Here is a 273,399-nt window from a genome sequence, read left to right on the forward strand (position 1 = left end):
ATGTAAATTTTGATCTGACTTTCTTCTCTCAATTTTTTTTTAAAAAGGAAATTTTGACTTTGACTTAAGTTTATCTCTCTATACAGTTTGATCATTATCCTTTGCCAATATTGGGGATATTAAATCACCCAAGTTGCCTTCAATTAATCGCAATATTAAAATATAGTGTATATATATATATTAAATTTAATTTAGGTAATATGCATTTATTTCATAGTGCTATATTAGCTAGTACAGTAGGTCATAGCACAAAAAATTGTTGGTAAAGTATGGGTATTTAATATTAAAATATATATCTACAAGAAATAATTAAATTCACTTAAAAATACAATATATTTCTATAGATCCAACCGTCTGTTGTTATACTCGCTCCGTGCGGTTAGATTAGTATTTTTTTTTTTTTGACTTTTTATAAAAATTAAAAAAATGATTGAATCGTCTCAGTTTAAAAAAAATAAGGATAATGGACTAATTTACCTATTTAATTGATACTCGTTTAATTGATATAAAGTTTAATGCAAATATATTGAGAAGTAAAATAAAAATAAAATAATTAATGTTACTTTAATTTCTTAAAAACGACATCTAAATGGAAAAAGAAGTAAAAAAATGACAAATTTAATAGAACCGAGCAAATAATATTTAGGCCTTGTTTGGTTCAAAATGATCTATTTCATACATTTCGAAGAAAATTATTTTTAAGGGAGTATAATTTGAATATATTTAACATACAAATAAACTTGATTGGAAGTAAAATATTCTTAAACAGTATTCGTAATATAAATTTAAGTGTGCTATAATATGATAAATTTACCACTTCCCCAATTATCCTTAACGAAGTTACTTAAGCTAAGTTTGAGGGTCTACTTCCTGGAGAAATATAATTGAAAAAGTAAATCAAACACAAACATTTTATACACTTCACAAAAATTATACTTCCCTAATTTATTCACTCCCAAACAAACATGGCCTTAGTTTTGTTCTAATTAGGCTAGCAAATGCTACATGTTAACTGTGAAGACTTGCAAATAAACTTTTGACCCAAAAGTTTTAATTCAAATGAGTGGAAATAGACCACCCCTTTCCCTCTATCCATTTGGCAGTACAAATATACAGTAGGTCTAAATTTTTTTCAGATTATTAAAAAATTAAAAATAAAAAGAGAACGTTAAGAGTAATTAGGGTTTTAAACTTAATTTGAATCATTAAAATCTTATGCAACCAGTCGATAAATAAAAATTTTAAGTAAGTTTCCTCTTTCCTTCATATGATTGTTGGGTTTGATTCCAAAAATCAACACACTTGTAAACTGTACTAGTTAAATACAGATTAACTAAATATTTTCAATATTACCCAGAAAAAGTAATTTAACAATAAAGCTAACCCTTTACTGCAAATCTCAAATCCATGCAACTAGGCGCAACTAGCCCTAGATGATCAACGAGGACCTTTACCTCCATACATGAAAAGAAAGTTAAAAAGTAAAACCTTTTGTTATTGGCCATGAGATGGGAGGCTAAGACATTGCTTAACTGGTTTTCAATGGATATATACAGCTGTGTGCATTAAATGTTTCTCAACACGGTTTTTGCCTTTATGGGTAGAAGATGAGCAGAAAATTATGATACTTTCTCAACTGTATTATAGCTTTCTCAATCAAACTTAAACTTTTGCATGTCTATATATTCCCTCATTCGAAACCCCACTTCTCACCGAATTAGTCATTTTATCATAGTTATATAGTGAGAGATGGCTTCTAAATTGTTCCTTGTTTTGCTCCTTGGTGCTCTTGTTGTTTGCTCCACTAGTGCAAGAAAGCTTGTGGATGAGAAAGGCTCTTTTGAGGACCAGAAGAACTTATTTCATCGCCGCCCTAAGTTTGGTCATGGTGGCTGGCTTGGTGGTGGAGGTGGTGGCGGGTTTGGAGGAGGAGGTGGTGGTGGGTTAGGTGGTGGTGCTGGTGCTGGAGGTGGAGCAGGATTTGGTGGAGGTGCTGGCGGTGGACTTGGTGGAGGTGCTGGTGGTGGTGGAGGTGGAGGGTTTGGCGGTGGAGGTGGTGCTGGTGGTGGATTAGGAGGTGGTAGTGGTTTTGGAGCTGGTGGTGGGTTTGGAGCTGGTGGTGGTGCTGGCGGTGGAGTTGGTGGTGGTGCTGGAGGTGGAGGTGGATTTGGAGGAGGTGGTGGTGGCGGCGTTGGTGGTGGAGCTGGTGGTGGGTTCGGTGCTGGTGGTGGCGCTGGTGGTGGACTTGGAGGTGGATTGCCCTGAATAAGCAAAGAAGATTCCGTTTAAAACGATCATTTACTATACAATTGTTTTTGATATATAGAACAATTACTACAATAATTTGATTACTCTAATTTTGTATGTAATTGTCTATTAATTACTTCCATTTTGTAGTTTTTTTCACGTTCTTTGCTCTTTTCCCATCAAGTGTTAATGTAATGAAGTGAAAAATGAAATAAAATATTAATATTTTAAGAATATTAATTAAATTAGCAGCTTTCAAATCTTTCTCCTTTTTTCCCCAACAAATGCAACAACATTAATAGAAGTTACATATGGTTGGATATACTAAATGTTGAGAATATAAAATGAATTTTATTCTGTAGATCAAGACATATAGTTAATCTATGAGGCAAATTTCTAAAAATTTAATACGATTTCCCGATTCTTCTTCCACCATTTCTATCTAACTCCATACATTTTGTCAACACGTATGTAGTTGTTATACTCATTATTCATGTCAGGAATTATCAGAAATCTAATTAATACATTAGACCAGCTGTTTGTTTTGATTCTTTTGAATTCTGATTTTATAAGTTATGACCATAGATGGTCGGTGAAAGTGTAATTCAGCTCGATAAGAATATTATTCAAATTAAAAAAATTAAATTTTGAATTCCGGAAAATAGTTAAGTTTGAGTTTAAGTTTAAATTTCGCTATAAATGAAGTGAGCTCAAGCTTAGCCTAAAGTCTATCAAATCAAATGAAAGTTTAATTATTTTTAATTTATTAAGCTAATTAGTAATCATCGCTCAGCTTGATAAAGCTAGCTCGATAAATTTATCAAATGAGTTTGAATATGTTTATCGAGCCGAGTTTTGAGCGGTCCACTGGTTTCATTAAAATCGAGACAAATGATAGACATGGCTAGGATTCATCTTTTCAACTGAGACAGTTGAGTTGTTGCGTTGTGTGGACTATTATCGAGTAGCAACCGCAGCAGTAGATACATAATACACAAAATTTAATACATGCATGTTAAATGCTATTTTTTTATAGTGTTTAGTAATATAATATTTGAATTAGTTTTTAGAGATTAAGATAACATTTTATGAAAAGTTAGTTCATGTAATGTTCATCTTTCAGCGCGAGAAATTACTTAAACAGCTAATAGTTAAACGCTACTAAAACAGTTAACAGCTACTAAAATAATTAATTTTGCGGAACGGGCCCTTATTAATATTCTCCATTTTCTAATTAATAAGCTGCTAAATCAAGAAAAGTGGATTACATCTCCACATTTCTGTTGCAAAAAGAATTTTATTTGGATATTATTTTAGACTCATTTGAATATTATTCTGTGAACCAAAATAAAAATATTCTAAAGAATTAAATTAATTTTAATTTCCAAACTAACAAATATAATATTATTAAAAATTAGTAAAAACTAATACAATTGAAATGAAAAAAAAAAAATGAAAATGAACTTCTGATGGTACAAGGTATTGTAGTTCCGAATTTACAGTTTTAGATTTAGAACTACCGATTTTAGTTCTTAAAAAAGTTGAAATAGAAATTAGACTACTTTAAGTGGTTTTTACGGCGAGTTTTAATGTGATTTACTCTTAAATTCAGATTAAAATTGAAATTAAAGAATTTATTTCAACCATTTTTTAACTCTTTTAAAATTTTTTTTGTTTTTGTATCATGAATAAATAATAATTAGTAATATTAAAATTAAATAAATTTGATAAAAAATGATTACAAACAGAAAATAAATTTAGAGTTCCATAATAATGTTTAATTTCAAAAATTTTTCCTATTTTTTACGGTTTTAAACTAAAGTTGTGGATCGATCCAATTCTAAAAAGTAAGGAATGGGAACTCAACCATAGGCTTGTGGTTTCATGCCTCTTAGGTATAGTGGCAGTACTATCGTATCTTTCTTTCACAATTTCATTGAGTAGTTTCATTTCTCTTTTATCCATTTGCGCTTAGTATTAACGCAAACGACGACGTTACAACACGTCTCATCTTCCTCTGTTCTTCTCTGACCGCAGCTCTTACAATTTTGAATATTTCCTTCTCCTTCCAGCCAATCAAACAATGCCACGTAATCGATTCGTACAATTTCTACTGTAAATCTCGTGCTGAAAGTCTGCTTTGCGTCTCTCTCTCAAAGGGGAAACCCTACTTTTCTTTCCATTTCTTCTTCTTCCTCTTCTTAATAATAATTTTATCGATTCGTCCTGCAAAACAGGTCAAACCGAAGCTCTGCATCTCCAAATCTCTCGCGCAATTTTATCTTATCATATACAGGAAGACCCATGTATGTCTTATAATCTGGTTTTGTATTTGTGATCCATTGATTTAATGATTTGCTGAATTAATTTCATTTCTTTTAAAATATTTGATCGTGGAAGTACAGATCGAAGCAATGATGTTGGGGATTTTAAGGAGAAGAGTTTCTGCTGGAGGCTCGTCTTCTTCTGTCAGTATTTTTTAATTTTTTTTTCGGTTAGATATACATATATTGATGGATTGGCAGATTGATTAATTACAAATTTGCGTTTTATTAGATTTTGAAGCAGTCCTTGCAGAGTGTTCGACCTGCAGCATCTATGCCTAGAGTTTCCTCTCTTCCTGAAAAGGAGGTACTATATTATTATTCTTATTATTATTATTATTATTATTATTATTTTTTGAATTTTTAGGTCTTCAGAGAAATTGAATCATATTTGTTAGTTCTTTTGTCTTTTTCACAGAAATATATATATGCGCATGTGATATTTTTGAACATTTTCGTTTAGGAAAATGCATATAATTTTCTCTTGTTTGGTTTTGTAGAAAAAGAATATATGTTAAGTTGCAAGCTTTTAATTAAATTGTAATAAGCGTATGAACAGATTTTACTCCAACCAAGAGGTCTCGGGCATGTCCGGAACTTCAGCCACCTCGTTTCATCTGGTAATTATGGCTTTTTTTTTTTTTTTTTTTTTTTTTTTTTTTTTTTTTATATAGTTTTCTGGATAATGATTGTATCATTCACTTAAATGAATTATGACCTTGAATGAATTTTGTTATTGCAGATTGTTCGGTTGGTTCAAGGCCCATTAGGTTAGTGATGGTTTTCTATTTCTATGATTTCGATGGACCTTTTTTTTTTCTTTTATGACTAGTTCTTTCAGAATTGCAATTTAGTATTCAAGTTGGTGTGATTTGTATTGCTGCAATCTGAGAAAAACTAGCTTCAATGAAATTCATTTCATGCTGTCCTAGTAAAAATTCATTTTGCTTGTCTTGTCTTCCCTAATACATTTTTGCCTTATGGAAGTGAAAGTTATGTGTCTTGTGTTGACCAGTCACAGAGCATCACTGTGTGGAAATGAATGGGGGGAAAAATCTAATACTAGTAAGCCTTGTTGCAACACTGGGTCACCAAGGATTGAAAAACGGATTTAAGCAGTTTCTTTTCTTCCACTTAAAGAAAGTATTTTAACAAGTTTATATTTCCTTTTCCTCATCTTTTACATATTGAAACTGTTCTAATTAGTCCATCTTTAGCCCAATCAAGTTACTTAACAGAGCAAGGTCAATGAAACACGTTATCTGGTTTTCATATCTTTTATCTCAAAGTGGACTTTTTAATTGGAGTTTTCAATCTAATTGTAATTATCTGATAGGAGAAAGATCATGTAATTGAGGAAGGATTTATGTAGATCGAGTTATTTCTCTGTAATCTGTTGTCTTTTAGCACCTCTTGACATGGCTTTAATTTTTTTCAGGACTGTTGCCGGCATTGACTTCATCGCTCCCAAGCAACTTTGGAGCAGGCCATTTTCTTCAGATAGTGGTAAGACATTGAGTAGTTCTAGTTAATATCCTGTATTTGTGTATGGGAATGTATACATGTTAATTGTATGAGGGCCTTAGTAACTTAATAAGTGTCCACATGGGGAGGGATGGAGCATACCCCTTGGATGCTGTTTTCATATGGTTCCAAAATAAGCAATTCTTTGGAAGCTCTCAGGAAGTTTGTTGTTACAGGAAGGACTTTGTCTAGTTGGTTTGAATAAGTGGATGAATCAGTTCATTTTAGCACTCAGTTTTTTCTATGTATCTTGTAGTGTTCCTATGAAAATTTCCTTTACAATTTATAATCATTGCTACTTTGTTTAGATTATGAGTATTGTAGTAATTATCTCAGTTGTCTCTAAGTAGCTTACTAAAACTTTCTTGATTAGACTAGTTCCAAGAATTCCAACCTGAGCAATTCTTTGAGAAACAATGATATACTGAGGCTTCATTCAAGTGGAAGAGTCAATTTCAGCAGTAATGAGTTCTAACATTTCCATTAAACTCTGTGATTCTTAAAATAGTTGGGTAAACTGCACTCTTAGTGGATCCTGCATATAATTGGATGGGCAGGTTTACTGTCACCTCCTTTTAGATGCAATTTTGAAGAGCAAAACTGTTGGCTTTTTGGTCCTTTGGGCAAAGGGTCTGGGTGTTGAACCTTGTTTTATATAAAAATTTTATGGTGTTTCATTTTGTTTATCTGATGCAGGGGATTTGGTTGACGCTGTCGTCCCTTTTATGGGTGAATCAATCACTGATGGAACATTGGCAAAATTCTTGAAGAGTATGTTTTCTGAGTATTATTTTATTTATTTATTTTCTTTTTGCTTCATTGGTTGCATGCATATTCTTTTTTTTTTTTTTTTCTTGATTCCAATTTATTGATTGTCTGTAAATACATGATACATTGTGAGCAGATCCTGGTGATCGGGTGGAAGTTGATGAGCCAATTGCTCAAATTGAGACAGATAAGGTGCTTTTCTCCCACCATTCTATCCCCTTTCCCCTTTGAATTGAAATTAGTTTTATCTAATGCCTATAATGTTTGATTCTTCTTTCAGGTTACAATTGATGTGGCTAGTCCAGAAGCCGGTGTGATAAAAGAGGTAATACTTCTATTGGCAATTTATGTTATTTGTTTTTTTATCTTGGGTGAGTCTGGATTTCTTGGGGTTTTAATTATTTGGATTCTAAGTGTTGATTCAAGGTCCTCTGTGTAATAATGTAATTGTTGGCAGTTTGTAGCCAAAGAAGGGGAGACTGTGGAACCAGGTACAAAGGTTGCTGTTATTTCGAAGTCTGGTGAAGGTGTAGCTCATGTCGCTCCCTCTGAGAAAATAACGGAGAAAGCTGCTCCTAAGAAGGCATCTGCTCCTCCAGAAGAGAAACCAAAGCCAAAAGTTGAAACTGCTTCTCAAACAGAGAAGCCTAAAACACCAGCACCACCACCTAAGCGCTCAGCATCAGAACCACAGCTTCCCCCCAAGGAAAGAGAAAGACGAGTAAGTCTTTTGGCTTCTTATTATCATATACAATGTTCGTTAACAGATTTAGCAAGTAGAAATGAAGTGCCGTGGATCACATAGATGGTATGACCTCAATGCTTTCATGATTACAGGTTCCTATGACAAGGCTCAGGAAAAGAGTTGCAACCCGATTGAAGGACTCTCAAAACACATTTGCTATGTTAACGACATTCAATGAAGTTGATATGTGAGTTTAGTTTAATTTTCATTTGTCTGGTTACTCGCATCACTTCCGTGATACTTGTTGGTCTTTGATTATGGTCGTTAAGCCTTTTATGCTGTTTTCCTCGCACATAATGCAAAGCCATCAGAGCATTCATACCCAGTCTTTTATGTGGAAACAAATAGTATTTTCTCTATGCATCTTTTTGTTGGTTCTCTGCTTGCCATTTATTAGGAACAGTTATGGAAATCTGAACTTGTGAACATGGCTGTAATCATCTTATGTGCATGTACTACTGCCTAACAGGCACAGACCTTCTGGTTTAAATTTTTTTGTAGTACCCTGACAATGTGAAGCTTGAATGTAACATAGATCGAGAACAATGCAAGTTTGGGATTTTGTTTTTTTATGGATTCTGGATTCTGGAAATCCAAAGTGTCTAGATTTTAGGAGTTTCTTGATCTAGATCATGTTAATATTTCTTGAATGCAGTCTAATTTTTATAATGTGCTTCATGATAATAATTTTACATGTATAAATGGTGTACAGCTTCCTCTTGGGTTTGCTTTAGTTTAAACTTAGTCCTGTTTCAATTGTTTCTTGAATACGTAGGAAAACCCATATCCCCTAACCCTCTCCTCTCTCTCTCTCTCTCTCTCTCTCTCTCAGGGGATGAATGCTTGTTTGAGAGGCTAGTTATATGGTTAAAAAATCAGAATACATCATCTTAGAGTGACATTTCTTCACTTCTGTTGATGATTTTCTTTCATGTAATCCCCCTGTGATTTGCTGCTTTGCAGGACTAACTTGATGAAGCTTCGGTCTGAATATAAGGATGCTTTTGTTGAAAAGCATGGAGTTAAGTTGGGTCTCATGTCTGGATTCATAAAGGTATGGAATATGTCATTAGGAATATGGAGAAACAATTTTCAAATAGAAGTGAGCTAACATGTTTATTTCCTCTTTTTCCCTTGTAAAATATTCCAGGCTGCTGTAAGTGGGCTCCAGAACCAGCCTATTATTAATGCAGTCATTGATGGGGATGATATAATATATAGAGATTATATAGACATCAGTATCGCTGTTGGCACTCCAAAGGTTTGTCTTAATGTCTTTAATTGATCAACTCCATGCAAAAAATTTGCTGTTGATGTTTTGCATATGTGGAAATCCAAGAGGAGTTGCTTTCGACTCTTTTCTAAATAGCTTCTTCAGTTTGAGACATTTTTGGGTAACTACAGTGCTTTGGTTTCTTTTGTAACTGGTACATTTATCAAAGTACCTTTGATGTAAGTCTGTCACATCCTAATGAGGTTATTTGTTGACCGAAAAATATTTGTTTACATTGCATTCTTAACCCTTGTCAAAGCACCTTGGATGTAAATTTGTCATATCCTAATGAGATTATCTGTTGTTGGAGTGGAAAAATATTTGTTTAAATTGCCTTAACCCTATGATAAATCCTTTTCAATCCAGGGACTTGTTGTCCCAGTTATTCGCAATGCCGATAAGATGAATTTTGCTGAGATAGAGAAGGAGATCAACACCCTTGCTAAGAAGGCAAATGATGGAACCATCTCAATTGATGAGATGGCGGGAGGTTCATTTACAATATCTAATGGAGGAGTTTATGGAAGTCTTTTGAGTACACCCATCATCAACCCTCCTCAGGTTTGTTCTTCTGCTGGGATGATATGCTTTTGTTTTTTTGTTTAAGCTTATTATACTACTCTACTGGAACTGTTGTCAAATCTATTTGAAAAATCTGTTTTTACAAATCTTCTTGTACTCCAGCAGGCGCCATGTACTGTGTAGTAAGTGATTTCCATGGAAATGCACATTTTATGTTTCTATTGATATTCATATTGTGGATGATATTAATTGGGAGTCTGATGATGAAATATTTAATTGGCAGTCGGCTATTTTGGGCATGCACTCGATAGTGAGCCGTCCAATGGTGGTTGGAGGAAATGTTGTACCCAGGCCAATGATGTATATTGCTCTCACATATGATCATAGGCTGATTGATGGAAGAGAGGCAGTTTTCTTCTTGCGCCGTATCAAAGATGTGGTGGAGGACCCACGCAGGCTGCTGCTTGACATTTGAGAATCAACCTTCAATTTCTTGCAATTTCTTCAGTACCTAGGAGACGGATATACTTTGTTGACAGGAATAATACACTTTGATATCAAAGTTTTGTAGTTTTTTATTATCTTCTCAATGATTCAACTTTTGTAATGAGTTCTTCAACAGCGGCTTGCCTTGATTTAATTGAAATCAAGAGATGGTACATGCGTTTTTTTTTTGACACTGCACGAAATGATATGTTTTTAAGAAACTTGCTTTATGGGCCACAGGCCAGTAATGAATCCAAAACTCTTATGGAATATTATCTTTTATTCATACATACTTTTGCCTGATCTGATGGATTGAATTTGTCACACTTGATTTGGTTATGCAGGTTTTATGTGCCCAATTTAAGATCAGGATTTAAAACTTGATTGTATTGTATTATCGTATCATAATCAGTTTCCAGATGCATCTGTATTTAGTCTTTTTGTACTTTTTCATCCTTTCCAATGTATTTTAGGACTTACACTATGTTTCGATCTATCTGTTATACCTTTTGGAAAAAAATGTAGAGATCAACTTGCTAATATTTGCTATCCAAACACACTTTTAAGCGCAATAGTTCAATTTGATTTGAAGCACTTCTGATTTCACGCTATTACCACTTTATCCATAATAACATAAGCATCACAGGTGATGATATTCATTGACTTGAAAGCTTCAGATGGTTCTAATTGATCAATAATAACATTGAATTCTAAAATAACATTATACAAAATGACGTCAAAATGAAACACAGCTACAAAAGTATTCAAATCAATAAATGTGGGGATATATATTTTTTCCTGTATAGCAAAAAGATGATTGCTAATTCCAGTGCTTAAGTAATGACTCTAGAGAATCCATATGTAATATTTCCGCAGCAGAAGTCCATTTAGATTCTGACTTCTATTTGTTCCTTTAACAAGTGCTCTTTTACAGACTGAATGGGCACCTGCAAGCCGCAAAATCGAGGATACAGAAATAAATGAACGAAGATTATATGATAAAAAGAATATTCATCTAAGCTCCATTTGATTGCTGCAAAGGCTAATAACCTTTTTAAGATGAAATAGTAGTAACAACTTCATGTTATAACTATAAGGATGTGTCATTATCAATCATGCTAAAGCAAGAAAATAGCTTTTGCTGTTTGAAGTTTTTGATGTATATAGTGAAATCAGGAGAAACGATATTTTGTTCATTGAAGGAAATGGCAATTTGAAATTCAAATGGTAATTATGATCTCTAGTGGCAATCACATGCTAATAAAGCGCTCAGCAGATTATGCAGCTATACCTCCTTTCTATGGAAAATGCCAGCAGCAAGAGCAGCAGATGCATTTGTTTTGGTGAAAACTTCAGAGAAGTGTTCGACAGCACCTGCACCACTACTTGCAATCACAGGGATGTTCACAGCATCAGAGATCAACTTTATCAAATCTATATCAAATCCTTTCCCTTGACCTGAAAAACCAGCAAGTATTAATCATGCAAAATGAACATTTGAAACCACAAACTAGATAAAAAATTGAATGGACCAACACAATTTCAAGAAGAGTGTGCCGTTTGAAACATGTTGGCCTAATTTGCAGATAAAAACAGATTCTGTACTTCCAAAGTACCGGCGTTAGAAAACACACTGAAGCCGACTCATTTTTTGAAGATAGAACCAAACAAGCTAATAATTCTTATTGAAATCAGTAAGTTTTGGCCGCCATTTCTCTGAAAAAATACTTAAAAATTTCCAAGAGGCACTTCACAAAATACTTCAACATGATCGAAAAATACTGACAAACAACAGTCCTCACCATCACAATCAATGCAGTTCAGTAATATTTCTCCAGCTCCCAGCTCTTCAACAGCTTTTGCAAGTTCATGGGCTCCAATTGGCCGACCTTCTCGTCCACCATTAACCTTCAGAAATAGGAAAATACAGAATGCAAAAGCTTTTAGTATCTACCATCTGGCAGGCCTGGAAATTCTCAGCCTGGTCGAGGAGTTTTTTCTCCCCTGATCTGGTCTAGGCTGACCTTGCCAGCAATAATGATGATATTGATAAATTTAACGTGTAAAATTTGAATAGTGATGCTTTTAGAGCTAATGCTTTATATAGGCTCTTTCTTAGCTCGTAGTTTAGGTGAAGGGAGAGGAGAGAGAGGGGGAAGGGGGGGGGGGGGGGGGGGGAGGCATGGGTGGAACGGGGGGACACTAAGAAAAAGAAATTTTTGGTCTAATAGAACTTGGGTTAAAAAAGTTAGATGGGCTCAACTTGGACAAATTATTTTGACTGTAGGAGCTCCAGCCATGCTGGGTCTGGGACTAGTCAAATAAAAGTTGGCCTGAATTGGGTATGGCCTGAACCACATGTGAATAGATACGTAGTTGTTACTTGTTAATTGGCCAGAGACAAATCCAAACAAAATAAAATTGGCAAATATCTAAACTGGGGAATATTGCTCAAACCTACAATCGAATCAAGAATACATCTTACCGTACACTGATACCAGGCATATTCTTCTCCATTTGGACCTGAAAATAATATTGAAATCTTAATTAACAGTGGCCTGTGACATCTTAGTAGAAAATAAAGTTTCTGACTCTCTCTGTGTGTGTGCACGAGCGCGCGCGCGGGTGTGTGTGAGAAAGTCACCCAAAGCGCGCGCACATGCACACACACACACACACAGTGGCTTGAGAAAGATATATAACAAACTAAACTCATTGATACTTGGTGAGAATGAGAGAGAAGATAGTTTAAGTAGAAGGGTCAATTATAAATAGGAAAGGAACATACTCAGATCTCTTTAAGTATCTAAAGAGAGGATATGGCATGAATGATATGAACAAAAAAAAAAAGAAGCAGATTTTGTTTACCTGGGTTAGTTAACCTCACAGCCTTGAATTCCACATCAGTAGGATTCTTGAGGTACACTCTGCGAGGATCAATACTCACAACCACTGCCTGCAATATAAGCATAAACATAATTCAAAATAGAGACCTTCACCTTTGTTTGTTGGCAGCTGTTAGAACTGACAACACTTTCCATGGACATCTATTTATAAATTCATAATTACACATAAAGAACCGAGAAGAGAGAGTATGTGTTGTTAGGCGAACATTGCAAGGTGCAGTAAAAACATAATGAGGAGACTTCCATGCAAACACAAGGTCATTTATGTGTGCAGGGCCATTATTTGGTGTATAACTTCCCCCATAAATGGGAAACTTCCTTCCTTCCCCCTTGTGGTGAGGGACAAGGATGCCTTGATAAAGTCTCATATATAACTATCTAAGTGGAGCTGTGGCCTTCCACAGACTCAAGATTACAGGTTGGAGTCATTTTTCAGCTTTGTCAATTTTATCATATAATAGAATGATGGATACGCACAGACTGGACTAGGAAGATGGAGTGCACAAGCCATTTTGTGAAGAAATTCTATCATAATGCAATTGTTGGAGTAACCATCAAAGAAAGCTGATCCAAATTTCAATGAAATGCATTGTGTAATACATAATCCAAACATAGGTGGCCTTTTTTTTTCCAAGTTAACCTGGGTGGAAACTTGAGAAAAGAACAACTAATAATCAAACCTGCTGTCGAAGCTTGCTTATTCAGCTCTTGGGTGTGTGACCAATCATGACAAATTCATTGTGAATAAGGTGTGGCAAAGAAGAAATAATAGACAAGATAAACCAAATTGAAAAGTCAACTTTACATCATTAGATATAGTGCGGAAATAATCAAGTTCCCAGAATTCATTCAAATCAGATGCATATTTCGTATAGCATTGACAAAGACACTTATCATGGAATAGGTTTGTCCAAAAGAGTATGAAATACCAACAGGAGCACAGAGATGCATAGATTTCAAACTAGACAGGATCAAATTACCTGATTGCCATAAACTCTAGATATCTGTTCTATGCTGCTCTTTCCAGTTTTTACCTACAAGCATGAGTCCAAGAGCTATTAGAAGTATGCACAAGCAAGACCATTTGCACAGACAAAAATAGATGATGGAAGGTGTTGCATACTTTAGTTTTTAAATATTCTTCAGCAGCATAGACCGCATCACTTCCAATAGAAATTTTATCTGCCCCTGACCTAAAATATTCTGAGGCAACTTCCAAACTAGAATAGTACCTGAGTACAATGATGGACAAATCATAACATGTTCATGTGCCTTACTAATCATTGAAGCATACGGATATTGTTGGAAATTAAAGAAGTAAAATATTGGTCTACCACATGCAGTCAACTATACCTGCCATTTGCATCTCTAAAATCCCTAATTCCACCACCAACAGTCAATGGTACAAAAACATTTTCTGAAGTGTACCTCAAAACCTTCAGAGCATAACAAGCAGGGTAAAAAACTCAGGAAAATGAGACATCTCAGGTAGAAGTTAAAAAGAAACTTTCTAATCATTGTGCATAATTCTAATTGCTAAATAACCAACCTGCAACATTGGCAAGTCACCTAAAGGGAAGTCCCTGAAACCAGTAATATTCAGAAAACTAACCTGAAATTCAATGTTGAGATGCCAAACATTATACTGTTGTTCCATATGCAGTTAAGTATCCAAATAAGGGAAAAAATAATAATGCTTACTTCATCTGCCCCATCTTTGTAATATTGTCTAGCAAGCTCGACTGGCTTGCCAAGATTTCTAACCTGCAAAAATTTACATAAATAAAAACCACTGCTATCTGCAATACAATGCTCTAGCCACCAACAGTTTCATTTCGGAAAAGAATCAGACAGAATAGGCTGCAATATCATTCAGTGAGAATCTAACTAGAGTACCTAAAATTTGACTTTTATTCTCAAACAAAGACATTCATCCATCAGCATTATGAAATGCCAACATAAGAGATGTAGATCTCGCATCAGAATGAACATCACGCAGTATAGCAAGTCATATGTGAATAGTCATGACTGAAAATTTCAAGATAAATTTGCTGCTTGTGCAGTCAAGAAGACCATAATGTTTGGATGACTCATTATCAATACTTTTTAGAAGAAACAAATGAAAAATATTTTAGCAAGCTCTATGATATTTTACTACATATTGAAACAAAGAAGAAATTGTAAAAATCTATTAACTTTCAATAATAATTTGGCCTTACCTCGTTTTCTTTTGTGTGTTCTCTTACATCATACTGGTCCCCTTTGGTTACAACAAGATCACCTTTATCATTTGTTCTCACATCAAGACAAGCAATTACCTGAACAGAAGCAATATCATTAGTGTATTAAATTTCAGCCAGCACATCAATTTAAATGAGATGAAAATAATTGCTGAAACCACAAAATACATGAAGCCAACCCAGTATATATGATCAAGATGACTTAAAAAAAAAGGTTTGAAAAGAGTCAAAAGACAAGACATGTCAAACAACTTATTTAAAATTTAAGTATTACCCTTTTTGCTAGTTTTGATGCCTTCCCTTCAGTGGGCTTCTGTCTTCAAATGAAGTTTTTAGTTCATTAGATGGTTTAATAAAGAAGGAAAAAGACGTAGTAGACTGGATAAGCTGGTACAAAGCTTACCTTTGTCAAAGACGACTTTGGAAGCAAAAATCTTCTAAGTACTGAAAGACCAACATCTGCAACATTCATTTCAGGCACTTAAGACAGAGTGCTACAAATAAGTTCACTCATATATAAATTGCTGTCTACCTAGTCCCTAGAGAAAGCAACAGAAGAGGAGGGGAGGAGAAGCAAGACAGTTCTTGCAAAATTTTTACTATGCTTCTGTCTCACATCAACAAAAGACTCAAATACTATTAGGGAAAAAAGCATTCCCCAGCGTATATACTCAATGGAGAGAATTTTTCCCTTCTATATATAATCTCCCCTCGCATCAACAAACGATTCAAATACGATAAGGAAAAAAGCATCCCAGAGTATATACTCAATGGAGAAGAATTTTTCCCTTCTATATGTAATCTCCTCTCAGAAAAAAATGACAGATGCAATTTTGACACCTGGACATTTTTGAAAACCGTATCAGAATAGAAATACAACAAAAGTATTTACTTGCCTCCACTCTTCTCCGGATGGAACTGAACTGCATGCACATTTCCTCTTCTAATTGATGCTATAAATTTATCACCGTAGTTGCAAGTAGAGGAAATCCACTCTTCATTTTCATGTGACTACAGAAGTATATGGAAGGCTTTAGGTCACCAGATCCAATGCAAATCAAAGGTGAACATATTCACCAGCCCCATTCAAAATATTGAAAAGACAAGGAAAAGAAAAACACACTGGCATGGCACGGTATGAGTGGACAAAATACACATGGCGGTTTCCAATATCATCCAAAATTTCAGAATCTTTTGCAACTTGCAAAGCATTCCAGCCAATATGGGGAACTCTGAAACCATTTGATGAGTCGAAACGCGCAACCGCACCAGGAATCAAGCCAAGACCATTCACTGAGACAAATGTACATCTGTAAACTCAGATATTAAAAAGTAAAAAACTACAGCGAAAAGTACAGAAAGAATGATATGTTATCCGCATAAGATGTTTTTGACACAAAACGCTCTTCCAGTTCAGCAACAATTTAACCATGTTAGCACCTCTGTAAGTGTAGCAAAAACTTATTTGAGCGATCTTTTTCCCATAAAATCCTCTCAACTCATTAAACTTCAATTCATCCTCTCTCTAAAACACGCTTTACCTTCATGATTCTATCAACTTAACTTCATATAGCTAAAAGCAATTGAGTTCTCCTTATTTGATCATTGGGTGATATAATAGGATACAACAAGAGAAGCATTATTATCATCCTACACTTCTACAACTGAAATTATTAAGGTTGATTCACTTATAATATAGATAACTGAAGTACTTGCCTGGACCATTCTCCTCACTATACTCAAAAAGTAGTTGAAGTCCAAGACAAATGCCTAAAAATGGGCGATCCTTGTCAATGTAGGTACATAATGCTTCACCCATCCTACAAGAATCAAGCGGAAAATAACAAAGTAACTAAAATTTTGTTCAACATTTCAAGATCTCCAATTCTAAAAATTTTAAATTCAATGTTAGTAGAACGTCAAAGTTCAAACTAACCAACTAAAAATAAAAGATTAGAACTTATTGCCCAATATCAGCACATACCCAGTTTTGTTAAGGACATCCATGGCGGGTGCAAATGCTCCTACACCAGGAAATATTAAACGGTTTGCATTTAGAATGTCTGCTGGAGTTTGCACCTGCGGGTAAAGTTACTTATTTTCACGTTTCAATTTTAAAAAATGAAAAAAGATATTCAAGGAACCTAAGAAAGCGTACGTCTTTAATTTCAAAGCCTAGATAGCGAATGGCATTTCTCACACTACGGACATTTCCAGCTCCATAGTCAAGCAGAGTCACTACTGCAACAAGCACGTATTAGAATCGTATACACTAAGAAGAGAGTATAAAGAACTGAATGCAATTATAGAGAGAGAGAGAGGACCAGAATCGGAGGTAGAAGAAGCACGAACAGAGAGATTTCTTGGAGGCCTGAACTTCGATCTATGGAAATCATTTTTATAGATATTTGTGGGGAAGAAAATGAGAGAAGATGACGATAAAAAAGAGTTTTTGGAAAGTTTCGAAGAGGAAGAAAGTGGAGAAGAAGCAAATGACGCCGCCTCCATTGCAGCTCTTCAAAACTGAAAATGCTCTGTACTCGAAACTGGTGGTTGGTGAATTCGTTTGGGACTAGCGTTTCAAACAGGGGCGAGCTGCTCGCAACGACGCCGTTTCGTTTAGTTATTTTTAATATTTAATTAGAGACTAAACAATTTTCCTTTTGAATAATAAAACAAACAAATATTGCAAAAAAAAAAAAAAAAAAAATTACATGTTACTATTAATTTGCCTTAGGTGTTATGTTTATATAATAACTAGTTGGAAGCCCGCTTTCCACGGCTTTATTATTATATATTGTATTTTATAAATTTATTTAATATATTTTAAAAAAATATTTTTCAGCAGATTATTTCATTAAATTTATTTAAATAATTATATATTTAATTAATTATGTCTAAATTTTAGTTAAAATTTATAATTTAAACAATTTAAATATCATAACTTCTAATTGATAATTCTATAAGATAATTATTTAAATAATTATATATTTAATTAATTATGTCTAAATTTTAGTTAAAATTTATAATTTAAACAATTTAAATACCATAATTTCTAATTGATAATTTTATATAGATAAAGTTCAATATGAATAACATGTACAGAAATATTATTTATAATTTAATTATTTAATATTAAAATATAATTGACTTATTAATATTAAATATTAATTCTATAAAATATAGAAAAATTAAAATTGATTCTATTAATATTTTAGATTAATCTAACATATATAACACTGTCTTTTAGGTAGTTCTGCCACGTGGGATAAATTAAAGTAAATGAAAAGAAAATTATTAAAATATGAATTTCATCTTTCAAAAAAAAAAAATTTCAAGATTAAAATTACAAATAGCCACTAAAAACAAATCAATTAAAATAAAAATATCAAAATTAATTTGCTCACGATCTCTTAATATGTGTAAAAGTGATGACTACATGAATGGAAAAATACAAAAATGAATCAGACAAATATAATTTCACTAACAAAAAATTTAAGGAAAAAAAAAGAAGAAAAATAGAAAGAGTTTGAAAGAAAGGATAGAAGAGCATAATGAAAAGGCAAATGAATCATGATAAATATGAAGAAAGAGTAATTTATTCAATACCAATATCATTATGACTCTATCACATATGCTTTTCACATAACCTAAATTGAATCAAACTAAATAAAATTATTATACCTAGCTCTGCAACGATGTTTTTCATATCTCAAAAAAAAAAAAAAAAAAAAACAAATCCTAGATAATTAACTTTTCCTTCGTTTAGTAATAATGAAGGGCAACTAAATGAATATAGCATATAGTCTAGATCTATACTTACATCACCGCACGTCAAAGCCACCAATAAATTCAGTTATTGATACTTATATAATTACCTGAAAGTTAGATTTCAAATATAACTTGCTCTTGCCCTTGATTTAATTTCAAGAGTATACTATACAACAATATCCAAACTTTAAATAGATCACAGCATAATAAATTGTCAAAAAAAAAAAAAAAGAAAAAAATATATGCTATATTCATTTAGTTGAAATCATTTAATCATTGACAGAGTAAATCAACATAAGAGAATAAAAAAACTAAAGAAAAACTCACAAATTTGCACCTTTAAACTATGCTCGAATTTGCAAATTCCCTTCAAATAAGTATATAAAGGATAAATAATTAAAGATAGATAAAAAGATTCAATTTAAAAGCATTTAAATATAAAGATATAAACAAATAGATTTGCCTTAATTTATAAAAGATATATAGAAAAAGATGTGTTTAAATTTGTTAAATTTAATTTTCAATTTTAATCTATATATCAATTTAATTCTTTAAAAATATTTTTGTACGCAATCAAATTAAAATAAAAAAGAAAAAAAACTCAAAAATCTGTAAAAAAAGAAAAAAGAAATTAGTAGGATAATAGAATGCCAACTCAGCAATTCAAATATATCTTTCGATTCAGGATAATTATAATAATAATAGTAATAATAATAATAAATTTATCCAATATCAGCAAAAAAAAATTTTATTATTATTAAAAATACACATTAACTAAATAACATATTTAAAATAATATTTTTAAAACTGAAATACAAAAAAGTCATACAAATGTCTTACCATTTATACAAAGCTAATTGCGTGATTTATGAAATTAATAAATAATCCTTTTTTAACATTCAGTATGGCAGAAATAATTTTTAAAATATAAAATAAGAATATCATCTCGATGACTTTAACCAATAAATTAAAACATTATTCGCCAATGAAAAATATAAACGTGACCGTTGATTTCCCATGGTAAAGATATTCTAATTCTATATTTATATGCTACCTTGTTAGGAATTTAGGATAGGTAAGCATAGATGACATTCTTTACCTGAATTGCAAGTTTTGAAAAGCACATAAAATACTACATAAACCATCTTCTTTTCTCTGTAAATTATTCTCTAAATTAAATAAAATTTGCAAGAGGAAGAAGAAATTGTTGGCAGATTTGAAATTAACATGATTAGTGCATTGTTTTGTGTTGTGTTTGGTGAAATTTCAGTGATCGTAACCCTTTTGTTTAGAAGTCCTATGAGGAAGGTGTTGATGGTAGGAATAGATTATATGAAGAGAGGAAGAGGTCAATTGGTGGCAAAAACTGTGGCAGCAACGTTATTTGGGGTGTTTAGTGCTATTTTGTATAGTGTAATGCAAATTCAAAAACGTACTTTGGAGTCTGGTGTGGTTAATCCAACTGATGAGGTTCTTCTAGCTGAAAGGCTTTTGGAAGCTACTCTAATGGGTAATTGTTTAATTTACTCTTTTTAATAAATTATTTTAGTTTCTTAATCATTATTGAGTTAATTTTATGATGTACAATTTTGATGGTCATGTCTTTTTTTTAATTAGTTATATAGAAAATATATAATGCGTACACACGAATTAAGGATTACTCCTTTACAAAATTATTATAACTTTGTAAAAATGTGTTAACTGGTATAACCTACGAAAACACACTTTCACAACCGATAACGCGTATGGGATGCCCAAATATCAGCCTAGCATAAACACTTTTTAATTTTTATGATTAGAAAATATTAATAATTTCTAATCAACATCATTAATATTTTTTTTTTGACAATTCTTATGAGATAATCCCATTTTTTAAAATTTTTATTTTCCAAAATGAAAGTTAGAATATCGGACTTGATGATTACTTTGTATAGGGTTCTCTCTATTCCTGGCAATGATGGCAGACAGGTTACACTACTACATTAAAGAACTTTACAGAGTAAGGAAAGAGGTAGAACAGTTAAAAAGATTAAAATAACAGGATTATGAAGGCAAGAAGCAAAGCCTGAAAATGGAGAGTCAAAAGCTAAAGAACTGGAAACTGTCTCCAAAAGAAGGGCAAAGGACGAATGCTTGGCAAGAAATCATATACAAAGGTTACAAGTTCAAGACATGTAGCCTTTCTTGCTTTCTTTCTCAGTCAAACTTGCAGGATATGTATATATATATATATATATATATATAAAATTTAATGGTATGTAAGAACATCATAATGTTATAGATCACAACAAACACCAACAAACTTTCCAATTTGTGTTCAGAATTTTCTTGCATATGTATGATTGCGCCATTCCTACTTGTTTGGCATTTGCTACTTGAACAGTTGCAGAGCATTTTTTTTTTCTCTTAAAGTTAGACAACTTGTTGTCTTTGAAATATCTTGTACAAGTTGTTGGAAATTGTAGGGAAAAAAAAAAAAAAAAATCAAAGTTTGAGATAGTGCAAGCTGAGTATCTGACATAAGCATTATACAATTAACATGGGAAGAGTTTAGTCAAACAAGTGACAATTAATTATTTAATGGACAGATGATTAGATTCCATTCTCATGTTCTAGATAAGTAAAAATTGTGTATAAACACAATTCCTGATTTTGCTTTTGCGTTTCAGTCACACTTAGTATAATTCATTCATGTTGAATTGTCTCCACCCACTTGTTCCTAAACAAAAGAAGCTGACTTTCCCACCTTCCTAATCAATGTCTCATCCATTCACATTTGTTACAGCAAATTGGGTGTTTAATCATTTTAATAGTAGTTGACTTTATTTAAAGTCAAACCCCACTTGATTAAAAATTTAAAACACAAAGAAGGAGGCTTCTTTTCAGCCAAAGATTAATGCAAAGAATGCTAAAAAAGAGATCATTAGCTATGGAGTAGGTTTTAGATTTAGAAGTTGAGAGAAATAGAGAGGGGAGTGGGATAAAGAAAACAAGAGAGGGAAGGAAGATTTGCAAGTATTGGGTCCAAGAAAGAAACTCATGCCATCAATAATTTTTTAACTCATCAAAATATTAAATGTTATTTTTAATAATATTCAATAATATATAGTTTAAATTAATTTTTTAGAAGTTAAAATAGCGTTTTATAAAAAATTAATCTATATAACGTTTAACTTTTAGTGTTTTTTGAAAAACTACTCAAACAGCTGATAACTATACAATCCAAAGTAGAAAACTTAAATCTCTCATTTTGGTAACACGCCAAGAAGAAAAGATTTAAGTCCACTAACATACCAACAAGTGGAATCATCAACTTATGGATTTTGATATTCACCATCCATTATGAAATACCAAATCACGGTCCACCCTGGTCGACTCAATAGGTCCCATAAGAGCAAGTTGCAAAGAGTTCAACAATTTTATTGACTTTGTCTCAATTGACCCTTAAAATTAAAATTGCAGGAACAGACAATACAAATTGACTTCTTAACATACAGTCATCTCCATTCACACTGTAAGCTCAACCAAATCCAAATTTGACCCGTTAGACGACTTTTGAATTCAAAGTCTTTAACCCTTAGCCAAAGTAGAGGACTTTTTAATTTGCCGGCCATCTCTGCTTAGATGATTTATTTTTAGCAAATAAGAAAGATAGTTGCTAATTATACGATATTAAATAAGAAAATTATATACTCATAAGAATTAAAAACAAATAATAAAATATAAAAAGTTAAAAATTGAGATTGAAGAGAGCAAGACTTATCATTATCCATCTCAAGATTGAGATCTTCTAATACAAAATCATATCCTTCATTAGTACTAACATTACTATAGTTGCTACTATTGTTAACAAAGAATTCTAAATCTAATAACAAATCTTGATAAAAAATTGAACTTTCAAGCTCTTGATTATAAACAATTGAATCCGAAATCAAGAATGTATTTGAAACTAAAGGCATCTCAATGTTCTCAATGTCTCTACTTCTAACTGTAATCCAATCCTCTTCGAAAGACCAACTGGGTAAATCCGAAATCGATCCGATTAAATTCTTGATCCTATTAGCAGGAGAATTCGAGTTGGAAATATCTTGGAATGTCAAATCTTGAGGACCTTCCAATACTTCCATTGAATCCCAAAAATCTTGATCTAATACACAACTTGGAGAAGAAGTACTACTAGTTAAGTGATCTTCAAACTTCTTTATCTCCAATTCATCAAGAAATGGATGATCAAGTAATTCTTTAACCGTCCACCGCTCTTTAGGATCTCTCCTTAAACACTTGCTCAAGAAATCTTTAGTTTTTTCTGACAACCACTCAGGAATCTCAGGCAAATCGCTAGAAAATCCAATCTTGTATAGAACTGATATTACGTCGTCATTTTCTTGATCTAACGTCATCCATGGAATTCTTCCTGTAGCCATTTCTATAATTGTACAACCCACAGACCAAACATCAGCTTCAAAGCCTTGTTCTTCTCCACGAGCCACTTCCGGTGCCATGAACGCCGGTGTACCGGCAAATGCTGACTTGCCACTATCTATTTCTTTGATAAATCTTGCACAACCAAAGTCAGCAATTTTTGCCAATCCTTCTTTACTGACTAATATATTGTGGCTTTTAATGTCGCAATGTGCTAGTCCTATTCCATGCAAATACTCCAAGCCCTGTAAGATATTTCTTGTGTGTAATCTTATCATGGCTTCTTCCAGCTTGCCTCCGTTTCTCAAAATCACCTCGTGGAGTGTGCCGCCGGAGACATACTCCATGCAGATATTGTACATAGGCTTGTCGTTTTCTCTCGAAATATCACAGCCTATGTACTTGACTACATAAGGGGAGTTTAATTTTGACAGAAAACACTGCTCTTTTTGGAGTAACATAGATTTTGATAGCTCCGACGACTTAAGAGCAAAGAGCTTGCCGGATGAGGCAGTGGAGGTTGCTAGTGAGACCGTGGCTGTGGAGCCACGGCCGATTATAGGCCCTCTAGTCCACTCCATCGGAGAGAATAAGAGAGCAAGCAAAACAAGAAATGAGAATTTGGGTTTTAGCACTTTGGCAAACTCTCATATATATTCGACTTGTCGTTGGACTTATTCTTGCTTTTGTTGGCCAACTCGAGAGTTTAAATTGTTGATGGTGGTGGTGGTGAAAGTGAGCCACGTGGCAGAAGGAGAGAGGATTGAGACAGCTTGGTCGTTGTAGGACGGTGGTTAATTAGGCAAAGTTTTGGATAAAAGCCACCCACATGACGACACGTGAACACGTGCCAAGGGAGCGTGATTATTGGGCGATTAAGAAGGGAATAATCCGAAATTAAAGGAGTGGAGTTTGCGGCGACAAAGCCAAATTATGCCAACCGCGTTGTAATTTTAACTTTGTTGGCAAACTGTTTTTTTACGTATATAATAATAATATAATTACAACTCTTTAACTTAAATCACATAATACTAAATAGATCTAAAGTTAGTAGATTGTAGACAATCAATATCTAACGTCAGCTTTGTTAGTTGTTACAAGAAAGGAAAGGAACAAACATATAGAACCATAAAAGAAATGGGTTCCAAAAGCTGTTCTTAACATAAAATTGTGATTTTTGCCGTCCTTTTTTGAAAATTATGAGAATTACTATGCTTCTATGTGGTAAAATAACATGACTAATTAGAAACAACGGCAATAGAGTAGATTAAGAGCGGTCTTCATCTTATTACTCATGAATTTCATCTTATTTTGCCTTGTGATTATTTCGAAACAAGACACTTTAAATATGTTTAAAAAATCATTCCATTTGAATTAGGCAATACCAAGTACTCTAAATGTGATTTCCAGACATCTTATTATTTTTAGTTACTCATGCTTTATATATGGATGGTGTTTATATTATGCTCTATAAAGCAATTTTCATCATTATTAATTTATTACACGATATTTTTTGTCATTCGATATTATATGCAATGAATTTTTGCACTCTGCGCTGTGAGCAGAAGTTACAATAATTTGAAAGCCCATTAGAGACAATATAGTCCATTATAAAACCCATTCAGGCAAGACAACTCACTACAAAGGGAAAAGAATTAAATGTTACCATAATAAGAATTGAACTTAGACATTAAATTGATGAAATGCAAGTATATGCATATAAATGAATGTAACTTAAAAAAGCATCTAAAGTGGGTTGTGACTTGTTAATATGATAAGACAAGGTCAATGTTTGAGTTCTAAAGCGAACCTCGTAGATGGGACCTAAGTAAAAGTAAACACAAACATTTGAGTGAAACCGGCACCAACCTTTCAATGTGAAGTTGGCAATGGCAGCTACTTTAAATCCTATCAACAGACAAACGCGTAATGCCGTCTTCTGATTCATGTGTTAAAGCCCATGGTCTTGCAACAATTTCTTCTTTATATATATATATATATATATTCTACGAATCATTATTAAAGCAAAAGTAATTATATGCCATCCAAAAATAAATAAAAAAAAAACATTTTTGGAAATATAAAAGCTTGAACCTGAGTTTAAAAACTTATCATGTCATATGAAATAGGAACACATGATTAACATAATTATTTAAAAAATAATAATAAATAACGACGTGTTAGGTATTTTTATTGAGAAAATAGCCACCCGAATAAATGTGCAAAAGTAAACTGTGAACTTTTGTTAGTCCTAGCTTGAACCCAATCACTATCTTGTGGCGGCAACAAGGATTAAAATGAGGTTGGATTGAGTGAGGTTGAAGTAATTCCCATTTGTGAAAGGCAAGTCCCCAGTCTGTTTCATGTTAGTGCCTGCCTGTGGACCTGTGGTGAAAGAGAGAGTGGGGTCATAGATAGCTGTTTCTTTTAAACTTTGCAGCGGGTCGGTGCCATGCCAACACCACCACCCTTTAATGTGGATCTAAATGCAGCCAAAGATGATTTTTGATCCCACTCCTTTCCAGCTACGCACTACAGCAAGCAAAACGTGCTTTACCAAACTATAAATGGTTCCATTCTTTTTACGCTTCTGATATTACCATGACGCACTGGCATTGTAACCTAAACCAAAAGCTCAACTTTTTTACACGCAAGAAGACTCATGAGGTCAAAGTTTCTGGTCAATTGTATACGTAAGAACTCACAAGAGCTCAAAACTTCAAAATCTGAGTACCAAAAAAGACGTTCAGTTTTGATTTTTCCAATATATATATATTTAAGCAAAGACATCCAAAAGGGTTTTGATTATTAGAATTTTGAAGCCTCGAGGACAGCCCCTTACGATTGGTATAAATATTGCCAGATTCAGGTAAAGTAGTATGAGAAATTGAGTATGACCCCTTCAGATTGGCATAAATATTGCCAGATTTGGGTAAAGTAGCATGAGAAATTGAATGGCAAGTGGTACAAAGTTAAAACCGGTGTACATAATGATTTACTTGTGACCGAAAAAAAGTATTGACGTAGTGCGACTCTTATCATTCAGTTGACCTGGACAAGTCAAAAGTGCAAATAAAATTTGAGAGTTTCCCCTTAAAATTTTAAGCACCTTATTTGAATTAGTATCAAATGAAACATTCATATTGAAATAGAGAACTAGGCGTATCCACGCTCCAAGCCAAGCTGTGCGCAAAACACAGTGCCGAGGTTCCATTTTGGTGACCATAATGGAAGTGAAAATGCATACGAATATATTAAATCACATCGCATGTCGGCTTTACCTGAAGAAGTCCAAGAAAATGGATGCATTATTCCTTTTCCTGATTTAGCACTTAATTAAAGACATTTAATCAGCATCCACTTGTTTGGGGGGACGGACATACAATTATAGAGCATCGTATTACTCGTGCATAAAATCTACATTCTATTATTCATCGCTTCAAATGTCGATAGCTTACATAACACCTTCAAACTAAAATCCGTGAAGGTAAAGCAAGTTAATTCAGATATTTACATTAGGGATAATTCCCACAGTTTCAAAGCCAATCCCGAAACACTGGCACGTAATAAAAGCATAAAAGATAACCAAGCAGTATAACACTGAACAGCAGAACCTTAGCAGTAAGCCAGTTACGCAGCTTCTGCAAATCCAACTCTCATATTACCATAGTCAAATACTGTATGGAAGGGACCCATGAAAACATCTCCCAAGATCCTGCAATTAATTGAATATTAGCACATGAACTTTTCAGCATCCCACACCATCAAAACTGTTAGATCCCTACAAGATTTACTAAAACCAGATATTGCATTTATGACAAAAGGAATGGGGAAATACCAGAGGGGACCACGAGGTGGTGGCACATCAATGGCTGTGAATCCACTAATGCATTGAGCAGCTTCTCCCTCGCCCACTTTGAGGACATACTGATTGCCATCACCAAAAATATTCAAATCAATCAAAGCAGAACCCAAAGAATCTATCATACCAACATCTGACTCCTTTTCCATTATAAGGGGATAAGAAAATCCTGAAAAACCAGATAATAAATCATACCTGCTCTGGGGCGAGGTCAAAAACTTTTCCACCAATTGTAAAGGACACATTAGGCAATGTAGACACACTACCACAATCTACAGCTGATTCTCCCATTGGACTAGGCAATTTTTCACATAGCTGCAGTCACAAAATCGCAGCATGAGCAACATGAAGTTAATGTTACAGTATCAAAATAAATATGCCTGGTTTAGGTTGTTTACATCATTGACATAGTTAAGTATGCTCTCCTGTGTTATGTTCTGCTTGAGCTTATTCTGCATCCACACAACTGCCATCTCACAAGCAGAGCACATTGTGTCGCGCAAACCACCAGCCGCTTCATGATCATTCTCATTCACAACACTCTCAATGCCCATACTGATTGTATTAAAAAAAGATTCATAGGATAATTAACAGCATTAGATGTGTAAAAAGCAAACTAAACAGGTGCCATGAAAAGGAACATGGGATTCCCACCTTACACCTCTAGAACCATCGAATGTGCACAAACCAATCTGCGAGCAAATTTTTTCTGGTTGGTCCTGCCACACACAACAATAATGATGATATTTGATAACCCAACAGGAAAAAACAGTCAACAGAAAAAACAATTTCTTCAAGTCATGAAGGAAAATGTGGCGATAATGTGCATCAGCAACTTAGAAAATACCTTAGCTAATAGCATCTCAATTATGGTTTCTCCATATTGAGCAACAACAGCCTTGCATTCTTGACTAACAACTCCAGTTGCTCCAATGGCATGATTTACTTCAGCAATGATAGCCTGCAAATGCCATGCAAAAAGGATGCAAATTCAAAAACCCAGTAGACACTAAAATTGCTAGTCAAACACCAATAAACATCAAAACCATTTACAAAGATAAACATGCTACAAATTAAGATCCAGCATAGCATAAAGCCCAAAATAAAATAGGTGTGTAGTTCATTAGAGAACAGCATTTACCACAGTGCCTCAAAACAAATGGACAGCCAACAGATCAAAGACAAAAAAATTTTACATGCTGCCATCAACTAAGAAAATACATATATATATACACACACAGCAAAAAACCCAATTAGTAGCAAAGATGAGTATGATACCCAATCGGAGACATTATAAACACAATACTCTGTGATGATCATGGAAAATAAGAGGAGTATGGGGGCTCAGTAGTTCCTTTATTACATTCCTAGCCTCTTATGGAAGCAAGGGATCCACAGCCCCTCTCCATTAAAAATATACATGAAATTTTGCTTAGACCTATCGATGCAAATATATCTATAGATTAAAAAATATAAAAGAGTTGGGCAACAAGACAGCCTATTATAGGCAAGACAAGATAACCTAACACGTCAACCACTAGTCCACTATGCAGGTAAATTATCAAAAAGAAGCATGAAAAATACATACCGTAGGACCAGCCAACAAAGAAGTTCCAGAATCAGCAATTGCTGCACAGCCACTGCCGCAAATTCCTGAAATAATAAAAAAATAAGGATGGCAACTACAAAAAACAAGAAAAAGCCAAAAATGATTTCTAATTTGCTTACCAGTCGTTTTACCATCAACCAAGACATCACCCATGTCGAACTACCAACAAAAGGAAAGCAGGTGTCTCAGAATATTGCGATAACCTGATATCCGAATATAACAGATTATAAAAGTGATGTTCAGAGAACCAACCTGCCAATACCCTTTCTGTGTCACAGGGACATATGTGTGCTCACCCTTGAAATGGTTCGGGTCCACCCCACCAAAAACTATCTCACCCCCTTCGTCTTCATCGGCATTGCGGTTAAACCAAAATGAGAAGACTGGTTCTTTTACAAGCCCCTGATTGAACATGTTGTACCTATGCCAGTTGTAAAAGTCAGATGTTTAACCCATGAATCTCGAGTAACAATATAAGATATGATCAATTTGCAAACCAAAATGAACAATCTACTGTTATACAAAACAATTCAAATTACATACCAAACAGGTACAGCCTTTCCAACTGATATCTCTTGAAACCCAAGTCCAAGTATACCATCAAACTTTGCTACCAAGAATGTGATGCTGGGCTCCCTGGTTGCTTCAATAAATTCCTAAAATAAACCACATGATCAGTGACAGCAAACACCAACTGATGCCACTGCACTAATGCATTACCATATAAAGTAACCAAAAACTTCAAATTACCTGATTCTTGACCACAAGATCACCCACTTTCACATGGTCTTGACTAAAGAAGCCAGAAATAGCACCAGTTCCATAACGGATATCTGCTGGTTTTCCTGTGCCCATGAAATCATGTTATGCTCTGACCTTTGTGGGAAAGATTCTCCCACGAGACAATGAACATGTCAACATACATATAGACGCAGAGGAACACATGCAAACAAATAATCCAAAACGCAATATGTCCACTAGAACTACCATCAATAGCATCCATATTTTTTTTATATGCATATAGCAAGAAAGTTAATGTAAAAACAACCTTAGAGGAAGATCTACAGTTAATCAATCATCTAAAAACACGCCATATGTGCATGTACATCTTGAAGGAGCATGTGTTCAAAGCGAACCAACAAAAATATATCACAAAAAAAAAAAAAAAAAAAAAAAAAAGAATGTTCTACAACAATACACATGCATGCACAGAAGCATGAGCATAAAATGCAAATATGAAAACAAATCCACTTTGATAAGTGTAAGTTGATATTCAGCTAGAAACTATGCAATGGCAATTGATGCAACAAAAATCTAAAAGCACCTAATACAAGAATTCAAAATTCCATAAATACAAACACTAATTAAGATGCATTGACATACCATTCTTCTTGTAGGTGCTTGAATGGCCAGCCTTGTACTTGGAATGGAAATAGCAGGCAACCTGAAGACAGAAATTAGATAATGACATTCTGCAATGCAACACAGCAAAGCAAATAGTAACCCTCTGCCAAACTAAGACAAAGAACTTACTGAAAAGTAGCACTTGGAAGAGGGCACCCATAGATTAGAACTACCAGTGTCAAATATCACAGTGAACTTTTGTGGGGGAGTACCAATACCAATCTCACCAAAGTACTGGGCATCCATGTAGTTCTTTAGTGATACTATGTCTATATCTTCTTCGTCACCCAAATTCCCATGAAGATGATACTTTCTAATTGAAGCTCGCAAAGCCTCTCCTTCCTTGGACTCAAACTGGGCAGCAACACGATTGTTTTGATCAAATTTCCTCTTTTTAAGTCCAATTCTAACCAATCCATCGTTGGATGCAGCAAAAACAAAAGGCACCAAAAGGAAGCAAAGGAAAAGAACAGCAATGACTGGCTTTAGTGCTGTTCCCATGCTGATACTGAGCAATTCAAAAACAATACACAAAATCAATCACAATTGATCCAAAACTCTAAAATGAACTATGACAAATATCATAAAAACAAAGAACCAGCTTCCTGCTACACTCTCAGCCAACTCCTACTCAAACAAAAGCTAATGACCTAAGCTTGAGACACATATCCAAATCAAAGACAAAATCCCTCAGTCAAGTTTTACAGACAAAAAAACCAGCTTATACATGTGGAATTGGAAACTTGAAAACATTTATATTTGACAATAAAATAACAGTTTCCGCCAAATGATAAAATCAACCTTCTACAAATTGTGTTCAGCCAAACTTTTGAAAACATAGTTGTGTTCAACTAAATCCATTATAGAATTTAAACTCCAAAATTAATTTTTCATCTTTTCCTTCCCCAAAAGGAACAATAAACGAACATTTGTGATTGATTATTACATTAATAACTTCTGAATCTCCATACCCCACGCTTACACTTCAATCAACAGAACAAAAACATTTTTCTAAAGCTTAATTTAAAGCATTTACAAGCTTTGCCGGGTCCCCTAAAAGATCAAAGACCACAGACAAAACCAAAAACATATCCCTTTCCCACAGATTCTAAGCAACCAAACAAAACCCCATCAGAAAAAAAGTCAACTCACAAAAAAGCTATCAAATGAAAAAAAAAATCCAATAAGGAAAAGAAATACGGAAATCAAAAATAAGAAAAAGCTTATATTCCGATGAACAATCAACATGAAATTACAGAGTAATCGAGCAATTAAGAACAGAAAGTACTCACAATTTCAGGCGATCGACAAAGACAGAGACGATGAGAAAGAAATTTTTTGAAGCTACCTAGAGGGAGTGAGAATATAATGAAACTATAGATATTTACGTGAATAGAACAGTCCGATTTTCTCGGTTCGGTTTTTCTAAAAAGGTCCAAATTGACTTCACGGGGAAACTTGGAACCCGAGAGCCGTACACGTGTTGATGGTATATTCTTTTCTTATCTGCTAAGAGTTCAGAGGATTTTGATTGAATACAGCTCAAGACCATGAGGATCAATGTTTGTTACTGTCTCAACCAATTTATTGTGAGGATTTTAAGGACATGTTTGGTTGCTTTTGACAAAAAAAGGAAAAACGTTAACCGATTGCTAATTGGTAGTTTCTCAGGACCGGACTGTAAATAAGAATTTCTCCGAATTTTTTAATTTTAATTTTTCTTATAGTCTCTAAGTTTATTTATGAAATTTGATATTACGAATTGAAAGTTTATTTTTATTTTTTTTTTTAAGATTTTTGATAGTTTTATTCTATATTAATGGATTTAGAGAGGACCAAGAGGCATTAAACATATAAACAAAATAAATTTTCATGGGTATATAATCCGCCGCAAAACCATTTAAAGCAAATTTGAGTTGTAACAAGCATGTATATTAAAATTTCAAATTGAATTTACATATGAATATATTAAAAGAAATTTTAAACGGTTTTAAGAGATGTATGAATATTGAAATTTTAAATGAATTAAAAGAAAGCTTGATATATCAATATTCTTAAGCTAGCTTATTCCGTTGAGCAAATGAAGTTTTTGTGTGTGAAATAATGAAGTTGAAAGAAAAGAATATCTCTTGTCTTAGTTAGTTAAGAGGAGTCATGGAAAGAACATGTTTAAATCACGACCAATTCCTTTTTCAAATCCTGCTGTAGCTGCACGAGTCCTTTCCATGTGTCATAAATGACCTACGAAGAGGAAGAACCCTAGAACAAAATGAGAGATAGCTAACCAACTTCTAGGAGAGACAAAAAGAAGGAATTTCATAATAATAAATTGGGAGACGAGCTCTTCTTAATTTATTTAATTACTCAATTCAACTTTGTTTGACTAGAGATAAGTCATAACTATTCATAGCAAGAAAATGAAATCATTATGCAAAATTAATCGCAATTGCTTGATCTTCAGGCTTTCGTGCATGAATTGAAATTGTTTCATTGGCTAGCCGGTGACTACTTAAGCAAGCTCAATTTATATATCTAAACAAACCATCAAAATCCAATAATGGTAACCAACTAGTATTTTCTTCCACATATATATAATTAATTTCGCCATACCAAATAATATTATAAATTAAAGAAAACAACATTTCAACTTTAAGAATAATATTTTTAAATGTACCATATCGATACGAAAAAATGTGTGTTTTAAAATATATATAACCTAATGAATGACTTAATTTTCGTACATGCGTAGTAATTTGAAAATACTTCTAATTATAACTATCAAGAGGAAAAATCTTAACTATCTCTTCTTTTTATTGATGGATTTAAAGTAACAAATATTATATTCGATTTAATTATATTGAATTTCAAAAATTTTTAATTTTTAGAAGAGAAACAAATATTTTGCATTTATGTTTTGGGATGTACTACAATGTATTTCATTATCTAAATTTTTTTTTATTGATTAAATAAGAAACATATATAAAACCATATACACATGAGAGTTACAGGTAAAATTACTTCATAAAACCGTGCAATTTTGTAAAGAAGCAGAAACTTACATAATAATACACACATATTTCAAAATCAATGTGAGATGTTGAAGGATCAGCTCACTGTCTGGTGACAGTGAGTAGAAGACTCACATAACATATAAGTTTAATTAATATTAAAGTTATTGCAATTTGAATTTTAGAAAGCTACGCAAGCTTAAATGCTATAATTAGGTATAGATTAGATTAATCAAACCGTGACATTTCCAAAATATGCTTAAATCCATGCCCTAGATAGAAATAGGCGTGTCCAGGTAGCACCAACCTGACCTAACTTCCTAAAGTTGGATCACGTTGTTTAAGCAACAAAGAGTCAATGTGCAGAAGTATATGTATATATATATTTCAAACTCGCAATTCCTTCATTACTTTAAGAATTAATTTAAATAATTAATGTCGTATTAGTAAGGTTAAACCCACAGTTAGTAGTTTATTATATATATTTCTAGTTAGTTTAAGTGGTTCTTTAATGAAAATGACTGAATTGTTAATTTATAAATGTTAATAGCATTTCGGGTCATTTTAAAAATGGAAAAATTGGTGCTAGCTATAGGTTTCATAATCAACTCAACTACTCTTTTATACTTATGTTAAGTACCAGTTCGAGAGTCAACACCTTAAACTAGCTAGGGTTTCTCCTTCTACTGGTAACTCATGCTCATAAGTAAAGTTAGGGAAAATTCTTGCTATACCCGGTGTATAAGTGGTCTTATATACCCAGCCAATTAAAAAAGAGTTTTTTTTAAAACATTTTACGGTTTTTTTTAATGTATGATTAAAAATACTTTCATTTAAAGTTTGTAATTAATTTGGTGTATATGTGAGCTTATATACCAAGTGTAGATAAGTCTTTGCCGGTTAGATATACATGATTCCAAGAAAAACCTAAATATATATAATCTAGTCATATTATAGAGAATAATTAAAGCTAATTCACCCATGGTCCCTCGTCTCATAGTAACTAGCTAGAGAATTAATTTATGTGCCCACAACTTTTTTGTTTTTTCAAGTAGGTTTTGAATTCGAGAACTCTCAGTCTTGAGACAATTTTAATATCACTAAGTTAAAACTTAATCACAAGCTCACCACCAAATAATCCCAGCACTTCTCTGAAGCTTAGCAATGGGTGTTTTAGTGCTCAGTATTTGCATGTGCTTTGCTTCCTATATAGGACTGTGGTGCTATCTGCATATGATATTGCAAGTGATAATATGAAAGATGATAGCTAACTGACTAATAAAATTGGATATCATTCTATTGCAAAAATTAAAGAAGAAAAAAAAAAGGATGAACTGAAACAAAACCCATAATTTCATATTGAAAAAAAGAAAAGAAAAGAGAAGAAAATTCCTCATTGCACTATACACTGTCCAGTTAATATAATATTTAGATATGTTCTCATACATTATTGTCATTTATTTAGCGAGAACTTATCAACACTGTTATTTATAGTGCAGCCATTGTTAGCACTGTTATTCGTTTGATGAACATTGCCGCCATTAACAATGGAACTAATAGCTGCAACTAAAGCTGCAGTGAAGTTAGGGTCTGCAGTAATATCACTAATAGTATCCAAAAATTCAGGAACATGTTGCTGCTGTGACAACTCCATCTCTTGAGGTCTTAAAAGTCCTGAAAATTTAATAGATGGGTTATTAGTATCACACACAGCTTGAGCAGAAACAAGCGGTGCAGAGGCGAAACTGTGTAGGAAATAGGGTTGAGATCTTTGCAAGGGATTGAAAACTTGAGGTTGATGAGTAAGGTCTAACGTTACAGTAGGAAATGGGGCTGAAGCTGAAAGTGTTGCGACGCCTGGAAAGGGGTAGGAAGGGAAAGTTTTTGTAGATGAATTAATGTTTGTTAGCCCATCTTGGCTTTGCATAGATCCTGAAAGTAGCATTTGTGCAGCTGCTGATGTTGTAGATGCCATTGCTATTGCTGCTGGAGGAAGCGGATGGCTGTGATAACCTTCATACGTTGTAACAAGTATTGCTTTGTTCTCTGCACTTCTTTGTACCTATATATATAGTTTAACGATGGACATTAAATGGACATAGACTTGAACCCCTCGCGATTTAAATAAAAAAATATTCTTTATATTAGGGTTAAAGTAGAAAGAAAAGAAATTAGGAAATTGGAAGATTATAACCTATTTTGGATTCATCTATACAAAATGAAAGGTAAATTATAAAAGAAAAAGATTAGGCAGAAATAAAATAATTTACTTGTTTGCGGACGGGGCATCCGGAAGCCATGGTACATCGATAATAAGCTCGAGGACATGGGTTACCTTTAGCCATTTTTTGTCCATATTTTCTCCATTGGCATCCATCAGAGATCTACAACATATAAATTGAAGATATAATTAATAATAAATGAGTATTAATTAAGCTAATAGTACTTCCCTGAAAGTACTATAACTAGAAGTAACTCATATAATGGGCATGTATGCGTGTTCGTGCGTGGTGTTGCTTTCTTGGGTTACTTTTCGTGTATAGATATATAATGAAGTTAATCAACTTTTTCAAATTGTAAATTAAGAAAATGAAATTAATTAATTAAGACAATAATTGAACTAAATATGTTTAGCGCTCCTACCATGGATGCCTCTGATCGAGCTCGAACGGAGACACGAGCTTTTCTCATCATACAAGTTGAAATAGTTTCTGGTTTCTCCTCTTCTTCTTCTTTATCATTATCACCATTTCTTGAAGCATTAGCATTATTATTAAACTTGGGGACTTTGTTAGGAATCCATCCATGAACTAATGCTTCTTCTGAAATATCTCTATCAATTTCATTGATATAGCTACTGTTAATCATCATTGGTGACCTATTATTATTATTATTAGTACTATCATATTCCATTGACTCAATTATATTAGGGGATGATAATATTGCACTGCTCTGCGATCTTTCGTCCTTGATTAACTGTGATGTATGATCATCAGCCTTACCCAGATCCAGAAAATGCCTTGCAACCTAAAAAAATTATTGCAAATTAATATTGATAACTATTTGTCATCAAAATATATTTATATATAGAAAGATTAACTAAATTACCTCCTCTTTCGGCACTGTAATAGGCTTTTGATTTTGGTTTCGTTGCGTGAGTGCAACAAGCTGCATCTTTAGGGAACGGTAATTGTGATTAACCTGATTAAGCATGCCTTTTAACCGCTGATTTTCTGTGTTCATTTGGTTTATTTCGGCCTGCAAAATTGCCAGCTGCACCAAACAAAATAAATAATCAAGATTCTTTTAATGGGAAAAGTATCAAGAAAATAAATTAAAATTAAAATTAAATATTTAACTTCAAAACTAAAATTCCAGATCAATTATAATTAATATTTTATACCTACCTCTTTCTTTCTTTGATTATAACCTTGCTTGTTTTGAGATAATCCATCTTCCACTAATGATTTGTTATCACTAACAGAAGTCCTTCCCGTTAGAAGATTTAAACCAGTCTGTGTGTAAAAAGAAAAGCTTAAAACATAATTATCAAAAAAGAGTAAAAAACGATTATGAATAATCTATAACTTTTACATACATGTATATCTTCTTCTTCATTATCCCGTTGCTCTTTCTTGACAGTATCAGCAGCCGGTGGCGGATTAGGTTTATGATTGGTATGATGAGAAAAGAAATCCATTTCAATAAGCACTCCTTTTCCATGAGTGGAAATTGAATGATTATCATTAGTTATGGAGTCCATAGAAATGGTATTTTTATGTGTTCATAAGAAAAGAAGGAGAGAAGAAGAAGAAGAAAGGGTTAATATCAGAAATTAGAAGAAAGAAGTAAAGTTGAAAAAGAGAATGGAAGACCGGGCATTAAAAGGAGAGAAGTGGACTAAGACCCAAATAAATGTGAAATGAGTGATGATATTAGAGAAGATGAATATGTAGAACATATTAGACTTAGCCGAAGAGAATGAGGTAAGGTCGTGCGTCAATTTGGACAGGTGGCTGCGGCTTTCTTGTTCACATTCTTGAATGCTTAGAGAGAGAATTTTTGTTTAGTGAAAAAAAGAAATAATAGACATATATTGCCATGTTGGTCATAAGGACTAAGATCTCATTCTGTATGCTCACGTTTAGAACAGAGGGAGTTGAAAGTAAACTTACACATAATATAAACAAAATAAATCTATAGAATTTAGAAACTGAAAATAGATAAAAAATTTGTTTGTAAGCCCGTACTATAGATCAAATTAATAAAAATAGATTTTTTTTTCAGAAATTATTCTTATTTAATTTTTTTTTTCAGTAAATGATAAAAATACTTTTATTTTAAAAAAAAAAATTACTTTTTTTTATTGATTTAGTATATGTGAAGTGACTTAGCTAGAAAATTCAACAAGAGGGCCTAATTACTGTCCATAAGAATGAGAAACAATTAAAAACCACATATTATTATAAACACCAACACCTCAAGGAAAAATGATTTTTAGGGTTTTTATAAGACAATCAAAATACTCTATTTTCTTTTTAAAAATTGAAGGCCATTGCCTCCCTTGACCCATTTCTAAATCTATTATTTATATTAATACGTGGATCATAAACCGTATATAAACAAGTCATTTATGAAAAAGAAAAAGAAGAGAAAAATAGTAGATGAGAGCCATGGATTTTAAACCACAAAAGTGGCTAAAAGTAGGGCTATAGCTATATATTTTAATTTTTCAAAATCCACAATTGTAGGATGCTCGTGTAAAAATTGGATTCAATTAAAAATTCAAAGAGGGCTATTACGAATCGGAGCAAATCAGATATGGTATAGCTGATATTCTCGCTTATATAAAAATAAGAGGTCTTGAGTTTGAGTTCTTTATACTATAAAAATTTCACTAATTTAGTGAGTTAAGAGGAGGACTAACCTTAATTTTTGTTGTATAGCTCGTGGTGTTATTTCGATGCATTAATACTCTTAATGAATAAAAAGATAAACAAAGACGGTATAAAAGAAAATTTTTAAATTTGAGGTGGGCAAAATTTTTTTTTTAAAAAAATATTATTTTGATAGGTAAAATTTTTAAAAATTTTGAAAGGAAGAGACCCAAGTCCGAAGTCCCTACCCCTCCTTCAATCCCATCTCGTGCAGTCAGACACCCCATACAGCAAGTAATGCAAATTCATTTTCTCTTTTTGATACACTTTACAAGATATACCCTAAGTAATAAAATTAGCATTCATTTATTTACACAAATTTTAATTAAATAAATAAATTTTATTATTGATATATATTATATAGCTGCTCAGAAATATGACTATTCTTTCTAAATTCAGATTAACATAGACAAAAATCATAAATTGCGGCTATATATAATGGTGACATATTTTTGGTGCAAAAGTAAAAAAGAAATAATAAAAAGAAAGAAAAAGGTTTAGGTGCCAGAAAACATATCAAGTCATTACCTTGTCTGAAAAATATTATCCATTGCATCAACCCAAAAAAGCAAATTCCAAGGAGCTAGGTTTTTTTTTTACATTTTTCTTAATTTTGGGTCTTCTAAATAAAAATAAAATGAGAATCTTATTTATTTTCTTTTAAACGTAGCATGGAACGGGCCATGGGGGATTTAGTAAAAGAGGAGCTAGTGTGGTGTGTGTCGACACCGCCGTCCCGATTGGCTCGGCGGATTACACGTGAGGGGAGAAAGAGGCCAATAGTCAATAGTCAACGACACAGATGGCTATGCTTCACTGATCACTGCATTTGGGTCCCACACTTAATTTGACTCCTCACGTTTTCGATCATATACGTGCGGTGCTAGATTAGACTTTTACTCCACCCCACCATTTTTTATTCATACTCCCTCCAATCACAAAATTCAACAGTATTTCCTATTTTCTCTTTTTTTTTTTAAAAAAAATATTAATTATTTAATCTGTAGATAATAATAATTTCTACTCTTTGACGAGGATACAGACTTTTTTTTTTTTTTGTTACCAATAATATTTTATGCTTACGGTGTGCAAACTGAAATCAAATCGCAAAAATCAAATTTAACTTTTTATTGAAATCAAATTGGATCAAACCATTGATTCGATTTTTAAAAAACAATTTTTTTATAACAGCCGATCCAAAGACTGAAAAATCAAAATTATAGAAGATTAAAAACTGAGGCGAAACTGAAAAATGAAAATAGTTCGATTTTGTTTTCAATTTTTCCAAAGCATGCTCATCCTATTTGATGCTGCTAAGAATAATATATGAAATTACATTTTTTAAATAGCTCAAGTAAAGGATTTAAGGATCATTGATTTGGAATTCATTTTGAATATCAAATCTAAATTAACAATTTACTAGACTGAATGATTAATATTCGCTGCCTAATTTTGCTTTTAATTTTTCTTTTTTTCTCAATTTTTATTTTTTAGATTTCCAATATTTAAAAATCCAATTTTGCCCCTGATCATAACATATAAATTTGTTTTTATCAACAATTAACATCAACTTAGGAAATTAAGATTTGAAAACGATGAAATGACTGATAAAAAAATAATAAAAGGTTTGTACTAATGGTATGAAACTAACGAAAGCATACTTACCAAATCAAAGAATTCAAGATCCAGAAGTAACATATATATAATAATAAATAAATAATATTATCTCTCTCAGATAGTTAATATGTAGTTGACAAATTATAACTATCCATACATTAGACGTTGAGGACCGCATATATACAAACATACTAAAATTTAATTTCTAGGTTTTGAAGATAATTTATATAAATCACATCTTATTATAGGAAAAGTCAAAATACTAGTTTGTTCTCACATTATAATCTTATCTCATTTGTAAATTTCCACATTGATTTCTTTGCTAAGAATGCTAACTTGAATGTTCATTATAATTAAGGTTAGACGATTCCGTCAAATTGGTAGATTTTTTTTTTTTTATTCAATCAGTACTATGTTCAATAAGCTGGAATAATATTATGGATTACGTAACAAAGAGTAATCATCCCCTTAACTCACCAAATTAGTAAAAACTTTTGTATTTAAAAGGACTCATGATTTAAAACATTTCAATTCACATATTAACGAAAAGGCTAACGCGATTACACTCGATAGAAAATCGATAAACTTTAATTAAAAATTTGTTTTAAAGACCAAAAGATATTCATATCAAAATTAGAATATATATTTAGTTAGCAAATAATTTTAATTAAATTAAACCTCGGATTAATGTTTATTACCTTAATTAAAGAGTATTACATATGATGACAGCTTACTTAATTAAACAAGTCCATGACTAGAATAAAGTGTGAGGTAGCAAATTGACCAATTAATAAAAAAATTATATATATGTGAATTTATCTTTTTTTTTAATTTCATGTATTCGTCCAAGAAAAAAGGAAAAGTGTCAAGGTTATATATGATTGTTATCAATAAAAAAATGTTGATGATCTGTATTTGGTCAAGCTTACTATTCAAATGGTGATTGTAATAATTTGCCTGTATTTGGTCAAGCTTACTATTCAAATGGTGATTGTAATAATTTGCTAACTAAATTGAAAAATTCAAATTAGGGATCACTTTTCATCATCATAAATTATTACTAATTAATTAACTATAATTAGCCTAATGGATTTTTAATTTTCAAAATTGAATTATTATGAAGATATTCCCATATCTGGGCATGCATTTTCTAAGTAAACTGAGAGTCAAACTTGGCCTAATCATATTCTAATCTCTGGTTAATGAAGTTTGCCTACAAGTTACACTAATTACAAACAAGGACGAAAACAGAAAATAAAAAAGAGGAAAAAGCCATTTAAAAGTCAATTAACCTTAATTAGCTAAAAAGAAAAATTGTGTTTTGAAAAAGAATTGCGAGCCATGACGGATACATGCAATCATTTTCTCGACTGTTGATAATTATCGACAAAGATTAAATTTCATTAATAATAAAATTTTTCACTTTTAATTAATTAATTAAAAAGAAAAATTAATAACCACAATAATTTGAAGGTCAGTAGATTTTTTAATTTGTTGTGTTGTTTTGATACACTCGTGCACTTAATAACCCATAATTTAATGTCAATAAAGTTGAATTGGGTATCTCTTTTTGCCAACTCAAAACGTGGAAAAATGATTCCTATATTATAATGAAACGTGGGTAGGTTGAATGTTGAAGGAAGAAAGGCATTGGACTTTGAAAAGTGGCAATACATACGTATAATGGATTCCAATATAATACCTTGTTTTATATATGTTTTCATATCATAGGTGTCTCAAAGTGGATAATCTTACTTGCACAGCAAGGATTTTTTTAGTGTACAAAAATCATCAAACACTCTTGATTTTTTATTTAAAGAATCTGAATTCTTTGCACTTAAATCAACTTAGACATATCTTTGATGATAAAATATTAAAGTTGCATAATATCAATATAGGACAATAAAAGAATTGAACAAATATATAATTTCACTATAAACTTTGTTACTTTAATCTTGTAGTTCCCTTAATTTTTACTTTGACTTATCAAACGCTTCAACTTATAAAATTATTTATATTAAAACACTTTAATTTTTAAATTTATTTTATTGAATATTTCAACTTGCAAATTAGATCAATTAAACACTCATTAAAACATGCAAATTATTATTCTAAAAAGTCGTGCTAATTACATATCAAGTCAATATTTTGTAGATAAAAAGTAAAATCTTTAAAATTATTGATATTAATGTCGAAAAGTATATAATGTTATCAAAATTTATATGCATGATAAGTTATCCGTAAAGTTCAGTGTGCCACAAAATTAAAATTGCAAAATTCATGGGTGAATTCATATATTCAATCTAAAATAATCTATATAGTACAATACATGATTGGAGTTGCAAATTATTTTAATCCTTACTTACCAAATTGTTATATCAGTTTGAATTGGTTATGGAGCCCATTTTTATATTATTTTAATCAAAATTTTAATTTTAGTTTACTTTTAGAGTGCAATTGTAATAAATTGATAAGTTCAGAGTGTTGTAATTCACTTTTAGAGTGCAATTAAACCCTAAAAGTAAATTACTGTAATTGCAACTGCATTGACAAGTTCAGAGTACCCAGAGTATAAAAGTCGATTTAGAGTGAAATTACGACTACCTAGAAAAGTTAAAAAAGTTAGGAGTGAAATCAATGGTTAGCCCGTCAAATTCCTGAACTCTCGCAAGCAATCAAATTTAAGGTTGAACTTCAGCAAGAAAACTTTCAAAATGAATCCTTCTTCCAACATTACTTTGGTAAAATATCCTCATACAACCTGAAACTTGTTACACATTTCTGCAAAAAATTATAACCCGGAAACCAAAAAGGAACAAGCCATAAAAAGATGGAAGTTGTTGAGGCTATACTCACAAGGTTGCCATCAACATGGCACGGATTTTGGCTCGAAGGTCATTAGAAACTTCAGCAGTTTCGGACTGCTGAGATTGCGGCTTTACCTCTTCATATGATTTTGACAAGTCCACAGAAGCTTCCCTACTAGCATCATTACCACCCTCGCTAACTTTTGATTGATCTGATTTTGTGAGAATCTCTCCTTCCTCCAAGTCTGCTTCTCTTTCTGACCGAGATCTCTTTCTATGCTTTAGTGATTTTTCTCGATGCCGATGCCGATGCTCATTGCCATAGGAGCTACTGTGCTTTTGCTGATCTTTTGAGTGTCTATGCTCATCATCATCCGAATCATGCTTGTGCCTATGCCTCCATCTAGAGTGCTTTCCATTGTCTAATGAACTCTCATACTTGTGCCTATGTCTAGAGTGCCTATGCTCATCTTCAGAACTATCTCGATCATGCTTATGTTTATCTTCAGAACTATCTCGATCGTGCTTGTGCCTATTTCGAGAGCGAGTGTATTCCTCATCAGAGCTGTCATGCTGATACCTCTGTCTAGAGTGCCTTTCATGATCTAATGAACTGTCATACTTGTGCCTATGTCTAGACCGCCTATGTTCATCTTCAGAACTATCTTGATCGTGCTCATCAACGGAGGTGCTGGTGTCCTTACGCTGATGTTGAGATTCTGTGTCTTGGGAAGAAGAGCGTCTTTTCCTGTGTTTATGCCTGTCCCTGCTGTGACGAGAAGAGCGATGGGATCGCCTCTTTTTCCTAGAATGCTTGTGATTGCTGTCCTCTTCCTCCTCCCGCTCTTCCTCCTCTTCTTCTCTTTTAGATCTAGAACGGTAGCTCCTCTTTGATCTTCGTTCAACATGTTCATCAGCAAATCCTTTCTTTTCTGGTTTCTCAATCTTATTACAAGCATCAACATCTAAGGGAGCCAAACTGCTCTCCCTTTCTCGGCCAGTAAGTGGTAAAACCTCAGAATCCGAACCGGATAAAACAGATTCGGATGGTTCTGCAGATAACCCTCGTGACGGTTCACTTTTTAAGGGAGCAGCTCCACTTTTTATCAAGGCTGCAAACATCTTCGCTCGTTTTAGTCTCTCAGCCTTTAACTTCTGCTCTCTGGTCAAGCTTGCTTCCGAAGAATCAGCCTCACTTGCTGTGGCAACAGCTGCTGACTTTGCTATGGCTTTAGCTACAGGGATAGGAACACCAGGCAACCCATTCTGAGCTGGCTTCGGATTTGAAGTTTGAGGTTGAGCTGAAAGGAGGCTGTCCCCACCTTCACTGCTAGGACATTGACCAATACCAGTTATTGCCTTAGATAGTACTCCTAAATTAGGATGTTTAATGCCTTTCGTAGCCGCCTGAAGAATAGCAGCAGCAGCTGCTGCATCCACACTAACTCCAACTTGTGGCTGAGGGACTTTTGAAGGCGGTTCCTGTCCATCTTTCTTTGACTTCCCAATTACCATTTTAAACTTTTCTTTCCTGTCAGATTCATATGGTATGTCAGATAAGGACAGGGCATCAGTTTCCTTGGATCCAGTTTTCTTGTCCAACCCATGCCCCAGAGAATCATTCTTTTCCGGAATGCTCTTGCCAGATAACCTTGACTGTAACCAAGAATAAGTAAAAAACATCAGAAAACTAAGGCAAATCAAATTTGCCTTTTATGCACAGCATTTGAAAATTAAATTGTCATAAAACTTCACAACAAATTTAACTTTACAACCAATACAAGTAATTTTAGATATTAAGACGTTTTTGCAAATAAAGAAGTTCAAGAGAATAATCTACACATCTGATCACTGAATAAGATCCGATTGTCCATAACATGATTACCATAATAAATTAAAGTGAAGTTCCCTCTTCAGATTCAATAAAATATCGGGCTAGAAACAGAAATGTAATTAATTTGTAGTAAATTCATACGAACTGTGCTTAACAATGCTCCTTATGAACAAGAATCCGATGCAAATAACTCATAATTAGAAGAACTAAAAAATTTAGGAAGAACATACCTCTTGAGCTTTTTGGAGAGCTTGTATATAGTAAGGATGATATTGGTTGGAAGGCAGAAGGAATGGAAACCTCCCATGCTTTGTGTCTTGCTGAACCAGAACAGCCTCAAATTCTTTTCCATTTCTCAGAATGAACTCAACTATCTTATCAACTACTCTCTTCAAATCAGATGGAGGCTCTAAAATAGTTGTCTCAACCTTGGACAGGCCAGGGGAAATAAGAGGTTGCAACTTATTCACAGTAGAAGATACTGAACCAACAGAATCACCATCCTTCTTTACCCCAGTTGCAGTTCCTGTCTTGACTGTACTGATGGAACGATTTCTTTTTATGACATGAGACTTTTCCTTCAAAGAAGGAAATGAAGGCTTGGAAAGGGGCTCAGCTTTTGAAGTTGAAATTAAAGAAGAATTATTTTGTACAGATCCAACAGAAACAGCTAAACTATCAGATGTTAGTTCCTCAAGGTTATTTTTGGTAAGAGCTGGGGCATTCTCAGTTGCACCTTCTTCATCCTCTCCAGTCCCATATACAGAACCAAGCAGTGACAATGCACCACCCACACTACTCATCTGATCAAGACCACTATCAGCCTTGTTCTCTTCTTCTATAGCTCTTCCATCAGTGCCAGACATAAGAAGTTCTTGGTGATCAATAAGAAATCTGAAGTAAGGATGAAGGTTATGATCAGGCATCAAGAATCCAAATGTTGGGTTGTCTCCCTGTTTTACTCTCAAAACAATTTCTGACTGCCCACCATGTTTGCTCACAAACATGGCAGTTCTCGCAATGATCTGGTGCACCTTCTCTGTTGGAGGCTGAAAAACAGAAAAAAAAAAAAAGAAAAAAAATTCTCTCTCAACAATGGAAAATTTACAAAAAGAGAAATACCAGGAAAAAGATATCTTACTAAATTGTCTCAAGTAACAACCCAATGACTCATAAAATATATATTCAGACAACCATTAAGATCAAGAAACAGAACTCTGAAGATATCTATCCTCTGATCACTAGAGGATGCCTGATAAAGTAACAAATATCTATCATCCTAATCCCACCTGTGCGGCCCCTTGTCAAGACATCAAAAGAAGACAAGGTGCCTGAGAAATGGCAACCTTGAAGAACTCCCGTCCTGCTCCGAGCATCTGAAACTTAGACATGGTAAGCCTTAGAAAAACACATGCACCTTAGATATCTATCATGTCGCCACACTAGATAAGAGCATCAAACAAACAACAGCATCAGGACAAATAAAATTATTAATAAGTAAAGAGCAAGCAGGGTGCGTGCCTACCAGTTTTTGAAGTAAATGTTCAGGGACTGAGAAAGGCGGCTGGAAACCAGACTCAGTGTCATTGTTCTTCAGGTCAGAGGATTCCATGGAGCCTCCATAAGAAAAAGCAACTGTATGATAGCCACCAGCATTCTCTCTTTCTGCTTCATTTTCCACATCTGAAAGCAGACAAACGGAAATTAAAACAAACAAATATATGACTATCTGTTTGAAATGGTGCCAATATGTAAGAACAGCAGAACACAAACTCTTAAAAGCAAAAGATTAAAAAGGGAAATGCAAAAATGAGGCAAGGATATTCTTACTTGTCATTCTGAAAGAAGAAACTTTAGTTAACAAAATTTGATCCTGCAAACTTAGAAAAACAATCGAAAAATACACAGCACTCCAACAAGCCCAAAAAACCATGTTCCCATATTCAAGCTGAATTTCATATTAAAAATATGCAGACAAATATACTTATGGGGGTAACTGCTACAGAAACTGCATGCTAAACCATTGACTAGATATCAAGTTGGTAGGCTTAGCGGACCCATGAGGCACCAATACATGGCATCGGCTTAAAACACTTTCCCTTTAATTTCCAGTTAAGAATGAAAAATAAAAGTACCACATTATGCACTAAAAAGGCATTTCGATTGAGAGAAATACAGAGAAAGAAGTGCAGCGGAGAGTAAAAAAAGTAAGTTCCAATGTGTGCACATGTAAGTGAGAAAAGAAAAGTAACTGTAAATTATCATCCCATTATATAGTTCTCCTCAAAAATCACAATTTGAGAAAACTAAAATCTGTAACACTGGTTATTCTAAAATTATTAAATATATCACGAATACATGAGAAGAAGAAAGAAAAAAAAGAAGGGAACCTTATCTTATATAACAATGGAACTCTGTCATCCTCACTGGCATAAATTAACAACTCACTATGAAAAGCCATCAAAGCAATACATATCAAATTGTATATAATATGATGAGACACAGCCAACAACCAAGTAAATGACTTCAATTGAAGTAACTAAATCAAAGCATTATCCATTGAAAGTATTTTCTCATACGATAAACAAAAAGAGATAAAATTTAGAACTGGCCTTTTACATTTTAAAATCTCAAATAATAAACCTTTTCTTTTTATCTGCAAGTTCAGATTAACGTCAACATATGAGGATAATAATAATGAGAAGAAGAATAGGAATAATGATTACCTTGCTCATCCGACGGTGAGGGTAAATCGAGGTAGCGTTCGTGATCGAGTTCGGATTCGAGAGAGCTGTCAGGATTAGAAGACGGAGAATGGTGGCGGCGGCGGTTGCGCGGCGGAGGCGGGGCAGACAGGAGGTGGCGCACGTCGTAGCGGTCTATAGAAAGTGAGTTCCACTCGACAAGCGCGGAAGCCGAGTTGACGAACTCAGCCATCGAGTCGTCGTCGAAAAGAAGCGCGTGGCGGCCTACTACCTCGAGATCCATTTCGGACCGCTCGATTGAAGAGAGAATGGAAATAATGAGAGAGAATTGTAACCCTAAAAAATAGCTATTTTTGATTACGCAGGGAGGTGAATCAGGTGGCGTGGAACAAAGGTGATAATTAATCAAGTGATCAGAACATTTGAACTTCAATATATATACAAGGGAAAATTTCCCTCAGACTTTTCCCTGTCTCTGTAATCTGAAGGAAAATTTTCCCTTGACCTTGAACGACAGAAATCTTTTCTTGGTGTCTGCAATTTGCAGGGGAATTTTTCTATTTGATTAAAATTAAATACACCGTAAAACTGAAGGAAATGGGCCCAAACATATATACGGGATCAAATCATTTACGGCTCCGAATTGAATTGAAACGCATTAAAATTTAGGATATTAAACTCAAGTTCGGTTCCATCTTTAAAAATTAAACTGGAATTCAGTTTTTAAAGTTAGATTTCAGTTTATTTATAATTTATAGTTAAACAAAAAATGTTTTTTATGGATTGATAAAATTCAACTAGTTAAGTCTATTGTATGAAATTTTTTTAAATCGAGTCCCAATTAGTTCATAAATGATTTAATTCAATTACAATTTTTTTAATAAACCAGCGTAACCATAAAAACAAACAAGGAGGAAGAGATTTTCATAACTTTGAATATTAATCCAATTATAATTATTATATTTTTAGCAAATAACAATTACTATTAAAATTGATTACCTCGAAAGCAATGTTTACCAAAATTCAAAGTTGGAAACAAAGTGTATAAATATATAGCACTTCTAATTTCTATCAGAAAAATTGAAAAGCATCTTTAATATTTTGAAATAGAAAAAAAATTGTTTATGAATAATAATAATAATAATATTGAAATAATATAACCAGTAAATAATTATAACATTAACCTTGTGTTTTAACTTGTAGTATAATATAATATATTAGTATTTATAAAAACATTAACCTTTTATTCGATTTATACTTTTCTTTGCGCTGTTATTAAATTGACACCCCGATAAATTTGAAACTAAAACTTATTTGTATTGTTATATCACTATTATTTCTTTATTTTTCCGACCCATTAGCATTTGTATTTGAGAGATACACAAATGATCTAATCATTTGATTTTTTTTTTTTCTTACAGGAAAAAGAAAAACCAACCAAATTATTAAGAAATTTTTAAAAATTTAAAACTTTAATATTTTTTTATTGTCAAATAATCCTTTTCAAATTAACCATCTCTTGATTTGGTGATTTTTGTATTACTAGTTAACGATTAAAAAGAAAATTAAAATGCAAAGTCCAAAGGAAACAAACAAAACCCAGAAATATACAATAGCAAAAAGATCATGAATAACAAAAGAAATTGAATTGACATTATGCCCTCAAAAAGCCTATACTATACAACAAAAAATCAAGAGATATAGATCTCATTCCCACCATTCTAGAATATTTCCCAATTTTTTACCTATTTAACATGGCAATTAACCTTACGCGTAAATCAGATTGCCAGAGATGGCGTTGCTTTAGAACTCGGCAGCTGCTCATCTAAATATTTAAGAGTAGACTGGAGGTATTTATCATTTGCACTCAAACAAATTCTTGCAGTTTCAATTAGTTTCCAGCAAACTTGAGATATCTCATGGCTTACCTGTCCAAGACAAATAAAACAGGAAAGGCTATGGTTTAAAAATGCAGACACAAAACTTTGAGCAGCAAGTCATGGAAAGTGGGACCATATTTATAGGGATAACGCTGCCAAAAAGCATTAAATATAAAATGACTATAATATTCTTTAAGAAATTAAAATGGATTAGATCACTCGTTCTCGAGTTAAAAACGATGCAACATAATTTTCTATTTCAATTTTAAATATTTTTTGTAAATCAGTAAAGACATTCAAGAAATATTGAGTAACCACATAGCCCATTAGAACGAAGCAGAATTATGTATCCTAAATGAAATAGTTCAATGCCATTCCCTCCAGCAAAAATTTGCCCAGTGCCTTTATAGCTATTTAACTGCAAAAAGGCAATGAAGACCTTGTGTTCTTAAGCCTTTAGCAAGAAACACTAACGTGGAGCATTCAACCAGTAAGATGGTTTGGCTTCAATTGGTAATTGCAGGTGTAAACTCCATGCATAGCTATCATGTGCTAAGTGATATCCACGGAGAAGAAAATGAAATTGCAATGTATCTCAACTTTTTGTAGACACAAAGTTATGGATCTTCATTTTTGAAGATTGCATAGTGACAGTCATAGATCAACTCAATCATGTGATAAGTTTCACAACTTACTTTGAAGGATAATGCTATGCAGTTGCACGCTTCAAGTGCCATGCTTCCACGAGCAGCCTTAATTCCAGCATATCACATGATCAGGTATAGAAACGGTCCATTATTGTAACATAAATATGTATTGCACATCATAGTTACCTTGGATGGCTCTTGTTCTATAGCATTAACTAGATTATGAAGAACACGCTCAGACAGTGAGACAAGTTCATGTACATAAGATGAATCTCCAAAGAATAACCAGTCACTGCCCAAAATCTGAATGAAGCAAATGCTGAAAAAATATAAGGAGCTAGAAGATATAACATCAAAATTGTGTAAGCACTCGCATGGCTTGTGTGCAACATTTTAACTTAGCCTCCAGCAGTAGCTTTCAAAGGTAGAATAAACAGTGGCCCAAACTACAAGAAATATTATAATTTGGCAATCATGACATGTCTTCATAATGCCTAATCCATTCATGCTTCATGAATAACGTAATAAGGGACCACATGCGAGCCTGATAAGCACAAGAATGCATTCATGTTTCTATAATCATTTCCAACACGTTTGGCTATTTACTATAGATTGGTCACTTGAAAGGGAAATGTGCTTGTACGAGAGACCTTTGTCTTTAATTGAAAAAGACAATTATAAACAAGGGGAGAAGGAAATGCATTTAGAAAATTCTGCATACTATTATTAAGTGTACCTTTACCTCTGAATTACCCAAATGGTACGGGAGCTTCTTTTGAGAAAGTGTTGCCAACAATAGAATTATTGCACAAAATATCCTTGATGTGATTCTTGGTGTCATCCTACGACATTTGAAATATATATATATATATATATAATCATAAATTGACAACTAAGATGAGTTGCAACAATTATTATGGGCAATACAAAAAGCTTACCATGATCTGGAATAAATGAGAGAGAGAATACTACTTGGAATTTTTGTAACACCTTGGTCAGCATTACCTTCAGATGAGAAAAGGAAAATATAGGCAAAATGTTCAAAATGGAAAACAGAACATACAATTGTTCAAAACAGAACTTTCTTAGATACAATCATCTGAATGTTGAGCAGCAAACCCAAAATATTCATTTGCATACCATGAGCCTAGTAAGAAGATATCAAGAGGAAAAAATTATGACCTAAATAGATTCTTCAAACTTGGTAAAAAGATTCCTATAATCAAGCTATGTGATATGGTTTACAGGAAGTTCACACATGGCCCAATGCAAAAGTAGCAGAACCGGAATTTCTATTATTTTTATTTTTTATTTTATTTCCTTTCAGTTTGTAGTTGTCCTTATTCTTAGCTGTATGCGGTGATAGTGCCCATGTTTGTTTATTTTCCTAAAATATAGGAGAAGTTATTTCTCCACGGAACTATTTCTTTGATCTTTGATGAATGGAACAGGTGTGAGAAAAATTTCAGAAGTTGAGTACTTTCAAACTCAGGAGATTGCAGATTCTCTCCAAGTCTATCAACATAGGTAGAAGGATCCCTCTATCACATCCCATCTAAACCCTGCCCCTCTATTCCAAGGACCCATAACTAGATCCCAAACTGGGGATCATAACAATTCCATTATCTCATTGCTTTATTTTTAGAATATAAAAGAATAATAATAAAAATTGCAAGATGTCACAAAAGAACGATAACAAAGTAAAGACATGATTTAACTGATAGAAAAGATATAAAGTAATGAAAATTCAAAGACCTGGAACCATAACCAAGAGGCTACATATTTTTCGAATTGAGGACAGTATGCCATCAATATCGATTGCAGTCCGTGTGCCTACACAGAGAACAAAGGCAATCAGCAATCAAATAAATCAGAAAACTCGCTCTTAAAGCCAAGAAAAAGATTTCACACTTTAAATGCTGCAAATTAGAACCCAGAATATGAGGAGAATTTTCTTGAAATCCAAAGGCAGAATGCAATCTAACACAAAAACCAACGCTTCACTTTCAGGTGTCGTTTGTCATACACTGTTGCAAGCATTCATAGGAAGTGCAATGGCAAAAGTAAATCCAATCTTTAATTTAATAACAGATTAGACTTTCAGTTGCACTCCATGCTTCAGGACCTAGGGCCTTGCCATGGTTGTTGCTTGCTATTTTTCCAACAAAATGTCTTAACAAGATTTATAAAACATTTTATGTGCTACAAAGGCTCCACTAAGAATTTGCATGTTAGGAGCACGTATGGCATAACAAGTAGGGGTAGGTTTAGTGTTAGCTGATGTCCAAAATACATAATGCTACAAATTAATTTTCCTTCCAAGCAACTTGTGTGCGTACTGCACATAAATTTGCTTTATGCATGTAGAAGTAGAGTGCCAACAAGCTTACAGAAAATTCAAGACAAATAAGACTCCATAAATTATGTATAAATATGATCACAAGCATCAATTGCATAGATGATTGCAAATGTTTACTTATGGGAGAAATGAACTAACCATCTGTGAAGTCTACATTTTCTAAACAGCTCATTGCAGATACAATGAGCCCATCTGAATGGGGAATTAACCCACTTAACAACGCAACCTGAGATATTGGAACATCTATGAGTTTATACAAGGTTCATTTGATGTATTATACAATCACAGAAAAAGCAAGAACATTACCTCAGCAGTTTCAAGATAAAGATTTAACTGCCTAACTTGAGCTGAAATAGAGGGTATAGTGACCTCAGCAAATGCTATGCAAGATTTGACGAAATTGAGATGCTTTTTTCCATCTTTCAGAGCTTTAGTTGCCAAATAATTGCTTGAGTGAACGAGAGTTTCCTGCAAGTAAATTTAAGTGCCCGATAAATAGGTCGGAGAAGAATGGGTGGCAGACTGGACCCACTTCTAAACAAGAATTTGTCATCTTTACCCAGTTCTGCCCAAAGTGAACTTCATCTATAACTTATAAGCCCAAAATGGCAAACCTTATGTTAAACATGCACAAGAGTATGCCAAAAATCTTGCTACTTGCTGGTGATCTTAGAATTTATTGATTGCAGGTTGATGGCGAATCTAATCTACATTATCCTGATAAAGAACCTCGGTATAGTCATGAAACAATTTCACAAGCCTAATACTGACTAGAATAACTCTCATATAGTATTCAACCCTTTCACCCTGTTAAGACTCTCCCTAGCCCTCATCCCCGGCTCCCCAGCATGCAGATGAATTCACAATGTCTATGGATAACTAGCCAAAATAAAACCCTACTCTGACAGCTCAAAATTAGAAATTTAAAATACTTGCAGGTATGTAATTTTTGGGGGACCTGACAACTACAAAAAAGAGAGATAATAGGCTCCATTTGCATGTTTTATTAATGAAATATGCACAAACCTTAAGTTCATTTATGCTTCGAAAAGCTCCACGACATTCAACTAAAAATGTTAAATGCTGTTCCATCGCCACCCCAAAATCAACCTAAGAGCCAAAAGCAACAACAATTATCAACTAATCCAAATAGCTTTTTGAGAGGTTACTTCAAGCCTCCTTTCCTTATTCGAGAAGACATTGAAATGAACTTAGAATACAACAATGTATTTAGCTAGCTGAGATGAATTACCATCTGGACAAAACGAGAAATGAGGCGCGCTGGCTGTTGCTTTTCATCGTCTTTCATATTTGCGAAGTCTATACCATCATATAGAGACTGAGCAATTTCAAAAAGCAACTGTATAGTTGTTGGATCATTTATACGGCCATTCCTGCCAAGGTTAATCATAAATGCTACCGAAGTGTTAAAAAATTACATGTGTAATATTCAGTAAGAAAGATGGACTTAAAAAAATAAATAAGCAAATAATGAAAAATTACAAGAAAGAGTAGGAAACTAAAATAGATGCTCAAAATGGATCACCAGAATATTTTGACTGCCTGAAAAACTAATATATCCAAGAATCATGTGAGTACCTTGTTGCCATATTAAGAATATGCATATCAATGACATTCCTAGAGCTCCCATGCATTACGTCCAAGATGTGAAGAAAATGTTTCTGCAGAAATTGATCACAAATTGCCTATCAGTACTTCTGTACTACATTTCTTTATGTTCTATGACTAAAAAACCATCAAACTTAAACCAACCAAGAACTGATACAATTTCTCAGCATACAGTGGTACAAGATACAGACCAAAGAAAAAAGGAAAGAGGGTGTGCAAATGGAGGAAGTGGAGTTCAGTATCATACCAAAGAAAATACTATGTCTAAGTCCTTAAAATGAGAAAGAAGCTTCAGAAAAATGGACTGCAAGCTTCCTTGTTCATCTTCAAGAATCTCTTTATTGCATGCTCGTGTGTAAATACCCTCTAAAAGCATGTTCAAATAGCTGTCCTGGCATAACCATTAGATTTCGTTAAGTGCGAAATGTGATTCCAAGATATTTTGTAATGAGGCCATTACAGCTGCTTATATTTACAATTGTCCATACAATCTCAATAGAAAAATATACCAAGGCTAAAATATATCAGTTGTAAAGCATAAAAGCTAATATAAGTTTTAGACAGACAAACAATACATGCAAAACAACATATAAAAGACTACCCTAGACCTTCCCAAACAAATTCTTACAATTTTAGCTGAAAGTGTCCCCCATCACCAGCACATTTTTCCCTTATGTTTCCTGGGTGAAGGGTTCAGGCATTGAATCTACAACCCCTACATATAATAATCACAGGTGCACTAACCAATCAACCCCAGTTAGTTGAAAGAGCTTTCCAAAAAAATGGATCTGTGGATGAAATCCACATGCTGGGTAGCATTAGTGAAGTGTCTACATTTCAACACCACTTGCACCAACAATGCAGTTGCACCAACTCTGAATACGGCTATTGTACTCTATATTAAAAAAAATAAGTTAAAAAATGAAAGGAAGAATAGAAAAGAATGATTGTCATAAAAATGATCTGGGAATACACTCATGAACTGTGCTTTACATCTACCCCAGTCCACTTACTCAAGCATGAATTGCACTTCCTTCTCATGACAAGACCTTTACTACTGACAAGAGAATAAGAAATGCCAGGTAATAGGAGCATTTAACCTCTTACTCACTAAATGCTTAAATAACAATAACAGAGCAAGAACAATATGGTAAGCATACAGAAAGAAGATGATAGAAACAAGAAACAAAATTATGGAAGACATCAAATAGAAATAACCAAAGCATACTGTTAATGGAAATCAACAAAACTCAATGATAGAGTTATTTCAAAGAGATAACGCAAAAGTGTCATGTATTTCAAACCACCAAACTTACCATTTGATTTTGAAGAACAATGTCCATGTAAGCATCAACAACCTTCAAGTACTCCTCAAGTTTACCATATTGAATAATGACCTGGTATTATAGCCATGTTTTGAAACAACATTTTTACATAATAGATTGAAGTAAGAGTATGTCAAAGAGAGAACAATAAATATAGTGAACTAGATATCGATGTAATTGCAATGACAGTACCAGAAATCATTTACGGAATAAAGTAGACCTGACAGTATAAATGCTTAATATCCCTCTCTCTCTCTCTCTCTCTCTCTCTCTCTGACATGATCCTTTCTAGCTTAACAATAGCAGACTGTTCTCTCTCTCTCTCTCTCTCTCTCTCTCTCCAACATAATCCTTTCTAGCTTAACAATAGCAGACTGTTTATGGTGAAATTATCATCTCTTAATTTTCTCAAGCCAAAGCTACATATAACAATAGCAATTGTCTGTTCTCCATTTGGAAAACAAGTTTCATTATAGAGGAAAAGAATATATTCAAGAGGGAGAGAAGTACAGCAATCTGGAAATTATGGAGTGCAAGAATGCATAAATTTCAAATTACTTGAATTTCCTTACTTTTTTTTTTTTCCTCTAAACATAAGAGGAAGGCATTTTAAGTCCATGAAATGCATGGACTAGACAAGTTAGCAGGTCCCCATATGTATGCGTATAGAAACACGTATTCCCCTATGCCCTTCTTCCAAAAGGATTTAAGTCAAAAAAAATTTCTAAGTTTGAATTCCAGGTCCAGATCACTGGGTTTCTCCCTGAGGATTGTGTTCTTTTACAAGCAATCAAAATTGCAATCAGAAATCCTCACGGCCAGAACCAAGATAAATTAACATGGGTCATTGGAAGTGCTAGATTCAAACAATTAAAAGAGGAAATTAAGCAACTTTTATGTGACATAGCCAACCTTATGAAAAGAAGTTAATTTTGACATTTGAGTCACTGGGTCAACCAATTGATTGTAATTATTAGCATCAAAATATCATATTTTTTACTTAACTACATTTAGTGAGTCTAGTATTCACCTCAAGTGGAAATCTAAAAAAAACAAACTTTCATACTGGCCTCGGATTATAATAATGAACAAGCATATGATCCCTGCCTGGGAGAAAATCATGATTCAGCTGGTGCTCTATGGGGAAAAGAATATAGCCAGCAATATCGAATTACTCAAGTTTGCAGATTGTTTCTTTCTGATCCAACAGAATGGAAGTCAGGTGGAATAAAAGTATGGTAACAAGGAAGCAAGATACTAGATGAATAAGGAGAAAATAGTGCTGACAAGGAAGCAAAATACGAGATGAATAAGGAGAAAACACATTGCATAATTCAGGAACATCAATTAAAGAAATGCTAAAATCCAAAAAAAAAAGATCCACTCATCAATTGGCCAGACGTTATCAGCATAAATACTAGGTTAGAAAAACAAAACATTATATTAAAAAATTGGACAAAATAGTATAACAAAAATGAAAAATGAAATTCGCAGATCAAGCAAACAGGAAAGAAGGTCCAACTACCTGAATGACTTCATCCACTACGGAATTAATGGTGTCCATTTCATATCTGCTTTCACCTAGTCTAAATCCAAGTAACCTATAATTTAAACACTACACCAACCAAAAAATAAAATAAATAATTCAAATACGGAATGTAAATGTTAAAATAGAAACAGGAACAGAAAATAAAGGGAATAAATTCATAGCCCTAAATGCTCTAGAAGTCAGCAAATCCTTACAGCTTGGATCTGTGTCATATGAACAATACCTGATCAAAAGAACTGTCGTCACTGCACTTGATCAGATGCAGGATATCCACGGCATTGGAGCTGATTACTTCAGTTGGAAGTTCCTTTAGCAGATGATGAAGAACAATTGAAGCACTTGAGAAACTCTCAGATAAATTTGCTTGATTCCTTCCTAGTCTGAGCTCCATAAGTAAAGAGTCTATTTGCCTCTTAATTACGAAATAGAAATATTGTTCAGTATATAATGAAGAATGGCAATTTCATGTTACAGCAACTATTTAGGATGAGATTACTAGTGCTCTACAGTGTTACTAAGGAGACGAGATGAATAACAGTGATCCACTGCAAGAATAAATGAAAAATTAAAACTAGTTCTACTTAACCAAAATGATAAGAAGATGTGGAACAATTTAAAATTAGAGTAGAATACAATAGACAATGAATGATTTGCTGGCATAATTACATAAGAAATTCTCAGAGAAATGAAAGTTATAAGTTCGGCCATAAGAAAAATCATCAAAGGCAATGTATTACTGACCTGAGACACATCTGCAAATATACATTTCATAATATATTCAATAGTAGGTTCAATCAGACTGACAAGCAACCTTATTTTGCCTGCAAAAGGTCCATGTGGGGCCTCCTTTGCTGTTGAAAGATGAATCAATAGGATTTTGATGTCATTAACACATGTAACCAGGTATCCTGTCACAACAAAATCAAATATATCCTATTTTTAAGTTGCCATAACAGAAAATGACATACAATAGCCTATAATACAGGTTTAATCTAGAGAATATATACATATGAGTCAGGCAGTGAGACTATATAGATTTCCTATTAAGGCAACTTTCAAACTGCTGGCCTAGTAATATGAATAAACGAAGGAGTTATTCAAGAGCTACTGGTCACACTGCTTTGTACCCTTGTAGGTTAACTTTGTAGCTTTCCATTCTGTAAACATGCAAGCTCAAAATTTGGTAAATTTGAAACAGCCTTCCAACATGCACAGCTCATATGCTGGCATACCCATCTTTTATTGATTTTCTTTTTTTTTTTTTTTTCTTTTCCAATTCCACCACTCTTGCCACCCAGCTGTGAAATAACTAACTTCTGCCTAGTTCATTGTTTTTCTCTCTTTAAGGATTATCAAGTTATCATCCAGAACTAAATTTAGACAGTGTTTTCCTTTCTTTTTTTTTTCCCAAACGCACTCAATGTTTACTTAGCAGAAGTTTCCTTGCACTCGCTTTATGGAGGGGATTTGTACTTGTATAAGTGAACAAACTAACCAACTCTGTGACCACCCTTTATCTGGTTTTAGAAGAAGATAAAGCAAGTGGGAACCAAAAAAAAAATTGAAGTCTAACAGTCAAAATCTGCCAGTTCCATCCAGTCTCCAAAACCATATATTATGAGCTGGCAGCATTAACCATCTGCACAGTAATTGTGCATGAAGGGATCCATGCCATTTATGAGAGAAGCATCGATATATACCTTTATCATATGCAGACAACTTCCGCGCACAGTGGGCCATGTATAAACGGCAATAGGAAGATGCCAATGGATCTGCTATCCCTCTTGTCATCATTACCAGTCGCTGGAGATTATCTACAGGACGGTCAAGCAGAAAACGCCAGCAAGGCAATATTGCCAACTCCAAATATCTGAAATAAAATATCAATAAATAACCAACAAAAACAATTCACACCAACCCTGCAGAGAGGTTCAGAAGCCTGTGCTTTAAAAATGATCAATAAATATAAAAGGAAAACTAATCAAATCAATGTTGAACCATTATTAGGAAACTTGGACTATAAGTAAATGAAGAATTTCAAAGATAAGAACTTCACATGCGTGGAAGGAGCTCTCTGATTGAACCAACTTTGCAAAACCAATTATGGCAAGTTTCCTTAGCATCAGAGCAAATATCACTTGCTTTAAAATTCTCTGCCAAACAATTCCAACAAAAGTTTCAGGGAAAACTATCTAGCTGCGCAAACAATGACTAAAATCTTCTAAATCCTGGATTTAAGAACGGATAGACCAATTGATCTAAAATATATTACAAATTCTCAGAAAAAGTAATAGGTTCGTTTTGCTTGATACATCATTGCATAACCATGCCACTCAGCTGGATCTTACTTTACGAAAAAGTCTAAATGACATAAAAACAATTTCTTTAACCATGTCAGTGTGCAGTAACAAATAGATGTACTGGACACAAACTCACAGACAAACAGCAAATAGTTAATGTGTTGTACATTATTTTCACATGAGACATGCATACACATCCACTGATCCACAGAAATCTTGTTAATTATCTTCACAAGAAGTTGACATGCATTAATTATCTCCATGAAAGAGCTTTAATGGTCAATAACTCAAGTTTCATCAGAAAATCACAAATGGAACTCACAGTAGTTTATCCACAAAGAGGTTGATAGATCTAATCCTTTACAGGGATTAATCAGTTGCATATTAATGTTAAAAGGAATCTGGAAGATAAAGAAAAATGTACAGACATAGACACCATCTAAATGATATAAACCTGGTAATGTACCGAGAAAGCTTCCATCTTCAGAAAATTCAGCTTTCTGTCTGATGCGTTGCCAAACCATACCTCCAAGCATGTCCATTACATCTGTCACAAGAACAAATAATGTAGGATAAAACTGTTGAACTGAAGTATCCATCAGAAGCTTAGCAACCTGCAGAAAAGTAAAATGTGATATCCATGTCAAGAATTACTGAAAGAGGCCAGGATCAGGATAATCCATTAGACCTAAATTTCTAAGAACATGTGGATTTTGTGATCACTAGGAGTAACCATACTCATATTTCATCCACTACACTTTAACACAAAAGGCATATATGATATTGACTTTCTCCCATATAAAAATCTGAATGGAAGTCTGTGTGCCAGCATGTGTGGCTAAATTAGCTTCACAACTACTAAATAAATGTAGATTCATAGACCAGGAAAAATTGATTGTACATATTCAATTAATTGCATAAGAGAACCTAGTGAACAGCACAGAAATTATACTTCTTTTCTTGTACTGGTTTTAAAACAGTAAAAGATGATTAAAATCAATATAGAAACATAATTAAAGAACCAAGAACAAGCATAAAACCAGCTCAAATCACCTTAATAGACAATCTCAAAGCTGTTACGCGATCTTCAGCCTGCCAAGCGTGCATAATTTCATCTTTGAGCTCATGTAGACGAGAGACATACTCCTGCTGAGTAATAACCTTGGCATCATCTTCCGGAATTTTTTGTGAATCATTTACTTCCTCTACATGTGTACTTTTTGAAGATTTGTCAAATGCTGCAAATCAACGTTATCCATTACAAAGCACTAGAAAAATATTATAGCAAACTACTAAGGGAGGAAAAGACAATATTATATATTTTTTTACAATTTTAGGGATTTAGAAAAATTTTACCTAACATAGTTTTGATTTGAGTAGTTTCCTGATCATGAGTTAACTATATGCGCTTGCACAATTATTGTTAGTTAACAAATTTTCTTCTAACAGAAAGTGAGTGGGGTAAAGGAGGCTATGAAACTGAAGTATGTAAAAAAGACAGCTTGATTGTGTTCAGTAAAGAACATCTTTGTTATATCAGGAATTAGAGTTGCTAGAAACAAAGCAAGCAATGGAATGCTTTCTAATAATTAGTACGTAACTCAAAACAAATAAGCAAAGGATCCAAATATACCATACCTTTACTACTTTTAATTATCACATCAGGCATCTGTTAAAAAAACGTCAGAAACCGCTCAATATTAGGATTTCACGGCAGAATATAAGAAAATCTAATTCAACTCTTTTATGAATATACACATGCAAATTCAAAACTTAAAAAACAAAATGATGGATAAATTGCTCACTGAAGAAACTGAAATCATTTTGGATACAGGAAACTTTTGCATCAAGAATCTCTTAAAAGAGGTCCACTCCTTTGACGGAATTTGACTAGTAGCTTCACTGGAGAGACTAGCAGAAGAAGAATTCTCAGTATCAGGCGTCTCCTCTGTCTTGGCATCTCCTCCTCTTAATGGATCAAAGAAATCATTATCTTGAAGGTTCGTAACAATAACCTGTACAATAAACAAACTCTATTAGAGTAACCATAGTCAAAACAAAAGAATTTTGAATTATTACTTATGATGATTGAACCTGGTTTTGGGGAGAAGAAGAAGGCGATGGAGTCAAGAGAGGGTGGTGATCGGCGCGTGATCGAGGAATCGCGTGAGCTTCCTGCTCAGCATTGTAATCTCGAGGCCTAAACTCCATGAGGATCAACCCAAATGCTGGTATCGATCAAGCTCAGTTCAACTTTCTTGTTGTCTTCACGCTGTAGTGGAAGTTTATGTTTGGGTCAGTTGAGAACGTGGCGGTTAGAGGTGCCATAAGCGGGCCGGGTTTGGGTCTCGATCCATCTGAGAAGCGCGGGCCCAATGACTAACTGCCCAACTGAAAAAATATTGGCGTTGTGCCGTGTGCGTGTCCAGTAAAAAAAAATCAATTTTATAAGTGTAATGATGATTTATTTATTATTTTTTTTTTTTTTGGGGGAGGGGGAGATTGGAGAAAAGTGAAATTAAAATTTATAATAATTAGTAATTTAACCATTTGCTAAATTTTCTCAATAATTAGTATTAACGTCTTTCGATAACTTATTTTTTTATAAATTGGAATTGGAAATGGGTATTGATAACTTCGTTATAAATTAGTAAATGATGTGGGATCAACATTTTAAAGTTTAATTTATTAGACATTATGTAACGAAGTTAATGTATTGGTAAGTATGAGAATTTCATATTTAATTGTCTCGATCTAATTTCGATAAAATAATATTTCTAAACACACAGACAAATTTGTGCCTTCGAGTTGCAACCCCTCGTGTAGGTGCTTTAAAATGCAATGCAGGTATGATTGCTCAAGCCAAAAATGCAATGCAGATTGGATTGACTATCATACTCTTATAAATGCTTAGGAAAAAATTTTCATAATAAAAGAAATTTTTGCTGATGAAAAAAAACTCTTATGGAGCCTTACTTGCTACAAAAATGATGTTGCATAAGATGAATTGGAAAAAAAAAAGTGTTCTTTTCATTATTTTTCAATAAATTTTATTTGTTTAATCATATTATTAAATGTTAATTATAATTGATGTTAAAGTTTGTTTTTTTTTTTTTTTCCTTAAATGATTCTGCATTAAATGTTATTGAATGGAGCTTTCCCATTTTTTAAAAAATTGTCTAGAGAAAAAAAAAAAAGGAATTCCTTAATAGACTAGCCATAATTAAATTACTATTAATTAACTACTTGAACATACTTTAAATCTATGTAGCTTCATTGAGTGTTTGACCTGCAAAATCCATTGACAGCAAATTAATTAAAAGCACTCTTTCTGATATAACAATCAAATCAATATTTAACCATGACTCAATTGTGGTGGTTTCAAATGTAAGTCTTACTCATCATGTTCATGCCCTAATTATTTATTATTTATAGCTCATCATCTACAATAATGACACTTGGTGCTCTCCTATTCGGCCCCAGAATGATTCTAACATATCGAGTGCATTTGTCTTTTTTTTTTTTTTTTTTTTAATAACCTGTATGCAGAACTTATTAATCAAGAAAAAACAAAGAATTATAATGGTGACGCGTTCATTAAGTTTATCAATTTGATTGATTTTATTTAAGAAAAAAAAGAATATCATTTATGTTCATAGTAGAAATTCACAATAAAAATGGGAAAATGAATTATTTATAATATTTGATCAATTAAAACTTTACCAACAAATGAAAAATAAATCAATTATAATATTGGACCTAATTAAATTTAAGATTTTTTTTTTTTTTGGGTACTCTGTAACTCTATAACAATTTGTTAGTTCTTTATTGCTAGTTTACTTGCATTACTAGTTTGGCCAATAAACATTTTAGGGATGAAAAATGAATTGTATGGAGACAAATCTTTTAGGTCAAGTTATATATTATATAGTACAATAGAACTGAAAATGAGGTCGCTTAGCAGGATGTCGAGGGGTCTGTTTTTGCTCTAAAGGTTAGTTTAATTAATTCCATACCCACTTTGCTTCTCCATACAGCATGGCCAAATTCCTTCTGGTCAGCTATAATGGAAACTCATATTTCCCCATTTGCCCTTTGTTTTTAAGCCTTAAATCGTACCAATAATTTTCTTTTCCCATTCAAAAAAGGGAGCAGACGGATGACCAATGTCTTTATCACATGAGTGGTAATCATATGAATAAATTGCATTATTATGATTATTATTATCAATAAAAATACGTGGTTTAATCAGTTTTCTAATTTTTATAAGGATACAGAGTAAATGTGTTATTTAAAAATATAGACTATATTTATTGCATAGCTCGTAATTTTAATTTATTGAAATATATTATAACAAAAGACTTTTTGTTATAAGAAATAGAGGAGTAAAGCTTAATTTATTAATTAAGGGCATGCAGAATGTGAAATGTGAATAGGCTAAAAAGTGCACTAACAAAATGAAGTTTCTTAATTAAGAACTAAACCCTAGAATTAAACTATACTCTTCATAGCACATTTCATGAAGTCTTCGATCTTCTACCACTTTTCCCGCGTCAACCCTTCCCTTTACTATCAATATAAACCCTAACTCCTCCACACCCATTTTCTTCAAATCTCTCTTTCAAGCACCAAACCTTCTCTCTCTCTCTCTCTCTCTCTCTCTCTCTCTCTCTCTCTTTCTCTTGCACAGAATTTTTTGAAGCCCTAGACTAAGCTAGCTAGCAATGGAACTAAATAGAATAATCTTCCTTATAGCCATAACAATGGCTATATCCATCACCCTTACCGTGAAAACCATCAAATTGAACCCTGACGAGAAACCGCCATTTTCGGAGCAGAAAATTGATAATTTTTCAACTGATCAATTGTCAATCCATGAAGAAAAGAAGCTACTCCCTTCGAAAAGATTAAGTCGTTTCCTCGCTGAAGAGAAAAACCCTAGGGCAGCCGATCATTGCAACAAAGACAAAGAAATATGCTACATTTTGGGAGGAAAGAACTATACTTGCTGCAACAACAAGTGCTTCGACTTGTCTACCGATAATAATAACTGCGGTACTTGCAAGAACAAGTGCAAGCACACACAAGCTTGTTGCAGAGGACAGTGTGTTTACCTTTCTCTTGATAAAAGACATTGTGGAAGGTGCAATAATCGCTGCGCAAAGGGTGAATACTGCGTTTTCGGAATGTGCGGTTATGCATGATTAAGATTGATAATCATATACTGATCGCGATGAGGTTTATAAATTTATTTATAATACAATAAATAAACCACATTTGATTAGTGGTTCTAATTTAAATTTTATACAGTTAATTAATTAATTAATTATCTCAATTTACAGTTAATCCTCGAGGATTATTTATCTATATGTAATGTGATACCAAACTACCTTAAGTAAAATCTATGTATTAATATCTCTTATTATTTTTGTACACAATTTAATTTTTAGTTAGACATACATTGATTATCTGGGCATGATATGTATGTGGAGAGAATTTTTATTCTTGTTCTTGTAATTAAAATGTGATTTGTTTCTGAGTATGTAAAAAGATATGAATTTTAATTTTTTTGGTAAATAAGTTATTAATGATTGTTATTGAAATATAAAATATAAAATTGAACAACATGTTTAAAAAATTGACAAATAATTTGTTCAACACCTTTTCAACTGGACATAAATTATATTTATCGAAGCAGGAGAAAGCTATTATTTTGTAGTAAAATTTAAGGTTTCCATATACCGAAATTAACGGCCACTTGCAAAACTTGAATTGAAAGATCAAAGAGCGTGTCCTTTTCCATCTCATGCGGTTTCTCAACATGCCAAGCCAGCAGTTTTTCTTTCACAACTGACAAGTTCTAGACCCGAACTTAAGGCTACTAAGACTCGTACTAATCCCAAGTCACTGTTTACCTTCCATTGAGCCTATTGTGATTTCACAGCACAAGCCCAGGATGGGTATTGAGTCTGTTGACCTGGCACGTCCACTACAAATATGATTAATTAATCATTTTTCTTAGATCCAACTCAAACATATACATGTATATATAAAAGTTGGGATATGGTAATAAATTTTATATTTTGAATTTTTTTTTTAAAATGTCAATTTCACTTTAAATATTAAAATAATATCATTTTCATTATTCATTTACTATTTTACCATTTTATTATCGCATTTGTTGCCGTTGCTATCGTCATTGTCATCGCGGAAGTTGTCGCTCGTTCCATCATCGCCGTTGCTGTTATCACCTTTATTTCCATCATTGTTGCACTCGTCGTCGGTCGTCGTGGTTGAATCACAGAAGTTGTGTAGAATAATTTTGAAATTACTGATTATTTTTTACCAATACTGACATTCTCTTAATTTTTATATTTTTTTGATATTTTATTAATATAAAAATCTAATTTCTAACATTTGTTAAGTTGCCTCGTTAAAGTATCAAAGAGCTGAACAATAAAAATAGATGGCTGAATGCCTAATCGAATTGATTGGGTCATGTAGGAACTAGGTTCAAATCTACTGGTCTATTAAAATACCTCAGCTGCATACATCATTGCACTTCCATTTGACATCTATTGTAGTGATAGACGGTTCGTCTCGCTGTCACCTTCTCTTTATCATTCATCAATTTCACAATTTCACGCGCCTATTTTAAGAACATTCAAATTACATCCATAATAACATTCACTAAACTTGCCATACTCAACACATACTTGTTTATTAATATAAGCACTCAGTGGAGCAGTCCACATCTAACGGCTAGATATTGAATTAAATATAGAAAAGATGAATGTTTGAAATTAAGAAAACTTGGTTTAGGAAAACATGGTTCTCATTTTCCAAACTTGATATAAAGAGAAAGTGAAAGAGACAAAAGGGAATATTGGAAGTACATATTTTTTATATTTAAGTGTCTAAAATATCTCATTGTTCTCATGAAGATATTAGTATTGAACACAACACTTGTTAGTTTAAGGGTTCCAGTTTGCATTTATAGTGTTGAATTTTAAAATTACTATTGTTTTGAAGGATTAAAAAGTGATACTAGGATAATTTCATTTAATAAATATTTTTGTAATTTGTTGAATCAATTTTTAAAATAAATTCTTTTATTCAATCAAAATTGGACTTGCAAATGAAGATAAAATGTGGAAAAAAAAAATGAAATTTAATAGATATTAATGCAAATGGGAATAACAATCAATCAGTACTTAATCATTGGTAGGTTACAAAGCAATAACAACTTTGATGAAGGATAGTCTAGAGAGAAACCCTAATTTTTTTTTCTTGTACATAAAAAAATTCCTTATTGGCCATATGAAACTACTATCTGAATACCAATATAAAAACTAATTTTCTTATTCTGAAATATAATTTGTATATAAATTTAAAAAAAAAAATCACTTGACTCTCATTTTGCCCTAAGCATAATTGCAAAGACCAAAAGCACAAAACCCACCATTTTTACACCTATTATTGCAACCCCCACAATGCCTTCTATTAAAAGAAGGGTTAACACATTTTCCTTTGCAGCAAATCTGATTATACTTGCATTTCTTCCCACAAGCTCCACAGTTAAGACGGTCGTTCAAAACATTTACACACTTCTTCTTGCAACAAAAAGGCCCTGGACTTCCCTTGGAATGGCAAATTCTTGGATACTTATTACATGTTATTCGACGTGCTTTTCTTTTCTTTTGAGCAAGCAAGCGACCAAATCCATGTTCGGAATTTTCTTTTAATTCGTAATCCATATCATCGTGTTCCTGTTCTTGTTCTTGGAGTGGTGTTGCTGTAATAGACAAGATTAGTGCCATTACAAGAACAAGAATCAAGAAAATTGTTAGTAACTTCATTTCTTTTTATATGTGAGGCACAAGAGGGTTTGGATATTTGGTATGAGGTGAAAATGAATAAATGGAATTAGGAAGAGCTTAATTAGGTTGTGGGTTGAGGAAAAGAGGCAGTGGAGTGGTGTTTATATAGAGAATTTTGGAGGGTAACTTTTAACTTTGGTGTGTGCAAGTGCATGTGTTCTTCCACTTAATTGATTAGTCCAAATTTACGGGCTGGTCAACAATACACTAACGAAGCAAGATTTTATTCCATCCTAATAATTTTTTTCTCTTGCCCATTCCTTCTTTATTCTCATAATGAAGAAATAATAATGAGAATTTATATATATATACTAGGAAATCCACCTAATTAATAATTACATAGTCCTTGACGAATTTCATAGAAGAAAAGAATTTAATTTCCATATTCTATATGTGTAAGACTTTCTTTTTTTTTACGAGTATAGTGAAGTAAGAATATATATATATATAATCCTAGCCAGCTACATAGAAAGTAATTTCATAGTGGGTATTTAAATATTTGTTGAGAGACAGATTGCATCTTAAAGCTATTATATAAATATTATATGGTGGGTGTTTAAATATTTGATCCGCAATAATTTTATTCTGTTTTTAGCTTTTAGCGTTTTACGAAAAGATATTTAAACGGTTAACAACTAAACATTATTAAAACAACTAATAAATAATTTTTCGAACAGATTCTTATATATAATCTTTGTAGAAAGTAATTACATTTTAGGTGTTTAAATATTTGTTGAGAGAAAGATTGACATGTTAAAGGTATTATACCAATTAAACTAAACTTGGTCGAACAAGAAAGTCTTCACATATACCACAGTCAAAAAACCTAATTTTGTAGACCTAGTGGTACAATTATAATATATATATATATATATATATATATATATATATATATATATATATATATATATATATATATATATATATATATATATATATATATATATAAGCTTTAATATATACAACTTGATCAATAGACCTAACCACGTAAGTTGACTCATTGAAATACAATTAATTGAGATTTAGGCAAGAAAATTCATAATTCAAATTAGGTTTTTGACTTCTTGCAATGGTAGGCATTTGCCTCTTTTTTTCTTAGGTCAAATTTTCACAAATAATATTAGGTAAGCTTTTTAATTATATATAGTTTTAGCACATAACTTTTTTTTTTTAAATTCTTTTTTCTGTAATTTCTTTAGAATGAATCTTTTGAATGGTCTATCATATTAAATTTAAGAAACTAAATATAATTAATCTACAATTTGAAATAAACAAGCTAAATTTTTTGCCTTTAACTGAAATTTCAACAAGGGATTCTTTTTGATAATGATTTTATATAATTGTTTTATCACTTTCCTCGTAGCGTCTACATTTATAATTTTTTTTTTCCTAAATCAACTTTTAATCATAAATTCATAATGATTAATGACCATAGAAAAATTTAGTAAAGATAATTAAATTTAATGTCATTAGTCTTAAAATACTATCTTCTGTTCAATTATTGGATTTTAATCCATGCTATTCTTCAAGATCAGCTAAGTAAAACTCATAGAGCTTAGTGTAAAATTAAATAAATCACACTTCAAAATTTTTTTGAAGCATCTCGATTATTAATTTCACATTGGAAATACTCTTTTCATTTCCAAGTACTTGTCACATTTAGATATTTACGTCTTTAAGAAAATCATTCAATTTCTCTAAGTTACAATTAGTAAATTGATTATACTAACCTTTAATTTATTATTTGAGTAAATATCATTCAATCATTGTTGGTCACGTGTAGAAGGTAAAAATGAAAAAAATAATTTATTATTTATTAAATCCACAAATGCAATAAGTATTTAGAAATATTTTTTTTTCTCCAAATGTGATACGAAGGTGTATATAAAAGAGTAGTAAATGGTATATAACGAGAAAATGTGATTTAATTAAAATAATTTAGACCGTTTATTGTTAAGAGTAAACTCAATCCGTTATAAACTCAATTATTAAATTATATTTAACAGCTTTACAGCCCAGATTTAGTAATTTTAGAGCCTAATCCTATATTAAATTCTACAATCAACTGTTCTTATTTCAATTTTACAATCAAAATGTGAATTCAATTTTACAATTTTACAATCAGTTGTATTAAACACATTCTTTAAAATTCATATTTATAATTTAAGAACTACATTCTTGACAAATAAGTTCCAAATCAATGAAATTAAGATACAAAAGAAGATCAATTATGTAAAGAAAGAACTGAATTTTGTATGTCCATCTACATATATTAGATAAAATTAATAATTCCTTCTCCCTCTCTATGCATAATTGCAAAGACCAAAAGCACAAAACCCTCCATTTTTACATCTATTACTGCAACCCCCACAATGGTTTCTATTGAAAGAAGGGTTAACACATTTGCCATTGCAACAAATCTGATTATACTTGCATTTCTTCCCACAAGCTCCACAGTTAAGACGATCACTCAAAACATTTACACATTTCTTCTTACAACAATAAGGCCCTGGGCTTCCCTTAGCACGACAAATTCTTGGGTACTTGTCGCATGTTATTTGTCGAGCTTTTCTTTTCTTCTGAGCAAGTACGCGACCAAATCCATGTTCGGAACTAAAATCTTTGGTTATTTCGTAATCTGTATCATCTGGTTCTTGTTCTTGGAATGGTGTTGCTGTAATAGACCAGACTAGAGCCATTACAAGAACAAGAATCAAGAAAATGTTTAGTAACTTCATTTTTTGTGTTATGTCTGTAAGAGAAAAGTTTGAATTTGGTTTCTGAGAAGGAGATGAGCAGTGAGTAGAAGGAAAGATTTAGTTGGAGAAGAGAGGCAGTGGAAGGGAAGTATTTATAAGAGAATTATTGAGGGCAGTTTTTAATTTTAATTAATAATTTAATGCCAATTGCTATTCATATGTTTTTTGCATTTTGATTAGTCTATTTTTAACGGCTTGCCAACATTAAATAACGTGGCAAGATCATAGTGGGAGGACTACGTATTCTCCTTTCTGTGACTGTAATAAAATACTGCAAAAGATGGTATGGGCAAAGAGAAAGAAATTATTGGTTAGAAAATGGTATGCAAAAGACGAAGCCAGACTCCAGAATTAAGAAAATTAGAAAAAAAATTTAAAAATTAAGAGGGCAAAATCGAAAGAAAAAAATTTTTTTATACGATTTTATAATAAGGTAATTTTTTTAAAAAAATTATAAAAATTATGAAGCTTGAGTGTGTGGGATCCCAGTCTTAGGTAAGTCAAGTCAAAGTTCTTGCACTGTTAGGCAATAGGCATTGCCCCTTGACTCTTTTCTTAAGTCAATTTCCATGAATATATTAGGTGAGCTTTTTTAATTATAGAATTTTTTTTTATTTCCTTTTCTTTTCTTTTGAATGAATGTTTTGAATATTGGTCTACTGAATCATCTCCGATGCTAACGTGGATTGTACTTGATATGTCATGTGAAATAGAATCGGTGAATGATGATCTGGTTGAATGTCTATTTATAGACAATGAATTTTAAAAAACTCTCTCCAATGCATTAGTTTTGAATGTTCTTTCTTTCTCTTTATTTATCTCTTTTCTGGCCCCACAATTTAATATGCAACCAATCACCAAAGAGCAATAAATGTTAACATTGTATAAGAGACACTCTAGAAATAAAAGGTGCAGTAGACAATGTCTATTGATTTTTTTGACACATCAGCTTAACATCCTAAATAAACATTAGCATTGGAGAGCATTTTTTAAAAAGTCTTTCCATTTTTTTGATGTAGCAATTAAATAAAAGCAATCTACATTTGTACTGGAGATACTCTTAATTATATTAAATTTAAGCAACTAAATCTAATTAGTCCATAATTTTAAACAATTTATCTCAAATAACGGTCTATATTAAAAATTAAACAATTTATCACATAATCAGAAATATCAGATATATGATTAATTATCTTATAATTAAAATTAAAAATTTTCAAAAGAAAGAAAGAATTCTGAATTTGTGTGTATATCTATAATTAAAAAAAGTAATTTATTTTCCCTCTATGCATAATTACAGAGACCAAAAGCACAAAACCCACCATTTTCACACCTATTATTGCAACCCCCACAGTGTCTTCCATTAGAAGAAGGATTAACACATTTGCCTTGGCAACAAATCTGGTTATACTTGCATTCCTTTCCACAAGCTCCACAGTTATGACGGTCATTCAAAACATTTACACACTTCCTCTCGCAACAAGAAGGCCCTGGACTTTCTTTGAAATGGCAGATTGTTGGATTCTCATTACATGTTTGACGAGCTTTTCTTTCCTTTCGAGCAAGTAAGCGACCCGATCCATTTTCGGAATTAAAATCATCTTTTTCTTGGAGTGGTATTGCTGTATTGGACAAGACTAGAGCCATTACAAGAACAACAATCAAGAAAATATTAATTAGAAATTTCATAAGTATTTTGTTTTTTGTTATCTGTTTGCGAGAGCTAAAGTTCGAAATTTGGTTTGAAGAAGGAAATGAGCAGTGCTAGTGAGTGAAAGGAAGAGCTTAGGTTGTGAGTTGGAGAAGAGAGGCAGTTGAAGTGAAATATTTATAAGAGAATTATGAAGGGCAGTTTTTTTAATTTTAATTAATTATTTAATTAATTAAAGTCAATTAGTGTGCATGTGTTTTGCACTTTTTAGTGTAATTTTCAAAATTCAATAATGAAAATAATGTGCAAGTTCATAGTGGGAGGACTACGTATTCTTATTCTTTCTTTTTATTTTCATTAAATAGTGAAAAGGATGTATATATATATATATATATATATAGTTCCCCTCGTTGAGACCAGTAATTACTCATCTTGTGTTGGAATTTGATCATGTTTTTCGCCATGAAAATATATAATATTGAATTAAGAGCATAAATAGGTCGAATTTTTCAGGATTTACTGAATTAAAATTTTAGATTTTTAGTACTCAACTCGTGACATGAGATGATAGAAATTCATTCTCATTAACCGAAGGTCTTAATTTTGAATCATGAGTAAGGATGGAAGCGGGGTGGATATCCGCGAATTTTGAAATATATGTAACAATATCCGTTTAAAATTTTACTACACGTATTCATTTTAAACCCATTGGAAAATTCATTTAGTACTTATATCCGAATCCTTTTAAAATTTTACTACTCGTATCCATCCAAAAACTCGTTTAAAGTACCACTTAAACGTTTATTATAGCGGGTACATGCGGATACCTATGGCTAAAACTGTTTATTATAGCGGATATCCAGAGTCTAATACTCATATCCTATTCATATCTATTACGGGAGTAATTGTACTATCCATATCCATTAAAAACTCAATTATAACTATCCATACCCTCATTAAATAGATCGAAGCGGAGCAGGTACCCTAAAATACCCGTCTCACTTCCATCCCTAATTCTGAGTATGGATTCCTTTTAAATACTTCTTAGGGAGCACTTTATCCTTCTTTATGGGTTTGCTTAGAGTAAATCTGGATTAATCAGCTAGTGGACGATTAAAATAAAATAAAAACTCATATTTTTAGTTGTATATGCAGGTTTATAATAAATTATCTTAATTAGTATAGATATGTATGGATTACTTCGGTAACTTTTTATAAAAATTTTTAAAATTATTCATTTATTAAAATGAGATTTGGTAAAATTGGAAGGTGAGTCCATTTTAAATTAAAAATTTATTACAATAAGCTTAAAGAGATTTCAGTGAGAGGAAACAAAACTTTTTCTTATATAGTTGAAGATGAATACAATAATTGATATTGATATTTCATAAGAAAACTTGTAATTCAATCCAAATTTATTTTTCTATCTATAGCAACATATTAAAAATTTTCTCATATAAAAATCAAATAGCTACATCATGATTTTTTTTTTTTTAGGTCAGTATGATTTTCTATTTATATGTTTCACATGTATGATTATTAGATTGAGGAGGTATAGTTGTTAATGTCTAACAAGAAAGCTAGGCAAAATTCCATACTACCCAAAAAAAAAAAGGTGGAGGACTACCTGTTAATATCTAATTCGAACACGCAAAATGATGAAGAAAAAAAAAATCGTACCATTATTATTTAATTTATTAATTTAATGTTAATTAAAATTTTATTACATTATTATATAAATTTATTAACTCCAATCGTTAATATTAGAATTGATGGTAGTTCACTTATACGAGGAGTGAGATATTTCATATTCAAATTTTCTTGAGTATATAAGTTTTCACCATTTTAGTTTTGACCTGTTGAGTCTTCCAATAAATAAAAAAATTTAAAATTTGAACATTAACCGTTAGTAATTTTTGAGATATTATTAAAATTAATTCGAATTTTACTAATAAAAGTCATTTTTCTAATTTAGAAAAGCAAAGAGTTTGATCCGTAATACTATTTTTTATATATTATGCTAAAAAATTATATTAAAATAATAATAACTATTTTTGAATTCAATTATAAGCAACATGAAACATCGAAATGATAATTTCAGGAAAAATAATATTCTCATTGACAGCTGTAAATTTAAGAAGTCTCAAGAAATTTGTGTATTGAGAATTCCACGTCGTAAGACACTTTAATAATTAAAATTGAAAGTTCCGTCAAGAAATTTTGTACGTCTTTAGTGGAAAGAGAGATCGTGTAAACAAAAACAGAGTGGCACCCAGCCCAACATTACCCACTACTACGTAACTTCTTCGCCTGCTGATTGAAATATCCAGCTCCATTTTGACATTTTTATCCTTATTATCGATTTTCTTCTCCTCTTCTGTCGCTCAGTGGCAGCAGCCAAGGAGACACTGAAATGGATCAACACTTGGCACCAGGGAATTGACCAGATAACCAATCAGTCAACACGCGTTCCACCAGGTCGCAATTGAGCTTCAAGTCTTTGCCTTCGCTAAGGATCTCAACTACAGTCATCTCCAAGTAGACGATTCCAGAATCAGTGACCATAAAATCAGTTATGGAAATAAGCAAAATTTGCGGAGAACTATGTCTTTGATTTCTTCGAGAGACCTCTGGGGCTTATTAGAAGTCGCCATGGGAGATAGATTGTTAAACTAAATTAAAGTGGATAAATGAATGAGAAGAATCGATGAGACGAATTTGGATAGTTTTCTCGGGAAACAAAAGGGAATTGAGGGTTTAGGGGAGGAACATGGTAGCTCGGATGGAGAAGGAGAAGTTAGTTAGTTGAAGGGGATGACAAATTAGATATTAGGGTTTTTGTGTTTTAGATTTTAGGTTAGGTCTAACTGAAACGGTGAGGTTGATGAATTTGGGGGCTCGAGTTAAGTTGACCCAAGCTGGTTAGGTGGTGTCACAATCGATTTTCGCGGGCCGAACTGATACTAAGACCTGGTGGGATTAAGGCCTCCGAGACCCGTAGTAAGCTTATATTAATTCATCCATATTCTAAATATAATTGTGGTTTGGGGGTCTAACAACTTTGTTCTATAAACATATCACAAGTATACGTTATATTATTAACGGCATTAGGAAATGGGTCGTGACAGGTGGGATCCACTTTAATACTATTATGTTATAAAACCTTAGTTAATTTTAGATTTAGGGTGAAAATATATCTAAGTTATTGAGTCAGGATGCTTGAAGGATGAAAATTGATTTAGAGTGATACTGCAACAAATGGCAAAGGTGGGAGTAATTATATAGCTTAGGCCTTTATTTTTCTGTGGATAAAAAAAATAAAAACAAAGTAAACAATTGTTTGAATAGAGAGATTTTGATGTGATTTGAGCTATGAAATTTACAATTCTATAAATTATCAGATTCCTTCTTTTGTTTGAGAAAAAAAAAAAAAAAAAAAACACACCAGGATCTATAAAATTAATATATTTCATTCTGACTTCAATTTGATCATATTAAAAAAAGAGACAGAGAGAGAAATCTCACTTAAGATGTAAAATTTTCTCAATTTCACCAGTTTTATAAATAATGTAATTTAAACTATTAATTTTATTTTAAAAATATCTTTCAGATTTTGAATTATACTTTTCCACTAAACAATGAAATATAAATTTCATTAATTTCACAATCCTCTAATTCTACATTCTATATATTTTACAAAATCTTTGAATTTCATATTTCATTGATCTAAATGACTTCTTGTAAAATTTAGGTGATGCAATAAAATATTTCATAGATTTATTAAATTATTTTCTTTAGTTAAAAAAAATAGGTTAATTCATGAAATTGGTAAATCCTATGTTATTAATTACAAAGAGTGAGATTTTACAATTTCAAAATTTCTTATTAAAAGTGAAATTTAAAATGATTTAATTTAATTTAATTTTATATTATTTTTTAATTATATAAATTTTATATTTCACATAAATGAGAAAATATAAATTTCAAAATTTATAAAATTCTAGTTCTATAATATTTTCCTCATACAAAAATAAATTCTATACATTTTTTGAAATCCATCAATTTCACGTTGCATAGAGCCAAACCGCGTAATGAAGCCTAAAGATAGGAGAATACCTTTGCCTTTAACTTTTATAATAAAAAAATTATACTGTACTAAAAGCAGGCAAAGACGAAAGGAATTCTCTTTAAAGATTTCTTGGCTAGTTGGGTAAAGCACAAACAAACCAAGTCACAGGAAACACGAGCTATGTTTCTTAATCAACACTTACATTTTATTGCAACAAAAACAAGCCTTAGTCCCAAAAATTTTACCATAACAAAAGAAATGTTTGTGTGTTCTATACTTATATTTTTTTGGGAGAATGATATATTACAGTGCTTTTTAAAATTAATATGACATTTTTGAAATTTATAATTCAGATTGTCATTTTTTCCTTTTATTTTACATATCGTAATTATGAACATTCGATAAATTAAGACGAACTAAATTGAATAATTTCTGTTTTGATTTAATCTGACGCTTTCCAATCAAATAAGTTATTTTGAGCGTAAAAATAAGTTTGGTTAATTGTATATAGTAATTAAACTAGAGACCGAAATTAAACAATTCTCTCACCAAATTAATCGATGATGGAATTTTAAAAACATTTGACGAAAATAGATCCATTTGAATTGATTTTTTATTAGAAATTGTGTATTGCTTGCCTTATATATAAAAAAAACTACTCTCGTTGCCTTAGCATTGTCAAGTTTCAAAGTCTTTCCACCTCGTTGGAAACGAGCAGGAAAGACCTTAGTTATGACAAAACCATTTGGGTTTATTGATTGGTAAATCCTTTGCGTAATCACTAAACAATGCTCATTAATTAATAATTATTTTACAAACAAAAGCATTAGCATTCTTTTTCAAAATAAAATTCTTACTGCTGTATGTGTATAAAGTACCATAGATATAAACTATAAAATACCATCCATTACTTGAGTATAACTCTTCTTAGATCAATACGATAGTTCAGTGGCAAAAACCAATTCAGAGTTAATATTACCATGACTTAGTTTGATCTTTTGTAACTTAAATTTTCTCTAGACTAGCTTTTTCGTCACTGAGAGCGAGCAATGATTAGTCGAGTTTATTGAGACCATAAAAATGGACACTAGACACCTCGTGGAAGTAAAAAAAAAAAAAAAAAAGAAAACCTCTTCTTCAAGCAATCATATATATTACCAATTACAGAATAAAGTCATTAATTCTTAAAGTTACTAACCTTCTCTTGTCTAGCCAAGACATTACTCTGCTTAAAAACAGCATAGATAAGTTATAAACTACCATAACCCAAAAAGGAAAGGAAAAGGAAATGTCTTCTTCTACCATTAATTTCATTCTAATCTTCGCATTAACCTCATTTTGTATTCTCTCAACAGCTTCTGCCCATTTCCATCCTTGTACTGAAACTTTTCTTTCCCTAACCAAAATACACAACCTATCAAAATGCAGAGAATTGACAACCCTTGGAGCTGAATTTGGCTGGAAAATCAATCAAAACAATAAGAATTGGATCAATATTCTTTTTGGAACTAGATTATATGAGGATTTCGGATGGATAGCTTGGGGAGTTAATCCAGGCAAGATGGCACAAATGGTGGGAACAAGGGCAATAGTAGCTGTGATAAACACCAATGGGTCAATCTCCGCTAAAACTTACAATATCACAAGCGACACTAAGCTTGGTTGCAAGCTAGAGCCTACAAAATTTGAGGAAGCTCAAAATGAAGTGCTTTTCCAGAATATTTCAGTGTATTATGAACAATCTTTAGACATATACATAATGAAAGCTATAGTTGTTCTTCCGTCAGGCGACGCCGGGTACAGCATTTCACGGTTGAACCATGTTTGGCAAGTTGGATTTGATATTGAAGGAGATAATCCTAAGAAGCATCCGACGATCCTCCAAAATGTTGACAGTACTGAAACTATAAACTTAGAGACCGGTTTCGGCCACCATGTTGGAAGAGGGCGACACCACCTGCGAATGGTAAGAAATTAAAACCTTTTCTCGATGTTTCTTCAGCTAATAGCGAGTATAATTAGATGTTATTTGTTTGTTCTTTTGGTCGTTTTGGGCTTTCTTTATAATTGGCAGGTGCATGGCATTTTGAATATTTTGGGATGGGGAACCTTCTTACCTGCTGGTGTGATTATCGCAAGATATTTCAAATACCCATTGGAACGTTTTCAGAATTGGCAATTTTGTCTTCACGTTTCCTGTCAAGTTACTGGATATATTCTTGGAACTTCTGGTTGGGTGGTTGGCTTGTGTCTTGGAAATCTTTCTAAATTCTACGAGTTTAAGATCCATCGCATTTACGCCATGTTGATTTTCGCATTTACAACCTTACAAGTAAGTCATTCTCTTCCTCTTCTAATCTGAGTTTAAATTCTAGATAATTCTGTCAATAATTCGCATTACATTGCAGATGTTGGCGATTCGATTAAGACCAAAGAGGATCGATGAGTACAGAAAATATTGGAATATGTATCATCATTTGTTAGGGTATGGATTGCTTGCTGTGATTTCAATAAACATATTTCATGGAATTGATATTTTGAAGCCTAAAGACAATGCTTGGAAGTGGGGTTACATTGGAATTCTTATAGCTTTTGCTATCATTGTCGCAATTCTTGAGATCTACAGTTGGACTAAATTTAAACGCAGTAGTAAACAAAGTAACGTTCAGATACCAGCTGCTAATGCTCCTGTTACTGGTCCACCGATACCACAGCCACGTCCATGATTGGAGAAATAATTAACTGAAAATTAGTATGTAGAGTATAATTATTGATATATCTGTTTTTGTGTTATAGATATTTGTTGGATTGTTTGCTTCTTTTTTCATTTTGGATTTGGTTTGGAACACTTCCCCTCTTTTTGTGGAATCAACATAGATGAACAACATTTTCAGAAATTACCTTTTTGTTGAATAAGTTTCAATATCAACATTTGCTGCTTTTGGAAGGTATGGATCAACATTTTAGGCTTGCTTCTTAATTTATGAAGATCAAGAATATCGTTTAAAAATTGATACACCAAGATTAAAATTGCATTGAAAAAGGCTTTTACTATAAATTTATTCGAAAGAAATTAGTCTTTCATCCATACATAATAAATATTAAAAAAAATCTTAAAATTAATTATTTTCACGAGATTAATCAATTTTATTAATTTGGGTTATTTTTAGGTTGAACAAAGATTCAAACTTTAATTGCAGTGCAATTAACAAAAATAAATCTGAATTGTAATTTTACTATACAATAAAATTTAATTTGAAATGGTTTGATCCTAACAAGTAAAATTCTTTTGAGTATATAAAAACCAGAAGCTTGCTTAAAAATAAAAAATAAAATAAAAATAAATTTTATTCCTGTCCCCAAAATTTCTGGAAACGAACCATAAAAAAAAACTAATACTAGTCACGTATCCACATTTTTTCCAAACCATAAAAAAGTAAAAATAATGGCGGCTCCAGCATTGGAGGGCGCAGCCGTCACGGCTCTCCGGTCTGTAATGCTCCGAGTGCGCCAAGGTGCGGAGCGGGCTGGAACACGACCTGAACTCATACGGGTCGTGGCCGTGTCTAAAACCAAATCTGTATCCCTTATCCGCCAAGTGTACGACGCAGGCCACCGTTGCTTCGGCGAAAACTATGTTCAAGAAATCGTCGATAAAGCTCCCCAGGTCTTTTTATGCATCTTCTTATATATTTACGTATTTATGTATTTATACGTTCCAGATTGTGTTTTATATAATTGAATTGTGCGTGTATATGCAGCTGCCGGAGGATATAGAGTGGCATTTTATTGGCCATTTGCAGAGCAACAAAGTTAAAACTCTTTTGTGTAATTCTCTTATTTTTATTGCTAGTTTCGTTTCAGTTTTTTAATTTTTCTTTGTAGCTCAGTTACGCATTATGATGCCCCAGAACTGGCTTGAATTCCAAATTATTTTTTTTCTTTTTTTTTTTTTTTAAAGAATCATTGAAATTGATGATAATGAAGAATGATTACCCATATTGAAGCATTTATTCTTTGTTGCAATTTCGGTTTGAACATTTTCATGACCTTTGAAACTTGAATGGTGAAAGAGTAATGCAATTTGATAGTCTTAGTGCCGGGTTTCTTTATATTCTTTTCGCTATTTGCTTTAGCTTGATTTGTCATTTTCCTGTATGAACTCTGTTAAACATGTCCTACGGTTGATGTGAGTTGACCAATTAAGATATTCTCAAATTCATTTTTCCACCTTTTATATTCTTGCAGTTAATAAAAATTAGAATGCACTAGAAATTATTTCGGGTGTTAAGTTGCGTTTAAAAGGGGAAGAGAGGATATACAATCTGCAGTTAGTTACCGGTCTTTGCTCAGAGAAATTTAGATCTGCTTGGTGCTAATAATAGATGATTGTGTTTTTGGCTTGTATTCTCTGAGGTTTCTTATTTTCCCGTACGTGATTCTCCATTATTTTAAGGTTTCATTTCTGTATGCAGCAGGAGTACCAAATCTGTCCGCAGTTCAGAGTGTAGATAATGAGAAGGTAAACACTTCATTCGATATTTGTTATAATCAGGATGCAACACAAGGGCCCTTTTCATAATTTTATTAGCACAAGGGAAGCTCGCATGATCATTGGCTGTGCAAAAACTGAAAAGCTTTTCAACTGCTTCTGGAAAATGTACTTGGAGACTATTCTATAGTTCAATTAATGTACTTGTGTTATGCTTTCTAAAATGTTCTTGATTCACATTTTATCTGCTATGGTTGTGTGGTCATTTGTGCTCTATTTTAGACAGGTTAGGTTACAATAGTAAAGCTAAGTGCATTTACTGATCCTTGATCCACGTAAAAGACACTCAAGGAAGATAACATATTTTGTATCCTACAGGTTGCAAACATTCTTGACCGAGTAGTTTCAAGCCTTGGAAGAAACCCTTTGAAGGTCTTTGTCCAAGTAAATACCAGTGGAGAAGCATGTGAGTAAGCTAGTTAATTGTTATCTACTCATGACAATTTCTGTTTGTACTTTAAATCATGTGTTGTTAGGTGCATTTATATTGCTTAAACATCTGCTTTGTGTGTTTGACCACCTTTCGCTCCTGAAATATATCTGCATTGAACCTTGAGTAGTTTCTGTTGCAATTGCCAAAATGACAGCTTAACTTTTTCTTATGATCTCTGCGCGTTGCATTAATTAATGGAACTCTCTTTGTCAGACTATGGCATCTACCCATCAATGTCCAAGTGTATTGCTCTAAAACATGCATCTACATTTCTTAAATTGAATTTAAACTCTAAGCAACTAGAACATCAAGCTGTCTGGATCAATGTGTGATGGTCAGATGTGGAAAAAGTTTCTTTTAAAAAAAAAAAAAGAAAAAAAAATTTTTGACTGCTCTTGTTGGCCAAGTTTAGAATGGATGTATTTTTTTCCACTTATTCAATTTACTGGATTGATCTGCTGATTGAATTTTGTGATGCTGTTTCAGCAAAATCTGGAATCAATCCCTCAGTTTGTGCATCCCTTGCAGAACATGTTAAACTGCGGTGCCCAAATTTGGTGTTTTCTGGCTTAATGACAATAGGGATGCCAGACTATACATCAACTCCAGAAAACTTTAGGGTAATCCTTTTTGCTTATGTTTCATTGAGCATATAAAACATTAGATAAGAAACAAATTAATCATATGATTTTAAGGCTTGAGATAATTCAAGAGTTGGGGGTTCTTATCTTGCACCATCTTGTTATTTTTTCTTCTCTATTCAAATAGTTCTGCTTATTAGATGCTTTTTTGCGTTATATTTTTGTTTTCTGACATCCATATGACATGGTAAGCCTTCAGAGAATTGTCAATATTTTATTAACTTTCGTGCGACAGACATTATCAAACTGCAGACTTGAGGTTTGCCAGGCACTTGGAATAGCAGTGGATCAGTGTGAGCTATCAATGGGCATGTCTGGTGATTTTGAGCAAGCGGTGATGTTACTTTCTTTTGTGGTTAGATTAGATAGCAACTAATTTGCTCAGTTTCCTGATGCTAGGATGATAACCATTGCATATATCGTTCTCCTTCCTAAAAATCTATGATTTCACAACACTGAAATTGTAGTTCTTCTGAAAACAAATATTTAGCTCCTAAATATTTGATACAATACCAATCATTTTATGATGGTCAGCAATATTTGAACATCTTGTCCTAATGGAAATCATTTTCTGATCTTCACAGATTGAAATGGGCAGTACGAGTGTGAGAATTGGATCGACCATATTTGGACCGCGGGAGTATGCCAAAAAAGCAACCTGAATAGTTTTTCAAGGTTCTTGTTCTGTATATATTTGTTGTACCATTGCACGTTCTTCATACTCGGAATTAGGTGTGCAGTAATGCATTGTTTTGTTTGTAAAGGGTAATAGATTAAAGTTAAACTGAAACTTTTCCTCCTTCAATGTGATCCCCAAATGATATTTTCCAATTGTTCTATATCTATAAAAAGTGCAAGTAGAAAATGATATCCAAGACATCTGAATATTGGATATAAACTGTGGTTTCTGTAAGTATTTTTGTTATCTAAGGAGATGGTGTTGACAAAGAGTTTTGTAAATGGTGTTTAATCACTCATTTTCCAAAATTGATTGATTTTCAAGCTATTACAAAGTTAAGAACGTTTGCCTTTTAATTGTTTGCTCAAAAAGCAAAGTGAAAATACTTGATAACTTCAATTTCTGGAGTGGTCATTTGCTTGAAAGAATGTGAAATTTATGAAACTCGTTAATTTAATGGAATTTAGATTCCAAAAATTTTATAAATTTTATATTCAATTATTTAGTTGGAAAATAAAATTTATGCATCTAATTTTTTTTTAAAAATAAACATTATGTACTTAAAAGATATTTTGAAATAAAATTAAATGGTTAAATCTAATTAATTTTCAATTTTTACAAAAACGTGGAGAGATTTATCAAGTCAAAGGAAACTATTCTCTGACATACTCTATGGATATTATTTCGGTTTTTTAGATCCCATTATAAATAAAAAATTATTCACTATTTAAAAAATATAAGATGAAATTGAAAATTTCACTTCTAATTTTAGTGGAATTTTTTTTGAGGCATCCGTAATCAAATAAAAAAAATCCATCATGGGATGTTTAATTCCATCAAATTCAAACCACAACAAGTGATAAATAGGGGTTATAATGGTAATTGCGAAAATTTTGGATGTGCCAAATCATTTGCAATGTTTTATTTATTAGCGAAATTGCCACATCATCAGAGTCATCAGGCGGAAGCGGGTCCAAGTCGTCCAATTCAGCCTTCCGATGTGTCATCAAGTCAGATATCTAAAACCCTTTGTCTGAAAAAACCAACGATATCTAAAACCCCTCTGCTTCTGTCTCTCTGCTATCAAAAAATGAGTTCACTCCTTTCAACCAAATTTTCTCTTTCTCTCTATCCAAACAGCTCTTCTCTTCATTTTCTCTCCCAAAACAAACCTCAAAGCATCCATTTTTCCTCCGACAAAATCAGGTTCAAAATAAAATGCACAGCCACAAACCAACCGCCACCATCCCGGAAAAAACAATCCAAGAAGAGCAAGAAAAGTGAAAGTGAAACTGAAGACGAGAAAGGAATAGACCCAGTTGGATTTCTTACCAGAGTCGGCATTTCTCACAAGCAATTTGCTCAGTTTCTACGCGAAAGGTAAGAAAATTGAGAAATTCTGGTTAGAGAGAGAGAGAGAGAGAGAGAGAGAGAGAGAGAGAGTTAGAAAGTTAGGAAAACAAAAACTGTGCTATTGAGCTTGCTGATTCTCATTTTATGGCTGCTGAGACGCGATAATGATAGTGGAGTGTATGTTTATTTGTGAAGAGAATTTCTTCCGTTAAAGTGTTGGAAATTTGAATTTTCTAGCTTTTATGGGTGAATAGCTTATCGATTAATTTCTAAATTTTGCAGGCATAAATCAATGAAGAACCTTAAAGAGGAACTTTTCAAGAGAAATTTTATGATCAAGGACATTGCTTATGGGTTGGTTCAATCGAAGCCTCTTTATGTGTGTGTATTTGAGAAAATGAAAAAAATAAAATAAAATAAATTCCAGGTTTTAGCTTATATATGTGTATAGTTCCCTATTTAACTTAAGATGTCAAAATCCAGCAAGCTTTGATAGATCTTTTGATATTTTGAAAATTTTCGGTGCTATTGTTTGATAAAATATGTGCTGTTTATTTTAATTGTAGTTGAGTGATTTTAATTTGAATTTCATTATTCTTGGTTTTCTACATAGATATGAGTTGATGGGTCTGCATCGTCATCCAGAGCATCGGGCAGATTATATGGAATGGGCTCCAGGTTTTTACATAACGTTTTTACTTCAATAAACTTCATGGGAATATCTAAGCCTGGATTCAACTTTTCCTTTGCAAGAAACTTTCTGGTCAATAGTCATTAATTAATAAAATAAATCCAAATTAGATATTACTAGACAAATTTATTGTCCATCTACCTCATTGCTACTGATATTTTTTCTTGCATTAAATGGTACCATGAATGGCCATGGTTATTACTTCTTGACTTTCGCCTTCGCCAGCCTCCATCTCCACTTTTAAATTCTTGCCTATTTTGTTGAATTACATGTGAATTCTAAGAATGGTGTATGCAGGTGCTCGCTATTGTGCACTAGTTGGTGACTTTAATGGGTGGTCACCAACAGAAAATTGTGCAAGAGAGGGTCACTTTGGCCATGATGACTATGGGTACTGGTTTATCATTCTTGAAGATAAGCTTAGGGAGGGAGAAGAACCAGATGAACTTTATTTTCAACAGTATAATTATGTGGATGACTATGATAAAGGTGACAGTGGTGTTAGCATTGAAGAAATCTTCAAAAAAGCAAATGATGACTACTGGGAACCTGGAGAAGACGAGTACATTAATAATCGTTTTAAATTGCCTGCAAAGTTATATGAGCAGTGGTTTGGCCCTAATGGGCCTCAAACGATGGAAGAATTGGAAGAAATACCTCTTCCAGATGCAGAAACAAGATATAAGGAATGGAAAGAGCAGCATAAAGATGATCCTCCTAGTAACTTACCCCCATGTGATGTGATTGATAAAGGAAAAAAATATGACATATTTAATGTCATAAGTGATCCTGCATGGGTAGAAAAAATCCGTGCTAAGGAGCCTCCTGTGCCGTATTGGTTTGAGACACGTAAAGGTAGGCAAGCATGGTTGAAAAAATATACTCCAACTGTTCCTCATGGAAGCAAATACAGGGTCTACTTCAACACTCCCGATGGGCCACTGGAAAGGGTTCCTGCTTGGGCTACATATGTAGAACCAGGTAATACCGACTTCTACTGAGAGCCATTTGTTGCTTTGCAGACATTTTTGTTAATTGTTCATTGACTGTTCGAAAATTTTCAGTTGACAGTCAAATTGTTTGTAAGGGAAGTTAATGAAGCAAAAAATTGTTTTTACATATCCTTCACCTTCACCTTCACCTTCACCTTCACCTTCACCTTCACCTTCTTTTAGTGTATGTCTGTCTACCATTTGATCCATCACTCACTCCCAAGAGATACTATCTATCCTTAAATATTAATCTATATGGCCCATAAAAATCTCAATACAAAAACGTCTTTTCCCCCTTGCTTACCTGGATCATCAACGTGAGCCCTTTTAACTGCATTCTAAAGGTGCATCTGTTGTTGTTGGATCGGATTCCTGTTATGGCAATTGTTAAGCTTGTCCAATGCTACTAGAACTGCCCTTCATTGCTGTACTTGCTTATAGTTACTGTCTATGGCACAGATGCGAAATATCATATTTGCATTTTAATTCATACTTGGTTCAACTGAAGTTTGATCATCATTGCCAGGCACAGATGGGAAGCAGCCTTTTGCCATCCACTGGGAACCGCCCCCTGAATGTGCTTACAAATGGAAGAACACTCGCCCGAAAGTTCCAAAGTCCTTGCGCATATATGAGTGCCATGTTGGAATTAGTGGTTCAGAGCCAAAAATATCTTCTTTCAGTGATTTCATAGATAAGGTAGGTCTCTTGGGTTTAATCATCTATTTCTTAACATACTATATTATGTAATCATTTTCTTCCACATGTGCCTCATTTTTTTTTTTTTTAAAAAAAACAGGTTCTTCCACATGTGAAAGAAGCAGGATACAATGCAATCCAGTTGATTGGAGTTGTTGAGCACAAAGATTATTTCACAGTTGGTTATAGAGTGAGTCAAACATTGTTATTGGTTTTTCCCCATCTCATTTAACATTAAATATCCCGATAAATTTAAGGTTTTATTTTCCAATAGAAATGCTGGCCTACTTCCACTTGAATTAATCAATATGAAATTAAACTACTTTTTTCTTTTATTTTTACCAGATGTAGAATAGGTATGAAACTATGAATATGTTAGATATCTGGGACTTGATTGGTGAAGTAGTATCTCTCTCCCAAAAAGCATGTTTTTTTTTTTTACTACTGTACAAAGAAAATTTTTTTGTGAATGAACAAGATATTAAGGAATCTGGAGTAATTAATAAAGAAATATTGCAGAAAACACGTGTGGTGTGCATCTTGCTTTTTGATAGTTTAATCCATTCGTAATATTGACTCCCATTTTCTTGTTCCCAATACTTGGTTTTAGTTCCATTAGGTGCATTTTCTTTAAGAAGCTCTTAAAATGTGAGAAAGCATCTCTATGGTAATGCAGGTCACCAATTTATATGCTGTTAGCAGCCGATATGGCACTCCTGAGGACTTCAAGCGCTTGGTTGATGAAGCACACGGTTGTCATTCTTTGTCGGATTCTTTTTGGTTCATTAAGACTATAGATTTCATTTATACACTGCAAGGGGCCTAATTACTTCAGTCAGTTTATAATGCTTATATGACAGCTCTATTCACTTGCAATTTTGATACATGGATTTACTTCCTTTTTCAAAATTCCTAAGATACAATGGAGACCAGCCAGTGAGAATATAAAATGATCAACAGATGGCAGTAACCAGCAGTTGAATCTTGCATTGAATATGCCTACTAGATAATGGTGTTCTAATTCTATTCTGCCAGCTAACTGCAAAACTTATCTATGATATTTTTTTTTTTCCTTTTCATCTCTTTTTGGCATGGGAAATTTCTTGTAGTAGTCCTGTTTGATGTTCATTTTATTGTTTCCAATTTATGAGCTCTTAGTGGCTTTCTCATTTTACAGGATTAGGACTACTGGTGTTCTTAGATATTGTCCATTCCTACTCAGCTGCGGATGAGATGGTCGGGCTGTCACTTTTTGATGGATCAAATGATTGCTACTTTCACACAGGTAAATTCATTCTTGTATTGGCAAACCTTATTGAATGTACTTGTTACTACGTACTTGTCTTTTAGCCGCTTAATCCACTCGTGTAATGTAAATATGTTTCACTTTCCTTACAAACTGCTCAATGAACTTTTCTTATTTTATATTAGTATTTAACTCTTCTTGTCTTCCTTTCCCTATTTGAATAGGTAAACGTGGGCACCACAAATATTGGGGTACCAGAATGTTCAAGTATGGGGACCATGAAGTGTTGCATTATCTACTCTCAAATCTTAACTGGTAAAAATCTGAAGCTCAAGCAATGTTTCTGCTTTCTAAGTTATTATTACATGTTTGTAATCTAACTATGGGCTCTATTTTTCTTTATTTATAATTGTTGTTGGTTGATCTCTTGGAAAATAATATTATGGTTTGTGCCAGTTTATCCTCCGTTGGTAGGTTTTCTTGTCATTGCTTATGTAGATGATCTTTGAGCAGGTGGGTTGTGGAATATCAAATAGATGGTTTCCATTTTCATTCGCTCTCATCAATGATTTATACACACAATGGTTTTGCTTCTTTTACAGGCGACTTGGAAGAGTAAGGCATCTGCTGTGCTTTTTTTTTTCTGACTTTTAATTGCATATTCACACATTTCTACAAACTGTTCTCATAAATTCATGGGCCTAATGAAAGCATTTAATATCTCAGTATGGCTAAATTAAATGAAATAGCAACCTTTTATACCCTTGGAATAGCTTAACAGTAGTTGTTTTGGTGCTGCCTTTCATCAAAATTTTATGAGAAACACAAACACACAAGTACGGACGAAAAGAGAGAGAGAGAGAGAGAGAGAGAGAACTAGACAAATAATTCTACCTAGTTTGACAAGATGCCTATTCTCAACAGAGCCACTTATATTTTTCCTATGAAGGAAGAAAAGAAAAAAAATACAGCCACAGATTACAATTTATTCTAGGATCTCTCCCAAATGCTTCTTTATTTGAGAACATGGAAATTGTGAAGTTTCCAAATTATCCCCACCAATACAAATTTCACCCAGGGGTCCAACTTATGTTGTGCCCATGGAACTTCAAGTATATTACAAATGAAAGGGTAGAGGTAAATGATTGCTAAGATGTTAGAATTTATGAAGTGAAATTGTGAAATTGTGAAATTTGGGCTTACTTGGGCTTAGGTCCACAAATGTTAAGAGGTTAGCACTAACCAATTAACTAGCTAGATCTCCGCCCTTATATACCCTATTATGATTTTATATTTGAACAGTGTGGGATTCTTAATACTCCTTCTCCAGTGCAACCAGATCTTAATTGACATTTGAAACTTTGAAATCCTCCCCATAAAATTGAATTGGGCTTTGCTCTTGAATGGGTCTCGCTTGGACTGGACATCCAAATGAGAGCTTGAATTGAAACGCAACGGTAGCACCACTGAACTGAGGAATAACTTAACCAGGCTAGACCTATTCTGATATGATATTCTAAATGAAAAGTAGAGGTAAATGATTGAGTAAGAGGTTAGAACTCATGCAGTGAAATTTGTGTTATTTGGCTTATGTGGGATCAGGCTAATCAATGGTAAATGATTAGTACTAACCAATTAGCTAGTTAGCTTTCCACTATTATATGTTTACAATTTGCTATTTGAACAACGAGGTATACAGTATCCCCGCTAAATATAAGCCACATTTTATGATTGTCTAGGATGATTGAATAATAGTGTGAATGTTAGTTTGCTTAAGACAGTCAAATAGAATATTGAATTTGGAAACAACTAGGGTGCCTACACCTTTGGCCTAGTAGAAAAAATATTAAGAGCTACTTAGGATTAATAAAGAATAGTTTTTATTACCAGAGAAGGTCTTTTCTAGAGTGTTAGAATTGCTAGACATGCAATCCTAACTAGCATCCACTGTGATGATTGATATAAGTTTTAGTTTTGCACTCAACTTCACAGTATTCCTCAAATTTTTATGCACTGTATCCAATTCATTGTGGCTTTTGTCGGAGAATTTATTTGAACATAATTTCGGTCTGATTGCAGGTACTGCAATCAGTATGTTGACAGGGATGCATTATTGTATCTCATATTGGCAAATGAGCTATTGCATGCTCTTCATCCTAATATAATAACGATTGCTGAAGATGTAAGTAAATATGGGTTGTATATTCCACTTTTCTATCCTTATTTTTTTCTTTGGAAATGACCTTCCCATATTTAATTCAATTGTCTTTCTCATTCTGTAATATTATGGATTACTGCGAATAAAATATTCTGCCTCCGATAACTTGAAGTCACCTTGCAAATACAGTGGGAAAATTGTTGTTATGCAGTAAAATTCAGTTGATGATTCCCATTGATTTGAAAATTGGTGTATACAATATTTTTCAATGTGAATTGTCCAATATAGGTATTTGCTATGCTATATTGATAGACAGCATTAGGAATTTCCTTCTAACTTCACTTATTTATGGGATGTTATTTTGTGGTATGGTTCATGGAGACTCTTATGTGAATGAAATTCAATATCTTGCTGAGATTGTGGGCATGATACTTGGGAAAATCATTGGAAAGTATATTGTGGCATTATGCTTTGACACACTTAAGGGAAAGGGACAGGAGAATGTTTTGCATTGTTGTATCATGCATTCCTTTATTGTCATATTTATTACCATTTTGACTGAGTGTCCTAATGGAGTAAATATGTCAATGCATGCCAAAAACTTTGTTAATGATATTTATTATTTTTAGAAAAATACAATTTATCTTTTATTGATGTGGCACCGTTTTTGATTCCATATGGCCATCTAGCTATTTTCTAGATCATGTACAGGTATAATTGCACTTTTATGATATGTTGGTAACATATATATATAATTTTAATGATATTAGCAAAATATGATATTGAAATCATCATGAATTACATCTCATGAGACTCGAGTGACTAAAAATTTGCTATAGCCTTGAATGTCAAAACATTAAACCATATGATCCTTTTCTCAACTTCTCCTAGTTCCTATGTTCCTTTCATTGTCAATCTGACTGCTAAAAGAATTGTCGTTGGTACCCACGTAACAGTGAACAAATTGTATTCTTAAGCCATATAATTTTTGTTTTGCCATGATTGCATAGATTCTTCATGCCTTTTCCTTGAGCAGAGGTGTGTATATTGCACTGGATAGACTGCAATGGCCCTAAAGAGTTCTTTATATTATAGGTGATTGACTTAGGTTTCCTACAATTTGAGTTGTGTGGCATGTAATTCTACGAACTGATTCAATACATCATCGAATTTATTCTAGCTATGATCTGCGCCAATATTTCTCCAGCTTTTAAAGCTGGAATTATTCATTGCAATTAGTGATCATGTTTCAAGGCCTTTTTGTATTCTAATATAGTAGTTGGCTGAATGAGTTAACTTCACTGGACTATTAAATAATTTTGTAGCTTTTAATAAAGTTTTGTTTCTTTTCTTGCTCAGGCAACATTTTATCCTGGACTCTGTGAATCAACTTCACAGGGAGGATTGGGATTTGATTATTATGTCAATATTTCTGCATCAGAGATGTGGTTATCTTTTCTCAAGAATATTCCAGACAATGAATGGAGCATGAGCAAGGTTGTATTGTATTGTTGTTGCATTAGCAATCCTTTACCAACTACTCTTTTTATTTGCTTTCAAAAAAATAAATTATTTCTGTTTCATTACTCCCATATTTACAGAATTTACTTCTATATTGCAGATTGTCAGCACATTAATAGGAAACAGAAAATATGCAGATAAGATGCTTTTATATGCGGAAAATCACAACCAAGTAATTTTCTGAATCTCTTAGTACTGATCATAGAAAAGCTTTTGTTTAAGACTTTATTTTATACTTATTTACTCAACAATTGAATTCTGCCATTATGTTTTGCATGTCAGTCTATCTCTGGAGGACAGTCATTTGCAGAGATCATGTTTGGTGAATTTAAGGACCATTCAACTGCCTCAAAGGATTCACTACTTAGGGGATGTGCATTGCACAAAGTAATTGGTGCTCAGTCTTGTTTCTTTTTTCCTCATTTTCTTGATGTATTTCTAAAAAGCAGCCTTAACCAATTTTTGCAAGCACTAGCACAATTTTCCTGTTAACCAACTTCCACTGCTTTCTTTGAAACATTTATGAAGCATGAGTACTCTCTCTCTCAAAAGCAAGAGAGTTTTTAGTTAAGTTGCCTAAAAAATCTAGCGTTATTTTGTTTTGTCTTTATTCAATATTTATATGATTTCCCTTGGTCGTTTTCCTTTGACTTGAATCAGATGATTAGAATGCTTACCTTTACAATTGGTGGTAGGGCTTACCTCAATTTCATGGGCAATGAATTTGGGCATCCCAAGGTGGGGTTCCTTTTCTTTTGCATGTTTTCCCTTTTCAGATATTTTGTATGGATTATGTAAGGTTCTTGTATCTTTCATATCCGCAAAATGTTTTAATTTCTTCTAGTTAATAATTTTCTCATGTTAGAGGGTGGAGTTCCCAATGCTAAGTAACAACTTCTCATATTCACTTGCTAACCGTTGTTGGGATCTGCTAGCGAATGAAGAAGTGCATCGCAATTTATTCTCCTTTGATAAGGTTAGTTTTATGACTCCATATTACACTCTTATTAGCATTGCATGCACTGGCATTAGAACCTGAGTCTAATCCTGTTGGAAGTGACTTGGACATCATTGCAGTTTGGAGAAGTATTGTAAATCAAGTGTTTACTTAATTTATTATAATTATAATTAGACATATATGATTACTTCAGTGTATCCACTTGCTGTTTATTGGGAAGGTAATGTTTCCCCCATTCTTTTAGACTGTACATGTTTTGATCTTGAAGCCATCCAGGACCATTATTTGTTTTGGCCGTGGACAAGAATACATGGATTGGTTTGGCATCAATTTAACCTTTTCATGTGCTCCAGGATCTGATGGATTTGGATGAAAATCAAATGGTGCTTTCAAGGGGTTTGCCGAGCATTCACCACGTGGATGATAATACCATGGTATGGAAGTGCTCTTTTTGGTTCAATTAATTTGAGACAAGCCACATATAGACGTTGTTCAAAAATTTTAATTAGAAACATCATGTAGATGGTGCATCTCTCTCCCTTGCTCTGAATGTGCAACTGCTGTGGATGCGGCTGCAATGTTCTAGTAAATATAATTGTTTTTGAGGTCACTTTGATTGTTAGATGTCTCTCTTTATCTGGATATGTAATCACTCTGATATGGTTGCAACATTCAGAATTATTTATATTGGTCATGTTGGTTGTTAGAGGTGGTCTCTTTGTGTATATATTTTTCTAAATTAGCTTTCATGTATAGTGATATGACCACTAACATAGGGTACTCTCTGCTCTTCAGGTAATATCATACATAAGAGGTCCTCTTCTCTTCATATTCAACTTTCATCCAACTGAGACATATGCAGGATACAATGTAGGCGTGGAAGAAGCTGGAGAGTATCAAGTAAGTCGTAGTTCTTGTTCCATTTTATGATTGTATCTAATGGTAAGATGCAGTCCAAATTTGGCAGCATTTGCATTTTTGCCTAATGATAAAAGACAGTTTTCCTTGAGAAAGCTTGATGTCTTTGCTTTTATGCAAAGAAGTTTCACTGTCCTGCCGAAAAGGCCCACAGTTTTACTAACAACGTAGATGATTATGTGATATGGGCTGGTAACAGCCACAACTAAGCAGTTCTGTTTGCATGCAAATCAAGCATCCTTTTGAGGAAATTACTGTTCCTAGAATATGTCATGGCTATACTCCTTTCTGACAACCTGCTGTTAAAGTAAAGTATTTTTAATGATGGTACAGATCATCCTAGACACTGATGAGAAGAAGTATGGAGGTCAGGGGCTTATAAAGGTCGACCAATATCTTCAAAGAACCATAACCAAAAGGCAGTATCTATCCCCTATACAAACGCGTTCCCTATTTTATTACATATTTGTAAATTTTATTATTTTATTTGGATCTCACCTTTCTGTCATCTCAGAGTTGATGGCTGTCGAAACTGCTTGGAAGTGCCCCTGCCTAGTAGGACTGCCCAGGTTAGTACTTGTTTTCTTTACTGATTTTTTCAATGTTTGAATCGGGCATCTATCTAGGATCTGCTATCAACTGAATCTGCCACTTGCTTGTTGATGGATCAGCATATTTACTAAGATGTCTTTATCAATGTGCAAGCGATACTTAGTTTTTGCCTCTAAATACGTCATGATCATAATTCCCAGGCTCAAAGATTTCTTTTTGACCCAAGTGCCGCTTCATGTGACCTGGAAACTGTGGCAAACAATTCTTTATGCTCTTGGCTCTGCTCTCTCATCAAATTGAGTGCCGTAGATATTGCTTCAAATTTAATGAAGTGATGATTGCAAGAACCTCATGCCTTGATCCATTGAAGAACATTTATTCAGCATTTATAGCTGTTTCCATATTGAAACAATTGTGTCTTTGCGTTATTGGTTGTTGTTCTCTTGGCCATTTTTTCTTAAATGAAGCTAATACAGTGAACCTTGAGACCATGTAGGATTAGAAAGGCCCAAACTCGTCAACTATGGCCCCTTCTAACAAAATTTCCCCTTTCACATGTTTTCTTTAATCACAATTTTCAATTGAATTTTTGTTGCAGGTTTACAAATTAACTCGCATATTACGGATATAAACCTCTTCTCGTCAGGCCAGAATTCCAAATGGTAAAAGCTACTACCCATCATTTTCTCATATATTGTTCACATGCGTTATCATTTTTTGAGGGAAGATGTTTCAAATGAAGATAAATAGTGTGATTTATCAGCCAAACAGTTATGAGATGGAAGAACGACTGTTGCCAAGGGTCGAGGGTTTTATGATCATCCTCGTCAACCCATTATTTTCAAGAACTATGCTTGAAGAATTGATGGACGTAAGGTTTGACACAGAGAAATCTTTTTTGTTAAACTCATTTGCAAATGGAGGTGTTCTTTCGCTAGTCTGAAAATGCCATGTTTATATGTGACTGAGAAACATGTGTTTGTGAAGAATTATTAGTGGAGTGGACTAGTGATGCTGCATGGAGAAGAATGTGAAGTTGTTAAATAGCTTGGGTGGGTGGGAATGACTTCAAAAGTTGGAAGCATTCAAAAAGAGAACAGGCATTTTTGTTGTAAAAATTTTAGCTTTTTATAGAAAATGTAAGTACATATACGGTAGATATCTTGTTTCTTATATGTCCGTACCATTTCAAGTGTTAACTCAGAAAACTTTTTCATTTCACTCTACAAGTCATTTTAGAAAATTGAATTATAATTTTTTTCAAATTTGTCCTTATTTCTTGATGTCTTCACTAAAAATGAACTATTAATTGTTTAGAGAATTAATAAAAGGAAAATTTAGTCAATTTTTTAACTATTTTTTTTTTTTTCTAGAATTGGAGTTAATTATTTTAATTTTTATGTAATTATTTTAAAAGACATTTGAAATGGGATGGTGTATGTTATTTAAAAAATTAAGGTTTTCTTGAATGTTACATTTCTTTCTTTCTTTCTTTCTTTTTTTCAAATAAAATAAAATAAAATAAAATGTTACCTTTCATGTGGGTATCTACAACGAATTGCAAGTACCAGTTGGGCAATCCAAATAATTATAGAAATTTAGTTCCAAAAAATTATCAAAGATTAATGAATTAAAACTGAATAAAAGATATTTGTAGATTAGAATAATAACACCTTTTTAAAATCATTTACTTTACTTTTATGATATCATAATCATTTACTTTTGAAATCCTTACTAATCTGATGCTTATCTCAGCACATTAAAATTATTCACTTCTACAGTTTTTAGTTTACAATTTTTTAAGAAAATTGAGAAAAGTAAATACTAAGCTATATATACATATATTTCAATTAACAACAGATTTAAATATCATTCCCAGCTCAAGCGTGGAGACACATATAAAAATCTCACAAATACAGTTTTGGAGTGATAATTAAATGGATAAAATACGTTTAAGTCTCCAAATTATGTTTTAATTAACACTTTTATCTTCTTCTTTTAGAGAAATAATAGTGTGTGTATATAATCTTAGAGTGGTATGAGCTATGAAAATTTAAAAGAAAAATAAGAAGTAAGAGGATAACATATAGCTGGGTATTTAAATCATGTCTTAACTAGGCGTATCGCGTGGGGTTTTCTATATTAGTTTTTTCATTAAATAATAACAATACTATCAATTAATATAATATTGTGTAATATTATATTATTTTGATTATTTTGAACCGGATTCAAACCTTTGAATGCAAAAAACAAATCACTTGATATGGTGTATATAATTATTGGTTTCAATAAACATTTGGATCAAAAAGTCCATGATTTGTAATAATCTTTTCATTCATAAGCATAATATTTAATTTTTGTTGAAAATCATTTTTGAAATTTACAGACTCTCTTCTTCTTCTCCTTCTTCTTCAGGTCTGTTTGATTATTAAACAATCCATGTATAATGATTAAACAAATAGAATATCAAAGGCACTTGAGAAAGAAAACAAGTATTTTAATAAAACTTCACCTGGTAATAATAAAAAATCATATTTTAATTTAACTTCACAAATATTATTCATAACTTTCATAATTAAAAGAAATAAAATGATATAAAATAAATTTAAATATTTTTATGTAAAATTTTTTGAATTTTTATTATTGATTATTTATAATAATAATAATAATATCATTTTGTAAATTTTTTAAAAATAAAGGATATAATATATTTGTAATAATAAAATTTATTATTTATAGTTATTATTACTATTTTTTTTTTTTTTTTTGCACAACTAGTATTATTAATATTCTTAAGGCATAATTATAAAAGAGAATTAACATTTATTATAAGATTTTAAATTATTAAAATGAAGCATTTAAGTTCGCTTTGAATTCCAAATGGAGAAGGTAATATTCAAATTCTGATTATTGATTTTTTTTAATATTATTAATATTTATTGACTCAATTTTAATACCTATTAAAGCTCAATTATAAAAGCAATTAACATTTGCTTCTATTTAAAGAAGACACTTCCATTTAAAATTATTAATATTTATTAACTCAGTTTTAATTCCTATTAAAGCTCAATTATAAAAGGCAACTAAGGTTTGCTTCTATTTAAAGAAGACGCTTCCATTTAAAATTAGTAATATTTATTAACTCAATTTTAATTCATATTAAAGCGCAAGCTTCCATTTAAAATTATTAATATTTATTGATTCAATTTTAATTTCTATTAAAGTTCAATTATAAAAGGCAACTAAGGTTTGCTTCCATTTAAAATTATTAGCATTTATTGATTCAGTTTTAATTCCTATTAAAGCTTAATTATAGAAGGCTTTGATTCCATTCAAAGAAGGGGCTTCCATTTAAAATTATCAATTATTATTGATTCAGTTTTAATTCCTATTAAAGCTCAATTATGAAAGGCAACTAATGTTCGCTTCCATTTATAGAAGATGCTTCTATTTAAAGAATGTAATATTTCAAATTTTAAAATTTAATTTTCTTTACGAATCATTAGTGTATATTAACTCAATTTTAACTCCTTTAGAAAAACACAGTTTTAATTTTAATTATCTAAAATACTAAATAGTGCCTATAATTTAATTGTTGCCAAATATTATTTCTTCTTTGTTACTCTTAGTTTGAAACTGTATAATTTAGAAAGTCATTTTCTCTTGATATTAGAAAAGGCAATAAAAAGGCTAATGCTTATAATGTTTGTAATAAGACGAAGAATATCGAAATCTAATATTATAATTATTGTTAATGTAATAATTTTTTTTTTTTGCACAATTTATTAATGTTATTAAGACAGGATTATAAAAGACAATTAACATTTATTAGAAGATTTTAGATCACTAAAATAAAAAGGCAATTAATGTTTGTTTCCATTTAAAGAAGGCAACATTCAAATTTTGAAATTTGATTTTGAAATTAGCTTTGAGATGTTAGCCTCTAGGCACTGCAATAAAATTAGATCTCTTTCGCATAACCTTTTTACAACAATACAAAGCCAATGTAGGAATTGTTCAAAATATCAAATTTCAAGCAAAAATCTTGTTTACACCTGATATCCACCAAGGAAAACACCACCAAAAAATGAGATTAAATTTCCAAAGCATAGAAATGACATTATTGCAGAATATGACAGTAACTGTAAGATAGAAGGCCTTACAAACCTATTCCAATAACAAGTTCATTATCTATGAATATCAATAGCCCAAAAAAATGATATATAGTCGACCGATAAAAAAAAAAAAGATGTATAGCGTAGAGAGAAGCAGAAGCAGAGAGATGCATATTTCTATCTGGCGTTGACATATAGACGAACTACCATAGCTTACAATTTCCATCTCCATCAATTTTAAAGCAATCAGTAAATATAAGAAATCAGATAAGCAAATAACGGACAACAACACCGACATAGAGCAAAAGGAGCAGAGAAATTAGAGACCAATATTGATAAACCGGTAAACAAATAAAAAAATGAGAATAGCATAAAGAGAAGGAGAGAGATACATACTCTTATGAGGCGACCATCGAGAGAAGCTTTAAGTTGTATCAAGGATCACGGATGGAATTATATTTTGTTGGAAACTGATTCTCAGTCAGTTGCAAATGCCATCAACAATGTTACTATGAATGATTCGTCTGCTTTTAGTTTGATAATTCAGGACTGCAAATCTCTTTTGTTGAGATATCAGTCGCAAAATGTAATTTTGTTTATAGGTCTGCGAATGTGGCTACACATACGTTAGCAGTTGGAACACATTCCGAAGCAGGCTTGAGGGATTAGAATTCTGTACCACCTCCTGCTCTACTTGATTTCTTAGTTTCGTAATAAAGTTTCTCATTTTACTTTCAAAAAAAAAAAAAAACGAGGCGACCATCGAGACAAATTATTGAGGCTTATAAATTCCATCTCTTTGCAAGTTTAAGGCAAGCAATAAATAGAAGAAATTAGAGACGCGTATAAATGTTAAATCATTAAAAAAATTCAAAATTTACGAGTAGTTTTAATTGTACTATAAATTCAACTTTCTTCTCCTAGTATCCTGAACTTCAATGTTAGTTAAATAGCGCCATAATTTCAAATTGTATCTAATTTAATGAATAAAATATTATTTTCATTAGATCTATATTCTCTCTCTCAGTCAGATTAACCAAAAACTCACAGTTTAACAATATCATAACTAATATTAGTTAGGAATTTAAATTCATAAAAACCAAGTGAAAATAATAAATTTTAGTTAGTTCTAAGCATATAATATTAGTTTATATTTTTGTTTTACCGTTTTTTAAGCATGGAATTTTAGTTAGGATTTGTTGAAATTATACTTAAATTATATCTCTTATAAAAATAGGTTTTATTCATTACGAAGTCATTAATAAACAATGTTATACTCTAAGGTCAATATATTATTTTTTATTTTAATGTTTATTTATTTATAAGTAGTGGTAAAAGTAGCTCTCATGAAAATAATATTTTATTTATTAAATTGAGTACAATTTCAAAGTAGGGTGATATTTGTAACTAAAGTTAAAGTTTAGAGTACTATGATAAGAAAGTTAGATTTAAAATACAATTAAAACTACACAGAAAGTTTAGAGTATTCTTAATGACTTCGCCGTAAATAAATAGTTTTTTACCTTTGCTCCTAATTATAAACTTGTGTTGGTAATAACAAGACAAAAGAATTTGGAGAAAATTCTGTATCTCTTCATGCTTCTGTATCATATACATTTATACAAGAGATAGCCTACAATATTCCTAAATTTAAGCACATCACATCCCATATTTACATCCCCAATAAATCCCCAGATTACAGCTACTAAATACCAGAATTATAGCAAATTAGTAAAGATATATACAATAATTACAGCTGATATTGACTCACTATACAGCTGTTATTGACACCCCCCTCAAATTGATCCTGGTGAATCAAGCAGCATCAATTTGTTTACGAAAAATTGATGTCGAGCAGCAGTGAGGGGCTTGGTCAGGATATCGGCGATCTGCTGTGTTGTAGAAATATATGGGAGGCTGATTACATTATTATCAAAACATTCTCGGATTGAATGACAGTCTATTTCAATGTGTTTGGTGCGCTCATGGTAGACTGGATTAGCGACAATCTGGATGGCACTAGTATTATCCGCATGAAGAGGAGTTGACCCAGCTTGAGTATAACCCAATTCAGATAACAAACCACGCAACCATATTATTTCTGAGCATGTTGCAGACATTGCCCTATATTCCGCTTCAGTGGAAGACTTGGAGACTCTGTCTTGTTTCTTGCATTTCCAAGAAATCAGAGCTTCACCTAAATATACACACCACCCGGTTGTAGACCGACGAGTATCCGGGCAACCCGCCCAATCAGAGTCACTATAAGCAGCAAGAGTAAGGGAAGAGTTAGCTGGAAAAAATAGACCACGATGTGGAGTTCCATGCAAGTACCGAATTATGCGTTTCACAGCAACCATATGTAAGTGGCGTGGAGATGCCATGAATTGACTCATCAAATTGACAGCAAAAGAGATATCCGGTCTTGTTATTGTCAAGTAGATAAGACTTCCAACAAGGCGCCGATATAATGTAGGATCCTGTAGAAGTTCACCCTCCTCTTTACGAAATTTGACATTAACTTCCATAGGAGTATCCACTGGTTTTGTGTTTGTTAACCCAGCCAAGTGAATTAATTCGTGAATGTACTTGTGTTGATTTACAAAGATTCCCTTGGTGCTTCTATGAACTTCTAATCCCAAGAAATAAGTAAGAGACCCTAGATCTTTCATGTGAAATGAAGCAATTAAAGATGATTTCAATTGTTGAATGCAAACAGTATCACTACCAGTGATTAAAACATCATCCACATATACATGTAACATAACTATGCCTTGAGTTGTCTTTTGGAAAAATAAAGAAGGATCATATTGACTCTGTTGGAAGGAGAGATCAAGCAAAGTTTGACGAAATTTTGCAAACCAGGCACGAGGGGCTTGTTTCAACCCATACAGAGAACGTTGCAGATGACATACCTCATTTGGACCAGTTTGCAATCCCTGTGGCGGACGCATAAAAACATTTTCTTTAAGATCCCCGTGAAGAAAGGCATTCTTAACATCCATTTGATGTATAAGCCAGTCTTGAGAAGCTGCAATAGCCAAAATTGTACGAACTGTAGTCATTTTCGCGACCGGAGCAAATGTTTCGTCATAGTCAATCCCATATTCCTGGCGATTTCCTAGCGCTACCAGACGAGCTTTACAACGTTCAAAAGAACCATCTGCTTTCAATTTGACAGTAAAAACCCATTTGGAACCAATGGGAGTGATTTCTGGTGGACACGGTTTAAGTTGCCAAGTCTGATTCTCTGCCAGAGCATCCAGTTCATCTTGAATAGCTTTCTTCCAACAATCAGATTTAATTGCTTCTGAATATGACTTTGGTATGGCAATAGAAGACAAAGTAGCAACCATGGATGTATGAGATTCATTTTTTCTTTCTGGAGAGAAACCGTACCTGTCTGGGGCTCTGATGGTTCGAGCAGATCTTCTAAGTGGTGGAGGTGCAATGTCGGGCTCAGGTGGCAGAGGGGACCCAGGCGAAGCTTCAAGTGCCATTACTGTTGATGGAGTATTAGATTGTTGTTGAATTTGTCTATGAACAGGTCTTCTAGTATACACAATCCCAGGATGAAATCGGGTTATTGGAAGAGAAGAGTTGGAAGGTGAGTCATTGAAGTTGTCTTCAAAAGATGGAAGCAGTGTATAAGAAGAGGTATTGGATGAGCCTTCAAAGGTAGAGTAAAATTTTTTGGTATCGAAAAAAATGACATTACGAGAAATACGAATCCGTTGGGTGGTTGGATCAAAACACTGGAAACCCTTTTGATTTGGTGCGTAGCCAAGAAAGACACATTTTATTGATTGTGGGGAAAGCTTGGTTCGTTCGTGAGGTGGTAGAAGGACAAAACATACACATCCAAAAGGATGTAAATGTTTATAATTTGGTATGGTTTTATGAAGCAAAAAATATGGTGTTTGATTATTGAGAGTCTGTGAGGGAAGTCGATTTATGAGATGTACGGCAGTGGATAAGGCTTCAACCCAAAATTTTGGTGGAACAAATGATTCAATGAGCAAAGTTCGAACCACATCAAGTAAATGGCGATTTTTTCGCTCAGCCACACCATTTTGCTGAGGGGTATATGGACAACTTCGTTGAGATAGAATCCCTTTTGATTGAAGAAAAACTTGGAATTTTTGTGACATGTATTCCCCACCCGAATCAGAACGCAAGATTTTGATAGTCTTAGAATACTGATTTTCGATTAAGGCTAAAAATTTTTGGAAAACATCAAAGACCTCTGATTTTTGTCGCAAAAAATAGATCCAAGTGAAGCGACTGTAATCATCAATGAACGTTACAAAATATTTGTAATGATTATGAGAAATAACAGGTGAAATTCCCCAAACATCACTATGGATTAAATCAAAAGATTCATTTTTATGAGTAGCATGAGATGGAAAAGGTAAGGTTTTGCTTTTACCCATTTTGCAACTAGAACAATTAAAATCAATATTTTTAGACAAGGTTTTAGTTCCTAATACACCAGACTTAAACAAAAGAGAAATAGTCTTATCATTAGGATGACCCAACTTCGTATGCCATAAGTGATATTCATCTTGAACTGAAGTAGTAAGAAAAGAAGACACACTTTGAAGCTTGGTCGGTTCATGGATATTAAGAGGAAACGATCTGCCCCATTTAGGTCCCTTTGCCACCGTTTTCCCCGTCATTACCTCCTGCACAACACAACCAGAGGGAGAAAAAATGACTTCACAATTATTCTCCACTATTTGTCCAACAGATAATAAATTTGTAGTGATTTTAGGAGCAATAAAAACATTCTTCAGAAAAGGAGAGGAAGAAATATCACCAGTAGCCATAATGGGAACATGATTCCCACTAGCAGTCTCGATTTTCAAGTGCCCATCATATTTTTTAATGTTACACAGATTGTCAAGTGATGGAGTCATGTGATTTGATGCAGCTGAATCACAAAGCCAGATTTTAGAGAGGGATTTGTTTTTACCCGTAATTCCAAGTGCAGAAAGAGCTGAGATGACTATTTGTTGAACTGCCTCTTGAGTAAGTACAGAAACAGCTTGTTGAGAAGCATTATTCGATGTTGATGCCGCCAAATGATTGGTTGTTGAAGCATGCAAAGCCTGAGATGTACGATTCTGGGGACGCTTTCTACACTCTGAAATAATATGTCCCTTAGTTTTGCAATAGTTGCAAAATTTTTGGAACATTGACTTGCAATATGACCAAATCCTTTGCAGCTGTAACATTGGACTCCAGCCAGGTTCCGAGTTTTGGTTTGTGCTGCATACGCAACATTGAGAACATTGGATAAGCTGCCTTGCTGTTCTAAGGCATGCTGCGTCTTTTGACGTTGTTCCTCCCTAAGCAATTCACTCAAACAATCATCCAAAGATGGAATGTTAGTCCTAGCCAACAAATTGGATCTGACAATCTCAAATTCAGATCTGAGATTCATCAAAAAACGATCTCTTTGACTAGTTTGATGAAGGTTTATGACTGTCTCCAAAGATGCTTCAGGAATAGAAGCATATAAAATCTTAGTATATTCAGTCCACAAAGCAACAAAACCCGAATAATATTCCTGGATTGACAAATTTCCCTGCGTGTAAGTGGACACATCTTGCTCCAGTTGAAAACGCCTAGCTGAATTATCTTGAGCATACACTTTTTTTAGATACTCCCACATCGCTTTCACTGTTTTGAATGGTCTGAGGTTGGCAGCAATGGAAAGATCCATTGTTTGCAACAACCAGCTTTTCACACGAGCATCTTTTGTTTCCCATTCAGCTGTTTTAGTTGAATCCGTCGGCTTACTAGTCGAACCATCAACAAGTCCCCATAAGTCTTTTCCCTGAACATAAATCTTGAATTGAAATTCCCAATCAAAGTAATTCTTGCCTGTGAATTTGATGCAAGCAACAACGTCAGAATTTTCCATGATTAGAAAACCAAGATGATATGAAAAAAGGGGGAAAAAAAAAAACAACACAAGATGAGAACTATCTCAGACAAGAAAACACAAGAGAGGTATCTCGTAAGGCTCTGATACCATAACAAGACAAAAGAATTTGGAGAAAATTCTGTATCTCTTCATGCTTCTGTATCATATACATTTATACAAGAGATAGCCTACAATATTCCTAAATTTAAGCACATCACATCCCATATTTACATCCCCAATAAATTCCCAGATTACAGCTATTAAATACCAGAATTATAGCAAATTAGTAAATATATATACAATAATTACAGCTGATATTAACTCACTATATAGCTGTTATTGACAGGTAATGGGTAATTTTGATTGGAGTTTGATCAGGAAGGAAAAAAAGAAGATGACGGTAGTGGTATTTTTCTTTCTATATTAAATTATCATTTACTGATTGCCGTAGAGGATTGCACATGGGAGGAGAAGATAAACGGAGAGGGAAAAAGGACACTCGAAGGTGGAGAGACACCAAGAGAAAGGTTGTAGGTTATTATCACAATGGTCGTGGCAAAACAATCAATCAAGGAAAGCAATGTTTTTAGCAATTTTAATTTTTAGTATTTGTAATGAAATCTGAGATTTTACTCATGCAAGTGCAAAACAAATACTTAAATTTTATACAATCTCACTCTTCAATGTAGGCACAAGAAAAAAATCTAATGTTTATCCTCTCGCAGCTAGTCCGCCGCGGGGCTTAGCCAACGGCACGTGCCTCTGGGGGTCGGATGGCCCCTACTGCGGATCGGCAAACGAGCGACAGACACGCGCGTCGCTTCTGGCCCGGATTCTGATTTAGAGGCGTTCAGTCATAATCCAGCGCAAGAAAACTGACTGGCGGGATCCCCCTAAGGGTTGCACCGCCGACCGACCTTGATCTTCTGAGAAGGGTTCGAGTGAGAGCATGTCTGTCTGGACCCGAAAGATGGTGAACTGTACCTGAGTGGAGCGAAGCCAGAGATAATGATATAATGATAATGATTAACACTTTCATCATTTTATTTTCAAGAAATAATTATGATGTCTTTAATTTTTACTTCAGTTTCATTGTTTAGTCTTTTTGCCTAAGAACGGCTCCTCACACATTAATTGAAAATGAAATTTAAATATAATCATTTAAAGTAGAGTGAAGTATATATAAGTTTTTAAATTATGTCATTATTAACATTTTCGTTCTTATATTTTTGGAAAATGATTATAATGTTTTTAACTAAAATGACTTTTTGAGACAGAAAGACCGACAATGAATAAAATGAAATCAAAAATGTCATAGTTATTTCTTAAAAGGAGAAGGAAGAATGTGTTTTTTTTTTTTTTTTTTTAACATAGATAAATGTGTTAATCAAGACATACTCTTCAGACCCAAATCTATTTTACCTCGAAGGAAAAAGAAAAAAATTACTGATTGCTATCGCTAGTGGGTTGGTTTTCACTTCACTTGCGACATTGTCGAAGGCTCAGACAAAACCCCCCCACGCGCATGAAAAGCACGTGTCCTGTACCTGACAAATGAAACTGAAACTTTTGCTGCATAAAAATCGTCTCTCTGAAGAAAGAAACCGAAAAAAATCCAGGCAGACTCTGTAAAAGAAACTGCGAGAAACTGAAGGAAAGTTAGAGACATTTGCGCTTCTCTAATGGCTAATCTGCCTCAGTCTCTCTCCATGAATGCTCCTTTTGGTGGCCCCAGTGCCTCCACTCCTACCGCCGCCGGTGCACCGCCTAACAAAGACCGAAAAATGGCGTCAGCAGAGCATTTGGTGCTTGACCTAAGTAATCCAGATCTTCGAGAAAACGCCCTTCTTGAGCTCTCTAAGGTAAGATTAATTTGATCACTTCTTCGATTGTAACGCTTTTCTGTCTACTTTGATTCAATTTCTTTAGCTGTTATAATAGGAAAAGAAAGGAAATTATGATAAGTAAAATGAAAGGGAAAAGAAAATTAAATTTGTTTTTGATTGTGTGGGTCTTAACTTAAGAGATGGAAAGATAGTGGATTTGATACTACAATTTAGAAAGCTCTATCTCCCCGTTTCTCTGCATTGTGGTAGGAAATGTTAAGTGGGTAATTTTCCCTCTTCTTTCATTTATTATTTCCCTTTTTCATTTAAAAACCCAAACAAAGAGTTGTATCGATTTTCCTTTTGGTTCTTCTCATTTCCCCTAATTGCTTTTAAAACAAACAGGCTTAGGGTTTCTTATTTAATCGAGAAAGGTGCTATTGTTGTGCAGTTTCCAACGTGTTATCATAATGTTTTTATTGGTAATGATACAATTTTATTAAATTTGGCTGTTTACCGAGTGGATTTCTGAATTTTGCCTCTGGTTCCTACAATACCCCATGCTTCACTTGTACGAAGCTGTTATGGACAGGAGTGCTAAGTCACTTATCTGAGCCTTTTGTGCTATGCATGTCCAGGAACACCCTCCCCCTTCTCTCCCTCCCTTCCTCCCTCTCTCTCTCTCTCTCTCTCTCTCCACACGAAACATTTGCACTTGCATTTCATTAATGGCTGGGATTGATGGCTGCACACAACTGCCAATACCATTGGCCTTTAACTTTATAAGGAGTTTGAGTTTCTGCTTTATGCGTAATGCCATTTCGTTCCTGAAATTTTCTATTTGGACAAGTTTGGTTATTATGTGGCTATGTTGCATGGAAACGGAAACGTGGAAGCGCCGGAAATGTTGTTTTTAAAAGTATAGGAAACAGAAACACGTAAATATGAATTATGTGGCTATGTTGCATGGAAACGGAAACGTGGAAGTGCGGCAAATGTTGTTTTTAAAAGTATAGGAAACAGAAACACGTAAATATGAAAAATATAGGGATATATTTGTAAATATAAAAAATAAATTATTATAAACCATCAAATACATTCAACAATAAGTCAAGTCCAATCAACATTTAATCATATCCAAAAGAATTACAAGTTCCATACTCATAAAAAGTGCATGTTTTGTGTATTTATTTATGTATTTTCTTTAATTAGAGAATTGAATTTATGAGAGCTTTCAATTTATAAAAACATATTTCTGAGAGGGGAAACGGGTCTCCAAATTTCCTAATTTGCAGAAACGACTCCCAAGACGTTTCCAAATGTTTCCATGCAGGAAATGTTTCCGAAATGCAGAAACGGCAGCCAAAGAAAGTTTCCGGCCAACATAGTTATGTGGGATGGGGATGATCATGCTAGATTAAGAAGTGTTTAGCTTAGGAAATGAGCTGCATATCAGGTATTGGCAGTACTTGACCATGGTGTGATCATCCTTTAGGTTCTACTGTGTCAAAAGGTTGATCAGTCTGAAAGAAACATGAGTTACATGTTTGGTATCCTTTTGTGCTGACTGACAACTGTGTTGGCTAACAACTGTGTATGTGATGTCTCAGTAAGTATTCACTGGCATATAATATCTTTAGAGTCCTAGTTTTGAAACTATCAACCAATTCAAAGGTTCAGTCAAAACTCAGTTTAATCATCTGTTGGAGATGTATCTTGGGAGATTGCTGTCAAATTTGGCTAAATGATAGAGTAGTTTTCGAGGATTATATGTTGAAAACTTTTCACAATGTAAAGATCATATAGACGTGCAAGGCTTACCCTTTCTTTTAGGTTTCTAATATTCTAAGAAGAATCTAGAGTCTTCTTTATATGGAAGTGGTTGCAACATGAATGAGATTCCATAATTGTTGGGCCCACTCTCTCCACTAATTGGATTTTTCATGTCCTTATTTTTCTAGCTTTGTACACATTAAAACAACCAAGTATAAATTTTCCACATAAACTTTCTTGTTTATTTTAATCAGGAAACTGAATCATGAGTGGAGGGATTACATTTCTCCAGTACTTGAATTAGTCAATATTCATGTGTGGATTTACCAATGCTCTTTTCTTTAAGTGGATGCAATTTGCTGCTGAGCAATTTGTGTGCTGTAATTATAAACTGGTGTCTGCCTTTGGTTTCATTTTTTAGAACAAGGAATTATTTCAAGATTTGGCTCCTTTCGTGTGGAATTCTTTTGGTACTATTGCTGCACTCATACAGGTATGCCTAATAAACTTGTGTTTGTTTTGGTTTTTATTTTTTAGAAGAGAGAATTATTTCAAGATTTGGCTCCATTGTTGTGGAATTCTTTTGGTACTATTGCTGCACTTTTACAGGTATGCCATCTGAAGTTGGTATTAGATCTTGGTCCTTTGTTTTACTCTTTTTTTTTCTGTATTTGAAAATAAAATCGTCCATTGTATTCTCTAGTATATTTGAATAAAACTTTCTTGAAACTTTATAATTCTCTTCCCAAATTGATATGTGGAAGCTGCATTTCTAAGCTGAAAATGATACTCATTTTGGTACGAAATGGTCCTTGTGAAACATGAAAAAATGGGAGATGGTGCTGGGGTAGCATTTATGGTTGGGTGGAAGTACTAATTAGTTCTTGACTCTTTGTGGAATTTGTTAAAATATATTTTGCTGCATGTCTATTCACATGTGATAGTGTATAGTTCAAGGTGTTTCTTTTAATTGAAGCTAATATGCAAGATAGACTGACCACATTTTTCTGGTACCACGCTTTTGACATAATGCCTATTTTTGTTAGGAAATTGAATTTCTTAACCATCATATCCTTTGTGTCTGATATTTCCAAATGTTTGAATTTTGTTTCTACTTGCAGGAGATAGTTTCTATATATCCTGTTTTATCTCCACCAAACCTCTCTCCCGCACAATCAAACCGAGTTTGCAATGCTCTTGCTCTTCTTCAGGTCAAATCTTTTCCTTTCTTTCTTTGATGTTTCAATATTGTTTCTAAAATAGTCGTTCTGCATAGGAAATCAAAGCTGTAAATTTTCTTAATTGGAAGTTTGTTCCATACCTAGATTGTCACACTTTTTTATTGAAGAAATGAAGTCAGGATGTTTCAGTGCTTTATCTTCTTCGGATGAAATGTTATGTAAGGATGCTTAACGGAGAGAGAGAGAGCAAGAAAAAAAAAAGAAGAAGAAAAGGTCTTTATGCTTTGGGTTCTCACTAAATCTTTTGACACATATCATTAGTCCTTTACATGATTAACGTCATAAATGTGACATTGGTGGTCTTAATATGCCCGGTAATTCTGTAAGAATTGAAGGATTTAGATAGACAGTGTGGGGGATCAACAATATATTCCTCTCAGAACGTGGAAAAGCTTGAACCACCGTTCTCAAAATACAATCTGTAATATGGTTAAATTTTATCTTTTAAAAACAACTTTCCTAATTTTGTTCTATATGTTATCTGTTCTGGGAATTTGAGCAAAATGTTGGTAGTATGTGGTGTTTTAACCCAAAAAATTCTAGAGCATGTAACCAGGTTAAACACAGACAATTTTCCTTTTTTTTTTTTTTTAATTTAACCTATGATCAGCTTCTTGTTTCATTTTCTTGCATTGATAATTGCATGCCCAAATTTTTGTATAGCAGAATTTAGGTTTTCTGAATTGCTGGTTCAAGATGGTTTTAATGCTTTGCAATCTTTTTACATTGTCTTACAGTGTGTAGCCTCTCATCCAGACACAAGGATGTTGTTCCTCAATGGTAATGTTCTTGATCTCAATTCTCATAAACTCAACAGTGTTGCATTGAGAAACTGCCAGTTTCCTAGTTCCATCTTACCTTGTGGAATCAACAAATCTTGTTCATGGCAACATTAATTTTTCTCCTGGCTCCATGGAGATGATGTAGTGCAACTAATATGATATTAATGGTTCTTCCAACTGATACTTTCTCCTTTACAGCTCATATACCCTTGTATCTTTACCCTTTCCTTAATACGACTAGCAAGTCAAGGCCTTTTGAGTACTTGAGGCTGACCAGCTTAGGTGTCATTGGTGCCCTTGTGAAGGTACGTCCTTGCTGATATTCAGTTAACTTTATGTTTTATTCATTTGCCTATATATTTCTCTTAACAGGTTGATGACACTGAGGTTATTAGTTTCCTTCTCTCAACTGAAATAATTCCATTGTGCCTGCGTACCATGGAGATGGGTAGCGAATTGTCAAAAACAGTTGAGTTTTGGTTTGAGTCTTTTTTATTTATCCTACTGCTATATCTGTGACACTGTTTATTCCTTTTGGAAATGTGTTTTATCTTCTCCTAATTAACTTTGAGTACATAATCTTACGTTTCTTATTTGATTTGGTTCCTTAAAATTCTTTTTTCAGTCACTAGAAGGAATATCTTGTAAGTTTTGCCATTCAATATCTTAGAAATTTTGGTTTTTAGCATAGACAAGATTGTCATTCTCGTATATCTCTTGTAAGCAAGTTGCCAACAAACAAATTTACTACTTTGGTTATAGTTAGTTTTGTGGAGTGGAATGGAATAGCTCATTATGATTGGCAGCGTCACTCAATTTGACTTGGTTTCAACAAGGTCACTGTTGCTAAATTCTTGTCGATATCTATGTAAGTTTTTTATGTGATGGCTAAATATACAACCTTATAGCCTATAAAACTACTTCTTAAAAAGAAAAAAAGGTTAATCGGTTCGTAGATGGGGCTGAATTTTATCACCCTCTCTAGATACTGACTTTACTGAAACCAATACTGAAGAATTGAGTGATTTATTTGATGCAAATTGAAGCTATGTAATTATGCTGCAATTAACATGAGCGAACTAAGCCATTATTTTTTATGTAAAATGAGGCCAGTGTATGCTTTTCTTGCTAAAATTGTATGCAGCTGATCATTTAAAAATTCTGAAGAAAATAATGAGATGGTATGTCTGAAAAATGCAAAGTTAGTTTTGTGGACATTTGTGTGGGTTCTTGTTTTGGTATTTGCAGCTGTCAGGCTACTGAGACTTTTTGCTAAAGAATTTTCTGATGGCAGGTTGCAACATTTATTGTTCAAAAAATCTTGTTGGATGATGTGGGCTTGGATTATATTTGTACTACAGCAGAACGGTTTTTTGCAGTTGGTCGAGTTTTGGGCAACATGGTTGCAGCACTGGCCGAACAACCCTCATCTCGGTTGTTAAAACATATTATTCGATGTTATCTTCGACTGTCAGATAATCCTAGGTACAGTATTAAGTTAATAATGGCTCCAAGGATCCATTTCTTTTCTTTCATCAATTTGTTTGTTCTTTTTCTTCATCATCTGTTGTCAACCATTCATTTTGGCTCATGTTTAAATTTTGCATATGCTATTGTCTTTGGAATTCAGGGCTTGTGACGCATTAAGAAGTTGCCTGCCAGACATGCTACGAGATGCCACCTTCAGTAGTTGCCTTCGTGTAAGTACTGCTTGTGTAATTTGTCATCTTGAAACAGAAACATTGTGTTCCTCTGGAGAAGGGTAATGCATGGCTTGTTATCTTAGTCAAACAAGATATGATATACTGTGGGATATACAGCCAGCGAGTTTTACTATACGTAAAAGCCTTCTTTATATTCATATCAAACAAGGGATTAGGGTTCATACTTTAACTAACAGTCTTTCTAATGCTTTCAGGAAGATCCAACAACTAGGCGATGGCTGCAGCAGTTGCTTCACAATGTAGGAGTGAATCGGGTTCCAGGGCTTCAGGCTGGTGGGGGTTTTGATCACATGCTCGTGAACTAAAATTGAACTGCAAAACTTTCTTAAGATTGCGTGCTGTTATTTGCAATTCCGGCAAATGACTCATCATCTTTGATTTTTTTTATGTGAATTAGCATCAGGTGTTTAATGTAGTTACTGCTTGTCGGCATGGAATAACCCCAAAAGAGAAAGTTGTCTCTGTGCCAGTAGCTTTAGTGTTGTTCATGTGTAATGGGAACTGGGAAAAATGTTGTTCATATTGATTTTGGGGGGTGAGTCCCAATGGTTTAATGCTTTTGCTGTGATTGGATTTCAGACTATTACAGATCAAATTTTAGAAAATTATAAGAAAATCATTATATTCATTTAATTTCTATTCAGGCTGCCCTTCTTTTGCATTTTCCCTATACGTTCTGGCGGAGTATGTATACCTATTTTGTGTTGCTGCAGTCAGTCTCAGTCAGAGACATTGGTGGCATGTTTTTTTTCCTTTGAGAAAATTAATTAATGTTAATGTGTATTTAAATATTTATGATAACATCTTTTATTTTTTAAGCTAATAATCATAGATTGAATTAGTCTTGTAAGAAAACAACACAAATCAATTAACTAAAAATAAATTTTAAATTCTTTTTTCTCTTTTCTTTTTTGGTATGACTTCATAATATGTATATGGTTCATTCAAAGGTAATATATATTTTTTTTTCTAGTGAATTATTAGTTATTTATTATGTGTCTTCATTAGATTGGTTCAGTTTGGTGTATAAATGGGCTCATATGCCATGATAACGGTTTCTGAAACTCACAAACCAAAAAAGCATAAAGCAGTTTTTAGCGTTCTTCAGGAAACAGAAAACATAGTCGTAATCTTAGCAGTTAAGTCAACTGATGAAAACTACCTCATTACATAACCTTCTCTTCAGCGACTGAGAATTAGTACATTAAGTCACCAACTTGTAACTAAAGTCTAAATGGACCCCTTTCACAATCACCCCGCCCATGCTTCCTCCGGATTCTGCTTGCCAGCGTCGGCCGCCGCCCCTGCCATTCCTAACGCCGAGCCTCCATCATTGCCGCCATCAAGCGAAATGGAAGAATCGGTGTTTGCCGTTGAAAAAATCTTAAACTATTCTTTCAAAAACAAACGCCTTCTTGAGGAAGCTTTAACGCACTCCTCGTATACAGACTCTGCCTCTTATCAGCGTCTTGAGTTCCTCGGCGATGCCGCTTTAGGACTTGCCGTGAGTTGCCATGTTTTTCTAGCTTATCCTCAGCTCGATCAAGGCCAGTTAACTCTTCTGCGTGCTGCTAATATAAGCACGGAGAAACTTGCTCGAGTTGCGATTAGGCATGGGCTTTATCGCTTTGTAAGACGTAATGCTGCTTCCCTTGACGATAAGGTAAAATTAGATGAGGAGTGGAGGTATTTTGTACTTCAATTTAGTTCTGTTTATGTTTTGCTTTTTTCTAAATTTCTGTTTGCTTAATCCATACGTAGGTTACGGAATTTACTGATGCAATAATTCATGAAGATGATCCAGTTGCTCATGGTGGCTCAGTTAAAGCGCCTAAAATTCTTGCTGATATTATAGAGTCCATCGCTGCTGCTATATACTTTGATGTCAATTTCGATCTTCAAAGATTATGGGTGGTAATTGAATTTAGAATTAGATTAATTTCTTTAACGTTTGTGAGTTTATGGCAATTGTATATAAGGTATTTTGGTTGTGTTGCACTTACAGATATTTAGGGGTCTTTTAGAGCCCATTGTTACCCTTGAAGACTTGCAGCAACAGCCGCAACCAGTTACAAAGTTGTTTGAGCTTTGCCAAAAGCATCGGAAGGAAGTTGATATCATATACTGGAAAAAAGAGGCAAAACATATTGCTAGTGTGTTGGTTGATGGTGAATTTATTGCTTCTGGTTCTTCTGAGCAAAAGGAAATTGCAAAGCTTAACGCTGCTAAGGTAGCTTTGCAGAAATTATCACTTTCTCTGGCTTCTAATGTTGGTCTGTCTGATGACATGGACATTGTGGACGGATCATTTGAGATTGAAGGAGCCAAACAGAAGTTGCATGAACTCTGTGGCAAGAGAAAATGGCCAAAACCAAGTTACAAGTATGCATTTTTAGCTACAGCACACTTAATAATTTATAACTGGATGCTTGCAAATATTTGTTTGTGAATTTATTATTTTCATAATTTATGTTTGCTTCATGGGTTGATCTTCTATCTTTTGAGTTTTGACTATGTCTTGGTAAAACTCCTTTATAAACTCTCATATTCAGTTTCATCGAGAATCTATATTAGTTTAAAGTGCTATTAGCGTTACAAATTGCCATTAGTAAATTCTTAGCTTGCATATTACCAAAGTGCTGCTATGATCGAATGATGAGGATTGATTTGATATTGGATTTGTACCCCAACCTACTAGTTTACCATCCAATATGCATCGATAGGTGAAGGGGAATAAAGTGGTGGGAATTAGGTAAATTGAATAAAATGAGGCATTCAAATTTTGAGTTTTGGAAGGTAGTTTTTGGTGAACAAATTATGTCAGGGCTTTGATTAATGTATTATGGCTAAGAAAAGCTCTGAAAACAACTGAGTTTCTTTGCTTTTTCATTTAGCAATTTACTCTTGTCAATCTTCGACTTCTCTACTTGTCTTCTAAATACAATTTAACATGCAGAATTGAGAAAGAAACGGGCCCTTCACATGAGAAGAAATTTTTGTGCTCAGTTCAGATTGCAACTATAGATGGCCTGCTCAGCATGGAAGGAGAAGAAAAAATGAGAATAAAAGATGCAGAAAATTCTGCAGCTTCATTAATGATACGAGCTTTTCAAGAAAATCATATTGCCTGACATTCTATTATCCTTAAATAACCTGCAGTATGAGGTGTTATAGCAGGGATGCTTTTGGTACTTGCTTTGAGTACAGATTGATTGACGAGTTGCAAACGTTCTACTCAACCTAGTTGTTAGCAAGAAATTAATTTCATGTATCATTTGTATTTTTCTTTACTGGTTCTTCCTCCAATAAACTATACTGCATAATGTTAAATGTTTCAAAGTTGGAAATAGTGATTTGTGTAATGCAACTTTTTAAGTAATGGGTCAGTGATGTTTGTATGCTATTGTAATCTGTGTAATTCCATTTTTAACTGCTGATTGTTACAGTATTTGTCAAGTGTAATACATAGATGAGCTTGAAATAACGGAAAGGCTAAATATATAGATGTATACAGTTGATTTTTTGATATTATAGGAAAAAGAATTTCCTTCATCCTCGGACAATTGGAGAAATTGATCTAAAACCTTGTGTTTTGGGGACTATTTTTAGGGAAAATAGATTCAAATGTTTTTGAGAGACTTATTTATTCTCCTCGTTGTATTGTAGGAGCCCACCAGTGCTATTTATTAATAAGGAAAAATGATACAATAAGTTTATATATCATTAAAAAAGGATACAGAAACATCAATGGGGTGGTGGCGCAGTTGGCTAGCGCGTAGGTCTCATAGCTAAAACAGTTGAGTCATCCTGAGGTCGAGAGTTCGAGCCTCTCTCACCCCATTTCTTTTTTATTCTTATATATTTTTTTTATTTGTCAATAATGATGCTCATTGTAATTTTAATTTATTTGTAAGAAATAATTAAATAAAATATTTACCATAGTTTTTCATATTTTGCTTTTTTGTCTGAAAATTTGAATAAATTCAAAATCAAAAAGAAGATTCATGACCAAAACTTTAATTAGTATAAAACTTTCATCGTTAACAATTTTCATTTTATTAAATCTATAATTATATTACATACTGTTCAAGATTTTGTATTTTATTTCAATGGATTTTTTAGCCATTAAAAATAAATTATGCTTAACCTACATTATTTTTACCCCATAGCAAATATAATTAATTAAATTAAAGTATCTTTATTAAGATTCTTATTTGACTTATAATTATAATTCTTAATTAAAATATGAAAAAACTTCCACAAAAGGACAATATATTATTAGCAAATCAATATTATAGTATTATTGAGTTTAATGTTAATATTATAAGTAAAATTAAAAATGAATATTCTAAAAATGAAATTTAATATCATAAATTTCATAATATCATGAAAAATAAAAATAAAAACACGATTTGCATGCATCACAATGATAGAAGCTGATGTATATCTCCCAAACAACTTCATCCTCAAAAATAACTATCCAATGTGACAAATACGCGTATCAAACAAAACGGGAATAATACTAATGACATATTTACTAAAGTGAAAATTACAGTACAATTTACGTGGTTTGCAAAATTCAACTAATCTATCTCTGTCTTTTTTAAAATATATTAATTTATTCTTATATTTTACTTCTGTTATACCACTAGGTCCTTCTGTCCATTTTTTACATGCTTTTCCGTTAAATCGATAAGAAAACACAGAAATCAAAAGAGAGATATTAAAGTATTATTCCAAGAAATTACAGTACGGTTTCCATGGTTTGAAAAATATAACTAATCCGTCTTTGTATTTTTAAAAATAAAATGAGTATTTTTATCATTCATAAAGTACTTAACGGAAAAAATATAAAAATTAGACAAAAGAACCTTATAATTTGATGAAAATAAAATATAAAAATATTTTAATTTATTTAAAAAAAAAAAAAAAAAAGACAAAAACAGATTAGTAGTATTCTATAAAACATATGAATCGTACTGGAAAAAAGAAAAGAAAAAGAAAGGAAAAGAATGCTTCTCAATCTCACAGCCATATTGCCAGAGATATAAAGTTAAAGAGGAAAAAAGGTATTCAACTTTTTATAACAAAAGAATGGAAAACTGACCATTCCTTTGGACACAGAACGTGTAATAACACAAATATGAATATTCCATCTCATTTGATAAATTAAAATGTCTTAATCCAACTTAAGTTTGAAGACTCACAATTTTTTTTTAAATTGATAATTTATAAATTTACAAACAACAAAAACTCTAAATTTTCAAGCTCCAATAGAGTTCAAACTCGAGCTTAAGCTCAAATATACATTTATGAAATTTGACTTATTTACAATCTTAATTATAACATCTTATTGTGAATAGCCTAAAAATCATAAAACAAATAATTCTTGACCGCTAAGATAATTAAATTTAACAATGTTATCTAATAATAAAAGTAATACTTTTCAAATTAATATCACCAATCTCGAGTCCTCTCACTCACAGTATAATTCATAATACTATTTTGATCCACTTATTCTTCCGATGAATAAAAGATTTCTGGAATATAAATACTTATAATGAAATGAAACTTCTGGGAATGATATATATACATACAAACTAAATGAAGGCCTCTTGATACTGAGACCAGGGATTGAGATTCTAGGAGTGGAAAAAAAATTTTAATGATGGTCCGATATGCTTACATTCTTGCCTTTTCCAAGAAAAATAAATAAATAAATGAATATCGCAATTTTATGGAAATTTCTGTATCTTTATCAATATATGAACATGAACTTTCATATCCCTGAATGTGTTATATCTCTTAGAAGTATTCTAAAGTTTTTTAAAGAAATTAAAAAAAAAATGTATTAGTTTCCATCATAAAAGAAATAATAAAGACCAGAAATAACACCATGCATCAGGATCTTAATGATATTTAAAAATTAAATATATATTCATATTTAATATATTTCTATGACACTATCAACACATTAAATGTCATTGAAGTGTCTGTACACTTACTTATATGATCACAGATAAAAACAAAGCATGATCATAGCAACAAATAGAAACCAATTATGTACAAGAAAAAAAAAAAAAAAAAAAAGAACAGTAAACTCAGTAAGTATATATATAAGTAACCATGAATTAAAAGTAATGGTTGTACCCTCATCATCATCAGCTATCTAATCATATATAATTAATTCAAAACCATTGATTCTATGAACTGGTGATCATAAAATCACATGATTTTAAAATATTAATAATTAATTGAAAAACCCATGAATTCTCTTCCAAGACTCTTCCCTTTGCATTTTTAATTGTTTATAGAAATTCCCAATAAATGTCTCAGCTTTAGTGAATAATTCTTGCCCACTAAGCTCACCAACTTCTTCTCCTTCTCCTTCCACCACTACTACTGGTTTATTTTCTTGAACATCTTCCATTTCTGTTGTACTCTCTGCATTTCCTATGAAAAAAAGACTAGGCATAGAAGGGCATTTTTTTACTTTATCCGCTTTATTTATGCTAGCAGAGCTAACAATCTTCTCTGAAGCAGATTTTTCAACAACCCTAATTGGTTTCTTTTCAGTACATGCAGGCTGAGGGGAGGAAGCTAATTCTTGGGTTATTGGCTTTGTTGAAATGGAAACGACAGAATTTTTTTTACTATCGTCTAAAGGCTTGGAAAAGGCTGCAGAAAGAAGGCCGGCTTCAGCTCCAAGAGCGAGAATAAGAAGATTAATAATGAAGTAAAGATACTTAGGCCTTAATGAAGAAGATAAAAGAGGTGTAACAAAAAGAAGAGCAGCTAAGAGTGATAGCATCAGAATTTGAGATTTCTTGAAATTGCTCATAATGTTCATAATAATAACTATAGAGGTTAATTTGAAATTCGAAGAGGCTTGTTAGTATGATTTATGGAGTATAGAGGAGTTTGTGGCAGAAGAGGCCATGTGCAAACCTATGCAAGGACAAGTATATATATAGAGAGAAAGAAATACTGTAGAAGGACAGGTAATGGAAGTTGTCATGTAGGGATGATAGTTGCATCTGTTTATTTTCTGTCCAAAAACATAGAAAAAAAAGTACAGAATAAAATCTGTGAAATGGATTCTCTCCACTCTATCTTTAATAGGATTTAAGATTATGTTAATCAATTTAATGATAATATGATTAGCTGATGGTTAATAAATTAAAATGACAATCTTTTCAATTGTAAATTTCACTTTCATATGTATTGTAGTCATAGAACAATCAAATCCTAAATGAGGTCAGCCTACTGTAATGGTACGATTTTAGCTGTTCTGTATATTCAACAAATGAGCATATTCTGATTCCTATTGAATTCAAAAAGGGCCTAGTGTACTAATTTTCTTTCTTTTCTTTTGTGGAACCTAATGGTGAAGCAGTTGAAATCAAGTTTACAGTCATTAATTATTAACGATGAAAGCAAATGATACAATTTTATCATGCAAGAATGTAAAAGAAATTATAACCAAAATACAGATAATTATCCAATGATTAATATAAAATTAATTCACAAACCATTAAAGAAATTTCTTGAAGTTATAAACTTTTCATGCATGGAATGGAAAGATGATGAGACAGAATCCAACGTCAATTTTCAGATTTGGATTCTAAAAAGAAAAAAAAGAGATATGTAATATAATTCCTAGGAAAAGTATAAATTGGTAGGAAGCTAGAAGGCTATAGGGACAAGAGAACATGCAATAGGGAGAACATTATAATCTAATTGGACAATGGTTGATAAGGTCGGCGTGAAAGCATATATTCATATTTTCTAATCTTTCTTTTCACTTTTTTATTTTATTTGCTGTTTTGTTTGTTTAATGAATTGTTGAACAACACCAACACACGCACAGCTGGTTGGTTTGTGGTCTTCCATCCCCACATAAACTTAGATGTTTGATTCCTACTAGTAAGAGTGGGCAGTGGTTAAGAAAAATACTGCAGGTCCAAGGTTTGATTCCTAGTAATTGCACCTGTAGTGAGTGGTCTTCTATTCCAACATCAACTTGAGGTGCTTGGTTTAGCCTGGTATGGACCCTGCTTTAGTATGTGTTTTCATTTTCATTTTTTACAACACTAAAAAAAGAATATTTGCTCCCCCTTACCCCCCAAATAAGCACTTGCACCTAGTGGACAAGTGGTCCATTTCAACTTCACACCCCCCTGCCTATTTAGAACCCAAATAAAATGCCAATGGTAATAAACTATAACTTAATTACCTAAGGTTAAAATAGGCAGTGCAAAGCTATGTAATATAGAATGTCTATAGCTATGGGCTATTTTTTTTTCAATGACCCATCAACATACAGCCCAAAATCTCTCTTTTCTATCTGTCCCTTTGTGTCAGGTGCACAAGTATTCAATTTCATATTGCTTTTCTGCTTGTCCTAAAGTGATTGATGACCAAAAGAAAAGTGGGTCAATAATAAAAGAGAAAATGCAAGTATTATGAGTGTCTCTCATAATACTTTTTTCAAGGTTTGCTCAGTGGCCAAGTATAAGATACAGAGAAAGAAACCCTTTCGCAAAATTTCAAGTTTATCCAAATTGTGTCACCTTTTTTCCCCGCCTGCAATGGATTAGATAATCATATCTTTATATCCATTGACAAACATACATTATACATATATATTATCTATGAGGTCAATTATAATGTATTATAAGTGACCCCACAAATCATGAGGGCCACATTGGATATCATATCATTGTCGTCGTCATCATCATCTAAGATCATGAGATTCCTATTATCTCTTTTCTTTTTTATTTCTAGGAAAATCTCACCAAGTAAACTACGTTTGTGCATCTTTCCTCATTTGAAGACTGAAAAATTATCCTCTTTCCTTCAAAGGTATTTGAAATTTGAAATGGCACTCAGTCAAAGAAAAAGGAATATTTCCATGCAATGCACTGCATGTTTTGCTTCATTGCGAGGAAAAAAAAATTAACTAGTGGTACAATAACAGTACCTTTATATACTGCATTTGATCTTTCCTTATCCTGTGATGGAAGTTTCTGGAAGATAATACACCAAAAAAACAATGATTGTGAAAGATTAAGAGAGCAAATTAAGATAATAACCAGATGCTTAAGTATCTGCATTGTAATACAGAATTCTCATGCGAAAAGTCGAGTTCAAACCAAGACATCACACACACTCTCTAAAATGTGAACCTAACGTTGTTCACAATCCAGACTTGATCAGATACTCCTGCAGATTGCCAAGAAAGCATCATTTATTATTTTAAGATATATTTGTTTCCTCTTTTACAGTTTTATGTCATTTTCATTTGAGCAAAATGAATTGAACAGCACACCTCATTCTCACCAGATATTAATAACACTACCCTATAAAGCTAGTATTCCACACGTTATTCTTGCCAAAGACCAGAAAGTGCATACCAGTCACACCACCACACACAAGTACATGCCAATTGGGCCATGGCTGTAAGTCACTAAATCACCTAACCAAGACAATCCTTGGTTCATCCTTCAGAGTCAGACCCCACCACCCCCTAATGCTTACCACTAGAAGAAAAGACTTAGAAGGGTGCTTGAACTTCGAGGTAAACCTTCAAATGGACAAACTTGACCGTCATAATGCCTCCTTACATGGTGCAAAAGAAATTTCATTTTGTGAACTATTACTGATACAGTTTCAATATAATAGTCAAGGTCGCATCACACCGTGCTGTTGTGCTATATAAATCATTTTCCTTGAGTAAATATCTTAAAAGAATATAATTAACCATAATGTAACAAATGCAATTCATCTTTACATAAAAGCTCTAGGATCAAATGTTGACAGCTTCACTGTCAATCGATTATTTGTATAATCAATGTGACCCTCGGACAAAGAACAATCTTGACAGTTTCTAACTTAACTTATCAACCAAAGAAAATAAGTAAAGCCAAGAAGGGTTTAACAAGCAGTCAAGAACAATTCCTAATCATGAAAATTTATATGAAGATCTCAGATATCACTTTGAAATATCTATTTCAAATGATAGCAAATGCAAGGAAGCAGCAAGATCGTTATATATACAATATAGTGGAAAGTGGAAACACAGCCCCCACCACCAGGAAAAAGAAAGAAAGAAAAATGGGTATGCGTGTATCATGCATATATATTACCCAACACTTTCATGGTATTGCTTGGCCCAAACACTCCGGAAAATAGAAATGGAAGATTGGCCCAAATGATTCACAAAAAGAGAAATGGTATATTCTAACATACATTTTGAGACTTACAGAATATCTTTAACTAAGAAAACTGCGCCACTTTGTCCATATTATGGCATAGAGGAGGAAGATGCATACTGAGATCATCCAAGCTGGGAAAATCTTGGATGCTTAATCCATGCTCATTGGCTAAATGCAAAAGGCAGATGAAGCACAAATGCGGTGAGATATCTTCAACAGCTGAAGCTCGACAACCAACAGGAAATGTGGCCAAGACATGTTTGAAAGATACTAAGTGTTGCAAACCTTGTATAAAGTAATAAAAATACACAAGTTTTCAGTGAAATGATTCATGGAGTTCAAAACTTCATAGAAAAAAAAGGCTCAACATTAAAAAGGTAAAAGGAAAGACAGATTTAACTAGACGCTCATGTATTAGATCAAGGACTCGAGCAACTCAATTCCACTAATCATGGACTTGGTGTTCTAATGGACTTATTCAGGGAAAAGTAAAAAAGAAAATACATGCCCGCTTATCATGAAATATTGTGAAACAGAAATCGTGAAATGATATCCATGTTACAAAATGAGTTCTAAAGGAGTATAATATGCTCACTTTTCAGGAACTTCAGTAGATTCTTGAATATGATCCCAGAGCGTTTCTTTCAGTGCCTGTACGTCAACTTGTTTAGAAGTTTCATCATATTGTACTTCAATTTTTCTCACCTGAATGTTAAGAAAAGAATGATTGGTGTGTAAATAAATTTTCTCTGAATAATCTTTAATAAACTTATAAGCCTAATTATAAATCTGATGAAGCAAAATAAATGCAGTAACGGAAAAATCATGTGAATGGTCTACCACAAGTAACGAACAAAGTTACAATTACGGAGAACAACAATCCTTGCATTTAGCTATTCACCGATCACAACAAATAGATCTTTTAAAAAATTAAAACAGGAAAGAACAAGAAATAATACACATGTTAATCTGTGATCCAGATCAAGAAACCCCCTTTGATTGTTGTTCCTTTGAACTATTAGAATAGCAATTTCTTGTGTCATACAAGAAGGAAAGAGAGCATTCTTACACTCACTCCTCACCAGATCACTTATGGAGCACACTGATGTAACTAGAAGGTTGACATAATTGATTTGCGTTTAAAATTCTAGAAGATGTATTCATCGGCACCTGGTGAGAAGATAACTAACCTGGCCTGGCTGAGAAACAAGGTCATCAGCACCTTCCACACCCTGAAAATATTCATCATCATATTGGCCACTAAGACCACTCTCATTGCCCCATGACAACGATGCTTCAGCAAAATCATTTTTTTGTTGCCATGATTTATTATCTAGAAGCATGAAGATAGTTAGTAAAACAAAGAACACTAATTAAAAGGAATTAGATGACCAGATTGAGCGGAGGCAGGATTCATACAGTTACACAAAAACTTTGGAAACAAGACTTGGTTGGCTCAGATGGGTACTGTACCAGGTGACATAATTTTAGAAAAAATTCCATCATTTCAAATGCAGCATTAATTCTTGGTAGAGATATGTAGGAAATAAGGAATAGTCCAAAGCATTGCTTGTCTTCCACTTCCAGAATGGTGCAAAGTTATTGCCAAAAAAATACAAAACAACTTATGTGCTGCTTAAAAAAGAGAAAAATGAAATAAATAAGATATTTGAAGAGGGATGTCATATTCGCTTGCAGATCTATATGTAGTAGAATTTATCACATGGACATTTCCATGTCCTGGTAAATCCATGTAAAAACTATAAAATGCACTATCACACAAACTATCAAACTCTGTATAAAAGCAAGCTCATAGCAACATCAAACGAATCCTAGAAAAAAGAACATATGTTCACAGAAAAATTCATACCTGATAGTTCCCTTCTTTTCTTTCCAAGGCACTGCAGAAAAAGAAGTAATTTTAAAGAACCAACAATAAACTAAGTTGTAAAGAACCAACAATATTCCACTGTTAAAGAGCATTCAAGGATTCATGGGACTAAATAAGCATCATTTTCAGAAAGTAGGATCTGATCAAATTACAATAAGAGAAGAGACTCTGCAACAAATTGACTATAAAATCAATGATGTTATCTGCATAAGAACTTATAGGACCACTCGGTTGAGATTAATGCAGTTATTAAAAAGTGAATTTCTGTTTAGCAAATTTGCATTGTGTTCTATGTAGTTTAGATCATCTGTTCTACATGTCACCATATGTGACTCATTTCTAGAATGGTAGTGACAGATGAATATACACAACCAAATACTTGCAGTCATTAAGATTCCAGTTTTCACCAAATCATTACCATGTTCACACACACATGTACATGCTGGATTCACGAAAAGCTGAAACCAGGAATTATTGCTTCACACAGCCTTCAGACCAAATTATCATCTTTAAACCATTTTTAGCAAGACATAATAGATTTAAAACTTCATATAATGAAGAATCTCATTTTACCGGAATATCAGAAAGAAGAAACAATTTCACAAGATTCTCAGGTTGATAATGGCAATCTTCTGGAAATGTGTTGCTACGTGGTGCTCGGTTTGCAGGTAGTAGTAAGGATTTTAGACTTTTGGAATGAGCAAAGCTATCAACCCTTTGACTATCCAATGATATCATGAAATCAATATCCATATCTGCTTGACTTTTGCTCTTCGTTCTCTTAGTTGCAAATGCTGATCGCTTTCTGCTGCACAGACATACTCTGGACCTACGAAAAATACCATATTAAGTGGCATAAAAAATGGATATGCATGAAAAAACTGCAAACAGGAATAGCATTTCCTTCTACCTTGCTTATGAAATTTCCAGTCATCAGGACCTGCCCACCTATTTTGCTTTGAGTTAATTCCCAACCCTTGAAACAAAAACATGGTAACATTCTCAAAGCTTTGATCTATATCAGGTTCGGATGATGTACAGATTTCATTCTCCTACAAATTTACAGAATCATGTCTAAGCGCCCTTTATTGCCTCCTTCCCTCTTCAATAAAATTAGAAAAAAAATCATGTATTACAATCAATGAAAAACTAGGAATTAAACCATGAAGCCCATAGAAAAAACAGACACCTCCTTATGCCTTGGAAGTGTAGAATCACAAGTAAAGCTCCCATTGAAAATGCTCGCCTCATCATCGTGGCTAAAGGTCCCTGCTTCATAGTTCCCAAATGAACTATTCTCCAACTCAACTTCATTAGTGTTGCATATCTCAACTGTCACATCAAACTTCTGTTCTACACTAAATGCTTCCGATGATCTTTGATCGTCTTCATCAAAATGACAGATTATGTCCCTAAGAGTTGGACAAATTTCATCCTTTGCCAGTATGTTCATCACCAACTGTGCAAGAGATTCTGTAAAGAATACAAGGATTTAACTGAAAGAAAGGATCAGCATTCAATTAATTTCTTTAACAAGTGCCCCTTATTGGAAATTTCAGACCTTTGGCAAATGCGATATCGATCATATCTAAAATATCATTTTGCTGTGAACATGGTTTGTATTTCCCTGGCACTTCAAATGAATCAAAAAGCAGCTGGCATCCTCCACATACTCCAAGATTATTCAATAGGAAACTCTTCGCTCCTCCTTCACCAAATTGTGCAGATGTCTGATGATAAAGAGGATCCACAGCAATTGCAACTGGAAAACCAAGAAGCAAACTAGAAGCAAGACATGGGAAAAGAAATAAAAGATAGAAAGGATGAAAAAGGATATGTACTCACCATCAAATTTCTTCACGTTTAGAGCTTCAAATGAAGATTCCAATGTTGATAAAGGTGATATCTGCATAAACCGGTTGCACAAGTTTTCAGTATATGGTGTGCATGTCTACATGTAATTTGATATTTTTACCTTCTTCTCAGACTCTTTCTTAGAATGTCTCCCATCTTGTTGCCTGCTGACATTGTCAGCCTCTGTGATAACCTCTGTCACCAAAGCACTACGTTAGGAAAGTGAAGAAATTGAAACCTTCAGTTCATAAAAACTGTCATATTTTAGGAAAATAATCCCAATTATATGATACTAGTATTAAGGAGGACATTGGTAGAAAAGGGAGCACTCACTTAATTTATAAGGACCTACTAAAGCAGAATGTTTACGAAAACACAAGCTAATTTGAAGCATGATTAGAGTCAGAATATAATGACTGTAAACGATAAAAAGCAGAAACTTTTTTACTGAAACTATTTTACTTGTGTCAACCAGTATGTATGGTTAGCTGCTGGCATTACAAATCAACCTTCTGCATATTGTGAACTAAGGCAACTAACAAAGGCAACTAATTTTACCCACTCCAGCTTGGACTTAATAATTTAAAGCATCCAAAACAAATAGATGCAATGTGCAATGCTAATGCTATGTCTTGTTGTGTCTGACAAATATTTTCACAAGAGAAAGAAAGTCAACAACAGCATTCGTTTCATGCAATGTAAGAGAGATAAAAGTCAAAAAAAACATAAATAAAAGAGATAAATAGGAAAAGTATAAACTGATAATAATTCTAAAATACAACGCTGAAAAAGGGATAGAGGATATCTGACTCCACAAAGGCCTTCACTATGGCTAAAATTCATTTCCACATGTTTAACGTCAATAGATTGGCACAATTAATTATTACAGAAAAACAAAATACCTAGTTTCCAATTTTAACAATCAAGTTCGTACATGATTTTCTATTTTTGAGAAAACTAGCGGCCGCGGGGGGGGGGGGGGGGGGGGGGGGGGGGGGGGGGGTGTTGTGGTGTTGTTCAACCATAGAAGAATGGAAATATCTAACTACCAACTTATTAAAGAGATGAGAAAATATCCCACTACTACATGATTGTCAATATGAAATGCAGAGTGTTGAAAAAAAAAAAAAAAGATTAGGTAAAAACATAGCCAAAACTCTGCCACAAAAGATCCTATTTTTCATGAGGTTAGACAACAAATTAAAGAATTGAGCAAAGCAGATTATTAATTCAACATTTTCAGATATTAAAGAATTATTTGCAAGTAAATATTTTTTTAAAACTAAAAGGTAAATATATTCCCACATATCAAGCGTAAATACATCTACATTCCATTAAGACGATGGTTTTTATACAAATTTTAAAAGTCCCAACCCTTCTCAAATATACATAATAAGAACAATCACACACAAAAAGTAGAATTAAACCTTGAGAGAAAAAAAAAAAAAAAAAAAAAAAAAAAAAAAAAAAAAGTATCAAACCTATTACCTTGTTCATCTTCCAGCCCACCTCGATTAATCCCACCAAGAACCTTATATGCCTCAGAATGAACTGCTTCCAGCCCAGCTCGATTAATCCCACCAAAACTTGCCTGCCCTCTCAATAGTCAATAGTAATCACTAATCAGCATTATAAGAAAAGATAAAGGAACTATTTTTCCAAGCGGTCAGTTGAATGTTTTCCACAAACCTTTTGGAAATTAGTCTCAGTATCACCTTGTTGTGTTTCGACTTTAATTATCTCGCTAAGATGGTCTATAAGCTTTAGCTCCCGAGTGTTCTTCTCATTAATTTTCTACATTACATGGATCACAGAAGGAAAAAAAAAATTGCATTTAGATTGTGTGCTTTAAAAACTAATAAAAGTCCTACTATTTTAAAGACTATATACTGACATTTTCGGTAGCAAGCTTGATGCAGTTTTGAAATAACTCTATGATCTGTTCTTTGCCAAGAGAAGGACCAGGAGAAAGAGGAGTGGCATTGATGGCGCCGGCCCGTGACTGAGCACGCTCGAGCCGGTCATTATTTGGGCCCAGGAAGAAGGAAGTCAGCGATTGAAGAGGATAGGCCATCGCCATTGGTGGCCTCGTCCTGCCTCACCCATCAAAATGGAGGGGGTTTTCAAAATATGAGAGGGAACAGTTGCATTTTTGAATTTGGGTATTTAACTATTTATATGAAAATCCGAACAAGGAAAAGGAAGGATGAGTCTTAGACTTGGGGTTCAACACGAATCGGTAAAAACGATCAGACCGAATCGATTTTATTTGATTTTAACATATTCAGTTTGGTTTCATTTTTAAATTTTAATATGAATATTTTTTTTTTTTATCGATTCAATTTTTGTTAAATCCAAAAAATAAGTCTAAATCCATTCAAAAATAGTTAAACCAAATAAATTGATTGAAACAAACCGGATCAATCTGATTCTGCATACTAATCTTAAAAATGGAAATATCTAACTACCAACTTATTAAAGAGATGAGAAAATATCCCACTACTACATGATTGTCAATATGAAATGCAGAGTGTTGAAAAAAAAAAAAAAAGATTAGGTAAAAACATAGCCAAAACTCTGCCACAAAAGATCCTATTTTTCATGAGGTTAGACAACAAATTAAAGAATTGAGCAAAGCAGATTATTAATTCAACATTTTCAGATATTAAAGAATTATTTGCAAGTAAATATTTTTTTAAAACTAAAAGGTAAATATATTCCCACATATCAAGCGTAAATACATCTACATTCCATTAAGACGATGGTTTTTATACAAATTTTAAAAGTCCCAACCCTTCTCAAATATACATAATAAGAACAATCACACACAAAAAGTAGAATTAAACCTTGAGAGAAAAAAAAAAAAAAAAAAAAAAAAAAAAAAAAAAAAAAAAAAAAGTATCAAACCTATTACCTTGTTCATCTTCCAGCCCACCTCGATTAATCCCACCAAGAACCTTATATGCCTCAGAATGAACTGCTTCCAGCCCAGCTCGATTAATCCCACCAAAACTTGCCTGCCCTCTCAATAGTCAATAGTAATCACTAATCAGCATTATAAGAAAAGATAAAGGAACTATTTTTCCAAGCGGTCAGTTGAATGTTTTCCACAAACCTTTTGGAAATTAGTCTCAGTATCACCTTGTTGTGTTTCGACTTTAATTATCTCGCTAAGATGGTCTATAAGCTTTAGCTCCCGAGTGTTCTTCTCATTAATTTTCTACATTACATGGATCACAGAAGGAAAAAAAAAATTGCATTTAGATTGTGTGCTTTAAAAACTAATAAAAGTCCTACTATTTTAAAGACTATATACTGACATTTTCGGTAGCAAGCTTGATGCAGTTTTGAAATAACTCTATGATCTGTTCTTTGCCAAGAGAAGGACCAGGAGAAAGAGGAGTGGCATTGATGGCGCCGGCCCGTGACTGAGCACGCTCGAGCCGGTCATTATTTGGGCCCAGGAAGAAGGAAGTCAGCGATTGAAGAGGATAGGCCATCGCCATTGGTGGCCTCGTCCTGCCTCACCCATCAAAATGGAGGGGGTTTTCAAAATATGAGAGGGAACAGTTGCATTTTTGAATTTGGGTATTTAACTATTTATATGAAAATCCGAACAAGGAAAAGGAAGGATGAGTCTTAGACTTGGGGTTCAACACGAATCGGTAAAAACGATCAGACCGAATCGATTTTATTTGATTTTAACATATTCAGTTTGGTTTCATTTTTAAATTTTAATATGAATATTTTTTTTTTTTATCGATTCAATTTTTGTTAAATCCAAAAAATAAGTCTAAATCCATTCAAAAATAGTTAAACCAAATAAATTGATTGAAACAAACCGGATCAATCTGATTCTGCATACTAATCTTAAAAATTTTTCAAAGAAACCAAACTGACGGAAGGCACCCCTATTCGAAGTGCATAAAATACAAGCAAATGTTTGCTTGTGAATTTGTTTGAGAATTTATCAAAATTTCCTCAAAAAATAAGATTTATTTAATTTTAACTCCTTCCAAGTATGAATATTGAAATTTTACGTATTATTCTTTGGAATTTTATTGTTTATTAGATAATGAACATGAGATTTATTTTATTTAAATATTATAAAAAATTCATTTACATATGATTGTTTGTAAATGAATTATAATATTTGATATGTTATGTATTAAATATTAAATTGTTAATTCATCTTAAATTTATAATTTTATAAAATTTTAATTTATTAATCTTAAATTAGTTCATAAAAACTTATCAATTTTGATAAAACTTGACTCAATCATTCAATTGCACATTCTAGCATACACCAAACATGAAAATATAAGTTCATAATCAAATAATGAAATTTACAGTTGCAAAATGAAGAAATAGAGCATTTGGGTTACAAATCCAGAGACAATTTTCTATTTAATAATACAATGTTATAAGAGAGGCTAACAAGATGGGGACAGAAAGGAAGGTGCTTATCTAACACTGTTACACAGGCCAACTTTAAAATTCTCTGACATGGAGGTTTGTAATATACATCGAGGTCATCTGGACAAACCTCATTGTATATGCTTTGAATTAGTGAAAGCCACACCCTAAAAAGGAAAAGAAAATAAATGAAACATAAAGAAAATACAATTCTGTAGAACTAAATTTGTACACTTGACTTATCCTACAACTCAGGACCCAGGCGATAACGATCAGTACAACCACAAAGCATAAAGTTAAGGGTGAACTACGCTTGCAAGAAATGTTTACAGCTTTTTCAATCTCTCAAGGCATCGTTGCCACTAGTGGCATCGTTGCCATTAGTGGCATCATGCCCTAGCTGGAACTTCTCATGAGGAAACCCACAGTGATACCCAATGCAGCGCCAGCAGCAACCTGCAACAGTTAGTATGGTAATGGCGTAATAGATACAAGCAGCACAGCAATTTTTGAGCATGTAGATGTGGAATTATCTTTTCTGGAACAAAATAGAATCACAACAATGTTATCTTTTGTTGTTCAATAAGTAGGCTCTGAGCTGGAAAAATTGTTGCGCTGGCTCAAAATTTGAAAAATAGAATGGGAACTGAACTTTCACACTTTTAACATTTTAAGTTTCACGGATGTCTTACTACTACTTATTTGATAGAAGTGTAAATATAACACACAAAGCTACACTGTTGGATCATAAACAACTGAGCCAGTTCAAAAAGTAAATCACCAAGTTGAGACTATTTTTAACAGAATAAACATGTCTTCATTCCCATTGAAGATCATTCTTCAGCCAAGAAAACATTATTGATTGATCTAGGAACTAGGATTTGGGTTCACTAAAAAAGTTGGCAACAAGTTAGGTGCTATTTGCTGCCTATAGACATAGCACAGGAGTTGGCATCTAGATAATAAAAGGTGTTCTGTCCTTTTAAGGGTGAATCATTAGTAGAATATGATTCAGTTAATGAAAGGGGAAAAGATTATTTAACTTTCAGTTGCGTGCATATTGGACCAATGCAAGGACAACTGCCACATACCTGGAGTGGAGTGTGACCTAGTGAATCTCGAAGAGGTCTAACATTGGAGACAGGGTGTTCTGGAGGTAGCTCACATACAATTTGATTTAATAACTGCAATGCGCAAAACATACACGTCAGTCAGCAAAGATTATATATATATATATATATATATATATATAAACATGTTAAAGCAGTCTACACCACCAGCTCATTGATTGCAAGGAAACCTTCATAGCAAACAACACCACAATGGATGTAATTTCCCTCAGCAAACTAAATGTCTTTTTACTTCAAGAAAGAGAAAAAAAATATGTAACAGAAAGAACATGAGCAAAAATTGGAGGGATAATTTGAAAAATCAATGGTAGACGTGAAACCATAATTTAAGCCTTCACATGCCAGACATGAGGGAAAATTCAGAACAGCTTTGCCATACAATGTCTTTTTCCCCCCTTTCTTGGGATATATCAAGTAACAGTCTGAATGTACAAGCATGTGCTTTGACAAACATTTAAAATATATATATATTTATCAAAAACTAAATCCATTTATTTAGTGTTGTTTCACCAGCATTTATCCTGATCATTAAATACTGATTTCTGCTCCACAGGGCAAAATATTTTCAATACAAATGTCAAAAACAGTAAGTACCACCAGTTAACAAACTATTTAGGTTGACAGATAATAAATTAAGCTAAAAACAACTATACTATTGACAAATTACTGCAGCATACCGCCATTCTACTTGATTTATTTCACTTATAGATGCTTATCAGTCCACCAGACATTTTGTTTGTTATGATAAATGTCAACAGCTTTAATTTCAATGGCAATTTTGCAGCTACCTTACCATCAAGGACTCAATTTTGCCTCCAGCTAACATGGTAACATTCATAAAGTTTTTTCCAACAATAAAATTTATCAGATTGAAAACATTAATGAAAAATCATAGAAATCCATTAAATTGCTATGTTTATCACACTGGATGGACACGAAATATGATATATGGGAAAGTATCACAATACTTTAAAAAAAAAAAAAAAAGAATTGAAGAAACCAAAATTTCAACAGTGAGCTTCCATAAATAGCAAAAGTCGTGGATAAGTCCTAGTAACCCACAAGTCTAAATTACATTATTTATCTTCAGAATGGCATGGAGAAGTAGTGAAATTATTCATCCTTTATTAGAAATTATCACTAGATTTTACTTCACAATGATTTTGATTAATTCAGCTGAACAGATAAGCATAAAACAAAGTACATTAACTGCAATTAATGATCTTACTTCAGCTTGACGACCAGCATGCAGCCTAACACCAGTAGCATCATACATAACCTGCAAAAAATCACATATTATCCAGGAAACTTGACTGCAAATGAGTTATGGACACCATTATGTAAATCAGACCATAAACCAAATGTGACTGTCTAGAAGCATAATTATGACAGAAAGGCAACTCATTTTTTCCTTTTATTTTCTTTTTACAAGAATAATTTGTTCCAATGGACAGAAGAACAGGAGACCAGAGGAATAAATCAGTTCTGGTTCTAAAAATTACCAGAATACACCAATAATCTCAAATTAGTATTGATGCATGCTTATGGTGCCATGTTTTTCATGAGCTTTCATTTGACTGAAGCTGTAGTTTAGCAAGAGGATTATTAAAAGGAATTATAATTCACAGGTACAAGCATTTGCAGATAAAGATAAGATTAAAAATGAAAAATGAAACTGAACATCAATATAATCAAGCATGTCGACAAAAAAGAATGAACAAGACCTGGTTAACAAATACGTACAACACATGCCAAGACCAGTGCAATAGCAAATGATGGTGCTGCAGTTCCTTCTTGCATACCAATAGATACTGCAAGAGCAGTCACAGTAGCTGTATGTGATGAGGGCATTCCACCTGATCCAAGCATCCTTCTAGAATCCCATCTCTTCTCCTTGAACCTGCACATCTCAGATCATACATTGGAAAAGAACAGACAGAAACAGGGGGAAAATGAAGCAATCAATAAACAAACTCTTCCATTCACTAAATTTCACGTTATTCTTGCCATACAAACAAGTGAACATATAGAAGAGATTATTTAATCGATAACTTCACCTATTGTTTTCAGAAATACAAACTCAGTTGTAAAACATTCAACTTACACACTATTTTGATCTGCTTGTACCGAGACACAAAAGACCAAGGAAAAAGATATAACATTCAGCAATGTACCCTCCTAAGTCCCAGCATTTCTTAAACCTTCCCGTAAGTGATAGAAAATTAAGCATCGACAATCAATCTTGCTTCTTTACTGAAGTTCTTTACATTATTCCACAAAGGCAGATTACAACTTACTCAACTGATTTTTAATCACATATAAAAATAGGTCATCTACATAGATTCTTTTTCTCACTTAAAGTCTCTTTACAGCCATATGCTTAAAGAGATGTTAGTAAAGTAAAGATCCTCCCACAACTTCAACCCTAGAATATCTTTTGTCCTTTTTTTCTCCATCTACCTGAACGCAGTCACTCTTCTGTGGAAGATTTTGATAATTCGATATGCAAAGAAATATTAACAAGCACAACAATGTAACTGCTTGCAGAAATATTAACGTAACTTGTATGTAATAGAAAGAAACAGCGTTCAAAATATAAATTCATATGCTTCCTTACCCATTAATAGTTTGTTCAATAAGAACCCTAAACCCAGAAAATAACTAAAAAAGATACAGACTTTCCTAACATTACCGGCATGGGAGCCAAAGCAAGCATAAATAAGTCAATCGCAGTAGAAATTCAAATCACATTATTGTACTGAAAACTTAATATAATAAACATACGTAAATATAGAGGATTTTAGAAGAGAGAAAGAGATACCAGGTAGTGAAGAGCTTGAGGAACTGAGCGAGAGCGAAGGCAAAAAAAGCAGAGAGAAGAGGAATGTTGACGGGAATAGAGGACCGCTGAGATGAAGCTAATCGAAAGTTCGATGATGAATCAGCGGCCGTCATTACTTCGTCCATTGAAAGCAAACGCACAGAGAGAGAAAATAAGCTTCTGTGCTTTGCCCTTGCAAAAAGGGTGAAAAAGAAGTTGTTATTCCGTATTCGAATTCTGTGGAAGTTGCTTCGCGGCAAAGGAATTGGATCTCTCTGTTGAGATTCGAATTCAGGTTCAGACTCGGATTCGGTTCTTCTCCTCGTCTCCAACGCCGATCACCTACTCAAAAAAATCAACGGACACAGTGATCGACTGTAATTAAGAGATTTCAAGCTCGTGTATTACGAGCTTTGCCTTTAGTAAAAATAAAAGCTTATCCATATTTAATTAATGCCAACCCTTTAATTTAGGTAAATTAATTAATGGTCTTGCCCTTTTGAATTATGATAACAAATTTGAGTTTAGGTACAGGAAAAAGTTTTGCTGTTGCTATCATTAGGAAAAAAAGAACTATGTGAATGTGAAATTACTTTTCCATTAAAAGCTCTAATAAAAATTTTGAGAAATTTAAAATAAATAATCTCTATCAATATAAAAAAAAAAATTGTTATTGTGAGTGATTCTATGATTGAGCAATGAAATGCATTATCCTTTATCTCTAAAAAAAATAAATAAAAAAGCTTTCGAAAACATATTTTTTAGCCAAGAAAAAATTACATATTGAAGGAAATTAAATTCTCATTTTAAAAAAGAAACACATTTTTTGAATGTTAAAGAATTATTATAAAAATATTATAAAATATATTTATTAATTCAAACAATGAAATGATAATCAATAAATCATCGTAAGTAAATAATAAATACAGTCACTCACCGTCCCAAAGCACCCCACCAATCATCAATAACTACTACTATTTTTTTTTTTTTATCTTTAACAATCAACTCTTAAAATATGAGATTTTTTACAATTAAAATATTTTTAAAGACATATTTTTTAAATTTTTATTATTGTATTTAAATAATATAAAATGAATTATTAAAAATATTTTTCATCGGAAATATTTGCTTAAGATAAGTTATTTTTAAAAAATAATAAAAAATCAGTTATTATATTAATGTTATTGATAAGTCTAAGATTTAAAAAGTTAAAAATACCTAATAAAGTTAACATTTTATAATTAAAAGTGAGATTTAATTTAATTATAATGTGAAATATTGTACACTAGGGACAATAATGACTTTTTGTCGGGGTTGGCACATGGTGTCGTTTTGTAAATGAGATAGTCTATTTCTTTCTTTGTCCTCTCTTACTTTTCTAAGTTTATTTTCCAGCAATTTCTCTCTTTCCCTCTACTTTCCTAGTTACCAAACAACACCAAAATCTCATTTTTCTTTTCAAGCAGAGGCGAGCATTAGTTAAACCAACTTGATTATAATTTTTTCCCTTTTACTATATTTAATAGGTTCTGATGTAATTTAAATTAAAAATTTGTAATTATATTAAAGCTACTTCAATTGCAACCCTAAATGTAAATTATAACATTGTACAAAACATTAATGATAAATAATAATAATAGCAATAATTAAATTTGAATAGCAAATTGAAGTATATATAATATAATTACGAATTTTTAATTTAAATATCACAACCTATTAAATATAGTAGAAGGGAAAAAATTATAATCATGACTACGGGTTAAAACAAATCAAAATTTTAGGAAATATATCAAACTAAATCCAAATCGACATTTGAATTGAATTGATCGAACCAATTGGTTCGGTCAATTTTGATCGATTTTTATCATATCGATCCAATCTTAAGCCTAATTTATGGATTTCTATAAAATAGACTCGAATTAAATAATAAATTTAATTTAAATCGAATAAATCAATAAATTGAATTTTCATTAAATAATTAACTAAATCAAACCGAAATGAATCAGTTAGATGAATAATTTTTCACACCTATAACGGGGAGTATCTCATTTCCTCCCGTGGATGTCCAATATATTTTTTTACGCCTTTGACCAAATGATAATAAAATAGTTAGATAAGCTCTCGTCACTCAATCAATAAATAATGATAGAATATTTAAGCATGAAAATCTTATAATTATTTCTTTATTTTTTAATTTTGAACAATTTGAAATTAGGGTGTAATTTAAAAAAAAAGTAAAAAAAAAATATGATTTCTAGAAATTAAACTCATTTTAGAGCATAATCGATACAAATCACAGAGTTTTTAATATATCAAATGATTTACTCAAAGAAACACTATACAGAGATTGGGAATCTGTCCAGAGATTCGGAATCCTGCTACAGTTTCAGAAAGTCTGTCCGCTTCTCTATGAAAAGAAAGAAATATAGAATTTGGTCGATTGATAATTGATAACATCACTGTCTGTCTCATTTAACAGTACAACAGATAGATGGAATCTATTATTTCTTCAATCAAATTATTAGTTAACAACCCACGTGTTCTTTCTCACCATGTGACCCTCCCTCACACAATCTCTGTTCTTAAATTTACGGACACTGCTGCCTTTTTTTCTTTTTTTAAAAATTTCATATAATATACATTAATTAGTTAATTAATTATAATTAATAATTAAATATAACAGATGAAATAATTATTTATCTATTTTTAACTTTGTATCGATAATTTTGGTAAAGATATAAAATTTCTTTCTTTGTTTTTTTATATTACAATTAAAATATTTATAAAAAATTTAATTAAAGAATAATAACAATAATAAATAATTGAAAAAAATAAAAGTTAGACAGTAAACCATTTGTTGTGGTAGACGCGGCAATGCAGTTGATAAATCACGAGAGGGTGTTGACGTATTTGAACACATCATGATGGATGGGGATCCTCCAAAACATGCCACGTCATTAGGTTCTAGATGGCTTCTGCCTCTCCGTTGGATTGATATTTCTTCGTTCCCTGAAAGTCAAGTGATAATAGCCTTCGATGAAATTTCCTACGGTGGAGTTTTCCGTGATTAATTTAAGGCCACACGTTAACACTTCATCCGCTTTTTGGTCTTCCAAGTAGACCCGGTTTGAAATCGTGGTTTTAACAGTTGAGAATTAGAACCAGAATTGAAGGAACCAAAACTAGAACCAGTAGCTAACGATTCAATTTTAGTTTCACCATTTTTAAAACTGTGAACTGGTGGTTCGAAAAACCGGCCGGAACGGTTTGAACCGGTGATTCCAATTGGATTTCGAATCTATGTTAAACGGCTAGAATCGACGGTTTCACCGGTTCGAACCTATGGTTCAAAGTAGCGGTTCAAATCGGTGGTTCCAACAGCTTTTTTTTAATATTTTTGTGAAATCCCCAAATTACTTCTTCTAACAACTATAAACGGCTAGTTTTAAGGGTATTTGTGGAAAATATTTTTTTTAGATTTATTATAAATACCTTATTCCATTTACAATCTCCTCACACAAAATTATCTTTACTCTCTACTTTATATTATTCTCTACTCTACAATCTCTCTAATTTTCATTCATAAATTATTGTCCAAAATATTCCTCCAAACTCCAAGATGATACATAGGAAGTTCAAGCCCCTTTTTTTATAAAAAAAATAAGTTCCAACTTTTTTAAACAAAAAATAAATTAAGTTGAAGACTCTTTTTTTTTTTTTTTAAAATTAAGTTCAAGTCTTTTTTTTTTAATTAAGTTCAAGCATTTTTAAATTTTTTAAGGGTATTTTTTTTAGAAATTATTTCACAAATTTTAAAATTTTAAATTTTGAAGAAAAAATATTTTCTACATTTTTATTTTATAATCATGCGATTGGCCGAAATTTAAAAATGCTTGAACATAATTAAAAAATTTTTTAGAACCGTTAAGGAATCGAAATCAGAACTGTAACTGTTCGGTTCCAAACAGTTTCTGGAACCGTCAATTTCTGATTCGATTCCAAAACCATGACCCCTACTTCTAGGCATGAGCCCCATTCCGAATCCCAATTTCGATTTTTGAATCACTGGTTTTGATTGGGTTAAAGTTCAACACCGAAATTAAATATTTTTATTCATTTTTTTATTTTATAATTTGAATAAAAAATAATAAGAAGTAGTAATATTGAAAAAAATAAATAAAATAAATAAAAAATGTAACAAAATAAACATAAATTTAAAATTTTATTACTCGTCTTTTAACCTCACAAATTTTTTTTAATTTAGATCTAAAACCGAGAGTTTTGATTAAATAAAATAAAATCATAAAAATATAGTATTAAATATTAATTATTATATGGAATAAAAAACTATTGATCACTGTTTAATTTTGATTTTAATCGATTCAATTTCGATATAATTTTAATTCGATTTCGGAATGAACAGTGGTCATGTCCACTTTTTGGTATATATATATTGGTTACTTTATGATATATATTATTCTTAAATTTTTAAAGATATTATGAAAATCTTTATGGCAATTTTGTTTAAAAAGTGTCATATTTCTATTTTAAATACCGTTAATAAAATAAAAAATAGTCAAATCTCATTTCCTTGTTTTTTTTTTTTTTTCGTGTATTTCTTCTTGGCTAAATTAGAAATTCGACGGGTGCACATAGGGCCCAAGGAGGCCCTAGCCCCAATATATATATATATATAATCAATTTTTAGTATTAAAAAATTAAAAAGAAATATATTTTAGTTTGGTGTCCTCATTAATCAAAATTACAATTTAGTTTAATTCTTTAGGCCGGATCTATCATTGGACTCATTCATTTTAATTTCACTCGACTATCAATAATAAAATATTATCACTGTAAATTGTTAAATAAAACTTAAAATCTTCTAATTCTCATATTTTTCAAAACGGAATTTGATTGGCATTATTTACATTATGATTAATAAGAGTCTAAATACTTAATTAAAAATTATATAATCAACAAAAGATTAAGGTTTAAATAATTTTATAAAATAACTTTATAAGGATACATTTATTAATTCGGTGTCATTATCATTGACAGTTGGAATGCATAATATTTTTCCAATAACACCTCATTTCCAAACAAAAATGGTAAATAGTTATAACTCATATTCTTGTCAAAAATAAAAATCATCACAAAAAACAGAGACGTTATCAAGTCAAGGAATCAACAGGTCAACAAAGGTAACTAATCCTAAAATAAAAGGTTTGATTAAATTAAAGATTTTGCATCAAAATCATATTGCAATAAAAGACAAATTCCCCCCTACTAAAATAATAAAAAATGTTATCTACCTATTTATTCAAATATTGCATGTTTCTCCTTTGGACGAAGACTTCAAGTTTTACAAAACTACTCTTCCAATATTAGAAAATCATTATACTAATAGTCTCACACGTGCAACACGCCCTCTAACCCGGCGCGTGCCAAAACTACTACTACTACTTTTTAGAAAACACAAAATTTGCAGTGCTTAGGCAATTTCTCAAGTGTGGTCCTCCTAGCATATTGTCCACCCGTACTCCTTGCCTGCGTGGTCCCTCTCCGGCCAAGCTCTGTGGGCGGTTCCCAGTGAACCAGAACTCGCAACCAACGTACTCTCTTTTATAAATCATTATCAAGTTTCACAATTTCATCAGTACCACTCAACATGTAATATGCACACCTCTCTATGATAACAACCACAACCACCACTTCTCTCTTATCTATATAAAACCTCCTCTCCTCCTCTCCACTTATTTCCCATACCCAGATCTCTTACTTTTCTTTTGCCTCCTTCAATCGAATATCCTCTTCGAATACTGCAGAATTTTTCGAATTTTCAATTAAAGCTTCGATTTTTATCTTCCGTTGTTACTCTGGTGTGAAGGAAGAAGTTTGTTTTTGTATAAAGTTGTGTTCTTGTGGGGTAAAACCCAGGGGACGACAGGTTGTAGACATCACGGCTATACACGGAGTAATTCGGCCTGTAATTCATGTCCAGGCTGTACGACGTGAGGGTTGTGTGATTGAGAGCAACCCTTCGCCGCACGGTGGACGTGGTGCTTTGCCTTCTGAAGGCGGTAGTCCTTCTGATCTTCTTTTCCTTGCTGGTGGCGGTTCCGTTCTTTTCGTTGCCTGTTAGATTTAGGATTATATAGTTTATATAGATTTTTCTGTTAAAGTTGCCAGGCAAATAAGGGTATTTTTAGAAGAATTAGATCTCTCGATTAAGAAGCAAGTTTGGTCTATATTGTTTTTGGGATCTTAAATAAAGATGAGTGACAGTTTGATGTTAAGGATCAAGAGGGTACCTACTGTTGTTTCAAATTTCCAGAAAGAGGAGGCGGAAGATGGTGCTCGCCGTAGCGGAGGTTGCGGCCGGAATTGCCTCCGGCACTGTTGCATTCAAGGTACTTGTTGAAATACTCCTGTTGCTTTTATGCATGATTCTGATGTATACTCCTTGCATTTTTTTATTTATTGAGGCTTGTTTATTCCATAAATAGGGGCGAAGCTGCCTCTGTATGCTTTCAGGAGAGAGAACAAGATTGTTGGTGAGAAGGGTGTACTCGAACATGAATGCGAGCCTCCCGTTGCTTTCCTTGACTCGCTTGTTCTTGGGGAGGTATAATTATTTCAAAAACAAATGGAAATTCATATTTTCTTTTTCTGTATTTGTGGATGTCATGAATATGGAGATTAAAATGTTGCATTACTTGGATTTTTTAGTGGGAGGATCGTTTTCAGAGGGGGCTATTTCGCTACGATGTCACTGCCTGTGAAACCAAGGTTTGTTTTTCTATTAATGATATTTGTTTGCGTGTTTGGCTTGCCATTTGAGCTCAAGGAATGTACATGCAACTAGAATTTGCTTTGTTGAAATTTGGAAATATGAAATTTATACTAAATCCTATAATTATATTGGTTTAGGTGATTCCGGGCCAGTATGGTTTCATTGCCCAGCTGAATGAGGGCCGTCACTTGAAGAAGAGGCCAACTGAATTCCGTGTTGACAAGGTCCTCCAGCCGTTTGATGGGAACAAATTCAACTTCACTAAAGTTGGTCAGGAAGAGGTGCTCTTCCAGTTTGAAGCGAGTGAAGATGGTGAAGTTCAGTTCTATCCAAGTGTCCCTATTGATGTTGAGAATTCTCCAAGCGTGGTTGCCATTAATGTAGGTTTACTGTTCTTGAACTAATTATTGTTCATCTTTGTTTGCCAGATGTCTTGATTAGGGTATTAATTGGTCTATGGCATTTTGCTTTGTCAACATTACAGGTTAGTCCTATTGAGTATGGGCATGTTCTGTTGATCCCACGTATCCTAGAGTGCTTGCCACAGAGGATAGACCGAGAAAGCTTATTGCTTGCTATTTACATGGCTGCTGAAGCTGGCAATCCATACTTTCGATTGGGTTACAACAGCTTGGGGGCATTTGCTACCATCAACCACCTTCACTTCCAGGTTTCTATCCATCTAAACATTTATTTCACTTCAATGAACTTGAATTTAGATTTTACAAATCATATCCTTTGAACTAGTTAGTGACACATGCATGAGTAATAATAACAAAAAGGAATAAGAAGTCATTATCATGAAAAAAGAATATAGGGGAAAAGCTGATCGTTTCCTTGGAACAGGCTTACTACTTGGCTGAGCAATTTCCCATTGAGAAGGCAGCCACTAAGAAGATAAACACTTTGGATAATGGAGTGAAAATCTCTGAGCTTATAAATTACCCTGTTAGAGGCCTTCTATTTGAGGGTGGAAACACTCTGCAAGATTTATCCAACACTCTTTCTGATGCTTGCATTTGCCTTCAAGACAACAACATACCTTATAATGTGCTTATCTCTGATTGTGGAAAGCGGAACTTTCTCTTGCCACAGGTAATGAACTTAGGAAAACATAATAGCAGTGACTTGCTTATTTGCTTCTTGATATATTAATAAATGCATTATTTACTCATGTTCTAAATTTTCAAATGGATTAACAGTGTTATGCTGAGAAACAAGCACTTGGGGAAGTGAATCCTGAAATTCTTGATACCCAAGTAAACCCAGCTGTTTGGGAGATTAGTGGCCATATGGTGTTGAAGAGGAAGAAAGACTTTGAAGAGGCGACTGAGGAGAACGCTTGGAGGCTGCTTGCAGAGGTTTCTCTATCAGAAGCAAGATTCCAGGAAGTGAATGCCCTTATCTTTGAAGCCATTTCCTGTAGCGACAATCGCAGTGAAAATGATGTTGAGGACTTGCCTGAGGACTCGAACGTCGAATCCCTTGAAGTGGATGCTATTAACAAAAGCTCTGGCACCGGCACCGCTATGGTGACTGGAAATCAAGAATGCCTTGTTCTGCAGTAAGGTTTGGCTTGATGAGCAAACCAGTTGTGTTTCAGTCTGGCATGTAAAGTAATTCCTATTATTAGTGGCAGTAGCCTAAATAAGCGAAACTAGGTTTGCACCATCGAAACTTGGTTTGCCTTGTTCTAGTGCCATTCATGGTTTGTTATTCATAACCATTTATGCTTGAGTATTCAGCTTATTGGTCATGTAATATTATCCTATTTGTACGTACTACATTGGATTGCCAAATACTCTTATGGAAAGTTTGCTGTTATAGTGTAAATAATTCATCTCTTTGCTTATGAATTTTTAGGGTTACTGAGTCTTCGGTGAGACAAAAATCAAAATATAACCAGAATCTTCACAGTATAACGAGGATTCCTAGGTTTGTTGAAGTTCTAGGTTTGATGAAGTTCATAACAGGTGATTGAATCAAGGGGACTAAGCGCATACCACATATACAGAGAACTAACTTGAGAATTAATTTTTAATTTTTAAAAGTTAAAGTAGCATAAGAAGATTGAATTAACTTTTAGAGGTTACTTTACACATATACAGAGAACTAATTTGAGAATTAATTTTTAATTTTTAAAAGTTAAAGTAGCATAAGAAGATTGAATTAACTTTTAGAGGTTAAAAGTAATTGTAAGAAGTTAATCAGCTTTTTAGAAGTTAAATAGCCTAAGAAATTAACTTGTTTTAGCTTTTTAGTTGTTAAGGAATATGAAAAGTTATTCTGTTTTAACTAATTTTGACCGATAGACCTTCAGTTATCTATGCAACCTTCAGCTATCTTTGAGAAAATGGAATGTTAATGCAGAAGTGGATTATCATACAAGTGAATTTTATTTGTCATGTCACATTTTTAGTGGGTGGGACAGAAGGAATAGTTAATTATAAACCATAAGTGTTTTCTGGAAAAATAATGCAAGAGTGGGTGAGTATCAATTATCAAAATATCATCTTAAATCTTTATAAAGATACTTTACAATTATATCATGGGATTGATGATGGATAATATATAATTAGAATAGTCAACATCAAAGCTGACCTCTTCCAATTATAATGGAAACAATATAAATAATTAAGCAGCCTTTGGCACTTTTAAGGACTAAAACAAAATCATTGTACAACTTTTTCCACAAAGTGTGGCAAAAAAAAAAAAAAAAAAAAAAAATTGACCGACTATTTCATCCCATCACCAAATTAAAAAAGCATCAATGGTTTTGATTTTTGAATGATAAGTCAAGCGAAAATATCAATTACTACCAAATAAATAAAATCTTAAATAGGGAATCTTAGTTTAGTATCAGTTCGTTCTCATGTTATTTTTTGCTACGGACTGTACCCTCAAATTTAATTTTTTAGAAAGCAATTATTATTCCACTAACATAAGAAAATATTGTCCATGAAAGCAATAACTAGCGTTAACTTATGTGGGTTGGGCCATAACAGAAGCCTGCACTCTACGTTCGGAGTCAGATTTAGAACTGAGGCCCATTAGGCAGTAATTATGTGAAATTCTTGGCCCAGAATTCTTTCTCTTGTTTCCACTCTGCTCTCAGTCGCTTGGGGCTAGGGTTTGATCAAGCGCTCTCTTTTGTTCGTAGGTAAGTTTACATCATTCGGGGGAAAACAAATTTGAACTTTCTTATCACGAATCTATACATTCGAACGCGTTTTTTAACAATTCATTGGTTATTTTTTTGTGCGATTCTTTGCCTAATTGGATGCTAAGGGTAATCATCTGTTTGCTTTTCTTTGCTCTCTGTAGTTCATAACTTTTATTTTTTGGGATCTTTATTTTTTTTTGATGCAGATTCTTGTTGGGTATTTTTGTTTGTTATTTATTAGTGTAGGATTAGTTATTGTTCTGCTTTTCAATTTGTAATCTTAATTTTATTTTCTGGGATTTGTAAATTGTGATTCTGATTTTTTTTTTTCTATTCTTTAATTATGTTCTTTGATAGAATTGTATTCTGCTCTCTATTATGGTTATGCATGATATTGCTTTTTACTGGTTTTTTAGTTGGAGTTATGTTTTTAGTGCTCAAATCCTTCAAAAAAGGGGAAACTGGAACTGTTTATTTGGTTTAGATTATATAATCTTCATAATATCAATGAAACAATGTTGAACCATGTGCTTCCTGTTTTTCTAGAATGATTATTATGGTTATATCTGTGTACTTTTATATTTCTTTCAATTCACATTTCTGTAGTTTATAAAAAGTCTTATGATTTTATGAACCTTGCATTAATCCTAGTCAAAGTGCAATTTTGATAACTTCATTAGCTCTTAATTTCACTTTTTGACAACATTATGTGCTTATTGCATTAGCACAAAGAACTTTCTTAATGATTTTGATGAGTTTTGCTCCATCAAATGTGTTATTGTTGGATTTGCAGATTTATTCAAAATGAAGAAAGGAATTCATCCTCAGATGCAGTGGATATCGTACGTGACCCAGAGTGGCAGATTGATGCACATTATGATGACCAAAATTCACCATGTCGGTAAAGTCTACCACTTCAGGGCGCGGCGACAAATGGCTGAAAGTTTAGGACAGATTGCCAAGTTTAAGCGCCGCTATGGACAAGAAGACACAGAAGACACTACAAAATGACCTGCTTTAAGACCAAAAGGGGAGCTCAGTATTGGTGCTCATATTTTGTCATGTACTTTAGATTGGAAAGTAACAAAGACCAAACCAGTGAGTTTTGCTATGAAGAGCAATAACTATTTTCTGCTAATGGGCACTTGAATTTTAAGAACAATTCAATTTTTGATCAGTTTAGTTAACAATGCTGTCACTGCCTAATTAAACTGAGTATATGTAACTTTATTGAATTTGGTCAATTTGAGTCCTTGCAAAATACAGAAATATCAAGACAAGTTTTTAGGTTTGTGGATTTATGTCCTCTTTGTAATGAATATATGGTAATTCTGCAATTCCTATCAATTTCATAGAAAGAAATTGAAAATACTTACTGATTACTTGGATTCTTTTTTTTTTTTTTTTTTTGAAGTAGAGATTATTTCCTGAAATTGAATGTTGAATTTTTCTGATGTGAAGATGAAAATGTTTTCATTTGATTTACTCGAGAAGCAATGGCTTGTGTGTATGCATATATAAAGCTGCCTGCTATATATGCGCTGTGATTAGTTAGTTGATAGGCACAAAAATTGCATGGAATGTGATGGTACCGTCCACCTTTTTTTTAATCCTTTTTTCAAACAAAAATACTGTTCCTTATCCCCTCACTTTCTTGAAATACCTTAGTATATTTCATATGAGAAATCAGTTTGCTCACACCAGCTGCACCTATAAACCTGGATTTGTAAAAGCAAAAGTTCACTTCCATGCGCAAGCAAAAGGAAGCAAACCTCTCCCTAATCACGTAGTTGGTGATTACCACCCCTTATAACACGAGTTGTTACTTGTCTTCCGTGTAAGAAAAACATGAATGCTCCAACATCATCAAACTTCTACGAAAAGCAACAATACTGTTGAAGTTCAACAAAAAGAAATATTTATTTATATATGTACTCTGTTTTGTCTAAAGTCATTTGCTTGTGCAGCTAAATAATGCGGCTAGTCAATGCTATAATTGTTATCTTGCTTATACTGATGCTCTCCTTCTCTTCGAGAGGAGTGGAACAAAATATCACGACGAATGCTGCTTCTCCGTGGATTAGGAGAGTAGCGAAAAACCACCCGCATCTGCATCTGCATCGGCATCCGCACCCATCACAGTCACCATGGTTTAAGAGAGCAGCGAAGAACCATATGCATCCTCATCCTCACCCGCGACCCTCAGGGTGCATGAGAACGCCATGGATATGCAGAAAGGGAGAACATCTGCCTGAGGCTCGAATGCGATGTTGCAAAAACCAATGTGTTGATGTCTCTTCTGATATTAATAACTGTGGTTTATGTGGAATTAGGTGCCCCTTTACCTGGCTATGTTGTAAGGGATTTTGTGTTGATACTAAAATTAACCCTTTCAATTGTGGCAAATGTGGGAATAAATGCCCATGGGGGGTTCATTGTATTTATGGGATGTGTGGATATTCTGAACCCAAGCCATTGCCTCCATGGCCTCGCCCCCGCCCCCACCCTCACCCTCACCCTCACCCTCCGATATTTCCATTACCTCCTAGACCACCAAGTCCATGGCCGCACTACCCACCTGAAGGCAATAGCCTAGAATTAGTCTAAGTGGTTGATCTTGGTGAACATGTTTGTTGTTCAAAGTTGAAGTTTTAGTTTTGTTGTTGAACTAATTCTCTCATTTCATGAGTGTGTATCACTTCTTGTTTTATGTTTAAGGAGATTATAAAAGAAGAAAAAGAAGAAGAAGCAAACTTGGTAGTTTGTGATGTTTCTTTGAAGTTCCATGTTTTTAAGAGACTGTTGAGACCCATGCGTGTGATGTGAAGAATCATAATAAACTGGTGCTTTTTCAGTTCATTTTGGGTTTATATTTTCTAGGCACACAAATTTCGGCTTGAACTGCTAAAATGCTGAAGTAATAGCCTGAGCTTAGGCCTTTTACAGAGGACTCTTTCTTTTTACTTAAATGACTCGTGTGGGTCTCTTATTATTAGTATTATTATTAAAAGAATTATCAATATGTTGGTGATATTGTAACAATAAAGAACTAAAAAGAGGGCAAAAGTCTGATTTGCTAGCAACAGGCAATGCCTTGGGTTTCCAAGAAACAGGGGATTGAAAGTGGAATATCGTTATAGTAACTAATGAAAACAACAAATCATCGGATATATTTCGGATATAAATAAGTATTTTCGACGAGGATAAATTTTTATTATTCTTCGATTGTCTTTATTAGCAAGTATTTTCCATGAAGATAAGTTTTTGTTGTTCTTTAATTGTCTTTTTCCAAATAAATAATATTTTTGGTTTATTTGTAAAAAAAATTGGAGGGACATAAATATAATATAAGAAAAATGTTTGTCTCTATTTGTAATTAAAGGCAAAAGTGGATATGAGCGGCCCAGACCCAGTTCCTGTATTTATTTATTTTGCGCCAAAACAATTGTTCGTTTGTTCTTCCCAAAGATCCCGCTTTTTCTCGCTTGCCCACTTTCCCTTTAAAACCCTATCTTTTTCTCGCCATACGAACAATCCAAAATCAAATCTCTGCGGTCGGCTTTCTCTCGCTACTCACAGGTTCACTTTCCTTCTCTTCTCCTCTCTCTGTCTCTCTGTTTCTCTTTTTTCTACTTTTGGTAAGTGTTACTTTTGATATGTTTTAGCATTCTATAGACCAAAGAGAAAATAAATAAATAAATTTGTTTTGAATTAAAATAAGCTATCTTTCATTTAGTTTCAGTTTATTGTTTGTTGTTTGTCATATATAGAGAGGAAGGTTTATGATATGCGCAACCTTGTTGTGATTTTTGATTTAGTTTATTGCAGGTTATTATAATCTACTGCTTGGTTGTGATTTTTGATTTAGTTTATTGCAGGTTATTATAATCTACTGTTAATGGCTACCTCTACTTGGTTTTCCTCCTGTTTATTGAATGAAGGTTCAATTGTTTCCTTGCCCACCAAGAGCTATGCTGGATTAACGTGCAATTACTCGAGACTATTTGATAAACAAATCTTTTGTTCAAAACCAATCTCTGTATCTGCTGGATTAAGGCATTCATTGAGGAATGGAATCCAGTGTCGTGCATTGGAAATTGAAAATAGCCCTTCATTTTCAGTTGGGAATAAGTTTCAACTTGATGATGTGATTGAGGCACAGCAGTTTGATAGAGAAATTCTTAGTGCTATTTTTGAAGTTGCAAGAGAAATGGAAAAGATTGAGAAAAATTCTCTTGGGAGTCAAATCCTTAAAGGTTATCTAATGGCTACCCTTTTTTATGAGCCATCTACTCGTACTAGGCTTTCTTTTGAGTCTGCTATGAAAAGGTTAGGCGGTGAGGTTTTAACTACTGAAAACGCGAGGGAGTTTTCATCTGCTGCCAAGGGAGAGACGCTTGAAGGTGATTGTTTTCATTTTGTTTTGCTTTAAATAGTTTTTGCTGGTTACTTAGTTTTGGAGCTTGATTTGCAGATACTATTAGAACTGTTGAAGGGTATTCTGATATTATTGTTATGCGTCATTTTGAGAGTGGTGCTGCAAGAAGAGCTGCAGCTACTGCTAGCATTCCTATTATTAATGCAGGTGATGGTCCTGGACAGCATCCAACTCAGGTGTGTTGAAATTTCTTTCTACAATTTTTGTCTAGAAAGGAGCGTTAACACCAAATACAAGAGAATAGTTGACAAAAAGAGGTTTGCCATAAGGGAATGGACGAGTTAGTTTCTTTGATATGACAAATAAGTAGCCTTATGACAGAATAAAGATGAAAGAGGCAGTAGAGTTCGGCAGATGGATAAGTTACTGAGGTTAATAATCTGCTTGTGTTTTTGCGACCATGATTTTGTTTTATTCTAAATCCTTCCCAACTGTAACTGTTTTGAGTGGAGCACCCTCATGATTTTGTTTATTCCCTTCTTTCAAGAATTCTAGGTTAGTTGCACTGGTGTAGTTTGCATTTTCACGTAGGAACTGACCTCACCACTAAGGAATTATAGCATGTAAGACCAACCCCTGCTGGAAAAAAAAATGTTCTATTATCATAACCATATACATGATGGTCATCAACATTTAGTGATCAGTGTGAATGTGCTAAGCAAAAATATTCAAGTGTAAGGATATTGTGAGCTATTTGTAGATGGTGATATTGGATATGGTAAATTATTAGTCTGATTTTTGTTTCTGTAAATGTTGCAGGCTCTTTTAGATGTATATACTATTGACCGAGAGATAGGTAAATTGGATGGTATTAAAGTTGCACTTGTGGGTGATCTTGCCAATGGAAGGACAGTCCGCTCACTTGCATACCTCCTTGCCAAATATCAAGATGTGAAGATTTATTTTGTCTCTCCTGAAGTAGTAAAAATGAAGGTGATAGAACTAATTTCTTCTCAAAAAGACAAATGAACTTTCAACTGATGAGTTGCTGTTAATTGAGAAAAGGAACAATAATTAGAATTTGAATTGGGAAGATACTTTAGAAGAACTTTAAATTTAGGTTATAGTTCCTTATGTTTAATGATTCTTTTTCTCAGGACGATATAAAAGATTATTTAACATCGAAGGGAGTTACATGGGAAGAAAGTGCTGATTTAATAGAAGTAGCTTCAAAGTGTGATGTTGTGTATCAAACTCGCATTCAGCGAGAAAGGTTTGGAGAGAGAATAGACCTTTATGAAGAAGCTCGAGGCAAGTATATAGTGGATCGTGATGTGTTAAATGTGATGCAGAAGCATGCTGTAGTTATGCATCCTCTTCCAAGGCTGGATGAGGTAAACATTATGGTCATATCTTTTTTCCTTAAAAGATTATGGGGCTGGCCAATTCATTTCTTCTGATTATTATGCTTTGCAGATAACTATTGATGTTGATGCGGATCCAAGAGGTGCTTATTTTAGACAAGCAAAGAATGGTCTCTACATCAGAATGGCTCTTTTGAAGCTTTTACTCGTTGGATGGTGAGGAATGGGCCATCTAAAGTTTGAAATTTTGACGTTTAATCTTTTTACCTGGCCCAGGTTTTTTTTTTTTTTTTGGCCAGTGAACAAATTTGTGAGAAACGCGAGAATTCTGTTACTTTTGAGGAATAGGTCACAAAAAATGAACAATGATATAGTTTCATTTTCCTTTTATTTCCTTTTGATGAGCCTTTTATTTTATACCGATGACATGAGACCAAAGGGTGGTTGCATGTAAGAATGTGGCCTATTTTTTCTTTGAGAATAAGTAAGGGGCAACATTTTCAGGCAGTTAATATTATTGGTCTTTATATTTTTGTTTCATCAATTATTCAGTCAATTGATGTTTCAAAATAAAGAACAGCTTGTAAGCAAATAACCCCTTTCAAGTAATATTGCAGAAATGTGCAAGTACCATTTAACACTTCTAATAGGTAGGGAATTTTGGATCTACATCATAGGACCAGGCTTCCAAGCCTCCAATGATATCTTTAGCTGAACTAAAGCCCTTGCTTTGTAATAATTGAACAGCCCTCTGTGAATCGTTCCCTCTTCTACATACTACGTATAGGCTCACACCTGATTCTGATTCAGGACCTCTGCGCTCTCCCTCTTCCTTCAATGCAGATGAGATTTCAGGCAACCTAGCCTCCAAACTTGCTAATGGAATGTTCAAGGCGTTAGGAAGAGCAACAATCTTGAAATGGTGGGCAGGGCGTACATCTAGCAACACGTGCCCTTCCCCTTTAACGATTTTCTCGTTGAAGTCTTTACTGGTTATTCTGGAGCCTGCTGAAAGCAGGTTCAACTTCGGTGGAGCCTGCATGCCAGAGAGAAATGAAATCAGAAACTCTCTAAGTTCATCTTGAAATCTTAAAACAATTGGGAATGAAGGTACTAAATTTATCTAGAAAAAGACACATAAACGAAGACAAATCAGCATGATCTCACTTTGCCTTTCTTTTGGAAATGAAACAAATTGATCCAAATCCCAGTCCGGTCAAAACACAGTTTGCATTTTGAAAAAAAAGAGAAGACAAGTTAAGAAAGCACTAGAACCGTGGACAATGGAGACTGAGTGAACTTCTCATAATCAAAATCTCTAAATTGCTTTTGGTTGAATGCTGCAGTTTCTCCACAAACTTCACAATTCAATGACCTGCTTCTTATCTTGACCTGACCAATATACAACAATCTCATATAAGCTTGAAACACAACTAAAAACAGATAAAAACATTAATCAAATCAAAGATGGAACATACAATGCGAATTCGTGCCGACAATGCATCTAATAGAAGCATCCGTCCTGATAGAGGTTCACCAATGTCACTAGCAATTTTAATGGCTTCAAGTGCTTGAAGACAACCAATGATACCAGGAACTGCAAAATAAATTAATCAATAGAAAAGTAACCATGTAGCAGGGTATGCTTATGTCCAGCAAAATATCATAAAGCATATCAGTAAACAGGACATAATTAAAAGTTCATAGATCTCTAACATAAACAAAAGCAATGTCTTATATAAAGCCTGGACAGCAATCAACAAGACATATTTAGAAGTTCATAGATCTCTAACATAAACAAAAGCAATGTCTTATATAAAGCCTGGACAGCAATCAAAATATAAATTTCCTACAAAACTCATGCGATTTCTGTAACATACCAACTCCTAAAACTCCACTATCAGCACATCTTTGGCATGCTGTTGTAGGAGGTGGGGTTGGAAAAAGGCATCGATAGCATGGACCTCCTTTGTAATTATAAACTGTGAGCTAGGAAATAAATTTGATAGAGTTAGATCTAGTGTTTTCAAGGCATATTAAGAGACAGAGGAATGTGCATGTGATTTCTTATTTGATATGACAACAATAGAGGATACCTGCCCTTCTAATCCCAATGCCGCACCTGATACAAGAGGCTGCATGTAGATAAACGGGAAATTATTAATGTTGAAGGTCAAAAAAAAAAAAAAAAAAAAAAAAAAAAGAAGAAAAGCCTGGGTTACACTAATGATTAAATATCATGCAACTCCCTCAGTTTATATGAAAAGAAATCGGCACCATCCATAGACAAAAGCAGAGCACCATCATGCATCATCATGAGCTTTTATTAGAGTAACTATCACTGGGACTCCATGCAATTTACATGATTATTGAGTCCATTTAGATTTAAGGGAATTAAAGAAATTAACATCAACAAAAACTGCAAATTACATGAATCAAGTCCAAATTATTCCTAATTACATTTATGTGCAAGACTATCCCTACACTTCGTTCTGACAGTATTTGCAAAATCATTATAACAAGCACTTTAGGTTGTTAATTTACCTTTCCCAACACCACACAACAATCACTGATCATGTAACGGCTTGGTGCATTATCTGTTGCATCTACTATTATGTCATATCTAAAAAAGTTGGCAGTTATGGAGACCACAAAAGTTGTCTTGACAGTTAAAAAGGAAAAAAGAGAGGAAAATAAAATATAAAGCATGCATAGAAAGAGAAAAAGAAAACATAACACAGATTCATTATTTTAAGGATACTGGCTAAATATTTCCAAGGCATTGTATGTGCGTAAAGCTTCTTGGTGCTCCACAATCTGAATGGTAGAGTTGATCCTGAAAACAAATATACGGATTAAATAGAAGTAAACCATACAATTAGAATAGAAACTTCTAAGATTCATGGCGATGACAAGAATGATTGACTTTATCCTTCACAGCATATAAAATCTTATCCTTCGACTTGAAAGTTATTACTCCACAAGTTGTCGATGCAAAATGTATGAAGAGATCTGATAATTGATATGCAGCTGGACATCAAATATTTTAAGAACAGAAGATGAATGATTTGGAAGTGCACATACGAGCGACAGGCAGCAGCAGCAGATTTCACTTTGGGCTGACCAATAAATGGCTCAGTATGTATAACCTGGAGTACAAAAGATAACAATACAAGTTAGTTACAATTAGGGCCTGAAAGATGAAATCGAGAATAACATAACATAAAGAAAAATGCATGCAAATAGAAGTACTAAAAGACTCCAAGATGATGGTTCAACAACAAAAGACAAAGTTGCACACAAGATAAAACCTAACTCTCACTCCTAGTCTTATTATTGTTATTGTGGACAGACAAAGGTAAAACATGCACAAGAACATTACAATTATAGAATACAACAACTAAAATAACAGTAACAATGAACTTTCAATATCCATAGTTCCAACTTCATACCTGCCTGTGCATATTATTTAACTCAACAACATCATGGTCAACAATACCCAACCGACCTGCAAGGTAAGCCTAAAAATTTTAGGGAAAAAAAAAAAAAAAAGAAAAAGAAAAAGGGGAATTTCGAAAAAGTAGGGATAGTTCAAGTACAATAAATCTTTAGCTTATTTAATTATTTAGGATTCACCCCACAAACAACTTATATTGATGTATTGGGTGCACAATCACATTAAGGTTATTTATCAAAAGCTATTCTATAGATTATCCCAATTAAAACTCCGCAACAATAGAATTACAAAAGTACTAAAATCGAAGCATTTTCTTCTTCACTTTAGTGCACAACATATATTCTTCATCCTTTCATGCTTTTGTTAATGTTCCTTTAAAGTTTTTTAATTACAGAAATAGATAAACAAATAAATTTCTATCATTATTATGGAATGCATAAGAAGAGAGATAAAATTAAGACAAGAAATTTGAAAATACTTTATATCTAAAATTATGCATTTGTAATTCTATTGAATCAAAGATGTTCTATAAGAAAAGCATAAGACAGTTCAAATTAAAGAAAAGAAATAAAAATTTAAAATTATGCATTTGCAATTCTATTAAATCAATGTGCTATAAGAAAAACATTGTATTACTCCAACATTATTGCTAGAGAACTTATTTCAAAACTAAGAACATAAATTAGGCCTGAGAAAAGTATCTAAGCGTGTCTTACCAACACCGCAAGCTGCAAGATATAACAGAGCAGGCGACCCCAACCCTCCAGCTCCGACAACTAAAATAGAAGACTTTAACAGATTTGACTGGCCTGTAATTAAACAAACAAAAGGTATTACCACCAATCATAAAGTCATTATGGTTTAGTAAAGTTAAATATCCAATTATATATATGAGAACCTTGAACTCCAAAGGAAGGGAGTAAGAGATGACGACTGTAACGGTAAATCATATCAGACGATAATCCGTGGCCGAAACCATAATCGACAATGGAAACTGGAAGAGAAGAACCGTTAGAAGAGACGTTGTCGTTGGGGAGATTCAAGTGACGGAGCTTAGCTTCGAGAGCCGCAATTCTATTCTCTATGTCGCTCTTTGTTGCCTTTAATGTTTCAATTTCGCCGAGGATTTGAGCAGCGTCAGTTCCGTTTGACTTCATTTTCGAAATGATTGCTTTCGATCCTTTTTTGCAGAGAATGAAAGCTCAGTAAAGAAAGTAACTAACAGGGAAGAGCAGAGAAACCCTAATTGGAAAAGTAAAACTGAGGTTTTAGCACTTAATTAGCTGCTACGTATTATCGTCTACAGAGCATCAGTCGTTTTGGTCAAACGAAGACCTTTACACGGTGCCACACTAAATACAGGATTCTCAACAAGCAAGAAATTGAAATTTAAAAACATGTTTGTCTGTTAATTTGTACACGAGGAGTGGGGAGAACTTCAGCAAGAGAGACTGTCATTCGACGGCCTGTCGTTTTTATCTGGAATAGATGACATCATTTAAAAGCTAGGGCGTGTTTGTTAATTCATAGAAAACAGATTCCTGTTTTTTTACTTTCTAAGAAAACAACTTTTTTAGAAAATAAAAATAAATTTTTTAATAATGGAAAATAATATTTAACAAAAAAAAAAGCTATTCATAAATTTTTGCGATTAAACTGGTAAAATATTATAAATATATTTTTATATATTTACAATATAGTATAATGTGTTTTATGTCTTTTTAATTATCTATAATTAAAAAATATTTTAAAATATCCTTAATATCGTGAGGATAATCTTTGTCTATTGATTTTTATTTTAAAGGAACGTTCTCTTTACAGAAATGGCAACAACTTAGTAGATAAGTCTTTCTTAAAATTAGAAGAAACCCGATGAGCCTATACAAGTCATTGCATGGCTCAATCAGAAATGGCAAACCCACGTAGCACCACTTGCTGCCATAAATTGACACGTGCACATGCTTTCATCATCTTCGATTACCAAGTAGCAATCCTACCATCTCCCATTCCCATATCCTCTCCAATTTTCCTGCAGAACTGAGTCTGAACTAATTATTAAAAAAATGAGTGGCCGTTCCTTCCTTTTCTGCAACCTCTCTCGGCCATCAATACTTGTGAGGCCTTGGACGCCATATTTTCTGTACAACCCCATCAAGGTAATAACTTATTGAATAATGTTTACTACGTTGAGAGTTTGCTGGTTTGAATCATTGAAACGCTATCGTTTTAATCGACAGAGAAACAAGGGAAGTAGCGCGGAGAAAGAGAATGAAGGGCTTGCAATAGATCAGGAGAGAGCTTCTTCAACAGCTGATGAGTTCAAAAGAGTTGCAAAGGAGAAGGAAAAGGCTGAAGAGGCAACGCGTGTCGCAGAAGATCAAGGCATTACTAGTCAAACTGGTGAAAAGACAATCGACGGCGCAGAAGAGGCTTCTGGAGATTCTAATATCGAATCTGTTAAAAACAGGTATAAGAAGCATGAACTGGGTGCTAATTCTGGTAGAACAGGTTGATTAATTAGTGAGTTCTGCACATCAAGACTTAAAGTTATATATATATATATATATATATATTAATAAAGATGGATGATTATCTATATTGTACATATAGTAGCTATTATTTTCACCGAAAAAATTACAAATAAGAGAGTTGTTTGCTTTTTTTTTTTAAAAAAAATTTGGATTAGTTGGATTATTAATTTTGATGTATATGTAATAAGAATTAATTGGATTTCAAAATTTCTTTATGTGAGAAAAAGAGGAAATAAAGTTGTTTATTTTAGTGCTAATTTTCTTGTCAATCTTGATAATTTTTATCCGCTGGCTTCTTTCTCGACTCCCCTGGGGATGGCTTCAAGGCTCTTACATGATGTCTGTGACATTTCATAAGCTAGATCAATTTTGTAGTTGCTTTGGAGCCTTGGCTTCCCTTTATTCTTATGTTAAAAAGAAAAGCAATACCAACTAATATGGGTAAAAAAAATTTATTTACGTTCCGTGGATGGTCGATGTATGAGTTTATCTACTAATATTTCATTAGAGGAAAAAATCAGAAATCAGAAATATTAGACAGTGAATTGATAGAAATGCTAGACAGTGAAATGATTTAAATGATGAGATTTCTTATCATACATTTAAAAATGAAAAAAAAAAAGATAAAACAGTAAAAATATTTTTAGAAAAACCTTTTTTTATTGTATTTTTACATGGAATTATTCATACAAGACAAGAAATGCATGAAAGGTAAGGATTTTTCATTAATGTGTTGACATTAAATTTAGAGGATTTAGTGCACATTTATTGGAATAGAAGAGTAGGTGCATTGGGTTAGGTCACCTTCAATCAAATGAATAACAATAACCACTTCATACAAACAAATGAAAAAATAATTTTTATTTAAAATTTGTATTAGCTAGCTACAGCTAAAACCAACTAAATTCCCTTTATGCAATTTAGCAAAAACCCCAACAAGACATGCTGTGTTATAAGTACATGCTTCAGTTTGCACATAGTTTCCTCTCTCATCTCTAAATTCATCATTCTTGTCTGGCCCACCAACTATGGCCCCCACAAGGACATTAGGGTTTGGATCTTGGCTGTTGTACCCTATATCATACCCTTGTGTGCACCCAACAAAACCCTTGTACTCTTTATATGATGCAATGGATGCGCCTCTATGGTGGACCTTTTGAGGATACTTCGAACCGTAACCAACCAAGTAGCTCATGTTCATTGGATTAGCACCTAATATATAATCGACTTGTGATTTGGCAAAACCGAAAATTTCTTGTGGGTCCAATGTGCCACGGTCGCATTTCAGCCGTTGATTTGATGCTTGAAGATAATCGGAGTAAACTGTGAGAAGAAACGCAGCCGTTGATGCGTATTGGAGGTTGTTCCATTGGCGGATGTATAGTAACCCTCCTGGGGTGCGTTCCACATTAGTCACGTTGTTTTTGTTAAGACAAGAACAGAGATAAAACTCCGCTTTTGAACGGTATTGTTGTAATATGTGCTCGTGTTTTCTATGCCTCTCCTCAGTGAATAACTGCAAGATATAATAATTAACAAAGTATAATCAGCAAAGTCAAATTAGTGACTGAAAAGTAAAAGTTAGGCCTAGTCCTGGGCCGAGTCTGGGCTAGGTTTACAATAAGTAGGCCTGAGCTTGGGCCGGTCCAAAAAATTAACTGGGTTTGGCTCAAATTTGCTGGGTACACTCGTTTTATGGGGTTGAACGTCTTTTTTTGTTTTTCGCTATTATCAGGTGTCCTCCCACCTTCCATTTAACGGTTAGATGAGAAATTAATCTCTTCGGAACTGAGGAGCGAATACACTGCGATCAATAGGGTGGTCGAACCGAATTTTAATATGTAATTTTTTAGCCGAGCTTTCGCTTCTAATTTGTTTAGAGTTGATCTAAAAATTGAACTGAAACAAAGCTGAAAAGATGGGTTTAACGGATATCCGGACCCGTGATGAGATCTACTACTACAAAGGAGAAATTATTATATAACAAGCATGAGCAATTTAAATGTTACCATGGAAGCAATGAGTTGAAGAGCAGGAAACTTGACATCCCAGCTGAATTCAGAAATGGCCCAAGTGATCCCACCAAATCCAAGAGCATTGTCTAACACATACATCAAATAAACCTCATTGTCGGTGGCTTTGTATAGCCACAAAGCAGCCCATAACAACTCATCCATGTACCCACTCACCGACGTATAGTACCCTTTCACTGTCTTCACACTTTCGTCGTATTTCCCTCTATACTTGTCACCAAATTCAAACAACTGCATGCATTTTAATTGTTTTCTTCAGTTAATTACTCAATTTATTCATTAATTTAGTTACTTAATCTTATAAACTTTATTGGGAATTTTGGTGAACGATGTACCTAACACATATTAAATTTATACATAAACATATACATTTTATTAACTTACTTGTTTTGCATGATGTAATAGTAGTTGGGAGTAATGTGGGTTTGTTTTCTTGAATACTATTGATGCTGCTGCCATTGCTGCCGCTGTCTCTCCAGCCACGTCGGATCCCGGGTTATTCTTGTCGACCTTGTACGCTTGTCGCGATGTTGTCATGTCCTCCGGCCGTTGCCAACAGTAATGATCGGTGTAGCCATCACCCACCTGAAAATATCATGCGTGGCCAAATATGAATATATGGCAATTGAGATAATTAACATAAATGTAGCTCCATGCACTACTATAATTGGCATAATAAATATAGAGTACACACATTTTGAAGGAATAGAAGATTAATTTCCATGGCAAAATTCATAGTTAACATATGATTATATAGAATTAATTTCTGAATTAGTTCACCACCTGAACCCATAGGACATTTTGTTGAGTGTGTGCTTTGATGAAATAATCGGTTCCCCACTTGATAGCTTCAAGCGCGTGATGATATTCGCCAGCTTCGGATATTTCTTTTCCATATTGAATCACACCCCAAGATAGCATTGTTACAGTGAAAGCCATTGGCAGACCAAATTTGACGTTGTCACCTGCGTCGTAATATCCTCCTACCAGGTCCACCTTCACAACCAAATTAATAAAACCAGTAAGTATTAATCCAAATGAGTCCCTATGAATATATATACATACTTACTCCTTGTTCGAGGCCGTCGATGAGGGCGGAGTGGTGGCGCCACGTGACGCGTTGGTTATAGGGTAAGCGACCGGAGCGTTGAGCTTCGAAGTAGAGAAGACTTTTGGATAAAGCTTCGGTATAGTTGAAAGATTGAGACCTGGACGTCGGGAAAATGAGCAAGAAGCTAAAACAGTAGCATAAAAGAAAATTTTTGTTCTCCATTTTCGTTTGCCTCTTTTCTCTTAGTTCAGTTTTGTTTATATACACGTAGTAGGCAGCTGGTTATTTATATGTTAAGCAAGCCTGGTTACCATAATTGGTGAATTAATTAAAAATTTTACTGGTAATTTATATGGTAAGGAAGCAACAGAATCCTGCTTGACTATAATTGGTGAATATTAATTTTAGTGATGAGAATAGATTATGGCCTATTTAATTTTTAATCCTAATGTTTTATGAGAGAATCTTAACTCATTAATTAACTGTCACTAATATCTACGAATTGTGGCTCATCTATGACTTGTGGCTCAATTGACAAGACTGAGTATGTGGGAAGAGCTCTTAAGTTCGATCTTTACTAAAGATATTTGTAGAGACAGGTGAAGAGTCTTACCTGTGACTTAGCTGTGACTAAGTCACAAGCTGAACTAGGAGTTTAGTAATAAGGTCCGGATACCGGTACTTTAAAAAAAAAAAAAATTAAGGGTGAGTGATGAACTGGCTCACCATTTAGTCATTTACAATATAAACTCAGTTTTTCTTTTGATAATAAGTTTAATGGAAATGGAATCTGAAACCGTTAATAATAAGGAAAATTTAATATTGAGATGAAATAGTTAATTTCCCAAAATAATATTACAAGCATCGAGGGGAGGGTAAAAAAAAAAAAAAAATTAGTTTAACGATTGCAAAACATAGGGAATATTAATGTATTTTAAAAAATATACTAGTATGACGACAATAGCTGTCGTTTTGCATGAGCCTGCCGTGTAATGATGAGTTACGCGTCGCGATAGTAGTAACTGTCGTTCTTCTGGAAGCAATAGAATACGCAAAAGTGAAACACACAAATGGGCTTATGCCCATTTAAGGGCCCATTTAAAATAGACAGAGAACAAAGTTCTAAATTGGAAACAGAATGTATTATTAGTAATATGAAAGACAAATTAAGGACAAGGACTTACTGAAACATGTTTATCGAATCTTAACTCGCATAATAGCACAAATCAGCTCTACTTGAGCAAATGTATGGCAAGTATTCTATAGCTAACAAGAAACAACTAAGAAAAGAATTACATACAAGCATCACATCTGATGACCAGCAGGCATGAACCAATGAAACTGAGATGTCCAACTTTCAGAAGTTCTTAGCCGTTTGATGCGACTACTTTCCAAATCATACATGCTTGCACGCTTAAATCCACACCAAACATCAGAAAGTCCTTCAAAGGAATCATGAATGTAGTATATGCAATTAGATCTTGGAAGTTCTGCTCCTTTTGGTCTCATATTATTCCCTGTTTTCGATGATGATACTGATATGCAACCATTATAACCAAGAAACAGCGCTTCATTCCCCAAAGTTTCAATCTTTTTCAATTCTTTAGTACCCAAATCAACTTTATACACATCAAATGATGCTACAATTTCTTCTCTACCACCACCACCATCATCATCATCAATTATCCACTCCCATTTTCTATTAATCATCAAGAAATCACCAGATAATGACTCCACTATGTACTTTTCCTTTGGGTAAAGATGAAATGGAGGTTCAAGAGCTATAACTGTCTTTGGATTTGGTCCAAGATCACAACTATAAATTTTGCCTTTAATATCAGTGGCATAAAATTGACCCTTAAAGAACATAATATCATCAAAAGAAACTTCCTGCAAATCCTGTAAAGATTTCCATTCTTCATCCCCTGGTCTGCAGAAGGCTAATTTCCTTTCTAAATCCAGTCCATAAATGACCAAAACAATGCAATTTGGATCTAAAGGGCTTAATGATGATGTAATGCACCTCTTTACAAAACCCTCAATTTGTTTAATTCTTTGGCAATTGAATTTAGGGAATTTACTTGCTAATGGAAGCAAGACTTCAGTTCTTGAAATTGGATTCCAGAGATTTACCTTGTATGGTGAAGAATGGCCTATTGTTAGTAACCACCCATTTGTTGAATTACAAATCAACCGATCTTTTGTCTTTGGTAGAAAAATTTCCTGTGTTTCTCCTGTCAAAATATCGCACAAACTGCCCATTTCTTCATCTCTGTGTAGTATCAGAAGCAATGGAAAATGAATTTGATCCCAATAAAATCGGGTCGCTACTGATCTCCAACAAGTACAGACATTGCAACACCGAAAAACATCTAATGAATTATTTAGACGGCTCAATATTTGCTCGAGAAGCCCGTTGGGCATATCGGACCAAGAAGAAGAAGACGAAGAAATGGCCATTGATGTATCAAAACAAGTTCTTGATTTCAGGATTCAATTTATCAAGAATTTAGGAAAGAGGGGTTTAGGGTGTATCTGAGAATTTCTAATCATGGAACGCTGACTAATCTTTATATCAGATACGAACCAAGAAGAAAAAGAATTGAAAAAGGGTTTTTATAGTTAGCTGGAGATATGGTACCGGTCTTTTATACCAGGTAACCGAAACTCGAACTGATTTCTAATTCTTCTGCACCGAGTACCGAAGCTGAAGTTAACATGTCTTTCCTTTCTGTTTCTTCTACAATGACTTCTTTTTAGTGTAAGAAAGATTCTGGCTGCATTATTTTCTTCTTCTTTTTTTCCACAAAAAAATTGCTTCGAATTAACGATTTCTTTTTTCTTTTTTAGATGAGGATTTCATTTTCAAATGATGCTAAAACTAGCGTTTATATTATTGTTTGGTGTTCAAATCTAGTTTCTCAAGACAGGAAATTTTTCCCCTTCACAATTTTTGGATAGCATGCATGTTTCCATATGCCAATTTCCACTTCGATTCTAAATTTTAGACCATTCTCTTCTTCATAAGTTGGGATCTTGGAAAGCCCAAATGTCAAAAGTTTAGATACCAAACAATGCCAAATTTGTATAATCTAACAAGAAGTATAATCACTCCTGCTGGAAACATCCTCATTAGAGAAGTTCAACGCTTCAGAATAAAAAAAGAAGAGTGGGTTAAAAGCATACCAACCGTTACATTTTGCAAGAACAAATGGAACCATGTCGATTTGCATAACAGAAAAAAGGAATAGCAAATTTAAGTCTCAAGAAGTAAACAAGCTTTCATTAACTTTATGAAACCAGAGAAGGTAACACACTTCACATATCGTAGCTATTTTGCCAACAAAGTTCAGAAAATATATGCTGCATGTGTAATTGAAGAGCCATTGTTTTCAAGTGATCCTAATCCACTTAATACTAAATATTTTGCTCCTACCAAATTAGATATTTCTGATGTAAGATCAGACTAAGCCGCAACCATAGTGTATACTTATAATTTAAATTATAAGAAATTATTCTAACACTAAAAGCTACGCCTAACAACTAGGCTCTGATACCACTCACTGGGAAAATTGCTATTTTCCCAGATCGGCTTCAAGCAGTAACAAATGAGAAAATAAAAATAATGACTGAGAAATTAAACAGAACACGGTAGTTTAACGTGGAAAACTCTCCAAGTAGAGAAAAAACCACGACCGTTGCCAAATGACAACAAAAAAAAAATTTACTATGCGGCAAATTGTTACAACCACAATTACAAAATATTTTTCTACCCGACACCCTCAAAACACCCCAAATATTTTATACTCCAAAGGACTCCAAAAGACTTACTTTAAATCCCTAATATAAAACACATTCAAGTGTTTTTAGAAACCTAAACTTTGGCTTCTTTTTATAGCCAATTCAAACACCCTCAAAACTCAATCTTCCCGACGTGGAATTGAGCACAACCAATTTTTTTTCATATTTTTTTTTCTTTTGTTTTCAACAAAGGAGGCTAACAATATCCATTACAACTACTTTTTGGTACTTTTTTACAGAAAAAAATATAACAAATTACAAAAAATCAGAAACAAACTAGTTAATATAAAATTGTCGTAAGGTGAATGGGATTGCTGGTTACTTAGTTACCTATGAAGATTTTCAGTTGTTTGGAGTTCAGGTGCTTCAAGATCAGCCTCCTGGTGTTCGACAACTTTTACATCCTAATTTATTTGGGGCTATCTGGTCTCGTGTAATTATTTAAAGGGTTTGAATTCCCTCATTTGCAGTTAAAAAAAAATATTGAGATGAAATAGTTAATTTCCCAAAATAATATTACGAGTATCGAGGGGAGGGTAAAAAAAAAAATTAGTTTAACGATTGCAAAATATAGGGAATATTAATGTATGTTTTGACGAAGTTATCAGAAAAAAGCACTAATTTTTCCTAATAATTATTAACAATAGCTGTCGTTTTGCATGAGCCTGCCGTGTAATGATGAGTTACACATCGGAAAAGTAGTAACTGTCGTTGTTCTGGAAGCAATAGCATACGCAAAAGTGAAACACACAAATGGGCTTATGCCCATTTAAGGGCCCATTTAAAATAGACAGAGAACAAAGTACTAAATTGGAAACAAAATGTATTATTAGTAATATGAAAAAAACAAAACAGACAAATTAAGGACAAGGACTTACTGAAACATGTTTATCGAATCTTAACTCCCATAATAGCACAAATCAGCTCTACTTGAGCAAATGTATAGTAAGTATTCTATAGCTAACAAGAAACAACTAGGAAAAGAATTACATACAAGCATCACATCTGATGACCAGCAGGCATGAACCAATGAAACTGAGATGTCCAACTTTCAGAAGTTCTTAGCCGTTTCATGCCACTACTTTCCAAATCATACATGCTTGCATGCTTAAATCCACACCAAATATCAGAACATCCTTCAAAGGAATCATGAATATAGTATATGCAATTAGATCTTGGAAGTTCTGCTCCTTTTGGTCTCATATTATTCCCTGTTTTCGATGATGATACTGATATGCAACCATCATAACCAAGAAACAGTGCTTCATTGCCCAAAGTTTCAATCTTTTTCAATTCTTTAGTACCCAAATCAACTTTATACACATCAAATGATGTTCCAATTCCATCTTCTCTACCACCACCACCATCATCATCATCAATTACCCACTTCCATTTTCTATTAATCATCAAGAAATCACCAGATAATGACTCCACTAGGTACTTTTCCATTTGGTTAAGATGAAATGGAGGTTCAAGAGCTACAACTGTCTTTGGATTTGGTCCAAGATCGCAACCATAAATTTTGCCTTTAATATCAGTGGCATAAAATTGACCCTTAAAGAACATAATATCATCAAAAGAAACTTCCTGCAAATCCTGTAAAGATTTCCATTCTTCATCCCCTGGTCTACAGAAGGCTAATTTCCTTTCTAAATCCAGCCCATAAATGACCAAAACAATGCAATTTGGATCTAAAGGGCTTAATGATGATGTAATGCACCTCTTTACAAAACCCTCAGTTTGTTTAATTATTTGGCAATTGAATTTAGGGAATTTACTTGCTAATGGAAGCAAGACTTCAGTTCTTGAAATTGGATTCCAGAGATTTACCTTGTATGGTGAATAATAGCCTATTGTTAGTAACCACCCATTTGTTGAATTACAAACCAACCGATCTTTTGTCTTTGGTAGAAAAATTTCCTGTGTTTCTCCTGTCAAAATATCGCACAAATTGCCCATTTCTTCTTCTCTGTTTAGTATCAGAAGCAATGGAAAATGAATTTGATCCCAATAAAATCGGGTAGCTACTGATCTCCAACAACTACAGACATTGCAACACCGAAAAACATCTAATGGATTATTTAGACGGCTCAATATTTGCTCGAGAAGCCCGTTGGGCATATCGGACCAAGAAGAAGAAGACGAAGAAATGGCCATTGATGTATCAAAACAAGTTCTTGATTTCAGGATTCAATTTATCAAGAATTTAGGAAAGAGGGGTTTAGGGAGTATCTGAGAATTTCTAATCATGGAACGCTGACTAATCTTTATATCAGATCAGACACGAACCAAGAAGAATAAGAATTGAAGAAGGGTTTTTATAGTTAGCTGGAGATATGGTACCGGCTCAGTTGGTACTATCTAAAAGCCCGGTCTTTTATACCAGGTAACCGAAACTCGAACTGATTTCTAATTCTTCTGCACCGAGCACCGAAGCTGAGGTTAATATGTCTTTCCTTTCTGTTTCTACTACAATGACTTCTTTTTAGTGTAAGAAAGAATCTTGCTGCCTTATTTTCTTTTTTTTTTTTCCACAAAAAAATTGCTTCGAATTGACGATTTCTTTTTTATTTGTTAGATGAGGATTTCATTTTCAAATGGTGCTAAAACTAGCGTTTATATTATTGTTTGGTGTTCAAATCTAGTTTCTCAAGACAGGAAAATTTTCCCCTTCACAATTTTTGGATAGCATGCATGTTTCCATATGCCAATTTCCACTTCGATTCTAAATTTTAGACCATTCTCTTCTTCATAAGTTGGGATCGCGGAAAGCCCAAGTCAAAAGTTTAGATACCAAACAATGCCAAATTTGTATAATCTAACAGGAAGTATAATCACTCCTGCTGGAAACATCCTCATCAAAGAAGTTCAACGCTTCAGAATAAAAAAAGAAGAGTGGTTAAAAACATACCAACCGTTACATTTTGCAAGAACAAATGGAACCATGTCGATTTGCATAACAGAAAAAAGGAATAGCAAATTTAAGTCTCAAGAAGTAAACAAGCTTTCATTAACTTTATGAAACCAGAGAAGGTACCACACTTCACATATCTTAGCTATTTTGCCAACAAAGTTCAGAAAATATAGGCTGCATGTGTAACTGAAGAGCCATTGTTTTCCAGTGATCCTAATCCACTTAATACTAAATAATTTGCTCCTACCAAATTAACAAACTCATCGAGCGATTACATTAGGCAATAGTGCCACCTGTTTGGTGCAGCATTGCGTCTATCTCATCCCCATCCTCCATTTCCAACTGCAGCAACAAAATGTTAGAAATAGGTTAGAAAGTAGAAACAACAAACTTAAACAATAGTCTGACCCATGCAAATACACTCTAAGAGAGACAAACCTCATCTGGTGTCTGCTCTCCACGAAGCCGGCGACCATCAAATAAAAATGCAATAGAGTTGAACTCCACTGACTGTCGATCACAGTAAGCATTCATGAGCTTCTTCAGTTGAGTGCTTCTCTTAATCCTGAAGAAGACTTCATTGCCATCCTACAAAATGAAGTCAAATTTCCAGCTCTAACTAAGGCCTTGTTTGCTATAATTTTGTGGAATTCATTTGAAATTTCATCTTTTCATGTTTGGTATGAACGAAAATATCAATTTTAGTAGTGTTATCCTGATGAATTCAATTTTATAGAATTCTGCATAACTAAAGCAAATACTCCAACCTACCATGTGTGACAAAGCATACATCTAGTTTTCAAAAGGAAAATCTAGACTAAGTCGAAACTCTCATAAAAGTTGAACAAAATAATAGAAAACATAGAAGTTTAGTGATGCATAATGAACACTTGCAGTGCCGAAGCCTATATGGATTTTTGTAAAAAATATAAATAAAATTCAGCAGAAAAAAAAATTAAATTTTGAAACATTTTAAAAGCCCGTAGGGATATTTTTGAATATATATATATATATATATATATATATATATATATATATATATATATATATATATATATATATATATATATATATATATATATATAAGTTAAGGAAGAAAAAACTAAAATTTGAAAAACTTAGGGGCAATGGCCCCCCAAGGCTAAGGTAGTTCCGCCCCATCAAGGGTGGAATGCTTGAAGGACCTAAGGTGGCCATACCCATGGCCCTTATCAATGTCAACTAATTATGAAAACTATGGCCCTTCTCCATCTTTCTCATTCGTTGGCCCCTGTCCCTTATCAAGAGAGTCAGCTCCGCCCCTCATAGATCTAAATATAAAACAACTAAGGTCACGCAAGCCTTCGCAGCCATCAGCACCACTTGAAAGGGAATTTCAATATTAAATCACTCTAGTCCCAAAATGTTATTTAAACCAACATAAATCAATTTCAACTAAAAATTAATAATATATTGATAATTGAGAGAAAAAAACACATAACATTGCAGGAAAAGAAAAACAGTGGCCAAGAGAAGAGTCCACCACCTTCATACTCGAATGGAATAACAGTAACCATGCCTATAGAATTCATTAGAAACCTACTTCTAAAGAAAATTCTGATGCAACCACTTCAAACACAATCAGCATAGGTCAAGGAAATTATTTATTGTGTAGGCAAATTCTACAGGGAACAATTGTTGGTAGACGAACCATAAGCAAGAGTGTCAACATGAAAAGATTAGACAATTGCATCCAAATCGACAACAAAATCAAAAGAAAAATGGGATTTTTTCTCACTGAAGACCGAAAAAAAAAAAACATGAAGAAGAGGAAATCAAATCATAAAAAGAAAGGAACCCATAAATGGGCAAGCATTATACTTTAAGTTTTCCATTCAAGTATGTAAAAGCATGTTGATGCAACAAAATACAGCAAAAAGACTAATCAAACAGTGGCAAACTAAGTCTACACATATAAACATAAAAACTAATATACTTATTCCATATAGTCTGCTGCTAAACCAAATCAAATCCCCAAATAAAGTTTTTAAGTACTAAATAAAATCCCTAAAACAAAATTGGCTAATAAAACAGAAACCCACAAAAATTCTTAGCCTAATAACTCAGAGAGACCTAAATCACAAAAGCAAGAAAAGGATCAGACCTGGCCTTTGACTTTGAGATTGATGTGAGCCGATTGATCGGTGGGTTTCTTGTCCTCCTCTTGATTGGACACTCCCGACATTTCAATTTCTTTCTAGGTCTTCGATTTCTGGCTGATGAGACTGATAAAGCGCCGATGTTCAGCAACTATACCTCTCTTTCTCTGTCTCTTGTGCCGACTATTTTAAGCGGAGAGAAAACAGCGTGTGCCAAGGCGCAATAAGATTGACGGCTACGATTGCTCGTTCGAAATTAGACGGAGGGTGGAAGTCACGTATGTTATGACGTAACAAACAAACGAATGTGGCTATTTTCGGTTTTTATCACTCCTCCATCCAAACAAATAGATCCACTTTCTTTATTTTTGTTTATCTTTAAAATATAGTTTACTTTTATTTTTTCACTGTAGTTAAATTTAAATTGTCTAAACACTCTTATTAATTTAATAATTTTTATTAATTATTAATTATGGGTATAATAGAAAAGTTATATGAATAAAATTGTCTTTTAAATATATTTCTTAATTTATGTGAAAATACTATCTTTTTGAGACGAAGATAGTAATAGTTTTTATTTTTATTATCTATTTTAGAATAAATAGATTTTTAATTTTGATGGTTAGCTCATATTAAATACTCATTACATCCCATTTTATTTACTTGTTATTTTTTTTTTTTTATACCTCAAAATGTCTGCAAGGTTTTTAAATTAAACATGTAAAAAATTATTTTTTTAAAAATAACTTTTATAATTGTTCATTGAATGAATGACTTTTAATATGTTAACGAGTTATTAAGGATAAACAGGGTAAAATAATTTTATTGATTAAATTTTTAATATGCGTGTTTTATTAAACTATGCACATAACATTAGATGGTGAGAGTAGCACAGGGTTTTGGTAAAAACTTATACTTATCCCATTATTTGGGGTTAATATTACGCTTTTGTTTCCACCTTTTTTTCCCTTTCTACAAGTTATTCAAAATAGATTTCATAATAAAGTAAATATTTTCATTTAGTCCATTTATTTGAAATAAAATAGAATGAAAATTTCAATCCCAACACAATAAATTGAGTTGAGAATTAATTGAGATTTTTCATATTTTTACTAAATTTTCTCTTTACCGTAAAAATAAATTATTATCATTAATTCCCAATCATATAAAATTCATCTATAGAAATTTGAGTAAAAGGAAAAATAAAAATAAGCTAGATAATTTAAATTATTAATCAACTATACTAAATTCATAATAGGAGATTTTTAGACGCTCTAGCTATAGTATTAATTAAGCATTTTTTAATTATCTCTTTGATGGACTTTGAATGAGAATATTAAAGTTAAATTGAAATTTCTTTTTTAGGTGAAAAATTCAGAATAGCTTTCAGTTATGTGTTGGATTTCCACGGTCCCATTAATTAAAATTACAAATGCTGAATAATAAACATCGAAGAACTGGAGAAATACATCTTAACTCCAAATCAATAAAAGTTAAAATTACAAAAATCACACTGTATAACTGAATTGGATACAATAAATTATAATATCCTCAAAGATGACCTCTTTGATCATGACACTATATAGCTAAATTACATTTGACAAAACCTTGTTCTTTAAGCATTATCAACCAATTAAGCACATTAGCTACCGATCTCAGTTGCCCAAAACAAAAAAAAAAAAAAAAATACCAATGCTACTCTGTTGGGGACATATAGATAAAAGCCTACCCAAATTTCTGGCCTAGGAGAGAAATCACTTTCTATTTCTCTGTCAAGACTGCAAATAAATAGAAACATTTTAGTTCTTTGGAAGAATAATGATATACTTTCTCCTGATTTATATTTATGGACAACAGAACAATCCTATTTATATATAATTACGATAATATTTAGATAAAATATTTTAACAATGATAATACCAAATAAAACCCTTGCAATAAGTGTGAATCGAAATTTTCATTTATATGATTGAGTGTATTTTGCAAAGTCATTGATTCAAAAAAAAAATTGAGAATATAAATAGAAATTAGTTTAATCATTAAAAATAACTAACCTGATCGTTTGGAGCTTGTTCATGAAATCGAAGGGGCTTCATATTCAAATCAATCATTTTATTTTCTATCTTTGCATTTCCATGATTTTGTTGATTCTCTCCATTTGTCGTCTGATTCATATTAGATTGTTGGTGTTGATTTTGTCCTTTCTTGATCTCATCACTTCCATCTACTGCTTGCAAATTTGGGTCTACAGCTACTGTACTGTCACCTGGAAACTAATCAAAATCAAAATTATTATTAAACATTAATGTTCATTTAAATTAAAAAAAAAAAATTTTGATAAAGGGCGAAAGACAAACCTCAACTCTTTGTCTTAGCAGAAGAAATCTTCTATGCGTTCTTTTACCTCCAACATGAACGCTCACATCACATTGCAAACAAAGCGAACTTCCATCTACTTCACAGTAAAAGAAAGCTGCAATTTTCCAAGAAAATATAATGTAATTCTTTTTATCCAAATTCTAAATTAATTAAGTTGGTTAATTACAATTATTAATTACCAGGTGCATTTTCACATATGTCACAGCAAGGAACGTCACTGGGATTTGCCAGACCTACTCGCACGTGCCGACTAGCAAGCTTATTACACATATGTACCTGCCATGGTCATGTTAGATCAAAACTTTCACTGTATATATGTATATATATTTTAGGGAAAAAAAAAAGAAGTTACAAATTGATTGATAAAAAAAAAAAAAATGCTTGCCAACTTGATTAATATACAAGTGAGAACCTCAAATCTAGTTAAAGTATAATTAATTAAAAATTGAAGGTGTTAATCATACAATTTTGATCAATATCTGGTTTTCATTAGGTTTAAACAGTAACTAATTTGCAATTAAAGAACACTAATTTGCAATATCTTTAATGGTAGTGTAATTGTCTCAAAAAACTATAAGATTCTATGAATTCAAACTCCAATCAGAGTGAAATTAATTTAAAGAAAATAGTAAATATTTCTTAAACCAAAAAAAAAATATTAAGAAAAAAATTGATCTAGTAATATTAATCTCAATAAATAACTAATTAGAGGTAAAACTAACTTTGATTTATTAATATATATATATTTTAATTAAACATACCTTCTCGTCGCAGGCACCGCAAAGCGCGGCCTCATCAGCAGCACAGAAGACAACAGCGGCGGCGTTCTCACAGGCATCGCAAAGCGTTCGCATAATTCTCTCTCAAATGATCTCATATCTCCAATCCAAAAACAACGATAATCGAGAATAAACAATTCATTTTACAGTAAGTATTACTTAATATAATAATCCAAGTCGTAAAAGGATCGATATAACAAAATGGTTAGATTAATTTCCCGTGTTGTGGCCGTCGTTGATGGCGGCGGTTAAGGGTAAGACTAAGAGTTAAGAGAAGAAGAAGAAAAGGAGAAAGAAGAAGAAGACCAGGACAGTAGAGACAGGTTTAAGAAACAAAACGAGGATAAAGAGGGGGGGGGTTAGTGAGTGGGGCCAAAAGGTGATACGAGTAGAAAATAGACACGTGGATTTTATTAAGCACTCAACTACCACAAACTTAGGAAGGCAGTGGGGTTTGATGGTGTCTATTGGGTGATTCTGAACCACTAATTACATGTCTAATAGTAATAATGATGGGGTCCATTATTTTTTTTTTATTGTCATTTTATGAATTTATCACTTTATCTTTTGTTTGGTTGTCCACAAAACATTAGCCATTAGGGCATCTAATTCCTTCCCTTTTCTGTCCTCTCAAAATCTTGCTCCCATTTCTATTCTTGACTTATCAACTTTTGATTAATACATGTATATTTTTATTGGATGAGTTGTTGGAATGGTTCGTGCATCTTTAAATATAGTTCAATGGATTAATTCACCTCGACTCAATTTCTATTTTGATCTTTAAATATAATTTTATTATGCCAGTTAAAATATTTTAATTTGAAATATATATATCGATTAAATACTTAATTATTAAATAATTAAAAAATATAAAATTTATTATTTTAAAGATTATACCTATACATCTAAGTGGATATTTTGCACATATCAATTTTCAAATGCAATTTATTATTTTAATTTTGATTTCGGTTCTCATTTACACTGAAACTGAATTCGATTGATCGAATTGAAAAATCGATTTATAAATAAATATATTTTTAATTTCAAGCATCATATTTTGTTATTTAAAAACAATTCTTTTTTTTTTTTTGTTGTTACTATTTAATAATATAATGGTGCATAAACTTAAACTATTTGTCCCACACACAAAAATTAATATCTAATCATTTCTTATTATATATAATATTTTGTACTCTTTAAGTCTTGAAGTTACATACACATATTAATAAATTTTAGCGATGGTTATCGTTCCATTTACAAAAAGCCTTTGGACATCAAGAAAGCAAAAGGGTTTAGTGGGCCTGACAAAGATCTAACCTCAAAAATAAAGAAAGCCCACTTAAACAAACCCAAAGTCCAAAATGAAACCTATATGAGCAGCGGACCATGAAACTCAAGATAGACGAGCACCACCATTATTATTTTCTTTTCCTAGCATGGAAAATTACAATATTAGATAGACTCGTGATCGAAATAGTAAATCAAATAATCTTTTTAAGAAATCAACATAAAGCTGAAGGTAAATGTATAAGATAGAAATTTTACAATGTGTCAAGCCATTTAATTTCAATTAAGAACCTAATTGCTAAATTTACATTTAATTGCTCTCCCAAATAGCCCATATATTTATATTAATCTAATAATTTAAAAATAGAGAACCACCCAATTGGTGTAACCCATATAGATAAGTAAATTTAGTATAGCTAAAAGAAATTATAAAAAAATAAAATTTAATAATCGGAATAACGTTCTGTAGCACAACAGAGTCAGTCCTTTTGAATTGAAAACCTCTCACGTTCTATATGTTCAACAAGAAATAGAAAGATCAACCAAACCATACATTATTGACGAACCTAAGATACTTTAATCAAGATAAATGTGAAAAAAGAAAAAGAAAAAGAGACCGAAAAACCTAACCAAAGTTCAAAGACAGCTATTCCAAGAAAAATCTCCATAATAATGTGTATAACTAATTCACCATCATCCATCCATCTCTTATTATTCTTGTGGTGGAGAAGGTAAGGGGGAAAAACAAAATCCCAACAATGAAGTTTCTTTCCTGTACTATATGTGATATGTCTAAAGTTTCTTGTGGAAAGAAAAAGCTATTGTACCAGAAGAAGCTATTAGACTCTGGCCGATCTCCATTTTGCATTTTTATTACTAAGTGGTAATACAATAATTATACTTCACCTGCAATGTTGCTCTATCTTCCAACTAACCATGCACATGAAATTTCTTATCCACACACTTTTTAGTGGGAAAAGGGTTAATTGGGGTTAGGGATAAGGTCACAACTCATTTTTTAATAACCATATGATAAAGAAAACAAGTCAAATTTGAGTTGGTCGACCTGCAATTCTTTTTTTGATATTTAATAATTTTTAAATCATGATGAATATCTTTTTTTCAAGTAATATATAAATTAAAAAAAAAATCAACTTGTTCTTAAATCAATAGTTTAATTAAACGCAAATGTTTAATAATCCGTTTAAATTGCAGAATTGTAATATATAGCTTTATGCTATATTATGTCTAAAAGAAAAAAAAAAAAATTCTCAAAAGTGTAGCAAATGGATCAACCACAATGACCACTCTCATTGACTTTAAATACAACAGTTAAGATGTAGTTAAAAAAAGAAAAAGTCACACCCCTTTTCATAATAACCAATAATATTGTTTGGTAAACCATTCTTTTTGTTTTTTTTTTTTTTTAAACCACTAATATCTGTATCCTATTATCAAAGACTGTCTAATCCGACTCGGAATTTAATTACAGTTAAAGTTTTTCGCTTCTCTCTACCGATGCGTTTAATGGGCATCAAATTCGAGAGTTCTTCCATATGTTCAACATGTGTTGCCAACTGAATCACAACCCGTATATTAGTAAAGCATTTTATTAATTATTAGGTATGCAGGTTTCAATTGCATCTCAACACCCTTTAGTAAAAACATATTATTAAAATAATTAGTATAAAAAATAAAAAGAATAACAAGAACTAAGTTTTATTTCCAACTAGCACTAATATAAAAAAGCATTTTAACTAATTTTATAATTGGAAGCTAAATATTTTTTCCTCCTTTGTATATAACAAAAATTCTTAAAAAATGCTATAAAATATGAACTTTTAACTTCTTATATTTGCAATTTTGCGAAATATTTGTTTCTGCTTAGGTACCTACTCAACATTCACCATGTGAGAACCTGCAAGAAGGAGCAGGTTACTTACCCTTTTGTCTCCTATTTTAGTATATTAATTAATTGTAATTAGACAACAATTATTTTTGGGTAATAAAACTATCATACATATAGTCTCGATAAGCATAATATTCCCTCTTGATAATCTCCAAATTCGCATCAAAAGATGATAAATTTCAGACATTTGACACTAACAAGAACCTGGGTGATAAGTACACACAAATATGTATTCACACACCACAAGTTGAAATTGGTGATGCCATGTGTTGGATTCTGTGTATGTATCCTCATTCTTCAACCAATGGACAAGTCTCTATTTCAAAGCACTTGTAATTATTAATTAATAATTATTAAGCATTGGGCCAATTTGGTTTCACATATACAAACTATAGGTTGTCCAGTGTAGAAATTTGAAATTAAATATATTATATGATAAGATTTTTTATGGCCATAGAGGATCTTGATAGCTACACCCACACCAATGAATTTAGCTTCTTATATTATACTTGTTAAACCTTTTATCTCTCTAAATTAAATATTTTTTTACTTCTCAACTTGCGCTATATGATATAACATTTTGAAATTTTATTAATTTTTAAATACAAATATAATTTATTTATAATTAGACAGCAAGAATGTCTCTGTCGAATTGTAAATAAATTAAACCTCTACTCATTTCTTGCATGACATCCCAATTATTAAAAAACAAAAACATGATACGAATACATCTAATTAATCAGAATTTGTCATGATCAAGTAATGAATCGGCTTCGAAATAAACCCTTAAGATTGAGACTATATTGCAGCCTTTCGTTATCATTAGTATATCAAATATGTACAAATATAAGTCATTTTCATAAATTCATGCACATTGTAGTGAAATTTTGACAAAAAAAAGAAAGGCAAAGTGAAATGAAGAACAATAGATGAGCAAATGAATTGAAGGAGGCAGCCAAAATAGACAATAGTGAAGTTGATAATACTTGGGAGTTAGGTGTTACAAGTATGAACCTTGTCAAAATATATGACTTTTTAAAGGGCTGTTGCTATCACAATAGCCATGATTATCATGATTATTTGGTTAGAAGGTTGCAATCTAAAGAAAAGAAAAAGCTTCATTGTCAAAGCTCAAAAGTGTGTTTTTTGAACCATATCTCTGTGTAAGTTGTAGGACTACCAGCATATGCATTTGTGGTTTATTTGTATATTTGCCTCTTGAGTCTTGATAGGGAGTTGATGATAATTAGCTATCTAAGAGCTAGCTTGATTGGGAAATTTTTCTTTTTTATTTTCTTTATTCAATTTGATTTCAATTTTTAAGAAAAAAAAAAGTGCAATGAAATGATCAAACTAGGTAAAGTTCACTTGAGGATATACCTCACTTGGCATGAATTTTTCGGTTTCAATTTTTGTTTGGAAATTAGTCATCTCTCTTTCTCCCAAAATTTAAAGGCTCTCTTTTTTCTTCCATGGGCGGCCGCCCGTGAGCTCTCATTAGTAGTCACTCACTTCCCTTTTTTGTTAATTTTTTTCAAATAATTCTCAGATTTGCATCTTTTGATACATATTTGAGTCATTATTACTCGACTATTGCAATTTATTGTTACTCATATCCTTTGATTTATTTCTCAGATCTAATTAAATTATTGCTATTACCATTATTATAAAAATCTAGGGTATTTTATTATTTGGACAACTGTGCAGATATCTTTTATAATAAAAGGAAGAAATTTGAATGTTATCGAATTTGACTTATAAAAAGACCATGAATTCAAACAATGACTATGATTAGCTGCTAAATGGAGCAAGCAATCGCCTATAGCACAATATGCTTTGTGAACTCGATTAGATACTTCAAATCAAATCAAAATTGTGTTTCTTTTATTCTATTTATAAATTATTTATTATTAGATTTCCTATACAAAAATTTAAAAATATATTGATCTCATATTTATATACAACTTCCTCTTAATGAAATTTCTATTTGATTTCTTCTAAAAAAAAACTGAGTCTTCTAATTACATTCAAGACTTCCACTTAATATGATATTTAAAAAATTACCAATAATACCAACTAATTACTTGCATAATAAAAAAAACGAAACAACGAGTACACAAGTCTCTATCCCACTAAATTAAATCTAATTTTACACACACCGCATCAGATTTTTAAAGAAACAGGCTTTCAATATAGATTTTCTCTATTCACAAGGGTTGAATATTCGACTACTTGTTTAAATGATCAAAATCACTTCCATTGGGAACAATCCTATCCATTAGTAACGTGAGAAACTCTTTAATGTTTGATAATTGATAAAGTAGTGCAGTTCAGAGCCATGATAGGAAATCAAATGAAAGATGTTTAAACAATGAGGTCGCTATTGGTTTAAAAAAAAAAAAAAAAAGAGATTAAGGTTGGCTCAGTCATATAATTCTAGATCACGTTAAATTAGATTAGGGCAACATTGACATTTTCATTAGACTTGTTGACGAGAATTTAGAATTACCAATGACGAATTCTAAACTCTCGTCAACGAGGTCGTTCTAAATTTTAGTAAAGGAGTCTCATTTGGTAATTTCTGATTTGGTGGCAGAATATATCAAAGATTTCGACATTTTTACTTAATTCCATGTTTTTATTACGGGTGAAATCTTAAGAGAAGAGGAAATAAAAGCTCTAAACAAGAAAATAAATTTTAAAAAATCATATAAAATAGGAAATCATATAAAATAAGAATTTTCATTAATTTCATGAATTTTCTTTTTTTGTTTTCTCGACAAGAACTCTGATAAATTAATTTCCATTAATAAGTTAAAAAAAAAAAGGCTAAACAGAACAACAACAATAGGACAAACACAGCTGGCAGTCCAACGTTCAAATTTTAGTTAAAAAAACAAAAGAACTGTTTAATTACCAATCCTAATTTCACCTAAATCATAGTCGCGACTCGCAAAGTAATAAACATTGGAGTCAGGGGTAGGCCATCTTCCATCTCTTAAATCTACAATCATAGCCACGTGTACGGCTCAAGAAAATCTAACACCAACTATAGCAGCGAAATTTAAACGGTCAAGTTGGTGGGTTCCGTTAGCTACGCTATATAGGAAGAAACTAAGAACTGTTTGCTATCTCAACTCTCCCACGTGGGCTCCACCACCTTCACCTCCCCCTTATAAAAATCACCTTCTCCGCCTCTAATTTAACCAGTTAACCTAATACCTCGCTTGTCTCCATCTCATGCTCTGCTTTTCCAAGATACAGAGCATGGCGTCTCTCTCATTTTTCTTTTTGCTTCTCTCTTTCTTTGTTTTTGCAGGTATTTTTACTTTCTCTTTCTTCTTTACGTATTTTCTTTTCTTGCTTGTCGTTCTAATGGCTCATTCTCTTTCTTTTTATTTTTATATTCTGCAGATGCAACAGGTAAAATTGGAGTCAACTATGGCAGAATAGCCAATAACTTACCCACACCGGAAAAAGTGGTGGAGCTTTTGAAGTCACAAGGGATCAACCGAGCCAAGCTATATGATACTGATTCTACCGTTTTAACAGCTCTCGCCAACTCAGGGATAAGCGTCGTCGTTGCTCTTCCCAACGAGCTCCTTGCCTCTACTGCCGCCGATCAGTCATTTGCAGATAAATGGGTTCAAGCAAATATTTCTCAGTATTATCCACAAACACAAATAGAAGCCATTGCTGTTGGTAATGAGGTTTTTGTTGACCCCAATAACACAACCAAATTTCTCGTACCCGCCATGAAAAACGTTTATAACTCTCTTGTTAAGTTTAATCATTCTTCTATTAAAATCTCGTCTCCTATAGCTCTTAGTGCTCTACAGAGTTCTTACCCGTCTTCAGCCGGGTCGTTCAAACCCGATTTGGTTCCTGTAATGAAACCCATGTTGGAGTTCCTGCGTCAATCCGGATCGTATCTTATGATTAATGCGTACCCTTTTTTCGCTTACTCTGCTAACTCAAAAGAAATCTCTTTAGATTATGCTCTGTTTAAAGAGAACCCAGGTGTTGTGGATTCAGGTAGCGGATTAAAATACAATAGCCTTTTGGAAGCCCAACTCGACGCTGTTTTTGCTGCCATGTCTGCTATTCAATACAGCGACGTAAAGATGGTGGTGACTGAAACCGGGTGGCCTTCAATGGGAGACGAGGACGAGATTGGTGCAGGAGAGGAAAATGCGGCGTCATATAATGGAAATTTAGTGAAGAGAGTCTTGACAGGCAATGGGACCCCTTTGAGACCACAGGACCCACTTAACGTTTACTTATTTGCCTTGTTTAATGAAAACCAGAAACCGGGTCCCACATCAGAGAGGAATTATGGGTTGTTTTACCCTAACGAACAGAAAGTATACGACATACCACTAACACAGAAAGAGTTAGTGAATAGCCAATCAACGCCGGTGAGCGGGAACAAGAGTCAAGTTCCGGTGACCGGAGAAGTGTCTAAGACTTCGGTGGGCCAGACTTGGTGTGTAGCCAATGGAAATTCTGGAAAAGAGAGGCTACAAGCAGGGCTAGATTATGCCTGCGGAGATGGAGCTGCAGATTGCCGTCCGATCCAAGAAGGTGCGACGTGTTATAATCCAAATACATTGGAGGCCCACGCTTCGTATGCTTTTAACAGTTATTATCAAAAGAAAGCCCGTGCTGCTGGCACGTGTTCTTTTGGTGGTGCAGCTTATGTGGTCACGCAACCTCCTAGTAAGTATATTATAATCTCCCTTATTTTTCCTACTTGATTTCATCATTGACGTACCCAATAGACAAAATTCCACAATTAGCCAAACAAATTTGATATCATTCAAATCAATTGGTTCACATTTTCCCAATTCTAAAATTTCTATACAGTCTTTGGTTTGGTAATTTCATGTCAGCAATTAAATTAAGAATCAAAAACCAAATTTATCTAAATCATAAATAAAAATTTTATTTATTTTTTTTAATCAATTGAGGAATTATTACAATCAGTTCTCAGAAAATCAATTGACGTATCGTTATTTATTAATATATTTGAATTCTTTTTTGCAGGATATGGGAACTGTGAGTTTCCTACTGGATACTGATTGGACAATAAATACAAGTGATTAGCGAAATATCAGCTGCAGATTTGCTATATTTATTTTTTATTATTTTTTTACTACTAGATATTATATGGAAATTAGGAAGTATTTCTTATTTTCATTTTTTTTTTCATACATGTTTATTATTATTAGTATATAAATAATAATTCTTATATAGTCATGATGAGTAGTTGTGATTATTATGAGTTGGTTTGACAATTTTGCAGTTATTGTTTTTATTCCGCATTTTTTTTTTTTTTCTAATGGAATGTTGGATTAGAATGTCTCTTAGCGTTTTTCTGATGTTGGGTTGGTTTTGAAATTTTGTTTATTTGGTTAAGCAACGTTTGGGTGACGAAAATATGGAAAGAAATGTTAATGATGCCTCAGGTACAACACAAGGTCTTCTTGATGATTGGAAGTCAATTTTAAAATCATAAGAGTTAGAGTTTGTCGGTTTTCCTCTTCCTTCTATCATAAATAGTTATTTTCAAAAAAAATATATCGGAAGGCATTAAGCCCAATTAAGAAATAACCCGAGTCCAAATTGCACCGACCACGTCAGCTTCAAGGAAATGCTGAACCTCAAGGGAATCGGACTGATGTTCCTAAATTTTTATTAGATGCCTAATCTATTTCAAAATTAATTTTTGTAGTAATTTATCTCCTTTTTTTGTTGACATAAGAAAGCTTAAATAATAAAAATATTAATATAAATGTAAAACAAAATTCCATTCAAAATGATAAAAAAATATTGGTTTTCAACATATAAATACTACTTGGATCTAAATATAAAAGTAACTTAGATATATCAAATTAGATGATAATAGATTCAGTTTGAATCTCACTCTACAGATACTTTAAAAAAAAAAAAATAGATAATCACAAAAAGTTTAGAGGTCCAGATTCATTTAATAATTTCTACTACAAGAATCTATTTTGATGAACTGGAAATAGTAGATATATGTCTTGTATTAATCCACTCCCATGAAAGTTTGGTGCCAAAACTCTCAACCATATCTTGTTGCAGATTCATATTATCTCAAGTCATAACCCAATACATATTGTAGAAGACAACCTTTACCTGAGCCCATCTTCAATCAGAGATGGCAAAGCCTACCCAACTGTAATGGGCTTTTGGACCCTCAGACCCCTTAGTTTTCCAAAATTGTTAATATCAGAGAATAAACCCACCAAAACGATAATAACGTTATTATAATAAAGAACAAAAATGTAAATAACATTGTCAGGATGGCCGAGTGGTCTAAGGCGCCAGACTCAAGTTCTGGTCCTCGTGAGAGAGCGTGGGTTCAAATCCCACTTCTGACATTATTTTTTTTATTAGACGTCAGAACAATTATCTTTTTACCTTTTGCATAGGAACAATTGCTACTGATTCTTTATTTATCTCTTATTTTCTTTTAGTTTATAGCAATATTATTTAGGCAACTCTGATGATACCAAAATTACTACTCCAATAAACAAGGTAACTCCATAATTGAGTCAATTTATAAAAAAACGATTTCTAAAGTAAGTACTAATGAAATACTTATAAATATAAATACGAATCATTTTGAGAATATTAAAGAATAATTGAGAATATTAAAGAATAGTTAATTAGTGAAATAACCTTAATAACAACAATGTAAGATAGCAAGGTTTTTCTAAAAATTAAATTAAAAAATCTCTTTTGCTGAGATTACTGAATGGGGAAAAATAATCAAAGGGACAACGCATAAAGAGAAATATAAAACCAGAAAAATACAGTGATTACTGACTGGGAACACAAACCCCTATATGCTTGCTTTTGGAAAAACAGAATACTATTGAAGAAATGCAGGGCCCCAAGCAACGCAAGGTCAGACCTTCACCACCTAACTTTCCCGCCACAGCCCAAACCCAACTCTTCCTTCTTTTTTTTTTTTTTTTTTTTTTTTTAATTCCATATAGGCGCACCTTCCAACAAGTAAAAATCAACAAAAGGCGACACATGTTTGAATAATTAAAAAAAAAAAAAGAATAGGTAGCGTAAACACGTTAAAGCATAGTACGGGTACGCTTTCCCGCGCATTAACCAACAAAAGAACAAGAGGAAAAAGCCGTGCGTACCCGCAAGCTGCTCGCTGCACGCTGCATTGCCCGGCGTTAGCGTGCGCGTTTCTCACACATATTTCCTATACATAGATAAGAAAGAAAACCCCAACCAAAGCGTCATCTTTAAGTTACTTGCAGCCATTCAAACTCCCCAATCCGTCACTAAAAATATTATCTAAAATCTGTATTTTTTTTTTTTTTTTTTTTATGATCAGGAAATTTAATCCTCTCTGAGCCGTAAAACACAAGCATAAAAGCTTTACATTTAAGGTGGATCTAGAATGCTTCAATTCCTAGATAAGTTATCTCGATTAAATAACTTATTTTTCATCCGAGAACCATAGAAAAATTGGAAAAATGAAATCCAAAATGATTTCAAGTAAAAAAGGAAAAAGAAAAAAAACATAATTGTTACTGTGGCAGTAATGATGTTGACATGGCAGGGCATCAGCGGTTAACTTAGAACCCTTCCTGACCTCACCGGACACCACCCAGACGGCCAGACCCATCAATGGTGTCCCCACTTGGCACCCATATCCATCCACCCACCCAGCCGCTCATTCCGGTGTGCTGCACGCAAACATCGATAATTATAGTTTTTTTATTTATTTAACATTTTTACACAAAGGGAAAATATAACCAAAAAAAACCGGTCAAAACCCAGTTTTAAAATACAAACATTCAATCATCATATTAGGAATTCACACGTGTCAGTCATCCAGAGACTGAATTAAGTGTAAAATAAATAACACCTGTCGGTTGGCGTGACTGACCCTCGAGTCACGAGAGACCGGCCCATAGATCCTGCAATTTGGTCTGCGAATAACTAGCCGGTAATATATGACCGGGAAACTGCGTGGTGCCGGTAAAAGTGGAAAGGAAAATCAAAAGGATTACGCAGCTTTGTTGTGTAGGAGTAGACAGGTGGCTGATGCACTGGCCTCAACGGGGTCCACCACCAAACACGTCTTGAGATACGGAGTGTTGGGTTTCAAAATTCGTTTTTTTTTATTCAATTTTTTTATAAATAAATCGTAGGAGTTAGGGGCTGGGTTAGGGTTGGACCAGTGGTTGTGGGGTCGGGTATGGTGGGGGCCCACACAGTATGGTCAAAATTAGATTTTGGTTGGTTTTATTTTTAGGGGTACGTGGGAATTTGGATCGTGCCATTTATGTCCCCAAACCGTAAATTGAGGATACGGAAAATCCATATTTCTTGTAAATGTATATACACTAGGAATAGCAACGGATCGAGTGGAAAGCGAGCTGTGCCTAACCCATCTCCTTCCAATGCACATAAATTTCGATACCTCATAATGATATATATTTTTAATTACAATAAATCCCGCCTCATTTTCTAAAAATTTGCTAATTATTATAACAAATAAATTCTAATATTTCATATATTAAACCTTAATCTCTTCCAACAACATTCAAATGTGAAAATGGTGGTTTGATACTTTTTTTTTCTCTGTTCTTTTCTTATTAAGAATCTAAATTAAACTTAAATTTTAATTTTCATGTTCATATTGAAGCCACCAAATTGTCTTATCCAAGAACTTTGCTACTCCTTTAATTATAACCATTAAGGAGAAAGCCAACAAAGAAAAGAAGCCAAAAGAAAAAGTGGAAAAACTTCAAAATATATATATATTTTAAAAAAAAAAATTTAAATTTGATTATTTGAGTTTGCGTAACATATCAAAAATTGTGAAGTAAATTCAGTACAAACTTTACATTTGACAAATCTTGAGAACTACGAAATGTTTTTTCTTTTTGCCATCAATATTTTCTCTCTCTTTTTTCTCATAAACAAATTGCATAACTTTAACTTTTATTTACCTTATTATTACAATGATAACTTGGCTGAATTTTTCTTTTTAGTTTTATCGCAATAATGAAAGAATAATTATTGAAAAAAATGATTTTTTAAAAAGAAAATTGACAATTAATTCATTGGTAAGCAACATATTATAAATACTTTACAATGCAAATATATCATAATATGGACTATTGAAATTTTTTGCTTAAAAAATAATTAAAATAAGAGAAATTAAGCTTTTAGACAATAATAAAATACCCTTTTTCATTTTTCTTTATCAGCCATCAGTTCAGTTTTATTTGGAAAAAGTATTAAATAAAAGAAGAAAAAACTTATCAAAACCGAGCGAAGCTAAATCCGAGCTAGCAGGTTTTCTTTATACACTCAAGAATTAAGAATTAGGGATCCTTTTCAATTTTTGATTTTTTTTTTTTTTTGAATCTTTTAAAAACCAATTCACCATGGTCATAAGATGCCATAATTTGATTTGATATATGGAATTTCTAAAAAGCAAGGTAGACCAAAGTTCTACCCTCTTTAAAATCCTTAGCATTAGCAAGCTGACCTAAAAATTAAAATTTTGATTACACCTTGCCATTGCCATCCATGGTGGTTAGGACATACATAATTGTGTTTTTTTTTTTTTTTTTTTTTTTTTTTTTTTGATTAATCCTATGCTTTTTGTCATGTACTTAAAGTAAGGTAAGACTTGATTATCTTTGGCCCTAATCTTTTCTACACATTCCACATAAGCCATGATTAGGATGCTACTAGTGACCCAAAAAAGGATCTCCAAATTCAATTTCTTCAAAACATGGTTTAGCACATAAATCCACTATGATAATTGATAGTAGAGAAGTTTGAATGGGAATTAGAGAATTTATTTAAATGACAATATGTCCTCTGCTGAGGCTAAATATAAGTTTTTATAGTATTCATAGCTATTCTAAATAAGAGACAAGAAAATAAATGTCGAGCGAAAATTTCGAAACTTAATACTGAACGAGAATCTCAAGTATTAATTATATCATCCGTTTCATTTTATTTGCTTGTTATTTTTTTAATGTTCCAAAATGTCTGCATGGTTTCTAAATTTAAATATGTAAAGAATTATTTTTCTCGTAATAACCTTTACGATTGTTAATTAAATGAATGATTTTTATTAATATCTTAATGGGTTAGGGGTAAAAAATGACAAAATAATTTTTATTGACTAAATTCTTAATATATATATTATCAAGTCATATAAACAAAATAAGACAAATAGATTATATAATAAAGTAAACATTTGAACGGATGTTATTTGATTTGCGTCAACCAAGTAACAGTCTGTTAATTCTTAATGAATCTATTGTCAATAATCACTTTATATCCCAACATAAGCTTGGCCCTTTAAGCTGCAATTAACCCTAAATACAATTTTGATAGAATGTCAAAGAGACGCTAAACCCTTTAGCTTGAATGTGCTAATTACAACCATTTGATCATAAACAAAGGACAGCTGTATTTATAGATAGGATAATGCCTTCCACTACCCATTTCTTTTTTTTTATATAATCATTGTCATTAATTAATATTCCCCATCAAAAGATTTATTTATGAGTTGTAATGGTGGTTAATGAAGAGATGGCTGCCTTTTCCATCTATCAAAATTAGGAAGTTTACTCTCATTTTATAGATGGGATTGGACCATTTGGTTTTGATATTTAAAAATTTTGGAAAATAATCCTTCAATGTATATTAAAGAAAATAACAAAATAAAAAAATTAATTACTGACTAAACAATAATTAAATATTTATTTCCAACATTATTACTCATATTTAAAAAGATTCAATCTCATAACATTTAACATCTAATGAATGTATTTTTTTAGGGCAGAACTCATTTAGAGCTTAAGGGGTCTTGTTTCTTTATAAAAATAATATTTTAATTCTTAAAAATATAAAAAATTATATTCAACTCCTCTAAAAATTTTAAAAAATTTCATTAGCTCCGCCTGATTTCTTGGCATATGGTGTGAATTGGGTGATTTGTTTCTCAAGGAAATGGGTATAAATTACACACATCGAAATGATTATTATCAGCGCATTGGCCAAAAAGAAACATAGACACGCTTACTTCCTTTGACTTTTTAAGGTACCTTCGGTGAAAATCCAATCCATTTGTTTTGTCCCTTTAAAAAAGCAGCACCCTTTGGACAAACGAAATGCAAATGTTATTCAGGAATTTTGAATTCCAATACTCACTTTTATTTCATATTAAAATTTTTATTATTATGCATTTATTATTAAAAAAAGGATTTAACATGTAATTCGTTTTCTGTGAGGTATATATTTTATTACAAAATTCGGAGCTATATATATATAGAGTAAGTAATTATATAATTAAATAAAAAATTAAGATTACAAACAGTTTAATCCATTGAATAGTTAACCAAAATTAAGAATAACTGCTCTTTTTCTATTTAGTGAGATAGTATTGTTTTGGGGTTATAAGAACAAAGCAATAAGATTAACTTTTCTTTGAGAATTTATTTCAAATAAATGGCTATACCCATTCCAATACATTTAATGATACCAATGTAATCGCGTGACTTTTTTTTTAATCAATAAATTCCTTTTATTATTAAAATCCGGAAAAAAATTAATACAACCAAGCATTTAAATCCAGGCCATCAGACCTCCTCACTATACTCATTCTACTTCGGAAATACTAAATGAAAAAACTCGATAAACTATACATCAGATTGAAGTCTATTCTCAAGACAAGAACAATTGAAGAAATTATCATAAAGCCTCAATAGTAAAAATCAAATCCAAGCAAGAAAGGATATTGTTACATCTATACCTTTTCTAGCCAAGTTATCAACAAAATGATTTCTCTTTCGATTCACATAATAATAGGAGATATTACCCGTTGATTATAGTATTGCATCAAATTTGTTAAAATATTCCTAACACTTCTAAGGATGTTTGTCCTATTGAAATACCCAACATATAATATTTTTTAAATTTGATTCAATAATTAAAGGGTAGTATTTAAAGTCCGAGAGAGAAAATACATCTACTGCTTTAAAGACGGCGAGAAGCTTTGTATAATTAGAATGAAGGAAATGACACTCATAAACTCAAAAAATAAATAGATCATTGTACCATCTGAATTTCTAAGAATTTCACCAATACCATCAGCGCCTGGTTTTCCTCTTGAAGCTCCATCGATGTTAAATTTATGAAGGACTTGGGGATATTCTATCTATAAAGTAAATTAAACATTATACCGTTTGAGGTTGTGTTCGGTAATAAACTTTTAAATAGAGTTTAGCGTTTCAATTAATTTTTTATAGTGTTCGGTAACATATCATTTAAATTAGCTTTTAGGGATTAACATAGCATTTCGTGAAAAGTTAACTTATATAACGTTTAGCTTTTAACGTTTCATGAAAAGTTATTCAAATAGCTAACAGTTTAACACTACTAAAACAACTATTAGCTACCAAAATTAGACCTTTTTATAAATAGATTCAACCTCTAATTTTTAAGAAATCTTTTTTTAATAAGTTTTTTTTTACAGATTAATATTTACTTCTACAGAATTTATATACTAAAATCCGAGTCCCTGTTAACACTTGAACCCTAATGTAAATAATTATCTTAGTTTTCAAATAATTAAGAAAATAATTTAAATTTTAATTGACGAAGAGCAATATAAAATATTAAATAAGAAAGTGATACGTGCAAGTTGTGCAAAGGTTTGGTATTTGGTCTCAAAATGTCTTAAATAGCGATGCGTGCATCTATATAGAATTTGAAATAGTATCCTATGATGCACCCTATTAAATTGGCAACCAATGCTTTCATGGAATTCCCGAGTCACCTTCCTTTATTTTATTTTCTTCTCTTTTAATTATTTATTTAGGGTATGTCACAAATTTAATTAGAATTTAAAACTTCAATAAAGATATATATTTTTTTAAATATTTCTGATGTTTTAATATAAAAATAATCTCGTTTTGTAATTTGTGGTTGTCCCTTTATAAGTGTTTTTCGGCATTTTTAAAATTTTCAATAGGAATGAAAATGAAAATTTGTATATGAATGGGCTGAGTGCAAAAGGTTTTATTTGTTTGCTTATTAGAATTATCTAAATATAGCATTCAAATTTATTGTTTGATTCTTATAATGAAAGGTGGAAAAAAAAAAAATAATTATAGTAATGAAAAATAAGGGAATGTAAGGAGCAAGTTCTTCTTGTTGGCAAAAAGGGAGAAACCAAAATGCCTTTTGTGATGCACAAAGAACATATTAATAAGTTTGAATTTAGAAAGAAAACATATAACTAAAAAGTGAAAATTATTAGTATTAGATATGATTGGTCTCATCCATTTTAATAACTTGTAATTAAATATCACATATTGTGATATTAATAGAGGAAAATATGAGTTGGTCTTATCCAATAATTTCATGTGCAAAATAATTAAAGTTTGATGCTATATCAAGATCCCAATAAGGGAAATAAAAAAAAAAAATTAAAATCATGCCATTACGTAAAAATTTGTTAATAATAGTTAATATAATTGATATACAATTAGGCTTGTTAAGGTTGGCCTTATGGTAAATGGGATTATTAAATTTTTAGATATTTATTTGAATATTTTTGCTCATAGTCTTGTATGATTAAAGAGGGCGCTCAAATCTTGATCTGAGTGAAAAAAATTCAAAATTTTAAAATAAGATGTTGAATGTTTAATCATTGTACATGAAAAAAATAGTTGTCTAAAATAATAAAATTTATAAATTAAATTAATTAAAAATAATTTTTTATTGAAATCAGAATCATATAGTAATAGTAAAAACAACTCATTTTGCTCTTAAAAATTGTTTGAATCCAAATTTAGTGAAAATTGCTTTATTCGATTGAGGGATAACCCAATTAAATTTAACCAGAAAATTGCAAGTTGTTGTGTTAAATTATTCAAATAATTACTTTAATATTTTATAAAAGTTACATTTTCTTTCAATTGTTAAATAATTATTAATTTCTTATTCGATAATATAAAATATAATTTAAAATTTTTAAATAAATTTTGTAGTTTTCAATTTATTTTTATTTACATATATAATTTTTTATAAATCTTTCTAACTTTAAATATTCAATATATATTTAATCTAAATTACAGTAAATTTATGTTCTGCTTCTATAGGATCTATAAATTACTGTTAATAAATGAAAATTGAATTTCAAATAATGAAAAAAGTTTTGTTTTGTTTTATTTAATAAAGAATAACGGAATAATAATAATAATAATAGTAGTAGTAAAAAAGCAAAAACAACCTAATTGGTGTTTGAGAAAAGTAAATGTGAAATGGGAGAGAGCTAGATGGGTAATATCAGCCTGCCATAATCTAAATCATATAAAAAGAAAAGAAATTGAAAAAAAAGAAAGATAAAAATTCATGAAGATAGATCAGGAAATTGCACATGCCACACAATCCAAACCAAATCCCACCCTGTCCCACCACAAATCAACATGTTAGCTAATAGCTATCTTCCCCCACTACACATGCTTTTGTTTTTTTTTACTGCTGGGTATTTGACCAAAAGCTCAAGGACTCTTTAGTCATTTCATCGGCTAGATTATTTTGAACACTGATAATAATAATCACAAAAAAATAAATAAATAAAAGGAAGAAGCAATGATCCGTGTCGGTTTGTGGGGGCGAGAGAAGGTAGAGAAATCGAGAAAAGAAGGAAAAGCCATTTCAGCCAGAGAAAAAAAAAAAAAAAAAAAGAAAGAAAGAAAGAACACACTAACCCAAAATTTTTTATCAAGAGAAGGTCTTGTGTTGTGTTATCCCATTCAGTTCTTATCATATCCCTTTCTCTTTCTCATACCCAACAATTTTTTTTATAAAAGAAAATTTTCGTTCTTTCTTTCATCTTCTTAATCCATTTTTCCATTTTCTAGTCTTTCTTGGTTGTTTGATTGTTTCATACATGAAGATTTTCTGTTAATCAAGCTGATTTGGTTTTGATTGTGGGTTTTTTTTCTTTCATTCTTTCTCACAATCCACCTTTCTTTTCGTGTTCCTTTCTTCAATAATCTATGAGGAGAGGAAGAGCCGCCGTGACATCCGCTGCGGCTGCAGATGCTAAACAAGCCGTGGAAACCAACGGATCTGCACCACAAAAAATCCTAAACGGAAGAGAACCGAGATATAGAGGAGTTCGTAAAAGACCATGGGGCAGATTTGCTGCGGAGATTAGAGATCCATGGAAGAAGACGAGAGTTTGGCTTGGTACTTTTGATTCTGCAGAAGACGCTGCACGTGCTTACGACAAGGCGGCTCGTACGCTTCGTGGACCGAAAGCTAAAACCAATTTTCCTATCTCTACTTCTAATTTATCTCCTTTCACCTATCAAAACCCGCCCGACCCGTTCATGGATCACCGGATTTATTCATCAAATGCATTTCAAGAGCATCATGTAAATCCTCAAAGACCTACGTCTAGCAGTTTGAGTAGTACCGTCGAGTCCTTCAGCGGTCCCCGGCCACCAACGACGGTGCTACCACCAATATCAACAACAAAATCAGGTGTTTTATTAGCGACGGTAACGAGAGGTCACAAGAGACACCATCCTCGGACCCCGCCGGTGGTGCCGGAAGATTGTCACAGCGATTGTGATTCATCCTCTTCAGTAGTTGACGATGGAGATATTGCATCATCGTCTTCTCTATACAGGAAGCCGTTACCGTTCGATCTGAATTTTCCACCGTTGGATCAGGTTGACTTTGCTGGTGATGATCTTCAATGCACTGCTCTATGCCTTTGATGATGACGACGATGATTATTAAATGAAAAAAAAGAAATGGTTACAATTTTTTTTTTCTTTTTTCCCCCTTAATTATTATGCGGATTAAAAAAAAAAAAAAGAAGAGAAAATTATCAGATTAGGTTAAGATAAAAAATTATCTTAATCTTATATGGATATGCACTTATGGTGTTTGATGAGAAATTAATTTCCTCTACTATTTCTTGATGATCGATCTTTATCATTATTATTCTGGATTATCAACTACTCGTTACAGATCCTCCTTTGTAAAAAATATTGTCTCATTTATTTAATTTTTTTTTCCTTTTATAATACAAGATTTTGATCTCCATGTTGCTGCTTGTGATTTGTTGTAGTTAGTGATATTATAATCACGATTATTGTTAATGAGGGTTTTGTTTAATCTTCTGTAAAGAAATGGGCAAAAAGAGAGAGGGAAGGGAATTCTTTCCTTTCCATGGCTGGACTGTGCTGTGCTTTCCTTCGTTTTGAGAGATGCATTTCTGAGAAAGAAAACGATGCGTCGTTTAGCAGTGGCCGATGTGTCGCTTTCGAACAGTGCTGGCCTGCCATGTTTGAAAGGTTGATGGGTTGGGTTTCTTAGATGCTTCAAAGAGACCTATTAGGAAACAGTGAGTGGAGTGGTGGGGTTGGTCAGTTGAGGGCAAAAGGGATTAGGCCAGACTCTGTAGTTCTTAATCAAACTCATTTTTATTATTAGCCACTAAAATGTAATCCTCTTGTTATCTTAAAAAATAAAAATAAAAATAAGATCTTTTAAATTATAGAAGATTATATTCAAATGGATGTTAGATTTTGAATTTCATCAATGTATTATCTAAGTACTACCTTGTTAGGCTAATGTTTATAAATAGAAAATCAACCCTAAGAATTTAATAAGAGTTGGTGTTTGATTTATAAGATGGTGTGAGAGAAAAGTAAGTATCTTCTATTTGATTGGGGGTTAAGGAGAAGTAACTAAAACTTACATTTATTATTACGTTTCATTTTTGTTTGTTCACAAAGGTATAGCATACTAAGAAGGAAAATTTCGTTAAATTATTCTCCCTTATCTCAGATAATGAACGGTTTGGGATTCAATGCATATGCGGGGATAGCTTAGTTGGGAGAGCGTCAGATTGAAGATTGAAGGTCGGGTGTTCGATCCACGCTCACCGCACAATTATATTTTTTTTGGGTTTTAAAGTAAATAAAGCCCATATTTTTGGGCCAGGCTTTTGAATCCGCAGTTGTATACTTGTAGTCTTTTGTTTTGCAGATTTTTGGCTTAATTAATTCATTCTAGTGTAAAAGCTGTTGTTTATCATGAAACTCCATTTAAAAATTTTTCTAATTAGACCTTAAGAAATGTCCTTTGTAATATATTCTCATCTTTTTAATATTAATTAAAATGTAAATAAATGATTGTACTTTTCAAATAATTAAAATTAAAGATCTCATCAATATAATTTTTATATATTAAAAAGTTTTAATTTTTGAGATTTTTCGAAATAGATTATCAATTAGAATCTTGTAACAGTATAAAATTTAATAATAAGTGAATATGGGCTTCCCAAAAAAAAAAAATGCATCTTCCTTTTCATTTATATCTCACAAAAAAAAAAAAAGAAACACACATGAATTTAATTTTCTTAGTTTCACTACCATTGTTAAAAAATATATTATTTATTTAATAATTTAGGTTCAATAAAAAGTTTGAAAAATAATTATATTATTCACAATATAAATTTTATCTTACCCAACAAACCCTTCAAATACCTAAAATGTCGTTATAGAAAAGGAAAATTATTATTTTCACATTACCATGTGATCATTTTCATATATTAGATTTTTTAAAAACTATATTGTCATGTTCCATGAACCAAATGAAATGCTATTAAAAACAACAAAAACAAAAATTAAAAAATACAAAAATAAAATGGGCAGAAGAGAAAGTGTTGGCTTTGTTATGCCATCCGGTTCCTGACCCACCTATCCCCTCCTCTCTGCCTCTAACCCAGAAGACCTTCCTCTCTTTCCCTCCTCTCCGTTGAATCCATTTTCTAAAAAAATGGTCGATTCAAAATAACACCAGTTGTTTCCGATTTGCCGATTTGGTGCTGATTGTGGGTTTTCTCCTTTCTTTCTCACAATCCACCCCTTTTTTTCCTTCACAAATCGGAACTCCTATGAGGAGAGGAAGAGTAGCCACCGCTGCCGCCTCCGCAGCTAAACAAGTGGTGGAGCCAAATGGATCTGTACCTCAAAATAGCATAAAGGGTAAAGAACCCAGATATAGAGGAGTTCGTAAAAGACCATGGGGTAGATTCGCCGCCGAGATCAGAGATCCCTGGAAAAAAACAAGGGTTTGGCTCGGCACCTTCGACTCCGCTGAGGATGCCGCCCGTGCCTACGACGCCGCCGCCCGGTCTCTCCGTGGGTCAAAGGCTAAAACTAATTTTCCCTTCTCTACCTCTCAATTATCTCCTTTCACCTACCAAAACCCATCCGACACGTTAATTGATCACAGGTTATATACATCAAATGGGTTTCAAGAGCATCACGTAAATCCCCAAAGACCCACATCTAGCAGCCAGAGCAGTACAGTGGAGTCTTTTAGCGGTCCCAGGCCACCGGTGCCGGCGACAACGACAAAAAAATCGGGGCTTCTGTTGACGACTACGGCTCCGAGAAAATACCATCGGAAAACTCCACCGGTTGTGCCAGAGGATTGTCATAGCGATTGTGATTCATCGTCTTCGGTGGCTGACAATGGAGACATTGCATCATCGTCTTCCTTGTGCAGAAAGCCCTTACCTTTCGATCTGAATTTTCCACCGTTGGATCAGGTTGACTTTCCAATTGATGATCTCCAGTGTACTGCTCTATGCCTTTGATGATTATGATGATGACGATTACGATTATTAAATGATAAAAAAATTAATTTTTTTTTAACATTATTGTGCGGATCAAAAAAGAAAAAAAAAAAAAAGAAAAATATCAGATTAGGTTAAGATAAGCTGATATTAATCTGTATGAGTATGCACGTTTGGTGTTTCATTTATATGATATTGTTGATCAGATTATGATGGACACTTTAGTTACTAGTTACCAATCCATCTCTGTAAATAAAATGCCTGATTTAGTTTTTCTTCTTTTAATAGAAAAGAAATTGATTTTTTTCTTCCTATTTGTGTTCCTACTACCTTTGGTTCTTGTTTGTGGTAACTTAGAACATATGATCACTTTATTTGGTTTTTTACTAATTGGGCTTTGCTTGATTTGGATAAAGAAGTTAATGAGATGGCTGGAAGATAAAGGAGAAAGGAACCCTTTCCTTTCTCGTTTATATTTTTTTTGCTTTAGCCTCATATTTGCTTTGGTGATGTGTTTGCTTGCATTTCTAAGAAAGAAAGAGAGTGATCTTTGATTTTCAGGGTCTCAAGGATGGTGTTGTTGTAGCTGATACATCGTTTTCACCTTTGTGACTTTGTTATTATGTTTGAATGGTTTCTTAGATGCTTCAAGTTGAGCATTAGGAAAGTAGGAAATTATGGGTGGCCATTTGGGCAGCCATATGGTGGAGGATACAAGTCGTGCCAAACTCCAGCATTTGGAGTAGGGTCATTTTATCTTGTAAGTAAGAGTTCTTGTTAGAATAAGTATCCTTATCCTTATGGCTGTATATGGTTATCTGGGTTTAACATTTCTATCCCAAATCACTTTCCTAGGGCAGTGGATTCCAGGTTAAATGAGTCAGGATGTGAGATTTTGTAATTGCAGAATTGTTGATCGGTTTTATTAGGGAATTGGAGTGCTATCTTTTAGGTTTAACCCCAATTGTCTTTTGGTGTTTACCAAGATGCTTATCTTCAGTTTCTAGTTATGTTGCAGCTAAACTAGTTTGCATTTTTGTGTAGTTATAGGAAACCTAATAACCGAAACACAAAGCCACCTATTCTCTCATCGATGCACAAGTTAATGCTGTTCAATATCAAATTTGATGGTGGAAAATTTTTTCTTTTCTCCATCTACCACTAAAAATGAGACATAAACGTGCAAGCTACTTTCTCTCTAGGCCAATCTCCTCTTGGTTCAGGTTTGAATTTTACAGGAACCTGGTTTATATTTGTTTGCATCTGAGCTAACCTTCTCTACATGTGAATGGCCATTTCAGCTGTATTGTTACTAGTTGCTGCTTGCATATTGATCATCCTCTATAAACTACAAGCCTTGTCAATCGTCACCAAACAACCATCTCAACTTTGTTAATTCTCCCATTTAATTATCTCCATCTTATTTAGCTTTTCTCAAGTTTTTCTGATGTATTAACTGATATTATGAATTAAGGGTAAAAACTCTACTGATTTGAAGTAGCCAATTATTGGATTTATGTGTGATTCTTTTCCATATGCAAAAGTTTCGAAACAAACCAGGTCTATGATTGGTTGCTTCCTAAAGCGAAATTGATTTCTCCTGCCAAAACTTTTTAGGTATCTGAAATTTTATTTCAAAATCGCATCAGGTGATTTTCGATTCAGAATTTGTACTATTAAATTTTGTGAAATTTAGTTGAAATTTCTTTTTTCTGTTTTTGAGACGAATGAAAATGCTCATATTACTTGGTCAGTTAATCAAATTTAACATGATAAAAGAAATTTCAAAATGCAAATAATGTTTATAAGAATTTGTTATAAATGCATTGACTATAGATTTTACGTATTTCGTTTAAAAAAATTTTTTTTTTAATGATTGTATTTATGTTTAATATAAATGAAAAATGATTCTAAATTATATGGTTTTAAGCTTATATTGGATACGGTTAAAGTTATTGTTTTTTGGTTTGATCTTAACTAAATATTGACTCTCGATGAATAAGAGGGACCAAACTCCCTATTGTTATAAAACTGACCCTTCTAAAAATTAATAAAATTTTAAGTATAACATAATAGATTTGCTTATTTAAAATAAACTTTATAATTAGTTTAAATGCAAAAGATCTTTTTACAAAGAATTATTTTATGACATTAACTTGTAAATGAACATTAACTGTCATCCCTCCTATTTTAATTTAAATAAATATGAAGGTATGGCTGTGGGCTAGTGAGGTCCTTTCTTCTCTAATGAATCCTTGACTAAACTTTAAATAAATTATATCTGAACCAATTACTCATTCAAGCGGGGATAGCTCAGTTGGGAGAGCGTCAGACTGAAGATCTGAAGGTCGCGTGTTCGATCCACGCTCACCGCATTTTGCAAAATTTTGTTCATTATTTTTGGAATGACTACTTTTCCATCTTATTTAAGATCTTAACGCATAGTTCCTATTCTCAAATACAAAAAACTTGAATCTAATAGATGCAAAATTATCTTAATTATTTCATACACAAATTCTCATGCACTTTGATCATCATTTACAAAGCAAAAGCTTAATTATTTCATACACAAAATAATTAAGATTAATTATCTTAATTATTTCTCAGGATTTAAGTGAGTTTATCCATAGATATTTGTTGTTTTCAATTAGTAGTAGTTGGTTCAATTTTTGTTTGTTAAATCAATCTTAATTACTTTAATCTTGCTTAGCCCATTTTATAATTCTCTTACAAATAGGGAAGCAATGAAGCTTAAGCACATACCCACATCCTATCTTCACTTCTAATAAACAAAACATAGTAAATGGAGGATGAAGGTGACCCTTTCATATTGTAAGAGGCTTTCAGTCAATTAATCAGATGCTTGCAAACACAGAGTGACAAAATATTTTCTTTTTGAAAATTCGGTTTCTATCAATCAAAATGAATTCAATATTTTCTAAAATAATAATAATAATTTGACAAATAAATAGAAGAAATAATTGAATCCTTTATTTTATATATCAACCAATCAGACCTTGACAACAATAGCATCTGAGAGCAGTTCAGCTGACTATAGAATGCGGCTTATGCAATTTTCTATTAAGTCCTATTTATTTATTTTTCTTCTTCTGTAATCAAATGGCGATTTACTATTTAACTCCAATAGTTTAATAAAATTTACAAATCGGGATAATTTATTTTCAAATATCTATTAAATAGTCCCTTTAAATCCGACTGTTAAAATTTCTTATTTGTTTTTATTATTCAACTAAAAAATAAGTCAAACAAAATTTTTTTTATTTCTATTTTCCACTTAAATTTAATTTATTGTATTGATATGTCAATGGTTGTTATTTTTAATGATTTTTTATCTGTAAATTAATATTTGTGGCTTTTATTATAAAAATAAAAAATTTAGAGTTTTGGTATGGCAAAGATATTCCAAATCTTATTGGGAGTAACATTATATTTTATTAGCATTATTTTGGTTAAACGAAGTGTTACTTAATTAAAGAACAACAAAATAGAGAGACTATTTAATTTATTTTAAAAAATAAATAGCTTAATTTATGAATTTTAATAAATTACCGGGATTAATAGTAATTCACCGCTAATCAAAACCGTTGTTTGGATGATAATAATACCAGATACATAAATTGGATTTAAGACACGTATAGCCTATTTTTGATATTAACAAATAAAAAGTTCTGCAAACAAAGTCTTACAACGATTATTATAACACTTACGGGTGATTATTGACATCCCATGTGGCATCGGCATGTTGGCCCTTTCCGCAAATGACGGTAGCACTGTACACGTCTTGTGTACAGGTTTCATGGCCAGCTGTATTTTATGTTTATGATATTCATACCTTTTGATTATCATTTTAATAATTGTTAATTATTATTATTATTATTATCATTTCTAATTAGATAGATTGCGCATGAAGAGTAAACATCCGTAAATAATAATCTGAATCAAACTCGAGACCTTATAACTTTTATTTTCTGTCATTCCATTAATAAAAAAGAACAATTACAATTTGATCAATCGTTTTTTTGGAATCGATTCACTAAAAAAATAAAATATTTTTAATGAATATTTGTTCCATTAAAAAAAGATAAAATTCTCGATCTTATTTGAGAAAAAATAATATTTGAACCATTTATTCAATACTCATCGGTAAATTTTAATCAGAAACGTTAACTTGAAATCATTTGAAAATTGATAAAATTTTTATATTTATAACAGTTACGATATAAATACAGCAAAATAAAAATTTATTTTTCATTTGAAAATTGATAAAAAGAGCAAAAAGGAAAATGACTTCCTTGGACATGTGATTATATTACAATAATTAAGTTGACAGCGAGACGAATGGAATGTCCCACGGTAAATTTTTAATGATTAAAATTTATTAGGTACGCAAATATTTAACCATTTGCTGAATTATGAATGTCATAGTAATTTTTGTATTCTATGCCCTTTGTTTTTTGGTAATGGATTTTATTTATTTTTTTTAGGGATGAAGTCATTAATTTTTTACCATGTTGGAAATAAAATGAAACTAAGGCTCCGTTCGTTTTCGTAAAATAACTTATAGGAAAATATTTTTTGAAATTTTCCGTTTTTTGGAGCGCTCAAGAAAATAAATCAACGGGAATTATTTTCCTAGTCAAAGAAAAATTAAGTCATTTTTTGAGGAAAACAACTTTCCACTTTTGAGAGAGTAAAATATTTTTCAGACTTAACAAACCTTATAAATTCATATTTTTTAATTTATTAACCATCATAATTACTACCACCAGTTACCATTTATCACCGTCCACCACTATCAGCTACCACCACCGGTCACTGACGGCTTTCATAATTAAATTTTTTTTTTTTACATTTTTTTCATATTTAACAATAAAATTTTTGAATTATATAATTTCTATTATTATTAATATTTTTTATGATATAAAGACTTTAATATTTTAAACTAATTTTCAATATTACAACCAAATAACGAAAAATAAGTCATTTAGAAAATAATTTTCAACAAATTATTTTCCTATAAATTATTTTATGGAAATAAACGGAAACTAAATTAGAATTATAATTTTATTTTATTTCAATGTTATTTTCTAAAGAATATTTTCTTCCCTTATAGAGGCTCGCATTATCACCGCGGTAGTAAGTCATCAAGCATTACTTAATAGTTAATTGTATAATGAAAGATTATTAAATATTTTATGATTTAATAAAGTGATAAATTCCTCAAAAGTGTAATTAGGTGATATTATATTTATTTATTTTATATATTCCTTAAGGAAATTATAAACAATATACTCGTAATTAATAATATAATATAGACTTAGTTTTATTTTTCACTTGTTGTAAATTAGCCATTTTCCTTTTTAAATGTGCAATTAACTTCTTATCTTTCTAATGTACTACTTACTTCTTTACAAAAACATAATGATTCCGTAAAGACACTTTTACTCACAGTTTGCATATTAAAAAGTATAATTTAATATTAAATGTATTATAATCTGATAATAGCTTCGGATTTAAATTATGCTTAATTTAATATTAAGAAATAAAATATCTTTAATTATATTTCATTAAAGAGTATTAAAATATCTTTAACTACAAAATATTACATAGTATTATGGCTGATCAAACGAAATTCTTTGCTAATAATTTTCAAAAAAAAAAAAAAAAAGAAAAAGAAATTATTTGCTAATAAATAGTACCATGCTTTAGGTTGGATTTGGTGTTCTTATAACAAATCAAACCAATCAGCTCGCCACGCAATCATTTATTAGGCACTGCCTAACACGCGCCCAAATTACTAGCGACTTCTCCGGTCAGTTATATTAACAGAGGCGAGGCCCAGCTGTAACAGAGTCGCTGAATTCTCAGCGACGTCTCTTCTTTTAAAAAAAAAACACCAACCTCACAACGGACGCAACAAATCTCTGCTTAAAATTCTCCCTCGTCTCTCATTTTACCATCGTCTTCTTCTTCTTCTTCTTCCAAAACTAGTCCAACCCCGAAATTAACCATGGAAGAAACTTTAATAGCAAGGCCAAATGACAAATTCAAGCGAAGTGTATCACATGCTTATGATGAATTACAGAGCTTTAGATACTATCTCCGATGGATGTGTGTAGATCAATCAAATATATGGCTCGTTTGTCTCTCTTGGTTTATGTTCATTCTATTTTCCATTATCGTTCCTGCGATTTCTCATTTCCTGTTAGCTTGTAGTACCTGCGATGGCAAACACAAAAGGCCTTATGATAGCGTTGTGCAATTGTCGCTAAGTAGCGTCGCGACTTTGTCTTTTGTTTGTTTGTCCAGATTCGTTAGTAAATATGGATTGAGAAGGTTTTTGTTCTTTGATAAGCTCTGCGATGAAAGCGAGACTGTGAGGAAAGGCTACACAAATCAGCTCAATGTACGTCTACCGTTTCTTTTTACTCTAAATTATGTTTTTGGTTTTGATTTGTGTTTGGCTGATTTTTTCTTTTCATAAGAGAAAATAATAATGTTTTTATTATTTTTTAAAATTATTTTCTTTTCTTCCAAACAGTGAGAGAGAACAGCGGACTTCTGGAATTCTCATTAATGGAAAAAAGTTTAATACCTTATTTGACGGAAATACTTTTTTTTTTTTCTTAAATGCAAATTTTGTGTTTGGTTTGAAAGAAAATATTCATTAAACATTATTGCAACGATGAATCTAGAAATTTAATTTTAATAAGCCAAACTGAATAAGTGCAATAAAACAAAGTGAAAGGTTCTCAGACTCATGTTCCTTTACTTCATGGCCACGTGAAATGAATAAAGAAAGAAAGAAAGAAAGAAAGAAAGAACATTTATGCTTTGGTGGGCCACTCACTGACCATCGATGTGATTTTTTTTTTCCCTTGCTGGTTTTGACATAACTTCTTTAATTCTTTATGCAGCGTTCATTACAGCTTCTGTCAATCTTTGTAGCTCCATGCTTCATAGCAGAATCAGCATACAAGATATGGTGGTATGCTTCTGGTGCCTCTCAAATCCCATTCTTGGGTAATGTCATTCTAAGCGACACCGTTGCTTGCATAATGGAGTTATGCTCTTGGCTTTACCGGACAACTATAATATTCCTAGTGTGTGTTCTTTTCCACCTGATTTGCCACCTGCAGATCCTTCGTCTCCAAGACTTTGCTAAAGTTTTCCAAACTGACTCTGATGTTGAGTCTGTTCTATCTGAGCATCTTAGGATCAGGAGGCATTTGAGGATTATTAGCCATCGGTATCGGTTTTTCGTTTTGTGGGCACTGATTTTGGTTACTGGGAGCCAGTTTGCTTCATTGCTTACAACCACCAAGTCTGGTGCTGTTGTTGATTTGTACAGAGCTGGAGAACTCGCGGTATGTCACTGTATCGAACTTGTATACTCAGAATTGAAAACGTTTACGACCCCAAAAAAACTTGTTGGTTCATAATTAGACTTTTTTAGTTTCATCAGTAATCACTAAATTTATTACTAGCACACATGAGAAAACCGGGATAGGGTCCAAGAATTGAATTTTCATAGAACTTCTTTACCAAATATTAGAATTTTACTTTCTCAAATCAAACTTTTTTATAAGATTTTGGCAACCAAATGCTCATTATAACATCATTAAATCAGTCATTAAATGATTGGATTCAGTAATTTGTTTTTTCTTTTTGAAAAAAATTTGTAGCTATGCTCTATAACCCTTGTAACGGGGCTGCTAATTTTACTGCGGAGTGCTACAAAAATCACACACAAAGCTCAATCAGTTACTAACCTGGCTGCAAAGTGGCATATTTGTGCAACATTAGACTCATTTGATGCAAGTGAGGGTGAAACTCCAAGGTTTCAACGTGTAACATCTTCCACCGAGGATGGATCAGAAGAAGCGGACGATGTAGGCGACGAAGAAGACGAATTAGATAACTCTAAGTTGATTCCGGCATACGCATATAGTACCATTTCATTCCAGAAGAGACAAGCTCTGGGTTAGTACTCGAAATTTATTATTTAAGGTACATATGATTAATTACTGGTCATGGTGTGATTAAATTTTGATTAATTTTTGTTATGGGCAGTGACTTATTTTGAGAACAACAGAGCTGGGATTACAGTGTACGGGTTCACCCTGGATCGAAGTACATTACACTCCATTTTTGGAGTTGAGTTAGCTCTTGTACTGTGGTTGCTTGGAAAGACTGTTGGTATTTCTTGAGAAAATGGATATATTTTTTCACCATATTCAACGATGGTTCGGCTTTTATAGAGTGGAAGAGAGATCGGATCACAGTATTTTAATAATTTAATTTATATTAATTCATTTTTATTTATTTTGACCATTATGTGTGTCTGTATAGTATCCTCTTTCGTTGTATGTTTTTTCTTGTTGATAATAGTACTAGTTAATTTATAATGACATGTTTGGACTTAAATGCTTTTGTATCAGTTTATGTAGTATTTTCATTCTATCGGTATTCTGTATATAATTTATAATTTATAAGGCCTTGCATTGTGCGTGATGCTTTGTTATTATACATTTTAGTTCGTAATTTATAATTTACGAATTGTATTAGTATATATAGAAATATATATTTTCTCTTCCTTTATTTCTGTATATAATTGTTTATGATTTATAAATTTTATTTAGTACATATTATTTCATAGTTTATATTATCAATTTTTACACATTTTATGGTAATATCTTAAGTAAAATTGCAATTTGTCTTAATTCGTAACAAAAAATATATAATACCAGTAAAAACATTAATTCTTAACATTAATTATATAAATTACTATAAATCTCACATAATATTTTTTTGCTAATTTTCTCTTAATTCTTTTTCTTCTTGCAACATCATAATAGTGCCACGTGTTGCAACACTCTTACAGATTGATATAAATATATATTTTAAGGTCTTCAACTTTGTTGCGTACGTTGCAATAATGTACTTTTTAAATTTTTTTTATCAAAATTGAGAACCATTAATTAATAATTTTTTTTTGTTTATTTCAAAATGGTATGATATTTGAAATCTGTTTTTGTCAAGTTAGTTTTAACTTTATATATTTCAAACTTGTTAGTTTAGCTATATATAATTTTATACCTTGTTTGAGAATCTGAATTAAATATATGATTCCAACAAAAAAATCTCAATGTTATGAATTTGATTAAATACTCTTAATTATTTAAATTTAATTTTTATCAAATTAATTAATTAATTTATATTAATTTTAAATTTAAAAATGATAGGGAAAACTTGCAGATTTACAGTTCATTTTTTAAGATACCGTTAACAGTTCGGTCAGGCACGCGCCTTAGCAATTACCCAACTTGCAGAAACCGACACCGTTTTCCTTCAAGCGCCAGACTCTTAACTCTTTCCGTCGGCCGTAAGGACTCTCCCGAAAAAACGCGAGAAACCGAAGAAAGTGTTCCTTTACCAAATATTTTACTTCACATTCAAAGTTTAAAAGCAAGATTCAGCAAAAACAGTACTTCAAAATTCGAAACGGAGAAAAAGAGATAAAAACATCTCCTTCACTTGATCGTCTTGCGATTATGGAAATATCTTCAGGACCAATCGGTTCTTGCTCTAAAGATAATCAAAAGATCTACCTTGAGTGGTTTAATTTTGCTGATTCAGGTACATTTTTCTTCTTCTTCTGCATTTGCTATTGTTTTTCTATATTTTTTTGAAGTTATTACTTATTAACACTGTACATGAGAGTGTGTTGTTTGATTTTAGATGGCGATGGTCGAATTACTGGCAATGACGCTATAAAATTTTTTGGCATGTCTAATCTATCTCGACAAGATCTTAAGCAGGTTTGATTTCTTGCTTCTGTTTGAATTCTGTTTTTTCAATCCTATTATTGCTTCATATTATTAGGTTAAACTAAACATTTTTACTGTTTTTGTTTGTTTTTCCCAATTTCTTAAAAGGTTTGGGCAATTGCAGATTCTAAACGACAAGGATATCTTGGCTTCAATGAGTTTATCACTGCTATGCAGGTTTTAGTTAGTACTTTTTATGAGGTTTAATATTAAATTAATTGTTATTTACTGATCAACTGATGCTTTGAAGTGTAGTTAATTTCTTTAGCGCAAGCAGGACATGAAATAACTCATGATCTCTTAAATAGTAATAGTAAGCTTTCTAGGCTTGTCCTTGTTTATTTATTTGTTTTACAATTTTGGGTTTTGAAGATTTTTTTCCTATTCAGTTTTTGATTTTAAGTTGATGTTTTAATATTATGTTAGTATATTTGCAGTTGACTTTGAAAATTTGAAAACTCCGTTCATGGACGGTTTGGATTTGTTGCTTGCAGTAAGTGTGCTATTATTTTTGAGCTAATTAAAATTTTTCTTGTTTGTTTCTTTCTGTGTAAATTCTTAATTCTTTACTTTAATTCATGGCAGAAGAAAAAGCGTTTGTCAAAGTCAAGTGAACCTGATACAAATGGTAAGAACTCCTTTCATTGTTGATATATAAATATTTGTAATTTTCTTTTCTAATAATTGTCTATTCAATGATCTTCAAAAAATGCAGGTAGTCATCTAGTGCAACCGTCACCTTCAGCCAACTGGTTTTCTTCAAAATCATCAAAAAAGGTTTGTGTTGGGCATGGGAATTGACACTTAGATTCTAATTAGTTATGTTGTTCAGTTTATAATGTATAACAGACCTGTTTTTTTTCTTTTTGTTCTTCATGTATGTATACTGACTTTGAATGATGATACATGTGATTGGTAGCTAACACTCATTGATAAGGCTGTCTGTTTTTCTTTTTTGTGTATGCTAGCAAGACAGGCTCTTCCAGTTGGTTTAAGCTTGATACGTTTCATGTATTGTCTATGACTGAGATGCTCTTGATAATTGTAATCGTATCGTCAAGTCATGCTGAGGATTACATCTCATTATAGGCTTGAGTTTCCATGAGGATTGAATAGGAGATCACTAAGTTATTTAATTGTTATTATGAATTTGTTTGTGTTTCTTGATCTTGTGCTGACACAATTCCATGTTTCCACTTACTTTAAGAAATTATTGCATTAAATAATCTTTGCCTTCTGGGTAGTACTGTGCATGAATTAGATTGGGAACTAACCATTACGAATTTGAGTAGAAGGTTTGGACCTAATCCTTAGATTCATTTGATGCACCAAAGTTTGAGTTGTTAGCTTGGTTTGGGGGAAAAAACCAAAAGAGCAAATATATGGATTAGAAAATGAGGAAGAATTTATAAGTTTCATTATACTTACAGTAGAAGAATTCATTTTTTTTCCAGAGTCAAAAGGACTGTTACTGGGATTTAGATATTTGTTGGAGAATGTAGAGTGGGAGGCAATAGGGTGAGATAATTAAAAGAGCTGTTCAATAAAGATTATAATTTCAATAGTTTAGTATACAAGATTATCTTTATAATTTTTTTGATTCATACTTATCCTTAATTTTTATTTTGCAGGATTTTTAGAATTTTCCTGATCTCATGCTTGGTGTTCTTATTCTTTTTCCTTTCCCATTTTTTTTTTTTCAGTGCAAACAGTTCTTTTTCCTTACAGTCACATGTGTTCCCATTCTTGCTGCGCTGCAAAATTTTGTGATACTCCTTCTTGATGCTCTGCTAGTTACTATTCTTGGTAGATCCAATCATACATCATTGGTTGGTTGAAGTTGTCTTGATTTTACTGCTTCTTATCCAATAAAATTGAAGAGTTTGTATAAGATGATCTGAGTTTACCACCTCTGTTATGTAATGTGATTTATTTTATTGCTTGTCCCATAGAAAGTTTTATTTCCAACTCTGATTGTCATTTTTGTTTATGTTTATGGAATCTGTCAAGTTTGTTGTTATTTCCTCTTAATTTACTGGACATGTTTGCACACTTAATCATCAGCCTGTGGTGTAATGTTTTGTAGTTCCTAGTTCATGCATAATTGTTGTGTTTGGATTGTTTCCTTGTATTTGCTTATAATAAAAGATATATGTTTTGTAGTTCCTAGTTCATGCATAATTGTTGTGTTTGGATTGTTTCCTTGTATTTGCTTATAATATAAGATACATGCTTCTTTATTATTGTCATCTAACTTACATCTTTTTACATTTCTTGTGCCTAAAATTTATGATATCTGCTTAGATATCTCTTTCCTCTGTTACATCTATCATTGATGGCTTGAAGAGACTGTACATTCAGAAGCTGAAGCCATTGGAAGTTGCTTATCGATTTAATGATTTTGTATCTCCACTATTGGTAAGTAAGCAATAGCTTTGGCGTGTGATGTATTACCCAGATTATGTATCCAATCAGTTTTCAGTTTAGTTTCATATTTCCAGATTCCTGGCCATGGTAGTATGAACTTATAGGTTATGTGCATTTGTTTATGCAGACAAGCAGTGATTTTGATGCCAAACCGATGGTTATGCTATTGGGTCAATATTCCACTGGAAAAACAACATTCATCAAACATTTGCTTAAAACTAGTTATCCTGGTGAGTGCTCTTTCTCCCCTGTTGACACCCCGCCTCCCTCCTCCCACCCAAAAAAAAGGGGAAAAATATGCAAGTAATTTCCCATTTCTTTTACTCATTCATTTCTTTTTTTTTTTTTCCTTGCTTTTATGACAGGAGCTCATATTGGACCTGAGCCAACTACTGACAGATTTGTTGTTGTCATGGTAATGATAGTTGTTTATGTTACCAATATTGTTAATGCCTCTTCATTAATTGTTGTTGCTTGTTGCTTCTTGGACACATTTCAGTTATAGCTATTGAAATTTAACATCAATAAATAGTAAAGACTACCTTTAATTTAAACAATATGCCAAATTTCTTCTTTTGGCTTGCTATCAGTAATTTGATGAAAGTTGTTGACTGTTTTCTTATTTTTGCAGCATCGGCTCATCTTTTATTTATTTATTTTTTTTATCGTGCTGATTTTTCTTCTTCATTGCTAAATCTGGTATGCTAAAGCTTTTTCCTATTATTGTTTTAAAATGCAAATGGTACACCATACACTGTGCAATAAAATGATTATCTATAGTATTACCGCTAGATCTAGTGATTGAACTCTCAGCATTGAGGGTATTGTTAATTATTAAACTTGTAATACACTGTAGAAAGAATAAATAAATAAGTTTAAGCACTATCCTTTTTTGAGTGATCCACATTACATCTCTTAAGTAATTTTTAGCATTAGTTTTTAAAACTTAGTTGTTTCTTTGTACAGTCTGGTACTGATGAAAGGAGTATTCCAGGAAACACAGTGGCTGTCCAAGCAGATATGCCATTTAATGGACTCACAACTTTTGGAACTGCATTTTTGTCGAAATTTGAATGTTCGCAAATGCCTCATCCTGTGAGTCTTGGAATCTATAATCAATAAAGACGTTATTAACTTTTAATCAGGAGCATTCAAATATATATATTGTGTATTTTTGTGCTTGAAGTTGCTGGAGCATATTACATTTGTGGACACACCAGGAGTTTTATCAGGAGAGAAACAACGAACACAGCGAGCTTATGATTTTACTGGTGTGACCTCTTGGTTTGCGGCGAAGTGTGATCTCATTCTGCTTCTGTTTGATCCTCACAAACTTGATGTTAGTGATGAGTTCAAGCGTGTGATTTCATCATTGCGTGGTCATGATGATAAAATTCGTGTGGTTCTCAACAAGGCAGACCAAGTTGATACTCAGCAAGTAAGAATTTTATTCAACAACGTATTGTTTTGGACTCTTCACTGTATATAAAATTTGCGCATATACAAGTTAGCATGCATGTGTATCGTGTGGTGATCTCTCTCTCCCTCTCTCTCTCTCTCGTTGTCTTATATATTATTTTGTGGCATTTTAACCACTTGATTTGGTCCTATTTCTGCAGCTAATGAGGGTTTATGGCGCATTGATGTGGTCACTTGGGAAAGTTGTTAATACTCCTGAAGTTGTGCGTGTTTATATTGGGTAGGTTTTTTATTGATTAATTTATTTCAAATGCATAGTATAATGTTCGACAAGATCCCCCTTCAGCATATTAATAGAGTGATTGCTATGCGAAAAGACCTGGACTTGTACTGCTTACTTGCTTGCTCTTATCTTGTGAAGAATGCTTTCAGTCCAAATCACAACCTTTGAAAATATGCAACCTGATGTTATTAGGCTGGGTTTATTTGTTTATTAAAATTCTTGAATTGGTTGTGGTCCTAAAGTGGATCATTGAAAACAAAACCCACAAAAGATGGTTTTTGGTTCTCAACTTTTTGTTGTAAAGTTGTTTCATGTTGTTTATGTCATGAAAAACTAATGTCTCTGATTGTTTGGCAGCTCATTCAATGACAAACCAGTAAATGAAGCTGCAGTTGGCCCAATAGGGAAGGAACTTTTTGAGAAAGAACAGGAAGACCTTCTGTCTGATCTAAAAGATATACCAAAGAAGGCTTGTGACCGTCGAGTGAGTTTATCATTTTGTTTGCGTTGAGGTTGTTATTTTTCGTCTACATGCATGGTGGATACATGGAATGGCATATAATCCATATACCATATTATGCAGCATGTATGAAATCAAGCTCAATTTGTATGGCCAAATCATTTACTTGAACCTGGTTAAACCATCTTCTCCAAGTAGTTTTTCTAGGGAAAAAATCTGTCTACTTGAAGCTGATGACACTAAATTCTTACAGATTAATGAATTTGTCAAAAGAGCTAGAGCTGCCAAGATTCATGCTTATATTATTAGCCATCTTAAAAAGGAGATGCCGGCAATGATGGGTAAAGCAAAGACTCAACAGCGGCTTATTGATAGTTTGGCAGATGAGTTTGGAAAGGTTTCATCTCTTCCCGCCACCTCTCTCTCTCTCTCTCTCTCTCTCTCTCTACACATATACATATATCATGTTTATCTTGTATATATATGTGTGTGTGTGTGGAATTTACCATGTTCTTGTTTCTGCAGGTTCAGAGAGAGTTTCATTTACCTCCAGGTGATTTTCCAAATGTTGAGCACTTTAGAGAGGTTTTGAGTGGTTACAACATTGACAAGTTTGAGAAGTTAAAGCCTAAAATGATACAAGCTGTTGATGATATGCTTGGCTATGACATTCCAGATCTCTTGAAGAACTTCAGAAATCCGTACGATTAAAACATAGCAGTTTATATAGGGCAAGTAATTTAGATCAAGACCAGACAGAATTTGGATGACCTTAAAAAAGAAATTTTCACCATTGCGTAGGTGTACATCGATTTTAGTGTCATTCTATAGATTGAGAGCATCTTTTTATACTATATATTATATATAATAAAAATTGATTCCTATGCTTGATTTAGTTTGTTTTAATTATAAGTTATAAATTAATAGGTTCATTTATATAGCTCCAAACTTTATATAAAGCTTACATAAATTTGGAAACGGGCACACCCAACAAAAGGTGCGAGTAGTACATTTTGGAGATAATTGCTATACATCAATAATAAAAGATTTTTTTCAACTAAACTTGAGACGCAATAGGGCTGGCCCGAGGAGTTTGCATTGCGGAGTATTGAATTTATAATTTAAGTCATGGTGATCAAATCAATCTTTGAAGTGCTCCTTATTATTGAACTCTCGGAGTGTTCTTTGTTACTGAGCTATTCTATTCGGATTATCAATAATAAAAGATGTTAAAAAGGGAAAGAGTGTTCTTCGGATTATCAATAATAAAAGATGTTAAAAAGGGAAAGAGTGTTCTTTGTTACTGAGCTATTCTATTCGGATTATCAATAATAAAATATGTTAAAAAGGGAAAGAGATAGACTTAGAATCATATTGAGAGATGTTTTCAAATGATTTTCTACTTAATATTAGTACAAACTTAGTTATGAACAAAGAGAAATGATGAATGCAAAACATTGATATAGTTGATTTTTAACTGGTTTGGATTTACACCAATTTGTTTTAACTTTTTTTTCTTAATTATTTTCTTTTTGCTATTTGGGAAATTTCCATGTTAATAGTTAGGCATTCAATCCTTTAACTAATAATCCGACCATTTCCATATTCTTAGCAAAAACAAAAACAGAGAAGAAAATTTTCAATTATAGTCCGGACTTTTCTTATTCTAGTCTGATTCCCATTTGAACCTGATGAGTGACCAAGAACTGATTCTTTCTGTGTAAAAATCTTAGATTCATATATATTTAAAGTTCAATTTTGAAAAATCCTGCTTTAAAAGAAAGAATTTCAGAGAAAAAAGGAAAGTTCTTTTAATTACCCATTTCTGCTACATTATATCCATATCTAAGTTGTTTGAATTACCATTTCTGGTACATTATATCCATATCCCGTTTACTGATTTTTGAAATGTAATTATGGACGCTTAGGTTTTAGAATCAAAATGCATTATCCTAAATCAGAGATTCAAAAAGATTTTTGCTGTAGATTTGGAACATATATGCAACTATCTTGCAAGGTTGGTATATATTAATTGTACCATCTCTTTCATTTTCTTGAAACAAAAAAGATCAAAACCCTAAAAGAACCCATTGTTCATAATCTACCAATCAGCCATGTCTTGCTTCACACCAGAAAAGAAGCCTTCAACAAACAAAACATGGAAAGGCTTCAAATCCACACTCCAAAAGAAATTAATCCGTCTTAAGAAACCAAAACCTCTCAGTACGACAAGAACCACCCAGTCTCTTCCATGTCACCACCACCATGACAAGGAGGAGGATGGCGGTGCTTGTCATGATCAGGATGGTGACGGTGTGGACAGTTATGGAGGTGATGACAAAATTCAATTAAAAGGAGTGGATGCAAGTGCAGAAGAATTCATACAGAAAATGAAAAGAAGATGGAAGCTTGAAAGACAGAGATCTGAGGAGAAGTATTTTCAAACATATGTGGAGTTATAACTATTAGGATTTAGGATTATTATTATTTTGGATCTTGGATATGATAGATACATGATTGAACCATTGAAGGAGTTCTGGAAAATTTTTTAGGTTTCATTTCTCCTTCTATGAACATCAACACTATTTGCAATATTATTGTATTACTTATTAGGTTAATTTTACGTTGCTCAAAGATACTTTTCTAAGATACAAGTCTGCATGCATGCTTGTGGGTTGCACAATTTTTATACATATAATATTTTTTTTCAGATTCAAATTCTAACTCGCTTAATTTTTTTTTTTCTAAATCACAATCAAATGTTTTTTTTAATTCATTTATCGCTCATTTTTTTTTATTTTTTATTCTATAAATTTCATTAACATAATTCTTTGTTGAAAATTGTATAACAAGTCAGAAAAATACATAAAATCTTATGCTATTTTGATCATAATTAAATTATTTCAGTTATTTATGTGTTTATAATATTTAAAATAAAAATAATAAATTATGTTTAATCCATACCTCTATATAAAATCTAGAAAAATACTCATCTATACTTCGTGTGTGTTGACAATACACAGGAAAAATGGACAAAACAATAATATTTTTTTAAAAAGAATTTTTTAATTGACTTGGTATATGGAACCATTTATACGCTGCAGCCAAAAAGTTTATATAGAAATCTTTTATGTTCCAATGATATCTTTGCTTTGTTCTTCAAACAATTTTGAAATATTAGAGACATCATTCTATTATCCTTATTTTATCTCTATTTACCATATTTTCCTTTTTTTTTTTATAAATCCTTGTGCTTATTAATTGTTCTTACTGACTCTAGCCTTTTCCATTATTTATTAATTCAAATACTTTTTCCCTATTCCAATAATCAATTTAGATAAATCATCCACAACAAAACTAAAGAATATAAAAAAAAATGTAATATTTATTAGTTGCTCTTCCTATTTCTTGTAGAAGATGGAGAGAGTGATAGGTTTTGAGTTCATATTTCCTCACTGTAAAGATTATTATCGATTTGGTGAATGTTATTCAGAGAGGAATACTGCCCCTACTGTGTAGGCCATAAAATTATTTGTAGCCATTGGACCTCCCCTCGTAAAAAAACTAAAGAATATCAACTTTTTTGAATTCAGCCCTAAAAATAGAATGGTAAATCCTAATTAATAAGATATGGAGCAAACTCATATATCAATTAAATAATTCTAAGGATATTAAAATGATCGTTTCATTGTTTTTTTTTTCCCTTTTTAATTTATTATTTGAAAAAATAAATAAAGTTTGAAAATCCTTGAAAAAAACTTTTTTCTTTCATTTTTCTTTTGTTTAATTTTAGCCAACAGTTTCAATAGTTTCTAAAAAAAACCAAAAAATAGTTATACGGTAGTGGATTTGAAAGCAAATGGATTACATAGAGAGATTAGATACAAAAATTTCCATTTTTGAGGAGATATGAACCAATCAATCAAAATCTTGCCTTGTTTATGATATTTTTTTATAAAGATCAACGTGAAACGTGAAAAGAAATAATATTAACCCAAGCTCTAGCACAAAATCATTTCTTGTTTTTCCCTCTTGAAATGACATTGACGCTCCTTATTTTGAAATTCCAAGAAAAATTACTAAACAGTCTCAAAAAACACTTAGATCAAGAAAAAACCACTGCGGCCTCCTTGCGCTTCCCTGGTGGCTCTGCAACCACCACCACCACCAAAGACAGCAAGAAAGGCCTTCTTTATCACCTGTACAAAATGCGAGGTAATATATTAGCTCAAACGCATTCGATAATGATAAAAATAATAATAATACCAATTTCGAAGTTATTAGTTCTGTAATTGAAGCCATATATAGATGAAGAGGAGATACAAGATATTGAGGAATTAAAAGAGAGTGGTCCTTTGTGTTTGCAAATTAATGGAGTTTATGGACATGAAAGATGAAAATCGTGGGCTTGATATTAAAAAGGACAAACTGAAAAGCTCACAGAAAACTAGTTATGCATGTAGATGATCAGCTCAAGCGCCACTAGATCCTTGTCCACTATTTACGCCACTTCTTGTACCGTCATCACCATTACTGGTAGTGCCACTGACTCCTCCTCCTCCACCATCACCATCACCAGCGGCACCAGCACCAGCTCCTCCAAGTTGAAAAGTTCGTATCTTGAATCGCTGGATTCGTCCTATAGACGCAAAGGGCGATAACCTGCTTTTTTTTTTTTTTTTTTCCACCAACCGCCATAAGTCCTTTTCTTGTTTAGGTAAAATATAACGACGGCCAATACTATCATCTTCAACACCTGATAATTGCCTTCCTTTTCCTTCATTTTCCAACGTTTCTGATATTTCTGACTCCTCTGCATATCCAACCAGCGACTGCTGCCTTCTTCTTTGACTCAGACGACGGAAACGATAAAAACAATATGCTATAGGTGCACATATCCAAGCAAGAATAGCTCCCTTCACAAGCTCCCAATTTAGGGTACCCGCCATGTTAGTCAGTGAAATGCAAAAGCTCGTATATTCAATCGCTCTCTCTCTCTCTAACGTTGCCCTTGCATTTCTTATTAAATCCTCTATCCTGTTTGAGTTTGAAATATTTAATTTGAGTATTTCACGTTCTATTGGCACGCGACTAATCTCTTTCCCGAGTTCATACTTGTTTTCCTTTTTCTAAATTTTTTTATCTATCAAAAGATCTAAAACAATCTGAAAGGCAAAATCAAGTCAACTAATTGTAGAGTTGTTTAATTATTTTACTATCCTGAACAAATTTCTAAGGTCGGTTCTTACAGATTTCAATTGAAATTTCATCATATGCGACCCTTATGAGTTCCAAAGGACAGACATTGTCCTATTTTTTAAGAGCCGCTAATCCAGTTTTCGATTCGGCGAAGGAATTATATATATTTCCTTTGCGCGTCAAATGATTTTATTATAGCAAATTTTGCATTTCATATTGTCAAAGGAGAGTTGACGATTGACTTTGATTCATTCATTCATTCATGTATAAGGCAAATATTTATTTATTTATTTATTTATTACATGGGCATCTCCTTACTTTTACCTTGAAACTTTTACAAAATATTAAAATTTAGGTTTATTATTTTATAATTCAGCAATTTTTTAAAAAACAACCACTTGTTACAAAATATTTAAAAATATTATAAAATATCGATAAAAAGAGCTATAATTTTGTAACCCATGAACTTTTTTTTTTAAAAAAAAAAAACACTTACCTTTTATGAAATATTAGGAAATATTACAAAATAATGGTAACCGGAGCTACAAAATAGTAGCTCCTTAAAAATATTGGCAATTTTACAAAAACAATTTCGTTTTTCAAATTCCTTAAAAATATTGACGATAGGAGCTATTATTTTATAAATCACCAACATTTACAAAAAAAATAGTCACCTTGTATGATATATTAGGAAGTTTTATAAGATATTAATAATTGAAAAACTATTATTTTATAATCGGCCAAATTTATAAAAATAATCATTTTCTACAAAAATATTAGAAAGTATTACAAAATATTGGTAGCTTGATTCATTATTTTGTGATTAGGTAACTTTAGAAAAAAACAACCACTTTTATAAATTATTAAAAAATATTACAAAATATTAGCAATCAGAGCTATTATTTTGTAATCCGGCAATTTTTCAAAAAATAAAAATAACTTTTTATAAATTATTAAGGATTATTACAAAATATTGGTAATTGAAGTTATTATTTTGTAATTCATTAACTAAAAAAAATAGTCATATTTATAAAATATTTAAAAATATTATAACATATTCACCGTCATGCTTATTATCTTATATATCATCACTTTTTACGATAAATATCCATCTTTTACAAAATATTAAGAAATATTATAAATATTGATGAAAATATTTTATTACTTTGTAAAATTTATTTTATTACAAAATATTTTAAATTATCATGCATTTAAAAATTTAATTTACTATAAAATATTTTATTTATTATCGCCATTGCAGAGAATGCATGGGAATAAAAGAATCAACTATTTGATGAAATTTCCATCGTTAATGGGCCAGATTGGGCTTAAAGGGCCGAATGTGGATCGGTGGATCCCATGCGCGCCAGATATGATGGTTATTAGGTCCAGCCGTCCGGGTTACATTGCTTTTGAAGCTATTGAACCAATAGTTTGATTTTTCATTGGTCTTTAAACCGAAACGAACTAGTGTTACTTATTCACATGTCCCTCCTTTGTGCATCCCCAGCTCCTCGTACGTCTCATTACACCGGGTATGTTCACTTCCTGCCATGAGCTGAGCATAGCAGGAAAGATTATCGACAATTAAGACCTCTTCTCTCTCTCAATTACATATAACATTCGAACTCAAGAAAAATCCGCCATCAGTCATCTGTGGCCTGTGGGACCTTCAAGTTTCAATTTTGGTAGGATTTGTTTTGTAGAACTTTCTGTGGTTGCCCTTCAATTTTGTTAATTCGCACTGTTATATTTGATTCGAACTGACTAAACTCTATAAGAAGATGTTCGGTGTATAATTTTTGTTATCCGATTTTCATAGCTATTAGCAAGACACCATAATTAGTATTTATTGGCTCTGAGCATGGGTTCATTGACTTTGCAGACCAAGTGTTTCATTAAATTCTCCGCAGACCTCTTTTGGTTTCCAAGAAAATTAGTTTGGATTCATATATTTGTTAATTTCTGAATTGCAGAAAGGAAGTAAAACAAGCTCAAGGAAAATGTTGCCGCAACAGATGAAGAAAGCTATCACAGAGAACCCTAAAAAACTTGCTAATTTGATTGATCTTGTAAATCTTCCTTCAACACTTCGAGAATTCGTGGGTCAGTCTCAAATTTCCCGCTTGGGATGTTTCATGCGTGTTTGGTCCTATATCAAGACTAATAATCTCCAGGTCTGTGCTTCTTGAAGTAACCATTTATCTTTTTGGTAAATTTTTTGTGGTACATTAGAGGCTTTGTAACCAACCATATTGTGTCATCTATTATATTTTTCTGCTATATCTACTATGAATATTTGGTGTATTAGTTTCAATTATATGCATAAATATATGTATCCTTGTAACTCATCTTGTTTTTGCTACCTTGTCCATAACTTATTGTGCTAATTCATTGTTGAGCTTGTCCGGCTCAAATTTTTTTGATCTTAATAATATGCGTAATGCTAAAGGTAGTTTGATTGTTTGGTTGTTAAATCAGCTTAATTTGCATTGACTTACAATGTTCAAATTTCTTGCAAATGTAACCCCTAAGTGGGGATGTCCATTCTGCTTGTTATCCATAGGTAAGATTTTAATGATTCACGCATGACCTTTTTATTAATTCTCATGAATACTCTGGTCGTCTCTTTTTTTACTAGGATCCAAAGAACAAGAATATAGTCAACTGTGATGAAAAGTTGAAAGGTATTTTGTTGGGGAAGCCTCAAGTTGATCTCGCTGAACTTCCTGCACTGATCAAATTGCATTTTCCCAAAGGGCCAAAGTAGGTTGCAATCTGAGATCAAGATTTCTGTCTCCCTAGAAAGTAATATTACACAGTTGCATCACAAAAATATGTAGCTTCCTTGCATAGTAATATATTTATGGATGGTTGTCTGCATATTTGAATATGACGTAATCAAGATAGGGTTCCTGTTTCAAGTTGAAGCTTCCTTTCTTCCATTGAATGTTTTTTTCTTATGAGGTTTTGTTTCATTTTATGTTAATTTATTTATGTCAATTTGCTGATTTCAGTGTGTAATCTGATTATTGTTTGACCATCGGAGAAGGTAATCAATGAAACGAAATTATTCTCTACTTCTCATGGAGTTCTTTTCAACCTTTCAGAATTTCAGTTAGGTTCTTCATTTGCTAAGACAGACAACCCATGCTCATTTTATTTGCTAGGTTTTTTGCTTGCTTTGATTCATTTAGGAAAACATAAAAATGCTGTTGCTTTTGCAAATGTATCAATGAATACATTTGCCGCCCAGATCATGGTGGGATCACCTTGTAGTTTTCATCTTGCTCCTTGGCAAATTTCAAGGAGAATATGCCTAACTTAAACAAATAAAAAATTGGAGGTTTTGTTTGCTGCATTACTTCATTGGTTATTAGTTTACAATAAAGACATTAGTATAACCAATTCAAAGATAAAGACAGATAAAAAGGATTGGAACTAGAATTTTTATGCTAAGAACATTATATTTTGTCATTGTTACAGAAACTGAGCTAAATAATTTTTTACTACATAATCAGCAGCAATCATGTTCGCTCTTTCTGTAGGGTGGAAGGCATCCCAAAATACATATTTATTTGCATCTGAGCATGTAAAAGGGTTTCTTCCATTGCACATGTAACCCATCTCAAAAAATCCAGTTCCACAGCATGCTTTTGCTGCATTTTCAAACCCTGCAAATAGGAATAATTGCAGAAGGCATTTACTTTATGAAATGCACTTAATTAAACAAACACTGGCCATGATTTTGAAGCTTTAGTTAATTAATCACAGTATGCACTACCATCTTTGATATGTTATTTCGATAACTTTGTATTGGAACCTAATTCTTGTTAAGTACCTAGATGTCAAATTTGTCACAATTCTGAAATTATAGAGGAGTTGGATCACATTGCTGGATGTTATATGTCTTGATGTGTTTGGGCTACTGCATAGCATAATCACCAGCATGAATAAAATTATTTTGTAAATCAGATCTAGGATTAATGACCTAATGTTCATAATGAGTTATCCAAATGCAGCATGCCATGTATCTCTAGATGAGTGGAAAACATCTTACCAAAAGAACCTGGATTCTGAATTATTTTTGAGCCAATGTCATAGAGGTTCGGAAGCACAAGTTTGATCCCATGAAGCTTCCTCTTCAGCTCAGTGACCATCCCATTTAGCCTCTCATTGAAATCCTTAGCCACATTATTGTATTCTTCAATGCAATCACTTCCATGAAGTATATTGGTGGTTCTCTCTAAAGGCAAACACCCCATTGGAGGAAGGCCAGCTATAGATATCTTCCGAGCTCCTAGATCATAAAGCTCTGTGAGAAAATCTCTAGCGATTCCCACAAGAAAATTTTGGTACTCCGTGACCGAAAACTGTTTTGATCTTTTTGGAAGTAAATAATAGTTCTCTAGGAAGTCATTTGTTCCTATGCTTATTAGGTAGAGTGCTTCCGTTAGAAGTTCATTAGCCTTCTCATGTCCTAGATATCCTCTAAGCTTGTTCTGATATTCTTTATAGTACTCCAATTCCTTCCAAAGAGGTATTACAGACTGCAAGTCCAGTGAGAATGAAGAAAATAAGACTAAGACTATTTTCTAGAATTTAACTATTGTATCAAACTTACTCTGTATTTTATGCAATTTTACTATTAATGCATTTTATTTAAATATTCAGAAATTTATTCAAAATGTGTTTATTATATGCTTGGATTATTCAAAATTCTGCCTATCAGTACTACTAAGTTAGCACAACTTACTAGCACATCAGATGTAGCATTATCATAACCAGTTCCTGCAGAGGCAAAACAAACGCCAGTGGCGAAATCTTTTATGCCATATGTTGGGTCCAAATATGCAGGTATTATTGGCTTGTGTCCGAAGGCTTCTGAAATGAAGTCTGTCGCGAGCCGACCGTTTGAAAACCTACCAGTGGGCTTGCTACCATTGAAATCCCGACCATAAGGAGCAAAATTACTCTTTAGTACTGTAGATATCATGTTGTTGTTGCCTGAATCCACAGTAGAGTCTCCAAACACAATGATGGCTGGAACTTTTGCATTTACTTCAAGAATTTGCAGTAGCAAATGAGCTAAAAAAAGACAAAGCATTGCTGCAGAACTTTCCATATGTAGTTTGCTTTAATTAATTCAACTTTTGCATATATATTATAAGTGTTTTCTGAAAAGTTATTATTAGTAGCTTAAAGATGGTTGGTGAAATTGGTATGAATAATTATATTCTTGTGAAGAGAAAGAGGAAAGGGGAGAGAAGAGGCTGATGAAAACTGAGGTAACATATGATTATGAAGTTTGTTGAGACTTCTAGTTGCTCCAGTAGGTAAATACAGAAATTCAGCTCAACTGACTGAAAAAATTTGGTGATGAAAATTTCCAGAGGGCTTGATATAGAGACAGATTATTGGAGAGTCAGTGGCTCTATTGGCAAAGTGTCATTTATTTGTATATATTTATATGTTGATGATAATGATGTAGAAGAATATTTACTTGAATTGGAAGTTTTAAGTTTGTATCTGTATGTACAGTGTTTCCCAAATTAATACTCTCTGTCCTGTTTATCCAACATCTACATCACTACCCACATCAGCACTTACACCCACTTATTCTAGGCTGCCAACTTTAAACGACCTCGTTGTGGCAGCATAAGAGCATCTCCAATGCAATAAACGGTTAACTTATTTACCAAGTCTGAAAAATTAAAAATAAAAAGTAAAAATCTTTTCCAATATTATTGTCTATTTAGTATATGAGTCTAATGAGTCAAAAAGAAAAATATACATTATTTATCGCACTTTTTATTTTGAGAGGGTCTGTTAGATAGGATGACTCAACTTTTTTATTCTTTTTTTTCCTATTTATTCTTTTTTTTTCCTATTTATTATTTTTTTTTCTTTATGCCTTATCCTTCATTTGTGCTCAAATTTCTTTTTGCGTTGAAAATGATTTATTCTTTGTGCATTGGAAAACCATTTTTAAAATCTAACATCTACAAATACGCATTCATACGCTCACGATCCACAATTTTTATTTATTAAAACACATTAGCCACAATCCATGTTTGCATTGGATATACTCTAAGGTATTATTAGCATCGGGATGTCAAATATATTAATTAAAGGTTGTTAAAATTTGTTTTAGAAATAATTTTTTTTGCGAAATATGTAATATTTTTTCATTAGACAAGTTATCTAAAGAGAGAATTTCATTTTCAATAAATCCCTGTATACAGAATATCCTAGGCTAGCAGCAAGAATGTGGAAAGTCTTGCTCTTGTAGTATTTGCTTTAAGGAGGTCTATGATTTTGTAACGTTTGGGAGAGAGTGGCATGCAATTTCAGTATTAGTTTGGTTGTAGTTGATGAAATTTGGCCTTAGGATTGAACTTTCGAATCACAGATAAAATGTGACATACCGATTCATTTACGTTCGTTAGGTTTGATTCAGTAGGGAAGTAAGTAACTCAAAGGGTGCTTGAAAAGTAGGCACCCAACCGAAGATTGATTGGGATTTGAGTGCTGAAATGGATCAAAGATAACAAGGACGAAGGCGGTTGGGTTTTGGAATTTGTTTTCCACAATTGGATCAATTTAGCAATTGGTAGTTATACCTGTGAAACTATATATGTCAACAGGTGGTCAATGAAGCAAAAGTAGACTACATCACTAGGCAAACTTTATCGGTGGCTATTTTTGGAATTAAAATTTTCAAACCTCGAGTCCTTACTCCTTCCTTACTAATGCGATGAGGATACTAACAGGTGGTTCAACCAGAGACGTTTGTCATTTGCAAAATTAGAAGTTTGTTACATAGAGTTGCTACTGTTATGTTGAATTTACCTTAATACTATTTTGTGTAAAACCACGTTTACGTATGGTCCATTGTGTTATTTTGATTCATCAACTATACAATAAAAAAAATTTTTCATTTGACTTGTTGATGATACAATAAAAAAATTTTTCAAAAAATGAAAAGCGATTATTATTATATTTTATAAAATTAAATAGCTTAAAATTATACAATCTTTATTTTTATTTTTTTTTTTTTGAGAAGAATTCTCGAAAAAGGATGAGAAAAGAGATTTCAATTTGAGTAATTTCATCGGCAAAATTTTTTATTAATTTGATGAAATTATTAAAAAGGAAAACGATCTCAATTCATGATATGTTATTAAACTCTTTTATGTAAATTTTTTTATTTAAATATTATATTTTCGAATTTTTTTTAAGATAATTTTTGAACTTGTTTTATGCAAATTCTTTTGTAAAACATTAGATATTAGTATTACAAATTACAATGGATTCGATATGCGGTGACTCTTGCAATGTCGTTTTGCCAGGGTCGCGCGAAACGAGACCTCGTCGCACGTTCCCACCCTCGTATTAAACCTTCTGTGGTTCTGCCTTCTGGAGCATTCTAAAGAAAACCTAATCTCCACAACCGGACAATAATACCCTTCTAAAATCTCCAAAATCCTTTGCGTCTTTAGCATATTCCGGCGTGAAAATTTCTAATAGATAAGGGTAATTACGTCATAAAATGAACATCATTCTACATGCCCAGAAATTTTTCCTTCTAAACCTCTTTCTTTCGCTCCAAGCACGCTTTTTTCCCTCTTTATTTTCCTTTACTTTCCCTCTAATTTCTCTTTTCATCGCTGAAATATTGTCCATTCTCCAATTTCCCCTCCAATTTTTCTCTTTCTTCAGCTATGTTGATGTCCCGGATGGTTTTGTCAGGAGCTTCGAGGAGCGTGGGTCGACGCTCCCTGCTTCTTCTTTCTCCTTCGCAGAAGCAGCAGCTATTACCAATCTTCTCCAATCAAATTGATTCTCTGATTAGTGAACATTCAAAGCAGGTAATATTATAGGATAAAAAGCTTCATTTTTAGTTTTGGGTTTTGGCTAGGGTTTTGCTGGGGTTTAAGGATTTCAAATAAATTGGTCAAAATTTTCAGACTTTATTGTTGTACTTGATTTTTCACAATCGTGGAAGTGTGCTCGTGCTTGATTTCGAGCTGGGTTTTTGTGGGGTTTAAGGTTTTTAGGTATTTAATAGAATCTTTAATTCATTTAAAGATTCAGAGATTTGATTAGTGGTTTCGGCTTTTAGGTTTCATTGTGTTCTGGACCTCCGGTGATGAAAGATGCAGCCTTTCTTATTTAAATAATGCTTATTGAGTGTGAAATTGTATAGGTTTACTAATCCAAGTTTTCGTAAGCTTCTCTGCCAGGTTTCTTTTAATCTGTCGTTGCTTAAAGTTTTCATGCTTCAGTGATTTACTAGGAGGTTACTTCAATTGGTTAGGATTTTTTTTTTTTTTTACTACCATTAAAGACCTTAAGGGGCTTGGTTCTCTTCTAGTTTTTCTGTGTTGCTGACACTAAACACAAAACCTAAGGCAATTTTTTTTTTTTTTTTTTTGAACTGTGAACTGTGAGCTGTTATCATGGCATCTTATTAGCTCGTTCTTGTTCTCACAATTAAAAAATTATTGACAACAGTTCGAAAGTCCTAGTACAGAATCTGTGCATGGGGCATTCATGAGCACTGTTAAATATGTTCAAAACGTTTGCATCAGTCGTACTCATTTGTATTTTACGCTAATTTAGCATAATTGTTTACGATAGTTCATGTTTTAAGGTCTTAGTTCAAATCATAGGATTTGAATTGAGATTCAGAACCAATACGATTGAGATGTATTTTGGAGGAGTGGAAAATACTAGAATTAATTTTTTCTCAAGTCAAAAAGCTCATAATAATTTTGCCTAATGTCTATGCAAAGACATTTTATTGGCTTTCAGTCTGATGCCTGGCTGATTATTGCATTTATGTACATCATTCTTCTTTTTGCCCTCTAATAATTCTAGTTGATTCCCAATTTTGAATTTAGCCTCCCCTCTTTCTTCTTTTGCATTTCATGAAGTTAAACATATGCTTCCTATTCCAGTTTGTACCAGGCCAAGTATCTTTATTTCATCATTCAGCATTGAGTTCCTCTCCCTTTCAAAGATTTGGATTTACTTCATCTGCATCCCCTGAGACCAATGAGAAGGAGGAGGGGAGCACTGCAGAGAATAATGGTGCTTCCAGAAATGCTGATGCAAAGCCTTCCAACAAGACAGAAGATTCAGCTTCTGAAGAGAGCGAAAAATCAGGTTGTAACTCGGAATCCCAACCAACCATGTCTCAATCTGTCAAAAGAAGGAGAAGTGGTACTAAACGGACTGCATTTTCTGATTCAGATTCTGAGGATGACTTGTCAATGGATGATTTGGTGAAGCTTGTGGCTGAAAAAGAAGAGCTTCTGAAACTGAAGCACAAGGAGATTGAAAAAATGCAAGACAAAGTTCTTCGCACTTATGCAGAAATGGAGAATGTCATGGAAAGGACAAAACGTGAAGCAGAGAACTCTAAAAAGTTTGCCGTACAGGTTTCTTAGCACCTTCTTCTTTCCAAAGTGATTTCTTGCTTTTGTGCTTTGATGTGAATGCATTATAGAATTTAGTTGGTGACTTTTTATTTGGAAATTTTACACTGTATTGAAATTTTTATGAATGAATTTCCACAGAATTTTGCAAAGAGCCTACTAGATGTTGCAGACAATTTGGGAAGAGCTTCTGCAGTAGTCAAAGATAGTTTTTCAAAAATTGATGCATCTACCGACGCTACTGGGGCAGTACCGCTCCTTAAGACACTTTTGGAAGGAGTTGAAATGACTGAGAAACAGCTTGCAGATGTAAAGATCTCTAATTAAATCCATCACTTATCTGCACAGTCTTCTTGTGGTTTTTCATTTTGCTTGCGGAGGTGCTTGAGATTAGAGATCTGTTTTATCACATACTTCATTGCCTAAACAGCTTTGTGATGTTTTGGATTTCAGGTATTTAAGAAATTTGGCGTTGAAAAGTTTGATCCAATTAATGAGCCATTTGATCCACATAAGCATTATGCAGTATTCCAGTTACCCGATGCTTCTAAGCCCCCTGGCACAGTTGCAGCAGTTTTGAAGGTATTATTTCATAACACACCTGATCTTTTCCATATTAATTTCTCATATAGTGTCCCTGTTTTATCAATACAAATTAAGAACACGTGATTGTTTATCATCAAAAGCAAAACTCTTGAACGTGATACTTGTTATGGCTAGGAGCGAAAGAATGACGCTTAGTGATTATTGCCCATTTGGTTGAAGTTGTTTTTCATGAAAGATTATCATATCTCTTATTGCTGTTGGAATTATTTCTATTGGCACAGTGAATGTCTTTCTAGGTTTCCATTTTTCAGTGTTTCACATAACTTTGTCATGCCTTTGTTTTTTTTTTTTTTCGAGTGCAAAATTTTGCACTTAGTAGTTATTTGAATAGCTTGCTATTTGATTGTCACATATATTTTTGGATTCATTATTGCAGGATTTAACTCCTTGTGTTGCTCTTGCAGGCAGGATATGTTCTTTATGATCGTGTAATTCGACCAGCTGAAGTTGGCGTTACAATTGCAGTAGATAATGATACAGAATCAAGCAATGAGGGTGGTAATGCTTGAATACATCACTCAGGCTACAGATAGAAGTTTTGAATTTCCGGGAGAGAAATGGAGTATAGCGTTGTGGTGCCAATAGGGTCTTCTACTTTTTGTCATCTAGTAAACCATTTTCTTTTCTCGATCATTTTTACTTATCAGCCAGAAAAAATTATGCAACTAAAGGATTATATTTTTTGTGACCGCATAAAGCCAATCATTAAAGGGTTTGTAGCTCTTAACATCTTCGAATTGTTTTTCGCAGCAAAGAGGCAGACTTATATTATTGTTTTAACTTTTTCCCCCATCCTATTCCATAAATTGAATGGTCGCAATTGCTAATTGAAAAGTGCATGAAGTTATGACACGATGGGTGAAGATGGAAAATGGATTGTGATCCTATACAAATATACGAGAAACAGGTTGACGACTGATTATAGAGATGGATTTCCATTATATACAAATGCCATCAATTAACCTAAACTTTCATCAAAAATTGCAGACACAGCTTACAATTAATTACAGTGGAGCAATGTTGCTCATTCTACCAATAGAAACTACTATATCATTTGCCATAGCCACCAGAATGCGTACTGATGGATAAACAACTGGCTTCTTCCGCTTTGAGGAGCTGCCTAGTGTCAACCAGTTGTCCAGAGCCCACCAGGACCTCCTTTCTTCACTTGACTCTCTTTTGTCCGGCCAACAGAATCAGGATCCCCATTATGGCCTTTCAAGCACAAATCCAAATCCAAATTACTCACGTTGGAATCCTGCAAGGCAAGTGGATTAGTTCCAATTTTGTATAGTTGAAACTTGGTAACACGAGCATTAATTTCCCCAGATGCCAGATTGATAACAGGCAAGGAAAATGATTCTATCACAATGCTTGGTTGAAATTCATTATGCTTGCTTGCTATGACAGACAAGCTCGATAAAAATTGACCATGCCAACTATGATAACTAACTCTTGTAATAATTCTGCTGATATTGTACCAGAAAATATAAAAATAATTCTATTATTAAACGAATATGGTTTCAAGTCGACAGCATCCATCATGGAGCTAAGATTTTGTATCCATAACCCAGATAGAGATTAGATATTTGATCATCTTTGCCTATTGAGAGAAACCTATGGCAAGTTCAAAGAAGATATGCATACTACTCATGAAACATATGGAATCACAACCAGTTTATTCTTTTCATTCCATCTAAATTTCATATAGTTTTCTACAATGATAAATATGAAAAGAGAAAGTAGCCTCATAGCATAGTGAGAACTCGTTACACAAGCATATAATAGAAACTCCTGCAACTCCTAATCACAGGCACGACGAGGCAACAAAGAAACAGCACAAAGATCAGATAAGATGCACAAACAGTTAGTAGTATTTTTTTTTTTTTTCTTCACCTGGGTTTCTGTCTTCAAAGCAGTGTCATTATTTAGTTCATCATTCTTGGAAGGATGCAATGCTGTGAATTGGTTAGTTCCATCTGTCTTAGCTTCATGATCAACCTGTTTAGCTGCCTTTCTCTGTTCTTCTTCTAGTACCACAATCTTAAAGCATAAAAGCAATCAAATAATGCTCAATTAAAGAAAGGAAAAAAAAAAAAAAAAAAAAGGTTCATTCAAAATGTATTCAGCAACTCATTTCTACAAAATGAACAATATCTCAAATTCTATTCTCATTCTGTAATCAAAATCAGTATTATGTGTAAACCTTTCATTGTTGAATTAGCAAAGCTAAAATCACTAATAACCACAACATGGAAGCTAAGCAAAAGTTAAACCCTAGTTACACACTTCAAAATTAAATCAACAAAAGAAATTAACATGAAAGAGAGAGAGAGAGAGAGAGAGAGAGGATACTGGAGTATAACGGAACTTGCGTTTGGGAGGCTCCTCGGAGGTGGCATCGGCGGGGGAGAGAGGGGTCCACCGACAAAGAAGGAGACGAGAGTTGGTGGTGTTGTTGGCGTGGCCATTGGACTGGGAGTGGGAGTTGGAGTTGTGGTGGCTGACGGTAGAAGATGGAGGAGACACATGAACCCACTTCTTCTTCCACTTCCTCACCGGGCCGTTAAAGACAGTGGCCGTAGCCGATGGCCCGTAACGAGACGAGGCACGGCCCAGTCGAGACCCCACTCCTTCCATTTTCTCGTCTTGCTCACCCCGCGAAACCGAAATATCGGCTTTACGGGGGTGACTTTTGTCGGTGCCGGGTTTTCGTCGACAGCGAATTAGCTAAGAGGTAAAGGTCAAAGAAATATCTGAAAAGCTTAGAGCTTTAGCTTTCATTAAATACCGTAGAAGGGCAGATGTTGCGCAGCGATGTCGTTTCTATATCGCGCCATCTTTCTTGTCTGTTTACCCAAAACGACAACCGTTTAATGTTATATCGTGAAAGATATATTTGTAGATTCTTAACAAATTCAACCATATCCATCTAATACTCTAGCTACTTGTTACTAGAACTAGCATGGAGCTGTGTATAAGGTCAAGAGCTATTCTAAATTGGAATCAACAAATCCCTCAGTTTCTTGGTAAATTTTCTGTTTCTGCTACCTTAAACAACCAATTTCTCCAAGTCAACAAAAACAAGAGCAAGAATCCCTTCAATTCTTACAAATTGACTCCACTTTGGCGTCAAAGCCATTGTCCAGCCTTCCCTCAGTGTGCTCGTAAATCCGCAGCTTCATCATCTTCTTCTTCTGTTGCTGTTGAGTCTGAGAAAGACCGGCTTCCAGCTGATATTAGAGTCACAGAGACCGTGGAGCCCAATTCAAGAGTGAGTCACTTTTTTCTTTTTGTTTGTTAAGTGTGTAATTTGTATTGTCTGTGTTGGTAATTGCAGTCTTAATTATGAGTAATGTATGTTTAATTTTGAAAGTTTCTATCTTTTTGCAGTTGAGGTTGACTGTAGAAGTCCCAGAAGCTGTATGCGATGATTGTTACAGCAGGGTCATGAATGAGTTCATGAAGCAAGCTAGGGTAGGTTCTTGCTTCTACGCCTTGCTATTCTGTCTTTTTCTTGTTTATTCTGGGTTAGTACGTTGTAGCTCTATATACAAGAAAATTCAAATTGAAAGAGTAGTAGTTTTTGCTTATCCAATTCAATTTTTCAGCTCAAGTAGAGATTTATATAGCTATATAAGTTTCCAATTTTGAAGAACACTTCCTACGTAAAAGCTAAATCTAATTCTGGGTGACCACAACTTTTTTTTTTTGTTGTTGTTGTTGAATTGTTAGTGGTGTTATACCATGTTGACCACTCAATTCTCTCCCATTAAAATTTTTATTTTTTGTGCTGAAGAATGGCACCAGTTAGTTTTCATTGTTGGCAGTTCCAATTTAAGAATGTGTGTAGTTGTTCATGCTAGTTAGCTTGTGAAAAGTGAACAATGGTTCTTACAAACTGGTTTGGTGTACAGGTACCGGGTTTTCGTCCTGGAAAGAATGTTCCAGAAAGTATTCTTCTAAGTTATGTTGGAAAGGAAAATGTTCAGAAGGCTACAATTGAATCTGTTTTGAAGAGGACACTTCCACATGCCATGTCTTCGGTACATTCAAGTTATTGTAGTATTAATCAATTTTCTCATTCTTTTGATGAAATATAAAGATGGTCCCATGCATAACTTATTAGCAAAAGATTCAAAGTGTGCTTATCTCAGTAAAATTCCAGAATAGTTAATGATCTTTTTTGTAAATTGCCTTTGGAGTTGGGAATTGTCCTGAAAAAACATAACATTGCCTTTGAAGTTTAAACAAAATTTTCTTTCTATCCATAATGTTCTTGCCTGCAAGAAAAAAAAAAAAAAAAAACATAATGCAGCTAAAATCCAATTGCTTTGCTGTATGTTTTATTCAGTGTCCTTTTATTGGAGAATGATTGCCTTTATGTATTTTTATTTTCATTTTTATATTTTTTTGTTCTTTAGGTGACTGGAAGGGCTTTGAGAGACTCCATCCGCATTGTAACTAAATTCTCTGACATGGAGAAGGCCTATTCTTCACTCAATACTCTCAGGTTTGTCACATGTGCATCTTCTACGTCCTTTTCCATTGTATTTCTGCTTCTGGGAGATTTAAAACTTGCATACAGCTTAGCTCTCAGGCATCCCTAACTTCTGTTATTGTGGTTGAAGTAAAGGGCATTGTTTATGGAATTGGATCGAGTCTATCTTTTGGTTGAAGTTTGTACAAATCTTTAATCTGCTTACTGAGAAGACTTGTGGTCCAGATATGATATTATTGTGGATGTGGCACCTGAAGTCAAATGGATCCCTGAGAATGCGTACAAAATTCTGAAGATTGTTGTTGAAATTGACAGTGATGTAGATGCTCAGACAGCTTCTGAAAAAGAATTAAGGCGTCGTCAAAAGTCCCTTGGCGCAATGAGAATTGTAACTGACAGAGGACTGCAGGTAAAAGCTTTAGTTGGTCTTCGTTTTTGCATTTCACTTTCACGTTCAATGTTTTGTTGGAAAAGGTCATTCCTTGGGAATAAATCAGCTGGAGTAATTTTATGAAAAAACTTGTATTTGGGGAAATTTGAATTAACTATGTGAAGTCATGCTGTGATTGATAGATAACCAGCAAACACACATTCAGGGAGAGGGTTACCTTTACAATGCGTTAACCAAAAAAATCAATACCTTTCGATGATGTTTACAATCACACAGAAACCTTCTAAAATACACTATTTCACCATAAGGTTTGTTGCAATCGTACCAATTTGACCATAAATGAAATGAAATACAATCTATCATATCTATTATTTTTCTAAATCTGTTCTCTCCAAATTCAATTCTACAATAACTCTCCATCGATCTCTCCTTAATGCAAAAAATGACGGTACAGGGTTGATCGAACGGGTAAAATTTTTTTTCTTTGAAAGTTTGGTTATAATAGTAATTTTTGAATTTTTTTTGGGTCATTAGCCTAATATCATTAAACCTTTTCTGAATATGCTTTCATTGTATGAATTTATAGAATTTCTGATTTTCAAAAATGCATCATTACTGTGCTTCACATTAATAAGATGGCATTAACTATTTTGTGTTTTTATGTTTGTTTCACATTTCATATTGGTACTTATATTTTATCACCAATCTACTTTTATTTTACAACTTGCTCATTAGAATGGCTGTATTTTATTAAAACCATTTCTTCAGCAATCTAATATTTATACAAGAATTTAGAGCTTAGAAGGTAGCATTTCATTAGAACTGTTCCTATTTATCGTACTCCGTTTGTAATTCATGTTAAAACTTCCACAGATAGGTGATGTTGCAGTGCTTGATATTTCAGCAACGAAAGTTGATGAAGATAATTCGAGTATTAATATTCCAGATGCAGAGAGTAAAGGTTTGCATATATGTGCTTAATCCTGTGTTCTCAGTCATTATTATATTTGATTATATTGGACTTCCTGAAAAGATTTCATGCCTAGAATCAATGCGATATTAAGAGTAAAGCATGATTCATGACTATTCATATTCTAATTGTTGAAAATGAATGGAATGTATTCCCTCTGGCCCCTTTTAATTGTCTGCTATTCATTTTGATTGTTGAAAAGTATTTCTAATTAATTGGCCACAATTGTGACTTCGACTGAACTTTTATGTTTTTTCAATTTTTCCTCCACTGAAGCATGTTCCTTATTAAATTATTTCCCCAAGTCCCAGTTGCTGATTATTGTTATTTCAACACCATTTTTTTTGCAGGATTTCATTTTGATACAGAGGATGGTGACAAAGTACTTCCTGGTTTCCTCGATTCAATAATTGGAATGCAACGAGGTGAAACAAAGTCTTTCCCACTTGTGTTTCCTGAATCATGGAACCAAGAAAATCTTCGCGGTGTTCAAGCTCAATTTACTGTGAGTTCCCTACTGTTGTGAAGAAGTCCTCCTCTTAATTCGAAAGTAGAGTAGAAGAACAAAGACATGTATAGATAATAAGTTTCTTCTGTTCGCTCCACCTCTTTATTATTGTCTTTGCCCTTTTCAGGTTGAATGCAAAGAATTATTTTATAGAGATATGCCCGAGTTGGATGACTCCCTTGCAGACAAACTTCTTCCTGGATGCACTACCTTACAGCAGGTAACACTCACGTAGGACCTTAGAAATGTTCTGGATTTGAGTCGTATTTGATCAACTCTTCAATAGGAAACGCTTTGCATATCTGTAGGTCAAGGAATCATTGTTACAGAAATGCCAAGAGGTGGAGCGAACAGCAAGAGACCAAGCAACTGATAATGCAATTCTCGACCAACTTCACAAGGTTAATTTATGTTCTGAAGTAGCAATTTCCTGATTTGGTTGATCTCTTGATGTCTTTGACCATGATATCAACGTGCTGTATGTGCTGTTGGTTTACTCCGTGGGTTGATTATACTCTTTGCATTTGACTCATCACGTTGTTATATCTTTCATCTTATTTATTTAGATGGTGGAGATTGATATACCTAGATCCTTGTTTGAGGAACAAGGTCGGCAATTTTATGGAGCCAAACTTCTTGAAGTACAGGTTGGTTCTTATGAACAGCAAATTTTTTATTTTTAATTTAGAATTTATTCTATGTTCACATGCACTTCTGTATCAGCGTACTCCATCAGTTCTCATTGCATAGCATAATTGCAGGCAAAAATGAAATTAAATGAAGAGCAATTAGCTTCTCTGTCTAGTCCAAAGGCAGTTAATGAGTACCTAGAGAACCAGAAGCAGAACATAACAAAGGTGATAAAACAAAATCTAGCAGTTGGAGACATATTCAAACGTGAAAATTTAGAGGTATGCAGGTCGCTGTTTTCTTGTTACATTATTTGATATATGAGAAGCTTTTAACCTCAACTTTGAGCTGTTCTACGTAAATTTAAAAAGAAAAGTCAGATTAACTTGTCATTGAATTGAAATAATGAATGCATGTTCATTATGATACAGTTTTCAACAGATGATCTTGTGAAAGAAGTTGAGAATTCAATTTCCGAATTCAAACGTCACAAACAAGAATATGATGAAGAGAGAGTGAGGGACCAGGTTAGTATAATTACCCAATCTCTGCACCCTCTCATGAGTTTGAACAGTTAACTCCATCTTTTTCTGAGTTCTACTTCCATCGATGAGGACAGAGTTCATACTTGTATGATTCCAGTTTCAAAAAAGCCAGTGGTCGCTGTAGTTTCAATAGCACCATTTTCATTTCTGGGACAGTCTGATCAAAACTGACTCCACTGTTGAGTAGGTGGTAGACATAATACTGTTAATGATAAGTTCATTTTTATGTGCTGAACAGGTACAAGAGATACTAGAGGGAGCAAAAGTTCTTGAATGGTTGAAAGAGCATGCGGAGATTCAGTATATAACCAAGTGAGAAATTTTTTTCTGCATGCTTGGAAAGAGTTAATAAGCAGGAATTGCATTATAGAGGATTGCGCAGTTCAAAAAATTTTGCTGCTACTGAAATAAATATTGTATGAAACAGATCCCTTAATAGCACTGTTAATACACAACTGCAATGTGCTTTTTCTTTTTTCAAATTCATTAAACAACTCAATGGACCGAAAGAATATTAAGGATAACACAACAGAGTTGGCTCACCAATTTGGTAAAAACTCTTATAATCCAAAGAATTCAAATTTGAACTTCCTAAAAAGGAAACAATTTCAAGCTGAGCCAACTGATATGCAGGTTACATACATGAAATAATCTCTCAGTAACAAACAAAAATAATCAAAATTGAAGAAGAGAGATGCACTTTACATAAACCTTCCTCTTCCAATCACCTGTTTTAAGCAAAACCTGGATAATAAACAAACAAGCAAACATCTACAAAACTTCAATGTAGCCTTAATTGTCTCTCTTGGAATATCTGCCCCAGTTTCCTAAACAATATTTGCTGCTCCTCCAATGTAAGGCTTGCCATTATCTGCACAAGAAAAAATGAGAAATTATTCATGCCCTTGATTTGGTATTTTCCCTTGACAAGTTTGAGATAAAATACATACCTGGTCCAAAATCATCTCAACTGAATAGTCTCGTGGAATAACAAATGACTGATGATATATGTATGCGAAAACGGCCATTATCATCTGTGCGTTATGCCAATTAGGTAATTTATACTCTTTTGCTAATAAACATATTTAGCATGCAAAGAAATCACAAAAAGGGTCAAATATTGAAATTAGTATTATGATATTGTGTGTATATTCACAACTTACTTGACAGTCCATTCTATCGGTAAATCCACCATGTCCGGGTATGCTATCCCCAAAATCCTGTAATAGTTGGGAGAGGGGAGAAGGGGAGGAAATAAAAAATATTAGAAATTGGAAAATTTACAGAATAATCCATATAAACTTTTAAGCAGCTGAAAGAATTCAACAGCATTACCTTGATCTTAAAAGCTCTCTTGAAGCCACTAGCGAAAAAGCCTCCAAAAGGTGCAATTATCGATGCAAATAAACCCAAGCACAAAGCATGCCATTGCACCGGCAAAATTGATATCTCTTTCCTGGGAAACTATAAACATTGACACAATTTGCACTTTGTATTCAACAATAAATGCTAGGAGATGGACATCATAGGTAATCACATACTTAAACCACAGAAGAAACCAAGCATTAACCTTGAACTTTGAACAAAGCAAAGATATATCTTGCAGTATTTAATGGCAGAATTTTAAACAAGAAATCTAATATTGAACTATCTTTAGTTCTTCGATGGACTATGAATTCATTTGACCTTTACACTCATCAAGATGGCATCATAAGTTTTGCTGGATTGAAAAAATATATATATTGTAAGGTTTTCAGATGAAAACTACACTAAAATGCCAAGATGAGCAATAAACTCTTTCAAATGTAGCTCAATTAAACCAAATTGTTTCAAATTGTGTCATTTGTACAAGCCATGTTGAGAGGCAAGATTATTATTGAATTCAATACTTTTGAAAATATAAATCTGCACACTAACGATGACTTATCAGGGGCATAAAATATTCAATCCAGACACTCAACTACATTTGTTCAAAAAAACAAAAAACTTCAATTCTTGAAATTAAACTCACCCAATTAGACATCCATCCTGGTAAGGAATAATACTCTGGTTTAAATAGTGGGCCAGGATCACACTGAAGCCACCCTGTTGATAAGTCCTGCAGGTGTTCCCTTCACATGAGAACAGATGAAATAACATACGCAAATTTCATAAAACACGTGCATTTGCACTTTGACAATAGAATTACCTTTCTTGGACACGTCAGCCACTGGAAACGTCCCAAGATGTTTGCTAACTGAATAACAGGCAGTAGAAAATCAATAATATCATGGGATGAATACACATACTTTCAATTTTTTTCTGTTCTCTCACAACATAATTGTACAGGTGATCAAAATAAATCGAACAGGAAGAAAAAGAATTTCAAAGAATTCCAAGAGTTAATTATTCTTGTGACATTCAAGACAAACTAATTCTATATAACAGTGTAATCAATGGGAATGAGAGAAGCTTAATTACCACAAAGGCTGAGATCATAGTTGCAACTGATGCTCCAATAAAACCCTCCCATGTTTTCTTTGGAGATAACTTTATCAAAGGCGTTTTCCCAAAAAAGAAACCAAAGAAATAAGCAGCAACATCATTGATGGCAATGAGCGATGCTGGGAGAAGAAACCTGCATGCATATATATAACAATAATAATGAGTGAATAAATAGAAGAAAAGAACGAATTAACATTGTAAAAGCAATGCATGAGTTAATCACAGACAAATCAGAAGGAGAGTAACAAAGATATCTTTTTATTTGATTAAATTGATACTAAACAGATAAACCTGACAATGAAGAAATGTTTTGGAAGATCTTACCAAAAGATCCCTTCGAAAATGTTGGCTACAGTAAAAGCAGACTGAGTAAACACTACAATGAGAATCATGTGCGTCCAAGCATATTGACCAAATTGATACTTGTACATCTTCTTCTTCAGTGTAAGAATGAACCACACAAAACCTGCATAAAACCATTTATTTGATCAGCATTGCAATGCCAATAATGGCAAAAGGAGATTAAAGTTAAGATAATCATAAAATGACATTAACAAATTCTTGAATAGTTCTTGTTGTCAAACCTGCAATGTACAAGAAGTAGCAAATGGCCATCTGATACTTCACTATACCACTCACAATCCTATAGAAGTATTTATCTGAAGATACAATGTTCACAAGTCGTTGACTGATGATGCGGCCATAGACGAAAAGCATTGCTGTGAAAAAGAAATACCTGCAAAATCATATGATATATTTCAAACCTTATATTTTTCACAAGCAAAACTATTATTGTCCCTACCAATTCAAAAGCCTAAACCCAGGAAGGCGCCTATCCTCGTGAGCTCTTCTGAGTAGATTGAAGAGCTCCTGTGTCATAAAAATTTGGATCACAACTACAGCAGCCCAAATGTAAATATGCCCCAAGTAAAGAATCAACAGAAAGCCTCCAAGCATCCATAAAGACGAATGTGCTCGAATCCACATTGATTTGTATTTATTTTGGTCATTAATGAGTAAATGCTCTCCATTCAATTTGTTTATCTCATGAGGAATCTGTCACCAAAGCAGAAGTATAAAACGTTCAAACTTTTCCAACAAATATAAATGTAAATAAAACCCATTTGTGCAAATATGCTAAAACACACTAAAAACTCATATCCAACTTGGATTCTCTATATTAGGGGACCTAATTAAGTTATCAAATACTCAAGTTTAACGCAAATTTCATTAATGAGAAATTCCGTAACATTTTTATCATTCAATACAAATTTAAGAAAACTATTAAACTACCAATCCAAATTCAGTTCACCTGCGAATAAATATAGGCAGAGACTATAAAGTACCAAAAAAGAAAGGAAAAGAAAGGAGTAGTAGACTCACATCACTTGAACGCTTACGATGGCGAATTCTAGGTGTCGATGGTGCACTGGAAGTATTATGCTCCTTCTGCATTGCTATTACTTAATCTTCTCTTCCGTTGTATTGTCTACTCCAATTTACAAGAAAATTAATCTTAAGCATATCTGAAACGCGAAAAAATTATCGGAATCAATGAATGTGCCAATGAAGGAGGAGAAGCAAAGCTTACATACACTTTGATTTCTATGAATGTGGTAGAGAGCCTCCTTCGATCTTTGATTTCGAAAGAATATAAATTATTAGCACTCTTGTATTGTATAAATCTCTCTGGCAGTCACCGATTCGGAAGGGAAAAAGGAAAACTGAAAAAGATGGCTACAGAATTGGACACCGTTTTCAGGCTAATATGTATAGACGTGGCGATGTTGGGAACTGCCACGTCAGAGACAATCGAATTTAAGAACTATTGATGATGCGTTCACACAGCCTGCGATTCCATTTAAAATTAAATCGTTTATATATGAACGACTCGTCGGTGGATGCTGTTCTGTCGTTCACATGTTCATTTTCAAACTAAATCTCACTCCAAGCTGTCATCTGAATTTTTTTTTTTTAAAGTAGACTTTTTGATACTCCATGTCCATGCACCATAAATAAATATTATTTGTATAATATTAATAAAAATATTTCTTAGCGAATAATTAATTAGTAAGTGAATTAAACGTTAGATGAAATAAAAATCCTTGCCATGCAATTGCTTTGAGACGAAGGATTTATTTTGCAATATTTTTATTATTTTACAAAGTCGGTTGTATATTAACTATGTTCATTATATATTTATACTCATTTAATTTTTTATTTATATAATATGAAAGTATAAATTTTTATTTAAATTGAATGGTTAAATTATATTACATTTTATATATATAGTAAATATTTTTTTGGTTATATGTCAACGTATTAATTAATACCGTTTTTATTACACGTTAATTGTTTTCATCTTCTTTTTTAAGCAAAAACCGAATGATTTGTAAAAATCATCAAATAGCTTCTATTATACATTTTATAATCAATTTACATGTTTTGGTAATAACTTTCATTATAATCTCTTGTAGTAAATAAATATACGTTAACAATAGAATAAGAAAGCCATCTAATAAATCAAATTAAATATTTATAAATAATTATAATTTTTTTATTTTTTTAGCCAATCAAAATCATGAAAGCATTTTAAAAAATCATTAATAAAATTATATTCTTTAATGGAAATAGGATTGAATTATATAAGATATCAATAAAACAAATTTAATTAGGAATATTTAAAAATAATAATTTTTTATCTTATTTTTTGGCTAACCAAATTAGAGTGTAATTTGTAATTAAATTTAACCATACATTTTTAAATCAAATATGAATTATCTAGATATATTTATTTAAAATAAATTCAAAAAAATATAAAAATTTTCAAATGCTCCATTTACATATTTTATTTAAAATAATAATGTTGAAGCTAAATTATGAATAATAACAATATTAATATTAATAAATTATTAAAAATATTAAATTATTATTAATAATTTACATAATATAATGAAATAAAATATAATTAGACACGATAAGATAATAATAGTAAAATTTTAAAATTTTGAAACGCTTACTTATCTATATTTATTTATCTATTAAAAAAAGTCAAAAAAAAAATCCAATCAAATTATAGAAATATTATATATATTTTTAAATTAAAAATTTTTAATTGGTTAAAACCAATTTTATTTTAGGATATCTTAAAGTTCATGATGACAATATCGGCAATCTGATTATTCCCTCCTCATTTCCACTTTTATATATAGTACTAGTTCTTTTTATGACGTACGATGCACGTTGACTATACTCGTAACTATATGCTGATTTTTTATACTCGTTTAGCTTTTCTATTTATATAATTAAATATAAATTTTTATTTAGATTAGAATATATATATCGTAATTTTTTTAATTATATGTCTTGAACTATAATATTTCACTAAAAAAATTGATATATTTGTTTATCACTTTAAAATAGCAATTTAAATAAGTAATATGTTATTTATATTATCTTCAATATACTGATTCATATAGTTTTTATTATACGTTTGTTGTTTTATTTTTTTGTTTAACTACCAAATTGATTTATAAAAATCATCATATAACTTTTATTTTACATTTTACAATTAACTTACATGTGTTGTTAATAACTTTCACTATAATATATTTTAGTACATAAATATACTTTAACAATCAAGTAAGAAACTGATATAATAAATCAAAATAAATATTTATAAATAATAATAATTTTTATTTTTATTTTTTATCCAATCAAAATTATGAAATCATTTAAAAAATTTATTAATAAAATTATATTTTTTAATAGAAAGAATATGATTTGAATTAAATAAGATATCAATATAATTAATAAAATTCGAGATATTTAAAAATAATAGTTTTTATCTTATTTTTTAGCTAACAAAAGTAGAGTGCAATTTGTAATTAAAGAAATTTAATCATACTCTTTTGAAATTAAAATCTTAATTATTTAGATATAATTCTTAAAACAAATTCAAAAAAATAAAAATTTTCAAATGCCACATATTTATACATATTCATTTAAAATAATAATATTGAAAATAAATGACAATAATAATAAATAAAAACAAAATAATACATAATAATAATAATAAATTATTAAAATTATTAAATTATAATTAATAATTTATATAATAATACAATGAAATAAAATATAATTAGACATAATAAGAAAATAATAGTAAAATTTTTAAATTTTTAAATGTTTAATCATCTATATGTATATGTATTTATCTATTAAAAAATTTCAAACAAAACATCAAATCAAATTATAGAGTATTATATATATATTTATGTTAAAATTTTTTAATTCACTATGACAAAGTTTATTCTAGAATATCTTAAAATTTACAAAAATAATATCAGCAATTTCATTATTCTACCCTCATTTTCACTCATTTTCACTTTTATAGTTAGATAGATATAATAATAAAATATTATATATTTTTTTAAAATTAAAATTTTTAACTATGCGCCGTCCCATACACACATATGTTCAATTTATTTAAAAATAAATTTTAAAAATAAAAATTTGAAATTTGAAAGGCTTAATTATATATATTCTATTTGAAAGTTTATTTTCTAAAAAATATATCCAATCAACTTATATAAATATAAAGAAAAAAATAATATTATAAAATAATTTATTTTTTTCCTTTTTAATTCTCTTCTAAATAGAATGTTTTAAATTATAATAAAAATTTAATTAAATATTTAAAAATATATGCCAGTTTATTTTATGACGTGCATTGCACGTTTCTATTGCTCGTTTAATACTCGTAGTTTATACTTATTTATTTTCATATACAATGTTAACTACTCATTATAATTTCTCTCTTATATTGTGTATATCTTTTTAACGTTAGAATTTCACATTTTTATTGTGGATGTATAAATAGTTAAAAATACATTAAATATTTTAATCAAGTTAAATCTAATTAAGTTTAGACAATTTATATTTAAAATTATTGATTTTAATAATTTATATAGCTTTTAAGTTTAAAATTTATTTATAAAATTTATCAATTTTAAAAAAATCAATTCAAATATAATCAAATTGTTAATATTTCATAAAATTTAGGAATAATTATAAAAATTTTAATTTTTTACATGTTTGGCCAAATAAGAAAATCATTATATATGATATTGTAAAGAAATTTTGTTTCACAATCTTTAATCAATTGGTTTTACTTAATAAAATGAGGGATAATTTTTGAAACCAATTATAGATAGGTGGGCTACACGATAACCTTAATTGAAACCACACCAAATTAAAACAAAATTAAAGTGAATTTTCAAAATGAAAACAACCTCAAATTAATATAGTTCAAAATCTAATTAGTTCAATCGGTTTTACATGCACTTTTAGGTTAATCAATTTATGCCTTTTACAAAAAATAAAAATCGAATAAAAAATTCAGTTTATCCAAGCAAACTAAAAACCAACATAAATCAGTTTTACTCGATGTTTTAATATCTTTAAAATTAGAAAACATCCCTAAAATTGCAAAGGGATATAAGTTCTCTTTTTTTAAAGAAATCTTAGACCATTAATTAATATAATATTTAATTAATTAATCTAATAATAATATTTTTGAACATATTCATATATATATTCATCTAAGTGTAAAATTGACAAAGTATATTGTATAATTCATTTCTACTTATTATTTATCATTTTCCTTCTCTCTCTATTCTTACACATCTGATATGCGATAAACGGTTTAAACGTGTGTGTTTGTGTATATATATATATATATATATATATATATATATACATATATAACATAAATATATTCAAGAGAAGATTAAAAGAAATATCAAATTTCACATAAACTATTAGATCAATTAAATATTCATTATTCTTATTATTGTATAAGATTTTTTTACCTTTATTGTCATAATCCAATTATTTCTAAGAGTATTATAAAAGAAAAATATCACATATTTTTTATGATAAAAAAAGAACAATATTAGGTAACTATTTTTTATCTTAGATAATTGTCTATAAGAAAAATAAAGTGAAGGGAAAAATGAATTAAATATTTTCATATACACCATTTTATCATTTATTATTTTTTCCATCAAAAGAACTGCAAAAAAAAAAAAAAACATAATATTTATAAGTAATATAATTTTAAAAATTTATATTCAAAATTTTATTCCATTTAAAAATTTATTTTTAAAAACATATCCAATCAAATCACACAAACATAAAAAAGAATATTAATAAAAAATATATTTTTTCTAGTTTTATCTCCCTCCTAAATAAAATACTTTAAATTATAATCAAAATTAAATTAAATAAATAATAAATTTTAAAAATAAAATATAAAAATTTTCAAATATCTCATTATCATATATATTTACGAAAAAATAAATTTAAAAATAAATTATATCCAATCAATTAATAAACTGTAAGTTTTTAATTGGTCATCATTAAAGGTATTTTAGAACATTTTAAATTTTATTAAAAGTGATATATGTAATCACATTATTCCTCCCTCATTTATATATATATTATAATTAATCACAAGTATATCAACCTATTGAGTTAGGATGAAATTCTGCACACAAAGGGTCAGGCCAACCAAGAGGTAAATCGCTCCGAACGTATATTTATTTTATCTATAAAGATAAGTATTTGATTTATTTATAAAGATCGAACAATCGACTTTAAAAATGAATTAAATTATTCATCCCAACACTCATTTGTTCAAAATTTCAACTCCATTCACTCTAACATGGTCATAAATTAAGGTCTAGACTACATAATTGTTTTTGTTTTGTCTCTTTTGTTTTTATTTATTTTGTCACTGCATTTTATTCGTTTTTGTGCCAATAGAAATGTTTAACTCACTAATTTTTCGAATTAGATAAAGAAAGCGATGGTATATTATTATTTTGTCTTTTGGCGTGAACGAAATGCGGTCTGTCGTTTAGTACAGGGATAGCAAATGCTTGAAAAACAGAAAAGTGGAGATTTCAATCATCTGGCCATTCAATTAAAGCGTTCAGTCGTTCTAGGAAGCTGGCATTTCCTTCAGAATAAACGAACGTCTAATCTAACAAGTGAGGGCCTTGCCCAAGCCCGAGTGGATGAATATATAAACGACCCAAGTAATTAGCGCCCTTTATTTCATGTGCTCATACAGTTATACCGTTACACGTTGAAGTAAATATTTATCTAATTATAAATTCAGTGTATCAATTTGTTAAAAAAATTTATTTGTGTCTCAAATATATAAAAATATTAATATAGTTGTCCAGACATAACAATAGTAAATAAATGAAAAGCTAATTTATGATTTTCGTATTCTTTTTCAACTAATGGAGTTTAATATCATCATTGCATCCACCTTTTGAAAATTATTTAACTATTATGTTAATTTGGTTTATTTGAATATTAAATATTATCATCATCTTTTAAATATGTTAGTTCAAAAAATAACGTCTTCATTTTATAAAATTAATTTGTAAAATTTAAATTAGTTGTAACTAATTTCATGGAATTTATTTTATGAAATTGAATTTTAATTTTTTTAATGGAGTGAATTTAAATAAAAAATACTGTTAGTTGCATGGAAGTCAAAGATTATTTCACAAAATTTCAAAGGTAAATTAGTTCAATAAATTTCAAAAGTTAAGAGATTTTTAATTACTATTATTTAGTCAAAAAAGCTATTCTTTTTAACATATTTTTTATTATTATTTTCAAAAGTTGCATTACATAGATTCACGGGCTTGCAATTTCTATAGTCCCAATTCCACCAGGGCTTAGGGCCTAAAATGTTAGAGCATTAAAGGAGTAATTAGTCATTAACTTTTTGTTAAACTTTTGGTAATCAAAAACAAAAGTAAATAATTACTTTAATCTAATAGTTACAAAAGCCATGTGAGGGAATTTGGCAGGTTCAATGCACCCAAACAAGTCCCATACACACACATATATCTCTGTCTTGCCCACATGAAGCATGCCCTACAAAGCTGCTCTCATTCGTTTCTTGAAGGATTAGTTTTCAGACATTACATTATTCATCTGCTCTATCACTTTTTAGTCATACTCACTTATACTCAAACTCCATATATATATTCTAATAATTAAAAGATAACCGATACAGCAATTCAGGGCGAAGCCAGAATTGAAATTAAGCGAAATAAATTATTAAATACATGCGTTAAGAAACGTAAATAGTTATATTAAAATTTAAATACGGAGTATTGTGTTTGTTCTTGAGAAAAGGAAAAAAAATTGCAGCTTCTCCAAAATTAAGATTGCATTTAATTTTCTGCCTTGATGATATTAGGTAACTATCGAACCAAATCATGACCCGGGACGGATCAAGAGGGTTTTAAGGGAGCTGTGATCCCTCAAATTAAAAATTTTAGTTTACTACTCATAATTAATAAAATTATTTTTTGGCCCCTAATTATTTGGGGCGGGTCCGCTACTCACCATGGCAAGCGTAATCGTTGAACCAAAAACTGAAAAAATACATGGTAGGCAATGATTGGAAGTAGATGTGTGATCTACAATAATGAATTTTGATTGGAAGACACATAAGAATAAATTTAAAGAAATATGCTTGTTTAGCAGAATAAATAAGGGTGAGGGTTTAACAGAATTAATGTTTTAATTCTCATAAATAAATAAATAACACATATACAAAAAGTTGAATTACTATAAGGGGAGTTTGGTTGACGAAATTTGAATTCTTGAACATGTATGCTCCGTCTCTACTTTTTTTTTCTTTTTTTTAATATTAGAGAAGAAGATTCGAATTTAGATCTATTGTCAAGTTATACATGCATTTATCAATGGATTATGCTTTAGTCTACTGCTCCATCTGTACTTTTCGATATAAATGAAAAGTATTTTTTCATCTCAAATGGTGGAAAAATTAGATATTTTATACAAAGTAAGATATTTTTAATTTTATAAAAACATTTATTGTCACAATTATGTTACTTCCATGCAATGACCAAGGGAAAACTTTTTATTGAAACTTCTATTAAAAAATTAAAATTATTGATTTTTTTTCAATTTTATCCTTTAAAATAGCAAATATTTTCAAATTTGCACCCTTAATTCTTGAAAATTTATTAAGCCTTCTGTAACTTTAATTTCTGGTTCTGTCACTACTATGGAAAACTTTCACCGGCCTCTAAACATGATAAATCAATTTTTTTTTTTGAAAGTAATTTTTCATAAAAAAACTTAAAAAATGAGATACTTTCAAAAATAAAATGATATATTAATCATAATATTCTATAAAATATAAAGTCAAATTAATGATGATGGCATATTTTTTGGACATAGAGGTGTTTTAGTAAATTAGTAGGAAATATCTCTCTCCATTGATAGGTATATGTTAAAACACTAATTTGGTGACCTTTCTCCTTAAATATTAGCATTACTTTGCATGGTGATTGCATTAAAGAAAAAGACTGTTGGCTACTTGATGGACACCTGGCAGGCAATGACATTTGCTTTTTGTTTGGCCCTCCAAATCTCATTTTGCTTTTCCATTTATAATCTTGGCAACCATTCTTTTTAATGTTTTTCCATTTTTAACATATGGCCTTCTTCTCCATCTTAACTACCAAATTGCCACTTCCATTAGGTTTTAATTTTTTTATTTCATAATTGATTGCTTCTAATCACTTCAAATATTTGATTAGCAAATACATAGAAGTAATTTAATTGATATAAAATAGGCAATCTAGTGGTTTGATAAAATGAGGATAATATTTATATATATATATTTTTAAAAATATTATGATAATATTATTGAATTAAATAATAATTTTAAAATAAATAGATAAATTAAAAGTAAAATGTACCTCATTTGCCACTTTAGCAAATTTTTTTTTAATTTATGAATCAAAGTAAACCCTAATCTAAATTATAATTTTTACTAATTTATAAGTCAAATCCAACAATACACATTTTTCATCTAGGCTCCATGAACAAATTAACTGTTTAAATTTTATCAAATGTTTAAAGGACTTCGCTAAACTCTACATACTAATATAAATGTTATTTAATTAAACATTATATATATATAATAATAATATTTTACTTAGATAATCATAAACAACATGAGTTGAATGAAAATGATTAAAAAAATTAAAATTTTACCCTTATTTATTGTACTTTATTTGAAAAATATAAAGGTTAAATTCATAATTTTACTATTAATAAAATCATTTTTCCTCCTTATTTTTCCTCAAATATCCAAACATCAAGGGAACAAATTATTCTATATTTTTTCTCTTTATTTTTCTTCCATATTTTCTTTCCTTTATAAATTGTTATCCAAACACACTGTTACTCTTTTTGACCCCCCTTAATAAATGTATTCTGGTAAGGATTAATGGCACTTTCCTACATCGGGTCACATTAAGCCTGTACTTTATCACCGTCAGATTGGTTTATCCCAATAACACAAAGCTGGCCCCGCAAAGTAACTCTCCAGTGTAGCGGCAGGATTAGCCAATGGGACCACAAAATGCAGCCCCGTCCTTGTAGGCTTGTGTCGTATTTGTACCTTTCAGAAAACCAGAAACAACATGAGTCTACGGAATTGGAAAAATGAAAATCAAATTTCTATAGGCTGTAGCACACTCTGACAGTGTCATTTCCCGTAAATAATTGGAAATCGCGGGCAATTTAGTTGTCGTTAGGTTGATTGCTCTCTGTCCAGATAAAAGGGCCCCACCTTCCATCTTCCTCTTTTCCCCCTCTGTCCTTTTGTTAGCTTCTATTATCTCTCTCTTCGTCAGTCTACACAAACACTGAGAAACCCGAAGACTGGAGTCGAAGCTTTAGATCTGAAACTAACAAAACCCAAAAACCCTAGCTCCAAGGACGATCTGGGTAAGCATTGTGCATTGCTTGTTGGCCCTTTTAGTACACTTCAACTTTCTTTACAGTTTCATGTTTTTTGCCTGATAATGCACCTTTCTTTCTCTTGTTCTCGTTAGTGTTTTGGCTCAGTTATACTTGACTTTGAGTTCTTGGGGTAGATGAGAGATCTGCGTGGTTTTGAAGTTGTTTTTGTGCTTGATTTAGTGAATGCGAGGTTTATAGTGGTGCATTTTAGTTCAAATTGGGATTTCGGCTCTTGGGTTCTTTTAGTTGTTTTATTATGGAAATAGGAGTTGAATTTTATGCCATTGTGATCGTGATCGTAATCATGGGCTTTGATCAGTGTTTTGACTGGCCAATATGAGATCCTGTCACTGATGCCTTTTCTTTTGATCCATAGTTGAGCAGTTTGATGAGATATTTTGTGATGTGTAATGATTTGTTTTATTGGGCGGGCTTTATTTAATGAAACTGAGGCCCCGTTTGGCTGCTAAGTAAATGCGCGTTGAGGTGAAAGAGGTTGATTCCAGCTGTGATCCAGTTAGTGATTTGTTATGGTACATTTGGTATGTCTAAAGTTCTGAGTGCAAGTCAAGAGAAGAAATCAAATAGCATTAATTAGTAACTTTGTAGTGATTTGGAATGTAAGTTTCTGCCTACAATGAAACTGGATACTGTGATCAATTCTTGGAGCGTCACAAGTAGCCAAGATGATTTATGTTGCTGAGTTTAACAGACATGCTAATAGACATGGATTAGTGGGCAGTTCATTGATTCTTAATCTATTCACGAATTAGAGGGCTTGTTTTTGGTAATAGACATGCTAAGTATTGTATTTGTAAGCAACTGTATCTGATTTGTTGCTTTTGATTTCACGTATCTAATGGTATTTAAATGTTGTGCTGCAGTTAATTTAGAACTGTTTAGTTGCTTAGTCTTTCCTTGTATGGATGCTTATCCATTGTTACGCTTTTCAACTATCCTGATTCTTCAAGGCTTGAACCTGTTATTCACTAGCTGTTTGTTCTTATCTGTGACAATTTTTGGCAGGTGTACATCTTTTGTTTGTTCGTAAAGATCTGTATTTTGCTGGTAAATAAGATATATACATCTGATTCTCAGTTCCTGGGCTGTAGATTTACAGTCAATGGCGGTCTCGGATGGTCATAATCCTCTTCTTGGAGAAACAACTTGTGGTACTTTACTGCAAAAACTGCAGGTATATTATTACTATTATTATATTTTTGACTTCATTTCATTTTTTTTTCATTATTCACACGTTTGGTATAAAGAAATAGCTTAATTCACTGTCTTTATGTGTTAGGAAATCTGGGATGAGGTTGGTGAGTCTGATGAGGATCGGGACAAGATGCTTCTTCAAATAGAACAAGAGTGCTTGGATGTGTACAAGAAGAAAGTCGAGCAAGCTGCAAAGTCAAGGGCACAGCTTCTTGAGGCCTTGTCAGATGCCAAAATTGAATTGGCCAGTCTTCTTTCAGCACTTGGAGAAAAAAGTTTTGTAGGAATGGTGAGTAATTTACTTTATTTGGTCTAGATGCACTGCGGCGTGAGCAGCACAGAAAAGTGGGTTCATTTTCCTTATGGTCTATCTTGGCCCTACGTGCAGCCTGAGAAAACTTCTGGAACAATCAAAGAACAACTTGCAGCCATAGCACCAGCACTTGAACAGCTGTGGAAACAGAAAGAGGAGAGAGTAAAGGAGTTCTCTGATGTGCAGTCTCAAATTCAAAAAATATGTGGAGAAATTGCTGGGAACTTGAATGTTAATGAGACTCCTGCAGTTGATGAGACTGATCTATCCTTGAAGAAGTTAGATGAATATCATGCACGACTTCAAGAACTTCAAAAGGAAAAGGTAAAGTTCCGTCTTGATAGTGATGTATTAGTGATGAATCTTATGGTTACTAATTTCTTATTTCATATGGTAGAGTGATAGGCTGCAGAAGGTCCTTGAATTCGTGAGCAGTGTGCATGATCTCTGTGCTGTCCTTGGACTCGACTTCTTCAGTACTGTAACTGAAGTTCATCCAAGCTTAAATGACTCTACTGGTATGCAGTCCAAAAGCATTAGTAATGATACTCTAGCTAGTCTGGCTAATACAGTGTTAACTCTAAACGAAGATAAAAAGCAGAGGCTTCATAAGGTAAGGTTTTTTTTTTTTTTTTTTTTTTTTTTTTTTTTTTTTTTTAATATTAGCTTTCGTTAATCGCAAAAGAAGAATAAGATTTTTCACTTCGTTGTTGCTTTTGTAATGGAACAGTTAGGCATAGACATTCACATGACTCGGAGGCTTTAAAACTAAGTTTGACTGGTTGAACCTCTTGATCAATGAAGACCTTACTATGTAAAAACATATTTTTTTTATGAAGGAATAATATTCAACAAATTTTAGAGGGAGAAAACGAAAGGCAAATTCTCAATGATGATATTCTTTCCCTGAGGATGAGACCTGTGCTTGTTTTTTTCCTTATATGTCCATTATAAGTTTAGGCTCAAAATCATACTTACAACTGAGTACTTGTAATTTCTTGCTGTGAAACAGAAATTGGTTTTCACATGGTATTTCTGTTTCACACTTTGACCAGAAGATATATAGCACATATGCTAAGTCCTATTAAAATGTGATCTGTCGTTGTTATCTTCTGAGAGTGGTATATAAGTGCTAAGTCCTATTAAAATGTCATCAGTTCATGCATGTTTTTAGAAATAGGATGGAACATTAAAAGGTTTTTCCACTTGTCCTGATACTTTATTTTGGTCACATTTTTCTGTACATGATGATTTGTAGGCACCCTGTCAAATTAAGAATTAATTTGTGCATGCTATATTCTCAGAAAGTCACGTAAAAGTCTTTGACGTTTGTTTTTACTCACAGCTTCAAGAGTTAGCAAATCAGTTGATTGACCTATGGAATCTGATGGATACCTCTGAAGAAGAAAGGGAATTGTTTAATCATGTTACCTGTAACATTTCAGCTTCAGTTGATGAAGTGACTGTGCCAGGGGCTCTTGCTATGGATCTAATTGAGCAGGTATTTCAGTTTTGCAAGCAAAGAGAAATATAGGTTTGAATGAACTGTGGGAGATGTTACTTATTTTAGTGTTGTTTGATTTTAAGGCTGAAGTTGAAGTGGAAAGGCTTGATCAGCTAAAAGCCAGCAGAATGAAAGAAATTGCCTTCAAAAAGCAAGCAGAACTTGAAGATATCTATACACGGGCACATATAGAAGTAGATCCAGAGGCTGCACGAGAAAAAATTATGGCACTGATTGATTCTGGAAATGTTGAGCCTGCTGAGTTGCTGGCCGACATGGACAATCAGATATCAAAAGCCAAAGAAGAAGCTCTTAGTAGAAAAGAAATTTTGGACAAGGTCGAGAAATGGATGTCGGCATGTGAGGAGGAGAGTTGGCTTGAGGACTACAACCGGGTATTTATGATTCTCTACTTTCCCGTTTCTCCAGGACATCTTGAACAATATGTATTCAAGTTTTCTGTCAGTAATAGTAGGCTACTGAGCCATTGTATTTTCTAGGCTATTGGATGTAATCAGATGAGAAAGCTATAGTTTGGCAGAGCAGAGATGAGAGATCTGATTTGGGTTTCAAACTTAATTGTATTTTATTTGACTTGGGTTAGAATGATAATTATTTTTTTTCTTGCTAAAACAGGATGAAAACAGGTATAATGCGAGCAGAGGTGCACACTTAAATCTCAAGCGTGCAGAGAAAGCCCGGATTTTGGTAAACAAAATTCCAGGTATCTGTAGAATTAGGGGACTATCAGGAGAATTAGCTCGAATTGATATGAAACTTTTAACCATTTATGATTTATTTTGATTGGTTTTTGTGGTTATGTAGCACTTGTGGAAAGCTTGGTTGCTAAGACTCAGACTTGGGAGGAAGATCGTGGCATTCAATTTGCTTATGATGGTGTTCCTCTCCTGGCCATGTTAGATGAATATGCGATGCTCAGGCAGGAAAGGGAAGAAGAGAAGCGAAGACTAAGAGTAAGTCTCAATTTTTAGCAATGACTTTGTGACATTCTTGAATTTGGACCAATTTCTTTTGAGTTTACTGTATTGAGCTTTAGGGATGGCCAGTAATTCATTTTTTCTCAAGGTTGAAGAATCTGATACATCTCCCTTACAACCATTGAACATGACAGGATCAGAAGAAGTTCCACGAGCAACAAAGCACAGAACAAGAAGCTATCTTTGGTTCAAGACCCAGCCCTGCACGACCAGTTGGTACTAAAAAGGTGGTCGGTCCTCGTACAAATGGAGGTGCCAATGGTACTCCAAGCAGACGGCTTTCCCTGAATGCTCATCAAAATGGCAGCAGGTCCAGCACTAAAGAGGGGAGGAGAGATAGTACTAGCAGACCAGCTGCCCCTGTTAACTATGTTGCCATATCGAAAGAGGATGCGGCTTCTCACATTTCTGGTACTGACCCAGTTCCAGTTTCACCATAATAAAACATGACAGAGCTGTAGGTGTACACCCGTTTGATATTACTATTGTTACTATTAGGAGCTTGTTGTAGTGATATAGTTGTGAAGGACCAAGGATTGGAGGGTAACCTGTTTTTAGCTATTGTACCTTGTATTGGCATTTTGTTGTTGTTATAATCCATGGTGCTTTTACCTCTTCGAGTCAAACATTATTCGTGCCTCTTGGATATATATATATATATGTCTGAAAAGAATTACAATCTCTTCATTTTTCCAGACCAACATCCGATGTGATTGTCTATTTCATTGATGCGATTGATTCTCTGGCAGGCATAATTTCAATTCAGACTAGCTAGACAAACTTGATTCTACGAGCAACTTATAACCATTTTTTGGGATACAAGATTATTCTGGTCAACCCTATCGTGCAGAGATTATTCACTAATTTTACCACTTTGGGTTTTTTTGTTTCTAGCATTCACATTTAGATTATCATATGGGGAAAAATTAAAGTTGATCCCTAAACGATAGTTAAATTAACAAAGACCTGATATCAAAATATGATTTTATTAACATTTTGGTTTGTCCGTTTAAAATAACATCTTTTAAATATCAATGGAGATAGAAATTAGTCTTTAAATTATAGTCCAACTAATTATGATGTTCTTAATTTATAATTCCTATTAAATTCTTTGATCCATCTGTTTTGAATGTAATGACTAAAATGTTAATAAAATTATAATTTATAGACTTTATAATTAGTTTTTAAAATTAGAGATCCCATGCGTTAATTTCATCCATGCCTGACTTATTTATTTATACGAAATTCACTGGTTTTTGGGTGGAAAACGTACAATTCAAACTATGGGATCATTTACCAACGAGACTATGGTTCAGTTTATTGTTACAGGTGCCGCTTTCAGAATGGAGAGGTCTGAATTAAAATTACAGTTAGTACGAGAATTGCCTCTGATTAACAATAAGTGGAATTTATTAGTACTTTATTTCCTTTTTAATTTAAAGTGAATATTTTTATATTTTATACACCAAACTAAGCTTGCAAGAAACGACGTAGTTTCTATGTAACACCAAGAAGCCTTTTGCACACTCGATGATCGCCTGCCGAAATCGAACTACAGCTCTCTCTGCCTCCCTGAGCACGCAACTCCTTCCCTCTGTCAAAAAAGAAACGAAAAGAAGCAAAGCCAAATCAATCAAGCAAAGGAATGGCGAGTGAAAACGAGCCCGCGAAACTCCTCTTGCCGTACCTTCAAAGAGCCGATGAGCTGCAAAAACACGATCCTTTAGTCGCTTATTACTGTAATACTCTCTCTCGTACTGCAAAACCTAGAGCTCTCTGCTAATTTCTAATTCCTTAAACCGTAAGTTCATTTTTTTTTTATTAAAATTTTTTTGATCATTTAATTAGGTCGACTTTATGCGATGGAGAAAGGATTGAAGATTCCACAGGCTGAACGAACCAAGACAACCAATTCTCTCCTTATTTCCCTTATGAATCAACTTGAAAAGGTTTTCCTCTTTTTCATTATATTTATTTATTTATATCTCTGTTATATGTTTTTCTTTGGCCTCCTCTTTGTCAAGAAGAGAGAATTGTGTGGAGTTTCTAATCTGTTGTCTTTATTTTGGAAATGGGAGACTGTGTTTACTAAACGATTATCTTGGTTTTGTAACTCCATTGCTTTTAAAAAAACGGATTTTTTGAAGTTTTATTCCCATTTTACCAATATTTGCACTAGTACTGAGGCTCTGGGTGTTAATGATAAAGTTGTCCAGTTGCCTAATCTCAATGTGCAAAATCAGTTGTTGGGATCCGCTTTGTAGCTTAAACTGTGATCGTGTTTCTGCTGCCTGTCATGCCCACACATTTTTCACATGTTTTACTTTAGTCTCAGGTGCTTCATTTTTTGAAGACTCTTAACCAAAAGGGTGATGTCTATCTGATTAATTACTATTATCTGCTACTGGTTTGCCCTTTTGTTGACTCTTCTAGGGTGTTGATGTCGAAATTTTATATTCATCCTGTAGTGTTTGTGTATATTATTTAAGGCTTGATGACAAAAAAAATTCATGAACTTCAATCATTTTTGCAATTCTATGATTAGCTTAAAACTTAGGAATTTCTGACAAGTATTTGCCAATTTATTGCAATGTTATCACTCTAATTATGCAATATTGTTAAGCAGATTATATTAAAATAACACATGTCAATAAGTAATTTCTATATAGCTCATTGCTTGAATGACACTGTTTTGAATCTTCTTTAATCTCACATGTCAGCAAAATATGTCAATTTTAATCTTGAGATTGGGCTGATGATATCATTGCAACAAGTTCATAAGTATGTGATCAGAATTGCCAAGTTTCAGTTGATGATAGAATTGGAAACATGGTTAAAATTCATTGTTTTCTTTTAATCAATCCATTATTTAATTATATACACCCCTGTGTCCAATGTTGGAAACATTTTTGGCTAAGCTCCTGTGTCCTAAAGTTTGGATATTGTTCATGTTGGAGGCCTAAATAGATACCCATAGAAGCCACCTGCTCTCAAGTCTGAGAAAATAGCTGCCTTTATTTTTGAAGATCTAATGCAAAACCATGCTTGTGGATTATTTATTTGTTACATCTCAAGAGAGAAATTTTTAATAATGGATGCTTCTAAAAGTTATATGCAGTTTACCTAATTAACTAGTCATTACCAATGCAACATGCATCAGGAATTTTTACACATACTTTTGTTGCTATGATTGATTATGTGCTTTATGTTTGAAATTTGTTTTATCCTTACTTTCCTCTCCTCAACATGGTCTATGGTTTTGGTGTTTTAAAGGATAAGAAGTCGCTGAAGTTGGGGCCTGAAGACAATTTGCATGTGGAGGGATTTGCACTAAGTGTATTTGCGAAGGCAGACAAGCAAGATCGAGCAGGAAGAGCTGATTTGTATGACATTTTTCTCATGTTTAACTTTGTTATCAATCGGGAATTGATGCTTTTTCATGGATTACTCATAGTTGCATTTCTTTTTGTTTAACATATTTTAGAGACATGGGTTTTCGTGGTGAGGTGCACCCATGGAACTTATCTTTTGTGTTTCCTCTCTGTTTGTCGCCTGGTTGACTCATTTGCTTGAGTGAAAGCCGGCTCAAAATATCAAGGGAATTCTAGTGATTGAAAAGTAGCTTTGTATGTAGGTTCATATGGTTCTGTTGGAGAGCTATGAGTCGTATGTTAGTAGGACATAACATAAGCTATGCATAGTGAGAGATGATGTTCATAATACATAATGCAAGAAAATCTTTTCTGCAACATCTTATGATTGTGAAAATCTGATACATCCTCAATTCTATGATACTGAGTCTAGGTATAGCACTCATTCTTTTGGGCCCATCTGAAAGGGATGGCTGTCAGAAAGTGTGTGATCATTACCATATTAACATCAGTTTGTGATGATACTAATAACAGCTACTTGAATCAGCTATTTGAACTTAATTTGAAGGTGTTTGTGTCCATTTTCATGTAACTAACTCTCAAAATTGCATGTTCTAGATTTTGGAATTAAATCGTGTGCCTGGTTGCAGGAATACTGCAAAGACGTTTTATGCAGCAAGCATTTTCTTTGAGATTTTAAACCAGTTTGGTGCCCTCCAGTCGGATGTGAGTTTCTAGTGTTGCACATATTTCTTCACGAAATTTTTGTTAAATCAGTGGAAAAAGAAAAAAACAATAATAGGCTTTACTGTTTTGTTTACTTTTCTCCACTTAATTTTGTTAAATCAGTGGAAAAAGGAAAAAACAATAATGGCTTTACTGTTGTGTTTACGTTTCTCCACTTATTTTTACAGCTTGAACAGAAACAGAAGTATGCAGTTTGGAAAGCCGCAGATATAAGGAAAGCTTTGAAAGAAGGAAGGAAGCCCAATCCAGGTCCTCCTGCTGATGATGAGGATTTTTCAATTCCATCAAGTACACCTGGTGGTGGCTATGTATGTTTTCAAAATCAACAGTAGCTTAGTATTGAATTTGTGAATGAAACAAATGTTATTTCTTCATAACTCAATTCTAGCAAGTCTTAAAAGTAAAAGTTATTATTTCATTGGTTTTTACTGGGGAAGGAGGAGAGGAGAGAAAGACGGAGAGGAGTGGGGGATCGAGGTTGGTAAAGTACTTTAGTAGTTTGATGTAATAATTCCAGCAGAACTGGTCATAAATGTAATGGCTATATCTGCTCGCATTAGTTTTCTCATCCTCAGAAAGTTCACAATTAGTTGAGTCTTTAGTAGCATGTTAGTATTCACGAGGGATTCTACTGTTTTAGCAAGAAAGCTTTGACCATAGAGTTAGTTGTTTAATATCTCATATCTGCAAAATGTCATCGGAAAGCTAGATGTAAGGCTAGAATCTTCTATTGTGATTGAGAATGTTCTTCATTACAATTTTTTTATTGGCATCACTGAAAGTTTCTGATAAATTTAGATCACTGGTTTTGGAATACTAAATAAGCATCTAGCCTTTATTTCCATACATAGAAATACAGAAATAGGGAACACATGGTCTCTCTCATTTCTGATTTCTAATACACAAGGCAATGAAACCTCTGTAAAGTTAACAGTCCAGTGGTAGGTGAATTCAATGATGAAAGTATCTTATTTGTTCTTGTATTAGCAAACAATCGATGAAAACTTAGACAACTCTGAAGAATCTTCAGACTCTGCTTGTCCTTGCAGGATCTTGGGCCTTCTGAAACTGCAGTTACCAGTCCTCATCCAGAATCTGATCAGCTATCACGTTTCTATGATCAAGTCAATGACCAGAACTCTACAAGCATTCCACCATCATCACAGAAGGCTAACAACCAGCATTTTTCGCACCTTGCATCACAGCCTCAGTTCCATGATTCAGCTAACAACCACCATTCTACAAACATCATGCCATCACCTCCTTCTTACCCTTCTGCCGGTTATCCTTCCCATGATTTTCATCCGCCGCCTCCAGCAAGCAGATCAGAGAATGCTGCATATGCTCCGCCATACCATCAACAGTCCTACTCACAAGACCCTCAACAGCAGGTGCCTCCTAATCATCCATCACATGAACTGCCTTCCTACTCATACCCCAACTTCCAGTCTTATCCTGGTTTCACAGAGAGCAGTCTCCCATCAGTCCCGTCACATTATCCTTCGTATTATCAAGGTTCTGATTCTTCCTATGCTCCTCAGTCTGCTTCTCCAAGCAACTATTCATCAACTATGCAATACACTTCAAGCAGCAGAAATGGGAGTGATTCAGATCCTGTACCTGCTTCCTCTCAAACATACCAATATGATAGCAATTACCAGCCTCCACCTGAGAAAATTGCTGAGGCACACAAGGCTGCAAGATTTGCAGTTGGAGCCTTGGCATTTGATGATGTGTCAGTTGCAGTCGATTACTTGAAGAAGTCACTTGAACTGCTGACAAATCCATCGGCTGGTGGTCAGTAAGTTAATTTTTCATCTCAGGTCAAATTCCCAATGGTGCTTCTCTCATTTGGTTTTTGGCTTTTGGATGCTTTGATATGTAAAGTGGTTGGATATTTGCACAAAAAAGGGTTATGATTGACCATTTTGACACATTGATGTGAATGGAAATAACTTATTTTAAATTCCTCAGTTCTTTGTGGCGTCTTCTTTCTGTTTTTCTGTTGGTAATCAACTTATAATTTCGTATTTGTGTATTCATTTCTTTTTATGCTGCATTACACAACTTAGTTTCTGGAAAGTATCATTTCTCATTCTAGTCACAATGTTAATATCGAACTCTCTGATCTGATTTTATATTTCCTTATTCTAGTTAGGGGATCATGGAAGCTGTAAAATGATTCACCCTATTAAGAATCTTCTCCATCTTTTTTTGCTATGTATGTGGTGGATGGTTCCAAGAAACTAAGAATCTGAGTTTTCTAGCTCATGAGCTTCCATTTGCATATTGCTTTAATGGATGATGTTAACAAGGAGAGATTTTAGGACTGTCAATGAAAGTTGTTTGTCAAAATGTGCAATTTGACTTCGTTACAACAAAACAAAATATTGTTTTTAATTCAAGGTTTTTGTCCCACTTTGTATTGGACAATTTCTATCATGAGCTAGTTGGTATTGCGTCTATCACTTGTCGGATAAGCCAAGAAACGATATCAATATCTTCATTTCCTTAGAAACGTTTTTTTTAATAATAATTAGTTTTTTTTTTTTTTTTTGACATTTATAATAATTAGTTAATTGCTGATGATTAATGTAATTATTATGCCCTTTTAACATTATACTCATTCAACAAACATTCTTATAACTCCATTTTTAAAATAGCTTTATAATCAATAAGGGTTTAATAACTCCATTCTCAATTCTCAAAGATTAGTAGTAATAAATAAAGCTATTTTTGCAATCTCATCCATTTTTTAATTTCTAATATATTAACAAAAACTCAAAAATTATATATTTTCAAATTATTCTGATTAATTAATAATTCGATAATAACTATCTACTCGGATAATCATTATTATACTGTCAAGGTGGTAACGATAAACTAATCTACACAGTCTTGAAGGAAACGTTAAGGTAGTATCCTATATAACATGCACCAAACCATATTTATCTAATCAAACATTAGTATTGCTAATTCTTGGTTAACTCTGATAACAAATGGGTGTAGGCCTTTATTGTTCTTGTTTTGGGAAGTCAGGTCGAGAAAGATTGACTAAAGAGTATACGAACGATCAAGAAGTTGGATTACCGACATCGATAATCGATTTGATGAAGCGAACATGTTCTCGGAGATCAAAGAATCAGAAAATTACCAAGAACACACAGCAGGAAAAGAAGCAACAGCTGAAAAAGGAAGATCATATTAGTAAAGAGTTTTCTACTCTACAAGATTGTCTGTTAGCTTCACCAGCTTTGAACCGTAATAATGGAGGTGAAGTAGCACACCACCACCATGTTCTTAAGCAAAACAAGGTTTATCCTTCTTTTGCGGAGGATGATATTGCTGATTATGCCTCTAATGGAGGCAGTTTCACTAAACAAAGACCTTTAAAGGTTGCTGAAATTGATAGTAATATTAGTAAAATGGATGTTTCTTCTTCGTCGAGGAGAAGCCAAATTGGGAATAAGATAAAAAAGAGGGTTAGCTTTAAACTCCCTGTAGAGGCAGAAATATTCATATATAATGTAGAGGAGGAGGAAATTGACAAGTAGTTTATCATGAAAAATTATTATATTACGGTGTGATTATCTTATAAGTACGTTAAATTTCGATTTTATTTTGTAATTTCATTATAAAATTGTGTTTATTATAGAAGTATTATTTTGAATTGTTGTAAAAATATTAATCCTCCTCTCATTAATTTTTGTTAAGTTGTGCAACTATGGTGGGATTAAGACAAGTTGGCTTTCAAATTTGTTTGAAAAATAATGAAAAATTTTGTTGGGTGGCAACACCTTTTTGCATGTAATATTCTTTATTGTTATAATTAATTTAAGGAGAGTCAATTAATTATTTAATGGAGAACTACATGGTTTCATTATTTTGTAATTGTCAAGAAACATCATTACATTAGAATTGAATTAGTTGTAATGGATGATCAAAAGATACAATCAGTCAAAGAAGAAAATAGGAATGCAAATAGTTTTTTTTTTTATATATAAAATATAATATAATGGTCCAAAGTTCAAACTACTTTTTATAAATAAAGGAGGGTGAGCATTACCCATTTTGTAACTGAAGTAACTACCTTTGCCTCCCACCACCATCCTCAATTTTTCAATAGAAAGGGAAAACTTTGAAATTGAAGTCAATTAGCATTGACAAAGATTTTAATTAATTAGAGGTTAAGATTTGCAAACATTTTGCTTCTAATACACAAAAAAGGTATCCGAAATTAAAAATATATTTTGATGGTATTATAGAAATTAAAAATATGTCTTGATGGTATTACGAGACATACGCTTGATTAGCGAATATATAAATTTTATTAATAATAAATAAGATAAAAAAAAGGAGGTAAGATGGAGAGGGTTTACAAGCATTATTTACCTAGTTTGGATTCAAGGGAACACAAAGTCACACGACACATCAAGTAAAAAGAGAGGAAAAGCTTCTCTCTTTTGTAATGTTTTCATACTTTCATTTAATTACCATATGCACTGAAAATAGCACACAAGAAAGGGGAAAAAAGATGGGAAAAGAGACAAGTAAGATATAAGTCCTTTTTTCCTCTTTCTTTATTTCTTTTTCTTTTTCTCTTAAGCAATAGAAAGAGATGCAACTATATGGAAGAATTGTAGCTTCTCTAATAGCTCTTTAGCATGTCTTGCACCTCGGCACTCCACCCGTAAAAACAGCTCCCCGCTTAGCCGTTCGCCTATATGGGCATCAACGAGCACCCCAGAGACACTCCGGCAGCTATTAGCCAAAGCTCGGCCAACCTCAGCTGCATTGTCAGGACGGTCAACCACCAGAGGGCTCCCTCCTTTGAAAACCTCAAGCTTGTTTATAACAAATGAACCATCAGCTTCTACTACTTCCTTGAAGTCCTGTAGGCTCGGTGCATACACAGGAATATTGAAATTGTCACGCTCCTCGCTAGTAATGAGACCCTATATTCATCAATTAATGTAACATTAGTATTTTAAATTTGTGTAACATTAAAAAAAATCCTATAGTAAATATAATTTGATTAACGAAGCAATCAAATTGGAAAAACATTTATCACTTAAGAATTATAAAAATGCATTTCAACTTAGCAATACTGAAACTCGACAATCATAATATTTAATTAGCATAAAAGAAACTATCTGGCTAGCTATTGTAAAGTCACATGCACAAAACCATGAAAGCTATATTACGATTAACGTAGTTTTGTACTTCCTCATATTTATCCCTGCCATAAAAATTGTACTCTCTTATTTCATAATTATCTGATAAACAATGATCGAATGGATCCAAAATGAGTTTCTTGACAAGTTATAAGGCATGATTGTGTTGGTGGTACAGTAAATTTATGGATCTACACTACACCAATGCCCTACTGCCCACTTCCAAACAGTGATAATTTAGCCGACAAAGATGATTGACAAATGGACGGGTAGATTGAAGTTTTGGTAAAACATCAAACGGTTAAATTTGACTAGGGTTAATCATGACCAGTTACATTCCATTATGAGGACTTTGTTATAAGCCCTACATATAATCATATCCTCTCTTGCATGGTGTTTTCTTGCTTTTTGGTCTGCCAAGGCAACAAAAAATATAATACTAGCAGTCTATTAAAATTACCTCTTGGACAAGATCATCCCATGCATCCTGAAAGTGGGTCCCAAATAACAGGCCTGCCCCACCTTGGTCAGTGGGGTCCACTGAAGTTCTACCCAAACAGACAAGGAACATGGACCCACCTCTCTTCATTTCCTGTGATCTTGCTCTTAGGAATCCTGCTAGGTCTGTTTGGAATTGTTTTTTGTATGCGTTGGATGTGGATTCACTTGCTCCATGGATGAACACCCTTTCTTTGTTATATGCTTCAGATGTCTTGTCCAATACAGCCTCTGGCACCTATATAAACATATATATAGTTATGACAATTTCAACCGCTAAATTAATTTGCCTCGGAAAACCAACTTCTCTTTATCCATTAGAGTTTTATAACCTTCATGATTATTTGGGAAATAATGAATCTATCAAGTCAAACTTGAAAATTTCATGAGTTTCAAAGTAAATTACTAATATAGTCTTAATTTAAATTGTGTCTGTCTCTGTCAAACACATCCACTAACCCACCACCATAAAAAGACACTTTGAGAACAAAAATTTCAACTCAAACACTGCCCAATGATCTAAATTTCCCATACAAATGCACAATACTTTCGACCTTCATCAACACAATAATATTGTTGGATTGGCTTTTTGACCAATTCAAAGCCTGCAAAGCGTAAGACAATTAGATAAATTCAATTGACTCAAAAAAAAAAAAAAAAAGAATAAAAGAATTAGTCCAATATTTATATATTAATATTAACAAGAAAAAGCAAGGGGAAAAATATGACTTCTATATGTTAGAGTATATGTTAAGAAGTTTTAATACGCAAAAATTTAGAGTAATCCAATAAATTATTACCTGAGATAGCCAGTGCAAGGAAAATGCAGAGTGAAACACATCAATGGTTCTTTCAGGGAAAAGTCTCCCGTAAAAAGAACCGGGAACTCCGGCCACGAAATAATTCCGATGGCCACTGGCAGCCAAACACTCTTCCATGCTTCCGCCATAATTGGCTAAGGGAGGAAGGAGTTGAAAAAGAGTGTTGAAGTCATTGCTAGGAAGATCGGAGAAACAAGCAGAGAACTCCGGTGGCTCAAGTCCTGCTGACTCATATCGCTTGATCATGTGCTTGATTATCACTTCAATGATATAGATTGTGTTATTCCCAGATGAACAACCTAAGTCCACCACCTGAAATGGGACCTCAGCCGAGTTTAGTTGCACCTTATCTAGGGTTTCTTCAAGAAGGTGAAGCATCGATCGAGCATGTATAGCCTGCATGGATATATAATTAGGGTTTAAAAAGAAAAAGAAAAGCAGCACTGAAAGAACACATATATACGCACAAGGAACAAGAACTTCAAGGATCAAGAACATATATTTTCATTATATATATAAAGAAATAAAGATAAAAAGAAACCTTGCAAGAGTAAATATGTAGATAGACCATAGTTGTTTACAGATAAAACAAACTAATTGGAGATTATCTTAGATCTACAACAAGAAAGGGAGAAAGAAAAGCAAAATTGTACAAAGAAAATAAAACACCCACACACACTTGTATATATATATGATGAGAAATAATTAGGAGTTATATACATACCTGAGCTTGGGAGTTATTGGCATAGCTAGCCTCTCCTTTTCCTCCTTTCATACAAAGCAATTTCTCAAGCTTCATGTCAGAAACAACAACATTATCTCCATTAGAAGCCATATTTCTTTGTTTTGGTAGGAAGAAATGAGAAATGCTTTGATATGATTAAGTTTGAGAGAAACACAGTGAAGAAAAGAGAAGAGCAAGAGGTGAACATATATAGATAAGAGCGGTCTGGCTGGGCTGTCAATAATTAACTAAAAATTAAAAATAATATGTAATTTGTAATTAAGAAAATAATTAAAAATAGCTAAATGGCGTTTTTTCAGTTACAATAAATAAATATGGTATAAACTCCATACTGATGGGGCTCACATGCACAACAAAAGTATTATTGGCCCTCCATTATCGCCACAATTCTAATTTGCCGACTCTGTTAGTATGTGTTTTAATAAACTGATTGTTCAAATTATTAAAACTAGGTTTTTTTTTGGATTAAAAAGAAATTAAAAAGGTTGGTGAAGTTTAACAAATTTAGTTATACATGGTAATATCTGGATTGCTTAATTTAAACTCAACTAAAATATATTAACCGATCATTTCTCAATTTTAATTTTAATTTTATTTGTTTTTCTATTTAAAAAAAAAAAAAAATTGGAAAGTGGTTGAAATGCATGGGTCCATCGTATCCTTAAATGGGCAAACAGAAACTCAAAACCGTGCAAAACAATAATGAATTAGCTTAAATCAGAAACAAACAATGGCAGAGGCGTTGTTGACCAAAGACAGTGCATGGCTAACCATTTCTATATATTATATGTGACGTTTTAACTTGTAATTGACCAGTTGGACTTCAGTGGCTAATTCGTCTTTTCTCTTTGGATTGTTTATAATACGTTACGTTTCCATTAAACATGTAAAACAAAACTATTTTCAACCTTACCTTACTCTTTTTCTTTTTTCTTTTTTTAAAAATATCAATAATTTTATATAATTCAATTATTATAAAGAATAAGCTTTCTTAAATAAAATAATCAACTCAATACATACGTGAATGAAAAGAAAAAGAATGGAATTATTAAAATAAAAAACAAATTATTGCCTAATAATCCTACACATATAGCAATTAATTATACGGTATAATCACAAACACAAAGCAACAAGTTGAGGAAGAAAAGATGAGAAACCAATTATGTTTTTTTATCCAATTAATTATAGTTTGGAGTGAATGATTAGGAGGTGTTGTGATAACAGTAGTTGGGCAAGATAAGCACTCCATAAAACCCTTTTTCTTTTAATTTTTTTATATTAATATTAATTAGTAGTAATTAGTAATTATCATTATATTACTTTATGAGATAATTAAAGTTAAATTTGTCGATTCTGTGAGAGAGCAATTTCATGGGATAATGTGGGATTAAAGAGAGAAATCAGATCTGTTAAAAAGCCAATTAATTATAATTAATAATAATGATTTATATTAGTGTTTGATTTTATTAAACCATCATCCCAGAAATCAAGGTTCAGTTTGTGTACCTAATCCCTTTTTTAAACTATCTAATTAACTACTAACTAGGCTAATACTAATACTTAGTCTTAATTAATTAATTTGTTGGAATGATGCTGGTGCTTAAGCTAGCACACTAATAGTGCTATGCTATAGAGGGGAAAAAGAAATTTTTGTAGGTTTTTGTCTAGCTAGCGGTAAGTGCAAGTCGTAATGCAAGCAAATATTCATATTTAAATTACTTAAAAAAAAAAAAAAAAAATCGAAGGTTCAGTTTATAAAAAAAATACTTACGGATAGGACAGTCACGAACCTAATTTGCAAAAAATTTTTTGAAGGGAATGAATCCTTAATTCACACTAAATAGAGGAAAATTTATTTCATCGTATAGTTTGGGCTTCTAGAATATGATGCCCTCTGAGGTTCTCGGCTAGATTATAATACATCGCTCGTTATATAGGAGGAGCTCTGGTTGAATTATTTTTTTTTTAAAGAAATTTGCGAAGATTTTCAATTGATCATTAAGTTCATAAATTAAACATTTTTTAACAAAAATTTAAGCATTTATAACTTAAATGTCGTATAGGAAACTTGGTTTGATTACTCATAATTTGACCTCACTAAACATGATTAATACCTAGATAAGATCTATTAATGAAGATCTCAATAATTTAATTGTCATTGGCTATCTCCTTAGAAACTAGGACCTTATATTAGGTCAATTTCATTTTTGACAAAAGATCATCATTAACTTTTCTTTAATCCAAAAAGTTTGTAAAAATAATCTAAAGACCCGGAATCTTGTTTTTTCTTACCCCTCCTTTTTACTACCCTACATTACAAAGTCTACACCACCGTGATAATCGCCGGTTCCCATGAAACTAAGCCGGAATCGGGCCATTCTCTTCTTCTTCTTCTTCGTCTTTAGTTAGCCTTCTCCCTTTAACTTCCAACTAACCCTACATTAATATATATATAACTGTAGGTCTTGCTTTTTTATGTTTTTCAGATTTCATTTGGTGAGTGTAATAAAATTTAAGCAAATGTAATCGCTCCGGGTACAAAAAATTATCTAACTATTAATCAGGAGATAAGAGGACACACTTGATAATATATAAAAATAAAATATTTTTAATTATGTTAAAGTACATTCCATTATATCCTACAAAATCAAATCTAATTCTCAGCCACATTAGCTCTGCAAAGATGATAAATAGAATAATGTTATGGATTAATTTAGTAAAGATTTGGAATTTTTAAGTGCCATGGACCGTTGATATTGAATGTAGTTTAATTAATTATCTTGACAGGACGGCTGGGTATGATGTTGATTTTGTTTATTATTTGTAAGTTTTCAAACAAAAGGAAGAAATTTGAAGGTCGGAAAGTTCACGGTGAAAAGCCTAAAAAAAGGTCGTAGAACGGTCAAAAAAGATTGTAATTAAGCTTGTGTCATGTGTTCTTGTCTGTTATTTCCTATTTGCGGCCCCATTTAGATCGTGGATTTGGTAGAGGTCAAGCCCCTCAAAACCTCAGTCTGACGCACCACTTCTTTTCTTTCTAATTTTCTAGTTTGTAGAAAAAGATTGAACCTGCCGGCTACTACAAATTTCACAATCAACTTTAATATTCTTATTTATGTTTTTCAAAATTCTATTCTTAAAAAGTATAAAAAATAAAGAACAGGAATTTCAATTCAATAAATCCAAGATCTCTCTTGTTATTTTGTGCCATTGAACTTAAAATATATTGGTAGCCTAATGGGCTATTTAAGAGCAATATTACTTCAAGCAAGCAACATGTGAGCATGTGATTTGTGACTACTAATGACAATTGAAATGCATCGAATTGTGACCCCTTATAAACCCTAGCCTGCCAATATATAATGTATTAGACAACTTATCCAAAGCATGGCATTTGTAACAATTACAAGGAACAGCCTTCCAATAATTAGTCAAACACAGTAATAGCTTGGTTTTGGATTTATAAGGCAAGTTGCCAAAAGGGTTGGGTTTAGCGACGACAAAGAAAGAATAGACAAGAAGAAAATTTAAAAAAAAAAAAAATGAATCTTTTAATTTACGAGATAAAAGTAAGAAGAAAGCTTCAATTCTGAGTGGCTGGAGGAAACAATTTGATCTTTCCCATATTGAGATTGTCAAAAACAGGCAAACCTAAAAACTCGGGTATTAATGTCAATGGGTAACCATCAGAAGCAACAGGAGTAACATAAATAAAATAAAATACTAATATGGGCTATTCATAGATAATTAAATATTTTTAGGTCATTCATCCCAAACACGAACCACCAAGAAGGAAGATGTCTTCCAGAATTGAATCACACTTAAGACGCACACAAATATTATTATTGTCCTTTTACAGTAAGATTTCAAGAGATGCTACTTCCCAAAGCTTTCTAAGAAATACTAGACAAGACTGGTACTCACTAATACAAATGGTGCGCAATTAAGTCTTGTAAATGATAATAATTGAATGATCAAATGTAGAGTGTTTGTCAAGCAACTGGTGGTCATCGCAGGGTCTTTAATCTCCATTTCAACATTTAAAATACCCTGCAAGAATCAGACAGTTCGAGTCCTCCAACTTACGAGACACTAAAAAAATTTAACTGGTATTTGATTTTGAAGACTATGTCGTGACATCATTAATCAGGTGGAGCTCTTCAAAGTAACCATCACAAAGAAACCGAGTAGGCTTTTATCACCATCATAGTTACAGGAAAAAAATATGTAATATATGAACTATTTTCATATCTAAAACTAATCCAAAAGGGAAAAAAAAAAAAAAAAAAGATTAGAGAATAGAGTATAATGCTAATTCTACAATGCTAATTCTACAATTTTCTGGGGGATTAACTTGTAAACACGAGAAATTTTGTGAACTGGGGTTGACAAAATCATACAAACTGGAACTAGAGTTACATATTATACAAGACATGAGTATTAAAAAACACTCGTCGAATTCTGCATGTCCCACTTGAAATAGACTACCTGTTTTTAAACAAAAGGAAATAAATAAAATTACCCTTTGAAGGACGCAAAACAGCAAAAAGGAAAAAAAAAAAATGCAATACGGTGAAGGGAAGCAAAAAGGAAAGAGAACCCTAAAACATGACAGTCAACTTGTGGCTCAACCTAAAAGGACAAACAGAATGTTTCTCATCTGAACATTGTGATATAATTGCAAGAAAATGAAAACGCACTACTTTATGTGGTTTTTAAAATCAATCCTTGTCAGAACAGAAAGTCTATCAAGTAAGCAGTGACAGATCAATCAAAAATAGTTTTCATATATTCCCTTGTAAATTCAGATAACTATGCCTATACTCTAATGACTTTTGAGAAATGAAAGATCAACATATAAAAAAATGTCCCCATAAGAAGGAAAGCATAAAGATGAATGCAAGCACATGACAGCATATAAAAGCTACCACTTTATATTCTAATCTAGATATTTACTTCTTCAAATGACCACCATAGAATCAGCACATTTCACATAAAATTTAAATTGATAAGCCAACAATTATCAAATATATAAGATAGATGGGTACCTGATCAAAGGGAAGACCACAAAGACACCATTAATTGAAGCCTTTAACATTCCCGTATTATGTGCATGAATGACTAACTAAAAACAGGTTGAAATGTTCCTTTTGACTCATCATAAAACCATCTGCAACGCAATTTTTCCCTCGTCAAGTAAGATCAAAAGAAGTCAATTCACTCTCACTTCTCAACTTGAAACAATAAAACAAACAATTAAGATACATGTCCTCATCACCACAGTAGAAGCAAAAGGGAAACAAAGAAAATATGAATGTAATAATTCTTTGTAGAATCCTATTGTTAATAAACTTTAAAAAAACAAAAAAAAAAAAAAAAAAAAAAGAGAGAGAGAGAGCAAAGAGAATAAAAGAATGCATGTGCACATAAACAGAGAGATAGACACATCATGCAGTTTTCCCAAGAGTGAGCAGTAAGCAAGGGTTTGCAAGAGATGAAGTCATGAAAATACATACTTGCATATAAAAACTGGATCTGATCCAATATTAGCCTCAGTTCCTAACTGATTCTGTCTTTCACTATTAATCTGAAACTTGATAGAAGGAAGAACTTTGCATTGACCTTGAATCAACCCAGCCATTAAACTGCTTTCGTGATTAGATTCATATACCTGAAATAGAGGAAAATGGAATTCATAACATGCATGACAAACACACAATATCCATCAAAATGCAAATTCAGAAAATTAAATTCAACTGAGTTAGCTTTTTGGATTATTATCTTTGAGCAATAACTCTGTGTGTGTGCGCGGGCGAGCGTGTGATTTTGTATGTTCTCCAACTACTCATGTGCGAACAGTTACAGTTTTCAATGGCAATCAGACACTAGAGAAAGACAAAATTATATGAGAAGATTGTAAACCTCGTTGCTTTCAGAGGCACAGGGGTGGCCAACAGCCTTTGGCAAGTCACCTGGGAAGTAGCATCGATTCACAAGAACCCACTTTGTTCCTGTTTCAATATCCTCCCACATTGCCTGAGATAAAGGTCAACCACATAAGGAACTCTTTAACAGATTATTTCACAGAAGACAACTTAAATAAATTAACTAATAATACCAACTTAAAAAGTAATTCAACTCTAATTCTATGCAAAAATTTAGTAATGTGCTTGTGTCAGACAAGCCAGCTTTTAATCTTTTAATTTCTTTAGCTGAACAATTACCATAGCAATTATAATAAGAAGAAATAATTGGTGATTCACTTGCCTGCAGCTTTGAGGGCATCAATTTCTCATGACTAGAACGAAAAAGGGCATGATCCTGCACTTTATATGTCACTCCATCAATAAAACAAGACTGATAAAATGTTTTTCCATCTGAAACTTTAACTGCATCACCAATCCATTCAACACTGTGAAAGACATCAGAAGACATCCCGGCATGTTTTCTCGCCTCATCACTAGGTTCAGAGCTTTCAACAGGATTTGCACAGATAGCAACTTGCTCACTTTGTTTCACATCAAATGTTGATGTACAGTCACTATTGCCTTTTACAAACTCTAAGTCCTCAACCACAAAATTTCCCTGACTACTTTTGAAAGGAACTTCACTAGCATTTGATAGTTCTGCTCTGGCAATATGTTGCAAGTCATTGGAGGGTTTGGAATTTTCAAATTTATTGCTAAACACCTCAGATAATATAGCAGGAGGCTGCAGTTTTGGTTCAGAACCCGATGTCTCTTCTTGTGTGTGTGATTCCGAAACTTGAGCTAGGTGAATAGATCTTTCACTTGACAAGCCAACAGAAGGAGAATCAGAGACAACACCAACAGATTTTGTTAAGTTATTAGGGTTTCCAGTACACGTCCCCTGATCCACATTTTTAACACTTGCAATGATACTATTCCCGGTCATTTCCCTTCCATCAGGTGCTGACTCTGCACAGTTGTCGCTTGCAGTACTAGATCCTGCAGGATTTTGTAAACCAGAGCTTCCATTTGCCAATAACTTCTCTTGATTAACATTTGGATCTACAGTCCCATTTTTCTTGTCTGATGATGGCTGAGCTCCAGCTGGATTAGAAGGCCCTTTTGGTGGAGTTATGCTCCTCATGACACGACCATACTTAGGTGGCAAAGGCTTCCCATTGCTTAGTGCTGTGCACCTCAAGCAGTGCCATTCACCACCTCTTGGTATTCCTTTCTGATTCATTGCTTCTAGACATTTCAAATGAAATCCTTTCTCACAAGCATCACAAAGGACGACAGTTTCCACCTCATTGACAGTAACCTTGCACATTTGGCAAGTTAAAGGCTTATTCATATATTCCCTTGAAGGTGGAGTCCATGTGGGATGTTCAGGAAGTTTTGGATGCAATAACTTCTGAACAATTTTAGCAATATCATTGTGGTTGTTGAAAAACGGTGTGGGTTGAACATACTTCATGCCTTGCATAGGTTGATGTACACTTGGCAAATTTGCTGGTGTGTTTTGAGCAATAAATGGTCTGAATGCTTGATCTCTTGCAGATTGAGAAGCAGCATGTGATGATCCCAACTCAGTAGTTCCATCAGCCTTAGTAGCATTATGATTTAATACCTTGTTTTCTGGTGTACTCTTGGCAGAGGACATAGAATGAGATTGCAAAGACCAAGTTGAAGCATTTAACAATGGCTGGTTTGCAGAAACATTTGCTGAAGCATTTGCTGCATTTATAATTTAAAAAGCATAACAAGTGCATAAAATTAAACAAAATAGATTAATGTAGAAGATGATAGTGAATAAGAACCTGAAAAAATAATGTTATGGGGGGCATCAAGGAACTTATACCTAACCCAGTCCCCTCCTCCCTACACAGCCTACTCTCTTAAAAAAACACAGGCATGCATCACAGGATGAACATGGGTGTGATAGGAAAGACAAGTAACATGAATCTTAAACAATTTCACAATTTTACTTATTCATCCACAATTAAGAAAAACCTAATATGTAATAAGCATCATTAGTTGAATTTTGAGAGATGGAAATATAAGTCCTCGGAAATATACCATATCAAAATTAAGCATGCATTCTACGATTCCCTGGGCAGGTTATTCTTTAGACTTGCTTGATTATCCAATTTGTTTCATATAAATCAACGATAATAGGCTCAACAATCCATATACTATATCCATTAAAGAAAGAAAGAAGAATGAAGGAATAACATCATTCGTGGATCTAGGGAAAAAAGGACTAAAGAAGAAGGGAAGTGGAGGATTACCTTGCGATTGTGGTGCATAAGAAGTCCCATTTGAACCTTCCGATTTAAATTGTACCTTTTCAACCCTAGGACCGGCCAATATAGACGAACCCCTTCCTGGATGACTGTTGGGTAATCCAGCAGACACTGTAGATGGTCTTGCTTCTGTGGCGAGCAGCTGATGTCCTCCAGATGTAGAAGTTGCTGCTGACACATGTCCTAGAGTTGAAGAAGTTGGAAGGTTTCCCGAATGTAAAGGTGCATTACTTGGTTTATCTGATGAAAACATGCGAATAGAATGGGATGGCCCACGGGTATCACCCATTGCAACAAAACCTGGCTGTGACACTTGTGATGAATATGGAGCAGAAGGTGCAGTAAATTTTTTGGATTCTTCCATCTAGAGAAGCATGAAGAAACATGCACTTTTTAGTAATGACACAATATTAACAGTTTGACACGATCCAACCAAATCCAGCAAGATAGTTAAATAGCTCAAGCAGGGATAAGAATTACAGTGGATCATTCCCCAACGACATAAGACATGTCTTGGACCTGACTTTGGAAATATGTATCACAATGTGCCTAATATCTTTTATCTGATAAACTTTTTCTCAGCCACATTTTATAACCTACAGCGCATTTTATATCTTTGCGAAGACCAATTTTTTGAATAGTAACGTCCATAAGGATTTGAAACTTTCATTATATCCCACTTATTAATTTCTACAGCTCAGCTCTTTCCCTATTCTACTTCTTACTAGAAACCAAAAGGATCCTAGACGCACCATCTTCACTTCAATGACATCAGAAGATCTATCAAAGATTAGGGCTCTTGACCTCATTTTTCGTTCATGCATTACAACCAATATCAGTATGAACTACAACTCAGCTTTTTACATTTTAACCACCAACAACAGCATGAATCTACACCCAGAAAGAAAGAGAGAAAAAAGATGAATAAATCCAACAAATTTTTGCTAATTGGACTGAACTGATATGAAAAGGCAAAAAATAAAATCCTTAACTCATAAAAGCAATAAAACAAATAAAATAACCAATGCCTACTCAAACAACGTTACAGATACAAACGCACAGGATTTTAAAAAATTTTACCTTCCTCTTTGTAAGCGAGAGCTTCTCTTTAATTGACAACCTTGATCCTCGAAATCCTAATCGTTGATCTTTAATCTTCCAATTGAGCCCAAGATCCTCAATAACAGTCCCAATTGCGTCCCTCGCTACTAAATCCTTGGGCGCCAAATCCTGACAAATCTCTACCAATTTTGCCCTAGCCTCCGCCATCATATTTACCTCAGCTTCGGTCGGACTCCTCCCTCCTCTCATCCCAGCCATCGTAGACAAAACCAGCACTATCTCCGCCACTCTCCGCAATTCTCCGGCCCCACAATTTGCCTTTTTAGTTGACCTAGCATCTAATTCATCGGTCTCCCCATTCTCCACCGGCCTCTTCTCACCAATAGAAGCAACCTCAACCACACATTCCGATTGAACATTATCACCATCTCGAGACTCATCATTAACCGCCGAATCCATCTCTTAAAGAGCAAATCCCATGTACGACACCGTTCCACGAAGGGAGACCTGCAAGAGAAAGAGAAAAGAGACATGTGAGATGAGATGGAGAGACAGGGAGCAAATGAAGGAAACCCTAGAGAGAGAAATAGAGAGGTTTAGGAGAAATTTGAAAATTTTGAGACGTTAAATTAAAGAACCTTTTTGGCGGGTAAATTGGAGAGAGAGATTTGTAATTTTTGAGTGATATTGTAAATGATAATAGGAGGGGGCCTGAGGTGAGATATGTGAGAGTGAGAGAGAGAAAGAGGTGCGAATTTAGCAGAGAGCGATTATAGAGAGAGTGAGCGTTTGTTTCTAGAGAGAGAATGGGTTAATTACGTTCTTATTATTCGAGTTATGTGAACCGGGCGGCTTGGGTTTTTAAATTCCGGTTCTTAAAGCCGGTTTACCATAGAACGGTAAGGAAATTGGGGGTTGACGGCTTGCTTTTCTAGGGATTTTGACTTTACTGCAGTGCGTAATTTACGTTGCTGTCCGGTATCCATTACGTGCCCTCCATGTCAGCTTAGTGAACAATCCGCTAGTTTTTTCTTTGAGCATGTATAGTGCTGCGGTTATACAATGGAGAAAATTGGCAAAAATATTTTTTAAAACTTATTACAACCGACTGAATCAAAATAATAATAATCTTAAATTTTAAGTTATGTAATGGATTTCAAAACTAAAAAACAAAATAACAACAAACAGAAACCAAGTTTTAATTAATTTGAAATTAATTTATCAATCTTTTGTTTTCATTCTATTTATTACTAAATTTATAATTATATTAAAAATAACGAGTCTTTTGAACAAAATGGCAATTTTATTTGCCATGGATCTATCTACTACTCATAGTCCACTCTTTTCTTTTTTTTTTCTTTTTTTCTTTTTGTTTTGAGAATCACTTCATTTGTTTATTTTGTTCAAGTTAAATTTATGTTTTTCATTTTTTTTATTTTTTTGAATAAAACTTAATTTGATTCACATGCCACGAAATAAGTGACAAAATAAATATATATTAAACTTCATAAGACAATTATAAACCTGCTCCATATCTAACCCATCATCTCTTAATTTTATACGTTGTATTCAGCAGGAACCGCGTTTTAAATAGAAATATTAAATATTAATTTTTTATAGTGTTCGCTAATATAGTGTTTTTATAGATTAATGTGGATTTTGTAAAAGATTAACATGTAACATTTAGTTTTTATTTTTCTACAAAAACTATTTAAACAGCTAGTTACTTAAATAACTAAACGCTACAAAAATAGCTAATAACTACAAAAGCAATTAATTTTATCGAACAAATAAGCAAAGTTTATTTTATGCGATTTTGAAAAAGATGGCAAAATGTAGAATTTAAATTTGACTCTCTTTTGATGGTTGAAGCTATGGACTACATCGTAATAGATTTGTCTTAACTAGGTATTTTGAGGGATATCCTTACAATATTATCGCATTTTCCTCTAAAAACAAAAGCTCCACAATCAAATTAATTGACAAACGGACTAAAATATTGTCAATTAAATAAAGATTAAAATGCTATTATCTAAATATGTATTCTCATTCGAAAAAAGAATATCTAAAATATAGTGAATAGAAAAATAGTGAAAAGCATCTCAGTATTAACAAAAGTGTATTTCTTATATATTGTATTTTAATTTGCAGGTGATATCACTTCTTATTACTGTTATCTTTTTCTATCAGCTAACAAATAAGAGCATAATTATGCAATTTTAGTGAGGGTCAACAATAATTTTAATTGAATGGGTTGGGATAATGGGACGCTTTTGCAAAAGTTTAGTGGGAAAAATTAATGTTAGCCCGACATGACAATGAAGGGATCCGCACTTGTTAGTAATTTGCATTAGGAAATAACCACCATATCATTAAATCAAATAACAATTAAATTTAACTTTTAAGTTCCATATCGTCCATAACCATCCACTCCGACTGTGTATGTTATTAAAAAAAACGACACAGCCCATTTTATCAAAACGACACATAGCTGCATCCGATGGTTTACTAATCATTTGCCGTAGAGCACGGGCAGCCCTTTAATATATCATCATGCACTTGAATTGCTCAATCAAACATCAGTGTTAGATCGATTGCTATAGTTTAATCGTCTGCTTTCAAAAAGATGGGCCTCATATTCCAGGAAACTAATCTAAATTTGTCCTCCGCTCTTTTGTAATTTGCAATTTCCCTATTGCAGAAAGAAATTCATTTACCAGCAGCATTTGAAACAATCGTGTTTTTTTTTTTTTACTTTATTTTTTTTGAGAGTATTTATCATTTAGATAATGGAAGATTTAAATTGTTTTGTTAAGAACTAAGGTTCAATATTGTTTATGAACAGATCAAGATCTTTTGAGCACCGAGAATCTGCATTCCACCGCGAAGCCTGAGAACAAGGTGAAGAGTAGATTCCTTTTGGATATTGTAATCAGCAAGAGTCCTTCCATCCTCCAACTGCTTTCCAGCGAAGATTAACCGCTGCTGATCTGGGGGAATACCTTCCTTGTCTTGAATCTTAGCCTTGACGTTGTCAATTGTATCGGAGCTTTCCACCTCCAGCGTTATAGTCTTTCCAGTTAGGGTTTTCACGAATATCTGCATACCTCCTCTTAAACGGAGGACCAGATGCAGAGTCGATTCCTTCTGGATATTATAATCGGCGAGTGTTCTTCCGTCTTCGAGTTGCTTTCCAGCGAAGATCAACCGCTGCTGGTCTGGTGGAATTCCTTCCTTGTCCTGGATCTTGGCCTTGACGTTGTCGATAGTATCGGAGCTCTCCACCTCTAGCGTTATCGTCTTTCCGGTCAGGGTTTTCACGAAGATCTGCATACCTCCTCGCAAACGGAGAACCAAATGCAGTGTGGATTCCTTCTGAATATTATAATCGGCAAGGGTTCTTCCGTCTTCGAGTTGTTTTCCAGCGAAGATCAATCTCTGCTGGTCCGGTGGAATTCCTTCCTTGTCTTGGATCTTGGCCTTGACATTATCGATGGTATCAGAGCTCTCGACTTCAAGAGTAATGGTTTTGCCTGTCAAAGTCTTAACGAAGATCTGCATGCCGCCACGGAGACGGAGGACGAGGTGGAGTGTTGACTCCTTCTGGATGTTGTAATCGGCTAATGTGCGGCCATCTTCAAGCTGCTTGCCGGCGAAGATCAACCTCTGTTGATCCGGTGGAATTCCTTCCTTATCTTGGATCTTGGCCTTGACGTTATCAATTGTATCGGAGCTCTCGACCTCGAGAGTAATAGTCTTGCCGGTCAGGGTTTTCACGAAGATCTGCATACTGTATGGAAGGGAGAAATCTAGAATGCTTGAGAATTCTCTAAGATGAAGATTCTGAGAATTAACTGAAATAACAAGTATGAAGAAAAAAAAGCAAGGCGCCGAGTTTATATAGAGGACCGAACCGACTCCGACTAAATGGAATTGTGTGGAAGGAAGGAATTGAAAACCTTCCTGGCAAAGGAAAGGTCAAAAACGAGAAATTATTTTAGCGGTCAACATTGATCGATGGAATGTTAGGTTGCATTTGTTGGGCGTTTCATCTACGGTCAGGAACCTTCCAAATAATTTCTGGAATATCCTAGTTGCTTGATCAAGAAAAATGGATAACTTTTTTTTTTTTTTTTTAATTTGACATGAATCTCAATCTTTTGCATAGCCAAGGCCCCAAAGCCCAATGACAAATGGAGAGCCCAGATCCGAATAACCAAACTACCAAATCCAACTGATCTAATTCGGTCTAATTTGATACTCGATAGATATTATAGGTTTTTTTTTTTTATTTTCTATGGAAATTGAAATTTTTATCATTTAATTTGGTTGGATTTTTATTCAACTGAACAAATAGCTCAGATTACCACAAAAAATATTAATCTTAACTAAGTCAAACCGAATTGAGCTGGTTTAATTTAATTTAATTTTTTATATTTTTTTGATTGGAGTGCATTCTCATTTAAAAGATTTCAGTCCATTGGTTCTATCTGTTTTGTGTTTTTTTAAATTTTATTTCCGAACCACTCTTTTTTTAGCTGGGGCGGTTTCTTTTCGTCGTCCCTCGTCGTCATTTTTCTTTATTTTATTTAGCTTTCTATCTATTAATTTTCAAATATATAATCGTTTGAAATAAAATTTAGATTTAATTTCTCAAATTAAATATTTTTGCTATCTTCTTATTGGATTATTAATTTCTTTCCTTTCATGGAGTTGTTCCTCGTTATTGAGGAGTTTCTATTTGAATCTTTTATTTCTCTGGTAGTTCAAAATACAAGATGGATTATTAGTTACTTGTAGTTGGAGACTTCAAATCTTCAAATTCTCGTAATTTTCTTTTATCAATGGAGCATAGTAGTACGGTCCGTTCATCTATTAAAGGTTGTTATATTAAAAGTGTCAGTTGTAACAAGGTTCCGAAAAAACAATATTCAAGATAATATTGTGAAATGTTTCTTTTATCATCCTATTTGAAAATGAACCAGTTTTTACCGGAAAATTAATTTCTATTGCCAAAAACATCTCCAAACAGAAGATTTCAATTTTCTATATTTGTATTTCTTAGTCCTATAAGAATATTATGATATACTCAATTTATATTAATTGTTAATGAATTATTAAGTTAAAAAAAAAAAAAAAAAAAAGATTTCAGTCCATTTGATTTGTATTGATTCGTTCAATTCAAAACAAGCCACTCCAATGCTTACACCTACCCATTGATTTTGATATGTTAATTGTGTCAATTTGCTCAATGTCTTAACTTAAAAATAACTGGTAAAAGAAAAAACATTCTTTCTAGCCCAAATACAAATTGTTTTCACTCAACAAGTCCCCAAAAATTTATTACATTGCACACAAATACAATAATTCTGGTTTGTATCGTTTGTGCTAAATTTACACCATTATGTATATTCACCAAAACCAGCAAATGAATCTATTCAGTTTCTGTACATGTGATTAGTATCACAAGCATCTGGTTGAAGTAGACTGACTGACTGACTTCTACTAAGGGTTACTGTTATGTGAGAGCAAGGTTGCTGCATATCATCATCTTGGAAGTCGCGCAATGGACTTCAGCATTTTGAAGCATAAATCCATGAAGTGGCAAAGGTAATCCCTTCATGAGGCGCAAGTTCACGTATGGAATGAAAACAGTTTTGAGAACAGCGAAAGCTATTGACTGCAAAGAGTTCACAACAGCACTTTTTGAGATTAAACAGACTGGTAAGTTGGTACTTAACAGAAATCCAAGAAGAAAATATATCAGGCTGTTTCTGTCGCACAACAGTCGTGAAGAAACAAATATTCATCCACCGGGTGATGTATTCCCATGGTAACTATTTCAAGTTCAAAGCGGTTCATATCACATCAACCGTCTTTGGATGAGAATATGTTCGACAGTCTTAAAGTCTTAACTCATCTGTAGCCTAATATTTATAAATTTATCTAGATGGATAAATCTGTTATAACCAATATGGAGAAACATAAATCACCTATATAGACAGAATAACTGCAAACTCCTGATGACAGCAAAATATTGATAGTGCAGTTTTAACTTACCCGAATTAGACGCATATGCAGATCCCCAATACTGCTCCACTTGTAAGACACATTAAAGTTTTTCAACTTGAGGATACCAGCAATCTTGTTCCTTAAAATTTTTGGAGAACATGAAGCTCTAATTACCTGCAATGACAGATAGCACTCGAAGAGTATGAGGAAAATGATACTGATAGCATCACTTCCAGCTTTCAGAAAGTACAAGAAATAAAGCATCACAGCAATTACGAAACAAGATCACCAGAAAAAAGTTCTGAACATTCAATTTCTAAATAGAAACTGCTACTTTGGAGAATACTTAAAAGAGCTAAGATAACATGTGGCTAAAAAGTAATGCAGAAAGGGAAGAAGATGAAAATGGATAGGTAATAGGCAACAAAAGTAGCCTGTGAAAGTTAAAGTGAAAATAGATATATATTTTTAATCAAACATACCAACGAGACACATGCAACTGGTATAACTTGGCCACCATCCAAAACATTAACTGTCACATCTAAGTAAATGGCAGCATCAATGTCATTCTTTAAAATTATTATCACTGGTGGAGAAGTTAGTGATATATTAAGACTCATGTCATCGTTTGGGTACTTCTTGTACAGTTGAGGATAAATGAATCTCCATGTTGCAGTGTTTAAGAGGGACTGATTTGGAAATCGATCTACTGTCCAGTGCATGTAACCTGCCTGACCACAGAAATTTTCCAAGAAATTAGCTTAGCTGCTTAACCAAAATAACTATTATTTCATAGAGATCAATGAATATGTACATGCAGTATATCAGCTGAAAATAGAAAAGATGAAACAGTTACGGTATTGCCTCTTTTTAGCCGATTATTTTAACAGACATTTTTATTATATTTATCAGAAACTTCTCAAAGAGGAAAAAGATAATAAAATGTACTAGTGCTATCAGGTCAAAGTTCATGATTTAGCTATGCAATAACTTACATTGAAGTACACTACTGCAGCAGTATTAAAAACGTTTTCATGTAATGAAATTTCAATCATCTTAGTTTGACAATTTGAGGAATCAGAATCGTGTATTCCTTTATAGTAATGGCTGGGAATTAAAACATTATCCATTGCCATGAATAGACCATTAATATCCAATTCAATAGTAGAATTGCTCAACACAGGGTCATCCACAAAAGTAACATTCATCACAGAA

General features: G+C 32.7%; 49 protein-coding genes and 3 non-coding genes across 72 annotated transcripts in view; 27 read left to right on the forward strand and 25 right to left on the reverse strand.

Annotated features, from left to right (window-relative positions):
• The first annotated feature begins 1,611 nt into the window (after positions 1-1,611).
• Positions 1,612-2,492, forward strand: LOC105632983 (uncharacterized). The gene has a single exon (XM_012215470.4). It carries the CDS (start codon positions 1,750-1,752, stop codon positions 2,263-2,265), a length of 516 nt encoding a protein of 171 aa, XP_012070860.1. The 5' UTR covers positions 1,612-1,749; the 3' UTR covers positions 2,266-2,492.
• A 1,748-nt stretch (positions 2,493-4,240) lies between these two features.
• LOC105632984 (Dihydrolipoamide succinyltransferase) lies at positions 4,241-10,179 on the forward strand. The gene is made up of 16 exons (XM_012215471.4): positions 4,241-4,362; positions 4,485-4,553; positions 4,653-4,715; positions 4,804-4,878; positions 5,131-5,191; positions 5,314-5,341; positions 6,010-6,077; positions 6,792-6,866; positions 7,000-7,055; positions 7,144-7,188; positions 7,321-7,584; positions 7,701-7,795; positions 8,572-8,662; positions 8,759-8,869; positions 9,248-9,442; positions 9,687-10,179. Exons 3-16 carry the CDS (start codon positions 4,662-4,664, stop codon positions 9,876-9,878), a joined length of 1,410 nt encoding a protein of 469 aa, XP_012070861.1. The 5' UTR covers positions 4,241-4,362; positions 4,485-4,553; positions 4,653-4,661; the 3' UTR covers positions 9,879-10,179.
• A 388-nt stretch (positions 10,180-10,567) lies between these two features.
• AT-HF (HIS HF) lies at positions 10,568-17,602 on the reverse strand. 2 transcript variants are annotated; one of them, XM_012215475.4, is made up of 19 exons: positions 17,360-17,602; positions 17,194-17,273; positions 17,020-17,114; positions 16,752-16,855; positions 16,159-16,328; positions 15,932-16,046; positions 15,439-15,494; positions 15,310-15,348; positions 15,015-15,113; positions 14,497-14,559; positions 14,345-14,407; positions 14,149-14,231; positions 13,919-14,027; positions 13,776-13,829; positions 12,758-12,845; positions 12,375-12,412; positions 11,692-11,797; positions 11,181-11,347; positions 10,568-10,836 (listed from the first exon to the last, which is right to left on the reverse strand). In XM_012215475.4, the coding sequence occupies exons 1-19, from the start codon at positions 17,541-17,543 to the stop codon at positions 10,777-10,779; spliced, it is 1,773 nt and encodes a 590-aa protein (XP_012070865.1). In that variant the 5' UTR covers positions 17,544-17,602; the 3' UTR covers positions 10,568-10,776. The 2 variants fall into 2 exon arrangements, with proteins under 2 accessions (XP_012070865.1, XP_012070864.1); XM_012215474.4 differs by having other exon boundaries at positions 17,194-17,276.
• Positions 17,603-19,922: 2,320 nt separating this feature from the next.
• LOC105632986 (B-cell receptor-associated protein 31-like protein) lies at positions 19,923-21,218 on the forward strand. The gene is made up of 2 exons (XM_012215476.4): positions 19,923-20,316; positions 20,741-21,218. The coding sequence occupies exons 1-2, from the start codon at positions 20,034-20,036 to the stop codon at positions 20,842-20,844; spliced, it is 387 nt and encodes a 128-aa protein (XP_012070866.1). The 5' UTR covers positions 19,923-20,033; the 3' UTR covers positions 20,845-21,218.
• Positions 21,219-22,468: 1,250 nt separating this feature from the next.
• LOC105633274 (mitogen-activated protein kinase kinase kinase 18) lies at positions 22,469-23,922 on the reverse strand. Its single transcript, XM_020678822.3, has one exon. The coding sequence runs from the start codon at positions 23,807-23,809 to the stop codon at positions 22,469-22,471; it is 1,341 nt and encodes a 446-aa protein (XP_020534481.2). The 5' UTR covers positions 23,810-23,922.
• Positions 23,923-26,628: 2,706 nt separating this feature from the next.
• Positions 26,629-31,537, reverse strand: LOC105632987 (aspartic proteinase A1). Its single transcript, XM_012215477.4, has 14 exons — positions 31,396-31,537; positions 30,233-30,611; positions 30,083-30,143; positions 29,450-29,544; positions 29,243-29,355; positions 28,952-29,120; positions 28,819-28,858; positions 28,679-28,743; positions 27,938-28,051; positions 27,745-27,809; positions 27,489-27,645; positions 27,286-27,405; positions 27,067-27,155; positions 26,629-26,943 (listed from the first exon to the last, which is right to left on the reverse strand). The coding sequence occupies exons 2-14, from the start codon at positions 30,602-30,604 to the stop codon at positions 26,859-26,861; spliced, it is 1,545 nt and encodes a 514-aa protein (XP_012070867.1). The 5' UTR covers positions 30,605-30,611; positions 31,396-31,537; the 3' UTR covers positions 26,629-26,858.
• A 2,868-nt stretch (positions 31,538-34,405) lies between these two features.
• Positions 34,406-37,037, reverse strand: LOC105633275 (WRKY transcription factor 6). The gene is made up of 6 exons (XM_012215849.4): positions 36,710-37,037; positions 36,519-36,626; positions 36,220-36,384; positions 35,755-36,138; positions 35,382-35,495; positions 34,406-35,173 (listed from the first exon to the last, which is right to left on the reverse strand). Exons 1-6 carry the CDS (start codon positions 36,872-36,874, stop codon positions 34,565-34,567), a joined length of 1,545 nt encoding a protein of 514 aa, XP_012071239.2. The 5' UTR covers positions 36,875-37,037; the 3' UTR covers positions 34,406-34,564.
• Positions 37,038-42,372: 5,335 nt separating this feature from the next.
• Positions 42,373-47,570, reverse strand: LOC105632988 (SWAP (Suppressor-of-White-APricot)/surp domain-containing protein). Of its 3 annotated transcripts, none has more exons than XM_089723964.1 (4): positions 47,033-47,570; positions 45,832-45,989; positions 44,537-45,355; positions 42,373-44,128 (listed from the first exon to the last, which is right to left on the reverse strand). In XM_089723964.1, exons 1-4 carry the CDS (start codon positions 47,292-47,294, stop codon positions 42,518-42,520), a joined length of 2,850 nt encoding a protein of 949 aa, XP_089580090.1. In that variant the 5' UTR covers positions 47,295-47,570; the 3' UTR covers positions 42,373-42,517. The 3 variants fall into 3 exon arrangements, with proteins under 3 accessions (XP_089580090.1, XP_089580092.1, XP_089580091.1); XM_089723966.1 differs by adding an exon at positions 45,596-45,682 and having other exon boundaries at positions 45,832-47,569; XM_089723965.1 differs by having other exon boundaries at positions 45,596-47,569.
• A 1,026-nt stretch (positions 47,571-48,596) lies between these two features.
• Positions 48,597-60,985, reverse strand: LOC105632990 (uncharacterized). Of its 4 annotated transcripts, none has more exons than XM_020678877.3 (23): positions 60,795-60,985; positions 60,506-60,715; positions 60,339-60,369; positions 59,754-59,938; positions 59,167-59,314; positions 58,457-58,553; positions 58,101-58,270; positions 57,142-57,308; positions 56,624-56,812; positions 56,377-56,466; positions 54,843-54,923; positions 53,774-53,917; positions 53,497-53,579; positions 53,150-53,291; positions 52,924-53,007; positions 52,204-52,365; positions 52,036-52,123; positions 51,294-51,371; positions 50,477-50,543; positions 50,275-50,380; positions 49,725-49,841; positions 49,587-49,643; positions 48,597-48,939 (listed from the first exon to the last, which is right to left on the reverse strand). In XM_020678877.3, exons 1-23 carry the CDS (start codon positions 60,909-60,911, stop codon positions 48,790-48,792), a joined length of 2,763 nt encoding a protein of 920 aa, XP_020534536.1. In that variant the 5' UTR covers positions 60,912-60,985; the 3' UTR covers positions 48,597-48,789. The 4 variants fall into 4 exon arrangements, 3 of the variants coding, with proteins under 3 accessions (XP_020534536.1, XP_020534535.1, XP_012070871.1); XM_020678876.3 differs by having other exon boundaries at positions 59,155-59,314; XM_012215481.4 differs by having other exon boundaries at positions 50,281-50,380; positions 59,155-59,314; positions 60,795-60,984.
• A 2,439-nt stretch (positions 60,986-63,424) lies between these two features.
• Positions 63,425-63,904, forward strand: LOC105632991 (uncharacterized). Its single transcript, XM_012215482.3, has one exon. The coding sequence runs from the start codon at positions 63,425-63,427 to the stop codon at positions 63,902-63,904; it is 480 nt and encodes a 159-aa protein (XP_012070872.1).
• Positions 63,905-66,124: 2,220 nt separating this feature from the next.
• LOC149495048 (uncharacterized) lies at positions 66,125-66,559 on the reverse strand. Its single transcript, XM_089724273.1, has one exon. It carries the CDS (start codon positions 66,557-66,559, stop codon positions 66,125-66,127), a length of 435 nt encoding a protein of 144 aa, XP_089580399.1.
• A 2,324-nt stretch (positions 66,560-68,883) lies between these two features.
• LOC105632992 (uncharacterized) lies at positions 68,884-69,318 on the reverse strand. The gene has a single exon (XM_012215483.3). The coding sequence runs from the start codon at positions 69,316-69,318 to the stop codon at positions 68,884-68,886; it is 435 nt and encodes a 144-aa protein (XP_012070873.3).
• Positions 69,319-70,551: 1,233 nt separating this feature from the next.
• Positions 70,552-71,123, reverse strand: LOC149495049 (stigma-specific STIG1-like protein 1). The gene has a single exon (XM_089724266.1). It carries the CDS (start codon positions 71,026-71,028, stop codon positions 70,624-70,626), a length of 405 nt encoding a protein of 134 aa, XP_089580392.1. The 5' UTR covers positions 71,029-71,123; the 3' UTR covers positions 70,552-70,623.
• Positions 71,124-76,254: 5,131 nt separating this feature from the next.
• Positions 76,255-77,956, forward strand: LOC105632994 (cytochrome b561 and DOMON domain-containing protein At5g47530). The gene is made up of 3 exons (XM_012215485.4): positions 76,255-77,025; positions 77,134-77,391; positions 77,468-77,956. The coding sequence occupies exons 1-3, from the start codon at positions 76,348-76,350 to the stop codon at positions 77,783-77,785; spliced, it is 1,254 nt and encodes a 417-aa protein (XP_012070875.1). The 5' UTR covers positions 76,255-76,347; the 3' UTR covers positions 77,786-77,956.
• A 500-nt stretch (positions 77,957-78,456) lies between these two features.
• On the forward strand, positions 78,457-81,516 carry LOC105632995 (Putative pyridoxal phosphate-dependent enzyme, YBL036C type). Of its 2 annotated transcripts, XM_012215486.4 has the most exons (7): positions 78,458-78,726; positions 78,821-78,887; positions 79,535-79,581; positions 79,930-80,017; positions 80,531-80,664; positions 80,921-81,019; positions 81,270-81,516. In XM_012215486.4, exons 1-7 carry the CDS (start codon positions 78,505-78,507, stop codon positions 81,345-81,347), a joined length of 735 nt encoding a protein of 244 aa, XP_012070876.1. In that variant the 5' UTR covers positions 78,458-78,504; the 3' UTR covers positions 81,348-81,516. The 2 variants fall into 2 exon arrangements, with proteins under 2 accessions (XP_012070877.1, XP_012070876.1); XM_012215487.4 differs by lacking the exon at positions 80,921-81,019 and having other exon boundaries at positions 78,457-78,726.
• Positions 81,517-82,393: 877 nt separating this feature from the next.
• On the forward strand, positions 82,394-93,727 carry EMB2729 (Alpha amylase family protein). Of its 5 annotated transcripts, none has more exons than XM_020678926.3 (22): positions 82,395-82,744; positions 83,000-83,071; positions 83,331-83,395; positions 83,706-84,389; positions 84,927-85,099; positions 85,200-85,289; positions 85,776-85,851; positions 86,277-86,384; positions 86,570-86,660; positions 86,859-86,960; positions 88,425-88,527; positions 89,863-90,000; positions 90,125-90,196; positions 90,307-90,411; positions 90,685-90,762; positions 90,890-91,000; positions 91,336-91,416; positions 91,778-91,882; positions 92,234-92,319; positions 92,415-92,469; positions 93,051-93,114; positions 93,195-93,727. In XM_020678926.3, exons 1-21 carry the CDS (start codon positions 82,455-82,457, stop codon positions 93,081-93,083), a joined length of 2,718 nt encoding a protein of 905 aa, XP_020534585.2. In that variant the 5' UTR covers positions 82,395-82,454; the 3' UTR covers positions 93,084-93,114; positions 93,195-93,727. The 5 variants fall into 5 exon arrangements, with proteins under 5 accessions (XP_089580260.1, XP_020534585.2, XP_012070879.2 ...); XM_012215489.4 differs by having other exon boundaries at positions 93,203-93,727; XM_012215490.4 differs by having other exon boundaries at positions 82,396-82,744; positions 93,216-93,727.
• Positions 93,728-104,073: 10,346 nt separating this feature from the next.
• On the forward strand, positions 104,074-110,478 carry LOC105632997 (Cell differentiation, Rcd1-like protein). Of its 2 annotated transcripts, none has more exons than XM_089724162.1 (9): positions 104,074-104,361; positions 106,520-106,591; positions 107,220-107,309; positions 108,077-108,119; positions 108,320-108,426; positions 108,494-108,589; positions 109,416-109,606; positions 109,752-109,821; positions 110,040-110,478. In XM_089724162.1, exons 1-9 carry the CDS (start codon positions 104,182-104,184, stop codon positions 110,148-110,150), a joined length of 960 nt encoding a protein of 319 aa, XP_089580288.1. In that variant the 5' UTR covers positions 104,074-104,181; the 3' UTR covers positions 110,151-110,478. The 2 variants fall into 2 exon arrangements, with proteins under 2 accessions (XP_089580288.1, XP_089580287.1); XM_089724161.1 differs by lacking the exon at positions 106,520-106,591 and adding an exon at positions 106,636-106,707 and having other exon boundaries at positions 104,075-104,361.
• Positions 110,479-110,897: 419 nt separating this feature from the next.
• On the forward strand, positions 110,898-113,293 carry RTL2 (RNAse THREE-like protein 2). Its single transcript, XM_012215494.4, has 4 exons — positions 110,898-111,508; positions 111,607-111,759; positions 111,851-112,227; positions 112,802-113,293. Exons 1-4 carry the CDS (start codon positions 111,080-111,082, stop codon positions 112,974-112,976), a joined length of 1,134 nt encoding a protein of 377 aa, XP_012070884.1. The 5' UTR covers positions 110,898-111,079; the 3' UTR covers positions 112,977-113,293.
• A 301-nt stretch (positions 113,294-113,594) lies between these two features.
• TRNAM-CAU (transfer RNA methionine (anticodon CAU)) lies at positions 113,595-113,685 on the forward strand. Its single transcript is given in 2 exon segments — positions 113,595-113,632; positions 113,650-113,685. It is a non-coding gene; the product is annotated as a tRNA-Met (tRNA).
• Positions 113,686-115,761: 2,076 nt separating this feature from the next.
• Positions 115,762-116,920, reverse strand: LOC105633000 (uncharacterized). The gene has a single exon (XM_012215495.4). It carries the CDS (start codon positions 116,693-116,695, stop codon positions 116,096-116,098), a length of 600 nt encoding a protein of 199 aa, XP_012070885.1. The 5' UTR covers positions 116,696-116,920; the 3' UTR covers positions 115,762-116,095.
• A 2,898-nt stretch (positions 116,921-119,818) lies between these two features.
• Positions 119,819-127,462, reverse strand: LOC105633276 (condensin complex subunit 2). The gene is made up of 16 exons (XM_089724345.1): positions 127,128-127,462; positions 126,923-127,027; positions 126,722-126,824; positions 125,702-125,900; positions 125,497-125,601; positions 125,296-125,398; positions 123,929-124,002; positions 123,799-123,859; positions 123,515-123,715; positions 123,143-123,426; positions 122,843-123,005; positions 122,527-122,774; positions 121,933-121,963; positions 121,253-121,395; positions 120,658-120,767; positions 119,819-120,347 (listed from the first exon to the last, which is right to left on the reverse strand). The coding sequence occupies exons 4-16, from the start codon at positions 125,885-125,887 to the stop codon at positions 120,275-120,277; spliced, it is 1,782 nt and encodes a 593-aa protein (XP_089580471.1). The 5' UTR covers positions 125,888-125,900; positions 126,722-126,824; positions 126,923-127,027; positions 127,128-127,462; the 3' UTR covers positions 119,819-120,274.
• A 720-nt stretch (positions 127,463-128,182) lies between these two features.
• On the reverse strand, positions 128,183-132,603 carry LOC105633001 (uncharacterized). The gene is made up of 5 exons (XM_012215496.4): positions 132,175-132,603; positions 131,097-131,253; positions 130,582-130,632; positions 129,315-129,407; positions 128,183-128,679 (listed from the first exon to the last, which is right to left on the reverse strand). The coding sequence occupies exons 1-5, from the start codon at positions 132,318-132,320 to the stop codon at positions 128,620-128,622; spliced, it is 507 nt and encodes a 168-aa protein (XP_012070886.1). The 5' UTR covers positions 132,321-132,603; the 3' UTR covers positions 128,183-128,619.
• Positions 132,604-137,683: 5,080 nt separating this feature from the next.
• LOC105633002 (GDP-L-galactose phosphorylase 1) lies at positions 137,684-140,803 on the forward strand. The gene is made up of 7 exons (XM_012215498.4): positions 137,684-138,584; positions 138,681-138,799; positions 138,904-138,963; positions 139,105-139,347; positions 139,452-139,637; positions 139,814-140,062; positions 140,170-140,803. The coding sequence occupies exons 1-7, from the start codon at positions 138,449-138,451 to the stop codon at positions 140,533-140,535; spliced, it is 1,359 nt and encodes a 452-aa protein (XP_012070888.1). The 5' UTR covers positions 137,684-138,448; the 3' UTR covers positions 140,536-140,803.
• Positions 140,804-141,968: 1,165 nt separating this feature from the next.
• LOC105633003 (Ribosomal protein L31) lies at positions 141,969-143,512 on the forward strand. Of its 2 annotated transcripts, none has more exons than XM_020678801.3 (2): positions 141,969-142,127; positions 142,924-143,512. In XM_020678801.3, the coding sequence occupies exon 2, from the start codon at positions 142,935-142,937 to the stop codon at positions 143,139-143,141; it is 207 nt and encodes a 68-aa protein (XP_020534460.1). In that variant the 5' UTR covers positions 141,969-142,127; positions 142,924-142,934; the 3' UTR covers positions 143,142-143,512. The 2 variants fall into 2 exon arrangements, with proteins under 2 accessions (XP_020534460.1, XP_089580583.1); XM_089724457.1 differs by having other exon boundaries at positions 142,117-142,256.
• A 365-nt stretch (positions 143,513-143,877) lies between these two features.
• LOC105633004 (uncharacterized) lies at positions 143,878-144,989 on the forward strand. Its single transcript, XM_012215500.4, has one exon. The coding sequence runs from the start codon at positions 144,105-144,107 to the stop codon at positions 144,735-144,737; it is 633 nt and encodes a 210-aa protein (XP_012070890.1). The 5' UTR covers positions 143,878-144,104; the 3' UTR covers positions 144,738-144,989.
• A 564-nt stretch (positions 144,990-145,553) lies between these two features.
• Positions 145,554-148,266, forward strand: PYRB (PYRIMIDINE B). Of its 2 annotated transcripts, none has more exons than XM_012215502.4 (6): positions 145,554-145,709; positions 146,009-146,533; positions 146,605-146,744; positions 147,328-147,501; positions 147,666-147,902; positions 147,985-148,266. In XM_012215502.4, the coding sequence occupies exons 2-6, from the start codon at positions 146,029-146,031 to the stop codon at positions 148,090-148,092; spliced, it is 1,164 nt and encodes a 387-aa protein (XP_012070892.1). In that variant the 5' UTR covers positions 145,554-145,709; positions 146,009-146,028; the 3' UTR covers positions 148,093-148,266. The 2 variants fall into 2 exon arrangements, with proteins under 2 accessions (XP_012070892.1, XP_012070893.1); XM_012215503.4 differs by having other exon boundaries at positions 145,563-145,709; positions 145,999-146,533.
• Positions 148,267-148,453: 187 nt separating this feature from the next.
• Positions 148,454-152,707, reverse strand: LOC105633005 (adenylyltransferase and sulfurtransferase MOCS3). Its single transcript, XM_012215501.4, has 11 exons — positions 152,228-152,707; positions 152,046-152,138; positions 151,325-151,380; positions 150,957-151,021; positions 150,634-150,708; positions 150,417-150,495; positions 149,969-150,007; positions 149,753-149,861; positions 149,351-149,469; positions 149,148-149,264; positions 148,454-148,908 (listed from the first exon to the last, which is right to left on the reverse strand). Exons 1-11 carry the CDS (start codon positions 152,484-152,486, stop codon positions 148,516-148,518), a joined length of 1,404 nt encoding a protein of 467 aa, XP_012070891.2. The 5' UTR covers positions 152,487-152,707; the 3' UTR covers positions 148,454-148,515.
• A 616-nt stretch (positions 152,708-153,323) lies between these two features.
• Positions 153,324-154,117, forward strand: LOC110009362 (hypothetical protein). Its single transcript, XM_020678954.3, has 2 exons — positions 153,324-153,485; positions 153,567-154,117. The coding sequence occupies exons 1-2, from the start codon at positions 153,393-153,395 to the stop codon at positions 153,840-153,842; spliced, it is 369 nt and encodes a 122-aa protein (XP_020534613.1). The 5' UTR covers positions 153,324-153,392; the 3' UTR covers positions 153,843-154,117.
• Positions 154,118-154,692: 575 nt separating this feature from the next.
• LOC105633277 (endoglucanase 11) lies at positions 154,693-157,178 on the reverse strand. Its single transcript, XM_012215850.4, has 5 exons — positions 156,963-157,178; positions 156,677-156,889; positions 156,278-156,478; positions 155,870-156,124; positions 154,693-155,376 (listed from the first exon to the last, which is right to left on the reverse strand). The coding sequence occupies exons 1-5, from the start codon at positions 157,164-157,166 to the stop codon at positions 154,741-154,743; spliced, it is 1,509 nt and encodes a 502-aa protein (XP_012071240.1). The 5' UTR covers positions 157,167-157,178; the 3' UTR covers positions 154,693-154,740.
• Positions 157,179-158,124: 946 nt separating this feature from the next.
• LOC105633007 (putative F-box protein At5g55150) lies at positions 158,125-159,737 on the reverse strand. The gene has a single exon (XM_012215504.4). The coding sequence runs from the start codon at positions 159,402-159,404 to the stop codon at positions 158,250-158,252; it is 1,155 nt and encodes a 384-aa protein (XP_012070894.3). The 5' UTR covers positions 159,405-159,737; the 3' UTR covers positions 158,125-158,249.
• A 1,811-nt stretch (positions 159,738-161,548) lies between these two features.
• LOC105633278 (putative F-box protein At5g55150) lies at positions 161,549-163,042 on the reverse strand. Its single transcript, XM_089724252.1, has one exon. It carries the CDS (start codon positions 162,900-162,902, stop codon positions 161,745-161,747), a length of 1,158 nt encoding a protein of 385 aa, XP_089580378.1. The 5' UTR covers positions 162,903-163,042; the 3' UTR covers positions 161,549-161,744.
• A 683-nt stretch (positions 163,043-163,725) lies between these two features.
• On the reverse strand, positions 163,726-165,977 carry LOC105633009 (small ubiquitin-related modifier 1). The gene is made up of 3 exons (XM_012215505.4): positions 165,803-165,977; positions 164,098-164,247; positions 163,726-164,001 (listed from the first exon to the last, which is right to left on the reverse strand). The coding sequence occupies exons 1-3, from the start codon at positions 165,881-165,883 to the stop codon at positions 163,936-163,938; spliced, it is 297 nt and encodes a 98-aa protein (XP_012070895.1). The 5' UTR covers positions 165,884-165,977; the 3' UTR covers positions 163,726-163,935.
• A 1,278-nt stretch (positions 165,978-167,255) lies between these two features.
• LOC105633010 (B-box zinc finger protein 19) lies at positions 167,256-169,276 on the reverse strand. Its single transcript, XM_089723617.1, has 5 exons — positions 168,938-169,276; positions 168,356-168,452; positions 168,155-168,270; positions 167,852-168,070; positions 167,256-167,575 (listed from the first exon to the last, which is right to left on the reverse strand). The coding sequence occupies exons 1-5, from the start codon at positions 169,028-169,030 to the stop codon at positions 167,570-167,572; spliced, it is 531 nt and encodes a 176-aa protein (XP_089579743.1). The 5' UTR covers positions 169,031-169,276; the 3' UTR covers positions 167,256-167,569.
• Positions 169,277-175,313: 6,037 nt separating this feature from the next.
• LOC105633011 (glucan endo-1,3-beta-glucosidase 12) lies at positions 175,314-177,410 on the forward strand. Its single transcript, XM_012215507.4, has 3 exons — positions 175,314-175,470; positions 175,566-176,870; positions 177,198-177,410. Exons 1-3 carry the CDS (start codon positions 175,392-175,394, stop codon positions 177,230-177,232), a joined length of 1,419 nt encoding a protein of 472 aa, XP_012070897.1. The 5' UTR covers positions 175,314-175,391; the 3' UTR covers positions 177,233-177,410.
• Positions 177,411-178,474: 1,064 nt separating this feature from the next.
• Positions 178,475-178,558, forward strand: TRNAL-CAA (transfer RNA leucine (anticodon CAA)). The gene has a single exon. It is a non-coding gene; the product is annotated as a tRNA-Leu (tRNA).
• An 8,691-nt stretch (positions 178,559-187,249) lies between these two features.
• LOC105633012 (ethylene-responsive transcription factor 3-like) lies at positions 187,250-187,978 on the forward strand. The gene is given in 1 exon segment (NM_001308818.1): positions 187,250-187,978. A coding segment is annotated over 1 exon segment (729 nt).
• A 1,917-nt stretch (positions 187,979-189,895) lies between these two features.
• LOC105633013 (ethylene-responsive transcription factor 3) lies at positions 189,896-191,168 on the forward strand. Its single transcript, XM_012215510.4, has one exon. The coding sequence runs from the start codon at positions 190,168-190,170 to the stop codon at positions 190,873-190,875; it is 708 nt and encodes a 235-aa protein (XP_012070900.1). The 5' UTR covers positions 189,896-190,167; the 3' UTR covers positions 190,876-191,168.
• A 1,988-nt stretch (positions 191,169-193,156) lies between these two features.
• On the forward strand, positions 193,157-193,229 carry TRNAF-GAA (transfer RNA phenylalanine (anticodon GAA)). The gene has a single exon. It is a non-coding gene; the product is annotated as a tRNA-Phe (tRNA).
• A 3,415-nt stretch (positions 193,230-196,644) lies between these two features.
• Positions 196,645-199,387, forward strand: LOC105633014 (extracellular ligand-gated ion channel protein (DUF3537)). The gene is made up of 4 exons (XM_012215511.4): positions 196,645-197,281; positions 197,793-198,242; positions 198,561-198,858; positions 198,949-199,387. Exons 1-4 carry the CDS (start codon positions 196,886-196,888, stop codon positions 199,083-199,085), a joined length of 1,281 nt encoding a protein of 426 aa, XP_012070901.1. The 5' UTR covers positions 196,645-196,885; the 3' UTR covers positions 199,086-199,387.
• A 796-nt stretch (positions 199,388-200,183) lies between these two features.
• EHD1 (EPS15 homology domain 1) lies at positions 200,184-206,189 on the forward strand. The gene is made up of 16 exons (XM_012215513.2): positions 200,184-200,514; positions 200,617-200,696; positions 200,814-200,882; positions 200,961-201,018; positions 201,143-201,198; positions 201,291-201,333; positions 201,421-201,482; positions 203,010-203,123; positions 203,260-203,362; positions 203,498-203,547; positions 204,099-204,227; positions 204,319-204,570; positions 204,752-204,831; positions 205,192-205,318; positions 205,548-205,691; positions 205,820-206,189. The coding sequence occupies exons 1-16, from the start codon at positions 200,430-200,432 to the stop codon at positions 206,003-206,005; spliced, it is 1,638 nt and encodes a 545-aa protein (XP_012070903.1). The 5' UTR covers positions 200,184-200,429; the 3' UTR covers positions 206,006-206,189.
• A 5,752-nt stretch (positions 206,190-211,941) lies between these two features.
• LOC105633016 (SWIB/MDM2 domain superfamily protein) lies at positions 211,942-213,573 on the forward strand. Its single transcript, XM_012215515.4, has 3 exons — positions 211,942-212,181; positions 212,470-212,670; positions 213,135-213,573. The coding sequence occupies exons 2-3, from the start codon at positions 212,497-212,499 to the stop codon at positions 213,261-213,263; spliced, it is 303 nt and encodes a 100-aa protein (XP_012070905.1). The 5' UTR covers positions 211,942-212,181; positions 212,470-212,496; the 3' UTR covers positions 213,264-213,573.
• A 267-nt stretch (positions 213,574-213,840) lies between these two features.
• On the reverse strand, positions 213,841-215,923 carry LOC105633018 (GDSL-like Lipase/Acylhydrolase superfamily protein). Its single transcript, XM_012215516.4, has 3 exons — positions 215,250-215,923; positions 214,554-215,043; positions 213,841-214,167 (listed from the first exon to the last, which is right to left on the reverse strand). The coding sequence occupies exons 1-3, from the start codon at positions 215,616-215,618 to the stop codon at positions 213,974-213,976; spliced, it is 1,053 nt and encodes a 350-aa protein (XP_012070906.2). The 5' UTR covers positions 215,619-215,923; the 3' UTR covers positions 213,841-213,973.
• A 2,135-nt stretch (positions 215,924-218,058) lies between these two features.
• AR192 (Co-chaperone GrpE family protein) lies at positions 218,059-221,322 on the forward strand. Of its 2 annotated transcripts, XM_012215518.4 has the most exons (6): positions 218,061-218,364; positions 219,457-219,664; positions 219,752-219,939; positions 220,078-220,245; positions 220,390-220,518; positions 220,947-221,322. In XM_012215518.4, the coding sequence occupies exons 1-6, from the start codon at positions 218,218-218,220 to the stop codon at positions 221,049-221,051; spliced, it is 945 nt and encodes a 314-aa protein (XP_012070908.1). In that variant the 5' UTR covers positions 218,061-218,217; the 3' UTR covers positions 221,052-221,322. The 2 variants fall into 2 exon arrangements, with proteins under 2 accessions (XP_012070907.1, XP_012070908.1); XM_012215517.4 differs by having other exon boundaries at positions 218,059-218,364; positions 219,457-219,939.
• A 115-nt stretch (positions 221,323-221,437) lies between these two features.
• On the reverse strand, positions 221,438-223,305 carry LOC105633020 (uncharacterized). Its single transcript, XM_012215519.4, has 3 exons — positions 222,898-223,305; positions 222,439-222,585; positions 221,438-221,800 (listed from the first exon to the last, which is right to left on the reverse strand). Exons 1-3 carry the CDS (start codon positions 223,180-223,182, stop codon positions 221,669-221,671), a joined length of 564 nt encoding a protein of 187 aa, XP_012070909.1. The 5' UTR covers positions 223,183-223,305; the 3' UTR covers positions 221,438-221,668.
• A 149-nt stretch (positions 223,306-223,454) lies between these two features.
• Positions 223,455-228,569, forward strand: LOC105633022 (trigger factor type chaperone family protein). 2 transcript variants are annotated; one of them, XM_012215524.3, is made up of 13 exons: positions 223,455-223,816; positions 223,936-224,019; positions 224,460-224,588; positions 224,967-225,055; positions 225,269-225,452; positions 226,308-226,395; positions 226,755-226,909; positions 227,040-227,132; positions 227,221-227,313; positions 227,479-227,559; positions 227,674-227,823; positions 227,974-228,069; positions 228,326-228,569. In XM_012215524.3, the coding sequence occupies exons 1-13, from the start codon at positions 223,508-223,510 to the stop codon at positions 228,401-228,403; spliced, it is 1,629 nt and encodes a 542-aa protein (XP_012070914.1). In that variant the 5' UTR covers positions 223,455-223,507; the 3' UTR covers positions 228,404-228,569. The 2 variants fall into 2 exon arrangements, with proteins under 2 accessions (XP_012070914.1, XP_012070917.1); XM_012215527.3 differs by having other exon boundaries at positions 225,359-225,452.
• A 52-nt stretch (positions 228,570-228,621) lies between these two features.
• LOC105633021 (Phosphatidate cytidylyltransferase family protein) lies at positions 228,622-232,326 on the reverse strand. Of its 3 annotated transcripts, none has more exons than XM_012215522.4 (12): positions 232,167-232,326; positions 231,955-232,060; positions 231,374-231,627; positions 231,156-231,307; positions 230,896-231,037; positions 230,548-230,704; positions 230,276-230,323; positions 230,099-230,185; positions 229,423-229,551; positions 229,251-229,307; positions 229,038-229,121; positions 228,622-228,958 (listed from the first exon to the last, which is right to left on the reverse strand). In XM_012215522.4, exons 2-12 carry the CDS (start codon positions 232,024-232,026, stop codon positions 228,869-228,871), a joined length of 1,272 nt encoding a protein of 423 aa, XP_012070912.1. In that variant the 5' UTR covers positions 232,027-232,060; positions 232,167-232,326; the 3' UTR covers positions 228,622-228,868. The 3 variants fall into 3 exon arrangements, with proteins under 3 accessions (XP_012070912.1, XP_012070911.1, XP_012070913.1); XM_012215521.4 differs by having other exon boundaries at positions 231,955-232,097; positions 232,167-232,324; XM_012215523.4 differs by having other exon boundaries at positions 232,163-232,320.
• An 8,950-nt stretch (positions 232,327-241,276) lies between these two features.
• On the forward strand, positions 241,277-246,105 carry LOC105633280 (65-kDa microtubule-associated protein 1). 2 transcript variants are annotated; one of them, XM_037638540.2, is made up of 10 exons: positions 241,277-241,434; positions 242,476-242,644; positions 242,750-242,953; positions 243,053-243,301; positions 243,375-243,590; positions 244,323-244,478; positions 244,565-244,876; positions 245,118-245,205; positions 245,307-245,455; positions 245,568-245,780. In XM_037638540.2, exons 2-10 carry the CDS (start codon positions 242,573-242,575, stop codon positions 245,700-245,702), a joined length of 1,581 nt encoding a protein of 526 aa, XP_037494468.1. In that variant the 5' UTR covers positions 241,277-241,434; positions 242,476-242,572; the 3' UTR covers positions 245,703-245,780. The 2 variants fall into 2 exon arrangements, with proteins under 2 accessions (XP_037494468.1, XP_012071242.2); XM_012215852.4 differs by having other exon boundaries at positions 241,278-241,434; positions 245,614-246,105.
• Positions 246,106-246,975: 870 nt separating this feature from the next.
• Positions 246,976-251,570, forward strand: EXT-LIKE (hydroxyproline-rich glycoprotein family protein). Its single transcript, XM_012215528.4, has 6 exons — positions 246,976-247,218; positions 247,328-247,428; positions 248,753-248,862; positions 249,501-249,576; positions 249,765-249,905; positions 250,647-251,570. Exons 1-6 carry the CDS (start codon positions 247,125-247,127, stop codon positions 251,400-251,402), a joined length of 1,278 nt encoding a protein of 425 aa, XP_012070918.1. The 5' UTR covers positions 246,976-247,124; the 3' UTR covers positions 251,403-251,570.
• A 2,332-nt stretch (positions 251,571-253,902) lies between these two features.
• On the reverse strand, positions 253,903-257,003 carry IAMT1 (IAA carboxylmethyltransferase 1). Its single transcript, XM_012215529.3, has 4 exons — positions 256,815-257,003; positions 256,070-256,486; positions 255,232-255,507; positions 253,903-254,552 (listed from the first exon to the last, which is right to left on the reverse strand). The coding sequence occupies exons 1-4, from the start codon at positions 256,923-256,925 to the stop codon at positions 254,199-254,201; spliced, it is 1,158 nt and encodes a 385-aa protein (XP_012070919.1). The 5' UTR covers positions 256,926-257,003; the 3' UTR covers positions 253,903-254,198.
• Positions 257,004-260,635: 3,632 nt separating this feature from the next.
• On the reverse strand, positions 260,636-266,975 carry LOC105633025 (RING/FYVE/PHD zinc finger superfamily protein). Of its 2 annotated transcripts, XM_012215530.4 has the most exons (8): positions 266,811-266,974; positions 266,191-266,679; positions 265,096-265,474; positions 263,103-264,541; positions 262,758-262,871; positions 262,352-262,506; positions 261,884-262,005; positions 260,636-261,323 (listed from the first exon to the last, which is right to left on the reverse strand). In XM_012215530.4, the coding sequence occupies exons 2-7, from the start codon at positions 266,629-266,631 to the stop codon at positions 261,957-261,959; spliced, it is 2,577 nt and encodes an 858-aa protein (XP_012070920.1). In that variant the 5' UTR covers positions 266,632-266,679; positions 266,811-266,974; the 3' UTR covers positions 260,636-261,323; positions 261,884-261,956. The 2 variants fall into 2 exon arrangements, with proteins under 2 accessions (XP_012070920.1, XP_089579881.1); XM_089723755.1 differs by lacking the exon at positions 260,636-261,323 and having other exon boundaries at positions 261,887-262,005; positions 262,356-262,506; positions 266,811-266,975.
• Positions 266,976-268,897: 1,922 nt separating this feature from the next.
• On the reverse strand, positions 268,898-270,135 carry LOC105633027 (polyubiquitin). Its single transcript, XM_012215531.4, has one exon. The coding sequence runs from the start codon at positions 269,959-269,961 to the stop codon at positions 269,008-269,010; it is 954 nt and encodes a 317-aa protein (XP_012070921.3). The 5' UTR covers positions 269,962-270,135; the 3' UTR covers positions 268,898-269,007.
• Positions 270,136-271,444: 1,309 nt separating this feature from the next.
• LOC105633028 (putative BPI/LBP family protein At1g04970) overlaps positions 271,445-273,399 on the reverse strand; it is a 4,578-nt gene continuing 2,623 nt past the window's right edge. Inside the window, exons 3-6 of the mRNA XM_012215532.4 lie at positions 273,180-273,399; positions 272,667-272,915; positions 272,233-272,358; positions 271,445-271,852 (exon numbers count right to left, since the gene is read on the reverse strand). The exon at positions 273,180-273,399 is cut by the window's right edge and continues 132 nt beyond it. Coding sequence (XP_012070922.1) covers positions 271,691-271,852; positions 272,233-272,358; positions 272,667-272,915; positions 273,180-273,399 — 757 coding nt within the window. The 3' untranslated portion in view covers positions 271,445-271,690. The remainder of the gene's footprint in view (positions 271,853-272,232; positions 272,359-272,666; positions 272,916-273,179) is intronic.

The sequence above is a fragment of the Jatropha curcas genome, chromosome 7 (genome assembly GCF_041381405.1).
Source record: "Jatropha curcas cultivar XTBG-Jc1 chromosome 7, XTBG_Jcur_1.0, whole genome shotgun sequence".
Lineage (NCBI taxonomy): Eukaryota > Viridiplantae > Streptophyta > Magnoliopsida > Malpighiales > Euphorbiaceae > Jatropha > Jatropha curcas.

Excerpts from the sequence above, each read along its gene's own strand:
- LOC105632983 (XM_012215470.4), top strand. The coding sequence starts at position 1,750 with ATGGCTTCTAAATTGTTCCTTGTTTTGCTCCTTGGTGCTCTTGTTGTT.
- LOC105632984 (XM_012215471.4), top strand. The coding sequence starts at position 4,662 with ATGATGTTGGGGATTTTAAGGAGAAGAGTTTCTGCTGGAGGCTCGTCT. Across the intron at positions 5,192-5,313 it reads CAGCCACCTCGTTTCATCTG|ATTGTTCGGTTGGTTCAAGG; the intron begins GTAATTATGGCT and ends TTGTTATTGCAG. Across the intron at positions 7,796-8,571 it reads ACATTCAATGAAGTTGATAT|GACTAACTTGATGAAGCTTC; the intron begins GTGAGTTTAGTT and ends GCTGCTTTGCAG.
- AT-HF (XM_012215474.4), bottom strand. The coding sequence starts at position 17,543 with ATGGAGGCGGCGTCATTTGCTTCTTCTCCACTTTCTTCCTCTTCGAAA. Across the intron at positions 15,349-15,438 it reads CAAAGTCGTCTTTGACAAAG|AAGCCCACTGAAGGGAAGGC; the intron begins GTAAGCTTTGTA and ends ATTTGAAGACAG. Across the intron at positions 10,837-11,180 it reads GCATTTTCCATAGAAAGGAG|GTGCCCATTCAGTCTGTAAA; the intron begins GTATAGCTGCAT and ends TGCGGCTTGCAG.
- LOC105632986 (XM_012215476.4), top strand. The coding sequence starts at position 20,034 with ATGATTAGTGCATTGTTTTGTGTTGTGTTTGGTGAAATTTCAGTGATC. Across the intron at positions 20,317-20,740 it reads TTTGGAAGCTACTCTAATGG|GGTTCTCTCTATTCCTGGCA; the intron begins GTAATTGTTTAA and ends TACTTTGTATAG.
- LOC105633274 (XM_020678822.3), bottom strand. The coding sequence starts at position 23,809 with ATGGAGTGGACTAGAGGGCCTATAATCGGCCGTGGCTCCACAGCCACG.
- LOC105632987 (XM_012215477.4), bottom strand. The coding sequence starts at position 30,604 with ATGGGAACAGCACTAAAGCCAGTCATTGCTGTTCTTTTCCTTTGCTTC. Across the intron at positions 28,744-28,818 it reads GGTTGATGGTAAAACGACTG|GAATTTGCGGCAGTGGCTGT; the intron begins GTAAGCAAATTA and ends TTATTATTTCAG. Across the intron at positions 27,646-27,744 it reads GATGGTTCTAGAGGTGTAAG|TATGGGCATTGAGAGTGTTG; the intron begins GTGGGAATCCCA and ends TAATACAATCAG.
- LOC105633275 (XM_012215849.4), bottom strand. The coding sequence starts at position 36,874 with ATGGACTCCATAACTAATGATAATCATTCAATTTCCACTCATGGAAAA. Across the intron at positions 36,627-36,709 it reads ATGAAGAAGAAGATATACAT|ACTGGTTTAAATCTTCTAAC; the intron begins GTATGTAAAAGT and ends TTTTACACACAG. Across the intron at positions 36,385-36,518 it reads ATAATCAAAGAAAGAAAGAG|CTGGCAATTTTGCAGGCCGA; the intron begins GTAGGTATAAAA and ends TGTTTGGTGCAG.
- LOC105632988 (XM_089723964.1), bottom strand. The coding sequence starts at position 47,294 with ATGGATCTCGAGGTAGTAGGCCGCCACGCGCTTCTTTTCGACGACGAC. Across the intron at positions 45,356-45,831 it reads AACATTTACTTCAAAAACTG|CCTCCAACAGAGAAGGTGCA; the intron begins GTAGGCACGCAC and ends TCTGTTTTTCAG. Across the intron at positions 44,129-44,536 it reads CTCTCCAAAAAGCTCAAGAG|TCAAGGTTATCTGGCAAGAG; the intron begins GTATGTTCTTCC and ends TCTTGGTTACAG.
- LOC105632990 (XM_020678876.3), bottom strand. The coding sequence starts at position 60,911 with ATGGAGTTTAGGCCTCGAGATTACAATGCTGAGCAGGAAGCTCACGCG. Across the intron at positions 53,580-53,773 it reads TAGACATAGTATTTTCTTTG|AAACATTTTCTTCACATCTT; the intron begins GTATGATACTGA and ends CAATTTCTGCAG. Across the intron at positions 50,544-51,293 it reads CCTCTTGGTTATGGTTCCAG|GTAATGCTGACCAAGGTGTT; the intron begins GTCTTTGAATTT and ends TCTCATCTGAAG.
- LOC105632991 (XM_012215482.3), top strand. The coding sequence starts at position 63,425 with ATGGAACTAAATAGAATAATCTTCCTTATAGCCATAACAATGGCTATA.
- LOC149495048 (XM_089724273.1), bottom strand. The coding sequence starts at position 66,559 with ATGAAGTTACTAACAATTTTCTTGATTCTTGTTCTTGTAATGGCACTA.
- LOC105632992 (XM_012215483.3), bottom strand. The coding sequence starts at position 69,318 with ATGAAGTTACTAAACATTTTCTTGATTCTTGTTCTTGTAATGGCTCTA.
- LOC149495049 (XM_089724266.1), bottom strand. The coding sequence starts at position 71,028 with ATGAAATTTCTAATTAATATTTTCTTGATTGTTGTTCTTGTAATGGCT.
- LOC105632994 (XM_012215485.4), top strand. The coding sequence starts at position 76,348 with ATGTCTTCTTCTACCATTAATTTCATTCTAATCTTCGCATTAACCTCA. Across the intron at positions 77,026-77,133 it reads GGCGACACCACCTGCGAATG|GTGCATGGCATTTTGAATAT; the intron begins GTAAGAAATTAA and ends TATAATTGGCAG. Across the intron at positions 77,392-77,467 it reads TCGCATTTACAACCTTACAA|ATGTTGGCGATTCGATTAAG; the intron begins GTAAGTCATTCT and ends ATTACATTGCAG.
- LOC105632995 (XM_012215486.4), top strand. The coding sequence starts at position 78,505 with ATGGCGGCTCCAGCATTGGAGGGCGCAGCCGTCACGGCTCTCCGGTCT. Across the intron at positions 78,727-78,820 it reads TCGTCGATAAAGCTCCCCAG|CTGCCGGAGGATATAGAGTG; the intron begins GTCTTTTTATGC and ends GTGTATATGCAG. Across the intron at positions 80,665-80,920 it reads CAACTCCAGAAAACTTTAGG|ACATTATCAAACTGCAGACT; the intron begins GTAATCCTTTTT and ends TTCGTGCGACAG.
- EMB2729 (XM_089724133.1), top strand. The coding sequence starts at position 82,455 with ATGAGTTCACTCCTTTCAACCAAATTTTCTCTTTCTCTCTATCCAAAC. Across the intron at positions 83,072-83,330 it reads ATCAAGGACATTGCTTATGG|ATATGAGTTGATGGGTCTGC; the intron begins GTTGGTTCAATC and ends TTTTCTACATAG. Across the intron at positions 92,320-92,414 it reads CAAAGAACCATAACCAAAAG|AGTTGATGGCTGTCGAAACT; the intron begins GCAGTATCTATC and ends CTGTCATCTCAG.
- LOC105632997 (XM_089724162.1), top strand. The coding sequence starts at position 104,182 with ATGGCTAATCTGCCTCAGTCTCTCTCCATGAATGCTCCTTTTGGTGGC. Across the intron at positions 107,310-108,076 it reads ATGCTCTTGCTCTTCTTCAG|TGTGTAGCCTCTCATCCAGA; the intron begins GTCAAATCTTTT and ends ATTGTCTTACAG. Across the intron at positions 108,120-108,319 it reads AAGGATGTTGTTCCTCAATG|CTCATATACCCTTGTATCTT; the intron begins GTAATGTTCTTG and ends TCTCCTTTACAG.
- RTL2 (XM_012215494.4), top strand. The coding sequence starts at position 111,080 with ATGGACCCCTTTCACAATCACCCCGCCCATGCTTCCTCCGGATTCTGC. Across the intron at positions 111,760-111,850 it reads ATCTTCAAAGATTATGGGTG|ATATTTAGGGGTCTTTTAGA; the intron begins GTAATTGAATTT and ends TTGCACTTACAG. Across the intron at positions 112,228-112,801 it reads TGGCCAAAACCAAGTTACAA|AATTGAGAAAGAAACGGGCC; the intron begins GTATGCATTTTT and ends TTTAACATGCAG.
- LOC105633000 (XM_012215495.4), bottom strand. The coding sequence starts at position 116,695 with ATGAACATTATGAGCAATTTCAAGAAATCTCAAATTCTGATGCTATCA.
- LOC105633276 (XM_089724345.1), bottom strand. The coding sequence starts at position 125,887 with ATGGCGATGGCCTATCCTCTTCAATCGCTGACTTCCTTCTTCCTGGGC. Across the intron at positions 125,602-125,701 it reads TCAAGCTTGCTACCGAAAAT|AAAATTAATGAGAAGAACAC; the intron begins GTCAGTATATAG and ends CATGTAATGTAG. Across the intron at positions 123,427-123,514 it reads CGATATCGCATTTGCCAAAG|AATCTCTTGCACAGTTGGTG; the intron begins GTCTGAAATTTC and ends TATTCTTTACAG.
- LOC105633001 (XM_012215496.4), bottom strand. The coding sequence starts at position 132,320 with ATGGACGAAGTAATGACGGCCGCTGATTCATCATCGAACTTTCGATTA. Across the intron at positions 129,408-130,581 it reads ATGCTGGTCGTCAAGCTGAA|TTATTAAATCAAATTGTATG; the intron begins GTAAGATCATTA and ends TGCGCATTGCAG. Across the intron at positions 128,680-129,314 it reads TAGGTCACACTCCACTCCAG|GTTGCTGCTGGCGCTGCATT; the intron begins GTATGTGGCAGT and ends TAACTGTTGCAG.
- LOC105633002 (XM_012215498.4), top strand. The coding sequence starts at position 138,449 with ATGAGTGACAGTTTGATGTTAAGGATCAAGAGGGTACCTACTGTTGTT. Across the intron at positions 138,800-138,903 it reads ACTCGCTTGTTCTTGGGGAG|TGGGAGGATCGTTTTCAGAG; the intron begins GTATAATTATTT and ends TGGATTTTTTAG. Across the intron at positions 139,638-139,813 it reads TCAACCACCTTCACTTCCAG|GCTTACTACTTGGCTGAGCA; the intron begins GTTTCTATCCAT and ends TCCTTGGAACAG.
- LOC105633003 (XM_020678801.3), top strand. The coding sequence starts at position 142,935 with ATGAAGAAAGGAATTCATCCTCAGATGCAGTGGATATCGTACGTGACC.
- LOC105633004 (XM_012215500.4), top strand. The coding sequence starts at position 144,105 with ATGCGGCTAGTCAATGCTATAATTGTTATCTTGCTTATACTGATGCTC.
- PYRB (XM_012215502.4), top strand. The coding sequence starts at position 146,029 with ATGGCTACCTCTACTTGGTTTTCCTCCTGTTTATTGAATGAAGGTTCA. Across the intron at positions 147,502-147,665 it reads CTGAAGTAGTAAAAATGAAG|GACGATATAAAAGATTATTT; the intron begins GTGATAGAACTA and ends TCTTTTTCTCAG. Across the intron at positions 147,903-147,984 it reads CTCTTCCAAGGCTGGATGAG|ATAACTATTGATGTTGATGC; the intron begins GTAAACATTATG and ends TATGCTTTGCAG.
- LOC105633005 (XM_012215501.4), bottom strand. The coding sequence starts at position 152,486 with ATGAAGTCAAACGGAACTGACGCTGCTCAAATCCTCGGCGAAATTGAA. Across the intron at positions 151,022-151,324 it reads TAAATAATATGCACAGGCAG|GTTATACATACTGAGCCATT; the intron begins GTATGAAGTTGG and ends TTTGTACTCCAG. Across the intron at positions 150,008-150,416 it reads GTTGTGTGGTGTTGGGAAAG|CCTCTTGTATCAGGTGCGGC; the intron begins GTAAATTAACAA and ends ATCTACATGCAG.
- LOC110009362 (XM_020678954.3), top strand. The coding sequence starts at position 153,393 with ATGAGTGGCCGTTCCTTCCTTTTCTGCAACCTCTCTCGGCCATCAATA. Across the intron at positions 153,486-153,566 it reads TTCTGTACAACCCCATCAAG|AGAAACAAGGGAAGTAGCGC; the intron begins GTAATAACTTAT and ends TTTAATCGACAG.
- LOC105633277 (XM_012215850.4), bottom strand. The coding sequence starts at position 157,166 with ATGGAGAACAAAAATTTTCTTTTATGCTACTGTTTTAGCTTCTTGCTC. Across the intron at positions 156,479-156,676 it reads AAAATGTCCTATGGGTTCAG|GTGGGTGATGGCTACACCGA; the intron begins GTGGTGAACTAA and ends TGATATTTTCAG. Across the intron at positions 156,125-156,277 it reads TATTACATCATGCAAAACAA|TTGTTTGAATTTGGTGACAA; the intron begins GTAAGTTAATAA and ends AAATGCATGCAG.
- LOC105633007 (XM_012215504.4), bottom strand. The coding sequence starts at position 159,404 with ATGGCCATTTCTTCGTCTTCTTCTTCTTGGTCCGATATGCCCAACGGG.
- LOC105633278 (XM_089724252.1), bottom strand. The coding sequence starts at position 162,902 with ATGGCCATTTCTTCGTCTTCTTCTTCTTGGTCCGATATGCCCAACGGG.
- LOC105633009 (XM_012215505.4), bottom strand. The coding sequence starts at position 165,883 with ATGTCGGGAGTGTCCAATCAAGAGGAGGACAAGAAACCCACCGATCAA. Across the intron at positions 164,248-165,802 it reads ATCTCAAAGTCAAAGGCCAG|GATGGCAATGAAGTCTTCTT; the intron begins GTCTGATCCTTT and ends TTCATTTTGTAG. Across the intron at positions 164,002-164,097 it reads GAGAGCAGACACCAGATGAG|TTGGAAATGGAGGATGGGGA; the intron begins GTTTGTCTCTCT and ends TTGTTGCTGCAG.
- LOC105633010 (XM_089723617.1), bottom strand. The coding sequence starts at position 169,030 with ATGCGAACGCTTTGCGATGCCTGTGAGAACGCCGCCGCTGTTGTCTTC. Across the intron at positions 168,453-168,937 it reads GCGGTGCCTGCGACGAGAAG|GTACATATGTGTAATAAGCT; the intron begins GTATGTTTAATT and ends TGACCATGGCAG. Across the intron at positions 168,071-168,154 it reads TGCTAAGACAAAGAGTTGAG|TTTCCAGGTGACAGTACAGT; the intron begins GTTTGTCTTTCG and ends GATTTTGATTAG.
- LOC105633011 (XM_012215507.4), top strand. The coding sequence starts at position 175,392 with ATGCTCTGCTTTTCCAAGATACAGAGCATGGCGTCTCTCTCATTTTTC. Across the intron at positions 175,471-175,565 it reads CTCTTTCTTTGTTTTTGCAG|ATGCAACAGGTAAAATTGGA; the intron begins GTATTTTTACTT and ends TATATTCTGCAG. Across the intron at positions 176,871-177,197 it reads TGTGGTCACGCAACCTCCTA|GATATGGGAACTGTGAGTTT; the intron begins GTAAGTATATTA and ends TCTTTTTTGCAG.
- LOC105633013 (XM_012215510.4), top strand. The coding sequence starts at position 190,168 with ATGAGGAGAGGAAGAGTAGCCACCGCTGCCGCCTCCGCAGCTAAACAA.
- LOC105633014 (XM_012215511.4), top strand. The coding sequence starts at position 196,886 with ATGGAAGAAACTTTAATAGCAAGGCCAAATGACAAATTCAAGCGAAGT. Across the intron at positions 198,243-198,560 it reads ACAGAGCTGGAGAACTCGCG|CTATGCTCTATAACCCTTGT; the intron begins GTATGTCACTGT and ends AAAAATTTGTAG. Across the intron at positions 198,859-198,948 it reads CCAGAAGAGACAAGCTCTGG|TGACTTATTTTGAGAACAAC; the intron begins GTTAGTACTCGA and ends TGTTATGGGCAG.
- EHD1 (XM_012215513.2), top strand. The coding sequence starts at position 200,430 with ATGGAAATATCTTCAGGACCAATCGGTTCTTGCTCTAAAGATAATCAA. Across the intron at positions 204,571-204,751 it reads ACCAAGTTGATACTCAGCAA|CTAATGAGGGTTTATGGCGC; the intron begins GTAAGAATTTTA and ends CTATTTCTGCAG. Across the intron at positions 204,832-205,191 it reads GTTGTGCGTGTTTATATTGG|CTCATTCAATGACAAACCAG; the intron begins GTAGGTTTTTTA and ends ATTGTTTGGCAG.
- LOC105633016 (XM_012215515.4), top strand. The coding sequence starts at position 212,497 with ATGTTGCCGCAACAGATGAAGAAAGCTATCACAGAGAACCCTAAAAAA. Across the intron at positions 212,671-213,134 it reads TCAAGACTAATAATCTCCAG|GATCCAAAGAACAAGAATAT; the intron begins GTCTGTGCTTCT and ends TTTTTTTACTAG.
- LOC105633018 (XM_012215516.4), bottom strand. The coding sequence starts at position 215,618 with ATGGAAAGTTCTGCAGCAATGCTTTGTCTTTTTTTAGCTCATTTGCTA. Across the intron at positions 215,044-215,249 it reads ATGCTACATCTGATGTGCTA|TCTGTAATACCTCTTTGGAA; the intron begins GTAAGTTGTGCT and ends CTGGACTTGCAG. Across the intron at positions 214,168-214,553 it reads TCAGAATCCAGGTTCTTTTG|GGTTTGAAAATGCAGCAAAA; the intron begins GTAAGATGTTTT and ends TCCTATTTGCAG.
- AR192 (XM_012215517.4), top strand. The coding sequence starts at position 218,218 with ATGTTGATGTCCCGGATGGTTTTGTCAGGAGCTTCGAGGAGCGTGGGT. Across the intron at positions 219,940-220,077 it reads CTAAAAAGTTTGCCGTACAG|AATTTTGCAAAGAGCCTACT; the intron begins GTTTCTTAGCAC and ends GAATTTCCACAG. Across the intron at positions 220,519-220,946 it reads CAGTTGCAGCAGTTTTGAAG|GCAGGATATGTTCTTTATGA; the intron begins GTATTATTTCAT and ends TTGCTCTTGCAG.
- LOC105633020 (XM_012215519.4), bottom strand. The coding sequence starts at position 223,182 with ATGGAAGGAGTGGGGTCTCGACTGGGCCGTGCCTCGTCTCGTTACGGG. Across the intron at positions 222,586-222,897 it reads GCAAGTTCCGTTATACTCCA|ATTGTGGTACTAGAAGAAGA; the intron begins GTATCCTCTCTC and ends TTATGCTTTAAG. Across the intron at positions 221,801-222,438 it reads CTTTGAAGACAGAAACCCAG|GATTCCAACGTGAGTAATTT; the intron begins GTGAAGAAAAAA and ends CTTGCCTTGCAG.
- LOC105633022 (XM_012215524.3), top strand. The coding sequence starts at position 223,508 with ATGGAGCTGTGTATAAGGTCAAGAGCTATTCTAAATTGGAATCAACAA. Across the intron at positions 226,396-226,754 it reads TCCAGATGCAGAGAGTAAAG|GATTTCATTTTGATACAGAG; the intron begins GTTTGCATATAT and ends TTTTTTTTGCAG. Across the intron at positions 227,560-227,673 it reads CCAAACTTCTTGAAGTACAG|GCAAAAATGAAATTAAATGA; the intron begins GTTGGTTCTTAT and ends GCATAATTGCAG.
- LOC105633021 (XM_012215522.4), bottom strand. The coding sequence starts at position 232,026 with ATGCAGAAGGAGCATAATACTTCCAGTGCACCATCGACACCTAGAATT. Across the intron at positions 230,324-230,547 it reads CTATGATCTCAGCCTTTGTG|TTAGCAAACATCTTGGGACG; the intron begins GTAATTAAGCTT and ends CCTGTTATTCAG. Across the intron at positions 229,308-229,422 it reads AGAGAGCTTTTAAGATCAAG|GATTTTGGGGATAGCATACC; the intron begins GTAATGCTGTTG and ends CAACTATTACAG.
- LOC105633280 (XM_012215852.4), top strand. The coding sequence starts at position 242,573 with ATGGCGGTCTCGGATGGTCATAATCCTCTTCTTGGAGAAACAACTTGT. Across the intron at positions 245,206-245,306 it reads TTTGGTAAACAAAATTCCAG|CACTTGTGGAAAGCTTGGTT; the intron begins GTATCTGTAGAA and ends GTGGTTATGTAG. Across the intron at positions 245,456-245,613 it reads AAGAGAAGCGAAGACTAAGA|GATCAGAAGAAGTTCCACGA; the intron begins GTAAGTCTCAAT and ends TGAACATGACAG.
- EXT-LIKE (XM_012215528.4), top strand. The coding sequence starts at position 247,125 with ATGGCGAGTGAAAACGAGCCCGCGAAACTCCTCTTGCCGTACCTTCAA. Across the intron at positions 247,219-247,327 it reads TCCTTTAGTCGCTTATTACT|GTCGACTTTATGCGATGGAG; the intron begins GTAATACTCTCT and ends TCATTTAATTAG. Across the intron at positions 248,863-249,500 it reads CGAGCAGGAAGAGCTGATTT|GAATACTGCAAAGACGTTTT; the intron begins GTATGACATTTT and ends GCCTGGTTGCAG.
- IAMT1 (XM_012215529.3), bottom strand. The coding sequence starts at position 256,925 with ATGGCTTCTAATGGAGATAATGTTGTTGTTTCTGACATGAAGCTTGAG. Across the intron at positions 256,487-256,814 it reads CCAATAACTCCCAAGCTCAG|GCTATACATGCTCGATCGAT; the intron begins GTATGTATATAA and ends ATATCCATGCAG. Across the intron at positions 255,508-256,069 it reads CCTTGCACTGGCTATCTCAG|GTGCCAGAGGCTGTATTGGA; the intron begins GTAATAATTTAT and ends ATGTTTATATAG.
- LOC105633025 (XM_089723755.1), bottom strand. The coding sequence starts at position 266,631 with ATGGATTCGGCGGTTAATGATGAGTCTCGAGATGGTGATAATGTTCAA. Across the intron at positions 265,475-266,190 it reads TCTCGCTTACAAAGAGGAAG|ATGGAAGAATCCAAAAAATT; the intron begins GTAAAATTTTTT and ends ATGCTTCTCTAG. Across the intron at positions 262,872-263,102 it reads TGATGCCCTCAAAGCTGCAG|GCAATGTGGGAGGATATTGA; the intron begins GCAAGTGAATCA and ends CCTTTATCTCAG.
- LOC105633027 (XM_012215531.4), bottom strand. The coding sequence starts at position 269,961 with ATGCAGATCTTCGTGAAAACCCTGACCGGCAAGACTATTACTCTCGAG.